The sequence below is a fragment of the Silurus aristotelis genome (assembly GCF_946808225.1).
Source record: "Silurus aristotelis genome assembly, chromosome: 15".
Lineage (NCBI taxonomy): Eukaryota > Metazoa > Chordata > Actinopteri > Siluriformes > Siluridae > Silurus > Silurus aristotelis.
In genome coordinates this window covers 16696157-16984514 of record NC_139588.1, presented here as the reverse complement: position 1 = coordinate 16984514, position 288358 = coordinate 16696157, and the positions used below count along the sequence as shown (strand labels likewise).

The following is a 288358-nucleotide window of genomic DNA, read 5'->3' as shown; positions in this document are numbered from 1 at the left end:
TTAATATGAGTTACATGGTGTTGAAGCATGGAAAAGAATCCTTTTAGAGTCATTAGGCTTATTGACTGCTTGCCGACCTGGGAGAGAATAGCTCAATGTGTTAAGGCATTGGTTTATCTATCAGCAGGTCCCAAAAAGGTTGTGGGTTCAAGCCCTGAAACAGCCAAGGTAACAGAATTATGTTTCTTTTTTGAAATCTAATAGTTTGTCTACTTTGTGACATAACACTGTAAATCTATTTGATAAGTAAAGAGACCTGTTTAAAGGATTGCTATTTTTCTTTGTATTTTTTGAAAGACTTTTTTGGCCTTTTTTTAACATGAGTTACATGGTAGTAAAGTATGGAAAAGAAGCCATGCTGGTTCATTAGCCTTACTGACTGCTTTTTTTTTTTTATCTAAACATTTGTCTACTTTGTGACATTAAACTGTGAATCTATTTGATAATTAAAGAGACCTGTTTAAAAGATTGCTTTTTTCTTTGTCCTTTTTGAAAGACTTGTGTGGCCTTCTTTTAATATCAGTTACATGGTGTTGAAGTATGGAAAAGAAGCCATGTAGGTTCATTAGGCTTATTAACTGCTTGCAGACCTGGTAGAGAATAGCTCAATGTGTTAAGGCATTGGTTTATGTATCAACAGGTCCCAACAAGGTTGTTGGTTCAAGCCCCAAAACAGCCAAGGTAAAAGAATTGTATTTCTTTTTTTAAATCTAAAAGTTTGTCTACTTTGTGACATAAAACTGTAAATCTATTTGATAATTAAAGAGACCTGTTTAACAGATTGCTTTTTTCTTTGTCTTTTTTGAAAGAATTGTTTGGCCTTCTTTTAATATGAGTTACATGGTGTTGAAGTGTGGAAAAGAAGCCATGTTGGTTCATTAGGCTTATTGACTGCTTGCAGAAATAGGAGAGTATAGCTCAATGTGTTATGGCATTGGTTTATCTATCAGCAGGTCCCCACAAGGTTGTGGGTTCAAGCCACAAAACAGCCAAGGTAACAGAATTGTGTTTCTTTTTTTAAATCCAATAGTTTGTCTACTTTGTGACATAAAACTGTAAATCTATTTGATAATTAAAGAGACCTGTTTAACAGATTGCTTTTTTCTTTGTCTTTTTTGAAAGAATTGTTTGGCCTTCTTTTAATATGATTTACATGGTGTTGAAGTATGGAAAAGAACCCAACTTAGTTTATTAGGCTTATTGACTGCTTGCAGCCCTGGGAGAGAATAGCTCAATGTGTTAAGGCTTTGGTTTACGTATCAACAGGTCCCAACAAGGTTGTTGGTTCAAGCCCCAAAACAGCCAAGGTAACAAAATTGTATTTCTTTTTTTAAATCTAAAAGTTTGTCTACTTTGTGACATAACGCTGTAAATCTATTTGATAGTTAAAAAGACCTGTTTAAAAGATTGCTTTTTTCTTTGTCTTTTTTGAAAGAATTGTTTGGCCTTCTTTTAATGAGTTACATGGTGTTGAAGTGTGTAAAAGAAGCCATGTTGGTTCATTAGGCTTATTGACTGCTTGCAGAAATAGGAGAGTATAGCTCAATGTGTTAGGGCATTGGTTTATCTATCAGCAGGTCCCCACAAGGTTGTGGGTTCAAGCCACGAAACAGCCAAGGTAACAGAATTGTGTTTCTTTTTTTAAATCCAATAGTTTGTCTACTTTGTGACATAAAACTGTAAATCTATTTGATAATTAAAGAGACCTGTTTAACAGATTGCTTTTTTCTTTGTCTTTTTTGAAAGAATTGTTTGGCCTTCTTTTAATATGATTTACATGGTAGTGAAGTATGGAAAAGAACCCAACTTAGTTCATTAGGCTTATTGACTGCTTTGCTGCCCTTGGAGAGAATAGCTCAATGTGTTAAGGCATTGGTTTATGTATCAACAGGTCCCAACAAGGTTGTTGGTTCAAGCCCCAAAACAGCCAAGGTAACAAAATTGTATTTCTCTTTTTAAATCTAAAAGTTTGTCTACTTTGTGACATAACGCTGTAAATCTATTTGATAGTTAAAAAGACCTGTTTAAAAGATTGCTTTTTTCTTTGTCCTTTTTGAAAGACTTGTGTGGCCTTCTTTTAATATGAGTTACATGGTGTTGAAGCATGGAAAAGAATCCTTTTAGGGTCATTAGGCTTATTGACTGCTTGCCGACCTGGGAGAGAATAGCTCAATGTGTTAAGGCATTGGTTTATCTATCAGCAGGTCCCCACAAGGTTGTGGGTTCAAGCCCCAAAACAGCCAAGGTAACAGAATTGTGTTTCTTTTTTGAAATCTAATAGTTTGTCTACTTTGTGACATTAAACTGTAAATCTATTTGATAATTAAAGAGACCTGTTTAAAAGATTGTTTTTTTCTTTGTCTTTTTTGAAAGAATTGTTTGGCCTTCTTTTAATGCGTTACATGGTATTAAGGTATGAAAAAGAAGCCATATTGGTTCATTAGGTTTATTGACTGCTTGCAGAAATAGGAGAGTATAGCTCAATGTGTTAAAGCATTGGTTTATCTTTCGGCAGGCCCCTCCAAGGTTGTGGGTTCAAGCCTCGAAACAGCCAACGTAACAGCATTGTATTCCTTTTTTGAAATCTAATAGTTTTTTTACTTTGTGACATTAAACTGTAATTCTATTTGATAATTTAAGAGACCTGTTTAAAAGATTGCTTTTTTCTTTGTCCTTTTTGAAAGACTTGTGTGGCCTTCTTTTAATATCAGTTACATGGTGTTGAAGTATGGAAAAGAAGCCATGTTGGTTCATTAGGCTTATTAACTGCTTGCAGACCTGGTAGAGAATAGCTCAATGTGGTAAGGCGTTGGTTTGTCTATCAGCAGGTCCCCACAAGGTTGTGGGTTCAAGCCACGAAACAGCCAAGGTAACAGAATTGTGTTTCTTTTTTTAAATCCAATAGTTTGTCTACTTTGTGACATAAAACTGTAAGTCTATTTGATAATTAAAGAGACCTGTTTAACAGATTGCTTTTTTCTTTGTCTTTTTGAAAGAATTGTTTGGCCTTCTTTTAATATGATTTACATGGTAGTGAAGTATGGAAAAGAACCCAACTTAGTTCATTAGGCTTATTGACTGCTTGCAGCCCTGGGAGAGAATAGCTCAATGTGGTAAGGCATTGGTTTATGTATCAACAGGTCCCAACAAGGTTGTTGGTTCAAGCCCCAAAACAGCCAAGGTAACAGAATTGTATTTCTTTTTTTAAATCTAAAAGTTTGTCTACTTTGTGACATAACGCTGTAAATCTATTTGATAATTAAAAAGACCTGTTTAAAAGATTGCTTTTTCCTTTGCCTTTTTTGAAATACTTTTTTGGCCTTTTTTTTACATGAGTTACATGGTAGTGAAGTATGGAGAAGAAGCCATGCTGGTTCATTAGCCTTATTGACTGCTTTTTTTTTTAAATCTAAACATTTGTTTACTTTGTGACATAACACTGTAAATCTATTTGATAATTAAAAAGACCTGTTTAATAGATTGCTTTTTTCTTTGTCTTTTTGGAAAGACTTGTTTGGCCTTATTTTAATATGAGTTACATGGTGTTGAAGCATGGAAAAGAAGCCATGTTGGTTCATTAGGCTTATTGACTGCAGGCAGCCCTGGGAGAGAATAGCTCAATGTGTTAAGGCATTGGTTTATCTATCAGCAGGTCCCCACAAGGTTGTGGGTTCAAGCCCCAAAACAGCCAAGGAAACTGAATTGTATTTCTTTTTTTAAATCTAAAAGTTTGTCTACTTTGTGACATAACGCTGTAAATCTATTTGATAATTAAAAAGACCTGTTTAAAAGATTGCTTTTTCCTTTGCCTTTTTTGAAAGACTTGTGTGGCCTTCTTTTAATATGAGTTACATGGTGTTGAAGCATGGAAAAGAAGCCTTTTAGGGTCATTAGGCTTATTGTCTGCTTGCCAACCTGGGAGAGAATAGCTCAATGTGTTAAGGCATTGGTTTATCTATCAGCAGGTCCCAAAAAGTTTGTGGGTTCAAGCCCAGAAACAGCCGATGTAACAGAATTTTGTTTATTTTTTGAAATCTAAAAGTTTTTCTATTTTGTGACATTAAACTGTAACTCTATTTGATAATTAAAGAGACCTGTTTAAAAGATTGCTTTTTTCTTTGTCCTTTTTGAAAGACTTGTGTGGCCTTCTTTTAATATCAGTTACATGGTGTTGAAGTATGGAAAAGAAGCCATGTTGGGTCATTAGGCTAATTGACTGCTTGCAGACCTAGGAGAGAATAGCTCAATGTGTTAATGCATTTGTTTATCTATCAGCAGGTCCCCACAAGGTTGTGGGTTCAAGCCTCAAAACAGCCAAGGTAGCAGAATTGTGTTTCTTTTTTTAAATCTAATAGTTTGTCTACTTTGTGACATAACACTGTAAATCTATTTGATAATTAAAGAGACCTGTTTAAAGGATTGCTATTTTTCTTTGTACTTTTTGAAATACTTTTTTGGCCTTTTTTTTACATGAGTTACATGGTAGTGAAGTATGGAGAAGAAGCCATGCTGGTTCATTAGCCTTATTGACTGCTTTTTTTTTTAAATCTAAACATTTGTTTACTTTGTGACATAACACTGTAAATCTATTTGATAATTAAAAAGACCTGTTTAATAGATTGCTTTTTTCTTTGTCTTTTTGGAAAGACTTGTTTGGCCTTATTTTAATATGAGTTACATGGTGTTGAAGCATGGAAAAGAAGCCATGTTGGTTCATTAGGCTTATTGACTGCAGGCAGCCCTGGGAGAGAATAGCTCAATGTGTTAAGGCATTGGTTTATCTATCAGCAGGTCCCAACAAGGTTGTGGGTTCAAGCCCCAAAACAGCCAAGGAAACAGAATTATGTTTCTTTTTTGAAATCTAATAGTTTTTCTATTTTGTGACATTAAACTGTAAATCTTTTTGATAATTAAAGAGACCTGTTTAAAGGATTGCTATTTTTCTTTTTCCTTTTTGAAAGACTTGTGTGGCCTTCTTTTAATATCAGTTACATGGTGTTGAAGGATGGAAAAGAAGCCATGTTGGTTCATTAGGCTTATTAACTGCTTGCAGACCTGGTAGAGAATAGCTCAATGTGGTAAGGCATTGGTTTATCTATCAGCAGATCCCCCAAAGGTTGTGGGTTCAAGCCCCGAAACAGCCAAGGTAACAGAATTGTGTTTCTTTTTTGAAATCTAATAGTTTGTCTACTTTATGACATTAAACTGTAACTCTATTTGATAATTAAAGAGTTCTGTTTAAAAGATTGCTTTTTTCTTTGTCCTTTTTGAAAGACTTGTTTGGCCTTCTTTTAATATGAGTTACATGGTGTTGAAGTATGGAAAAGAAGCCATGTTGGTTCATTAGGCTTATTGACTGCTTGCAGAAATTGGAGAGTATAGCTCAATGTGTTAAGGCATTGGTTTATCTATCAACAGGTCCCAACAAGGTTGTTGGTTCAAGCCCCAAAACAGCCAAAGTAACAGAATTGTATTTCTTTTTTTAAATCTAAAAGTTTGTCTACTTTGTGACATAACGCTGTAAATCTATTTGATAGTTAAAAAGACCTGTTTAAAAGATTGCTTTTTTCTTTGTCCTTTTTGAAAGACTTGTGTGGCCTTCTTTTAATATGAGTTACATGGTGTTGAAGCATGGAAAAGAATCCTTTTAGGGTCATTAGGCTTATTGACTGCTTGCCGACCTGGGAGAGAATAGCTCAACGTGTTAAGGCATTGGTTTATCTATTAGCAGGTCCCAAAAAGGTTCTGGGTTCAAGCCCTGAAACAGCCAAGGTAACAGAATTATGTTTCTTTTTTGAAATCTAATAGTTTGTCTACTTTGTGACATAACACTGTAAATCTATTTGATAAGTAAAGAGACCTGTTTAAAGGATTGCTATTTTTCTTTGTACTTTTTGAAAGACTTTTTTGGCCTTTTTTTAACATGAGTTACATGGTAGTGAAGTATGGAAAAGAAGCCATGCTGGTTCATTAGCCTTACTGACTGCTTTTTTTTTTATCTAAACATTTGTCTACTTTGTGACATTAAACTGTGAATCTATTTGATAATTAAAGAGACCTGTTTAAAAGATTGCTTTTTTCTTTGTCCTTTTTGAAAGACTTGTGTGGCCTTCTTTTAATATCAGTTACATGGTGTTGAAGTATGGAAAAGAAGCCTTGTTGGTTCATTAGGCTTATTGACTGCTTGCAGACGGGGGAGAGAATAGCTCAATGTGTTAAGGCATTGGTTTATCTATCAGCAGGTCCCCACAAGGTTGAGGGTTCAAGCCCCAAAACAGCCAAAGTAACAGAATTGTGTTTCTTTTTTGAACTCTAATAGTTTGTCTACTTTGTGACATTAAACTGTAAATCTATTTGATAATTAAAGAGACCTGTTTAAAAGATTGCTTTTTTCTTTGTCCTTTTTGAAAGACTTGTTTGGCCTTCTTTTAATATGAGTTACATGGTGTTGAATATGGAAAAGAAGCCATGTTGGTTCATTAGGCTTATTGACTGCTTGCAGAAATAGGAGAGTATAGCTCAATGTGTTAAGGCATTGGTTTATCTTTAGGCAGGTCCCCCCAAGGTTGTGGGTTCAAGCCCCGAAACAGCAAAGTTAACAGGAATGTATTTCTTTTTTGAAATCTGATAGTTTTTCTACTTTGTGTGTTTGTCCTTTGTCCTTTTTGAAAGACTTGTTTGGCCTTATTTTAATATGAGTTACATGGTGTTGAAGTATGGAAAAGAAGCGATGTTGGTTCATTAGGCTTATTGACTGCATGCAGAAACAGGAGAGTATAGCTCAATGTGTTAAGGCATTGGTTTATCTTTCGGCAGGTCCCCCCAAGGTTGTGGGTTCAAGCCCCGAACCAGCAAAGGTAACAGGAATGTATTTCTTTTTTGAAATCTAATAGTTTTTCTACTTTGTGACATTAAACTGTAACTCTATTTGATAATTAAAGAGACCTGTTTAAAAGATTGCTTTTTTTCTTTGTCTTTTTGAAAAGACTTGTTTGGCCTTATTTTGATATGATTTACATGGTAGTGAAGAATGGAAAAGAACCCAACTTAGTTCATTAGGCTTATTGACTGCTTGCAGCTCTTGGAGAGAATAGCTCAATGTGGTAAGGCATTGGTTTATGTATCAACAGGTCCCAACAAGGTTGTTGGTTCAAGCCCCAAAACAGCCAAGGTAACAGAATTGTATTTCTTTTTTTAAATCTAAAAGTTTGTCTACTTTGTGACATAACACTGTAAATCTATTTGATAGTTAAAAAGACCTGTTTAAAAGATTGCTTTTTTCTTTGTCCTTTTTGAAAGACTTGTGTGGCCTTCTTTTAATATGAGTTACATGGTGTTGAAGCATGGAAAAGAAGCCTTTTAGGGTCATTAGGCTTATTGTCTGCTTGCCAACCTGGGGGAGAGAATAGCTCAATGTGTTAAGGCATTGGTTTATCTATCAGCAGGTCCCAAAAAGGTTGTGGGTTCAAGCCCCGAAACAGCCAATGTAACAGAATTTTGTTTCTTTTTTGAAATCTAAAAGTTTTTCTATTTTGTGACATTAAACTGTAACTCTATTTGATAATTAAAGAGACCTGTTTAAAGGATTGCTATTTTTCTTTGTACTTTTTGAAAAACTTTTTTGGCCTTTTTTTTACATGAGTTACATTGTAGTGAAGTATGGAGAAGAAGCCATGCTGGTTCATTAGCCTTATTGACTGCTTTTTTTAAAAATCTAAACATTTGTTTACTTTGTGACATAAAACTGTAAATCTATTTGATAATTAAAGAGAACTGTTTAACAGATTGCTTTTTTCTTTGTCTTTTTTGAAAGAATTGTTTGGCCTTCTTTTAATATGATTTACATGGTAGTGAAGTATGGAAAAGAACCCAACTTAGTTCATTAGGCTTATTGACTGCTTGCAGCCCTGGGAGAGTATAGCTCAATGTGTTAAGGCATTGGTTTATCTATCAGCAGGTCCCCACAAGGTTGTGGGTTCAAGCCCCAAAACAGCCAAAGTAACAGAATTGTGTTTCTTTTTTGAACTCTAATAGTTTGTCTACTTTGTGACATTAAACTGTAAATCTATTTGATAATTAAAGAGACCTGTTTAAAAGATTGCTTTTTTCTTTGTCCTTTTTGAAAGACTTGTTTGGCCTTGTTTTAATATGAGTTACATGGTGTTGAATATGGAAAAGAAGCCATGTTGGTTCATTAGGCTTATTGACTGCTTGCAGAAATAGGAGAGTATAGCTCAATGTGTTAAGGCATTGGTTTATCTTTAGGCAGGTCCCCCCAAGGTTGTGGGTTCAAGCCCCGAAACAGCAAAGTTAACAGGAATGTATTTCTTTTTTGAAATCTGATAGTTTTTCTACTTTGTGTCTTTGTCCTTTGTCCTTTTTGAAAGACTTGTTTGGCCTTATTTTAATATGAGTTACATGGTGTTGAAGTATGGAAAAGAAGCCATGTTGGTTCATTAGGCTTATTGACTGCATGCAGAAACAGGAGAGTATAGCTCAATGTGTTAAGGCATTGGTTTATCTTTCGGCAGGTCCCCCCAAGGTTGTGGGTTCAATCCCCGAACCAGCAAAGGTAACAGGAATGTATTTCTTTTTTGAAATCTAATAGTTTTTCTACTTTGTGACATTAAACTGTAACTCTATTTGATAATTAAAGAGACCTGTTTAAAAGATTGCTTTTTTTCTTTGTCTTTTTGAAAAGACTTGTTTGGCCTTATTTTAATATGATTTACATGGTAGTGAAGAATGGAAAAGAACCCAACTTAGTTCATTAGGCTTATTGACTGCTTGCAGCTCTGGGAGAGAATAGCTCAATGTGGTAAGGCATTGGTTTATGTATCAACAGGTCCCAACAAGGTTGTTGGTTCAAGCCCCAAAACAGCCAAGGTAACAGAATTGTATTTCTTTTTTGAAATCTAAAAGTTTGTCTACTTTGTGACATAACACTGTAAATCTATTTGATAAGTAAAGAGACCTGTTTAAAGGATTGCTATTTTTCTTTGTACTTTTTGAAATACTTTTTTGGCCTTTTTTTAACATGAGTTACATGGTAGTGAAGTATGGAAAAGAAGCCATGCTGGTTCATTAGCCTTACTGACTGCTTTTTTTTTTTATCTAAACATTTGTCTACTTTGTGACATTAAACTGTGAATCTATTTGATAATTAAAGAGACCTGTTTAAAAGATTGCTTTTTTCTTTGTCCTTTTTGAAAGACTTGTGTGGCCTTCTTTTAATATCAGTTACATGGTGTTGAAGTATGGAAAAGAAGCCATGTTGGTTCATTAGGCTTATTAACTGCTTGCAGCCCTGGTAGAGAATAGCTCAATGTGTTAAGGCATTGGTTTATGTATCAACAGATCCCAACAAGGTTGTTGGTTCAAGCCCCAAAACAGCCAAGGTAAAAGAATTGTATTTCTTTTTTTAAATCTAAAAGTTTGTCTACTTTGTGACATAAAACTGTAAATCTATTTGATAATTAAAGAGACCTGTTTAACAGATTGCTTTTTTCTTTGTCTTTTTTGAAAGAATTGTTTGGCCTTCTTTTAATATGAGTTACATGGTGTTGAAGTGTGGAAAAGAAGCCATGTTGGTTCATTAGGCTTATTGACTGCTTGCAGAAATAGGAGAGTATAGCTCAATGTGTTATGGCATTGGTTTATCTATCAGCAGGTCCCCACAAGGTTGTGGGTTCAAGCCACGAAACAGCCAAGGTAACAGAATTGTGTTTCTTTTTTTAAAATCCAATAGTTTGTCTACTTTGTGACATAAAACTGTAAAACTATTTGATAATTAAAGAGACCTGTTTAAAAGATTGCTTTTTTCTTTGTCCTTTTTGAAAGACTTGTGTGGCCTTCTTTTAATATCAGTTACATGGTGTTGAAGTATGGAAAAGAAGCCATGTTGGTTCATTAGGCTTATTAACTGCTTGCAGACCTGGTAGAGAATAGCTCAATGTGTTAAGGCATTGGTTTATGTATCAACAGGTCCCAACAAGGTTGTTGGTTCAAGCCCCAAAACAGCCAAGGTAACAGATTTCTTTTTCTTTTTTTAAATCTAAAGGTTTGTCTACTTTGTGACATAAAACTGTAAATCTATTTGATAATTAAAGAGACCTGTTTAACAGATTGCTTTTTTCTTTGTCTTTTTTGAAAGAATTGTTTGGCCTTCTTTTAATATGAGTTACATGGTGTTGAAGTATGGAAAAGAAGCCATGTTGGTTCATTAGGCTTATTGACTGCTTGCAGAAATTGGAGAGTATAGCTCAATGTGTTAAGGCATTGGTTTATCTATCAACAGGTCCCAACAAGGTTGTTGGTTCAAGCCCCAAAACAGCCAAAGTAACAGAATTGTATTTCTTTTTTTAAATCTAAAAGTTTGTCTACTTTGTGACATAACGCTGTAAATCTATTTGATAGTTAAAAAGACCTGTTTAAAAGATTGCTTTTTTCTTTGTCCTTTTTGAAAGACTTGTGTGGCCTTCTTTTAATATGAGTTACATGGTGTTGAAGCATGGAAAAGAATCCTTTTAGGGTCATTAGGCTTATTGACTGCTTGCCGACCTGGGAGAGAATAGCTCAACGTGTTAAGGCATTGGTTTATCTATTAGCAGGTCCCAAAAAGGTTCTGGGTTCAAGCCCTGAAACAGCCAAGGTAACAGAATTATGTTTCTTTTTTGAAATCTAATAGTTTGTCTACTTTGTGACATAACACTGTAAATCTATTTGATAAGTAAAGAGACCTGTTTAAAGGATTGCTATTTTTCTTTGTACTTTTTGAAAGACTTTTTTGGCCTTTTTTTAACATGAGTTACATGGTAGTGAAGTATGGAAAAGAAGCCATGCTGGTTCATTAGCCTTACTGACTGCTTTTTTTTTTATCTAAACATTTGTCTACTTTGTGACATTAAACTGTGAATCTATTTGATAATTAAAGAGACCTGTTTAAAAGATTGCTTTTTTCTTTGTCCTTTTTGAAAGACTTGTGTGGCCTTCTTTTAATATCAGTTACATGGTGTTGAAGTATGGAAAAGAAGCCTTGTTGGTTCATTAGGCTTATTGACTGCTTGCAGACGGGGGAGAGAATAGCTCAATGTGTTAAGGCATTGGTTTATCTATCAGCAGGTCCCCACAAGGTTGAGGGTTCAAGCCCCAAAACAGCCAAAGTAACAGAATTGTGTTTCTTTTTTGAACTCTAATAGTTTGTCTACTTTGTGACATTAAACTGTAAATCTATTTGATAATTAAAGAGACCTGTTTAAAAGATTGCTTTTTTCTTTGTCCTTTTTGAAAGACTTGTTTGGCCTTCTTTTAATATGAGTTACATGGTGTTGAATATGGAAAAGAAGCCATGTTGGTTCATTAGGCTTATTGACTGCTTGCAGAAATAGGAGAGTATAGCTCAATGTGTTAAGGCATTGGTTTATCTTTAGGCAGGTCCCCCCAAGGTTGTGGGTTCAAGCCCCGAAACAGCAAAGTTAACAGGAATGTATTTCTTTTTTGAAATCTGATAGTTTTTCTACTTTGTGTGTTTGTCCTTTGTCCTTTTTGAAAGACTTGTTTGGCCTTATTTTAATATGAGTTACATGGTGTTGAAGTATGGAAAAGAAGCCATGTTGGTTCATTAGGCTTATTGACTGCATGCAGAAACAGGAGAGTATAGCTCAATGTGTTAAGGCATTGGTTTATCTTTCGGCAGGTCCCCCCAAGGTTGTGGGTTCAAGCCCCGAACCAGCAAAGGTAACAGGAATGTATTTCTTTTTTGAAATCTAATAGTTTTTCTACTTTGTGACATTAAACTGTAACTCTATTTGATAATTAAAGAGACCTGTTTAAAAGATTGCTTTTTTTCTTTGTCTTTTTGAAAAGACTTGTTTGGCCTTATTTTGATATGATTTACATGGTAGTGAAGAATGGAAAAGAACCCAACTTAGTTCATTAGGCTTATTGACTGCTTGCAGCTCTTGGAGAGAATAGCTCAATGTGGTAAGGCATTGGTTTATGTATCAACAGGTCCCAACAAGGTTGTTGGTTCAAGCCCCAAAACAGCCAAGGTAACAGAATTGTATTTCTTTTTTTAAATCTAAAAGTTTGTCTACTTTGTGACATAACACTGTAAATCTATTTGATAGTTAAAAAGACCTGTTTAAAAGATTGCTTTTTTCTTTGTCCTTTTTGAAAGACTTGTGTGGCCTTCTTTTAATATGAGTTACATGGTGTTGAAGCATGGAAAAGAAGCCTTTTAGGGTCATTAGGCTTATTGTCTGCTTGCCAACCTGGGGGAGAGAATAGCTCAATGTGTTAAGGCATTGGTTTATCTATCAGCAGGTCCCAAAAAGGTTGTGGGTTCAAGCCCCGAAACAGCCAATGTAACAGAATTTTGTTTCTTTTTTGAAATCTAAAAGTTTTTCTATTTTGTGACATTAAACTGTAACTCTATTTGATAATTAAAGAGACCTGTTTAAAGGATTGCTATTTTTCTTTGTACTTTTTGAAAAACTTTTTTGGCCTTTTTTTTACATGAGTTACATTGTAGTGAAGTATGGAGAAGAAGCCATGCTGGTTCATTAGCCTTATTGACTGCTTTTTTTAAAAATCTAAACATTTGTTTACTTTGTGACATAAAACTGTAAATCTATTTGATAATTAAAGAGAACTGTTTAACAGATTGCTTTTTTCTTTGTCTTTTTTGAAAGAATTGTTTGGCCTTCTTTTAATATGATTTACATGGTAGTGAAGTATGGAAAAGAACCCAACTTAGTTCATTAGGCTTATTGACTGCTTGCAGCCCTGGGAGAGTATAGCTCAATGTGTTAAGGCATTGGTTTATCTATCAGCAGGTCCCCACAAGGTTGTGGGTTCAAGCCCCAAAACAGCCAAAGTAACAGAATTGTGTTTCTTTTTTGAACTCTAATAGTTTGTCTACTTTGTGACATTAAACTGTAAATCTATTTGATAATTAAAGAGACCTGTTTAAAAGATTGCTTTTTTCTTTGTCCTTTTTGAAAGACTTGTTTGGCCTTGTTTTAATATGAGTTACATGGTGTTGAATATGGAAAAGAAGCCATGTTGGTTCATTAGGCTTATTGACTGCTTGCAGAAATAGGAGAGTATAGCTCAATGTGTTAAGGCATTGGTTTATCTTTAGGCAGGTCCCCCCAAGGTTGTGGGTTCAAGCCCCGAAACAGCAAAGTTAACAGGAATGTATTTCTTTTTTGAAATCTGATAGTTTTTCTACTTTGTGTCTTTGTCCTTTGTCCTTTTTGAAAGACTTGTTTGGCCTTATTTTAATATGAGTTACATGGTGTTGAAGTATGGAAAAGAAGCCATGTTGGTTCATTAGGCTTATTGACTGCATGCAGAAACAGGAGAGTATAGCTCAATGTGTTAAGGCATTGGTTTATCTTTCGGCAGGTCCCCCCAAGGTTGTGGGTTCAATCCCCGAACCAGCAAAGGTAACAGGAATGTATTTCTTTTTTGAAATCTAATAGTTTTTCTACTTTGTGACATTAAACTGTAACTCTATTTGATAATTAAAGAGACCTGTTTAAAAGATTGCTTTTTTTCTTTGTCTTTTTGAAAAGACTTGTTTGGCCTTATTTTAATATGATTTACATGGTAGTGAAGAATGGAAAAGAACCCAACTTAGTTCATTAGGCTTATTGACTGCTTGCAGCTCTGGGAGAGAATAGCTCAATGTGGTAAGGCATTGGTTTATGTATCAACAGGTCCCAACAAGGTTGTTGGTTCAAGCCCCAAAACAGCCAAGGTAACAGAATTGTATTTCTTTTTTGAAATCTAAAAGTTTGTCTACTTTGTGACATAACGCTGTAAATCTATTTGATAATTAAAAAGACCTGTTTAAAAGATTGCTTTTTTCTTTGTCCTTTTTGAAAGACTTGTGTGGCCTTCTTTTAATATGAGTTACATGGTGTTGAAGCATGGAAAAGAAGCCTTTTAGGGTCATTAGGCTTATTGTCTGCTTGCCAACCTGGGGGAGAGAATAGCTCAATGTGTTAAGGCATTGGTTTATCTATCAGCAGGTCCCAAAAAGGTTGTGGGTTCAAGCCCCGAAACAGCCAATGTAACAGAATTTTGTTTCTTTTTTGAAATCTAAAAGTTTTTCTATTTTGTGACATTAAACTGTAACTCTATTTGATAATTAAAGAGACCTGTTTAAAGGATTGCTATTTTTCTTTGTACTTTTTGAAAAACTTTTTTGGCCTTTTTTTTACATGAGTTACATTGTAGTGAAGTATGGAGAAGAAGCCATGCTGGTTCATTAGCCTTATTGACTGCTTTTTTTAAAAATCTAAACATTTGTTTACTTTGTGACATAAAACTGTAAATCTATTTGATAATTAAAGAGAACTGTTTAACAGATTGCTTTTTTCTTTGTCCTTTTTGAAAGAATTGTTTGGCCTTCTTTTAATATGATTTACATGGTAGTGAAGTATGGAAAAGAAGCCATATAGGTTCATTAGGCTTATTAACTGCTTGCAGACCTGGTAGAGAATAGCTCAATGTGTTAAGGCATTGGTTTATGTATCAACAGGTCCCAACAAGGTTGTTGGTTCAAGCCCCAAAACAGCCAAGGTAAAAGAATTGTATTTCTTTTTTTTGAAAGACTTGTGTGGCCTTCTTTTAATATGAGTTACATGGTGTTGAAGCATGGAAAAGAATCCTTTTAGGGTCATTAGGCTTATTGACTGCTTGCCGACCTGGGAGAGAATAGCTCAATGTGTTAAGGCATTGGTTTATCTATCAGCAGGTCCCAAAAAGGTTGTGGGTTCAAGCCCTGAAACAGCCAAGGTAACAGAATTATGTTTCTTTTTTGAAATCTAATAGTTTGTCTACTTTGTGACATAACACTGTAAATCTATTTGATAAGTAAAGAGACCTGTTTAAAGGATTGCTATTTTTCTTTGTACTTTTTGAAATACTTTTTTGGCCTTTTTTTAACATGAGTTACATGGTAGTGAAGTATGGAAAAGAAGCCATGCTGGTTCATTAGCCTTACTGACTGCTTTTTTTTTTTATCTAAACATTTGTCTACTTTGTGACATTAAACTGTGAATCTATTTGATAATTAAAGAGACCTGTTTAAAAGATTGCTTTTTTCTTTGTCCTTTTTGAAAGACTTGTGTGGCCTTCTTTTAATATCAGTTACATGGTGTTGAAGTATGGAAAAGAAGCCATGTTGGTTCATTAGGCTTATTAACTGCTTGCAGCCCTGGTAGAGAATAGCTCAATGTGTTAAGGCATTGGTTTATGTATCAACAGATCCCAACAAGGTTGTTGGTTCAAGCCCCAAAACAGCCAAGGTAAAAGAATTGTATTTCTTTTTTTAAATCTAAAAGTTTGTCTACTTTGTGACATAAAACTGTAAATCTATTTGATAATTAAAGAGACCTGTTTAACAGATTGCTTTTTTCTTTGTCTTTTTTGAAAGAATTGTTTGGCCTTCTTTTAATATGAGTTACATGGTGTTGAAGTGTGGAAAAGAAGCCATGTTGGTTCATTAGGCTTATTGACTGCTTGCAGAAATAGGAGAGTATAGCTCAATGTGTTATGGCATTGGTTTATCTATCAGCAGGTCCCCACAAGGTTGTGGGTTCAAGCCACGAAACAGCCAAGGTAACAGAATTGTGTTTCTTTTTTTAAAATCCAATAGTTTGTCTACTTTGTGACATAAAACTGTAAAACTATTTGATAATTAAAGAGACCTGTTTAAAAGATTGCTTTTTTCTTTGTCCTTTTTGAAAGACTTGTGTGGCCTTCTTTTAATATCAGTTACATGGTGTTGAAGTATGGAAAAGAAGCCATGTTGGTTCATTAGGCTTATTAACTGCTTGCAGACCTGGTAGAGAATAGCTCAATGTGTTAAGGCATTGGTTTATGTATCAACAGGTCCCAACAAGGTTGTTGGTTCAAGCCCCAAAACAGCCAAGGTAACAGATTTCTTTTTCTTTTTTTAAATCTAAAGGTTTGTCTACTTTGTGACATAAAACTGTAAATCTATTTGATAATTAAAGAGACCTGTTTAACAGATTGCTTTTTTCTTTGTCTTTTTTGAAAGAATTGTTTGGCCTTCTTTTAATATGAGTTACATGGTGTTGAAGTGTGGAAAAGAAGCCATGTTGTTTCATTAGGCTTATTGACTGCTTGCAGAAATAGGAGAGTATAGCTCAATGTGTTATGGCATTGGTTTATCTATCAGCAGGTCCCAAAAAAGGTTGTGGGTTCAAACCACGAAACAGCCAAGGTAACAGAATTGTCTTTCTTTTTTTAAATCCAATAGTTTGTCTACTTTGTGACATAAAACTGTAAATCTATTTGATAATTAAAGAGACCTGTTTAACAGATTGCTTTTTTCTTTGTCTTTTTTGAAAGAATTGTTTGGCCTTCTTTTAATATGATTTACATGGTAGTGAAGTATGGAAAAGAACCCAACTTAGTTCATTAGGCTTATTGACTGCTTGCAGCCCTGGGAGAGAATAGCTCAATGTGTTAAGGCATTGGTTTATGTATCAACAGGTCCCAACAAGGTTGTTGGTTCAAGCCCCAAAACAGCCAAGGTAACAGAATTGTATTTCTTTTTTTAAATCTAAAAGTTTGTCTACTTTGTGACATAACGCTGTAAATCTATTTGATAATTAAAAAGACCTGTTTAAAAGATTGCTTTTTTCTTTGTCCTTTTTGAAAGACTTGTGTGGCCTTCTTTTAATATCAGTTACATGGTGTTGAAGTATGGAAAAGAAGCCATGTTGGTTCATTTGGCTTATTAACTGCTTGCAGACCTGGTAGAGAATAGCTCAATGTGTTAAGGCATTGGTTTATGTATCAACAGGTCCCAACAAGGTTGTTGGTTCAAGCCCCAAAACAGCCAAGGTAACAGAATTGTATTTCTTTTTTTAAATCTAAAGGTTTGTCTACTTTGTGACATAAAACTGTAAATCTATTTGATAATTAAAGAGACCTGTTTAACAGATTGCTTTTTTCTTTGTCTATTTTGAAAGAATTGTTTGGCCTTCTTTTAATATGAGTTACATGGTGTTGAAGTGTGGAAAAGAAGCCATGTTGTTTCATTAGGCTTATTGACTGCTTGCAGAAATAGGAGAGTATAGCTCAATGTGTTATGGCATTGGTTTATCTATCAGCAGGTCCCCACAAGGTTGTGGGTTCAAGCCACGAAACAGCCAAGGTAACAGAATTGTGTTTCTTTTTTTAAATCCAATAGTTTGTCTACTTTGTGACATAAAACTGTAAATCTATTTGATAATTAAAGAGACCTGTTTAACAGATTGCTTTTTTCTTTGTCTTTTTTAAAAGAATTGTTTGGCCTTTTTTTAATATGATTTACATGGTGTTGAAGTATGGAAAAGAACCCAACTTAGTTCATTAGGCTTATTGACTGCTTGCAACCCTGGGAGAGAATAGCTCAATGTGTTAAGGCATTGGTTTATGTATCAACAGGTCCCAACAAGGTTGTTGGTTCAAGCCCCAAAACAGCCAAGGTAACAGAATTGTATTTCTTTTTTTAAATCTAAAAGTTTGTCTACTTTGTGACATAACACTGTAAATCTATTTGATAGTTAAAAAGACCTGTTTAAAAGATTGCTTTTTTCTTTGTCCTTTTTGAAAGACTTGTGTGGCCTTCTTTTAATATGAGTTACATGGTGTTGAAGCATGGAAAAGAATCCTTTTAGGGTCATTAGGCTTATTGACTGCTTGCCGACCTGGGAGAGAATAGCTCAATGTGTTAAGGCATTGGTTTATCTATCAGCAGGTCCCAAAAAGGTTGTGGGTTCAAGCCCTGAAACAGCCAAGGTAACAGAATTATGTTTCTTTTTTGAAATCTAATAGTTTGTCTACTTTGTGACATAACACTGTAAATCTATTTGATGAGTAAAGAGACCTGTTTAAAGGATTGCTATTTTTCTTTGTACTTTTTGAAAGACTGTTTTGGCCTTTTTTTAACATGAGTTACATGGTAGTAAAGTATGGAAAAGAAGCCATGCTGGTTCATTAGCCTTACTGACTGCTTTTTTTTTTTATCTAAACATTTGTCTACTTTGTGACATTAAACTGTGAATCTATTTGATAATTAAAGAGACCTGTTTAAAAGATTGCTTTTTTCTTTGTCCTTTTTGAAAGACTTGTGTGGCCTTCTTTTAATATCAGTTACATGGTGTTGAAGTATGGAAAAGAAGCCATATAGGTTCATTAGGCTTATTAACTGCTTGCAGACCTGGTAGAGAATAGCTCAATGTGTTAAGGCATTGGTTTATGTATCAACAGGTCCCAACAAGGTTGTTGGTTCAAGCCCCAAAACAGCCAAGGTAAAAGAATTGTATTTCTTTTTTTAAATCTAAAAGTTTGTCTACTTTGTGACATAAAACTGTAAATCTATTTGATAATTAAAGAGACCTGTTTAACAGATTGCTTTTTTCTTTGTCTTTTTTGAAAGAATTGTTTGGCCTTCTTTTAATATGAGTTACATGGTGTTGAAGTGTGGAAAAGAAGCCATGTTGGTTCATTAGGCTTATTGACTGCTTGCAGAAATAGGAGAGTATAGCTCAATGTGGTAAGGCATTGGTTTATCTATCAGCAGGTCCCCACAAGGTTGTGGGTTTAAGCCACAAAACAGCCAAGGTAACAGAATTGTGTTTTTTTTTTTTTAAATCCAATAGTTTGTCTACTTTGTGACATAACGCTGTAAATCTATTTGATAATTAAAGAGACCTGTTTAACAGATTGCTTTTTTCTTTGTCTTTTTTGAAAGAATTGTTTGGCCTTCTTTTAATATGATTTACATGGTGTTGAAGTATGGAAAAGAACCCAACTTAGTTCATTAGGCTTATTGACTGCTTGCAGCCCTGGGAGAGAATAGCTCAATGTGTTAAGGCTTTGGTTTACGTATCAACAGGTCCCAACAAGGTTGTTGGTTCAAGCCCCAAAACAGCCAAGGTAACAGAATTGTATTTCTTTTTTTAAATCTAAAAATTTGTCTACTTTGTGACATAACGCTGTAAATCTATTTGATAGTTAAAAAGACCTGTTTAAAAGATTGCTTTTTTCTTTGTCTTTTTTGAAAGAATTGTTTGGCCTTCTTTTAATATGAGTTACATGGTGTTGAAGTGTGAAAAAGAAGCCATGTTGGTTCATTAGGCTTATTGACTGCTTGCAGAAATAGGAGAGTATAGCTCAATGTGTTATGGCATTGGTTTATTTATCAGCAGGTCCCCACAAGGTTGTGGGTTCAAGCCACGAAACAGCCAAGGTAACAGAATTGTGTTTCTTTTTTTAAATCCAATAGTTTGTCTACTTTGTGACATAAAACTGTAAATCTATTTGATAATTAAAGAGACCTGTTTAACAGATTGCTTTTTTCTTTGTCTTTTTTGAAAGAATTGTTTGGCCTTCTTTTAATATGATTTACATGGTAGTGAAGTATGGAAAAGAACCCAACTTAGTTCATTAGGCTTATTGACTGCTGGCAGCCCTGGGAGAGAATAGCTCAATGTGTTAAGGCATTGGTTTATGTATCAACAGTTCCCAACAAGGTTGTTGGTTCAAGCCCCAAAACAGCCAAGGTAACAGAATTGTATTTCTTTTTTTAAATCTAAAAGTTTGTCTACTTTGTGACATAACACTGTAAATCTATTTGATAGTTAAAAAGACCTGTTTAAAAGATTGCTTTTTTCTTTGTCCTTTTTGAAAGACTTGTGTGGCCTTCTTTTAATATGAGTTACATGGTGTTGAAGCATGGAAAAGAATCCTTTTAGGGTCATTAGGCTTATTGACTGCTTGCCGACCTGGGAGAGAATAGCTCAATGTGTTAAGGCATTGGTTTATCTATCAGCAGGTCCCAAAAAGGTTGTGGATTCAAGCCCTGAAACAGCCAAGGTAACAGAATTATGTTTCTTTTTTGAAATCTAATAGTTTGTCTACTTTGTGACATAACACTGTAAATCTATTTGATAAGTAAAGAGACCTGTTTAAAGGATTGCTATTTTTCTTTGTACTTTTTGAAAGACTTTTTTGGCCTTTTTTTAACATGAGTTACATGGTAGTGAAGTATGGAAAAGAAGCCATGCTGGTTCATTAGCCTTACTGACTGCTTTTTATTTTTATCTAAACATTTGTCTACTTTGTGACATTAAACTGTGAATCTATTTGATAATTAAAGAGACCTGTTTAAAAGATTGCTTTTTTCTTTGTCCTTTTTGAAAGACTTGTGTGGCCTTCTTTTAATATCAGTTACATGGTGTTGAAGTATGGAAAAGAAGCCATGTTGGTTCATTAGGCTTATTAACTGCTTGCAGACCTGGTAGAGAATAGCTCAATGTGTTAAGGCATTGGTTTATGTATCAACAGGTCCCAACAAGGTTGTTGGTTCAAGCCCCAAAACAGCCAAGGTAAAAGAATTGTATTTCTTTTTTTAAATCTAAAAGTTTGTCTACTTTGTGACATAAAACTGTAAATCTATTTGATAATTAAAGAGACCTGTTTAACGGATTGCTTTTTTCTTTGTCTTTTTTGAAAGAATTGTTTGGCCTTCTTTTAATATGAGTTACATGGTGTTGAAGTGTGGAAAAGAAGCCATGTTGGTTCATTAGGCTTATTGACTGCTTGCAGAAATAGGAGAGTATAGCTCAATGTGTTATGGCATTGTTTTATCTATCAGCAGGTCCCCACAAGGTTGTGGGTTCAAGCCACGAAACAGCCAAGGTAACAGAATTGTGTTTCTTTTTTTTAAATCCAATAGTTTGTCTACTTTGTGACATAAAACTGTAAATCTATTTGATAATTAAAGAGACCTGTTTAAAAGATTGCTTTTTTCTTTGTCCTTTTTGAAAGACTTGTGTGGCCTTCTTTTAATATCAGTTACATGGTGTTGAAGTATGGAAAAGAAGCCATGTTGGTTCATTAGGCTTATTAACTGCTTGCAGACCTGGTAGAGAATAGCTCAATGTGTTAAGGCATTGGTTTATGTATCAACAGGTCCCAACAAGGTTGTTGGTTCAAGCCCCAAAACAGCCAAGGTAACAGAATTGTTTTTCTTTTTTTAAATCTAAAGGTTTGTCTACTTTGTGACATAAAACTGTAAATCTATTTGATAATTAAAGAGACCTGTTTAACAGATTGCTTTTTTCTTTGTCTTTTTTGAAAGAATTGTTTGGCCTTCTTTTAATATGAGTTACATGGTAGTGAAGTATGGAAAAGAACCCAACTTAGTTCATTAGGCTTATTGACTGCTTGCAGCCCTGGGAGAGAATAGCTCAATGTGTTAAGGCATTGGTTTATGTATCAACAGGTCCCAACAAGGTTGTTGGTTCAAGCCCCAAAACAGCCAAGGTAACAGAATTGTATTTCTTTTTTTAAATCTAAAAGTTTGTCTACTTTGTGACATAACACTGTAAATCTATTTGATAGTTAAAAAGACCTGTTTAAAAGATTGCTTTTTTCTTTGTCCTTTTTGAAAGACTTGTGTGGCCTTCTTTTAATATGAGTTACATGGTGTTGAAGCATGGAAAAGAATCCTTTTAGGGTCATTAGGCTTATTGACTGCTTGCCAACCTGGGAGAGAATAGCTCAATGTGTTAAGGCATTGGTTTATCTATCAGCAGGCCCCAAAAAGGTTGTGGGTTCAAGCCCTGAAACAGCCAAGGTAACAGAATTATGTTTCTTTTTTGAAATCTAATAGTTTGTCTACTTTGTGACATAACACTGTAAATCTATTTGATAAGTAAAGAGACCTGTTTAAAGGATTGCTATTTTTCTTTGTACTTTTTGAAAGACTTTTTTGGCCTTTTTTTAACATGAGTTACATGGTAGTGAAGTATGGAAAAGAAGCCATGCTGGTTCATTAGCCTTACTGACTGCTTTTTTTTTTATCTAAACATTTGTCTACTTTGTGACATTAAACTGTGAATCTATTTGATAATTAAAGAGACCTGTTTAAAAGATTGCTTTTTTCTTTGTCCTTTTTGAAAGACTTGTGTGGCCTTCTTTTAATATCAGTTACATGGTGTTGAAGTATGGAAAAGAAGCCATGTTGGTTCATTAGGCTTATTAACTGCTTGCAGACCTGGTAGAGAATAGCTCAATGTGTTAAGGCATTGGTTTATGTATCAACAGGTCCCAACAAGGTTGTTGGTTTAAGCCCCAAAACAGCCAAGGTAAAAGAATTGTATTTCTTTTTTTAAATCTAAAAGTTTGTCTACTTTGTGACATAAAACTGTAATTCTATTTGATAATTAAAGAGACCTGTTTAACAGATTGCTTTTTTCTTTGTCTTTTTTGAAAGAATTGTTTGGCCTTCTTTTAATATGAGTTACATGGTGTTGAAGTGTGGAAAAGAAGCCATGTTGGTTCATTAGGCTTATTGACTGCTTGCAGAAATAGGAGAGTATAGCTCAATGTGTTATGGCATTGGTTTATCTATCAGCAGGTCCCCACAAGGTTGTGGGTTCAAGCCACAAAACAGCCAAGGTAACAGAATTGTGTTTCTTTTTTTAAATCCAATAGTTTGTCTACTTTGTGACATAACGCTGTAAATCTATTCGATAATTAAAGAGACCTGTTTAACAGATTGCTTTTTTCTTTGTCTTTTTTGAAAGAATTGTTTGGCCTTCTTTAAATATGATTTACATGGTGTTGAAGTATGGAAAAGAACCCAACTTAGTTCATTAGGCTTATTGACTGCTTGCAGCCCTGGGAGAGAATAGCTCAATGTGTTAAGGCTTTGGTTTACGTATCAACAGGTCCCAACAAGGTTGTTGGTTCAAGCCCCAAAACAGCCAAGGTAACAGAATTGTATTTCTTTTTTTAAATCTAAAAGTTTGTCTACTTTGTGACATAACGCTGTAAATCTATTTGATAGTTAAAAAGACCTGTTTAAAAGATTGCTTTTTTCTTTGTCTTTTTTGAAAGAATTGTTTGGCCTTCTTTTAATGAGTTACATGGTGTTGAAGTGTGTAAAAGAAGCCATGTTGGTTCATTAGGCTTATTGACTGCTTGCAGAAATAGGAGAGTATAGCTCAATGTGTTATGGCATTGGTTTATCTATCAGCAGGTCCCCACAAGGTTGTGGGTTCAAGCCACGAAACAGCCAAAGTAACAGAATTGTGTTTCTTTTTTTAAATCCAATAGTTTGTCTACTTTGTGACATAAAACTGTAAATCTATTTGATAATTAAAGAGACCTGTTTAACAGATTGCTTTTTTCTTTGTCTTTTTTGAAAGAATTGTTTGGCCTTCTTTTAATATGATTTACATGGTAGTGAAGTATGGAAAAGAACCCAACTTAGTTCATTAGGCTTATTGACTGCTTGCAGCCCTGGGAGAGAATAGCTCAATGTGTTAAGGCATTGGTTTATGTATCAACAGGTCCCAACAAGGTTGTTGGTTCAAGCCCCAAAACAGCCAAGGTAACAAAATTGTATTTCTTTTTTTAAATCTAAAAGTTTGTCTACTTTGTGACATAACGCTGTAAATCTATTTGATAGTTAAAAAGACCTGTTTAAAAGATTGCTTTTTTCTTTGTCCTTTTTGAAAGACTTGTGTGGCCTTCTTTTAATATGAGATACATGGTGTTGAAGCATGGAAAAGAATCCTTTTAGGGTCATTAGGCTTATTGACTGCTTGCCGACCTGGAAGAGAATAGCTCAATGTGTTAAGCCATTGGTTTATCTATCAGCAGGTCCCCACAAGGTTGTGGGTTCAAGCCCCAAAACAGCCAAGGTAACAGAATTGTGTTTCTTTTTTGAAATCTAATAGTTTGTCTACTTTGTGACATTAAACTGTAAATCTATTTGATAATTAAAGAGACCTGTTTAAAAGATTGTTTTTTTCTTTGTCTTTTTTGAAAGAATTGTTTGGCCTTCTTTTAATGCGTTACATGGTATTAAGGTATGAAAAAGAAGCCATATTGGTTCATTAGGCTTATTGACTGCTTGCAGAAATAGGAGAGTATAGCTCAATGTGTTAAAGCATTGGTTTATCTTTCGGCAGGCCCCTCCAAGGTTGTGGGTTCAAGGCTCGAAACAGCCAACGTAACAGCATTGTATTCCTTTTTTGAAATCTAATAGTTTTTTTACTTTGTGACATTAAACTGTAATTCTATTTGATAATTTAAGAGACCTGTTTAAAAGATTGCTTTTTCTTTGTCTTTTTTGAAAGAATTGTTTGGCCTTCTTTTAATATGATTGAAGTATTGAAGTAGTGAAGTATGGAAAAGAACCCAACTTAGTTCATTAGGCTTATTGACTGCTTGCAGCCCTGGGAGAGAATAGCTCAATGTGGTAAGGCATTGGTTTATGTATCAACAGGTCCCAACAACGTTGTTGGTTCAAGCCCCAAAACAGCCAAGGTAACCGAATTGTATTTCTTTTTTTAAATCTAAAAGTTTGTCTACTTTGTGACATAATGCTGTAAATCTATTTGATAATTAAAAAGACCTGTTTAAAAGATTGCTTTTTCCTTTGTCCTTTTTGAAAGACTTGTGTGGCCTTCTTTTAATATGAGTTACATGGTGTTGAAGCATGGAAAAGAAGCCTTTTAGGGTCATTAGGCTTATTGTCTGCTTGCCAACCTGGGAGAGAATAGCTCAATGTGTTAAGGCATTGGTTTATCTATCAGCAGGTCCCAAAAAGGTTGTGGGTTCAAGCCCAGAAACAGCCAATGTAACAGAATTTTGTTTCTTTTTTGAAATCTAAAAGTTTTTCTATTTTGTGACATTAAACTGTAACTCTATTTGATAATTAAAGAGACCTGTTTAAAAGATTGCTTTTTTCTTTGTCCTTTTTGAAAGACTTGTGTGGCCTTATTTTAATATCAGTTACATGGTGTTGAAGTATGGAAAAGAAGCCATGTTGGGTCATTAGGCTAATTGACTGCTTGCAGACCTGGGAGAGAATAGCTCAATGTGTTAAGGCATTGGTTTATCTATCAGCAGGTCCCCACAAGGTTGTGGGTTCAAGCCTCAAAACAGCCAAGTTAGCAGAATTGTGTTTCTTTTTTGAAATCTAATAGTTTGTCTACTTTGTGACATCCATCCATCCATCCATCTTCTCCCGCTTATCCGATGCCGGGTCGCGGGGGCAGCAGTCTAAGCAAAGATGCCCAGACTTCCCTCTCCCTAGACACTTCTTCCAGCTCTTCCGGGGGGACACCAAGGCGTTCCCAGGCCAGCCGGGAGACATAGTCTCTCCAGCGTGTCCTAGGTCTTCCCCGGGGTCTCCTCCCAGTGGGACGCGCCCGGAACACCTTCCCAGGAAGGCGTCCAGGAGGCATCCGGAACAGATGCCCGAGCCACCTCAGCTGACCCCTCTCGATGTGGAGGAGCAGCGGATCTACTCCGAGCTCCTCCCGAGTGACTAAGCTTCTCACCCTATCTCTAAGGGATCGCCCAGCCACCCTGCGGAGGAAGCACATTTCAGCCGCCTGTATCCGGGATCTTGTCCTTTCGGTCATGACCCAGAGCTCATGACCATAGGTGAGAGTAGGAACGTAGATTGACCGGTAAATCGAAAGTTTCGCCTTGCGGCTCAGCTCCTTCTTCACCACGACAGACCGGTACATCGACCGCATTACTGCAGAAGCTGCACCGATCCGTCTGTCAATCTCCCGTTCCACCCTTCCCTCACTCGTGAACAAAACCCCAAGATACTTAAACTCCTCCACTTGCGGCAGGAACTCCCCACCAACCTGAAGTGGGCAAGCCACCCTTTTCCGACTGAGGACCATGGCCTCGGATTTGGAGGTGCTGATTCTCATCCCAGCCGCTTCACACTCGGCTGCAAACCGTCCCAGTGCATGCTGAAGGTCCTGGTCTGATGAAGCCAACACGACAACATCATCTGCAAAGAGCAAAGACGAAATCGTGTCGTCACCAAACCGGACACCCTCCGACCCCTGGCTGCGCCTAGAAATTCTGTCCATAAAAATTATGAACAGAACCGGTGACAAAGGGCAGCCCTGCCGGAGTCCAACATGCACCGGGAACAAGTCTGACTTACTGCCGGCAATGCGAACCAAGCTCCTGCTTCGGTCATACAGGGACCGGACAGCCCTTAGTAAAGGGCCCCCGACCCCATACTCCCGGAGCACCCTCCACAGGCCGCCGCGAGGGACACAGTCGAATGCCTTTTCCAAATCCACAAAGCACATGTGGACTGGTTGGGCAAACTCCCATGAACCCTCCAGCACCCTGTAGAGGGTATAGAGCTGGTCCAGTGTTCCACGGCCTGGACGAAAACCACATTGTTCCTCCTGAATCCGAGGTTCTACTATCGGCCGTATTCTCCTCTCCAGTACCCTGGCATAGACTTTCCCAGGTAGGCTGAGAAGTGTGATCCCCCTATAGTTGGAACACACCCTCCGGTCCCCCTTCTTAAAAAGAGGGACCACCACCCTGGTCTGCCATTCCAGAGGCACTGTCCCCGACCGCCACGCGATGCTGCAGAGGCGTGTCAGCCAAGACAGCCCCACAACATCCAGAGACTTGAGGTACTCAGGGCGGATCTCATCCACCCCCGGTGCCCTGCCACCGAGGAGTTTCTTTACTACCTCGGTGACTTCAGCTTGGGTGATGGACGAGTCCGCCTCTGAGCCCTCAGCCTCTGCTTCCTCAATGGAAGACGTGACGGCGGGATTGAGGAGATCCTCGAAGTATTCCTTCCACCGTCCAACGACATCCCCAGTTGAGGTCAACAGCTCCCCACCTCTACTGTAAACAGCATTGGTGGGGCACTGCTTTCCCCTCCTGAGGCGCCGGACGGTTTGCCAGAATCTCTTCGAGGCCAGCCGATAGTCCTTCTCCATGGCCTCACCGAGCTCCTCCCAGGCCCGAGTTTTTGCCTCGATAACCACCCGGGCTGCAGTTCGCTTGGCCTGCCGGTACCCGTCAGCTGCCTCAGGAGTCCCACAAGCCAACCAGGCCAGGTAGGACTCCTTCTTCAGCTTGACGGCATCCCTTACTTCCGGTTTCCACCACCGGGTTCGGGGATTGCCGCCTCGACAGGCACCGGAGACCTTACTGCCACAGCTCCGAGCGGCCGCTTCGACAATGGAGGTGGAGAACATGGTCCACTCGGACTCAATATCTCCGGCCTCCCTCGGGATCTGGTCAAAGCTCTGCCGGAGGTGGGAGTTGAAGATCTCTCTGACAGGAGGCTCGGCCAAACGTTCCCAGCAGACCCTCACAGTACGCTTGGGTCTGCCGAGTCTGTCCAGCTTCCTCCCCCGCCATCGGATCCAACTCACCACCAGGTGGTGATCAGTTGACAGCTCCGCCCCTCTCTTTACCCGAGTGTCCAAGACATACGGCCGCAGGTCAGATGAAACGACCACAAAGTCGATCATCGACCTGCGGCCTAGGGTGTCCTGGTGCCACGTGTACTGATGGACACCCTTATGCTTGAACATGGTGTTCGTTATGGACAAACTGTAACTAGCACAGAAGTCCAATAACTGAACACCGCTCGGGTTCAGATCAGGGGGGCCGTTCCTCCCAATCACGCCCCTCCAGGTGTCACTGTCGCTGCCCACGTGTGCATTGAAGTCTCCTAGTAGAACGACGGAGTCCCCAGTCGGAGCACTGTCCAGCACCCCTCCCAGAGACCCCAAGAAGGCCGGGTACTCTATACTGCCGTTTGGCCCGTAGGCACACACGACAGTGAGAGACCTATCCCCGACCCGTAGGCGCAGGGAAACGACCCTCTCGTTCACCGGGGTAAACTCCAACACATGGCGGCTGAGCTGGGGGGCTATAAGCAAACCCACACCAGCCCGACGCCTTTCACCATGGGCAGCTCCAGAGTTGTAAAGAGTCCATCCTCTCTCGAGGAGTGTGGTTCCAGAGCCCAGGCCGTGCGTAGAGGTGATCCCGACTATCTCTAGTCGGAACCTCTCAACCTCACGCACAATCTCAGGCTCCTTCCCCGCCAGCGAGGTGACATTCCACGTCCCTAGAGCTAGCTTCCGTGTCCAGGGATCGGGTTGTCGAGGCCTCCACCTTCGACTGCTGCCCGATCCTCTTAGCACCGGCCTCTTACGGTCCCTCCTGCAGGTGGTGAGCCCACTGGAAGGCGGCCCCACGTCGCTCCTTCGGGCTGAGCCCGGCCGGACCCTGTGGGGGAAGGCCCGGCCACCAGGCGCTCGCATACGAGCCCCAACCCCGGGCCTGGCTCCAGGGTGGGGCCCCGGCTGCGCCATACCGGGCGACGTCACGGTCCCTGATGTAGTATCTCTCATAAGGGGTTTTGAACCGCTCTTAGTCTGACCCGTCGCCCAGGACCTGTTTGCCTTGGGAGACCCTACCAGGGGCATATAGCCCCGGACAACATAGCTCCTAGGGTCATTCGAGTACTCAAACCCCTCCACCACGTTAAGGTGGCAGTTCAAGGAGAGGTCTTTGTGACATAACACTGTAAATCTATTTGATAATTAAAGAGATCTGTTTAAAGGATTGCTATTTTTCTTTGTACTTTTTGAAATACTTTTTTGGCCTTTTTTTTACATGAGTTACATGGTAGTGAAGTATGGAGAAGAAGCCATGCTGGTTCATTAGCCTTATTGACTGCTTTTTTTTTAAATCTAAACATTTGTTTACTTTGTGACATAACACTGTAAATCTATTTGATAATTAAAAAGACCTGTTTAATAAATTGCTTTTTTCTTTGTCTTTTTGGAAAGACTTGTTTGCCTTTATTTTAATATGAGTTACATGGTGTTGAAGCATGGAAAAGAAGCCATGTTGGTTCATTAGGCTTATTGACTGCAGGCAGCCCTGGGAGAGAATAGCTCAATGTGTTAAGGCATTGGTTTATGAATCAACAGGTCCCAACAAGGTTGTTGGTTCAAGCCCCAAAACAGCCAAGGTAACAGAATTGTATTTCTTTTTTTAAATCTAAAAGTTTGTTTACTTTGTGACATAACGCTGTAAATCTATTTAATAATTAAAAAGACCTGTTTAAAAGATTGCTTTTTTCTTTGTCCTTTTTGAAAGACTTGTGTGGCCTTCTTTTAATATCAGTTACATGGTGTTGAAGTATCGAAAAGAAGACCATGTTGATTCATTAGGCTTATTGACTGCTGGCAGACCTGGGATAGAGTAGCTCAATGTGTTAAGGCATTGGTTTATCTATCAGCAGGTCCCCACAAGGTTGTGGGTTCAAGCCCTGAAACAGCCAAGGTAACAGAATTATGCTTCTTTTTTTGAAATCTAATAGTTTTTCTATTTTGTGACATAACACTTTAAATCTATTTGATAATTAAAAATACCTGTTTAAAAGATTGCTTTTTTCTTTGTCTTTTTTAAAAGACTTGTTTGGCCTTATTTTAATGAGTTACATGGTGTTGAAGTGTGGAAAAGAAGCCATGTTGGTTCATTAGGCTTATTGACTGCTTGCAGAAATAGGAGAGTATAGCTCAATGTGTTGTGGCATTAATTTATCTATCAGCAGATCCCCCCAAGGTTGTGGGTTCAAGCCCCGAAACAGCCAAGGTAACAGAATTGTGTTTCTTTTTTGAAATCTAATAGTTTGTCTACTTTATGACATTAAACTGTAACTCTATTTGATAATTAAAGAGTTCTGTTTAAAAGATTGCTTTTTTCTTTGTCCTTTTTGAAAGACTTGTTTGGCCTTCTTTTAATATGAGTTACATGGTGTTGAAGTATGGAAAAGAAGCCATGTTGGTTCATTAGGCTTATTGACTGCTTGCAGAAATTGGAGAGTATAGCTCAATGTGTTAAGGCATTGGTTTATCTATCAACAGGTCCCAACAAGGTTGTTGGTTCAAGCCCCAAAACAGCCAAGGTAACAGAATTGCCTTTCTTTTTTTAAATCTAAAAGTTTGTCTACTTTGTGACATAACGCTGTAAATCTATTTGATAGTTAAAAAGACCTGTTTAAAAGATTGCTTTTTTCTTTGTCCTTTTTGAAAGACTTGTGTGGCCTTCTTTTAATATCAGTTACATGGTGTTGAAGCATGGAAAAGAATCCTTTTAGGGTCATTAGGCTTATTGACTGCTTGCAGACGGGGGAGAGAATAGCTCAATGTGTTAAGGCATTGGTTTATCTATCAGCAGGTCCCCACAAGGTTGTGGGTTCAAGCCCCAAAACAGCCAAAGTAACAGATTTGTGTTTCTTTTTTGAACTCTAATAGTTTGTCTACTTTGTGACATTAAACTGTAAATCTATTTGATAATTAAAGAGACCTGTTTAAAAGATTGCTTTTTTCTTTGTCCTTTTTGAAAGACTTGTTTGGCCTTCTTTTAATATGAGTTACATGGTGTTGAATATGGAAAAGAAGCCATGTTGGTTCATTAGGCTTATTGACTGCTTGCAGAAATAGGAGAGTATAGCTCAATGTGTTAAGGCATTGGTTTATCTTTAGGCAGGTCCCCCCAAGGTTGTGGGTTCAAGCCCCGAAACAGCAAAGTTAACAGGAATGTATTTCTTTTTTGAAATCTGATAGTTTTTCTACTTTGTGTCTTTGTCCTTTGTCCTTTTTGAAAGACTTGTTTGGCCTTATTTTAATATGAGTTACATGGTGTTGAAGTCTGGAAAAGAAGCCATGTTGGTTCATTAGGCTTATTGACTGCTTGCAGAAATGGGAGAGTATAGCTCAATGTGTTAAGTCATTGGTTTATCTTTCGGCAGGTCCCCCCAAGGTTGTGGGTTCAAGCCCCGAAACAGCAAAGGTAACAGGAATGTATTTCTTTTTTGAAATCTAATAGTTTTTCTACTTTGTGACATTAAACTGTAACTCTATTTGATAATTAAAGAGACCTGTTTAACAGATTGCTTTTTTCTTTGTCTTTTTTGAAAGAATTGTTTGGCCTTCTTTTAATATGATTTACATGGTAGTGAAGTATGGAAAAGAACCCAACTTAGTTCATTAGGCTTATTGACTGCTTGCAGACCTGGGAGAGAATAGCTCAATGTGGTAAGGCATTGGTTTATGTATCAACAGGTCCCAACAAGGTTGTTGGTTCAAGCTCCAAAACAGCCAAGGTAACAGAATTGTATTTCTTTTTTTAAATCTAAAAGTTTGTCTACTTTGTGACATAACGCTGTAAATCTATTTGATAATTAAAAAGACCTGTTTAAAAGATTGCTTTTTTCTTTGTCCTTTTTGAAAGACTTGTGTGGCCTTCTTTTAATATCAGTTACATGGTGTTGAAGCATGGAAAATAAGCCTTTTAGGGTCATTAGGCTTATTGTCTGCTTGCCAACCTGGGGGAGAGAATAGCTCAATGTGTTAAGGCATTGGTTTATCTATCAGCAGGTCCCAAAAAGGTTGTGGGTTCAAGCCCCGAAACAGCCAATGTAACAGAATTTTGTTTCTTTTTTGAAATCTAAAAGTTTTTCTATTTTGTGACATTAAACTGTAACTCTATTTGATAATTAAAGAGACCTGTTTAAAGGATTGCTATTTTTCTTTGTACTTTTTGAAATACTTTTTTGGCCTTTTTTTTACATGAGTTACATGGTAGTGAAGTATGGAGAAGAAGCCATGCTGGTTCATTAGCCTTATTGACTGCTTTTTTTTTAAATCTAAACATTTGTTTACTTTGTGACATAAAACTGTAAATCTATTTGATAATTAAAGAGACCTGTTTAACAGATTGCTTTTTTCTTTGTCTTTTTTGAAAGAATTGTTTGGCCTTCTATTAATATGATTTACATGGTAGTGAAGTATGGAAAAGAACCCAACTTAGTTCATTAGGCTTATTGACTGCTTGCAGACCTGGTAGAGAATAGCTCAATGTGTTAAGGCATTGGTTTATGTATCAACAGGTCCCAACAAGGTTGTTGATTCAAGCCCCAAAACAGCCAAGGTAACAGAATTGTGTTTCTTTTTTTAAATCCAATAGTTTGTCTACTTTGTGACATAAAACTGTAAATCTATTTGATAATTAAAGAGAACTGTTTAACAGATTGCTTTTTTCTTTGTCTTTTTTGAAAGAATTGTTTGGCCTTCTTTTAATATGATTTACATGGTAGTGAAGTATGGAAAAGAACCCAACTTAGTTCATTAGGCTTATTGACTGCTTGCAGCCCTGGGAGAGAATAGCTCAATGTGTTAAGCCATTGGTTTATGTATCAACAGGTCCCAACAAGGTTGTTGGTTCAAGCCCCAAAACAGCCAAGGTAACAGAATTGTATTTCTTTTTTTAAATCTAAAAGTTTGTCTACTTTGTGACATAACGCTGTAAATCTATTTGATAATTAAAAAGACCTGTTTAAAAGATTGCTTTTTTCTTTGTCCTTTTTGAAAGACTTGTGTGGCCTTCTTTTAATATCAGTTACATGGTGTTGAAGTATGGAAAAGAAGCCATGTTGGTTTATTAGGCTTATTGACTGCTGGCAGACCTGGGAGAGAGTAGCTCAATGTGTTAAGGCATTGGTTTATCTATCAGCAGGTCCCCACAAGGTTGTGGGTTCAAGCCCTGAAACAGCCAAGGTAACAGAATTATGTTTCTTTTTTGAAATCTAATAGTTTTTCTATTTTGTGACATAACACTGTAAATCTATTTGATAATTAAAAATACCTGTTTAAAAGATTGCTTTTTTCTTTGTCTTTTTGAGAAGACTTGTTTGGCCTTATTTTAATATGAGTTACATGGTGTTGAAGTGTGGAAAAGAAGCCATGTTGGTTCATTAGGCTTATTGACTGCTTGCAGAAATAGGAGAGTATAGCTCAATGTGTTATGGCATTGGTTTATCTATCAGCAGATCCCCCCAAGATTGTGGGTTCAAGCCCCAAAACAGCCAAGGTAACAGAATTGTGTTTCTTTTTTGAAATCTAATAGTTTGTCTACTTTATGACATTAAACTGTAACTCTTTTTGATAATTAAAGAGTTCTGTTTAAAATATTGCTTTTTTCTTTGTCCTTTTTGAAAGACTTGTTTGGCCTTCTTTTAATATCAGTTACATGGTGTTGAAGTATGGAAAAGAAGCCATGTTGGTTCATTAGGCTTATTGACTGCTTGCAGACTGGGGAGAGAATAGCTCAATGTGTTAAGGCATTGGTTTATCTATCAGCAGGTCCTCACAAGGTTGTGGGTTCAAGCCCCAAAACAGCCAAGGAAACAGAATTATGTTTCTTTTTTGACATCTAATAGTTTTTCTATTTTGTGACATTAAACTGTAAATCTATTTGATAATTAAAGAGACCTGTTTAAAGGATTGCTATTTTTCTTTGTCCTTTTTGAAAGACTTGTGTGGCCTTCTTTTAATATCAGTTACATGGTGTTGAAGTATGGAAAAGAAGCCATGTTGGTTCATTAGGCTTATTGACTGCTGGCAGACCTGGGAGAGAGTAGCTCAATGTGTTAAGGCATTGGTTTATCTATCAGCAGGTCCCCACAAGGTTGTGGGTTCAAGCCCTGAAACAGCCAAGGTAATAGAATTATGTTTCTTTTTTGAAATCTAATAGTTTTTCTATTTTGTGACATAACACTGTAAATCTATTTGATAATTAAAAATACCTGTTTAAAAGATTGCTTTTTTCTTTGTCTTTTTGAAAAGACTTGTTTGGCCTTATTTTAATATGAGTTACATGGTGTTGAAGTGTGGAAAAGAAGCCATGTTGGTTCATTAGGCTTATTGACTGCTTGCAGAAATAGGAGAGTATAGCTCAATGTGTTATGGCATTGGTTTATCTATCAGCAGATCCCCCCAAGATTGTGGGTTCAAGCCCCGAAAGAGCCAAGGTAACAGAATTGTGTTTCTTTTTTGAAATCTAATAGTTTGTCTACTTTATTACATTAAACTGTAACTCTATTTGATAATTAAAGAGTTCTGTTTAAAAGATTGCTTTTTTCTTTGTCCTTTTTGAAAGACTTGTTTGGCCTTCTTTTAATATGAGTTACATGGTGTTGAAGTATGGAAAAGAAGCCATGTTGGTTCATTAGGCTTATTGACTGCTTGCAGAAATTGGAGAGTATAGCTCAATGTGTTAAGGCATTGGTTTATCTATCAACAGGTCCCAACAAGGTTGTTGGTTCAAGCCCCAAAACAGCCAAGGTAACAGAATTGCATTTCTTTTTTTAAATCTAAAAGTTTGTCTACTTTGTGACATAACGCTGTAAATCTATTTGATAGTTAAAAAGACCTGTTTAAAAGATTGCTTTTTTCTTTGTCCTTTTTGAAAGACTTGTGTGGCCTTCTTTTAATATCAGTTACATGGTGTTGAAGCATGGAAAAGAATCCTTTTAGGGTCATTAGGCTTAATGACTGCTTGCAGACGGGGGAGAGAATAGCTCAATGTGTTAAGGCATTGGTTTATCTATCAGCAGGTCCCCACAAGGTTGTGGGTTCAAGCCCCAAAACAGCCAAAGTAACAGATTTGTGTTTCTTTTTTGAACTCTAATAGTTTGTCTACTTTGTGACATTAAACTGTAAATCTATTTGATAATTAAAGAGACCTGTTTAAAAGATTGCTTTTTTCTTTGTCCTTTTTGAAAGACTTGTTTGGCCTTCTTTTAATATGAGTTACATGGTGTTGAATATGGAAAAGAAGCCATGTTGGTTCATTAGGCTTATTGACTGCTTGCAGAAATAGGAGAGTATAGCTCAATGTGTTAAGGCATTGGTTTATCTTTAGGCAGGTCCCCCCAAGGTTGTGGGTTCAAGCCCCGAAACAGCAAAGTTAACAGGAATGTATTTCTTTTTTGAAATCTGATAGTTTTTCTACTTTGTGTCTTTGTCCTTTGTCCTTTTTGAAAGACTTGTTTGGCCTTATTTTAATATGAGTTACATGGTGTTGAAGTCTGGAAAAGAAGCCATGTTGGTTCATTAGGCTTATTGACTGCTTGCAGAAATGGGAGAGTATAGCTCAATGTGTTAAGTCATTGGTTTATCTTTCGGCAGGTCCCCCCAAGGTTGTGGGTTCAAGCCCCGAAACAGCAAAGGTAACAGGAATGTATTTCTTTTTTGAAATCTAATAGTTTTTCTACTTTGTGACATTAAACTGTAACTCTATTTGATAATTAAAGAGACCTGTTTAACAGATTGCTTTTTTCTTTGTCTTTTTTGAAAGAATTGTTTGGCCTTCTTTTAATATGATTTACATGGTAGTGAAGTATGGAAAAGAACCCAACTTAGTTCATTAGGCTTATTGACTGCTTGCAGACCTGGGAGAGAATAGCTCAATGTGGTAAGGCATTGGTTTATGTATCAACAGGTCCCAACAAGGTTGTTGGTTCAAGCCCCAAAACAGCCAAGGTAACAGAATTGTATTTCTTTTTTTAAATCTAAAAGTTTGTCTACTTTGTGACATAACGCTGTAAATCTATTTGATAATTAAAAAGACCTGTTTAAAAGATTGCTTTTTTCTTTGTCCTTTTTGAAAGACTTGTGTGGCCTTCTTTTAATATCAGTTACATGGTGTTGAAGCATGGAAAATAAGCCTTTTAGGGTCATTAGGCTTATTGTCTGCTTGCCAACCTGGGGGAGAGAATAGCTCAATGTGTTAAGGCATTGGTTTATCTATCAGCAGGTCCCAAAAAGGTTGTGGGTTCAAGCCCCGAAACAGCCAATGTAACAGAATTTTGTTTCTTTTTTGAAATCTAAAAGTTTTTCTATTTTGTGACATTAAACTGTAACTCTATTTGATAATTAAAGAGACCTGTTTAAAGGATTGCTATTTTTCTTTGTACTTTTTGAAATACTTTTTTGGCCTTTTTTTTACATGAGTTACATGGTAGTGAAGTATGGAGAAGAAGCCATGCTGGTTCATTAGCCTTATTGACTGCTTTTTTTTTAAATCTAAACATTTGTTTACTTTGTGACATAAAACTGTAAATCTATTTGATAATTAAAGAGACCTGTTTAACAGATTGCTTTTTTCTTTGTCTTTTTTGAAAGAATTGTTTGGCCTTCTATTAATATGATTTACATGGTAGTGAAGTATGGAAAAGAACCCAACTTAGTTCATTAGGCTTATTGACTGCTTGCAGACCTGGTAGAGAATAGCTCAATGTGTTAAGGCATTGGTTTATGTATCAACAGGTCCCAACAAGGTTGTTGATTCAAGCCCCAAAACAGCCAAGGTAACAGAATTGTGTTTCTTTTTTTAAATCCAATAGTTTGTCTACTTTGTGACATAAAACTGTAAATCTATTTGATAATTAAAGAGAACTGTTTAACAGATTGCTTTTTTCTTTGTCTTTTTTGAAAGAATTGTTTGGCCTTCTTTTAATATGATTTACATGGTAGTGAAGTATGGAAAAGAACCCAACTTAGTTCATTAGGCTTATTGACTGCTTGCAGCCCTGGGAGAGAATAGCTCAATGTGTTAAGCCATTGGTTTATGTATCAACAGGTCCCAACAAGGTTGTTGGTTCAAGCCCCAAAACAGCCAAGGTAACAGAATTGTATTTCTTTTTTTAAATCTAAAAGTTTGTCTACTTTGTGACATAACGCTGTAAATCTATTTGATAATTAAAAAGACCTGTTTAAAAGATTGCTTTTTTCTTTGTCCTTTTTGAAAGACTTGTGTGGCCTTCTTTTAATATCAGTTACATGGTGTTGAAGTATGGAAAAGAAGCCATGTTGGTTTATTAGGCTTATTGACTGCTGGCAGACCTGGGAGAGAGTAGCTCAATGTGTTAAGGCATTGGTTTATCTATCAGCAGGTCCCCACAAGGTTGTGGGTTCAAGCCCTGAAACAGCCAAGGTAACAGAATTATGTTTCTTTTTTGAAATCTAATAGTTTTTCTATTTTGTGACATTAAACTGTAACTCTATTTGATAATTAAAGAGACCTGTTTAAAGGATTGCTATTTTTCTTTGTACTTTTTGAAATACTTTTTTGGCCTTTTTTTTACATGAGTTACATGGTAGTGAAGTATGGAGAAGAAGCCATGCTGGTTCATTAGCCTTATTGACTGCTTTTTTTTTAAATCTAAACATTTGTTTACTTTGTGACATAAAACTGTAAATCTATTTGATAATTAAAGAGACCTGTTTAACAGATTGCTTTTTTCTTTGTCTTTTTTGAAAGAATTGTTTGGCCTTCTATTAATATGATTTACATGGTAGTGAAGTATGGAAAAGAACCCAACTTAGTTCATTAGGCTTATTGACTGCTTGCAGACCTGGTAGAGAATAGCTCAATGTGTTAAGGCATTGGTTTATGTATCAACAGGTCCCAACAAGGTTGTTGATTCAAGCCCCAAAACAGCCAAGGTAACAGAATTGTGTTTCTTTTTTTAAATCCAATAGTTTGTCTACTTTGTGACATAAAACTGTAAATCTATTTGATAATTAAAGAGAACTGTTTAACAGATTGCTTTTTTCTTTGTCTTTTTTGAAAGAATTGTTTGGCCTTCTTTTAATATGATTTACATGGTAGTGAAGTATGGAAAAGAACCCAACTTAGTTCATTAGGCTTATTGACTGCTTGCAGCCCTGGGAGAGAATAGCTCAATGTGTTAAGCCATTGGTTTATGTATCAACAGGTCCCAACAAGGTTGTTGGTTCAAGCCCCAAAACAGCCAAGGTAACAGAATTGTATTTCTTTTTTTAAATCTAAAAGTTTGTCTACTTTGTGACATAACGCTGTAAATCTATTTGATAATTAAAAAGACCTGTTTAAAAGATTGCTTTTTTCTTTGTCCTTTTTGAAAGACTTGTGTGGCCTTCTTTTAATATCAGTTACATGGTGTTGAAGTATGGAAAAGAAGCCATGTTGGTTTATTAGGCTTATTGACTGCTGGCAGACCTGGGAGAGAGTAGCTCAATGTGTTAAGGCATTGGTTTATCTATCAGCAGGTCCCCACAAGGTTGTGGGTTCAAGCCCTGAAACAGCCAAGGTAACAGAATTATGTTTCTTTTTTGAAATCTAATAGTTTTTCTATTTTGTGACATAACACTGTAAATCTATTTGATAATTAAAAATACCTGTTTAAAAGATTGCTTTTTTCTTTGTCTTTTTGAGAAGACTTGTTTGGCCTTATTTTAATATGAGTTACATGGTGTTGAAGTGTGGAAAAGAAGCCATGTTGGTTCATTAGGCTTATTGACTGCTTGCAGAAATAGGAGAGTATAGCTCAATGTGTTATGGCATTGGTTTATCTATCAGCAGATCCCCCCAAGATTGTGGGTTCAAGCCCCAAAACAGCCAAGGTAACAGAATTGTGTTTCTTTTTTGAAATCTAATAGTTTGTCTACTTTATGACATTAAACTGTAACTCTTTTTGATAATTAAAGAGTTCTGTTTAAAATATTGCTTTTTTCTTTGTCCTTTTTGAAAGACTTGTTTGGCCTTCTTTTAATATCAGTTACATGGTGTTGAAGTATGGAAAAGAAGCCATGTTGGTTCATTAGGCTTATTGACTGCTTGCAGACTGGGGAGAGAATAGCTCAATGTGTTAAGGCATTGGTTTATCTATCAGCAGGTCCTCACAAGGTTGTGGGTTCAAGCCCCAAAACAGCCAAGGAAACAGAATTATGTTTCTTTTTTGACATCTAATAGTTTTTCTATTTTGTGACATTAAACTGTAAATCTATTTGATAATTAAAGAGACCTGTTTAAAGGATTGCTATTTTTCTTTGTCCTTTTTGAAAGACTTGTGTGGCCTTCTTTTAATATCAGTTACATGGTGTTGAAGTATGGAAAAGAAGCCATGTTGGTTCATTAGGCTTATTGACTGCTGGCAGACCTGGGAGAGAGTAGCTCAATGTGTTAAGGCATTGGTTTATCTATCAGCAGGTCCCCACAAGGTTGTGGGTTCAAGCCCTGAAACAACCAAGGTAATAGAATTATGTTTCTTTTTTGAAATCTAATAGTTTTTCTATTTTGTGACATAACACTGTAAATCTATTTGATAATTAAAAATACCTGTTTAAAAGATTGCTTTTTTCTTTGTCTTTTTGAAAAGACTTGTTTGGCCTTATTTTAATATGAGTTACATGGTGTTGAAGTGTGGAAAAGAAGCCATGTTGGTTCATTAGGCTTATTGACTGCTTGCAGAAATAGGAGAGTATAGCTCAATGTGTTATGGCATTGGTTTATCTATCAGCAGATCCCCCCAAGATTGTGGGTTCAAGCCCGAAAGAGCCAAGGTAACAGAATTGTGTTTCTTTTTTGAAATCTAATAGTTTGTCTACTTTATTACATTAAACTGTAACTCTTTTTGATAATTAAAGAGTTCTGTTTAAAATATTGCTTTTTTCTTTGTCCTTTTTGAAAGACTTGTTTGGCCTTCTTTTAATATGAGTAACATGGTGTTGAAGTATGGAAAAGAAGCCATGTTGGTTCATTAGGCTTATTGACTGCTTGCAAAATTGGAGAGTATAGCTCAATGTGTTAAGGCATTGGTTTATCTATCAACAGGTCCCAACAAGGTTGTTGGTTCAAGCCCCAAAACAGCCAAGGTAACAGAATTGTATTTCTTTTTTTAAATCTAAAAGTTTGTCTACTTTGTGACATAACGCTGTAAATCTATTTGATAATTAAAAAGACCTGTTTAAAAGATTGCTTTTTTCTTTGTCCTTTTTGAAAGACTTGTGTGGCCTTCTTTTAATATCAGTTACATGGTGTTGAAGTATCGAAAAGAAGCCATGTTGGTTCATTAGGCTTATTGACTGCTGGCAGACCTGGGAGAGAGTAGCTCAATGTGTTAAGGCATTGGTTTATCTATCGGCAGGTCCCCACAAGGTTGTGGGTTCAAGCCCTGAAACAGCCAAGGTAACAGAATTATGTTTCTTTTTTGAAATCTAATAGTTTTTCTATTTTGTGACATAACACTGTAAATCTATTTGTTAATTAAAAAGACCTGTTTAAAAGATTGCTTTTTTCTTTGTCCTTTTTGAAAGACTTGTGTGGCCTTCTTGTAATATCAGTTACATGGTGTTGAAGTATGGAAAAGAAGCCATGTTGGTTCATTAGGCTTATTGACTGCTTGCAGACCGGGGAGAGAATAGCTCAATGTGTTAAGGCATTGGTTTATCTATCAGCAGGTCCCCACAAGGTTGTGAGTTCAAGCCCCAAAACAGCCAAGGTAACAGAATTGTGTTTCTTTTTTGAAATCTAATAGTTTGTCTACTTTGTGACATTAAACTGTAAATCTATTTGATAATTAAAGAGACCTGTTTAAAAGATTGCTTTTTCTTTGTCTTTTTTGAAAGAATTGTTTGGCCTTCTTTTAATGCGTTACATGGTATTAAAGTATGAAAAAGAAGCCATGTTGGTTCATTAGGCTTATTGACTGCTTGCAGAAATAGGAGAGTATAGCTCAATGTGTTAAAGCATTGGTTTATCTTTCGGCAGGCCCCTCCAATGTTGTTGGTTCAAGCCCCGAAACAGCCAAGGTAACAGCATTGTATTTCTTCTTTGAAATCTAATAGTTTTTTTACTTTGTGACATAAAACTGTAAATCTATTTGATAATTAAAGAGACCTGTTTAACAGATTGCTTTTTTCTTTGTCTTTTTGAAAAGACTTGTTTGGCCTTATTTTAATATGAGTTACATGGTGTTGAAGTGTGGAAAAGAAGCCATGTTGGTTCATTAGGCTTATTGACTGCTTGCAGAAATAGGAGAGTATAGCTCAATGTGTTATGGCATTGGTTTATCTATCAGCAGATCCCCCCAAGATTGTGGGTTCAAGCCCCGAAACAGCCAAGGTAACAGAATTGTGTTTCTTTTTTGAAATCTAATAGTTTGTCTACTTTATGACATTAAACTGTAACTCTTTTTGATAATTAAAGAGTTCTGTTTAAAAGATTGCTTTTTTCTTTGTCCTTTTTGAAAGACTTGTTTGGCCTTCTTTTAATATGAGTTACATGGTGTTGAAGTATGGAAAAGAAGCCATGTTGGTTCATTAGGCTTATTGACTGCTTGCAGAAATAGGAGAGTATAGCTCAATGTGTTAAAGCATTGGTTTATCTTTTGGCAGGCCCCTCCAAGGTTGTTGGTTCAAGCCCCGAAACAGCCAAGGTAACAGCATTGTATTTCTTCTTTGAAATCTAACAGTTTTTTTACTTTGTGACATAAAACTGTAAATCTATTTGATAATTAAAAAGACCTGTTTAAAAGATTGCTTTTTTCTTTGTCCTTTTTGAAAGACTTGTGTGGCCTTTTTTTAATATCAGTTACATGGTGTTGAAGTATCGAAAAGAAGCCATGTTGGTTCATTAGGCTTATTGACTGCTGGCAGACCTGGGAGAGAGTAGCTCAATGTGTTAAGGCATTGGTTTATCTATCGGCAGGTCCCCACAAGGTTGTGGGTTCAAGCCCTGAAACAGCCAAGGTAACAGAATTATGTTTCTTTTTTGAAATCTAATAGTTTTTCTATTTTGTGACATAACACTGTAAATCTATTTGTTAATTAAAAAGACCTGTTTAAAAGATTGCTTTTTTCTTTGTCCTTTTTGAAAGACTTGTGTGGCCTTCTTGTAATATCAGTTACATGGTGTTGAAGTATGGAAAAGAAGCCATGTTGGTTCATTAGGCTTATTGACTGCTTGCAGACCGGGGAGAGAATAGCTCAATGTGTTAAGGCATTGGTTTATCTATCAGCAGGTCCCCACAAGGTTGTGAGTTCAAGCCCCAAAACAGCCAAGGTAACAGAATTGTGTTTCTTTTTTGAAATCTAATAGTTTGTCTACTTTGTGACATTAAACTGTAAATCTATTTGATAATTAAAGAGACCTGTTTAAAAGATTGCTTTTTTCTTTGTCTTTTTTGAAAGAATTGTTTGGCCTTCTTTTAATGCGTTACATGGTATTAAAGTATGGAAAAGAAGCTATATTGGTTCATTAGGCTTATTGACTGCTTGCAGAAATAGGAGAGTATAGCTCAATGTGTTAAAGCATTGGTTTATCTTTCGGCAGGCCCCTCCAAGGTTGTTGGTTCAAGCCCCGAAACAGCCAAGGTAATAGCATTCTATTTCTTCTTTGAAATCTAATAGTTTTTTTACTTTGTGACATAAAACTGTAAATCTATTTGAATATTAAAGAGACCTGTTTAACAGATTGCTTTTTTCTTTGTCCTTTTTGAAAGACTTGTTTGGCCTTCTTTTAATATGAGTTACATGGTGTTGAAGTATGGAAAAGAAGCCATGTTGGTTCATTAGGCTTATTGACTGCTTGCAGAAATAGGAGAGTATAGCTCAATGTGTTATGGCATTGGTTTATCTATCAGCAGGCCCCTCCAAGGTTGTTGGTTCAAGCCCCAAAACAGCCAAGGTAACAGCATTGTGTTTCTTTTTTGAAATCTAATAGTTTGTCTACTTTATGACATTAAACTGTAACTCTTTTTGATAATTAAAGAGTTCTGTTTAAAAGATTGCTTTTTTCTTTGTCCTTTTTGAAAGACTTGTTTGGCCTTTTTTTAATATGAGTTACATGGTGTTGAAGTATGGAAAAGAAGCCATGTTGGTTCATTAGGCTTATTGACTGCTTGCAGAAATAGGAGAGTATAGCTCAATGTGTTAAGTCATTGGTTTATCTATCAACAGGTCCCACCAAGGTTGTTGGTTCAAGCCCCAAAACAGCCAAGGTAACAGAATTGTATTTCTTTTTTTAAATCTAAAAGTTTGTCTACTTTGTGACATAACGCTGTAAATCTATTTGATAATTAAAAAGACCTGTTTAAAAGATTGCTTTTTTCTTTGTCCTTTTTGAAAGACTTGTGTGGCCTTCTTTTAATATCAGTTACATGGTGTTGAAGTATCGAAAAGAAGCCATGTTGGTTCATTAGGCTTATTGACTGCTGGCAGACCTGGGAGAGAGTAGCTCAATGTGTTATGGCATTGGTTTATCTATCGGCAGGTCCCCACAAGTTTGTGGGTTCAAGCCCTGAAACAGCCAAGGTAACAGAATTATGTTTCTTTTTTGAAATCTAATAGTTTTTCTATTTTGTGACATAACACTGTAAATCTATTTGTTAATTAAAAATACCTGTTTAAAAGATTGCTTTTTTCTTTGTCCTTTTTGAAAGACTTGTTTGGCCTTCTTTTAATATCAGTTACATGGTGTTGAAATATGGAAAAGAAGCCATGTTGGTTCATTAGGCTTATTGACTGCTTGCAGACCGGGGAGAGAATAGCTCAATGTGTTAAGGCATTGGTTTATCTATCAGCAGGTCCCCACAAGGTTGTGGGTTCAAGCCCCAAAACAGCCAAGGTAACAGAATTTTTTTTTTTTTTTAAATCTAATAGTTTGTCTACTTTGTGACATTAAACTGTAAATCTATTTGATAATTAAAGAGACCTGTTCAAAAGATTGCTTTTTTCTTTGTCTTTTTTGAAAGAATTGTTTGGCCTTCTTTTAATGTGTTACATGGTATTAAAGTATGGAAAAGAAGCCATGCTGGTTCATTAGCCTTATTGACTGCTTTTTTTTTTAATCTAAACATTTGTCTACTTTGTGACATAACACTGTAAATCTATTTGATAATTAAAAAGACCTGTTTAAAGATTGCTTTTTTCTTTGTCTTTTTGGAAAGACTTGTTTGGCCTTATTTTAATATGAGTTACATGGTGTTGAAGCATGGAAAAGAAGCCATGTTGGTTCATTAGGCTTATTGACTGTTGGCAGACCTGGGAGAGAATAGCTCAATGTGTTAAGGCATTGGTTTATCTATCGGCAGGTCCCCACAAGGTTGTGGGTTCAAGCCCCAAAACAGCCAAGGTAACAGAATTATGTTTCTTTTTTGAAATCTAATAGTTTTTCTATTTTGTGACATTAAACTGTAAATCTATTTGATAATTAAAGAGACCTGTTTAAAGGATTGCTATTTTTCTTTGTCCTTTTTGAAAGACTTGTGTGGCCTTCTTTTAATATAAGTTACATGGTGTTGAAGTATGGAAAAGAAGCCATGTTGGTTCATTAGGCTTATTAACTGCTTGCAGACCTGGTAGAGAATAGCTTAATGTGGTAAGGCATTGGTTTATCTATCAGCAGGTCCCCACAAGGTTGTGGGTTCAAGCCACGAAACAGCCAAGGTAACAGAATTGGGTATCTTTTTTTAAATCCAATAGTTTGTCTACTTTGTGACATAAAACTGTAAATCTATTTGATAATTAAAGAGACCTGTTTAACAGATTGCTTTTTTTATTTGTCTTTTTTGAAAGAATTGTTTGGCCTTATTTTAATATGATTTACATGGTAGTGAAGTATGGAAAAGAACCCAACTTAGTTCATTAGGCTTATTGACTGCTTGCAGCCCTGGCAGAGAATAGCTCAATGTGTTAAGGCATTGGTTTATGTATCAACAGGTCCCAACAAGGTTGTTGGTTCAAGCCCCAAAACAGCCAAGGTAACAGAATTGTATTTCTTTTTTAAATCTAAAAGTTTGTCTACTTTGTGACATAACGCTGTAAATCTATTTGATAATTAAAAAGACCTGTTTAAAAGATTGCTTTTTTCTTTGTCCTTTTTGAAAGACTTGTGTGGCCTTCTTTTAATATCAGTTACATGGTGTTGAAGTATGGAAAAGAAGCCATGTTGGTTCATTAGGCTTATTGACTGCTGGCAGACCTGGGAGAGAGTAGCTCAATGTGTTAAGGCATTGGTTTATCTATCAGCAGGTCCCCACAAGGTTGTGGGTTCAAGCCCTGAAACAGCCAAGGTAACAGAATTATGTTTCTTTTTTGAAATCTAATAGTTTTTCTATTTTGTGACATAACACTGTAAATCTATTTGATAATTAAAAATACCTGTTTAAAAGATTGCTTTTTTCTTTGTCTTTTTGAAAAGACTTGTTTGGCCTTATTTTAATATGAGTTACATGGTGTTGAAGTGTGGAAAAGAAGCCATGTTGGTTTATTAGGCTTATTGACTGCTTGCAGAAATAGGAGAGTATAGCTCAATGTGTTATGGCATTGGTTTATCTATCAGCAGATCCCCCCCAAGATTGTGGGTTCAAGCCCTAAAACAGCCAAGGTAACTGAATTGTGTTTCTTTTTTGAAATCTAATAGTTTGTCTACTTTATGACATTAAACTGTAACTCTTTTTGATAATTAAAGAGTTCTGTTTAAAAGATTGCTTTTTTCTTTGTCCTTTTTGAAAGACTTGTTTGGCCTTCTTTTAATATGAGTAACATGGTGTTGAAGTATGGAAAAGAAGCCATGTTGGTTCATTAGGCTTATTGACTGCATGCAGAAATCGGAGAGTATAGCTCAATGTGTTAAGGCATTGGTTTATCTATCAACAGGTCCCAACAAGGTTGTTGGTTCAAGCCCCAAAACAGCCAAGGTAACAGAATCGTATTTCTTTTTTTAAATCTAAAAGTTTGTCTACTTTGTGACATAACGCTGTAAATCTATTTGATAATTAAAAAGACCTGTTTAAAAGATTGCTTTTTTCTTTGTCCTTTTTGAAAGACTTGTGTGGCCTTCTTTTAATATCAGTTACATGGTGTTGAAGTATCGAAAAGAAGCCATGTTGGTTCATTAGCCTTATTGACTGCTGGCAGACCTGGGAGAGAGTAGCTCAATGTGGTAAGGCATTGGTTTATCTATCAGCAGGTCCCCACAAGGTTGTGGGTTCAAGCCACGAAACAGCCAAGGTAACAGAATTGTGTTTCTTTTTTTAAATCCTATAGTTTGTCTACTTTGTGACATTAAACTGTAAATCTATTTGATAATTAAAAAGACCTGTTTAAAAGATTGCTTTTTTCTTTGTCTTTTTGAAAAGACTTGTTTGGCCTTATTTTATATGATTTACATTGTAGTGAAGTATGGAAAAGAACCCAACTTAGTTCATTAGGCTTATTGACTGCTTGCAGCCCTGGGAGAGAATAGCTCAATGTGTTAAGGCATTGGTTTATGTATCAACAGGTCCCAACAAGGTTGTTGGTTCAAGCCCCAAAACAGCCAAGGTAACAGAATTGTATTTCTTTTTTTAAATCTAAAAGTTTGTCTACTTTGTGACATAACGCTGCAAATCTATTTGATAATTAAAAAGACCTGTTTAAAAGATTGCTTTTTTCTTTGTCCTTTTTGAAAGACTTGTGTGGCCTTCTTTTAATATCAGTTACAAGGTGTTGAAGTATCGAAAAGAAGCCATGTTGGTTCATTAGGCTTATTGACTGCTTGCAGAAATAGGAGAGTATAGCTCAATGTGTTAAGGCATTGGTTTATCTATCAACAGGTCCCAACAAGGTTGTTGGTTCAAGCCCCAAAACAGCCAAGGTAACAGAATTGTATTTCTTTTTTTAAATCTAAAAGTTTGTCTACTTTGTGACATAACGCTGTAAATCTATTTGTTAATTAAAAAGACCTGTTTAAAAGATTGCTTTTTCCTTTGTCCTTTTTGAAAGACTTGTGTGGCCTTCTTTTAATATCAGTTACATGGTGTTGAAGTATGGAAAAGAAGCCATGTTGGTTCTTTAGGCTTATTGACTGCTTGCAGCCCGGGGGGAGAATAGCTCAATGTGTTAAGGCATTGGACTATCTATCAGCAGGTCCCCACAAGTTTGTGGGTCCAAGCCCCGAAACAGCCAAGGTAGCAGAATTGTGTTTCTTTTTTGAAATCTAATAGTTTGTCTACTTTGTGACATTAAACTGTAAATCTATTTGATAATTAAAGAGACCTGTTTAAAAGATTGCTTTTTTCTTTGTCTTTTTTGAAAGAATTGTTTGGCCTTATTTTAATGCGTTACATGGAATTAAAGTATGGAAAAGAAGCCATATTGGTTCATTAGGCTTATTGACTGCATGCAGAAATAGGAGAGTATAGCTTAATGTGTTAAAGCATTGGTTTATCTTTCGGCAGGCCCCTCCAAGGTTGTGGGTTCAAGCCCCGAAACAGCAAAGGTAACAGCATTGTATTTCTTTTTTAAAATCTAATAGTTTTTTTACTTTGTGACATTAAACTGTAATTCTATTTGATAATTTAAGAGACCTGTTTAAAAGATTGTCTTTTTTCTTTGTCCTTTTTGAAAGACTTGTGTGGCCTTCTTTTAATATCAGTTTCATGGTGTTGAAGTATGGAAAAGAAGCCATGTTGGTTTATTAGGCTTATTAACTGCTTGCAGACCTGGTAGAGAATAGCTCAATGTGGTAAGGCATTGGTTTATCTATCAGCAGGTCCCCACAAGTTGTGGGTTCAAACCACGAAACAGCCAAAGTAACAGAATTGTGTTTCTTTTTTTAAATCCAATAGTTTGTCTACTTTGTGACATAAAACTGTAAATCTATTTGATGATTAAAGAGACCTGTTTAACAGATTGCTTTTTTCTTTGTCTTTTTTGAAAGAATTGTTTGGCCTTCTTTTAATAAAATTTACATGGTAGTGAAGTATGGAAAAGAACCCAACTTAGTTCATTAGGCTTATTGACTGCTTGCAGCCCCGGGAGAGAATAGCTCAATGTGTTAAGGCATTGGTTTATGTATCAACAGGTCCCAACAAGGTTGTTGGTTCAAGCCCCAAAACAGCCAAGGTAACAGAATTGTATTTCTTTTTTTAAATCTAAAAGTTTGTCTACTTTGTGACATAACGCTGCAAATCTATCTGATAATTAAAAAAACCTGTTTAAAAGATTGCTTTTTTCTTTGTCCTTTTTGAAAGACTTGTGTGGCCTTCTTTTAATATCAGTTACATGGTGTTGAAGTATCGAAAAGAAGCCATGTTGGTTCATTAGGCTTATTGACTGCTGGTAGCCCTGGAAGAGAGTAGCTCAATGTGTTAAGGCATTGGTTTATCTATCAGCAGGTCCCCACAAGGTTGTGGGTTCAAGCCCTGAAACAGCCAAGGTAACAGAATTATGTTTCTTTTTTGAAATCTAATAGTTTTTCTATTTTGTGACATAACACTGTAAATCTATTTGATAATTAAAAATACCTGTTTAAAAGATTGCTTTTTTCTTTGTCTTTTTGAAAAGACTTGTTTGGCCTTATTTTAATATGAGTTACATGGTGTTGAAGTGTGGAAAAGAAGCCATGTTGGTTCATTAGGCTTATTGACTGCTTGCAGAACTAGGAGAGTATAGCTCAATGTGTTATGGCATTGGTTTATCTATCAGCAGGTCCCCACAAGGTTGTGGGTTCAAGCCCCAAAACAGCCAAGGTAACAGAATTGTGTTTCTTTTTTGAAATCTAATAGTTTGTCTACTTTGTGACATTAAACTGTAAATCTATTTGATAATTAAAGAGACCTGTTTAAAAGATTGCTTTTTTCTTTGTCTTTTTTGAAAGAATTGTTTGGCCTTCTTTTAATGCGTTACATGGTATTAAAGTATGGAAAAGAAGCCATATTGGTTCATTAGGCTTATTGACTGCTTGCAGAAATAGGAGAGTATAGCTCAATGTGTTAAAGCATTGGTTTATCTTTCGGCAGGCCCCTCCAAGGTTGTTGGTTCAAGCCCCGAAACAGCCAAGGTACCAGCATTGTATTTCTTCTTTGAAATCTAATAGTTTTTTTACTTTGTGACATAAAACTGTAAATCTATTTGATAATTAAAGAGACCTGTTTAACAGATTGCTTTTTTCTTTGTCTTTTTGAAAAGACTTGTTTGGCCTTATTTTAATATGAGTTACATGGTGTTGAAGTGTGGAAAAAAAGCCATGTTGGTTCATTAGGCTTATTGACTGCTTGCAGAAATAGGAGAGTATAGCTCAATGTGTTATGGCATTGGTTTATCTATCAGCAGATCCCCCCAAGATTGTGGGTTCAAGCCCTGAAACAGCCAAGGTAACAGAATTGTGTTTCTTTTTTGAAATCTAATAGTTTGTCTACTTTATGACATTAAACTGTAACTCTTTTTGATAATTAAAGAGTTCTGTTTAAAAGATTGCTTTTTTCTTTGTCCTTTTTGAAAGACTTGTTTGGCCTTCTTTTAATATGAGTAACATGGTGTTGAAGTATGGAAAAGAAGCCATGTTGGTTCATTAGGCTTATTGACTGCTTGCAGAAATCGGAGAGTATAGCTCAATGTGTTATGGCATTGGTTTATCTATCAACAGGTCCCAACAAGGTTGTTGGTTCAAGCCCCAAAACAGCCAAGGTAACAGAATTGTATTTCTTTTTTTAAATCTAAAAGTTTGTCTACTTTGTGACATAACGCTGTAAATCTATTTGTTAATTAAAAAGACCTGTTTAAAAGATTGCTTTTTCCTTTGTCCTTTTTGAAAGACTTGTGTGGCCTTCTTTTAATATCAGTTACATGGTGTTGAAGTATGGAAAAGAAGCCATGTTGGTTCTTTAGGCTTATTGACTGCTTGCAGACTGGGGAGAGAATAGCTCAATGTGTTAAGGCATTGGTTTATCTATCAGCAGGTCCCCACAAGGTTGTGGGTTCAAGCCCTGAAACAGCCAAGGTAACAGAATTGTGTTTCTTTTTTGAAATCTAATAGTTTGTCTACTTTGTGACATTAAACTGTAAATCTATTTGATAATTAAAGAGACCTGTTTAAAAGATTGCTTTTTTCTTTGTCTTTTTTGAAAGAATTGTTTGGCCTTCTTTTAATGCGTTACATGGTATTAAAGTATGGAAAAGAAGCCATATTGGTTCATTAGGCTTATTGACTGCATGCAGAAATAGGAGAGTATAGCTCAATGTGTTAAAGCATTGGTTTATCTTTCGGCAGGCCCCTCCAATGTTGTGGGTTTAAGCCCCGAAACAGCAAAGGTAACAGCATTGTATTTCTTTTTTGAAATCTAATAGTGTTTTTACTTTGTGACATTAAACTGTAATTCTATTTGATAATTTAAGAGACCTGTTTAAAAGATTGTCTTTTTTCTTTGTCCTTTTTGAAAGACTTGTGTGGCCTTCTTTTAATATCAGTTACATGGTGTTGAAGTATGGAAAAGAAGCCATGTTGGTTCATTAGGCTTATTAACTGCTTGCAGGCCTGGTAGAGAATAGCTCAATGTGGTAAGGCATTGGTTTATCTATCAGCAGGTCCCCACAAGGTTGTGGGTTCAAACCACGCAACAGCCAAGGTAAAAAATTGTATTTCTTTTTTTAAATCTAAAAGTTTGTCTACTTTGTGACATAACGCTGTAAATCTATTTGATAATTAAAAAGACCTGTTTAAAAGATTGCTTTTTCTTTGTCCTTTTTGAAAGAATTGTGTGGCCTTCTTTTAATATCAGTTACATGGTGTTGAAGTATCGAAAAGAAGCCATGTTGGTTCATTAGGCTTATTGACTGCTGGCAGACCTGGGAGAGAGTTGCTCAATGTGTTAAGGCATTGGTTTATCTATCGGCAGGTCCCCACAAGGTTGTGGGTTCAAGCCCTGAAACAGCCAAGGTAACAGAATTATGTTTCTTTTTTGAAATCTAATAGTTTTTCTATTTTGTGACATAACACTGTAAATCTATTTGTTAATTAAAAAGACCTGTTTAAAAGATTGCTTTTTTCTTTGTCTTTTTGGAAAGACTTGTTTGGCCTTATTTTAATATGAGTTACATGGTGTTGAAGTATGGAAAAGAAGCCATGTTGGTTCATTAGGCTTATTGACTGCATGCAAAAACAGGAGAGTATAGCTCAATGTGTTAAGGCATTGGTTTATCTTTCGGCAGGTCCCCCCAAGGTTGTGGGTTCAAGGCCCGAAACAGCAAAGGTATCAGGAATGTATTTCTTTTTTGAAATCTAATAGTTTTTCTATTTTGTGACATAACACTGTAAATCTATTTGATAATTAAAAATACCTGTTTAAAAGATTGCTTTTTTCTTTGTCTTTTTGAAAAGACTTGTTTGGCCTTATTTTAATATGAGTTACATGGTGTTGAAGTGTGGAAAAGAAGCCATGTTGGTTCATTAGGCTTATTGACTGCTTGCAGAAATAGGAGAGTATAGCTCAATGTGTTAAGGCATTGGTTTATCTATCAACAGGTCCCAACAAGGTTGTTGGTTCAAGCCCCAAAACAGCCAAGGTAACAGAATTGTATTTCTTTTTTTAAATCTAAAAGTTTGTCTACTTTGTGACATAACGCTGTAAATCTATTTGTTAATTAAAAAGACCTGTTTAAAAGATTGCTTTTTCCTTTGTCCTTTTTGAAAGACTTGTGTGGCCTTCTTTTAATATCAGTTACATGGTGTTGAAGTATGGAAAAGAAGCCATGTTGGTTCTTTAGGCTTATTGACTGCTTGCAGCCCGGGGAGAGAATAGCTCAATGTGTTAAGGCATTGGTTTATCTATCAGCAGGTCCCCACAAGTTTGTGGGTCCAAGCCCCGAAACAGCCAAGGTAGCAGAATTGTGTTTCTTTTTTGAAATCTAATAGTTTGTCTACTTTGTGACATTAAACTGTAAATCTATTTGATAATTAAAGAGACCTGTTTAAAAGATTGCTTTTTTCTTTGTCTTTTTTGAAAGAATTGTTTGGCCTTATTTTAATGCGTTACATGGTATTAAAGAATGGAAAAGAAGCCATATTGGTTCATTAGGCTTATTGACTGCATGCAGAAATAGGAGAGTATAGCTCAATGTGTTAAAGCATTGGTTTATCTTTCGGCAGGCCCCTCCAAGGTTGTGGGTTCAAGCCCCGAAACAGCAAAGGTAACAGCATTGTATTTCTTTTTTAAAATCTAATAGTTTTTTTACTTTGTGACATTAAACTGTAATTCTATTTGATAATTTAAGAGACCTGTTTAAAAAATTGTCTTTTTTCTTTGTCCTTTTTGAAAGACTTGTGTGGCCTTCTTTTAATATCAGTTACATGGTGTTGAAGTATGGAAAAGAAGCCATGTTGGTTCATTAGGCTTATTAACTGTTTGCAGACCTGGTAGAGAATAGCTCAATGTGGTAAGGCATTGGTTTATCTATCAGCAGGTCCCCACAAGTTGTGGGTTCAAACCACGAAACAGCCAAAGTAACAGAATTGTGTTTCTTTTTTTAAATCCAATAGTTTGTCTACTTTGTGACATAAAACTGTAAATCTATTTGATAATTAAAGAGACCTGTTTAACAGATTGCTTTTTTCTTTGTCTTTTTTGAAAGAATTGTTTGGCCTTCTTTTAATATAATTTACATGGTAGTGAAGTATGGAAAAGAACCCAACTTAGTTCATTAGGCTTATTGACTGCTTGCAGCCCCGGGAGAGAATAGCTCAATGTGTTAAGGCATTGGTTTATGTATCAACAGGTCCCAACAAGGTTGTTGGTTCAAGCCCCAAAACAGCCAAGGTAACAGAATTGTATTTCTTTTTTTAAATCTAAAAGTTTGTCTACTTTGTGACATAACGCTGCAAATCTATTTGATAATTAAAAAGACCTGTTTAAAAGATTGCTTTTTTCTTTGTCCTTTTTGAAAGACTTGTGTGGCCTTCTTTTAATATCAGTTACATGGTGTTGAAGTATCGAAAAGAAGCCATGTTGGTTCATTAGGCTTACTGACTGCTGGCAGCCCTGGAAGAGAGTAGCTCAATGTGTTAAGGCATTGGTTTATCTATCAGCAGGTCCCCACAAGGTTGTGGGTTCAAGCCCTGAAACAGCCAAGGTAACAGAATTATGTTTCTTTTTTGAAATCTAATAGTTTTTCTATTTTGTGACATAACACTGTAAATCTATTTGATAATTAAAAATACCTGTTTAAAAGATTGCTTTTTTCTTTGTCTTTTTGAAAAGACTTGTTTGGCCTTATTTTAATATGAGTTACATGGTGTTGAAGTGTGGAAAAGAAGCCATGTTGGTTCATTAGGCTTATTGACTGCTTGCAGAACTAGGAGAGTATAGCTCAATGTGTTATGGCATTGGTTTATCTATCAGCAGGTCCCCACAAGGTTGTGGGTTCAAGCCCCAAAACAGCCAAGGTAACAGAATTGTGTTTCTTTTTTGAAATCTAATAGTTTGTCTACTTTGTGACATTAAACTGTAAATCTATTTGATAATTAAAGAGACCTGTTTAAAAGATTGCTTTTTTCTTTGTCTTTTTTGAAAGAATTGTTTGGCCTTCTTTTAATGCGTTACATGGTATTTAAGTATGGAAAAGAAGCCATATTGGTTCATTAGGCTTATTGACTGCTTGCAGAAATAGGAGAGTATAGCTCAATGTGTTAAAGCATTGGTTTATCTTTCGGCAGGCCCCTCCAAGGTTGTTGGTTCAAGCCCCGAGACAGCCAAGGGAACAGCATTGTATTTCTTCTTTGAAATCTAATAGTTTTTTTACTTTGTGACATAAAACTGTAAATCTATTTGATAATTAAAGAGACCTGTTTAACAGATTGCTTTTTTCTTTGTCTTTTTGAAAAGACTTGTTTGGCCTTATTTTAATATGAGTTACATGGTGTTGAAGTGTGGAAAAGAAGCCATGTTGGTTCATTAGGCTTATTGACTGCTTGCAGAACTAGGAGAGTATAGCTCAATGTGTTATGGCATTGGTTTATCTATCAGCAGATCCCCCCAAGGTTGTGGGTTCAAGCCCCGAAACAGCCCAAGTAACAGAATGGTATTTCTTTTTTTAAATCTAAAAGTTTGTCTACTTTGTGACATAACGCTGTAAATCTATTTGATAATTAAAAAGACCTGTTTAAAAGATTGCTTTTTTCTTTGTCCTTTTTGAAAGACTTGTTTGGCCTTATTTTAATATGAGTTACATGGTGTTGAAGTGTGGAAAAGAAGCCATGTTGGTTCATTAGGCTTATTGACTGCTTGCAGAAATAGGAGAGTATAGCTCAATGTGTTATGGCATTGGTTTATCTATCAGCAGATCCCCCCAAGGTTGTGGGTTCAAGCCCCGAAACAGCTAAAGTAACAGAATTGTATTTCTTTTTTTAAATCTAAAAGTTTGTCTACTTTATGACATTAAACTGTAACTCTATTTGATAATTAAAGAGTTCTGTTTAAAAGATTGCTTTTTTCTTTGTCCTTTTTGAAAGACTTGTTTGGCCTTCTTTTAATATGAGTTACATGGTGTTGAAGTGTGGAAAAGAAGCCATGTTGGTTCATTAGGCTTATTGACTGCTGGCAGAAATAGGAGAGTATAGCTCAATGTGTTAAGGCATTGGTTTATCTATCAACAGGTCCCAACAAGGTTGTTGGTTCAAGCCCCAAAACAGCCAAGGTAACAGAATTGTATTTCTTTTTTTAAATCTAAAAGTTCGTCTACTTTGTGACATAACGCTGTAAATCTATTTGATAATTAAAAAGACCTGTTTAAAAGATTGCTTTTTTCTTTGTCCTTTTTGAAAGACTTGTGTGGCCTTCTTTTAATATCAGTTACATGGTGTTGAAGTATCGAAAAGAAGCCATGTTGGTTCATTAGGCTTATTGACTGCTGGCAGACCTGGGAGAGAGTAGCTCAATGTGTTAAGGCATTGGTTTATCTATCAGCAGGTCCCCACAAGGTTGTGGGTTCAAGCCCGGAAACAGCCAAGGTAACAGAATTATGTTTTTTTTTTTAAATCTAATAGTTTTTCTATTTTGTGACATAACACTGTAAATCTATTTGATAATTAAAAAGACCTGTTTAAAAGATTGCTTTTTTCTTTGTCCTTTTTGAAAGACTTGTTTGGCCTTATTTTAATATGCGTTACATACTGTTGAAGCATGGAAAAGAAGCCATGTTGGTTCATTAGGCTTATTGACTGCTTGCAGAACTGTGAGAGAATAGCTCAATGTGTTAAGGCATTGGTTTATCTATCAGCAGGTCCCCACAAGATTGTGGGTTCAAGCCCCAAAACAGCCAAGGTAACAGAATGGTATTTCTTTTTTTAAATCTAAAAGTTTGTCTACTTTGTGACAAAACGCTGTAAATCTATTTGATAATTAAAAAGACCTGTTTAAAAGACTGCTTCCTTCTTTGTCTTTTTGGAAAGACTTGTTTGGCCTTCGTTTAATATGAGTTACATGGTGTTGAAGCATGGAAAAGAAGCCTTTTAGGGTCATTAGGCTTATTGTCTGCTTGCCGACCTGGGAGAGAATAGCTCAATGTGTTAAGGCATTGGTTTATCTATCAGCAGGTCCCAAAAAAGTTGTGGGTTCAAGCCACAAAACAGCCAAGGTAACAGAATTGTGTTTCTTTTTTGAAATCTAATAGTTTGTCTACTTTATGACATTAAACTGTAACTCTATTTGATAATTAAAGAGACCTGTTTAAAAGATTGCTTTTTTCTTTGTCCTTTTTGAAAGACTTGTTTGGCCTTATTTTAATATGAGTTACATGGTGTTGAAGTATGGAAAAGAAGCCATGTTGGTTCATTAGGCTTATTGACTGCATGCAGAAACAGGAGAGTATAGCTCAATGTGTTAAGGCATTGGTTTATCTTTCAGCAGGTCCCCCCAAGGTTGTGGGTTCAAGCCCCGAAACAGCAAAGTTAACAGGAATGTATTTCTATTTTGAAATCTAATAGTTTTTCTACTTTGTGACATTAAACTGTAACTCTATTTGATAATTAAAGAGACCTGTTTAAAAGATTGCTTTTTACTTTGTCTTTTTTGAAAGAATTGTTTGGCCTTCTTTTAATATGATTTACATGGTAGTGAAGTATGGAAAAGAAGCCATGTTGGTTCATTAGGTTTATTGACTGCTTGCAGCTCTGGGAGAGAATAGCTCAATGTGTTAAGGCATTGGTTTATCTATCAGCAGTTCCCCACAAGGTTGTTGGTTCAAGCCCCGACACTGACAAGGTAACAGAATAATGTTTCTTTTTTGAAATCTAATAGTTTGTCTACTTTGTGTCATTAAACTGTGAATCTATTTGATAATTACAGAGACCTGTTTAAAAGATTGCTTTTTTCTTCGTCCTTTTTAAAAGACTTGTTTGGCCTTCTTTTAATGAGTTACATGGTGTTGAAGTATGGAAAAGAAGCCATGTTGCTTTATTAGGCTTATTGACTGCTTACAGAACTGTGAGAGATTAGCTCAATGTGTTAAGGCATTGGTTTATCTATCAGCAGGTCCCCACAAGGTTGTGGGTTCAATCCCCAAAACAGCCAAGGTAACAGAATTGTGTTTCTTTTTTTAAATCTAATAGTTTGTCTACTTTGTGACATAACACTGTAAATCTATTTGATTAATAAAAAGACCTGTTTAAAAGATTGCTTTTTCTTTGTCTTTTTGGAAAGACTTGTTTGGCCTTCTTTTAATATGAGTTACATAGTGTTGAAGCATAGAAAAGAAGCCTTTTTGGTTCATTAGGATTTTTGACTGCTTGCAGACCTGGGAGAGAATAGCTCAACGTGTTAAGGCATTGGTTTATCTATCAGTATGTCCCCCCAAGGTTGTGGATTCAAGCCCTGAAACAGCCAAGATGACCGAATTGTATTTCTTTTTTTAAATCTAATAGTTTTTCTACTTTGTGACATTAAACTGTGAATCTATTTGATAATTAAAGAGACCTGTTTAAAAGATTGCTTATTTCTTTGTCCTTTTTGAAAGACTTGTGTGGCCTTCTTTTAATATCAGTTACATGGTGTTGAAGTATGGAAAAGAAGCCATGTTGGTTCATTAGGCTTATTGACTGCTTGCAGACCGGGGAGAGAATAGCTCAATGTGTTAAGGCATTGGTTTATCTAGCAGCAGGTCCCCACAAGGTTGTGGGTTCAAGCCCCGAAACAGCCAAGGTGACAGAATTGTGTTTCTTTTTTGAAATCTAATAGTTTTTTTACTTTGTGACATTAAACTGTAACTCTATTTGATAATTAAAGAGACCTGTTTAAAATATAGCTTTTTTCTTTGTCTTTTTTGAAAGAATTTTTTGGCCTTCTTTTAATATGAGTTACATGGTGTTGAAGTATGGAAAAGAAGCCATGTTGGTTCATTAGGCTTATTGACTGCTTGCAAATCTGGGAGAAAATAGCTCAATATGTTAAGGCATTGTTTTATCTATCAGCAGGTCCCCACAAGGTTGTGGGTTCAAGCCCCGAAACAGCCAATGTAACAGAATTGTGTTTCTTTTTTTAAATCTAAAAGTTTGTCTACTTTGTGACATAACACTGTAAATCTATTTGATAATTAAAGAGACCTGTTAAAAGATTGCTTTTTTCTTTGTCCTTTTTGAAAGACTTTTTTGGCCTTTTTTTAACATGAGTTACATGGTAGTGAAATATGGAAAAAAAGCCATGCTGGTTCATTAGCCTTATTGACTGCTTTTTTTTTTTATCTAAACATTTGTGTACTTTGTGACATAACACTGTAAATCTATTTGATAATTAAAGAGACCTGTTTAAAAGATTGCTTTTTTCTTTGTCTTTTTGGAAAGACTTGTTTGGCCTTCTTTTAATATGAGATACATGGTGTTGAAGCATGGCAAAGAAGCCTTTTTGGTTCATTAGGCTTATTGACTGCTTGCAGACCTGCGAGAGAATAACTCAATGTTTTAAGGCATTGGTTTATCTATCAGCAGGTCCCCACAAGGTTGTGGGTTTAAGCCCCGAAACAGCCAAGGTAACAGAATTGTGTTTCTTTTTTTAAATCTAATAGTTTGTCTACTTTGTGACATAAAACTGTAAATCTATTTGATAATTAAAGAGACCTGTTTAAAAGATTGCTTTTTTCTTTGTCCTTTTTGAAATACTTTTTTGCCCTTTTTTTAACATGAGTTACATGGTAGTGAAGTATGGAAAAGAAGCCATGCTGGTTCATTAGCCTTATTGACTGCTTTTTTTTTTTTATCTAAACATTTGTCTACTTTGTGACATAACACTGTAAATCTATTTGATAATTAAAAAGACCTGTTTAAAAGATTGCTTTTTTCTTTGTCTTTTTGGAAAGACTTGATTGGCCTTATTTTAATGAGTTACATGGTGTTGAAGTATGGAAAAGAAGCCATGTTGGTTCATTAGGCTTATTGACTGCTTGCAGACATAGGAGAGTTCAGCTCAATGTGTTAAGGCATTGGTTTATCTTTCGGCAGGTCCCCCCAAGGTTGTGGGTTCAAGCCCTGAAACAGCCAAGGTAACAGGATTGTATTTCTTTTTTTAAATCTAATAGTTTGTCTACTTTGTGACATAAAACTGTAAATCTATTTGATAATTAAAGAGACCTGTTTAAAAGATTGCTTTTTTCTTTGTCCTTTTTGAAAGACTTTTTTGCCCTTTTTTTAACGAGTTACATGGTAGTGAAGTATGGAAAAGAAGCCATGCTGGTTCATTAGCCTTATTGACTGCTTTTTTTTTTATCTAAACATTTGTCTACTTTGTGACATAACACTGTAAATCTATTTATTAATTAAAAAGACCTGTTTAAAAGATTGCTTTTTTCTTTGTCTTTTTGGAAAGACTTTTTTGGCCATATTTTAATGAGTTACATGGTGTTGAAGTATGGAAAAGAAGCCATGTTGGTTCATTAGGCTTATTGACTGCTTGCAGCAATAGGAGAGTATAGCTCAATGTGTTAAGGCATTGGTTTATCTTTCGGCAGGTCCCCCCAAGTTTGTGGGTTCAAGCCCCGAAACAGCCAAGGTAACAGGATTGTATTTCTTTTTTGAAATCTAATAGTTTTTCTACTTTGTGACATAACGCTGTAAATCTATTTGATTATTAAAAAGACCTGTTTAAAAGATTGCTTTTTTCTTTGTCTTTTTGGAAAGACTTGTTTGGCCTTCTTTTAATATGAGTTACATAGTGTTGAAGCATGGAAAAGAAGCCTTTTTGGTTCATTAGGCTTTTTGACTGCTTGCAGACCTGGGCGAGAATAGCTCAATGTGTTAAGGCATTGGTTTATCTATCAGTATGTCCCACCCAAGGTTGTGGATTCAAGCCCCCAAACAGCCAAGGTGACAGAATTGTATTTCTTTTTTGAAATCTAATAGTTTTTCTACTTTGTGACATTAAACTGTGAATCTATTTGATAATTAAAGAGACCTGTTTAAAAGATTGCTTTGTTCTTTGTCCTTTTTGAAAGACTTTTAATATCAGTTACATGGTGTTGAAGCATGGCAAAGAAGCCTTTTTGGTTCATTAGGCTTATTGACTGCTTGCAGACCTGCGAGAGAATAGCTCAATGTTTTAAGGCATTGGTTTATCTATCAGCAGGTCCCCACAAGGTTGTGGGTTTAAGCCCCGAAACAGCCAAGGTAACAGAATTGTGTTTCTTTTTTTAAATCTAATAGTTTGTCTACTTTGTGACATAAAACTGTAAATCTATTTGATAATTAAAGAGACCTGTTTAAAAGATTGCTTTTTTTTTTGTCCTTTTTGAAAGACTTTTTTGCCCTTTTTTTAACATGAGTTACATGGTAGTGAAGTATGGAAAAGAAGCCATGCTGGTTCATTAGCCTTATTGACTGCTTTTTTTTTTATCTAAACATTTGTCTACTTTGTGACATAACACTGTAAATCTATTTTATAATTAAAAAGACCTGTTTAAAAAATTGCTTTTTTCTTTGTCTTTTTGGAAAGACTTGTTTGGCCTTATTTTAATATGAGTTACATGGTGTTGAAGTATGGAAAAGAAGCCATGTTGGTTCATTAGGCTTATTGACTGCTTGCAGAAATAGGAGAGTATAGCTCAATGTGTTAAGTCATTGGTTTTTCTATCAGCAGGTCCCTAAAAGGTTGTGTGTTCAAGCCCCAAAACAGCCAAAGTAAAAAAAAATTATTTCTTTTTTGAAATCTAATAGTTTTTCTATTTTGTGACATTAAACTGTAAATTTATTTGATAATTAAAGAGACCTGTTTAAAAGATTGCTTTTTTCCTTTGTACTTTTTGAATGACTTGTTTGGCCTTTCTTTTAATATCAGTTACATGGTGTTGAAGTATGGAAAAGAAGCCATGTTGGTTCATTAGGCTTATTGACTGCTTGCAGACCTGGGAGAGAATAGCTCAATGTGTTAAGGCATTGGTTTATCTATCAGCAGGTCCCCACAAGGTTGTGGGTTCAAGCTTTGAAACAGCCAAGGTAACAGAAATGTGTTTCTTTTTTAAATCTAATAGTTTGTCTACTTTGTGACATTAAACTGTAAATCTATTTGATAATTAAAGTGACCTGTTTAAAAGATTGCTTTTTTCTTTGTCTTTTTTGAAAGAATTGTTTGGCCTTCTTTAAATGCGTTACATGGTGTTGAAGCATGGAAAAGAAGCCTTTTTGGTTCATTAGGCTTATTGAATGCTGGTAGACCTGGGAGAGAATAGCTTAATGTGTTAAGGCATTGGTTTATCTATCAGCAGGTCCCCACAAGGTTGTGTTTTCAAGCCCCGAAACAGCCAAGGTAACAGAATTATGTTTCTTTTTTGAAATCTAATAGTTTTTCTACTTTGTGACATAAAACTGTAAATCTATTTGATAATTAAGGAGACCTGTTTAAAAGATTGCTTTTTTCTTTGTCCTTTTTGAAAGACTTTTTTGGCCTTTTTTTAACATGAGTTACATGGTATTGAAGTATGGAAAAGAAGCCATGTTGGTTCATTAGGCTTTTTGACTGCTTGCCGGCCTGTAAGGGAAAAGCTCAATGGGTTAAGTCATTGGTTTATCTATCAGCAGGTCCCCACAAAGTTGTGGGTTCAATCCCCGAAACAGCCACGGTAACAGTATTGTATTTCTTTTTTTAAATCTAAAAGTTTGTTTACTTTGTGACATAACGCTGTAAATCTATTTGATAATTAAAAAGACCTGTTTAAAAGATTGCTTTTTTTTTTTGTCCTTTTTGAAAGACTTGTTTGGCCTTCTTTTAATATGAGTTACATTGTGTTTAAGTATGGAAAAGAAGCCATGTTGGTTCATTAGGCTTATTGACTGCTTGCAGAAATAGAAGAGTATAGCTCAATGTGTTAAAGCATTGGTTTTTCTATCAGCAGGTATCTACAAGGTTGTGGGTTCAAGCCCCAAAACAGCCAAAGTAACAGAATTGTGTTTCTTTTTTGAACTCTAATAGTTTGTCTACTTTGTGACATTAAACTGTAAATCTATTTGATAATTAAAGAGACCTGTTTAAAAGATTGCTTTTTTCTTTGTCCTTTTTGAAAGACTTGTTTGGCCTTCTTTTAATATGAGTTACATGGTGTTGAATATGGAAAAGAAGCCATGTTGGTTCATTAGGCTTATTGACTGTTTGCAGAAATAGGAGAGTATAGCTCAATGTGTTAAGGCATTGGTTTATCTTTAGGCAGATCCCCACAAGGTTGTGGGTTCAAGCCCCGAAACAGCCAATGTAACAGAATTGGCTTTTTTTTTTGAAATCTAATAGTTTTTCTACTTTGTGACATTAAACTGTGAATCTATTTGATAATTAAAGAGCCCTTTTTAAAAGATTGCTTTTTTCTTTGTCTTTTTTGAAAGAATTGTTTTGACTTCTTTTAATATCAGTTACATGGTGTTGAAGTATGGAAAAGAAGCCATGTTGGTTCATTAGGCTTAATTAACTGCTTGCAGACCAGGAAGTGAATAGCTCAATGTGTTAAGGCATTGGTTTATCTATCAGGAGGTCCCCACAAGGTTGTGGGTTCAAGCCCCGAAACAGCCAAAGTAACAGAATTGGCTTACTTTTTTGAAATCTAATAGTTTTTCTACTTTGTGACATTAAACTGTGAATCTATTTGATAATTAAAGAGCCCTGTTTAAAAGATTGCTTTTTTCTTTGTCTTTTTTGAAAGAATTGTTTTGCCTTCTTTTAATATCAGTTACATGGTGTTGAAGTATGGAAAAGAAGCCATGTTGGTTCATTAGGCTTATTAACTGCTTGCAGACCAGGAAGTGAATAGCTCAATGTGTTAAGGCATTGGTTTATCTATCAGCAGGTCCCCACAAGGTTGTGGGTTCAAGCCCCGAAACAGCCAAAGTAACAGAATTGGCTTACTTTTTTGAAATCTAATAGTTTTTCTACTTTGTGACATTAAACTGTGAATCTATTTGATAATTAAAGAGCCCTGTTTAAAAGATTGCTTTTTTCTTTGTCTTTTTTGAAAGAATTGTTTTGCCTTCTTTTAATATCAGTTACATGGTGTTGAAGTATGAAAAAAAGCCATGTTGGTTCATTAGGTTTATTGACTGCTTGCAGACCAGGAAGTAAATAGCTCAATGTGTTAAGGCATTGGTTTATCTATCAGCAGGTCCCCACAAGGTTGTGGGTTCAAGCTCTGTAACATCCAAGGTAACAGAATTGTATTTCTTTTTAAAATCTAATAGTTTGTTTACTTTTTTTTTATCTAAAAGTTTGTCTACTTTGTGACATTAAGCTGTAACTCTATTTATTAATGAAAGAGACCTGTTTAAAAGATTGCTTTTTTCTTTGTCCTTTTTGAAAGACTTGTTTGGCCTTCTTTTAATGAGTTACATGCTGTTGAAGTATGGAAAAGAATCCATGTTGGTTCATTAAGCTTATTGACTGCTTGCAGAACTTTGAGAGAATAGTTTAATGTGTTAAGTCAATGGTTTATCTATCGGCCGGTCCCCACAAGGTTGTGGGTTCAAGCTCTGTAACATCCAAGGTAACAGAATTGTATTTCTTTTTGAAATGTAATAGTTTGTTTACTTTTTTTTTTTATCTAAAAGTTTGTCTACTTTGTGACATTAAGCTGTAACTCTATCTGATAATTAAAGAGACCTGTTTAAAAGATTGCTTTTTTCTTTGTCCTTTTTGAAAGACTTGTTTGGCCTTCTTTTAATGAGTTACATGGTGTTGAAGTGTGGAAAAGAAGCAATGTTGGTTCATTAGGCTTATTGACTGCTTGCAAACCTGGGAGAGAATAGCTCAATGCGTTAGGCCATTGGTTTATCTATCACCAGATCCCCCCAAGGATGTGGGTTCAAGCCCCGAAACAGCAAATGAAACAGAATTGTGTTTCTTTTTTTAAATCTAATAGTTTTTCTATTTTGTGATATAACACTGTAACTCTATTTGATAATTAAAGAGACCTGTTTAAAAGATTGCTTTTTTCTTTGTCCTTTCTGAAAGACTTGTTTGGCCTTCTTTTAATGCGTTACATGGTGTTGAAGTATGGAAAAGAAGCCATGTTGGTTCATTAGGCTTATTAAATGCTTGCAGAAATAGGAGAGTATAGCTTAATGTGTTAAGGCATTGGTTTATCTTTCGGCAGGTCCCCCCAAGGTTGTGGGTTCAAGCCCCGAAACCGCCAAGGTAACAGCATTGTATTTCTTTTTTGAAATCTAATAGTTTTTCTACTTTGTGACATTAAACTGTAACTCTATTTGATAATTAAAGAGACCTGTTTAAAAGATTGCTTTTTTCTTTGTCTTTTTTGAAAGAATTGTTTGGCCTTCTTTTAATATGAGTTACATGGTGTTGAAGTATGGAAAAGAAGCCATGTTGGTTCATTAGGCTTATTGACTGCTTGCAGCAATCGGAGGGTATAGCTCAATGTGTTAAGGCATTGGTTTATATTTCGGCAGGTCCCCCCAAGGTTGTGGGTTCAAACCCCGAAACAGCCAAGGTAACAGTATTGTATTTCTTTTTTTAATTTCTAAAAGTTTGTTTACTTTGTTACATAACGCTGTAAATCTATTTGATAATTAAAAAGACCTGTTTAAAAGATTGCTTTTTTCTTTGTCCTTTTTGAAAGACTTGTTTGGCCTTCTTTTAATATGAGTTACATTGTGTTGAAGTATGGAAAAGAAGCCATATTGGTTCATTAGGCTTATTGACTACTTGCAGAAATAGGTGACTATAGCTCAATGTGTTAAGTCATTGGTTTTTTTCTATTAGCAGGTCCCTACAAGGTTGTGGGTTCAAGCCCCGAAACAGCCAAGGTAAAAGAATTTTATTCTTTTTTGAAATCTAATAGTTTTTCTATTTTGTGACATTAAACTGTAAATCTATTTGATAATTAAAGAGACCTGTTTAAAAGATTGATTTTTTCTTTGTCCTTTTTGAAAGACTTGTTTGGCCTTCTTTTAATATGAGTTACATGGTGTTGAAGCATTGAAAAGAAGCCTTTTTGGTTCATTAGGCTTATTGACTGCTTGCAGCCCTGGGAGAGAATAGCTCAATGTGTTAAGGCATTGGTTAATCTATCAGCAGGTCCCCACAAGGTTGTGAGTTCAATCCCCGAAACAGCCAAGGTAACAGTATTGTATTTCTTTTTTTAAATTTAAAAGTTTGTTTACTTTGTGACATAACGCTGTAAATCTATTTGATTATTAAAAAGACCTGTTTAAAAGATTGCTTTTTTCTTTGTCCTTTTTGAAAGACTTGTTTGGCCTTCTTTTAATATTAGTTACATTGTGTTGAAGTATGGAAAAGAAGCCATGTTGGTTAATTAGGCTTATTGACTGCTTGCAGAACTAGGAGAGTATAGCTCAATGTGTTAAGGCATTGGTTTATCTTTCGGCAGGTTCCCCCAAGGTTGTGGGTTCAAGCCCCGAAACAGCCACGGTAACAGCATTGTATTTCTTTTTTGAAATCTAATAGTTTTTCTACCTTGTGACATTAAACTGTAACTCTATTTGATAATTAAAGAGACCTGTTTAAAAGATTGCTTTTTTCTTTGTCTTTTTTGAAACACTTGTTTGGCCTTCTTTTAATATGAGTTACATGGTGTTGAAGTGTGGAAAAGAAGCCATGTTGGTTCATTAGGCTTATTGACTACTTGCAGAAATAGGTGACTATAGCTCAATGTGTTAAGTCATTGGTTTTTTTCTATTAGCAGGTCCCTACAAGGTTGTGGGTTCAAGCCCCGAAACAGCCAAGGTAAAAGAATTTTATTCTTTTTTGAAATCTAATAGTTTTTCTATTTTGTGACATTAAACTGTAAATCTATTTGATAATTAAAGAGACCTGTTTAAAAGATTGATTTTTTCTTTGTCCTTTTTGAAAGACTTGTTTGGCCTTCTTTTAATATGAGTTACATGGTGTTGAAGCATTGAAAAGAAGCCTTTTTGGTTCATTAGGCTTATTGACTGCTTGCAGCCCTGGGAGAGAATAGCTCAATGTGTTAAGGCATTGGTTAATCTATCAGCAGGTCCCCACAAGGTTGTGGGTTCAATCCCCGAAACAGCCAAGGTAACAGTATTGTATTTCTTTTTTTAAATTTAAAAGTTTGTTTACTTTGTGACATAACGCTGTAAATCTATTTGATTATTAAAAAGACCTGTTTAAAAGATTGCTTTTTTCTTTGTCCTTTTTGAAAGACTTGTTTGGCCTTCTTTTAATATTAGTTACATTGTGTTGAAGTATGGAAAAGAAGCCATGTTGGTTAATTAGGCTTATTGACTGCTTGCAGAACTAGGAGAGTATAGCTCAATGTGTTAAGGCATTGGTTTATCTTTCGGCAGGTTCCCCCAAGGTTGTGGGTTCAAGCCCCGAAACAGCCACGGTAACAGCATTGTATTTCTTTTTTGAAATCTAATAGTTTTTCTACCTTGTGACATTAAACTGTAACTCTATTTGATAATTAAAGAGACCTGTTTAAAAGATTGCTTTTTTCTTTGTCTTTTTTGAAACACTTGTTTGGCCTTCTTTTAATATGAGTTACATGGTGTTGAAGTATGGAAAAGAAGCAATGTTGGTTCATTAGGCTTATTGACTGCTTGCAAACCTGGGAGAAAATAGCTCAATGTGTTAAGGCATTGGTTTATCTATCAGCAGATCCCCCCAAGGATGTGGTTTAAAGCCCCGAAACAGCGAAGTTAACAGAATTGTATTTCTTTTTTTAAATCTAATAGTTTTTCTACTTTGTGACATTAAACTGTAACTCTATTTGATAATTAAAGAGACCTGTTTAAAAGATTGCTTTTTTCTTTGGTTTTTTTTTTAAGAATTGTTTGGCCTTATTTTAATATAAGTTACATGGTGTTGAAGTATGGAAAAGAAGCCATTTTGGTTCATTCGGCTTATTGACTGCTTGCAAATATGGGAGAGAATAGGTCAATGTGTTAAGGCATTGGTTTACCTATCAGCACGTCCCCCCAAGGTTGTGGGCTTAAGCCCGAAACAGCCAAGGTAACAGAATTGGCTTTCTTTTTTGAAATCTAATAGTTTTTCTATTTTGTGACATTAAACTGTGAATCTATTTGATAATTAAAGAGCCCTGTTTAAAAGATTGCTTTTTTCTTTGTCTTTTTTGAAAGAATTGTTTTGCCTTCTTTTAATATCAGTTACATGGTGTTGAAGTATGGAAAAGAAGCCATGTTGGTTCATTAGGCTTATTGACTGCATGCAGACCTGAAAGAGAATAGCTCAATGTGTTAAGGCATTGGTTTAGCTATCAGCAGGTCCCCACAAGGTTGTGGGTTCAAGCCCCGAAACAGCCAAGTTAATAGAATTGTATTTCTTTTTTCAAATCTAATAGTTTGTCTACTTTGTGACATAAAACTGTAAATCTATTTGATAATTAAAGAGACCTGTTTAAAAGATTGCTTTTTTCTTTGTCCTTTTTCAAAGACTTGTTTGGCCTCCTTTTAATGAGTTACATGGTGTTGAAGTATGGAAAAGAATCCATTTTGTTTCAATACGCTTATTGACTGCTTGCAGAACTGTGAGAGAATAGCTCAATGTGTTAAGTCGTTGGTTTATCTATCGGCCGGTCCCCACAAGGTTGTGGGTTCAAGCTCTGTAACAGAATTGTATTTCTTTTTGAAATCTAATAGTTTGTTTACTTTTTTTTTAATCTAAAAGTTTGTCTACTTTGTGACATTAAGCTGTAACTATATTTGATAATTAAAGAAACCTGTTTAAAAGATTGCTTTTTTCTTGTCCTTTTTGAAAGACTTGTTTGGCCTTCTTTTAATGAGCCACATGGTGTTGAAGTATGGAAAAGAAGCAATGTTGGTTCATTAGGCTTATTGACTGCTTGCAGAACTGTGAGAGACTTGCTCAACGTGTTAAGTCATTGGTTTATCTATCGGCCGGTCCCCACAAGGTTGTGGGTTCAAGCTCTGTAACAGAATTGTATTTCTTTTTGAAATCTAATAGTTTGTTTACTTTTTTTTTTATCTAAAAGTTTGTCTACTTTGTGACATTAAGCTGTAACTCTATTTGATAATTAAAGAGACCTGTTTAAAAGATTGCTTTTTTCTTGTCCTTTTTGAAAGACTTGTTTGGCCTTCTTTTAATTAGCCACATGGTGTTGAAGTATGGACAAGAAGCAATGTTGGTTCATTAGGTTTATTGACTGCTTGCAAACCTGGGAGAGAATAGCTTAATGTGTTAAGGCATTGCTTTATCTATCAGCAGGTCCCCACAAGGTTGTGGGTTCAAGCCCCGAAACAGCCAAGTTAATAGAATTGTGTTTCTCTTTTGAAATCTAATAGTTTGTCTACTTTGTGACATAAAACTGTAAATCTATTTGATAATTAAAGAGACCTGTTTAAAAGATTGCTTTTTTCTTTGTCTTTTTTGAAAGAATTGTTTTGCCTTCTTTTAATATCAGTTACATGGTGTTGAAGTATGTAAAAGAAGCCATGTTGGTTCATTAGGTTTATTGACTGCTTGCAGAAATAGGAGAGTATAGCTTGATGTGTTAAGGCATTGGTTTCTCTATCGGCAGGTCCCCCCAAGGTTGTGGGTTCGAGCCCTGAAACAGCCAAGGTAACAGGATTGTGTTTCTTTTTTGAAATCTAATAGTTTTTCTACTTTGTGACATAACGCTGTAAATCTATTTGATTATTAAAAAGACCTGTTCAAAAGATTGCTTTTTTCTTTGTCTTTTTGGAAAGACTTGTTTGGCCTTCTTTTAATATGAGTTACATAGTGTTGAAGCATGGAAAAGAAGCCTTTTTGGTTTATTAGGCTTATTGACTGCTTGCAGACCTGGGAGAGAATAGCTCAATATGTTAAGGCATTGGTTTATCTATCAGCAGGTCCCCACAAGGTTGTGGGTTCAAGCCCAGAAACCGCCAATGTAACAGAATTGTGTTTCTTTTTTTTAAATCTAATAGTTTGTCTACTTTGTGACATTAAACTGTGAATCTATTTGATAATTAAAGAGACCTGTTTAAAAGATTGCTTTTTTCTTTGTTTTTTTTAAAGAATTGTTTGGCCTTCTATTAATATGAGTTACATGGTGTTGAAGTATGTAAAAGAAGCCATGTTGGTTCATTAGGCTTATTGACTGCTTGCAGACCTGGGAGAGAATAGCTCAATGTGTTAAGGCATTGGTTTTCCTATCAGCAGGTCCCCCCAAGGTTGTGGGTTCAAGCCCCGAAACAGCCAAGGTAACAGAATTGGCTTTCTTTTTTTAAATCTAATAGTTTTTCTACTGTGACATTAAACTGTGAATATATTTGATAATTAAAGAGCCCTGTTTAAAAGATTGCTTTTTTCTTTGTCTTTTTTGAAAGAATTGTTTTGCCTTCTTTTAATATCAGTTACATGGTGTTGAAGTATGGAAAAGAAGCCATGTTGGTTCATTAGGCTTATTGACTGCTTGCAGACCAGGAAGTGAATAGCTCAATGTGTTAAGGCATTGGTTTATCTATCAGCAGGTCCCCACAAGGTTGTGGGTTCAAGCTCTGTAACATCCAAGGTAACAGAATTGTATTTCTTTTTAAAATCTAATAGTTTGTTTACTTTTTTTTTAATCTAAAAGTTTGTCTACTTTGTGACATTAAGCTGTAACTCTATTTGATAATTAAAGAGACCTGTTTAAAAGATTCCTTTTTTCATTGTCCTTTTTGAAAGACTTGTTTGGCCTTCTTTTAATGAGTTACATGGTGTTGAAGTATTGAAAAGAAGCAATGTTGGTTCATTATGCTTATTGACTGCTTGCAAACCTGGGAGAGAATAGCTCAATGTGTTAAGGCATTGGTTTATCTATCAGCAGATCACCCCAAGGATGTGGGTTCAAGCCCCAAAACAGCCAAGGTAACAGAATTGTATTTCTTTTTTGAAATCTAATAGTTTTTCTACTTTGTGACATTAAACTGTAACTCTATTTGATAATTAAAGAGACCTGTTTAAAAGATTGCTTTTTTTTTTGTCCTTTTTAAAAGACTTGTTGGCCTTCTTTTAATATCAGTTACATGGTGTTGAAGTATGGAAAAGAAGCCATTTTGGTTCATTAAGCTTATTGACTGCTTGCAAATATCGGAGAGAATAGGTCAATGTGTTAAGGCATTGGTTTACCTATCAGCAGGTCCCCCCAAGGTTGTGGGTTCAAGCCCCAAAAGAGCCAAGGTAACAGAATTGGCTTTCTTTTTTTAAATTTAATAGTTTTTCTACTTTGTGACATTTAACTGTAAATCTATTTGATAATTAAAGAGCCCTGTTTAAAAGATTGCTTTTTTCTTTGTCTTTTTTGAAAGAATTGTTTTGACTTCTTATAATATCAGTTACATGGTGTTGAAGTATGGAAAAGAAGCCATGTTGGTTCATTAGGCTTATTGACTGCTTGTCCAAACGGGAGAGCATAGCTTAATGGGTTAAGGCATTGGTTTCTCTTTCGGCAGGTCCCCCAAGGTTGTGGGTTCAAGCCCTGAAACAGCCAAGGTAACAGAATTGGCTTTCTTTTTTTAAATTTAATAGTTTTTCTACTTTGTGACATTTAACTGTAAATCTATTTGATAATTAAAGAGCCCTGTTTAAAAGATTGCTTTTTTCTTTGTCTTTTTTGAAAGAATTGTTTTGACTTCTTATAATATCAGTTACATGGTGTTGAAGTATGGAAAAGAAGCCATGTTGGTTCATTAGGCTTATTGACTGCTTGTCCAAACGGGAGAGCATAGCTTAATGGGTTAAGGCATTGGTTTCTCTTTCGGCAGGTCCCCCCAAGGTTGTGGGTTCAAGCCCTGAAACAGCCAAGGTAACAGGATTGTGTTTCTTTTTTGAAATCTAATAGTTTTTCTACTTTGTGACATAACGCTGTAAATCTATTTGATTATAAAAAGACCTGTTTAAAAGATTGCTTTTTTCTTTGTCTTTTTGGAAAGACTTTTTTGGCCTTCTTTTAATATGAGTTACATAGTGTTGAAGCATGGAAAAGAAGCCTTTTTGGTTTATTAGGCTTATTGACTGCTTGCAGACCTGGGAGAGAATAGCTCAATGTGTTAAGGCATTGGTTTATCTATCAGCAGGTCCCCACAAGGTTGTGGGTTCAAGCCCAGAAACCGCAAATGTAACAGAATTGTGCTCCTATTTTTTAAATCTAATAGTTTGTCTACTTTGTGACATTAAACTGTGAATCTATTTGATAATTAAAGAGACCTGTTTAAAAGATTGCTTTTTTCTTTGTTTTTTTTAAAGAATTGTTTGGCCTTCTTATAATATGAGTTACATGGTGTTGAAGTATGTAAAAGAAGCCATGTTGGTTCATTAGGCTTATTGACTGCTTGCAGACCTGGGGGAGAATAGCTCAATGTGTTAAGGCATTGGTTTACCTATCAGCAGGTCCCCACAAAGTTGTGGGTTCAAGCCCCGAAACAGCCAATGTAACAGAATTGGCTTTCTTTTTTGAAATCTAATAGTTTTTCTACTTTGTGACATTAAACTGTGAATCTATTTGATAATTAAAGAGCCCTTTTTAAAAGATTGCTTTTTTCTTTGTCTTTTTTGAAATAATTGTTTTGACTTCTTTTAATATCAGTTACATGGTGTTGAAGTATGGAAAAGAAGCCATGTTGGTTCATTAGGTTTATTGACTGCTTGCAGACCAGGAAGAGAATAGCTCAATGTGTTAAGGCATTGGTTTATCTATCAGCAGGTCCCCACAAGGTTGTGGGTTCAAGCCACAAAACAGTCAAGGTAACAGAATTGTGTTTCTTTTTTTAAATCTAATAGTTTGTCTACTTTGTGCCATAAAACTGTAAATCTATTTGATAATTAAAGAGACCTGTTTAAAAGATTGCTTTTTTCTTTGTCTTTTTTGAAAGAATTGTTTGGCTTCCTTTTAATATGATTTACATGGTAGTGAAGTATGGAAAAGAAGCCAACTTGGTTCATTAGGCTTATTGACTGCTTGCAAACCTGGGAGAAAATAGCTCAATGTGTTAAGGCATTGGTTTATCTATCAGCAGGTCCCCTCAAGGTTGTTGGTTCAAACACAGACAAGGTAACAGAATTTTATTTTGTTTTGGAATCTAATAGTTTGTCTACTTTGTGACATTAAACTGTGAATCTATTTGATAATTAAAGAGACCTGTTTAAAAGATTGCTTTTTTCTTTGTCCTTTTTGAAAAACTTGTAGGCCTTTTTTTTTATTGAGTTACATGGTGTTGAAGAAGCCATGTTGTTTCATTAGGCTTATTGACTGCTTGCAAACCTGTGAGAGAATAGCTCAATGTGTTAAGTCATTGGTTTATCTATCAGCAGGTCCCCACAAGGTTGTGGGTTCAATCCCCGAAACAGCCAAGGTAACAGTATTGTATTTCTTTTTTAAATCTAAAAGTTTGTTTACTTTGTGACATAACGCTGTAAATCTATTTGATAATTGAAAAGACCTGTTTAAAAGATTGCTTGAAAAGACCTGTTTAAAAGATTGCTTTTTTCTTAGTCCTTTTTGAAAGACTTGTGTGGCCTTCTTTTAATATCAGTTACATTGTGTTGAAGTATGGAAAAGAAGCCATGTTGGTTCATTAGGCTTATTGGCTGCTTGCAGCCCTGGGAGAGAATAGCTCAATGTGTTAAGGCATTGGTTTATCTATCAGCAGGTCCCCACAAGGTTGTGGGTTCAATCCCCGAAACAGCCAATTTAACAGTATTGTATTTCTTTTTTTAAATCTAACAGTTTGTTTACTTTGTGACATAACGCTGTAAATCTATTTGATCATTAAAAAGACCTGTTTAAAAGATTGCTTTTTTTCTTTGTCCTTTTTGAAAGACTTGTTTGGCCTTCTTTTAATATGAGTTACATTGTGTTGAAGTATGGAAAAGAACCCATGTTGGTTAATTAGGCTTATTGACTGCTTGCAGAACTCGGAGAGTATAGCTCAATGTGTTAAGGCATTGGTTTATCTTTCAGCAGGTTCCCCCAAGGTTGTGGGTTCAAGCCCCGAAACAGCCACGGTAACAGCATTGTATTTCTTTTTTAAAATCTAATAGTTTTTCTACCTTGTGACATTAAACTGTAACTCTATTTGATAATTAAAGAGACCTGTTTAAAAGATAGCTTTTTTCTTTGTCTTTTTTGAAAGAATTGTTTGGCCTTCTTTTAATATGAGTTACATGGTGTTGAAGTATGGAAAAGAAGCAATGTTGGTTCATTAGGCTTATTGACTGCCTGCAAACCTGGGAGAGAATAGCTCAATGTGTTAAGGCATTGATTTATCTATCAGTATGTCCCCCCAAGGTTGTGGGTTCAAGCCCCAAAACAGCAAATGAAACAGAATTGTACTTCTTTTTTGAAATCTAATAGTTTTTCTACTTTGTGACATTAAACTGTGAATCTATTTGATAATTAAAGAGACCTGTTTAAAAGATTGCTTTTTTCTTTGTCCTTTTTGAAAGACTTGTGTGGCCTTCTTTTAATATGAGTTACATTATGATGAAGTATGGAAAAGAAGCCATGTTGGTTCATTAGCCTTATTGACTGCTTGCAGATCTGGGAGAGAATAGCTCAATGTGTTAAGGCATTGGTTTATCTATCAGCAGGTCCCCACAAGGTTGTGGGTTCAAGCCACGAAACAGCCAAGGTAACCGAATTGTGTTTCTTTTTTTAAATCTAATAGTTTGTCTACTTTGTGCCATAAAACTGTAAATCAATGTGTTATGGCATTGGTTTATCTATCAGCAGGTCCCCACAAGGTTGTTGGTTCAAACACAGACAAGGTAACAGAATTTTATTTTGTTTTGGAATCTAATAGTTTGTCTACTTTGTGACATTAAACTGTGAATCTATTTGATAATTAAAGAGACCTGTTTAAAAGATTGCTTTTTTCTTTGTCCTTTTTGAAAGACTTGTTGGCCTTCTTTTAATGAGTTAGATGGTGTTGAAGTATGGAAAAGAAGCCATGTTGGTTCATTAGCCTTATTGACTGCTTGCAACCCTGTGAGAGAATAGCTCAATGTGTTAAGTCATTGGTTTATCTATCAGCAGGTCCCCACAAGGTTGTTGGTTCAATCCCCAAAACAGCCAAGGTAACAGTATTTATTTTTTTAAATCTAAAAGTTTGTTTACTTTGTGACATAACGCTGTAAATCTATTTGATAATTGAAAAGACCTGTTTAAAAGATTGCTTTTTTCTTTGTCCTTTTTGAAAGACTTGTTTGGCCTTCTTTTAATATGAGTTACATTGTGTTGAAGTATGGAAAAGAAGCCATGTTGGTTCATTAGGCTAATTGACTGCCCGCAGCCCTGGGAGAGAATAGCTCAATGTGTTAAGTCATTGGTTTATCTATCAGCAGGTCCCCACAAGGTTGTTGGTTCAAGCCCCGACACAGACAAGGTACCAGTATTGTATTTCTTTTTTTAAATCTAAAAGTTTGTTTACTTTGTGACATAAAGCTGTGAATCTATTTGATAATTAAAGAGACCTGTTTAAAAGATTGCTTTTTTCTTTGTCCTTTTTGAAAGACTTGTTTGGCCTTCTTTTAATGAGTTACATGGTGTTGAAGTATGGAAAAGAAGCCATGTTGGTTTATCAGGCTTATTGACTGCTTGCATACCTGGGAGAGAATAGCTCAATGTGTTAAAGCATTGGTTTATCTATCAGCAGGTCCCCACAAGGTTGTGGGTTCAAGCCCCGAAACAGCCAAGGTAACAGAATTATCTTTCTTTTTTGAAATCTAATAGTTTTTCTATTTTGTGACATTAAACTGTAAATCTATTTGATAATTAAAGAGACCTGTTTAAAAGATAGCTTTTTTCTTTGTCCTTTTTGAAAGACTTGTGTGGCCTTCTTTTAATATCAGTTACATGGTGTTGAAGTATGGAAAAGAAGCCATGTTGGTTCATTAGGCTTATTGACTGCTTGCAGCCCTGGGAGAGAATAGCTCAATGTGTTAAGGCATTAGTTTATCTATCAGCAGGTCCCCACAAGGTTGAGGGTTTTTTTTGGAATTTTTTTTGGAATCTAATAGTTTGTCTACTTTGTGACATAAAACTGTAAATCTATTTGATAATTAAAGAGACCTGTTTAAAAGATTGCTTTTTTCTTTGTCCTTTTTGAAAGAATTGTTTGGCCTTCTTTTAATGAGTTACATGGTGTTGAAGTATGGAAAAGAAGCCATGTTGGTGCATTAGGCTTATTGACTGCTTGCAGGCCTGTGAGAGAATAGCTCAATGTGTTAAGTCATTGGTTCATCTATCAGCAGGTCCCCAAAAGGTTGTGGGTTCAATCCCCGAAACAGCTAAGGTAACAGTATTGTATTTCTTTTTATAAATCCAAAAGTTTGTTTACTTTGTGATATAATGCTGTAAATCTATGTAAAATTTAAAAAGACCTGTTAAAAAGATTGCTTTTTTCTTTGTCCTTTTTGAAAGACTTGTTTGGCCTTCTTTTAATATGAGTTACATTGTGTTGAAGTATGGAAAAGTAGCTTTTTTGGTTCATTAGGCTTATTGACTGCTTGCAGACCTGAGAGAGAATAGCTCAATGTGTTAATGCATTGGTTTATCTATCAGCAGGTCCCCACAAGGTTGTGGGTTCAAGCCATGAAACAGCCAAGGTAACAGAATTGTGTTTCTTTTTTTAAATCTAATAGTTTGTCTACTTTGTGCCATAAAACTGTAAATCTATTTGATAATTAAAGAGACCTGTTTAAAAGATTGCTTTTTTCTTTGTCTTTTTTTAAATAATTGTTTGGCCTTCTTTTAATATGATTTACATGGTAGTGAAGTATGGAAAAGAAGCCAACTTGGTTCATTAGGCTTATTGACTGCTTGCAGACCTGGGAGAAAATAGCTCAATGTGTTAAGGCATTGGTTTATCTATCAGCAGGTCCCCACAAGGTTGTTGGTTCAAACACAGACAAGGTAACAGAATTTTATTTTGTTTTGGAATCTAATAGTTTGTCTACTTTGTGACATTAAACTGTGAATCTATTTGATAATTAAAGAGACCTGTTTAAAAGATTGCTTTTTTCTTTGTCCTTTTTGAAAGACTTGTAGGCCTTTTTTTTTTTATTGAGTTACATGGTGTTGAAGTATGAAAAAGAAGCCATGTTGGTTCATTAGGCTTATTGACTGCTTGCAACCCTGTGAGAGAATAGCTCAATGTGTTAAGTCATTGGTTTATCTATCAGCAGGTCCCCACAAGGTTGTTGGTTCAATCCCCGAAACAGCCAAGGTAACAGTATTGTATTTCTTTTTTAAATCTAAAAGTTTGTTTACTTTGTGACATAACGCTGTAAATCTATTTGATAATTGAAAAGACCTGTTTAAAAGATTGCTTTTTTCTTTGTCCTTTTTGAAAGACTTGTTTGGCCTTCTTTTAATATGAGTTACATTGTGTTGAAGTATGGAAAAGAAGCCTTTTTGGTTCATTAGGCTAATTGACTGCAGGCAGACCTGGGAGAGAATAGCTCAATGTGTTAAGTCATTGGTTTATCTATCAGCAGGTCCCCACAAGGTTGTGGGTTCAAGCCCGGAAACAGCCAAGGTAACAGAATTATCTTTCTTTTTTGAAATCTAATAGTTTTTCTATTTTGTGACATTAAACTGTAACTCTATTTAATAATTAAAGAGACCTGTTTAAAAGATTGCTTTTTTCTTAGTCCTTTTTGAAAGACTTGTGTGGCCTTTTTTTAATATCAGTTACATGGTGTTGAAGTATGGAAAAGAAGCCATGTTGGTTCATTAGGCTTATTGACTGCTTGCAGCCCTGGGAGAGAATAGCTCAATGTGTTAAGGCATTGGATTATCTATCAGCAGGTCCCCACAAGGTTGTGGGTTCAATCCCCGAAACAGCCAATTTAACAGTATTGTATTTCTTTTTTTAAATCTAAAAGTTTGTTTACTTTGTGACATAACGCTGTAAATCTATTTGATTATTAAAAAGACCTGTTTAAAAGATTGCTTTTTTTCTTTGTCCTTTTTGAAAGACTTGTTTGGCCTTCTTTTAATATGAGTTACATTGTGTTGAAGTATGGAAAAGAAGCCATGTTGGTTAATTAGGCTTATTGACTGCTTGCAGAACTAGGAGAGTATAGCTCAATGTGTTAAGGCATTGGTTTATCTTTCGGCAGGTTCCCCCAAGGTTGTGGGTTCAAGCCCCGAAACAGCCACGGTAACAGCATTGTATTTCTTTTTTAAAATCTAATAGTTTTTCTACCTTGTGACATTAAACTGTAACTCTATTTGATAATTAAAGAGACCTGTTTAAAAGATTGCTTTTTTCTTTGTCTTTTTTGAAAGAATTTTTTGGCCTACTTTTAATATGAGTTACATGGTGTTGAAGTATGGAAAAGAAGCAATGTTGGTTCATTAGGCTTATTGACTGCTTGCAAACCTGGAAGAGAATAGCTCAATGTGTTTAGGCATTGATTTATCTATCAGTATGTCCCCCCAAGGTTGTGGGTTCAAGCCCCGAAACAGCAAATGAAACAGAATTGTACTTCTTTTTTGAAATCCAATAGTTTTTCTACTTTGTGACATTAAACTTTGAATCTATTTGATAATTAATGAGACCTGTTTAAAAGATTGCTTTTTTCTTTGTCCTTTTTGAAAGACTTGTGTGGCCTTCTTTTAATATGAGTTACATTATGATGAAGTATGGAAAAGAAGCCATGTTGGTTCATTTGCCTTATTGACTGCTTGCAGACATGGGAGAGAATAGCTCAATGTGTTAAGGCATTGGTTAATCTATCAGCAGGTCCCCACAAGGTAGTGGGTTCAAGCCACGAAACAGCCAACGTAACAGAATTGTGTTTCTTTTTTTAAATCTAATAGTTTGTCTACTTCGTGCCATAAAACTGTAAATCAATGTGTTATGGCATTGGTTTATCTATCAGCAGGTCCCCACAAGGTTGTTGGTTCAAACACAGACAAGGTAACAGAATTTTATTTTGTTTTGGAATCTAATAGTTTGTCTACTTTGTGACATTAAACTTTGAATCTATTTGATAATTAAAGAGACCTGTTTAAAAGATTGCTTTTTTCTTTGTCCTTTTTGAAAGACTTGTTGGCCTTCTTTTAATGAGTTAGATGGTGTTGAAGTATGGAAAAGAAGCCATGTTGGTTCATTAGGCTTATTGACTGCTTGCAACCCTGTGAGAGAATAGCTCAATGTGTTAAGGCATTGGTTTATCTATCAGCAGGTCCCCACAAGGTTGTGGGTTCAATCCCCAAAACAGCCAAGGTAACAGTATTTCTTTTTTTAAATCTAAAAGTTTGTTTACTTTGTGACATAACGCTGTAAATCTATTTGATAATTGAAAAGACCTGTTTAAAAGATTGCTTTTTTCTTTGTCCTTTTTGAAAGACTTGTTTGGCCTTCTTTTAATATGAGTTACATTGTGTTGAAGTATGGAAAAGAAGCCTTTTTGGTTCATTAGGCTAATTGACTGCTCGCAGACCTGGGAGTGAATAGCTCAATGTGTTAAGTCATTGGTTTATCTATCAGCAGGTCCCCACAAGGTTGTTGGTTCAAGCCCCGACACAGACAAGGTACCAGTATTGTATTTCTTTTTTTAAATCTAAAAGTTTGTTTACTTTGTGACATAAAGCTGTGAATCTATTTGATAATTAAAGAGACCTGTTTAAAAGATTGCTTTTTTCTTTGTCCTTTTAGAAAGACTTGTTTGGCCTTCTTTTAATGAGTTACATGGTGTTGAAGTATGGAAAAGAAGCCATGTTGGTTCATCAGGCTTATTGACTGCTTGCAGACCTGGGAGAGAATAGCTCAATGTGTTAAAGCATTCGTTTATCTATCAGCAGGTCCCCACAAGGTTGTGGGTTCAAGCCCCGAAACAGCCAAGGTAACAGAGTTATCTTTCTTTTTTGAAATCTAATAGTTTTTCTATTTTGTGACATTAAACTGTAAATCTATTTGATAATTAAAGAGACCGGTTTAAAAGATAGCTTTTTTCTTTGTCCTTTTTGAAAGACTTGTGTGGCCTTCTTTTAATATCAGTTACATGGTGTTGAAGTATGGAAAAGAAGCCATGTTGGTTCATTAGGCTTATTGACTGCTTGCAGCCCTGGGAGAGAATAGCTCAATGTGTTAAGGCATTAGTTTATCTATCAGCAGGTCCCCACAAGGTTGAGGGTTTTTTTTGGAATTTTTTTTGGAATCTAATAGTTTGTCTACTTTGTGACATAAAACTGTAAATCTATTTGATAATTAAAGAGACCTGTTTAAAAGATTGCTTTTTTCTTTGTCCTTTTTGAAAGAATTGTTTGGCCTTCTTTTAATGAGTTACATGGTGTTGAAGTATGGAAAAGAAGCCATGTTGGTGCATTAGGCTTATTGACTGCTTGCAGGCCTGTGAGAGAATAGCTCAATGTGTTAAGTCATTGGTTCATCTATCAGCAGGTCCCCAAAAGGTTGTGGGTTCAATCCCCGAAACAGCTAAGATAACAGTATTGTATTTCTTTTTATGAATCTAAAAGTTTGTTTACTTTGTGACATAACGCTGTAAATCTATGTAAAATTTAAAAAGACCTGTTTAAAAGATTGCTTTTTTCTTTGTCCTTTTTGAAAGACTTGTTTGGCCTTCTTTTAATATGAGTTACATTGTGTTGAAGTATGGAAAAGAAGCCAACTTGGTTCATTAGGCTTATTGACTGCTTGCAGACCTGGGAGAAAATCGCTCAATGTGTTAAGGCATTGGTTTATCTATCAGCAGGTCCCCACAAGGTTGTTGGTTCAAACACAGACAAGGTAACAGAATTTTATTTTGTTTTGGAATCTAATAGTTTGTCTACTTTGTGACATTAAACTGTGAATCTATTTGATAATTAAAGAGACCTGTTTAAAAGATTGCTTTTTTCTTTGTCCTTTTTGAAAGACTTGTAGGCCTTTTTTTTTTATTGAGTTACATGGTGTTGAAGTATGAAAAAGAAGCCATGTTGGTTCATTAGGCTTATTGACTGCTTGCAACCCTGTGAGAGAATAGCTCAATGTGTTAAGGCTTTGGTTTACGTATCAACAGGTCCCAACAAGGTTGTTGGTTCAAGCTCCAAAACAGCCAAGGTAACAGAATTGTATTTCTTTTTTTAAATCTAAAAATTTGTCTACTTTGTGACATAACGCTGTAAATCTATTTGATAGTTAAAAAGACCTGTTTAAAAGATTGCTTTTTTCTTTGTCCTTTTTGAAAGACTTGTTTGGCCTTCTTTTAAGCCTTCTTTTAATATGAGTTACATTGTGTTGAAGTATGGAAAAGAAGCCTTTTTGGTTCATTAGGCTAATTGACTGCTGGCAGACCTGGGAGAGAATAGCTCAATGTGTTAAGTCATTGGTTTATCTATCAGCAGGTCCCCACAAGGTTGTTGGTTCAAGCCCCGACACAGACAAGGTACCAGTATTGTATTTCTTTTTTTAAATCTAAAAGTTTGTTTACTTTGTGACATTAAGCTGTGAATCTATTTGATAATTAAAGAGACCTGTTTAAAAGATTGCTTTTTTCTTTGTCCTTTTTGAAAGACTTGTTTGGCCTTCTTTTAATGAGTTACATGGTGTTGAAGTATGGAAAAGAAGCCATGTTGGTTCATTAGGCTTATTGACTGCTTGCAGACCTGGGAGAGAATAGCTCAATGTGTTAAGGCATTGGTTTATCTATCAGCAGGTCCCCACAAGGTTGTGGGTTCAAGCCCGGAAACAGCCACGGTAACAGCATTGTATTTCTTTTTTAAAATCTAATAGTTTTTCTACCTTGTGACATTAAACTGTAACTCTATTTGATAATTAAAGAGACCTGTTTAAAAGATTGCTTTTTTCTTTGTCTTTTTTGAAATAATTGTTTGGCCTTCTTTTAATATGAGTTACATGGTGTTGAAGTATGGAAAAGAAGCAATGTTGGTTCATTAGGCTTATTGACTGCTTGCAAACCTGGGAGAGAATAGCTCAATGTGTTAAGGCATTGATTTATCTATCAGTAGGTCCCCCCAAGGTTGTGGGTTCAAGCCCCTAAACAGCAAATGAAACAGAATTGTAGTTCTTTTTTGAAATCTAATAGTTTTTCTATTTTGTGACATTAAACTGTAAATCTATTTGATAATTAAAGAGACCTGTTTAAAAGATTGCTTTTTTCTTTGTCCTTTTTGAATGACTTGTGTGGCCTTCTTTTAATATCAGTTACATGGTGTTGAAGTATGGAAAAGAAGCCATGTTGGTTCATTAGGCTTATTGACTGCTTGCAGCCCTGGGAGAGAATAGCTCAATGTCTTAAGGCATAAGTTTATCTATCAGCAGGTCCCCACAAGGTTGAGGTTTTTTATTTTTATTTTTTTTGGAATCTAATAGTTTGTCTACTTTGTGACATAAAACTGTAAATCTATTTGATAATTAAAGAGACCTGTTTAAAAGATTGCTTTTTTCTTTGTCCTTTTTGAAAGAATTGTTTGGCCTTCTTTTAATGAGTTACATGGTGTTGAAGTCTGGAAAAGAAGCCATGTTGGTGCATTAGGCTTATTGACTGCTTGCAGGCCTGTGAGAGAATAGCTCAATATGTTAAGTCATTGGTTTATCTATCAGCAGGTCCCCACAAGGTTGTGGGTTCAATCCCTGAAACAGCTAAGGTAACAGTATTGTATTTCTTTTTATAAATCTAAAAGTTTGTTTACTTTGTGACATAACGCTGTAAATCTATTTGATAATTAAAAAGACCTGTTAAAAATATTGTTTTTTTCTTTGTCCTTTTTGAAAGACTGGTTTGGCCTTCTTTTAATATGAGTTACATTGTGTTGAAGTATGGAAAAGAAGCCATGTTGGTTCATTAGGCTTTTTGACTGCTTTGCAAACATGTGAGAGAATAGCTCAATGTGTTAAGTCATTGGTTTATCTATCAGCAGTTCCCCACAAGCATGTGGGTTCAAGCCCCGTAACAGCCAAGGTAACAGAATTGGTTTTCTTTTTGAAATCTAATAGTTTGTCTACTTTTTGTTTTTATCTAAAAGTGTGTCTACTTTGTGACATAACGCTGTAAATCTATTTGATTATTAAAAAGACCTGTTTAAAAGATTGCTTTTTTCTTAGTTTTTTTGGAAAGACTTGTTTGGCCTTCTTTTAATATGAATTACATGGTGTTGAAGTATGGAAAAGAAGCCATGTTGGTTCATTAGGCTTATTGACTGCTTGCAGAACTGTGAGAGACTAGCTCAATGTGTTAAGTCATTGGTTTATCTATCAGCAGGTCCCCACAAGGTTGTTGTTCAATCCCCGAAACAGCCGAGGTAACAGAATTGTATTTCTTTTTTTAAATCTAAAAGTTTTTTTACTTTGTGACATAACGCTGTAAATCTATTTGATAATTAAAAAGACCTGTTTAAAAGATTGCTTTTTTCTTTGTCTTTTTGGAAAGACTTGTTTGGCCTTCTTTTAATATGAGTTACATGGTGTTGAAGCATGGAAAAGAAGCCTTTTTGGTTCATTAGGCTTATTGACTGCTTGCAGACCTGGTAGAGAATAGCTCAATGAGTTAAGGCATTGGTTTATCTATCAGCAGGTCCTCACAAGGTTGTGGTTTCAAGCCCCAAAAAAGCCAATGTAACAGAATCGTGTTTCTTTTTTGAAATCTAATAGTTTTTCTATTTTGTGACATTAAACTGTAAATCTATTTGATAATTAAAGAGACCTGTTTAAAAGATTGCTTTTTTCTTTGTCCTTTTTGAAAGACTTGTTTGGCCTTCTTTTAATATGAGTTACATGGTGTTGAAGTATGGAAAAGAAGCCATGTTGGTTCATTAGGCTTATTGACTGCTTGCAAATCTGGGAAAGAATAGGTCAATGTTTTAAGGCATTGGTTTATCTATCAGCAGGTCCCCCAAAGGTTGTGGGTTCAAGCCCCGAAACAGCCAAGGTAACAGTATTGTATTTCTTTTTTAAATCTAATAGTTTTTCTACTTTGTGACATTAAACTGTGAATCTATTTGATAATTAAAGAGACCTGTTCAAAAGATTGCTTCTTTCTTTGTCTTTTTGGAAAGACTTGTTTGGCCTTCTTTTAATATGTTACATGGTGTTGAAGTATGGAAAAGAAGCCATGTTGGTTCATTAGGCTCATTGACTGCTTGCATCTTTGGGAGAGAATAGCTCAATGTGTTAATGCATTGGTTTATCTATCAGTAGGTCCCCACAAGGTTGTTGGTTCAATCCCCGTAACAGTATTGTATTTCTTTTTTTAAATCTAAAAGTTTGTTTACTTTGTGACATAATGCTGTAAATCTATTTCATAATTAAAAGGACCTGTTTAAAAGATTGCTTTTTTCTTTGTCCTTTTTGAAAGACTTGTTTGGCCGCCTTTTAATATGAGTTACATGGTGTTGAAGTATGGAAAAGAAGCCATGTTGGTTCATTAGGCTTATTGACTGCTTGCAGAAATAGGAGAGTATAGCTCAATGTGTTAAGGCATTGGTTTATCTATCAGCAGGTCCCCACAAGGTTGTTGGTTCAAGCCCCGACACAGACAAGGTAACAGATTTTTTTTTTTTTTTGGAATCTAATAGTTTTTTTACTTTGTGACATTAAACTGTGAATCTATTTGATAATTAAAGAGACCTGTTTAAAAGATTGCTTTTTTCTTTGTCCTTTTTGAAAGACTTGTTTGGCCTTCTTTTAATATGAGTTACATGGTAGTGAAGTATGGAAAAGAAGCCATGTTGGTTCATTAGGCTTATTGACTGCTTGCAGAAATAGGAGAGTATAGCTCAGTGTGTTAAGTCATTGGTTTATCTATCAGCAGGTCCCCACAAGGTTGTGGGTTCAAGCCCCAAAACAGCCAATGTAACAGAATTGTATTTCTTTTTTGAAATCTAATAGTTTTTTTATTTTGTGACATTAAACTGTAAATCTATTTGATTATTAAAGAGACCTGTTTAAAATAGTTTGTCTACTTTTTGTTTTTATCTAAAAGTGTGTCTACTTTGTGACATAATGCTGTAAATCTATTTGATTATTAAAAAGACCTGTTTAAAAGATTGCTTTTTTCTTTGTTTTTTTGGAAAGACTTGTTTGGCCTTCTTTTAATATGAGTTACATGGTGTTGAAGTATGGAAAAGAAGCCATGTTGGTTCATTAGGCTAATTGACTGCTTGCAGAACTGTGAGAGACTAGCTCAATGTGTTAAGTCATTGGTTTATCTATCAGCAGGTCCCCACAAGGTTGTTGTTCAATTCCTGAAACAGCCAAGGTAACAGAATTGTATTTCTTTTTTTAAATCAAAAAGTTTTTCTACTTTGTGACATAACGCTGTAAATCTATTTGATAATTAAAAAGACCTGTTTAAAAGATTGCTTTTTTCTTTGTCTTTTTGGAAAGACTTGTTTGGCCTTCTTTTAATATGATGAAGCATGGAAAAGAAGCCTTTTTGGTTCATTTGGCTTATTGACTGCTTGCCAACCTGGTAGAGAATAGCTCAATGTGTTAAGGCATTGGTTTATCTATCAGCAGGTCCCCACAAGGTTGTGGTTTCAAGCCCCAAAAAAGCCAATGTAACAAAATCGTGTTTCTTTTTTTAAATCTAAAAGTTTGTTTACTTTGTGACTTAACGCTGTAAATCTATTTCATAATTAAAAGGACCTGTTTAAAAGATTGCTTTTTTCTTTGTCCTTTTTGAAAGCCTTGTTTGGCCGCCTTTTAATATGAGTTACATGGTGTTGAAGTATGGAAAAGAAGCCATTTTGGTTCATTAGGCTTATTGACTGCTTGCAGAAATAGGAGAGTATAGCTCAGTGTGTTAAGTCATTGGTTTATCTATCAGCAGGTCCCCACAAGGTTGTGGGTTCAAGCCCCAAAACAGCCAATGTAACAGAATTGTATTTCTTTTTTGAAATCTAATAGTTTTTTTATTTTGTGACATTAAACTGTAAATCTATTTGATTATTAAAGAGACCTGTTTAAAATATTGCTTTTTTCTTTGTCCTTTTTGAAAGACTTGTTTGGCCTTTTTTTTTAATATGAGTTACATGGTGTTGAAGCATGGAAAAGAAGCCATGTTGGTTCATTAGGCTTATTGACTGCTTGCAAATCTGGGAGAGAATAGGTCAATGTGTTAAAGTATTGGTTTATCTATTAGCAGGTCCCTACAAGGTTGTGGGTTCAAGCCCCGAAACAGCCCAGTTAACAGAATTGTATTTCTTCTTTGAAATCTAATAGTTTTTCTATTTTGTGACATTAAACTCTAAATCTATTTGATAATTAAAGAGACCTGTTTAAAAGATTTTTTGAAAGACTTGTTTGGCCTTTTTTTTAATATGAGTTACATGGTAGTGAAGTATGGAAAAGAAGCCATGCTGGTTCATTAGGCTTTCTAACTGCTCACACAAATGGGAGATAATATCTCAATGTGTTAAAGCATTGGTTTATGTATCAGCAGGTCCCGACAAGGTTGATGGTTCAAGCCCCGACTTTGACAAGGTAAAAAAAAAATTTTTATTTTTTTTTAATCTAATCATTTGTCTACTTTGTGACATTAAGCTATAAATCTATTTGATAATTAAAAAGACCTGTTTAAAAGATTGTTTTATTTATTTGTCTTTTTGTCTTTTTTGAAAGACTTGTTTGTCCTTCTTTTAATATGAGTTACATTGTGGTGAAGTATGCAAAAGAAGCCATGTTGGTTAATTAGGCTTATTGACTGCTTGCGGAAATGGGTGAGATTAGCTCAATGTGTTAAGTCATTGGTTTATCTATCAGCAGGTCCCCACAAGGTTGTGGGTTCAAGCCCCCAAACAGCCAGCTTAACAGAATTGTGTTTCTTTTTTGAAATCACAATTTAATGCCTTAATGTATTTAGAAATCGGTGTCCCCACCCAGTCAGGAGTCCCCGCCATGTAGCAAAAACGTGTGTGTGTGTGTGTGTGTGTGTGTGTGTGTGTGTGTGTGTGTGTGTGTGTGTGTGTGTGTGTGTGTGTGTGTGTGTGTGTGTGTGTGTGTGTGTGATTATTATTCTGCTGAGTGCTCAGCAAAGCTCAAAGAAGACAGAGCAGGAGGAACCTTATCTAACCTGACTTGTGCATGCGTGTGGATGAGTCTGTGTGTGTGTGTGTGTGTGTGTGTGTGTGTGTGTGTGTGTGTGTGTGTGTGTGTGTGTGTGTGTGTGTGTGTGTGTGTGTGTGTGTGTGTGTATTTTCACAGAAAATAGCACTATCTGAAATGGATGCATCAAGCGTGTCTTGAATAATTTACCATCTCCAAAAACAAATAAATAAATTCTAATAAATAAATAATCTGTTGTTTTTCCCCCATAGAAATAGGCTATGTGGGTCTGTCATGGGTGTTAATGGAAGAAAAAGGCATCTTTGAGTTAGATTTTAGGAAATGGGGACCCATATTTATTTATTTATTTATTATTGGTTAGCATTTTGGCAGGATTCGGGAACAAAACCACAGGACCTGTGGCTTTTCTACAGACTAGCACTCAAAAGTCCATTTCATGTAGGCAGTAACGATACTGTAAGGGCTAAAAGCAAGCACCTGTGTGACACTTTTGACAGAAATGAAAGATTATTCCATTCAAATGAGCAAAATAAAGTTTTTTTCTGATTTGCATGTTTTTCTTAATGGATATGCAAATTTGGGAGTTTCTACCCCTAAAAGTGCAAGACACAGACTGCTGTTTATACAAATACATTAATTTAGCGCCCAGGACTTATAAACCTGAAAGCCAATTTTCAGAATGAAATTAGTTCAACTGAATGACTGGTTTTACATTTATGGAAGTCAGTTTCCTACACTTGAGGACAAATTTATTTCATGTAGTATATTTTAATAATGGGAAGGTTCATCAAGGGTGGGCTACAGTGACCTTGGAGGGCAAAGCAGCAAAGGAAAGGAAAGGAAAGGAAAGAAAAGGAAAGGAAAGGAAAAGAAAAGAAAAGAAGTGAAAAGAAAAGAAAAGAAAAGAAAAGAAAAGAAAAGAAAAGAAAAGAAAAGAAAAGAAAAGAAAAGAAAAGAAAAGAAAATTCATTCTGGGTTCAATCCTATGCTATGGTACTTCTGGGGATTTCTCCATAGGATTTCTTCATGCCCTTTAGATTGCCTACACAATATTGGTTACCAGATAAAGCATTTATTACAGCTAATAGCATAAAGGTCTAGCAAGAAATATTTAGAGTATATATAATAATATAGAAACTGTTTTTTAACAACAAATGAAACTATAGCATGTAAAAAGATTTTAGAAAATGAACTGTGAGTGGCTTCCATATTTTGCTACACAGACATTTCAATTATAGAGCTGTAATAAAAAATGCAAAAACATTTAACCCTCAAGTAGTGTTTGTTACTCCTGTGGCTGAGGTACAAATTAATAAACCTATTTTGAAAATATATTACTGCAGTGTAATCAATTAGATCGTAACAATGTAATATCTAATAGATTTACCATGTGCTGTAATACAATTTTATTTATTTTCATTTGTATAGAGTTTTTAACCAATGAGCATTTTCTTAAAGCAGATTTAATGAGATCAAGCCATAATAAAGAATGTATAAGTTTATTCTTTATTTTAAAAAATAAAAATAACTAAATGTGCATTTGATTTAACTTTTTAAAGATTTTGACAAGCGTACAATGCTGTAGTAAATTCTGTAGTTTCAAACAAACAGGTAAGTAGGGTTTTATTATTTTATTTATTACACTGTCATTACAATGGGTATTACCCCAGTAGACTCAAACATGTTTGTATGATACCCGAAATATGATAAACGCAGAGAACTGTGAAATAAACATATTTGAGTTGTCTAAAATTTCCTGTTCACTACAACGCTTAAAGAGGGAGGGGTAGCTTAGTGGTTATTTACATTTACCCTTATCCAGAGCGACTTACAACTGAACAGGTTTTAGGGCTTTGCTCAAGGGCCCAGCAGTGGCAGCGGGATTTGAACCTGAGATCTTCTGATCCAAAGCCCAATGCATTAACCACTGAGCAACCACCTCCCGAAGGTTATCTGAAGGTTGTCTGAAGGTTGTCTGAAGGTTGTCTGAAGGTTGTGAGTTCAAATCCCAGCCATACCAGGCTGCATACCAGGCTGCAACTTCTGGGCCCCTGAGCAAGACCTGTAAAGCCCATGGCTGCTGAGTTATGTGAACAATAAGTTGCTCTGAATAAGGGCATTTGGAAAATGATAAAAGTGCTGAAACTTTGTTTTAACCTTCTTCAGACTAACATTAATATATGTATAAACCTTAATATTAATACACCATACTGTAACTTGTATTCATGTTTCAATTTTAACTTCTTGTGCATTAAATACACTTGCATTCATTGCTTTTTTTTTCCTTTTCATGACATTAGTACATCAGTGTCCTTGTTACATTACAGTGCAGTAGGCAAAAACCTCTGTATTTATTTTATTTAAAAGCAACAATATGTAACATGTTCACAGTAGTGCAAATTGTAAATTCTAGCTAACAAGGAAAATGTATTAGGCAATATGTATGATCGATGTTAGTGTGCTTGTGTTGACTGGAATTCTCTAAAAGGCTGAAATTGAAGAAACGCCCCAAACATACAGTGTGTGCATTACGTTTGTTTTTTTATTCATGTTTCCATAGAAAACACATTTCATTTTACAGATGTGACAGAATTATTATACGCAACAGTGCACACAGGCAGCATTTGTTTAGACCAAGATATACTAACCTGCTGAGTTACAAAACTGCCTCTAACATCAATTTTTTTTATATTGATATTGACCCAGGGATCAATATAAGCCGAATTCGAAAAGCAAGTGTGGAATCCAGTTCCCTGGGTCTTTATATATTCATTGTCATAACATCCTGGTCATATCTGAAATCTTCCTCATACATACACACTACATGGGTCATCCAGTGTGTTGCATACTATACGTTTATCATCTTTCCAATTTCACCCTACTCCGCCCATCCCCTCTGCTATACTTAAATATTCCTTATAGTCCATCTCTCTTTTATCTCTCTGCCCTTCCTTTTACAGTTGTGCACTTCTCTTTTCATTCTCTCATTCAAACCATAAAAACACAAAGCATTTCGTTTATATATCTCCACCTTACTGTGTATGTGCTCTGTCTAACCGGAGTATATGTTTTTCTCTTTGTGTAACTGGGGTGTGTGTTTCTCTCTGAGAGTTTTAACACTAACGATGCACTATGGATGTTACTGAATATATTAATAAAAAGCCCAACCTGCTGCTTCATTATTATTCCAATATACTGAGTAAAGGGATGTCAGCCGCATAAAGGCATCCGTGAACACTCTAAAAAAGGTGTTGTGACACAACCAGCAAGAACTGTTTTAAACGTGCCTTGGCATTGATGTGACAATTTTCTACAATCTTGTCTTCTTGGAAATCTTTCACTGAAAGCCACACTCAATTCCCTGATTCATACTTGGTTCTCTCTCATCTTTGAAATTCTTAAATGGTTGTGGTCCCTGTTCAATGTGCTGATGAGTGTTTTTGCTGACCTGTTCAGTCTTTTGGGACCACTCATCCACAGCTAGAGAATTAGTAGAGGGTTATCATCCCACTGAGCATGAAGAGGCTGATATCCCAGCACATGCTGATATGGAATTATTTGGTAAATTCCTCTTGATTGACTCTTTCCACTTCTATTCTGTAGCTGCTTATACTTGTTTTTTTGTTTGTTTCATTCTGTTTTTTAAAATAATTGATATAATCAAGAGCGGCTTCCCAGCAGCTAATTTTCTTGGGATTATGGTGCAGGTAGAGCGTTCCATTCCACAAATACTTTGATTGGATTAGTTAATATGTAATCCAGTAGCTAAGGATGCATGAGCAAAAAACTTCTTGTAGAAAATGTATATACTCCTTACAACCCCAGAATTCCAAAAAAAGGTGGGATGTAAATAAAAACATAAACCATATTTTATTCACAATAAAACATAGAAATCAACAAACATATCAAATGTACTATACCATTTTAAGGAAAAATAAAGTCATTTTGAGTTTGATGACTGTTACGTCACATGCAACACACATAGCAGAATATAATAGTAGAAGAGTCCGGGAGCTGAACTGGCCTGCCTGGAAACTAGACCTTTTACTATCATGAAATACAACAAAGGAACCACCCAGAACTATTAAGAATCCTGTATTAGACATATATACACATATAGGAAAACATTTCTCTTCGAAAACCTCAGCAAATAGACTCCTCAGTTCCTAGATGTATAGAGATAGAAGACATGATACTACACAGTGGTAAACATGGCCCTGTCACAAATTATTTTGAATGTGTTGCAGCCATCAAATTCAAAATGACCTTGTTTTGTGTTTTTTGTGTTTGTGAAATTTTGTATATATAAAATATATTTAACTTTTGTTTGTTTGTTTTATTGTGAAAAAAATTTGGAATTATGTGATATGCAAATCACTGCATTATGTTTTTATTTTATTTTTCACACTGTCCCACTTTCTTTTTTTATTTGGGTTGTAGATAAAGAGGAGCGTAACTCTTCTTTCATTGTTTCTTGCTTCTGATACATTGTGGAGGCTCAGACTGATGTGTTACCTATGTTCTAAAATATGGCACTGATGATGCGGAATTCCAGAAGGGTGGATTCTGTAGGCTTGTTCTTATGGGTTTCTGGGTACATTCATTATAATGAGTCAGCTTTAATGTTCTTTTGGCTTTTCATGGGTTCAAGCCTTCAATTGTTTTCAAATACACAAGGTTCTTGTGATCTGTTTAAATAATAGAATTACCCCTACATGAGACTCTGATGCATTGTCCTCCCTGATTTAAGAATAAGTTGGATTGGGGGTTTTTGAATGAGGGTTGTAATAAAAGCATCCTTTAAATCAGTGGCATAGAACTGGTCAGCCAAATTGTTCCATGTGAGTTTTTGAGTTGACCTGAGTGGAGCATTAAATGGATTCGAAATTCCAAATAAACTGCCTGTAAAAGTTAAAATTTTGATGGTTCTTTGATGGCATTTATGGGACATATTACCACACTGTCTCTCTTTTAGTCTGTGATTACTCTTGTTTTGCTCGCGCCGCAGTATCTGAGTGAACTTCTGTACCAGTATGATCCTCCACGCCTACTTAAATGCAGGCTTATTTTTGGTACCTCAAATAATGAAGACTACAGCAGGGGGCAGTTCTTTCTCTTATAATGCAGCACAGTTATGGAACAGCCTTCCAATTAGTGTTCGGGACTTAGACACAGTCTGAGTGTTCAAGTCGAGGCTGAAAACATATTTATTTAGTCAAGTCTTTTATCAGTAGATTTTTTTAGGTAATGGAGCAGATCTGGAGGAATCATGGATATAGAGTGTTCGGTGAACTGGAATATTTGTATGCTGTCGTCCCCTCACTCATACGATCACTCAAGTTTGTTGAAGGTGGTGTAGTGGGTCGTCTCTTATCCCTTGTGTCTGTGTTACTAGGCTCTCCCTTTTAGTTATGCTGCACAGTGTCCTTAAGTTTTATATAACAATAAGGAAACTTAATAATCCATATATTTCTCTACCTGTCACCCCTCTCTCTCTCTCTTCTCCCTCTCTCTCTCTTGACCTCTCTGTCTCTCTCTCTCTCTCTCTCTCTCTCTCTCTCTCTCTCTCTCTCTCTCTCTCTCTCTCTCTCTCTCTCTCTCTTCTTGGTTGAGTTAAACATGCTCCTGAGGTTCCATTGACCACTGTTCCTGCCCCTCTCCTCTCCTTAGATCTGCCTGCTTTGTCCTGGCCTGCCTCTGAATAGTGTTCTCTTCAATTGGAGGCCACTTTGTGCAGCTGGGGATGGTTTCTCCTCAACGACCTGGGGATCTATGAAATTACAGATTAAAAACAGTAGTTTTGAGGATTTGAAATGTCTGCTACACTGACACAGGACTACAGTTGGCATCTGATTACCATCACTGCACACCTCAATATCGTTTAGCTGTAATAAATAGACATTCGGTGCCACACAGATGAGGATGGGTTCCCTCTTGAGTCTGGTTCTTTTCAAGGTTTCTTCCTTATTCCATTTTAGGTAGTTTTTCCTTGCCACAGTCACCACCGGCTCATTGGGGACAAACTTACACTTATAAAGCACATTCCTACTGATTCTTTATCACCGCATTACCTGTGTAAAGCTGCTTTGAGACAATGTTGATTGTTAGCGCTATAAAAATACAAATGAATTGAATTGAACTGAATATATCTTAATTTAAACGCATTTGCAATATATACTTCAAGGCTTTGTGTTTAACCAGCAAGACTGGATAAATGTGGTTACATAGTGGAGTAGTGCCAGTAAGCAAGTCAATAGCTTAGTATTTGTAGAGGCAAATGGAAACAATAGAGGATTCCAATATTGTTTGGAAACAATAGAGGAGTTGTCAGAATTTTTCACGACTCAATGAAAATGCCTGGGTTGAAATAAGTTAAACAGAATTCACTACACAAAGGAGAGTTGCACACAGGAGAGAGGAGAAGGGATCTTGCTTCGGTATATTGGGTACTGGACTATAAGATGCACTGAGCTGCCACAACAGAAGCACAATACCTCTGGCCTGTACTTTACATGCTCCTCCATGGAGAGTCAAATATGATTCATTTGTAGAGGTTAAGAATTTGCAGTTGGCTTGGACTGCGGGTCTCCTTGCCACCCCTAATGGCTTGTTAAATCCATTACCCAAGAGTGTATTCTGCAATGCTGCATCTCCCCTGTGAGTTGCATTCCAAAACCTTTGTTTTCTGGTGTTTAATCAAAGTCTCACTGAAACCAAAAGTTAAAGAAGTTGCAAAATTAATATTTTGTGTTTATTTGTCACTGTTTGAACCTTTGCAAGACACATAACCCACGGGTCAGGTGTATCCTGTCACTTTGGAAAAAAAATGTATCATCCCAATGAGCAACTATAATATAGCATAAAATAATTTATAATAAATAAGATACCTGAAGATTTAATTTAATTAACACTGATTATTTCACTATGCGTGATGATTTTCATGACCAGTGTCCAGTCATGCTTTCTTTACTTGACTAAATATTCCCTTGAGCTTTAGTTTTGGAAAGCTTATTTCTGAAGACATTTTCAGGTTAATTTACTGTAGTCAGCATATCCAAACCTTTGCCTTCATCTATAGATTTCTGCCTTGTTTGAGGCAGGAGGGTTCAAGGTGACCATTTTCATAAATATGTTATGCAGACAAAGGGTTGAGTCTTGTGTCTAAACTACTGACCAGGCTGGCATCGACCTTGGCCTTGGTGTCATACACACTTAAAGGCGGGTACAGGAATCAGAGTTGACAGTGCAATTTCTTATGCCTGTCTCTCCCACACACAAACACACACTTTGGCTAACACATGTCTGGTATCTCATCATGGGTGGCAGCTTATCAGTAGGCTTGTTTTCTAAATAGGCTTCTGAAGGACAGAAAAGGACAGAAAAAAAGAAATAAATAAACAGACAGATTAAACCTAATTATTTAAAAAGTTTGTAATTGTTTAAATAAATGTGAATGGTGTGATTGAACTGAAGTAGTAAAAAATATAAATAAATGATTACCCCATCCCAAACCTAAAATTCATCAGTTTTCTTATTCAGTTGTCTATTAGCAGAATTAGGAGATGATGTTGGATCAACTCTGTTAATTCAACTGATGTACGAACAGGTACATGAAAAATGTGACATATTTATATGTATATATGGTAGGGTGGAATGGGTGTAGAAGAGTGGCAGGAGTGATTTGTGATAGAAGAGTATCTACAAAAGTGAAATGGAAAGTTTATAGGACTGTAGTGAGACCTGCGATGTTGTCTGGTTTAGAGACAGTGGCATTGAGTAAAAGACAGAAGGTGGAGCTGGATGTAGCAGAGCTGAAGATGCCGAGGTTTTCATTGGGAGTAACAACGATGGACAGGATTAGTACCGAGTTTATTAGAGAGACAGTGCAAGTAGGACATTTTGGAGACAAGGTCAGAGAGGTACGATTTAGATAGTTTGGTCATGTGCAAAGGAGAAGGCTGAGGATGGAGCCGCAAGGAAGGACAAAAAGAAGAAGGCCAAGGAGGAGGTTTATGGATGTAGTGAAGGAAGACATGCAGGTAGTTGGTTTAAAAGAGGCAAATGTAGAGGACAGGGCCATATGGACACGGATGATCCACTGTGGAAACCCCTAACAGAAGCAGCCAAAAGAAGAAGAAAAATATTATTGAATTTTAATTTCTTAAATATTATTTCAGTCAAGAATTGAATAGAAAAGCATAGGAAGGAATCTTAGAGTGTGTGTGTGTGTGTGTGTGTGTGTGTGTGTGTGTGTGTGTGTGTGTGTGTGTGTGTGTGTGTGTGTGTGTAAAAAAGCAAAAGGGAGGTGCAAGCATGAAGGTGGTGCATGAAGTGAGTTCATATTAAGCTGTCAAGCCAGATCAAAAGCATTATGTCTTGTGGGGCAGAGCCTTGAGGAAGAGACAGATTAAAATTTAAATATTCAACAAAAATGCTAATCTGAGATGCAAAGTTTAACACCACTATTCCATCCTCTGTTTTTTTGTAGCTTTGTGTAATAGATTTAAAAATGTGATTTAATCAAAGGCATCTTTACATCTAAATAGGCCTGATTGTACTTCCTCTGGGTACAATTTAGCCTGGTCTTAACTGAAACCATATGAAGGATCTTGACAGTAAACATGCTAAGCAACTCTGTTAGGGGGAAAGCTTCCTAGCCTATATTGTATATATATTTACTATATATACTATTGGCTAGCCTATACCTACTTTTATTCATTTTAAATGTCATTTCAATGAATAGCAACAGAAATAAACAAGGAAAGAAATGCAACTGACCCCTGATATTTGCAAAAAAGGCCAAAAAACTGACATTTCACACCACCCACTACCAAGCATGACTCAACCCTAGAACACACCAGGATAATAAATATCAACACTTAATGAGCATCTCTACACCTACTTTTCTCACCTACAGACATGTAGTTGTGTAAGTCCCTTGACGTTTCTTTATGTATCAGAGCTGACTCTTACTGCTTGTTGGTGTCTTTACACTTAAATCCACTGGTACAAGCATAACAACTATGTTGCATAGACAATCTAAGTCACTCTAGACAAGAGCATTTTACAATACCATACATGTAATTGTAGATACGCACACAAACACACACACACAGCATGCGCTAATCGTTATTTCTGCACTGTTAAGCAGGTCTCATCCATTGTGCGTGATGGCTGCTGTGATTACACTGTTTCGATGTCGCACTGAGCTGGAGGGAAGCAATCGATTCCCTATCAATCCCACATCTGCGTATCTGGGCTCGGTTGCCTCGGCCTGCCAGTCGCTACAGCCTAAATGAGCCCGTCTGTTTTCCCTGCATTATCCTCAAGGGGACGTGTGCTGATAATAATGAAGATTCATGAGCCATAAATCAAACCAAATCATCTGTTTGGGTCTCCTGGTGCTCCCTCATGGGTGATTGATAGGACGGGGAGCTCAGTAGAGGGTGGCTTGTGATGGATGGGTTAGCTAGGGCACCTAAAGGAGTTCACACCACTTGTCTGAATGTGATTACTGGGGGGTTCCATACACCTGTTTTTTATGTGAAGTATCACAATGGTTTTGTAAATGTTATAACAATTGCAGGTTTTTACAATTCTAACAAATTTTTCCACAACCTGCAAGACATATAATTCATAAATATGTTCAAAGTATTATTTTAAAAATACGCTCTGGTTTTAAAAATCCTCTATGTGAAGCCAAAAGCATTCGAATCCATGCATGATTTAACATTACATGGAATAAACTTTCTTTTAGCTTCTCCCATTAGGGGTCGCCACAGCAGATCATCCATATGTTTGATTTGGCACATGTTTTTTACGTTGGATGCTTTTCCTAACGCAACCCTCCCCATTTATCCTGGCTTGGGACCGGCACTAAGGTTTGTGCAACCCTAAAGGCTGGGGTTGGTTCCCTGACCGGGGATGGAACCCGGGACACAGCGTTGAGAGCGCCGCAACCTACCCACTAGACCACCAGGGAACAAACATAGAATAATACATTCAATTATACTGCTGTTACAAATAAATAATCAATAGCAGGTCACATATTTAATATTTTCATATTGAGTCATGGTCTCAGGTTACACAATTTGTTTGCCACAAAATAATAATTCTCCTTCACACAATACTTTGTTGTCATACAGATATATATATATATACACAGTGAGGAAAATAAGTATTTGAACACCCTGCTATTTTGCAAGTTCTCCCACTTAGAAATCATGGAGGGGTCTGAAATTGTCATCGTAGGTGCATGTCCACTGTGAGAGACATAATCTTAAAAAAAAATTCCAGAAATCACAATATATGATTTTTTAACTATTTATTTGTTTGATACAGCTGCAAATAAGTATTTGAACACCTGAGAAAGTCAATGTTAATATTTGGTACAGTAGCCTTTGTTTGCAATTACAGAGGTCAAACGTTCCTGTAGTTCTTCACCAGGTTTGCACACACTGCAGGAGGGATTTTGGCCCACTCCTCCACACAGATCTTCTCTAGATCAGTCAGGTTTCTGGCCTGTCGCTGAGAAACACGGAGTTTGAGCTCCCTCCAAAGATTCTCTATTGGGTTTAGGTCTGGAGACTGGCTAGGCCATGCCAGAACGTTGATATGCTTCTTACAGAGCCACTCCTTGGTTATCCTGGCTGTGTGCTTCGGGTCATCGTCATGTTGGAAGACCCAGCCTCGACCCATCTTCAATGCTCTAACTGAGGGAAGGAGGTTGTTCCCCAAAATCTCGCAATACATGGCCCCAGTCATCCTCTCCTTAATACAGTGCAGTCGCCCTGTCACATGTGCAGAAAAACACCCCCAAAGCATGATGTTACCACCCCCATGCTTCACAGTAGGGATGGTGTTTTTGGGATGGTACTCATCATTCTTCTTCCTCCAAAAACGTTTAGTGGAATTATGACCCAAAAGTTCTATTTTGGTCTCATCTGACCACATGACTTTCTCCCATGACTCCTCTGGATCATCCAAATGGTCATTGGCAAACTTAAGACGTGCCTGGACATGTGCTGGTTTAAGCAGGGGAACCTTCCGTGCCATGCATGATTTCAAACCATGACGTCTTAGTGTATTACCAACAGTAACCTTGGAAACGGTGGTCCCAGCTCTTTTCAGGTCATTGACCAGCTCCTCCCGTGTAGTTCTGGGCTGATTTCTCACCTTTCTTAGGATCATTGAGACCCCATGAGGTGAGATCTTGCATGGAGCCCCAGTCTGAGGGAGATTGACAGTCATGTTTAGCTTCTTCCATTTTCTAATGATTGCTCCAACAGTGGACCTTTTTTCACCAAGCTGCTTGGCAATTTCCCCGTAGCCCTTTCCAGCCTTGTGGAGGTGTACAATTTTGTCTCTAGTGTCTTTGGACAGCTCTTTGGTCTTGGCCATGTTAGTAGTTGGATTCTTACTGATTGTATGGGGTGGACAGGTGTCTTTATGCAGCTAACGACCTCAAACAGGTGCATCTAATTTGGGATAATAAATGTAGTGGAGGTGGACATTTTAAAGGCAGACTAACAGGTCTTTGAGGGTCAGAATTCTAGCTAATAGACAGGTGTTCAAATACTTATTTGCAGCTGTATCATACAAATAAATAGTTAAAAAATCATATATTGTGATTTCTGGATTTTTTTTTTTTAGATTATGTCTCTCACAGTGGACATGCACCTACGATGACAATTTCAGACCCTCCATGATTTCTAAGTGGGAGAACTTGCAAAATAGCAGCGTGTCCAAATACTTATTTTCCTCACTGTATATATATACACATCCTTTTTTGGACACGTGCATTTCCTTTTTTATTTCCATCAAACTAAGTAAAAAGGTAAAAAAAAATTTAATAGTTTTACAGTGAATGACTGGAAGAAAGTTCTGTGGACTGAGAAGATGTTAGGAGACTGCCTCACACCCACAGTCAAACATGAAGGTGGAAGCTTTTTGGTTTGGGGATGTTTTGGAGTATGGAAGGTTGGAGACTTTTCAGAATATTCAAGGTGAAAGAAATACTGAACCAACATGGCAACCATTCTATAATTCAGCATCACTTAATTCCATCTGGACTGCAAATAATTGTTACCAACTTCACCATAAAACAAGACAATAACCCAAAGAGTATATCAAAGCAGAACACAGTCAGCTGAAGTGTTGTCAGTCATGGAATGGCCTGCCCAGGCAGCACACCTAAATAGTGTACTATTGAACTGTTCTGGGATGAACTGGATCACAAGGTCAGAAAGAAATATCAAGCTAGCGTAGAACACCTTTGGCGAGTTTTACAAGTGACATAAAAAAAGTTTTTTAGCTGGATGTTTGGAGAAATTAACTGTTCAGATGCCAAGAGTGTGTAAAGCTTTTATTTATGCTCTGGGAAGATTTTTCATTTAAATTAATGTTTAACATCTGTATATTTAATATATTTGTTTGTCCCCTTAGTTTTGGTGCATATGAACAAAATAATCATGCATGTGTTTCTGAAAATGATAAAAGAGCAGGTGTTTCCAAATTTTGACCGGTTATGCTGTATTGCTGTATCCTTGAAACAAATATATCCAAGGTAAGGATTAAAATGTTTTGGCATTGTAAAGTTAACATGTCTGAACTTGTTATGTTAAAAGTCTACCAGTTCTTTCATTGTGTAATGTGGTAAAACTTAACAATAAACTCCTAATAATAAGCAGTATAGTAAGCAGTATTTTAATATTCCCAATTATATTGGGATTGTCAAGAATACTGCTATATGTCTATGCGCATATAGAAATATTAAAATGATAATAGTATTTTAATATCCAATATTTTTTTCCCATTATGTATAATTTTTTCATTGAGGACAATTTGCCTCCAGACCACTAGAAGGCAACCTCACTTATTTTTGTATTATTATTTTTCCTATTTTGTTGTCTGTTTCACAACCTGTGTTGTGCACACCTGTAATATGTTCATCTGCACCAGTTTCTTCATCTAATGTAAGTTCTACTTTTTGTCTTTTTATCTGTTGAGCATTATTATGTAATGCATGAGTTTGTTGTGAATATCTTGCATCGTCTTGTTTTACGTTTTTTTTTTTTTTTTTTTTTTACTTTTTCTGTCTATTCTTTGTTTGTTAGGTTTGTGCTTTAAATAAAACAAAGATTGTCTGCACCTACATTTGCTTATATGCAAGGCAGTTTTTCTGTTTTCTCATTATGTTAATAAAGGTCATTTATACATAATTCATAAAAATTAATTTAGATCAAACTTTTCATTATAAAAAGTCAGTAAGCAGTTTAAATGTATATCATGTATGTTTAAGACACTTTTTAATATGTATTCATTTATTTACAATGTAACAGTTTTTATTAGTATTGCATGAGTCATGCAAAAGATGGCTTGTTTCTAAACAACCATGGGTCATTAGCAATATCATTGGCATAGATGTAAGTGATGGAATATTGAAATAATATCGCCCAAGCAGGAGTGTGATTATTCTGAATATCATCAGGGTTGTGAATTGCCACAGGCACGAGCCTGCAGGGATAGTTAATGTTGTTGTTGGGTTACTAATAGTCAACTAAATGGCATCAAAATAAAGTGGTTGTCTAGAGAATACAGGCTTCAAATTGCTGGTGGTGAAATGCCCTACGCATAGAACCACAAGCAAGGGACAAAAAGTAAAACTTTCATTTAGAATATTTATCTTAATGAATTATGGGTATTTTAATAATTTTTAATTGGCAAATCCTTGAAACTTGGGTAATGCCAATCCATAAAAACCTTTTGTGTTGTCTACTATAATTTAGCTGATATGAAAGTGAATCTAATTGTTTTATATTGTATTATATACATAATATTGTATTATTTACATAACCCTTTTTTTAAGTGGCCAGTTATCAGTGTATATTGTTCATTTTCATTATTCTATCTATTAATTAGGTGGCCTTTAATAAATCAGTTAAACACACATTAAACACACAGTCAATAAGCTGTATACAACCTATCTTGTACCTGAATGTATTCAAAAATTTTATTGATTTGTCAGTATACCTGGCTGTTCAATTGTATTTAGTCTCTGTGGAAAGTCTAATGGCTTCCAGGCCTGAGCTGTAATTGTTGAATTTGTTCATAACAGTTAAAAAGGTTATTTTTTGCAATATTTGTTTTGAGATTGGAAAGTGAAGAGAAAGCGTGCATTTGCTGCGAATAACATTCTCATTAGACTTTCAATGTAGAAAATATTCTAATTAAAATGAACTCCATTTCAACTCCATACACACACACGCACTCAACCACCACTACAGTATGTTGTTGATGTTAAACCTTTTTGACTCCAAATCTGAAATGAAAAGTTTTTTTAAAGCAACTTGTTTTACAGTTCTTCTCTATTTTTCTCACTTTTTCTCTTTTTTTTTTTATTTCGCTCATTTGCTCAGACCCAGCAGGTAGCAAGCTAAAGGTAAATAACTTTCTGTCAGTGTTATCACCTTGCTTTGTGCCCCATTCCATGAAGAGAAAAAAGAGTGAGAAAAGGATTATAATGAAGAAAGCTCTATAATAGAGACAGTCAAACGAGAGGATTCTACAGTATAAAGAAAAAGCAGCCAGGAAGACAACGGGCCTAAAGAAAAAAAATCTAATACAGAGGTGTTGAGCATGTCTGAAAAGCCTGTTCACTTGTTTATTTACTGCTGTTAAATTACCATTACAAGTATGTTTGTGTGTGAGAACCTTTGTGCAGTCTGTATAATACAGTGATAATGAAGGAGCAGGTCAGCAGCGTTTCTGAAAAATATCTTCATTAAAACCAAACTTAAAAGCTCTCAGACACATTCACCACTTACAACAGGCTGTACCACGTACTGTGTGCGCATGTATAACAGTTGGAGTTTAAACCATTTTTTAAACAATTGTACTAACTATATTATTTCAATAACATTCTTATCATATAAGAAAAAGCATACGGTTATGAAAATCACATGTATAAAAAGAATAGGCTGGCATAGTTATTTATGTTGACTTCTTCTACTTCTTTCGCTTCTCCCAATAGGGGGTGGCACAGCAGATCATCCTTCTCCATACTACTCTGTCCGCCACATCTGCCTCTTTCAGATGTGCATGTCACCTGCATGTCTTCCCTCACCACATCCATAAACTTCCTCCTTGGCCTTCCTCTTTTTCCATCTTCCTGGTAGCTCCATCCACAGCATTCTCCTACTGATATACCCCATGTTCCTCCTCTGCACATGTCCAAACCATCTCAATCTCGTCACCCTCACCTTGTCTCCATAACGTCCTACATGTGCTGTCCCTCTAATAAACTCATTTCTTATCCTATCCATCTTCATCCCCACTCCCAATTAAATAGTTATGTTGACTATTAGATTCATATTTGTAGAATGTAAACTACAAAATAATTAAATATATTTACATAGAAATCTTAGTTCATATTATCAACATGTTTTTTTATTTAAAAATATTCATTACATTTATAACAGAAGCCCTTCTACAAAGTGTGACTAACAATTGTTTCATGAATACCCAGAGCATTTGAGGGTTGAGGTACCCAGCAGCTTGGTGGTGCTGGTATTTGAACTCATTACCTTATGATCTGGGGTCCAACATATTAACCACTGAACTGACCACTACACCTTCCTACTCTCATCATTCCATCAGATAAAAAGAACAGTAACTAATATAAATACAGTACAACAGCACTGATCTCTGCCTCAGAGTGATTTCACTCTGCTCTATCTCCTCTAGTGAACTCCCCTTACTTGCCCAGGACCCAGAATCCAATTTTACCAAATTCACATAAAAAAAATAATAATAATTCAAGCTAAAGATAAAGTAAGCCATTGATGTTAGGAATCAGCACAGTAGCAATCACACACACATGCTAGGTGCTATGTAATGAGCCGAAACTATTTATGCCGTAAGCAGAATGCCGTTAGGAACATGTACCCTCACACTCGTATATTGTTTCAACTCGCTGCTTTTTTAACACCATAAAGGTTCTGCTTTGCTAGTGGGGCTAAGCTCTGCTTCCATGTGTTATTCAATCACAATTGTTGTTTCTCCTTTATTCATTTTCAAACCCTTTTTAAAAGGCATATGGAAATGGATTTATTTTCAGAGTGTACACGTTCTTTTATTTTAGATCAGTATACTTTATGCTGTAATTGAAAGTCAGATTTATAGAATGTGCATTCCTTTGTCTGGAAAGTTTCCTGCAATCATTTCTTCTATACTCTTTGAACAATACAGCACATGCTGGTAAAGTCCATATCCTTTGACAAGTTTTTACAGTTCTCTGTAAGCAGGAAGTCCAGGAAACATTTTTTTGTGTGTGTCCAGGACAGTTCAATATAAATGGGCTTTCCAAAAAAGAAGGATTACCCTTTGACATACACACTGTCTGCTTTGCTGTTGCTCTGAAGCGTATTAGTTTAGACTTTTGTGGAAAGAACTGCAATGTTACTGTTAAAAAAAAAACTGAACGTACAGAATTGTATGCAGTTATTTGGTTAAAGGGGATTCATTTCTAGCTATTCTGACTGCAGATTTATGACAGTTGACAGTAAAGTGATTATATATAGTGAAAAATGCCCTAATTTTTGTTTCTCTTTTGGCTCATTTTTATGCTTGTTTAGCTGACACATCCATACCACATCATCAGTGATCAAGCAAATGAGAAATAAAATAGTTGGTTGAATGATCATGAACTTGGCGGCTCAGTAAAGGATCATGAACTTGGCGGCTCAGTAAAGCAATCAAAAAGGTCTTTCAAGGAGAAACAGCAATTAAAATAGCCCGAATAGCCCCTTGGCACTTACTCCTTAAATTTACATAGGGTCAAATCTGACTGCTGAAGTGAGCTTAATTCAATTCTAATGCACTTTTCTTATTCATCAACTTTATCTTTGGCATATTTGCTGTCTATTTTTTTGGACATACACTGAAGCAGATTATTTGGAGGTGAGCCGTAGATCTTGATAACAAAAGAAGCATTTTCTTTTTTTTGTAAAACTATGTGTAACAGGAAGGCACTTCCTGGGGTATCTTTATCTTTTATATATGGGGGAAATCAAATTCACATCTAATTAGAATTAATGTAAAATTGGATGTAAATTTTAACTTAATTTGTAGTAAAAATTATGAAATGCTAAACACACTATAGTCAAATAATATTAAGATTATCAATAAACGCTTTGTATTATTATTACTTTGACACATTGTATGATGAGAAGTAGAACTAATAACTATAAAAAATATATACTCATTAAACACTTTTATAGCAACACTTATAGGACAGCTGATTATTCATGCAATTATATACAGTCAATCACATAGCAGCAATGCAATCCATTAAATCATGCAAATATGAGCCAGCAGCTTCGGGTAATATTCATTTTACCCTAATATTCATTTCAGGATGAATATCACCAGTGATTTTGGCATAATTATTGGTGCCAGACAGGTGGGTTTTAGTTCTCCTTGGATTTTAATATACAATAGTCTCAAAAATTTATGCATTAAAGAGAAAGCTTCCAGTCCATTCCACACAGTATAACAATAACTAGAAAAACATAGCCTGATCTGAGGAATTTCTATTTCAGATGGTAGGGTAAGAATTTGGTGGTTGTGTTATGGTGTGTGGAATGTTTTTTGGCACATTTTGGGTCCCTTCCTGGTCACAATTTATCCAAGTTTTATTGGTCCAAAGATAATGCAACATGTCACAAAGGTCATCTAAAACTGGTTCCATCATAGTGAGTTCACTGTTTTTAAATGGACTTCTCAGTCATTGGATCTGAACCCAACAGAACACTTTTTGATTTTTGTTTGCTTGCTTGCTTCTTTTGTATCTGATAGCCCTGTATTCTGGATTTTTATGTGTTTAGCAGTGGTGGGCAGTCAGGGCAAGCAAAGCCTTCTCTGCCTGGCCTAAACACTATCAGAAGCACTGACCTACATTTACAACTTATTAACAATTCTAATATATGTTCCATGAAAATGTATTCATTTATTCCCAACAGTTTATTCTCTTTATTTTGTAGCATGTCTCTTGGCTGCACTGTTTCCAGTATGTGTTTGTGGATGTTAGATTTTTTGTCCAATCAGATTTCCGCCTCTACAGTATGTGCTGCCATGTCAATCTAATCTGCCCAAGGCCTGCGAAGTTGATACTGCTGGCTCTTTGGCCATAGAGAGAATTAGCAATGGGTCTGTTTCTTTAACCAATCAGATTTCATATTCGCCTCACATGGCAGCTAGCTGGCCCAGAATAGCGTCAGCATGTTTCCGTCCTCAGATTGGTTGGTCAGAGGGAAACTGTTACAGCAAAGTTTGATTTGCAAAACACATGTGTAGCTCTGCACACATTAGTACATCTGAGTTAGACTTTATTATGCCTATGAAGGAAGAGAAATTGATTTGGTTTTGGACATACTTAAAAATCAATTTTCCAGAAAAGCTATACATTGTGAGGAGGTCGGCCAACCCCGAAGCTAGCTAGCGTGTCTCAGCCCGAAAAAATGGTTTGTTCTCCACTTCCAGACCAGTGAATACAAACGGTACCACTGGCTTACAGCCTCTGAGGAGCGGTGCAAATTCTGAGGGCATCTCTGTTGTGTAGGTTGTATTTTATTTAAATTTTTCTTGTTTTTGTCATGTTATTAGACAAATATTGATTCTGAACTGCTCCAGATGATGTAGGTGCACAGTTGCGGTGGTAGTGTGGAGGTTTGGAGTCTTAACTGGGTTTCTTGATTTAGTAAAATGGTATTTACCATCCATATGTGAAATGCGTCTCTCTCTGTAATGCCACTCGTTGTTATATTGTGTTTTTGTATAGTATTGATGGTTTCTATAATCACAATGTGATAGTGGTGGTATTAAGAGGTGGATTAAGTTGGGTAAATCCCCACTGAAGGCCCAGGTACAAATGCACAGCCTGCCACTGGTGTTTTGGTACAGACAGTAAAGCCCTTTCTGTTCTAGAACTTATACTGTCTAGTGATTTACAACTTATCTATTTTATAAATAAAGAATGAATTCATTCATTCTGATTTAATTTGGAAAGTTGAATGTATATTCGGTGTCACCCAGATGAGAATGGGTTCCCTTGTCACCAGTTTTTTATTTTATCTAAGCAGTTTTTACACTACAAGGCCATGTTTAATTCATTCTTATACCCCTTTGACACCAAATCTGGAATTAAAATTGGTGAAAGATATTTAAAGCAACTTGTATCACAATTCTTCTTTCTTTTCCTCTCACTTTTCCTCTTTTTTGTTCTTTAATTTTGCTTATTTGCTCAGACCCAGCTAACAAGCTAAAGGTAAAGAACTTTCTGTCAGTGTTTTCACCTTGCTTGTGTGAGAACCTTTGCAGGGTCAGCAGAGTCCCTCTTAAAAATGTCCTCATTAAAACCAAACTTATGCATGTACAAACTTGTGCATGTACAGTACAGACCAAAAGTTTGGACACACCTTCTCATTCAAAGAGTTTTCTTTATTTTCATGACTATGAAAATTGTAGATTCACACTGAAGGCATCAAAACTATGAATTAACACATGTGGAATTATATATGGAATTATATACATAACAAAAAAGTGAAACAACTGAAAAATGTCATATTCTGGGGTTCTTCAAAGTAGCCACCTTTTGCTTTGATTACTGCTTTGCACACTCTTGGCATTCTCTTGATGAGCTTCAAGTGGTAGTCACCTGAAATGGTCTTCTAACAGTCTTGAAGGAGTTCCCCGAGAGACGCTTGGCACTTGTTGGCCCTTTTGCCTTCACTCTGCGGTCCAGCTCACCCCTAAACCATCTCGATTGGGTTCAGGTCCGGTGACTGTGGAGGCCAGGTCATCTGGCGCAGCACCCCATCACTCTCCTTCTTGGTCAAATAGCCCTTGATGCCTTCAGTGTGACTCTACAATTTTCATAGTCATGAAAATTTAGAAAACTCTTTGAATGAGAAGGTGTGTCCAAACTTTTGGTCTGTACTGTATAACAGTTGGAGTTAAAATTATTATATATATATATATATATATATATATATATATATATATATATATATATATATATATATATATATATATATATATATATATAATTTTAGGGTTCAGTTCTGGTTCCTCTCAAGGTTCCTTCACCTCAGGAAGTTTTTCCTTGTCACCACTGGCATGTTCATCAGGCATAAACTCAGAGGGACTTATTTCTGATTCTGAAATTTGTAATCTTTGTAACTCTGTGAAGCTGCTTTGGGGGCAATGTTCATTGTTAAAAGCACTTTACAAATCAAATTAAATTGAATTAAAGCTTAATTAAAAAATAAAGTTTATTAATAAATTCATGTGACTGTACGTAAGGTTAAAAAGGGTTTAGTTTTCTACCGCAATGCAGCTCAATAAAAAAAAAACTATTTTTTGTCTTTTTATTTGCCGCAACCTTGGAGAATAGCAACTGTTACTTGGCCTCAATGATTCTTTTGGTTTTCTCTTTGCTTTTAATGGCTCTTTCTGTTTTCAGAGTAGATGAGACACCTTAAGGCCCCAGCATGACACGATGGGATAAAAAAAAAAAAAGCAACTTTACAATTCCAAATGCCTTCAAACAATCGGTTATAATAGACACCAATATAATTGTTTTATATTTAGAATATGAGATGTACATACCACACATAGAGCTAACAGATGTCTAAAATGTCTCGAGTAATTAAATAATCTCTCTTTGTCTGTCTCTCTCTCTCTCTCTCTCTCTCTCTCTCTCTCTCTCTCTCTTTCTCTCTCTTTCTCTCTCTGTTTGCTGCTTGTTTTCCTTTTGTGTTTCTTATTCTTACTTACTGCTTTCCCTTAATCATCTCCTCTATTATTGTATTTTACAGTTAATCCCCTCTCTCTTTCTCTTTCTCTCTCTCTCTCTCTCTCTCTCTCTCTCTCTCTCTCTCTCTCTCTCTCTCTCTCTCTCTCTCTCTCTCTCTTTCAATTTTGCCATTTTAAGTCAGCTTGAATCTGGTGTCTCTTGAATAGAATATTTTGTTCTTTTCTTCACAGTGCCTTGAGTTTCTTTATTTGCCTTTTTTGACTTCACTAGTTTCTGATCTTCTTTTCCTACACACTGCCTCTCACTGTCTTTTACTCAACCTCTCTTTCCCCACACACACACACTGATTCACATGTAGTTCAAAAGGTTCTGAAGGCATTCACGTAATTAGCTTTTTTCTTTCCTTGTAAAATGCATTTCTTTGTCACATTCTTTCTGTTCTTTCTCTACTGCTCTGAACAGTCATAAACCTCACCTCAGATTCTATCTTACTCACTCTCTCTCCCTAACAATATCATCTCTAAAAGAACAGGCTGATCACCATTACTGTCCTGTGGGTCACTTCTTTACTATTCAAAGACAGTCTATAAAGCTGAAGCACTCAGAATTGAGATAGCTGGGCACGGATAGCTCAGGATAGAGTATAGTATACAGTAAATTATCTTGTAAATGTAGCAAAGCAGCAAGAATATGTGGAAAGTTGGTCACAAGCATCTCACAGTAGAATCAGTAATTGATATCAGATTGTATGAAACTTGAAAATTGTGTATTTTAGCCAATCCTTCAGCCAATACAAGTATTATTGTATTATTGAAGTATTATAGAAGTGTTGTACTGAATAGGCCTTCCCGTGGGCTCACCACCTGCAGGAGGGACCGTAAGGGACGGTGCTGTGAGGATTGGGCAGCAGTCGAAGGCGGGGGTCTGCTTAGACTGCTGCCCCCGCGACCCGAATTACGGATAAGCGGGAGAAAATGAATGGATGAATGAATGTACTGAATAGTATTTTACCACTGAATAGTGGAAAATATGTATATAAAACATACCATTTAAGCAAATAAAATACGCTGTCAAATTTCAGGGGAGAGCCCAAATGCCAAACTATTCGACAAGAATATTCGCTAAAGAATTATTGTCCATGGGGCATATTTGTGTACATGCATGTTCAATTTGCAGCAATAATGTTATTAAAGGTAAAACAGTGTGATTCTTTTAAACTGATAGGAACACACTTGGACTATAGGGTGCACAATTAAAGTGCTCTAGATGGATGCATCACTAAATTATGTGGCATCACAGGTGGCCTCCAAACCATAAATGCACATTATATCATAAAAACAGCTCAATATAAAACTTTAATAAAGGCTCACTGGGGCCTTTCTTTCTTCCTTTGTTTCTTTCTCTCATGAAAAACACTGACCAACCAAACCTGTCTCAAAATACTGTTGTGAGAAAGCAAATGTGTACATTTAACCATATTGAGCCAATAAAAAAAGATAATTTAAAACTTTAAAAAACGCAAATGAGCTCATGTTTGCTGCTTATTACATTAATCTGTAATGATTCATGCATTTTTTATATTTATGGTAGCTTTAAAAATAAAACTTTAATATTAAACCCAGAAAAACCAGGCAGAGAAAATATATATTTTGAGCTTTATCAATGCCAGAGCTGAATTACACAGCCTATTTGCTTTCTACATTTGATAAAAGCGATTGAAATCTGTTTTTGTCTTTGCAAAAGCACCCCACAGCTCTCAGTATATGATGAAATTTGTAATCAGAGTGCATTTGTTTTTCATCCATGATAAACTAATTAATTGTTCCGTCATGCTCTGTTGAGTTCACCTTCATTTTCCCCAGGCAGATTTAGTTTGCGAGTCATATTCAGTGTCTTTGACTCTTTGATGAATAGACAGATGGGTGAAAAGCTCATCACTGTGGGAATGAATCTAGCCACCGCGTGTAGTTTATGATGCATTACAGGATGAGCTCATCATTCATGCTTGGTGCAAATGTCCTCATAAGCATGCTAAATCACCCATATAAAACTGATTTTTCAAAATTCAATATCTTGTTTGACTGCAACAGTGTGATTTGATTAGAGCAAAACGGGGATGAAGGTGTCGGCCTCTGTGATGCGAAATGAGTTTGAGATACTCCTCATTCCTGAGAAGCAAAATGACAAATGTGTGTCACAGCACTGTTATTCATTTATTATTGTCAGCTCTGTCATGTGGTTGCTTTTGAAGGCTTTCCCAGTGATGATGGAAAGACATACATGTAGACGGACAGATGGATCGGTAGACGACGGACAGAGAGTCAGTGTGGCCAATAGAGAGATAAATGAATGGGATGTCACATGTACACATAGTCAGATGGATGGATTGTTAGACAGTTGAACAGATTGACAGCCACATATAGCAAGGTAGAAGGGCAGAAGGGATGAGTGGAGAGTCAGACAGATGGACAGGGGACAGGAAGGCATACTTAGAGTGATAGACATATTCAGACATGTAAATAGACAGACAGACAGACAGACAGACAGACAGACAGACAGACAGACAGACAGACAGACAGACATATGAATAGATGAAGGACATATACAGATGGCAAATGGACAGGTGGATAGATAGACAGGCAGGTCATGAACAGTCAGACATATAACCAGACAAAAATGTACATGGATAAATGGTATATACTGTACAGTATGTAAAATGTACATATAAGAATGTGATAATAGATAGATAGATAGATAGATAGATAGATAGATAGATAGATAGATAGATAGATAAAAATAGATAAGACATATAGCCAGATATATAAATATGTAATGTATATTTTTAGATCAATCAATAGCAGAAAAATGCATTTAAGACAATTAGAATATATTGTTAAATAAATGAATAAAATATTTCGTACATTCATTGCAAAAGTCAACAGGATTGCTCGAGGCATCTTTCTTCACACAGCTCCATCTCTTCACACATACTCGTGCTGTCCTATAACCTCCATTCCTCTTGATAAATAAAACTTAAAGACAGGTCAGTTATATTAGAAGACATGTTCATGAAGCTCTGTGAGGAAGTGAGCAAGTATCTGGGGAAATCAGGAGGGCGAAAATCAGTGTGGTCACGTCTAAGATAATCATTTACAGTCCTTGAGAGAACTGTGGAGTATTTATGGAAATGGTAACATTAGTAATGAGAAAACCCTGGCCGGCGCAGAGAAAAAACAGCTTTACTAGCACATTTGTGAACAAGATATATATATATATTTTTTTTTTTTTTTTTTTTTTTTTGGGGTATTTGTGCCAAACAGTATGAAACCAGTAAAGCTAAATTCACATTTGGCTGCAACTTAATAGTAGATGCTTCCATCAAAAGAGATCACATTTACACCTACTTGTTTTGTATTGGCTCACAAGGCCAGGTGAATTTACAGGTCAGAGTTCACCATAGATATAGTAGGTGAGAAAGATAATTGCATATTTCTCATCTCATGCCCTTTCCCCTTCAGTGAATTGGCTTTTCTGCTGGGTGAATTTCATTTGCGCTTGCTCTGGCTGTAGTTTTATCTGTGTGGGATCTCTCTTTAGGTCTAGTAACTGGTGGTTCTGGCTGCTCAAGGTGAAATTCCTCGTCAAGGTCCTTGTGACCCTCGTAAACATTTTGTCCTCAAAGTAGATTTTTTAGAAGCAGGAAAATGGTTAAGCTTAAGGATTTGGGTGAGTTTTACAAGGGCCAAATTGTAATGGCTAGACAACTGGGTCAGAGCATCTCCAAAACTGAAGCTCTTGTGCCATGTTCCTGGTCTGCAGTGGTCAGTATCTATCAAAAGTGGTCCTAAGAAAGAACAGTGGCGACAACGTCATAAACGGCCGAGGCTCATCGATGCATGTTGGGAGTGAAAGCTGGTCCGTGTGGTCCGATCCAACAGACGAGCTCCTGTAGCTCAAACTGCTGAAGAAGTTAATGATAATAATGCTCGATGGGTCAGAACTGTTTTGGCAGCAAAAAAGGGACCAACACAATATTAGGCAGGTGGTCATAACGTTATGCCTGATCAGTGGCCGTAAAGCTATTTCGGGTCCGTGTAATGATAATGTAAGATAGTGAAAATCAATGTGTAAGCTCAGAAATGTTTGAGACAGAACAAAAAGCAAAATCTACTTCTGTTCAATGTAACAATTAACATTAATTTCAGGTTATCTCTTCTAGTAATAGCTCTCTAGATTTACAGATTATTCTCAGGATGATCTTTTGCTTGTTAAATGTCAAACGATCAATCTGTAGTCTTCAGTTTTTCTAATTAATATAAGCAAGTTTTATTAAACGATAATGCTGCTGCAGAGCAGTACTAATCTTCAGTTCAAGATTATAAAAGGAAGATGTTTTAGGAAGGGGATTTGTTTTTATCCAAGAAGATAGCATCCCTCATTAAACCATACCCTGCATGTATGTATTTGGGAAAAGAAGGACATTTATAACAGATACAAAAGGGAGCGTTAGCTATTTTGGGTGTTTCTCTGCAGTTGCAGTGTTACGATGAAGCAACAGAAAAAAAAAAAAGGTTTATTCATGCTGCAGTGTTATAGGTTGAATAAGTGAGTGCAGCTGGGGCAAAGCATTTTGGGATACAATCATATACAAAAACATATATTTAAAATTCTGTTGAAATACTAATAGATTGATATGAGTGAATTATCTGCTTGCTTCTAGATCTTGCCTTTCTGGATTTACAGTTGTAGGTTGGGGCAACATGCGCAGCATCTCCAATTAGTTGCAAAGGTGTTATTGCTACTAGTGGGCCTAAATGGGAGCTACAACAAGCACAAACAGGATCATGCTCAGGGGACAAGCACTCAGCAGGACACAAGTTTTTTTAAATAATGGGCTAGTTAAAAATAATCTGCAGCTGCTAAGATGTTTTTCTTTGCAAATTGAATCTAAATAACTTGTACAAATAAAGGCAGGTGCAGACTGTTTGTCTATGGTGCATATAAAATCATTTTTATAATAAGATGCATTGCAAAGATTAAGTGAAGGAATTAGAGGTTATAGGGTGCATGATGTTATTACTTCAGCTAATGTAAGTAAGACGGTGACCTTGCCTTCTACGCAAAGAGAATGTAAAAAAAAGTAGTCGAATGTGTCTCACTTTAGTTATTCCTGATTTTTTAGGGGGTTAGTTTTCTGTGCTTTTTTTATATGTGGGTGAAGAAAATAGACATCCTGAAAAAAGCTGCAAAGGGAAACACTACTGATGTTTTAAACACAGTTGAAAAGAGTATGTTTAAATCTGCTAGAAAATTTTGTCAGAATTATGTCTTCCTATCTGTGTGCAAAAAATGTTCTGCTACTTTCTGCTATACACAAACTAGCAAAAATACTAACAATAGTAGTAATATAATGCTCCTGATTCTTTCATTTTTTTAATTTTTTTAAATATAGATATCATATCACCGATATTTACATTTTCTTCTACTCTTAATACTATGGCTTTAAGGTTAAGGGTTCTCCGATTGATCGGTCACCATTTATAATCAGACAATAATTGCTATGCAAAGTTTAATCGACTGTTTCTATAAACGCCAATCTAGAAAGCCTGATGCAAATCCGAGACAAATTTTCATGCGCTGCTAAATTGGCTTCACTGTTTTGTGTGAAAAAGACAATACATTACCAATCTGCAACGTGTGTACCAAGAAAAGTCCACGAAGCCACAAGCACCCAAAACATTTCAACACCGCAAACCTTATCAGACATTTTTAGGCTAGTCATGTAAAGGAATATGAGCAGTTTTCAAAGTAGGCTAGCGCTAAGAGATAGCAGGACAGTTCAGCAACTCAAGCGCCACTCACTCAGCTGTCGGTAACAGAGATGTTTCAAAGACAGTAAGAAGCATAAAGAAATATCCGCCAAATAACGAAATTCATATGCCTTGATCATCAGCCGCTGTCTGCTGTGGAAGAAGAAGGGTCCCGGCGACTCGTGTCCTAATTGGATTCATGTTGCACTATACCAGGGTGTAACCAAACACAGTCTGAAATGTTTTAAGTGTATATGTTGCATATGCAGCTTGCCAATAAATTGTTAAATTATGATATTTTCTCTTCTCTTAATTGTAATACTTAATACACATTATTGTTAAATATAGTTTAATGATTAATGCTACGTGATGAATAGACTGCTTCAAATAGACCCTGTAATGGGAGATTGATCTGAGCACCCCTATATAAGGTATTCAGGTTGCTCATTCCATTTCTTAGTTTTGGCCAAATTCAGTCTAGAAAAGTTACTTAAAAATTAAATAAATAAAAATACAAGTTTAGCATCCAGGTTACCCAGGGATAGGAAAAGCTAATAGAGCCTGGAATGAGAGTAGAGATTGATATCATTTTATTGCATTCCAAGCTCTTTTTTTTTGGGGGGGGGGGGGGGGGGGAGGGGCGGACATTAATATAGATGTATTTTTAACGTGAATTTGAAAATATGTGATTATCCAAACACGGAAAATAAACTATTTGCATTTCAAAGTTGGTCAGTTCAAACCAAATAAATACATTTGAGTTGTTTTTGAAGTAATACATTTCACATATTAATTTAGTAATGTTCTAATTCTGTCTTCTTTTTTGATTCTATAAATGAAAATACCCAGAAGAGTAAGCTATACCTCCTGAACCAGAATGCATACTTATATCATTGCAATTTTGCCACTCACATTCTACAGTCTTTATGATGGTCGGTGTGCCTTCAGGCAGCAGGAACACCATGGCCAGATTAATGTTTCATTCAAGCTTGGGCCTGTCTGAGCTCTGCAACAGGAAAATAATAAAAGACTAAAACTTCAAGTTAACAATCTTATAAATTTTTTAATAAATTATAATAATAATACTTCCATTTTGTTTTGACTCTTTCTGTATTCCTGATAACTGACTGAAATGATACTTTTTAATAGAGAAACAGTACATTGCCAGGGGCTTTGAAATAATAAATCATTCTGTTGCATGTAAACACAAATTCTATTAGTTTTGTACAGTTTTTGCAGCACCAATAGTGATATGTGAGGGTTCTCACCTAAAAGGAACTTTGCTCCAAAGCTCTACTACATTGTGATGATTTGTAGAAACGTGGGACAGCAAGCACATGATCAACTCTTTATAGGTTTTAGATGATTTGCTAAATTTGGGCATTCAGCCTTCCAGGCATTTTAGTGTTTTACTGCAGACGGACCCACAGAGTTTTGCTGCCATCTACAGATCCGCATTCACATTGCAGCATCTCTTTTTTACTTTTACACTTTATTTCAGTACACACGAGCTCATGATTACGTAATTGTAAGGATTCTCAACAATGAACAGTTTCTATTTAGGTTATAACATTTTAGAATTTCAAGTAGACTTTGAATTACGTGAAACAACTGAAGGCCATGGGATTTTTCATTTGTGGAAAGCTAGACATCAAACAGAAATAAGGAACAATGTCAGAAAGAAATTGGGAATAAAATCATTTAATCGAAAGTCCTTTTTCTACAGAAGTCCTAAGAGGCCATGCATTATAATATATTTTTGTTTCTTGTTTTCTTGTGATCACACTTCTTTTTTTATTATCTTGACATAACAAGAGCTGTTTTTTTCATGATTACAACATCATTTTCTCACCATAACATTTTTTTTTTGTGATCTGGACAAAACAAAATTCCTTAACCATAGGAATGGTTATGGGTTTTTTTATGTATTTTTCAGATTTTCTTATTAAAAAAATTTCTGTAAAGTAGTTAGTAGATGATAATCTAGTCCGTGGGTTATGGAAACGTGTCTGCAGTTAGTCGCATTGGCATAAGGCAGTTACTGTCCATGTTTATTAATCAAGTGAAGACAAAATTTAATGACACTCACTTACATGTAACTGTAAGTCATGAACAACTAATTGTTAAGATTGAATCTTCATTATCTAATCTTGGAGCCGAAGAACCAGCTAATCACCATTGTTGTCTAGATTTAATATGCATTTTTGCTAATTATTAATGCTTACAAGTAAGATAATTCATTTATTTAGTTTAGTCTATCCTGATTATTTGTTGAAATTTAAAACAGTATTTAACTGACACATGCCCCCAAACCTGCTGCTGTTAGGATACCAAAAGCATTTTCAATAACATTTGCACGTCATGTGAATTTTTATTTTACATTACTTTTACAATATAAACGCAGGCCTGCTCTCAAAATATGATCTTTAAAGCCATTGAAAAATACATTAACTCTAATACATACATGTCTTAAAAATCTTTGTTGTTAGGAGGATGTGTGTAATAAATCTAGAGAAATATTTATAATAATAAATACATTTGCAAAGTTAATTCAGAAAAGTGGCTCAGACTTTATGAAGATAACCTATAAGAGGCAAGTAAATTTTGCGTTAGAGTTTTCAGCAGTGATTATTATATGGCATATAAAACACTAAAACTAACAAACATTTCTCGGAAATGCATGTATAGAAACTGTGAAAGACTGAAAGACTTTGTGAAGGTACAGCATGTAGTTTAAATATGCATATTTCTTCCTCTTCTTTTTTTCAGCTTCTCCCATCAGCGTTTGCCACAGTGGAACATTCGTCTCCATACCCCTCTGTCCTCTATATCTGCCTCTTTTAACCCAGCTACCTGCATGTCTTCCCTCACCACATCCATAAACCTGCTCCTTGGCCTTCCCCTTTTCCTCCTTCCTGGTGGCCCCATCCTCAGCATTCTCCTACTGATATACTACTCCATGTCCCTTCTCTACACATGTTTAAACCATCTCAATGGTCTCCCTCGCCTCCCTCACCTTGTCTCCAAAATGTCCTACATGCGCTGTCCCTCTAATAAACTAATTTCTAATCCTGTCCATCCTCATCACTCCCGACGAAAACCTCAACATCTCCAGCTCCACCTCCTGTCTTTTACTCAATGCCACTATATCTAAACCAATCACAATATCATCCGCAAACATCATAGTCCATGGAGACTTCTGTCTGACCTCGTCCGTCAACATGTCCATCACCACTGCAAACAGGAAAGGACTCAAAACCGATCCTTGATGCAGTCCAACCTCCACCTTGAACTAGTCTGTCATTTCTACTGCACACTTCACTGCTGTCACACTGTCCTCATACATGTCCTGCACCACGCTCAAATACTTCTCTGACACACCTGACTTCCTCATACAATACCACAACCTCTCTTGGCACTCTGTCCGTACGCTTTCTGTGATGATCACAAATGTTGCGCTCAGTAGCTCCTAGTTTTATAACCATAATGACTGTATAAGACTGTAAAAAGAACATTACTTATAATCCTACACTCCAGTGCTTATGTATTGTTGAAAGATTTATGATCAAACTCTTGATGTCACCCAAATGAGAATGGGTTCCCCTTTTGAGTCTGGTTCCTCTTAAGGTTCCTTCCTCATTACATCTAAGGGAGTTTTTCCTTGCCACAGTCGCCAACGGCTGCTCATAAATGCACACCGTTCACCTTGACTGTTGATTTCTGTAAAGCTGCTTTGAGACAATGTCTGTTGTGAAAAGCGCTATAGAAATAAACTTGACTTGACTTGACTGTCTCTAAATCCACAGACACACAATGCAACTCCTTCTGACCTTCTTTTTACTTCTCCATCAACATTCTCAAAGCAAATGCTGCGTCTGTGGTGCTCTTCCTCGGCATGAAACCATACTGTTGCTCACAGATGGTCACCTCTTCACTCAGCCTGGCTTCTACTACTCTTACCCATAACTTCATGGTGTGACTGATCAACTTTATTTCCCTTTAGTTACTGCAGGTCTGCACATCTCTCTTACTTTTAAAGATCCTCCTTCTCTATTAACCACGCACAACTGGGGCTCGTTGTCAATCATGCCTCCGCTCTCTCTGGAGCGTCAGGCTTAATCATGCACACCTGAGGCTCATAATCACTCCACCCTGCTTCTACATAAGCTCCTCACTTTCACTCCCTCACTTGTTCATTATTGAATCTGTGGGTTCTATGTTTGCGTGTTCAGGTTTTCACACAGGACTCTATTTATCCGTTCCATTCGGACTCCACAATCCCGTACCGGCTGCGCTTCTCCTCCCCGCGCATCTCGGGTCAGCTACGCTTCTCCAAAAGCGCACCTCGGACTCTCTCAACCGAGGACTGCCATGCGCGCGTGTGTGTGTGCTTGTGTGTATCTCTCTCCCTCACACTTGTCATTAAAACCCGAGCGAGCTGTACTCCGGCTTCTGCCTTCTGTTTCGCTCGCACCCTGACACACCTCTGTTCCCTTCACCTACATGCCTATTTAAATCTGCCCCAATCAGCAATCTTTCATTCCTAGGTACCCCCCTTTTACCACTTCATCTAACTCACTCCAGAATTTTTCCTTCTCCATCTCACAACCCACTTGTGGATTTAAAGCACTGATGACATTTATCATCACGCCTTAAACTTATAGCTTCCCCATTTATCTTGGGACCGGTACCAAGAGTGCACTGGCTTGTGCAACCCTAATGGATGGGTTATAAATATGCATATTTATAAGAGTAAATGACTGATTGGTATAGATTCTGTTGTGAACCATGACCTCTCGTGGTTGGGAGGAGAAGTGCTTATAGTAGCCACCACTTTTTTAAGATTGAAATTTCTTTACTTTATAATCCATACTACTACTACTACTTTCTTTTCGGCTTCTCCCGTTAGGGGTCGCCACAGCGGATCCTCCGCACGTTTGATTTGGCACATGTTTTACGCTGGATGCCCTTCCTAACGCAACCCTCCCCAATTTATCCGGGCTTGGGACCGGCACTAAGAGTGGCTGGGGATGGTTCCCTGACCGGGAATCGAACCCGGGTCGCAGCGGTGGGAGCACTGCATCTTAACCACTAGACCACCAGGGGACCTATAATCCATACTACTAATCCATACAAATATTTATAATCCATAATTTTTCTTCTTCTTCTTCTTTCAGCTTCTCCCATTAGGGGGCGCAACAGCGGATCATCCATCTCTATACCCCCTGTCCTCTACATCAGCCTCTTTCAAACCAACTACCTGCATGTCCTCCCTCACCACATCCATAAATCTCCTCCTTGGCCTTTCTTTTTTCCTCCTTCCTGGTGGCTCCATCCTCAGCAAATATTTCTTAAGTTATTTTACATGCATTACATCCAAACACATGATGCATTGATGTGAAAGTTACATTTACATTCTAGAGTTGTGCTTATGTGTTCTGTATTCTTAGTTCTATGGTTGACTGCAGTCTCATGCAGGAAATTATTCCCAGGCTCTGGATACACCATGACCGTGACCAGGATAAAGTGATTGCCAAGACTAACGAGAAAAAATAGCGTAGCACGCACACAAACACACATACACACATGCTGTCTGCTATATAGCTGTAATGCTGTATTGATCTTTATCGTTATCCTCAAAAATATAACAAATCAATTATATGAGGATCCAAAAACATACAGACCCAAAATGTCTCAAAACACGTTATTCAAAGGAGTGCATATGGTGGTGGTTTGGAGATTAGCACAAGACATCAGTAAATTTTATCTGTTTTAATGGTCTTCAGAAAGAGTATGCAGAACACTACATGAACATTTTGGCTAAATGTCAAAGTGACAGTCGCTCTCCCTCTCGCTTTTTTTTTTCCTTTCTCGCTGGTCCATTATCATGAACACTACCATTCATTAACTATTGATCTGCTGTAGTTGCTTTCTAGTGCACCACATATTTAATTTGTTCCAAATGAACACTGTCGAAGTGCAGGTTCTTGACAGTTAAAGGGACCTGGATGAAGGGATGAAAACTAGCTCTGGGAATGTTTTAAAAGGAGACTAATTACTCTTCAGAAGCATTTCTTGGACAATAATAACATACAAAAAATTGTAAATTCAGGCAATGTATACTAACTTCTGGTGTCTATAGGATTCCTGTATGGAAATGTAGGTATGTCATTAAATCCAAAGATATAAGAAAAGATGAAGTAGTTTGGCTTGAAGTGTATGGAAGTCAGTGCATTGGTAAATACATATGGTCAGACAGAATTTTTTTTACACTGGCTTGCCAGTGTATGGCATGCAAACTTAAAAATAATTCTCAGAACAGGGTGCAAAGAAATGGCAAAATTTTACTTCAAATCATTCTCGCTGTGTAAAAGAAGTGCAACAATGAATTTTAATTGTAATTAAAACATGTTGTGTACATACTGCAGAAATAACTATTTTTATATGATTTTTTTTTAAGTATATGTGCACCTCAGCAAGAGAGTTTTCAGTTGGAAGTGTCTTTTTGAGAAGCACCGTTCTGTTCCCTCATAATAAGAAGTGACCTGCTTTTTTTAGTTATTTATTAATTATTTGCAATTAATACTGTATTACAAGTCTTAACAAATGAAGGGTTATAATTGGGCATTCTACAAAACAAAAGTTCAGAAATGGTTCAGACCTAAAATATGGGTACCAACAATAAATTTGAGTAATGAGATCACAAAAACAGTCTAAACTATATATCTACTTGACAGACATTAAAATAATTATGCATAGTGTTGTAATGTTTAGACAACATGCTGTTAAACTGCTGCTAAATTGTCATTGTCAAGTAAAACAGTGTTGAAAGGTTTTTAAATAAGCATCAGCACTATTACTATGTTCAGTTGGATGTAATTTCGTTACAGAGATACTGTGTCCACTTCTTGTGTCAAGTCTGTTATAAAATATATTTGTTATAAAACACATTTGCTTGCTTTGCAGGTTTTGCTAATGCAAAAAAGAGAACAGAAATGAGTAGAGGAAGAGGAACCAATGGAAAATGAGTGATGGATGGACAGATCAAGCAAATCGAGCAAAGATATACAGCAGGAAGTCTCAGCTTGAAGAGCTTTTAACATGCAGCATGCATAGTTTAGAACTGCAGAACAGCTTAGCATACTGTGCTAGGTCAACTGTAGCGGTTTCATTCAAATATTTCTCTTTTTTTTACTCTCTAATTTTAATTCCTTCGTTTTCCACAACCCCCAACAGATGTGTATATATATATATATATATATACACACACACACACACACACACACACACACACACACACACATCAGCACCTCCTCTCTCTCTCCTTAGAGCAGTACACTGCACTCATCACACTACAGAACACATAACACTCAGCCTTTCACTCATCCCTTCCTCATTCTTCTTCTCTTACTCCATCAGTCTCAATTTGCATTCAACACTGCTTTATTGGCGACAATGTTACACATCATATTATGATCGTGTTATTGTCAAATTAAATAAATCAAAACAGATTCTCAGCAATAATGGTGTCTATAGAACCCAGAGAAAATATCTGTGAAGTCATAAACATACAGACAAAAAGAAAAGTACCCTAAAACAGCTAACACTCAGTCTCTTAGACAAGTCAAGTAGGTGTGACTAAGCTTAGACAGTAATTTAGGATCAGAATCAAACCTAGGACAGATGAGCAGTAAGCAGCAAAGTTACCCTTGGCAGCACCCTAGCACCCACTCTAGTCTGGATTTACAGTATCTATCTATCTACACTGAATGAACAAAAGTTAGTGGACACATTTGAACATTCTATTCCATTAGCTGTTATAATAACCTCCACTCTTCTGGGAAGATGTTCCACTAGATTGTGTGGAGTGTGCTTGTAAAGATGTGTTCTCTAAAAGCTCCTTCAGCCACAAGGGCATTGTTAAAGTCAGGTACTGATGTAGGTGAGGAGGCCTAGGGAGCAATCAGTGTTCAGTTTTATCCCAAAAGTGTTTAATAGGGTTGAGGTCAGAGCTCTTTAGCAGGCCATACAAGATTTCCCACTCCAGCCCATGTAAACCATATATTCATGGAGCTGGCTTTGTGCACGACGGATTTGTCATGTCCTTTTGAATTGTTTACGCTTAAAATATTTACCTTTAACTAGAATTTGTCCTGCTAACAAACAACTTTAACTTAATTAATTATAACCAGGTAATGTTCATATATTTGTAGATCTTCAGCATACGTATTATTCGTTTTATGATTATGTACGAGTATACTTTTAATTGTATTGAAAATTATACTGAGGTAGGGCCAGGGCTCATCCTCATGATTAGCACTGAGTCCAGTTGTTTATCTGTCTTCAATCCCACATGTATAACTATACTTCTAAATACAATTTGTAGCATACAGAAAGCATAAAAAGTGAAGCATTTATCACTGCAGATGATAAATAAAATGTTTTTTTTTTCCTACATTGAGGAATCAGATTGGATGCCAAACTGATTGATGCTAATATGAGCCTATGTGTTTTTATATACAATATAACAAGGTCACTGTCTACACAGGAAAAGACAAGATCTAAATAAAAATCTAACAAGTAAAAAGTGGTGTTTTTGTAATGAATGCAATTGTACTTATACTGAAGTAAAGTATAACCTTTTTTTTCCAACCTCGCTAGTTTCTTGTCAAGTTATTGATGGATATTTCTCTAGTGTAAACAAGTCCCTGCTTGCCTTAAACTTGGTGTATTTTAAGAATATAATTGTGGTTCTGACCAGACATTATTGCTCCAGCAGGTTTAATTGCTGCTGTAACCCCTACTAGGTGAGGTTACAGGCTATCTGTTCCAGGCTATCTGTATAATTGTAAACATTTATGTACAGTAAGGTTTAGATCAGCAGTTTGAAATTTTTGCAAGCATGTATCCCGTTCACAAGGGTAATTTATCTTAACTCTAATTGATTTTATTCAAGTTGTGATAAAAGCACTATATTATAAAGAATCAGCAAGCTTTTAGAACCAGGTTGAACAATTTAAAATAACACCCTCTGCACCATATTTCAAAATTTCTGTCCTGCTGCTGTCAGGTGCTGTCTTGGAGGTTTTTAAAACCAATTCATTCTAAGCAACCAATTCATTCTAATTAAATAGAATTAGATTGGATAACAATACAGTTAATAGTGGTCTCATTAACATTGCATTTGCTCATTAGTTTATTGCTGACATTTATCCAAAGCAACATACATTTAACATATTAAGAGGCATTATGCAACTAGGCACGTGAGCATTATTATATATAATATGATGTGGGTTGAAATATGAAGGGGGGCACAAATACAGGATGTGCTCATGCGTTCGCACTGCATGACATTCCCAGCCTGTCCTAGCAATAGAGTTCACACACAAAATATATTTCCCTGAGCATGTAAATGTCTGGTATCTCTGTTGATTTGAGGGCGGGGGTTATAGCGTTTCTGCTAAAGTATGATAATGTCCTGTTTCTCGATATTTGAGAAAACTGCTTAAATAATCATTTTGTTGTTTTGGTGTAACTGTTGTTGCATGTTTTCCATTTTTGTTAAGATTTTTTTTTCCTTTGTTGTTGCTTGTTGTGTTTTGCTGGGATTGGGATTTGTTGGGCAGCCTTATTCTTTGTGGGGATTTTACAAGGTGTGTTAAATTAGGCTTGTATACCTTCTGTTTAGGTGGCTTGTAGGGCATGTGGTAGCTGTTAGGTTGTCTTTGGTCTTGAGGTCCATCTGTTATAGTCTTTGAGGTGTGATATTTGCTTTCACGAGGGTATAAGACCTGTTGGCTGGTAGACTGGTCAGTAGGCGGACTAGCTGCCTTATGGATTGTTGGCTAGATGAATGGCAGACTGGTGGGCTGAATAGCTGGCTGGTTGCTGAGCTAAATGAGTGGATGGTTCATGTGCTGAGTTTTTGTTTAGTAGGTGGATTGAATACCTGACTGGTTGGTGAAATGAATTGTTGGCTGGTAAGTGGGCTAAGGAAGTGGTCCCCAACCACTGGGCCGTGGACCAGCACCGGTCCGTGGGTCATTTGGTACCGGGCAGCACAGAAAGAATACATAACTTACATTATTTCCGTGTTAATGATTATCTATTCTGAACGATGTTTTATTTTGGAAAATTACCAAATTTTCTCCACCACATCTGTCTATGACTCACTCTTGATGCATGTCATGATGCCTCAGTCACTCCGGCCGGTAACACATAATACATTACCGCTATATTTCAAACCCCTAAGCTAGCAAAATGAACAAAAAACAATACAGTGGATTCACGTTCATTATGTTATGTAGAAAATACCATTTTTACAAGTTTTTATGCCGGTCGTATCATTTTATTTTTTTGTATTTATCCGCCACACCTTAAAGGCCAGTCCATGAAAAATATTGTCCGACATTAAACCGGTCTGTGAAAATATTGTCTGAAATTAAACCAGTCCGTGAAAATATTTTCTGACATTAATCCGGTCCATGGCGCAAAAAAGGTTGGGGACCACTGGGCTAAGGGGATGGCTGCTATATGTTTGGTTGGATGGATAGCTGGTTAGTGGACTAAATCAATGTCTAGGTGGTGAGCTGGATGCATGGTTGGCTATTAAGCTGGATGTTGAGTCTTGTTTATGGTTTCCCACTGGATGCTTGACTAGCATTGGTCTGGTTGTGGGACCATTCTATTGCTTAATATGATCAGCAGATTTTTGAGGCAATATCATAGCTCAAGTATGTTCTTAGATATTTCCCAGTTTACAAATGATTGTCAATTCTCAGGGACTTGTTTATCTTCTATTCCATTTGTCCCATTTTAGTTTGTTTCTGCTTTTGCAGTTGTTGCAGCTCCTTTCGTGTATGCAGGATTATGCTACTTTCTTTGAGTATACTCTCCTTGAACTGCATGATCTCCTTCTCAAGCAGGGATAAAAATTCTCAACTATTGCTTGAATCTTCAGCAGTAAGTTTTTACTTTCTGCTGATGTGTAAGCTTAAAGACGGATACCTGCAAGATTTTCACTTTCCAAAAGCAGTTTATAGCCAGGTCTCACCCTTACTTCTGTGGATAATTTAAACTTAAAACTGTAGCTTTAGCATGAAAGAAATGCTGCTGTAACAATAAAGACTTTCCTTTGCTCATTCTTGTGCTCTTAACTGCAATATGTTCATAATAAAAGCCCTTTTAACACATTTAACAGTGCTGTTAGTGTTTTATAGCATACATCTGTGGAAAAGTACTGATTTACATTTACAACATAAATTGTTGTAAATGTAAACACATTTTACTTATACAGAGCAACTTACCATTATCTCATTTATGCATCTGAGCTAAGTGTGGGGTTAAGGGCCTCGCTCAAAAGCCCAGTAGTTGCAGTTTCGTGTTGATAGGATTTGAATGTTCTAAACAGGTTTGTTCCTTATATGCTCTCAGGTAATTTTCCCTTGCCACTGTTAGATCTGATATACACAATCAAGATTTAGGCCATGTCCATACTAATACGTTTTTGTTTCATATCAGTTTTTGGCCTTCCGTCCACAATGAGACTTTTATATTTTTTGTTTTCATTTTACAATTAGTTTTTAGGCAACAGAAAAGGAAGCTTTTTGTAAATGCTCTCCAAAGAGGAAAACATTGGTGCCTTTTTATTCATTTGATGGTGCCTTCAAAGAGCCAGGAGGTAAATAAATGCCAGGCAGAAATAACACAGTTCAAATTGTCATAAGTTTTTATGATAATGTGCAGTACAGTGACGTAAGCATTTTCAGACGCTTCAGTGTAGATGAGCAACTTTTGGAAAATGATGGTGTGGGCACAGAACATTTTTACACATAATTGGTGTTTTTCAAATTTTTAAATACAAAATTTTTTTTGCAAAAGTGTTTGCTACAAATATAATTGAATTGACAAAACAATGTCAAAAGATGTGGATTATTATTATTTATTTTTTTTATGTGTGTCTCTTGCATTCAAATGTGTGAAGTGCAATATGTTAAAAAATGCACTGGTGCCAACCAATTGTTTACCATTATAAGGCTACTAGTGGCCTGACTGGATTGGTTTTACCTTTGACAGGTATGACATAGATCTAATGTACATAAATATGCTGCATTAATAAGTACTTTGAAAGCTTACCAATATGAAGCAAAGCTTGCCCACACTAGCCCTACTACCTCTCAGTCATGTGCATGGCGGGACATTGCATTTACCTGGTTGAACCCCCTCGCAATTGTGACTGTGTGTGTGATGTGGAGTTAGAAGTGGACATGAGGGAGGAAGTGAATTAATGAGCTCCTTTCCTCCCCCTCTTTTCTATCAGCAGATGTTCTCTACAGAAATCTCACTGTAGGGCCATGTCCTGTTTAATCAGGCCCTCTCTCTCTGATCCCTGCAAGTGCTGACTCGGCTTCTCAGACAAGCCCAATCCTCTGTTCACGTCTCATCTTCACTTCACTTCTCTTTCTCTTGCTCTCTTTTGCCTCATATCTATTTTTCCCTATTCTTTTCTTTCATTCGTTTTTGCTTTATTTTCTTTCCTTTATCTTATATTTGATCTCCTTTTACCATCTTCATCCCTTTTTCTCCTTGTCCATCTTATATTCACCCCCTTCTTTTATTTGATTTTCTTTTTCTCCTCATAATGCCTCCACTATTGAATCTCTGCTTTAATTTTCTATCTTTTCTTACATTTGACATTATTTCACTTCTTCTTGCCTTTTGCTGTATTTTTATGCTGTTTTTATCCCTATTTTCTTAAATCCTTTGGTTCTTCTCATATTCTTTTTTTTTTAAGCATCCCACGATTTCAGGATGCATGCAGATCTACTGGAGGCTTTTCCCTTATTGAGAAGCTCCTTCCACACAGCACAATCATTTATCTGACTGGGATGTGAATTTTTAAATATCATCAAATTTCTTTTTTAGTGCTCTGTTGCCATTTATATTTAATATATCTGCTGTTATGCTGTTATTACAAAGATTTTTTTGTTCCTGAAATGTAATATAAAGTGTAAAATTCTGTGGTAAAGTAAGACTTCAGGGAAGTGGTAGCTTAGTGAATAAGATGTTGGACTTCTGATCGGAAAGGTCATAGGTTCAAATTGCAGTACCACCAAACTGCCACTGTTAGGCCCTTGAGCAAGGCCCTTAACCCTCAGTTGCTCAGCTGTAATAACTGTCACTCAGGATAAGGCTGTCTGCAAAATGGCATTAATATAACTCTAAGAATTGGTCAAGCATTCACACATATTTGCACACAAAAAAAAAAACTTTTATTTTTTGCATTTATATTGAAATAAACTTTTGGAAAGTGGTGATTACTCACCATAACCTTAACCCACATTGGTTAACATGCATGTGAATTCCGAAAAATCTTAACAATCGTTCAAGACTGTGTTGATCTGATCAGGGTAGATCTTTGATGCTCTACAATGTTAAAAGTGTAAGGAATTTTTGAGGTTGAAACTTTGCCCTTCACCTTCCTGCTGCTGTATATTGATGGGTAAAGTGAAGAAAGAAGACAGTAGGAGCCATCACTGTCTTTCTCATCAGTAGTGGTTCTCAGGAAGTCATTGATCTCCACCTTCCTTTTCCTCTTCTGCTTTCTTCTCATTAGCTGTAATCCTTAATGCTCCACTCTTTTTCTTTATTTTCCTTTTTTTTTTTATCTGACATATAAGGTGTTTAGGCATTTTGTGTTACACATTTTTACGATTTGTAAAAAAAAATATTACTCATCATTTGTTTACTTTTTACATTTGATTTTATTTACATTATTAATTAATTTTTACAATTTACAATTTTTTGAAAAAAACCAAAACAATAAATGTTACATTATTATATTACATTATGTCTGTAATTTAAAAAAACACTTACTGTGAAAGTTCCATACAGTCTCATTTTCTTTCCATATTATATTTAACCTGCCATTATTTCATTGGCTAAGTTGCCAATTACATTTATATTTACTGGTATTTGAAATCACAATTAGAAATCCAATGTCTTAACCATTAAGCCTCCACTTTCCCCAATTAGGGTTTGGTCTGGCCAACATGTTTTGTGGGGGAAGCAACATGTATCATCCATTATGTCTCTGAATTAGCTTAGGGCTGGAAAACTGGTGACACCCTCAGTTCCACTGAAGGAAAATTGTAAAGCGACATCATACCAAGACATTAGGGTACAGTTTTATTCTTCCAGATATGTGACATCAGTTTGAAAAAGACCCACATATGGTATGAATTCTGAAGATGAGGACCTCTGCTGGTAGGGAGAATTGAATGCCTGAGCGGATATGATAATGTTGTAAGAATTTAGTAAACAGTGATTTATGACCATGGGAGAATGAGGGCTAAAATTATTTTAATTCTTACTTTCAACGATGGCAAAAGCAAAAATTGCAAAAATAATACATAACAGTAATGTGCATATAAAATATATTAAGTTATTTTGTAGCAGGTGGATTTAAGTTTAATAGATTGCATATTATCTCACAATGCTAACAGCACAGGGCGTAGGAAGTGTCAGAGAAGTCTATGGAAAACTAATTATAGTGCATAGAACTGATGCGTAAAAGAGCAGGTCGCATTCTCATTCACAAAAATATTCATACTGAAATATTCAAACATTCCCCGTTTTAGTAGGATGACAGGTTCTTTGTGTTGCTTGAATCCAGATGAGATTATTGTATTTCTTGCTTTATGCCTCAGAGTTGTGTGGAGGGAGTCTTGTGGGTCTGACTTACTGCCGACGGTATGTCACTTTATAAAAAGACCAAATTTGTACAGACACTTCACACACTAAAATGTGTGTGTGTGTGTGTGTGTGTGTGTGTGTGTGTGTGTGTGTGTGTGTGTGTGTGTGTGTGTGTGTGTGTGTGTGACTGTGTGTGTTTCCAATAGCTGTACACACTTTGATGTAACTGAGTCTAGTCTTAAGTGAATGCTTTGTAGCTATTGTCATGGAAACTATTAGATATCAGACTATATAGATGATGACATTAGTTTCTACATGGTAGGTGTTGAATAGTTGCAATATATTATAGGATCTGTATTATATATAGATTTTCATTATTTTTAATTATCAATAAAAAATTTAATAAATAAATAACAGTACACATTTAGTCCTTAGTTTCTGTTATAATAACCTCCATTCTTCTGGCATGTTCCACTAGATTTTGGAGTGTGCTTGTGGTGATTTGTGCTCACTTTGCCACAAGGGTGTTAGTAAAAACAGGTACTGATGTTGTGTGAGGAGGTCTGGGGTGCAGTCAGCATTCCAATTCATCCCAAAAGTAATACTTTTGTCCATGTAGTGTTTTAATACCAGACAATAAATTATAAAAATACATTTGACAGATTATTAATGGAAAATAGCAGAATGTTATGTACAGAATTTTACTTAAATACATTGGATTGAAGTCACGCATGAGAACGTATCTTTCGGGGCCTAGAACTAAAGCTTCTTGTTGAGGCTCTCTTGTGTTGTTGAGTGGCACTCCATACAAGATGCAAGAATTAAGATTTACACAGCATAAGGTTGAACACCTCTGTATGTAACTGTGAGAGTCATACTGCTGCAGGAGAGAGGATTGTGCTGTGTGCCTGGCGTCTAACAGATCAGGGATATGGGCCCAGATAAGGCTATAAAGTGGACTTGTGTAATAAAGGGGTTTAGATTGTGTTGAACTGTCCTCTTCTTTTATGTTGTTTCATTCCTTTAATCACATAGCAGAGAGGCTTTTGGAATCTTCATAACCCTATGTTTCAAATGGTGTTTTGTTTCTGGTGTCTTTAGAAATTCCATTTGTATCCATGATTGGTGCATTTGATCCATAGTGATGAACCTGTGGTTGATTTTCACAGCACACATTAAGTTTGTTTTATTTACTGTTTGCCTGCTTTTATATCTTAAATAAGTTTTTATTACATTCAGAAAAAAACATTCTCTTTAATGTACTCGTCTTGTATTTTAATTTTCAGTTAAATGTTTATTATTAATATTTTAATTAGAAAAAAATTCAGTTGGTGACTTTTTTTCGGTGACACATTACTGTTAAACTGGTATGTACAACTGAATTTGATTGAAATTTTTTGTCTCTTCTATACAGTATGTAGTGACAAATCTGAAATAACTAATCCACATGTTCGCCAAATGTAGTGTGTCCTTTAAAATCTGATTAATTTTTGGCTACAGTTTTCTTACTGCTAAAGATACAGATAAAGTCTTATAAAAAAAAAAAAAATTATTGTTGCCATTTATTGTTAACAAAAAGAAATTTGTAAGCAGCTAATGTGATGTGCTGAAACAGCATGGGGTGATACAGTTGTCATACCATGTTTTTATCCAGTTAATCTTCAGACAGGTGGCAAATTAAGACAAAAGTGTGTTGGTTTTGGACCATTACAAGCCACTAGACTCAAACAATTTGTCCACGTTATATCCTCTTATTAGAGAATTGATTATAGTGGTTGTGGGAGCAATCTAATGTATCACTCAAAAAGATCTCCTGTAGGTATTTATTTTTGTTAGATCTGGTGAGTGCGATAGGCACAGCATATCATATTCATGTTTTTTCCATACTATCTATTTATTTAACCTTTAGGCCATGTTGGTAAAGGTTTCATCATAGGATCAAGAAAAAAGAACTTTGTATTGATTTGCAGTGAGTCTTTCCCCGAATGGGAAAAGTGGACCCAAATCATGATCGCAAAATTCTATAGCTTAGCAAAGTCAACTGAGTTTTCTCTTCTTGTCACCCACCTGTGCTTGTGCTAGGCCTGCGCTAAAGTTCAACAGTAAGCTAAAAATCTCAATCCAAAGATTTGTTTTATTAGCATAATTCTACAAATCCAATGAAATAATATTCCATATTCATTAAACCAAAATATGGTCAAATGCGATCTATTATGGCTAATTGAAAAAAAAACTTGAACTAAAAAAAATGGCAAATTAAATTAAATCCATCTTCAGCTACCCAAAAATGGTTACAGATTAACAAAATTGATTATGGATTTACGATTACAACATGGCATTCACATACAATCAGTGGAGACAAGAAATCACACCCATTTATTTACAACCACACTGTTGTGCAAATAGGCTTCTGCAAATTTAATGCATACGTTTCAACAGCATTAATTTACATACGCAATCCTGTAGTGACGTTCATGCTTGATAAATCAGACTGTGGATTCTAAGTAAATAATTTATGATAGTTTTCCCTTCCATGTGTGGATGGAAATAACGTAAATTGCATATTTTAGGTAGAAATGCCCTAAACTGTATTGCCATAGCTTGCAAATACCCCATGAGACACATAAAACACATCAAATTTACTTTAAATTATAGATTGACTGAACTTAATACTAGATAGAGAGTATAACATGACATTCACATACAATTACTTGAGAACAGAAAATTGCCACCATATATTATATAAGCCACTATGGTGGAAACCCCACATGTGCTGCATATTTCTGCTTGCCATTAAGTCCCGTGTCAGGTCAACACATTGGTGTAAATTAGCTTGATATTTAGCTGAGTCTGGGATTTAGCACATCTTTGCTAACTCAGCAGAGATGCTTGGTTTCACTCCAGTGGTTTGAACCTGTGCTCAATCCTGAATAGCCATAAACTCTAACTCTATCTTGTGATTTGTTTTAGTTTTTTCCCTGATATAAGGAGTGTGTTTAGTGACTATGGTAATGCAGGTTCTTAGTTATTCCTTATTTACCTGATCACCACACAGTCTATTTACACATACTGTAAATGTAAGTGTACTGCATTTTTATTTTTTTTTTGCTCCCAATTCACAGATCTTTTGTAAATTAGCCATCAGTTAGCAATTCCTGACTGAAGTACATTTGTTAGGCCAGGGAATACAAAAATTTTTTTAACAATTGGGGATATTCCAGTACCAGCACAGAGAAATCACAGTCTCATGAAGAAACCCAGATTACTGTATTGAGATCATTATATTATAAAATGCTAGTTGTCAACTACCCAATAGATAGCGCCTTCATTTTTTTATGTTTACCAGTGACCTTAAATTTTGCTAGTCAGCTAGCCGTATGTAGCACCTACCTTATATAGACTGGATTGCATTATGGAGTATGGAGTGTGGATTGTTGTGGTGGAAAAAGATTATGCATTTTAGCAAATGGCTACAACATTAAAAATACTCCTGTAAATGCACCATAGGTACCAAATTATGTGACTCTGAAAATGTTTTTGACCCTGTAGGAAAGTAGATGTGATAACCATACCATTAAGTAACACACACTTAATCCAAAGATTCGGGATTCCCTAACATTTGGGATAGATGGATGGACGGATGGATAGATGGATGGATGGATGGATGGATGGATGGATGGATGGATGGATGGATGGATGGATGAATGGATGGATGGATGGGTGGATGGATGGATGCATGTAAGCATGCATGGAAGCATGCATGGATGGATAATATGATTTAAAGCTTTACCAAATTGTAATTATACTCCCTTAGTAATGCATTGTAAGTTGATGCAACTTTGTGTCTCGTGTTCTGTGCTGATAACCAGAAGATTCGTGTGATTGAGGAACAGTTAGTGTGACTGTTTATACCTTAAACAAGACTCTTAACTTTCGACCTTTCGGCTCTGTTCTCGAATAAACCATAAATGTAAAATGGTAAACCTGGAATGTGGAGCTGTTACAATCAACTGTATCATGATCATACTGTATGCAGATTACTATTATTATGAATCATTTCCATTACATTTATTAAACCAACAGAATTGCTTAAACATATTAACCAAAAAAAATTTTCTGAATAAATTAGCTGTGTAACGTCATTTAAAATGGTATGCTCCTACAAGGCAATCATTCTCTCACTTACTATTCACACACACTCGCACTACAATTTGTGGCAACCCCTTTTCTAAAGTCATAGATTCAGCCTGAATGCCTGTGTGTGACCGGAATGAAAAAAGCGGTGAGGATTGCTGCATCCTCACAGCCTGAATCCCAAGTGGTTCTGTGTATTGGACATACACTGCGCTAAAAACCATTATTTCAGACCCTATGTACTGCACTTATATGGCCAGTAAGGAGCCTATTGGGATTCAGCCCCAGTTCATGCTACAACCAGCATCAGGAGGAGGCCAGTTCTTTGTGTTTTTATTCCATGAGACTAAACAAGAGGAAATGATATGCTACAGAAGCATGGAGTCATTCTATAAATAGAAACATGGCTTTTGCCTTGGGATGTGGTTGCCTTTAAACAGGTCAGGCTATAAGCACCTACATGATGACTTTGAGCACATTTTGAGCACATTTATTATTATTATTATTATTGTTGTTGTTGTTGTTGTTGTTATTGTTATTAATAAATACACACTAAGATAGATAGATAGATAGATAGATAGATAGATAGATAGATAGATAGATAGATAGATAGATAGATAGATAGATAGATAGATAGATAGATACATACATACATACATACATACATACATACATACATACATACATACATACATACATATTTTAATTGGTTTAGGCCCTTTCACTAGGAGAGTCCAACCATGTTATACTAAACAAGTTGTTGTGTCTTTCTTGAATACTACAAATTCAATAAAAATATAAATGACACATTCATGACCCAGCTCTGGGTCTACTTTCCTTACATTCTTAAAAGGTTAAAATTTTGCATACTAACATGATCTCTGGTCTGTCCCTATTTTAATGAAGCGCTTTTTCACATAAATGTAGAAGTGTGTACATACTGAGAGGATGTGACAGTTGGAATTGCACACAGATGGGACTGAGTGCATTTCCAACTCCATTCAAGGGAATTTTATATTATTATAGACCTGTGTATTTATAAACTTTGTTTAGTATTTTTTTGTATTATTATTTTTTTTTTTTATTAAATATTTTTTTGTGAGGGAAACTCTGTAATAGCATGATAGGGAATTATGGCAAAGATTTTTTTTTTTACCACACAGTGATGTACTACCATATTTAGTCCCTTTTTTTAACAGACTGAATGCACACTGCAAGATTCATACTTTTGGTTCATTTGAATTTGGTTCAGTTTCCGACTGTATGTCTGAAAATAAATAAATAAACACTGGCTGTGTGAGGCAAGGCTGAAAACTGACTTGTACTCTGTAAACATACATGAGGCATAACACTATTAATCATCTGTTCAAAGTATCTCCCTTATCTGAAATATTCAATTCTGCTTATCAAGATTTCTTCTCACAAGCTGATCACTGAATCAAATAGGTTTGGCAAGGGAGACACTTAAAATGTTCAGTGCATGTAATAATCTTTTCCCTTTTTTTTTTTTTTTTATACAGACCTTTTCATTTCATTTTGCTGCAAGAACACAAGGTATTTTGTGTGTGTGTGTGTGTGTGTGTGTGTGTGTGTGTGTGTGTGTGTGTGTGTGTGTGTGTGTGTGTGTGTGTGTGCAGCTTTATCATGTATGAAGAAGACTGCTGATTTTTTGTCTTAAAGAAAACCATGTAGGATAGAAAGCAGTTTTTGCAGAACACGGAGGAAAGTTTTGTTTGTATGGACAGATGAGTGAAGGTTTGCGCTGTATAGTGTTGTTACAGAGAGGTGTGCTTTCAGCATGAAAAGATTTTAAGATGATGTATCGTAGCTACTTACAGCCGCCATCAACCCGTTATTACAATTATGTCATAACTACAAAACTTTACATTTAATGTTTTTTTGGCACATTATTGTCGTTTAAACAGCTACAATTTGTCATTTGCATCATATTGTTAAATTTTAAGAATCATATCTTAGATATTGGACAATTTTCTGACTATTTTATTTATTTTATTTCCTGTTTGCACTACTGGATGGATGCTAACTGATATTTATCATCATTTGTAATCTAACAATGACAAAAGTTGAACCTATTCTATTATAAAGTATGGAGCAGGGGTGTTGTCATATGAGGGCAAATAATGCTCCTGATTTGATGTGGTAAGTTTTCATTTTTCTGATGCTTTGGACCAAAAATTCTTTACTCAAGTAAAGGCTTAATTTTGTATCTAAAACAAATTTTGGAGTTAAAAATGTCATAGAATTAACGCAAATTTGGGCAGAAAAGCAAAAACTTTAAATGTACTTATAAAATGTACCCAAAGTATAAAAGTATGAGAAGGGGAAAAAGGAATAAAACCAAAATGATACAAAAAAAGCTTCTGCTGAACACCTGACCTGAAAGACACTATTAACATTGTGTGAAACAACACAGACATATCTGCTGTATGTGAAAAAGGCCATCCTAAGACTTTTCATAAAATTGAAACATATTTGCATTTGCCAGTGTTGCATGTTGCTGCAGTCTTTAATTGTTTGCTAATATATTATTGATTGCTGAAGAAGAATTCTTGATTTTTTTCTTTCCTGCTGCAATTTCACCTCAAAATGTACTCCATTGCATACACTTGTAAACAGTCAATGTATACCCACAGCATAACGGATTTAAATGGAATAAAGAACTGAATCCTAAACAAAAAAACACTACTAGACATTGTATATAATGTGTAGGGCACTGCATAAAGTTAGATTTAATGATTTAATATCCAGTGTAGACTTTTATACTTGTATAGAAAGACAAGAGCTGAATCCCAATGGGATTACAGACTCCGCACCGTATAGAAGATAACATTTCAAAGCCTTTATGAGTTTAGGGAGCTAAATCCCCAAAAAGATCACTGTTAAATCTATAGTGCATAAGGTGTAGAAGTCATTATTGGATACCTTATGTATTGCACTCAGATAGAGAGCGAGAGTAAGAAGTTGATTTCCAAATATGATAGATGACCAGGCCAAGACTTTATAGTAAATGGGCTTTACACAATCTTAGGTGTTCGTTTGAGATTTCTTTTAAGATCTACATTACCTGTCAAACATTTTTAAAAGGCACATGCATGTTTCATTTGTTTATATGCAACAAACTGGGTAAATTAATGGTGTGAAGATTTACTTTGATCAAACAAATATATAAATGTCCACATAACAAACTTCAGTTTCATTGAACAATTCTCCCTTACGTTGAATAACAGCTTTACACAACCTCGGCATCTGGAGAGTTTGTTACTCTAAATATTCAACTGAAATACTTTGCGATGCCTCTTGGAAAACTTTTCCAAAAGTGTTTTTCAGTAGTAGGATATTGCTTGAAACCCAATTCATCCAGGAGCAGTTAGGTGCATGATAGATGACACTCCAGCTGACTGTTTGCTCTCTAATTAATGTTTACAACTTGGACATATGCTTCTGGTCATTGTCATGTTGTATGGTGAAGTTGGTTCTAATTAGCTGCAGTAAAGCAGAATTGCAGAATTATTGAAGTATGGAATTTTGACAGGCACTGTTCATCATACAGCAGTGGCGGGTGGTCAGGGCCAGCAAAGCCTTCTCTGCTGGCCTCAACACTATCAGAAGCACTGACATACATTTACAAACTAAATTCTAATATTTGTTCCATGAAATTGTATTCATTTATTCCCAACAGTTTATTCTCTTAATTTCATAGTGTCTCTTGGCTGCATTGCTTCCAGTACGTGTATGTGAATGTTAGATTTTTTGTCCAATCAGATTTCAGCCTCTATGTGCTGCCATGTCAATCTAATCTGCCCAGGGCCTGCAAAGTCAGTACTGCTGGCTCTTTTACCATAGAGAATATTATCAATGAGTCTGTTTCTTTAACCAATCCGATTTCATATTCGCCTCACAGGGCCAGCTAGATGGCCCAGAATAGCATCAGCTTTTTTCCGTCCTCTGATTGTTTGGTCAGAGGGAAACTGTTACAGCGAAGTTCTACTGGCAAAACATGTCTGTAGCTTCCAGACTGGCTTACAGCCTTTGAGGAGCGGTGCAAATTTTGAGTGCATCTCTGGTGAGTAGGTTGTATTTTATTACCATTTTATTTTAGACAAATATTCTGAACATGCTTCAGATGATGTAGGTGGTGGCACAGTTGCGGTGGTAGTGTAGAGGTTTGGAGTTGCCTTAACTGGGTTTCTTGCTTTAGTAAAATTATATTCACCTTCCATATGTGAAATGCGTCTCTCTCTGTAATGCCACATGTTTTTATGTTGTGTTTTTGTATAATATTGATGGTTTCTACAATTGCAACGTGATAGTGGTATTAAGAGGTGGATTAAGTCAGGAAAGTCCCCACTGAAGGCCCAGGTACCAAATGCACGGCCCAAGGATACTTTTAGCTGAATATTTGTTTAATATTTTGTCACAAGCTAAAATAATATTATCAAAGTCATGACTTTAGCAGTGTACAGTAAAACCCCGTTGGACGAGCATAATTTGTTCGCGAAAATTGCTCGTAGGTCCATTTGCTCATACGTTCGAACAAATTTTCCCTATAAGAATAAATGTAAAAGCGATTTAATCCGTTCCGAGACCTCATTCGATTGCTTATTTCTGCCCTCAAAAAGTATTTTTAGCCTATTTTAACAAACAAATACAACGCAAATGACCGTAATGTAAACATAATTTAACACTTACTCATGTGGTAGTGGTTGATTGCGAGTGTGAGATGCACAACACGCTCGTAACCTTCTTGGTTTTAACGGTAATTCTATTTACTTTCGTTTTCCCAGCACCATCACTGATTTTCTTGGGAGACATTTTTCAAGATTTCTAGTGAAATAAAAACATAAAAAAAGTTACGTTTTTGCTGCACTGAACAACGAGAGCGACCGAGTGACACGAGATGTACTAAGCGACTGATGCTACCCTCAGCCGAAAGCGTGGAACCGGCAGCGTGGGTTTGCTCGTGCCTTCGAAATTTGCTCGTACTATTAGTTGCTCGTACAATAGGGTTTTACTGTATTTGCAAACTAAGTTATGATTGTAAATGTTAAATATGACCTCAATCAGTGCTTATAATTTTTGGCCTGACTGACATTGCTGAGATATTGACTTTAATGAATTTTACCAAGGGTCAGAAACTGCAAGATGCTAATTGAAACTGTCCAGACAGACCTAAATTCATGATTATTTATAAAATGTTGACTAGCCCATATATATTTTAATCTAGTAGGAACTATTGTATTGTATTTATGATTTAATTGTCTGTTTTTCTTATATTTTGTTATATTCCATCTTTACTGTGTAATTCCTATGTGTGTTATCATATGTTGCACTATGTCTATACTTCCTCCTGCACTGGAAGCTCCTGTCACCAAGTAAAACTTCTTGTGTGTGTGTAAACATACTTGGTAATAAATCGATTTCTAATTCTGATTTCTCCAGATTACATTTAATTATATCATATCGCAAGGTCTTCTGGGTAAGTTCCACTCCTTCAGTCTTCAATCACGTGTCTCTCAGTGCCTTTAAACCTCCAACATTAGCTGATGAATTAATGGAACGGCCTCCTACAAGGAAATCAGACGACAGTGTATTGGAACACAGCCGATCTTCCTCTCTCTTTTGCCTTTCTCAGTTTTTTCATCTCTTTTTTTCTCCCCTATTCCTCTCCTTCCCCTATCTCTCTCTTCCCATCTCTTTCTCTTCCCCTATTACGTCCTCTCTCCCCATCCCTTCTATCTCCGTCCCTCTCTCTCCCTCTTCCATCTCTCTCTCTCTCTCTCTCTCTCTCTCTCTCTCTCTCTCTCCCTCCATCTCCCCAACCTCCCCCTTATCTAATGGTCACCTCACTGTCAGATCTTCACTACAGCTCGAACTCGCTGAATCTCCGATCGTCTACTCTCCCCTGATGAGCTCCACCTCCTCCACCCCCCCTCATTCCCCCGCCCCTCCCTATCCTTGAGTTCCAGGCTCCGCCCCTTTCCCGAGTTCGGTGCGCTCGACACTCGGGGTCTGCGCGCGGAGTTTTCAGCGCTGGTAACCATGGCGTCGGACGGGATGATCTTAACGAACCACGACCACCAGATCCGGGTCGGCGTCCTCACAGGTACATCTGCGCTTCTTTTTTTATTATTAATTATTATTATAATACATGATGGGATTTATAATCCGGTCTTTGAGAGATGTGTCGCGCGTATGTGGTGCGGTTTTTTTTTTTTTTTTTGGGTTGCAGCGGTTTATCCAGCGGTGTCACATCTGTCAGCGTCGGTGATTTACAACCGCCTGTTTTTTTTTCACTGTTTCGTTCCTAAAAAAAAAACGATGATGATGATGATAATAATAAATGATGATAAGACCATGCGCGGCGGAGGTGTGTATACTGTGCTATTGGATCCAGTCTGGTTTAAGGCTATGATGGCAAATGTGTTCATTTCTTATGGGAAAAATGGTCTATGTGATTTTTTTTTCGGTTTGACAAAAAACTCGGATGTGGTATTTTTTTGGGGGTGGAAAAAGAGGGATGTTGGCTGAAATTGAGGGTCTGGTCGCGTAACGAAACAGGTGCGGGTTTCCCTGCATCACGCATTCATTTCAGCTGCATGGTGATAAATAGAAAGGGGATGATTTGTGATTGGTGAATGACAAGCTCACGACAGGAGCCTTTGGGATGACTGAGAACGGGGGATGTCGCTTCACTGATTGTGTATTTCAGGTATTTTTTTTTTTAGAAAAGCAAGTCCGTTTTCCTGTATAATAAGGAAGGAAAAAAGCCGTATCCGTCGTGTTGGTGTGAAACGGTGGGTTCGTGGTGCTGATGCTGGTGCTGATGCTGATGCTGGTGCTGATGCTGATGCTGGTCGATATCCTCAGACTAGCAGCAGAGCTTTAAAATGGCCACCGCGGCTCGGCTGCCTCGTTCTTCCACCGAAGACTTATATTATCCACATTTTGCTCCTACGAGAAGCCGTTTTTAGGGAAGGTGATTATGGAGAAGATGAGGGGAAACCCCGCTCTCTATCTCTCCCCCTCTCTCTCTTTCTCTCTCTGACACACACACACACACACACACACACACACACACGCCCCCCCCCCCCTTACAGTCACCTCCACCCCATACAGAGGTGTGGGGGAAGAAAGAAGAGGATTAGGAAGAGGGGGAAGAGAGAAGCCGTGACACGCAGCGGCGATCACTGATCTGAACACACCGGCTCCTGTGTTTAAGCGGGATGCTTTAGCGCCTGCGTGGAATCCTGGCACCGGAGCGCACCGCGTGTGGGTTCCAGCAATTAGAAGGCCAGGATGAGGGACGTCACGTCACGACTGGAACTGGGTTTCCAGCATCTCCACAGCATCGCCTTTCAGAATTATTGGCATCCATGCCACAGTGAATCCCAGATAGGCTTCTTTTTGTTTTGTGGGGTTTTTATTTTATTTTTTTTTGTTCAACCCTCGTTTTTCTCCATCCACTTGCACATGGTTAGTCTCAATTATTAAGGACATCCACAATTAATATTTGGCTCAACCAGATGTGCAAGCAGCACTGATCCACTTTCTCTAATCCGATGTCTCTAACGCTGGAGATGCTACTGGATCATCACTGGAAAATGTTTCAAGAATTTGAACCTTGAACTCAAATAATATTTTTATATCTATAGTTTGCAGTTGGTGTTCGCAACCAATTTGCATTGACTTTGCGCAAGATTTGAATCCAGAGACTGCAAAAAACAAATGCAAAATATTGTTTTTTTTGTTTGTTTGTTTGTTTTTTTGGCCTCTTGTAATCCTTTGGATGCAAATTTTGTTCATGCATTTAAAATCCAGTTAATCATCTTCCAGCAGAAGCAACCAGGTTTTGGGTTAAATACTAAAACATCCTGGGACGTACTAGAATTTGTGTCATTACTTGTCTCTGGACTTCAGGCTTCAAAAGTTGGAAATGATCCACAACCGTATTCGACAGTGTGTTCGGGGCCTTTCCTTGTGTGCGCTCACAATTTTCCACTAAATTTGCGAAGACTTGATTTTGGTTTCATCCGACTGCAATCCTCGAGTGAAACTGTGGTTTCACTTTGACACTTGATCACCTTTAATGCTGTGAGTTTTGTGTTGCTGGCAGGAGAGGAATTTGTTTTTCCAGATTTCAATTACCTGGCTAGTTCTGGGCTACCATTTAGTTTTTGAAGATAGGCAGGAATTTCCAGAATATTATAATGCATAAATTAACTATTTGTTGGCACTTAAGTAGTCTTTCAGGCTCGTTTAGCCAATCACAGACATGCTGGGTGTGGCAAGCACACCTTCTTCACTGACAGGCTTAGAGGCCACACCTTCCTCCCTTTAGGCAGACAGGGAATTATGAATAGGTAGAAGAGGAGTATGCCAGTGACTAAATCCCTAGTTTTAAAATTATTTTTAAAAAGAAAGTGACTTTACTAATATGTGCAGCAGCTTTCTCAACCAATCAATTTTCACTATATTTAAAGTTTTAAAAAATTTGATAGTTAGTGTTTCATCTATAACCCAGATATCATGACTTATATCATCACTGGTCTTCAATTGCACCTTCTTGGCCGTCAAACATCTGTGTATGTAATTAGTTACATGCACGCGCACACACACACACACACACACACACACACACACACACACACACACACACACACACACACACATACTCAAACACAGGCGTCATGCTTGTCTTGTAACAGATTGGTCATGTGGTGGCGTGGCGTTGACATTTGATCCAGGCACTGCCCGATATTTATCACGGGGTGTCTTTTCGCCATTGTGACGAATGACTGTGACCATCAAACAAACACACACACACACACACACACACACACACACACAAACACACACACACACAATGTGTAGACATTGTGGGGTGAGGTAAATAGAGACGGCAGGGTAAATAGAAGGAGGAGAGAGATATCACAAAGTAAATTGGTCTTTCGTTGTCATCTGACCTTTTAGAAATCTCTGCTTGGTCTCTCCCTCTTTCTCTTCCCCTCTTTCTCCCTCTTTCTCTTCCCCTCTCTCGCTTTTTCTCTCTCTCTCATTTTTTTCTGCTTGTCTTTCTTTCTTTCTTTCTTTTTCTATCTCTATTTTTCGCTTTCTTTCACTCTTTTACACAATAAAATTCACCGATCAACCACAATACTTATTTTGTTTAGGAAGAAAATTTACTCATAGGCCTAAAATTCGCATTTGAAAGCCTATTTTCTAAAAATTTTTCAATGTTAGTCATACATGTACCTAGACTAAAGTAAATGATCCACCAGAGACTGCCAGAGCTCTATTACCACCAGTAACTGATTATATGAATTTTTGCAGGCCTACAATTTGTAAAGGTGAGTTGCCTTAGTTGTTTCACATATGCTACACTATATTGCCAAAAGTTTGCGAACACCTGGTCATAAGTATGATATGTGTTTTTTGAGCATCGTATTCCAAATATATTCCCAATTTGCTTTAAACAATTCCCCCCACTCTTTTGGGAAGATGTTCTGCTAAACTTTGAAACGTGCTTGTGGACATTTGTGTTCATTAGCCGCAAGGGTATTAGTGAAGTCAGGTACTGATGTAGGGTGAGGAGGCCTGGGGTGCAGTCAATGTTTCTATTTAAGGTATTTAGTACAATTGAGATCAGAACTCTATAGCAGGCCACACAAGATCTTTTTTTCCAAACCATATCTGTAGGGAGCTTGAAAGCAATATTTTATTGTACCACATCTAAAGACGTCCTATACAATTGTATGCCTCATGCTTTGTAGTAACTGTTTTGAAGAAGAACCACATATGGTAGGAAAGGTTAGGTGTCAGGGGGAGTGGTGGCTCCAGTGGTTAAGGCGCTGGGTTGTTGATCGGAAGGTCTGGGGTTCAAGCCCCGGTGTCGCCAAGCTGCCACTCTTGGGCCCTTGAGCAAGGCCCTTAACCCTCTATGCTCCGGGGGTCCCTTACGAGGGAAATATCAAGGTCCGTGACGTCGGAGTGACGTGGGGCCGCCTTCCCGTGGGCTCACCACCTGCAGGAGGGACCGTAAGGGACGGTGCTGTGAGGATTGGGCAGCAGTCGAAGGCGGGGGCTCTGCTTACGGATACGCGGGAGAAAATGAATGAATGAATGAATGAAGGTTAGGTGTCCACAAACTTTTGGCTAAATAGTGTATCTTGTAGCTAAAATTAGCACCAAAATTTATACAAAAAAATATTTAATTACAGGCAATAGGATTCTGCTTAATCTTTCTCTCAGACAAATTGAGGTAAGTGGTCCAAATGGCATTCCACACATATTTAACACAAATACACATACTAGTGCTGTACCACACACACTCATATTACACATACACATACTACTGCTGTACCACACACACTCATATTACACATACACATACTACTGCTGTACCACACACACTCATATTACACATACACATACTACTGCTGTACCACACACACTCATATTACACATACACATACTACTGCTGTACCACACACACTCATATTACACATACACATACTACTGCTGTACCACACACACTCATATTACACATACACATACTACTGCTGTACCACACACACTCTTATTACACATACACATACTACTGCTGTACCACACACACTCATATTACACATACACATACTACTGTTGTACCACACACACTCATATTACACATACACATACTACTGCTGTACCACACACACTCATATTACACATACACATACTACTGCTGTACCACACACACTCATATTACACATACACATACTACTGCTGTACCACACACACTCATATTACACATACACATACTACTGCTGTACTACACACACTCATATTACACATACACATACTAGTGATGTACCACACACACTCATATTACACATACTACTGCTGTACCACAAATACTCATATTACACATACACATACTACTGCTGTACCACACACACTCATATTACACATACACATACTGCTGCTGTACCACACACACTCATATTACACATACACATACTACTGCTGTACTACACACACTCATATTACACATACACATACTACTGCTGTACTACACACACTCATATTACACATACACATACTAGTGATGTACCACACACACTCATATTACACATACTACTGCTGTACCACAAATACTCATATTACACATACACATACTACTGCTGTACCACACACACTCATATTACACATACACATACTGCTGCTGTACCACACACACTCATATTACACATACTACTGCTGTACTACACACACTCATATTACACATACACATACTACTGCTGTACCACACACACTCATATTACACATACACGTACTACTGCTGTACCACACACACTCATATTACACATACACATACTACTGCTGTACCACACACACTCATATTACACATACTACTACTGTACCACACACACACTCATATTACACACACATACTACTGCTGTACCACACACACTCATATTACACATACTAGTACTGTACCACACACACTCATATTACACATACACATACTACTTCTGTACCACACACACTCATATTACACATACACATACTACTGCTGTACCACACACACTCATATTACACATATACATACTACTGCTGTACCACACACACACTCATATTACACATATACATACTAGTGCTGTACCACACACACTCATTACACATACACATACTACTGCTGTACCACACACACTAATTACACATACACATACTACTGCTGTACCACACACACACATTAATTATACATACTACTGCTGTATGCTGTAATGTGAGTATGGCATTGGTATCCTGGCTCACTACACATTAGAACATTGCTAAGTCAATTTCAGGTGACATTACATTGTAAGACATCACCACTGGCATTTAAACTGTATATAGAATATCAAATAAATGTAATAAATCACTTCATAGCTCCAACAAAACAAAAGAAGCTGAGAGTCCTCTGAATACACCATCATTACTAGTAAGGAAACATGGTGAGCATCAGTGCTCCCTAGTTTTTGTGCTGGTTTCCAGTTCACTAGAGGGATATTGTGATTAAAACAATCCTTAAAATGGCTGAGTCCTTGATCAGTACCCTGACTACTGAACTAGGGAGCTGATTGAGATGCAGCCCAGGTCTTAGTATTATGCTATAGTACACATCTGTCTTTTAGGTTTTTCCAAATAAAACTGGCAGCAAAAAGCAGCTGGAGCATTTAAAGCCCTGATTATACAGCAGTATAGTGGCATCAAGAGTAATCCACAAAACTGAGCTATAACAGAATTAAGCTAAAATAAAGAGAAATGGCAGATTTAAAAACTATTAAGTAATCCGTCTCAAGTAAAATAAAATGTTGGTGGTGTTTCCTAAAGTCCTTACCTTCAGATTTACTTACCTACTTCCTGTGAGTTATTCAATAGAAATGTTTGTCTGTTGCAGAATAGAATTTAAATCTCATTAATATTCATATTAATATTCATATATTATTTTATATTTTTTGCTTTTGCGCTTTTTGCTTCTTGTTGGATTTATATATTTGTGCTAGCATAATAGCATTCATATTTAAGGTCCTAAATGTGTATACATCTTTCAAATTTAAGTTTTTAGTCTTCTATATACGATTCTAGGACTAGTTACCGATTCACCATGCACTTGACTCCTGGCAAAAGTAAACACGGTAATAATCAGTTATAGAGTATCGCAATATTATCATGAACACTTTTGAATATTTTATACCACACCATACTGCATACGGACACTTTAAGGACAATCACTTTAATCACTTTAAATTTTACTGTTTTTTTCTGTCATACGCATCCATGTATATACACATATTTTCACATCTATCTTCATATATTTCATATTTTATATAGGTTATACTTTTTATTTATCTACCTTCTTTTTTTCCTTGGTTTATTTTTCCTTTATGCTTGAATGCCGGACCGTCGTAAAAAGCATTTCACTGCATATCGTACTCTGTATGTCAAGTTAAGTTTATTTCTATAGCTCTTTTCACAACAGACATTGTCTCAAAGCAGCTTTACAGAATTTAACAGTTAAGGTGAACAATGTGTATTTATCCCTGATGAGCAAAGTCCTCTGTCCTAAAGGTTGGACTGAGACTGGAGACTTCTTTGTTAAATGTTAAATCGGTGTCTCCTCGAAGACGATCGGTAATTAGGGATTAAATAATACCGCTTTTTGAATGTGTTTATTATTAGGCTTAGATTATGTGCCATAGAGCAAACAAGTCTCAGTTAATAAGCTCTTAATATAGAAGGAAAAACATCAGAATACATACATTAATCTAGTGATTTGCCTGGCAGCTGTTTTTTTTTTTTTGGGACTATCAGACAATATCATTAATGCTAAATATATATCATGTCCACCAACTTAGACACCATTGAGTTTAACCTTTTGAAAAGCGTTTGTCAGTTGACATGGGTGTAAGAATAGAGATTATAAAGATCTGTGTGGGCCGTGCCATGAATGTGCCATTCAAGTCACTGCCATTGCAGCCATGAGCCCACGAAAGGCTGCAGCTTTACGTCTCCACCTCCCTTTTTGTCTTTCCCAATGGCCGCAAGGTCACGTGTTGCGACACGCACTTTTCTCCGGGACTGAAGGGAGCTTTGGTTGGCATGGCAACTCTCAGTCCAATTGGTTTTCGGAGCCTGACGTGCATGCAGCGGCTCGACGAGCGAGAGTGCCGCTCGGTCTTTGGCGGATAGATGTGGTCATCCTGGATGCAGAAATTAAATTGTGTGTGTGTGTGTGTGTGTGTGTGTGTGTGTGTGTGTTTGAGTGCGTGATTTGGGAAAAGAAATGAATGTCACATAAATGAGAAACAAGCAGATTGAAGTCTTTTGTAAGATGTGTAGTAATCCTGTGTTTGAAAAGTAGTATTAGACTTTATATCATCATACAGCTGCTCTGTGGTAACACTGTGTCACAAATAGGTATGCACCAATAATACATCATGACATTCACCACGCACAGTCGTTATACCAGATGCTTCAATACGGGATTTCATTTGCATTCTGGGTAAAGAGGCTGGGTAGGCAGGCTTTTCCTGAAATATAGTGTCCTAACAGGGAGACAGCACAAGATCCCTTTAAAAGACTCTTAAATTTAATATATTTAAATCAGTGCTTTAGTTCATTTTTTATTTCTAAAATTAGTCAGCATCAAAATGTCTTAGTGTTTGCATGTTTCTGGCATTTTATTATTATTATTAATATTTTTGTTTATTGACAATTCATTTTCCTTTTATAGTTTTTAACCACCATTTTGAATGAGATCTGTTTCCAGAAGAAGAGAAAATAGTTGAGAGGAATCACACAGAGCTGTAGGAACATGCATCTTATTCCCACCCCAAAAGTCTCAAGATTAAACTTGAATCATGAACAAACTGTATTTCAGCCGAGCAAGCATGGTTATGTCACTGTTGAGTGTTTTTGTGGGCTCACAATTCGCAGCACCTCATGCTCCATGCTAAATAAGCATGTCTGCAAACACTGGTCCACGAGCTCAGGTCAGCCACCCTCACACTCTCTATAAATTATGTTGGTTTTTTAAACACAAAATTACTGCTGATGATGAAATGGCCCAAATTTTAATATTTTTTTTTGCATTCATGAATTTGATTGCATGCTTTTAACTGAAAGGTAAATAAATGCATGGGATCAAATGTACAGCATGCAGGGATAAGAGGAGATAAGGCTTTTATAGTAACAAGTACAATGAGTATAGTAACAAATACAATGAAAATGTAAATAGAAATGTAAGGAAGAATGTTTTTTCATTCATTCATTCATTCATTCATTCATTCATTCATTCATTTTCTCCCGCTTATCCGTAATTCGGGTCGCGGGGGCAGCAGTCTAAGCAGGCCCCCGCCTTCGACTGCTGCCTAATCCTCACAGCACCGTCCCTTACGGTCCCTCCTGCAGGTGGTGAGCCCACGGGAAGGCGGCCCCACGTCACTCCGACTTCACGGACCTTGTTATTTCCTTTGTAAGGGACCCCCGGAGCATAGAGGGTTAGGGGCCTTGCTCAAGGGCCCAAGAGAATGGTTTTTCTTTTAAAAAAAACTACACTGTTTTCAGATTTAAAAATGAGTATAAATATGCAGAAATAATTCTTAATTATAGTAACAAAGGACAACTGCTCATGTATTTCCACCCCTCCTTTCAGTGTGATTAATGTAAAAATGCACACATTCTTTACCTGTAGCTAATGGGACATGTTAGCACAGCATATTAGATATATTAGACAGAATGAGATGTGTATATACAGTGGTGTGAAATTGATTGAACTGTTTTTTTGTTTAGTTTTTTCCCGTTTGTCACACTTTAATGTTTCAGATCATCAAACTACCATATTTTTCAGACTATAAGCCGCTACTTTTTTCCTACGCTTTGAACCCCGCGGCTTAAACAACAAAGCGGCTAATTTATGGATTTTTCCTGGGTTTTTCCCGGTTTCACAAACTTCAAGCCAAAAAACTGAGCGACATAACATTAGACCAATAAAATTTCCGAACGGAAACGAAAAAATGCACCTCACCTGTGTTCTGAGCTGCACGGCATCGGGAGAAAAGCTTTCACCGGGTGATTTTTAAACGCACGACGATGCCAAAAGATAAACTCCTGAGAGAAATAGTTGTGAAAGGAAGGAGGAAGACAGTGAACAATGACTTTCTTGGTAGGCTACTGTTTAGATACAAGCCGTTGTAGCGCGTTAAGTCTAGGTGAAGGGATAGCGTGCAAACTCCAGTTGCAACAGAAATCATATAAGAACAGACAGGTTTCCAAAACTCGTGCTTTTTTATTTTTCTTGCCAACAGCGTTAAGGGTTAGTCAAAGAAACTTAGAAATCAGCATCAGAAAATAATAAGGACATAATCCTCGTCTTGAACACACCTGCAGTAATACCGGAAGAATGCAGTGGCCGGCTATTCCCAAAATACCGCTATGCTCCTAAAGGAAGAGCAACATATTTCACCCGTTACACCGTGTGTAACGTGTCTTTCGTTTAAGCCTGTGTATCACAGCAAGTCTTCCAGGTCCTGAAGCAGCAAAACAGCCCCAGACCATCACACTACCACCACCATATTTTACTGTTGGTATGATGTTCTTTTTCTGAAATGCGGTGTGACTTTTACACCAGACGTAATGGAACACACACCTTCCAAAAAGTTTGGAAGGAAAATCTTTCATCAAGATGTTTTCCGGCAAAACTGAGACGAGCCTTTATGTTCTTTTTGCTCAGCAGCGGTTTCCGTCTTGGAACTCTGCCTTGCAGACCATTTTTGCCCAGTCTCTTTCTTATGGTGGAGTCATGAACACTGACCTTAACTGAGGCAAGTGAGGCTGCAGTACTTTGGATGTTGTTGTGGGGTCTTTTGTGACTTCTTGGATGAGTCGTCGCTGTGCTCTTGGGGTAATTTTGGTCGGCCGGCCACTCCTGGGAAGGTTTTCCACTGTTCTATGTTTTTGCCATTTGTAAATAATGGCTTTTGTTGGTGGATGGTGGATCCCAAAGTTTTAGAAATGGCTTTATAACTTTTCCAGACTGATAGATCTCAATTACTTTCTTTCTTATTTGTTTCTGAATTTCTTTGGCTCTCGTCATGCTGTCTAGCTTTTGAGGATCTTTTGGTTTACTTCACTTTGTCAGGCAGGTCCTATTTAAGAGATTTCTTGATTGTGAACAGGTGTGACAGTAATCAGGCCTGGGTGTGGCTGGAGAAATTCAACTCAGGTGTGATAAACCACAGTTTTAACAGGGGGGCAAACACTTTTTCACATGGGGCCATGTAGTTTTGGATTTTGTTTTCCCTCAATAATAAAAACCTTAAAAACTGCATGTTGTGTTCACTTGTATTATCTTTTACTAATATTTCAATTAGTTTCATGATCTGAAACATTAAAGTGTGACAAACATGCAAAAAAAAAAGAAATCATAAAGGGGCAAACACTTTTTCACACCACTGTGTATGTATGTGTGTGTATGTATATATATATATATATATATATATATATATATATATATATATATATATATATATATATATATATACACACACACACACACAGACACACACACATGCATATCTCACTTTGTTTACTATATCTAATATGCTCTGCTAACATGTACACACGTGTACCAAAGGAAATGCGGAACATCTGAGTTTCTTTAGGAACCAATTAACTGGCGGACCACAAGTTTGTTTAGTCTTTACCTTGCACTCTGAGTGCAATTATTATTACTATTATTATTATTATTATTATTATTAAACTTAAAAACATACACAACAATGGCAGGGGTATAAAAAGAAACTAGAGTTGCACTGTGCATTTGTTTGATTTGTTTTGCGCATGCGTGAAACAGCTAAATAATCCATAGCGCTAGCGCTTCCCTCAGATCATTGATGATCATTGCTGTCTTCCTCTTTAGCATTGTGTTAACACACACCTGAATGCTCCGGACCAGCAAACTGCTAAAACGTTTACAGGTGTGGTCACACTTGCTGATGACCAATTGATCAAGGACATTTAATTAGCAGCACCTGGCTGCAACTCAGCCTTTAAAATCCTATTTTTAAATATTGCTCACAGGAATTTGTGTTAAACACCACTCGTTCAAAACCTCATATGATAGTTATTTATTTTTTCAAAATTTTTCATAATAAATGTTTAATAATTTGCTAACGTTTGAATTGGTGCATAGTCGACACACTTGCATCGTGTTAACGGGCTGAATTTACTCGCTCTCTGATTGGATAATTGGATGATTGGACTTCATTATTCCTGAATTTCCCCCAGCTTATTCACAAGCTACTTAAACCGACTCTTGTTCTTTTTGGTGTTATAAATAAAGCGTTTGCCAGAGCACATTTATAGTAGCACTGCATGTTAAAAAAAACACAACAATTTGGCAAATTTATTTTAAGCCGGTAAAAACAGAATTTATTAAATAAACAGTTGATTGTTTGATATCAGTAATGTATATGCCAGTTGTGTGATATTAATTAGATATCAGCTGAAAATACTGCCATTTTCTTTAGCTCAGTGATTAAGGTGCTGGGTTTCTGATCGGAGGTTCCGGGGTTCAAGCACCGGTATCGCCAAGCTGCCACTCTTGGGCCCTTGAGCAAGGCCCTTAACCCTCTGTGCTCCAGTGGTGCCGTATCATGGCCAACCCAGTGCTCTGACCCCAGCTTCTGAGCAAGCTGGGATATGCGAAGAAAGAATTTCACTGTGCTGTAATATATATGTGACAAATAAAGTCTATTCTAATCTATGATAAGTGATTAAGCAATTACTGTCATCTAAAAATGTAATTCTGGCGCATGCCTGACTGCGAGTGTCACGTTGCCTCTGTGTGCTTTTTTCACCAAAAAAGCTCATTGAGTTGAGGAGCGGCATGCGTGGAATATATTTGTTCCCCAAACACAAAACCCCTGCACCCATAATCATCTGACCTTTTAGAAATATCCACCCGGTGTCTCTATATCTCTCCTACACACACATACACACACAACTGTCAGGTTGTACACAGCCAGGGTTCGCTGTGTTATTTTATTTTATATTTTTTCTCCAATCATGCTCAGATTCAGGAGAGTTCAAGCGAGAGCTCGATATATCTCCTCAGCTATCAGGAGTGGCTGTAGTGGTGTGCATGTTCTTGGCTCCCTGAGTGTTTTCGTATCAGATCACACACTCCTAAACACACCTGCTTTTTTTTGTTTTGTTTTTAGCTCTGTCAACTTTGTGAGTGCTGACCTAAAAACCAGCTAAAGCTAGGCATGATAAAATGGGGCTGCAGCCACGTTCCTGTCACCTAGCAGAGCTGCTATAAGACATGCAGTCCAGTGGAGAGGGTACATTGTAGGTCAGAGTGTGCAGATTGCAAACACACACACACACACACACATGCATGTACATGCACACAATGTTCTCATAGTGCTTCACATTGACCACAACCTTAAACATTCTGCCAATAGATGGATATATGGTTGGTCAGATGGATGCATGGATGGATGGGAACTAAATGGCCAATAAGCACACTTGCCTCTGCAACAGACAGCATGCATCTCTCTCTCTTTCTCTTTCTTTTTTTCTTCTTCTCAGCTGTAGCAGCGCAGGCTGGATGAGGATTGCGTAGGCGGCCTTCACGCTCACATGTACATCAAAGCACACATGAATCGGCTCCAGCTTCACACAGCAGCTAATTTTAGAACGAAGTCAGAGCCAAAGCTTCATTTATTGCTTTTAGCTCATTTATCATTACTTTATATAGCTCATTTATCAATTCTTTAGTTTATTATTTGCATCATTCTTGGTGTATATTGGATTTTAGTGGATAATCAGATTTTTCTATTGAGAGCATTTCAAAGTGTCATTTCTACACTGTTCTAATGCAGTAAAATTCAAATATCTGAGAAGATGCATGTGCATATTATCGTGATTTGAACATCATGACTCTGCAGGTCAACATCTAGTTTGTTAAACCAGTTCACTATTTTATAGGTTGTTTAATAGGGAAATTCCCAAATACGTACTTGAGCTGTGGGTAAGATCTTCGTTGGCCTGTTTTAATGCAAAACAATTACTTTAATAATTCATTATTATATCCTAAAGCCCTACTCCTTCTTGGCGCTTCTGCTTCATGACTCAGCCTTTGCTACTAAAGATTTTCACTTCCCAAAAGTAGTGAATTTTTGTTTATAGAGAGAGAGAGAGAGAGAAAGAGAGAATGTATATTTTGTGCAAAATGTGTTCTTGTATGTACATATGTATATATGTATAAAATATTTATATGTATATCTCTACAATGTATAGAATATTTATTACATTAAAAACTATTTTTACCGTAGTTTTTGTTTGCTGGGGGGAAGATTTAGAGCCTCCTGATAGGCCCAAGATAAGTTTTTATCCAGTCGTCAAGAAACCACACATTTGAATCCAAACGATGACGCAGGAGGGACTGCATACTCGCTTTAGATCTGTGAGGTCATACATGTGGAGTAGCGCCTTATGATGCAGCATGAGCAGAAAATTGTTGTCTTCATGTGTGTCTTGGAAAGCACATTTTAGCCTTTCAGCTCCCAGGTTGGTAACTGTGGTACGATGGGCTGGTACTGATGGGTGGGATTTATCGAGATTAAATTAGGAAGAAACAGTAAAATGCAAAGACCAAAATTAGTTACAGTTCTGATATTTAAAAAAAATATGAACCCTAAATTAAAATGTAAAAAAATCCAAACCTTAAAACACTAGATTTTACATATTCTGTGATAGGGATCGCACTTTAATAAATAAAACAACAATTCCAAGCAAGTAAGTTACGTGTTAGCATACACTATTCAGCTAGAACCTTGTCGGTTGCCCTTTAAAGCTCTCCTAATGTGATTTTTAAATGTGCAACATTATTCAATTTAATGTAATTTTTACTAAAACAGAAAGTCAGGGTGATATTAAGTAAAGACTTCTTTTTAAATAGATAATAGTATTTAGCTTACTTCACATCTTAGGTTTTAGTATCATGGATGTGAGCAGGAAAAATGTGTTGGATTCACTTGTGGAGAATTAAAAAATAAATGTTTTAAATCCAGCCCTTCCCCTTTTTAACAATATCATATTTTGGAAAATGTAATAAAATATGGTACAAACAGCAAAAGATATATATATGACCCATGCTAGCTAGTTTGCTTTTTCTAACTCAACAGCTAAAAGGTGTAAGGTGATTTTTATTATGCTGGGGGCTGAGACACGTCAGATTCTTCAGATAAAGGCAAAATAAAATCTGATGAAAAGCTGAAAGATGTCATCAAAATTGTTGATTTGTAGTGGTGGTAGAGAAAGTGCAGATTTTTAATGCACACTAGCATAGAGGCCGAGACCTTACTGACCATAAGGCCAAGATATTTATACTAAAAGCCACATCACGTCAGTTTTTAAAAAATGCGATTTTGACACGTTCCGTAAAATTTGACATTTTGGCATTTAAAAAATGTGTGCATGTAATTTTCCTGTGTTTGTTTTCTTCCTTGTTTCCGTTCTGATAGCGAGCCCTGCTCAGGTAAACGAGATTGTAGCGGAGACTCTGTTTAATCTCATTCATTCTCCTTTAATCTGTGGACTTTGTCACAGGGCCGCTTTAATAACTGCCCTAATAGAGTGGTGGATAGAGGGATCAGATGCTTGGAGGCATTCAACGCCGTGACACACACTCCTGTGCTTGGCTTCTCTGAGTGCTTACACACACATATGGTTTCAGTGATGTGTTAAAAGGGAATTTTAGGGTGGACAGAGTGGTTTTACTGAACTTTAGTCAAAAAAGAACATAGAGTTGTTTTGTGTGTGTGCTCCTGTCTAATGGTCACCTGATCCAATTAGTGGATGTTTTCTTAACTGTAAAAGCTAAGTTTCATTTATTTATTTTATACTATCTGTCTAAGCAAATTGAATGTTAAATGATTTTTAACTCGTTTGATTTAGCAAGTTTTAGGTCTACCACCTGTATCACGTAGTGTTTCTTGCACTTATGTGGCAAATGCTCATATTCATGCTATAATGCAATTTTTCAAAAACTATAACAGTTCATTTTTAGTAAATATCCATTCATTTTAAGCAGTGCGTCAATAAAAATAATTTTTCCAAGGATACATCGCTGTGCTTTGTCTGTCATATCTAACTGACATTCTATACAGGTAATATTTCAATTTGACACACCTAATAGCGTTGTATTAGCATTAAAAAAAACCTTGTTAGCTTGTGTTTCTGCTAAGTGCCCAGGTTAAAAAAAACAAATGTCTGTTTTGACTTTTCTGTCACTCCAAAATTTTGTTCTGTCAATCTTAATTGTCCTTTCTTTCTTTGCACTCACATTCAGGTAACCACACTCGGTCCTGCATCTTTGCTCCTCTATGTGGACACCCCTACAGACTACCCATGTATGACCGTTTACTAAAGAGCCACCTTCATCGGTTGATAATGGCATGACTGCTCTACCATGACTCACTAAACACACCCACTTACTACATCCAAGTGGTGTGTATGAGATTACTGCAGGGGTGAGAGGCGTTTCTTAGAGTTTTGCGAAGTCTCTATGGACCAGATTCTAAAACGAGCGTCTTTACTTCATACACGGTCTTAGTGCCATGGTGTAGTGGTAGTGAGGTACTGATAAACGATGATGAATATAAAGAAACAGTATTTACCTCACACTAGACTTGTTATTGATTTTTCCCCTGCCCACCATTTTTTTTCTTTCTCTTTATTTTTTATTTTTTTGCCATTTTAAAAAAGAAACAATTTAATCTGCCAGAACTGGAGCCTAAAAAAGAGAGGAAAATTAGCATTTCCATCATTTTATGTTTGAGGATAGTGTGGGGGAGAGAGTAAATGTATTAGGCAGTCAGAGCTGTTTGTTGGCATCTGCATAGGAAGAAAAAGCATAGCTCAATGGTGGCCCAAGGTTTTTCCAGTAGCAAGACCTTATAAGCATTGTTAATTAATGTTAAATGTATAAAGAAAAGTATTAAATGTAATGTTAATAAAGTTAAACATCCATTAATTGTTTACCATAAACAGTAAGTAAGGAGTGCTCAAGCCCATTTGCGCGAGGATGAAATGGAGAAAGTGGCAGGGCTTTTAGGAACAGTCAGTAATATTTACAGTACATTCATGGCATTAGGCCAAAAATTCTTATTTATACACCTGAGCTGTTGAGAATTAGGGCCTTTCTCAAGGGCCCAGCAGTGGCAGCTTGGCAGTTCTGGGATTTGTACTCATGACCCTTAAAGCATTCAGAACACCTGCCCAAATCATTCTCAATTCACATGTGCATTTATTCCTGTTCTATTAGAGTTGTATGCTTCTAACTCTCAGTATTAGTGCTGGTGCATTGTACATATGATTGATCAATAAAGCACTTTGTTTTAGTCTACGGTTTCATCCGTAGCCTCTCCTGATTAAGGATAGAGGAAGCAGAGCTACTATTGTAAAAAAAAAAAAAAAAAAAAAAAAAAAAAAGAAGTGTGGGTTCAAATAATTTATTACCCTCTATAATTTAGGCATGGTTTTATGATTAAAAAATCGATTTTTTTTATGCAGCCTGGTGTATGTATCATTCATTACGCAGACATATTGAAAGTCCTAGAGCCTAGTAGCGAACAGGTCAATATATTGTTCTGTATTGCTACTTTACACTCCTGTTAGCTAACTAACTAGCCTTGTTACAATATGCAAGTCCAAAGCCTGCTCAGTTGAACAAAACATAGGACTTTGCACTTGCCTGGCTAAAGAATGTATTATATTTTCTATGTGCATGCTTTATCTTTTTTATTCTGTACTAATATCATGTTCAAAGCCAGTGTATATGCTCCAATCCTATGGGATGTAGCCTTGTATACCTGTCCTGAATAATTCAGGTATTCATTATGTTATTGTCATTGAATTAGGGAGCAGGTAGGAATATTTATGTAATCAGTATAGAACAATGTGTCAGCACTGTGCTATCAAAGAGGACTGATTGAAAACAGCAAAAGCCTTGAGACGAGTTCATTTCTTTTTTGCCTGTGTTCCTATCGCGACACATAAGTTTAGATTCATTTGACTATTGCGTACTTAGAAATAGAAGGCTTTTTCAGTTTTTCCTTTTTGAGAACCTCTACATTAAAATTCTACAACAGTGTGTTTCCTTTTTAGAGATGGTTCTATACCCAGTCCTTATCATCAGCTAAGAGCTTTTAACTATACAGACTATGCCCTATTTTGTTTGTAATCAAATCTATACTTATATTAGGGCTCAGATTAATTGGCAAGAGCCAAATACTGTACATACTGACATACACACACACACACACACTAACTGATCTGTCTGCAATTTAGTTTCATTACATTGACTCTGAGAATCTGGTACAATATTCATCCAGCTTTACATGCTTTACATCAGCCCAAATATTATTACAGTGTAACAGATCATCGTAGAATTAATATACATTTCGATTGAATCTAGAACTATTGTGACGCTTGCTGTTATTGTCACTGCATTATAGCAGGTGCTGTCATTAAAAAAGTCAATTGTTAATCTGTTTTGTGCGAGGTGACTGAGGGTCATGAATGGATTGTTTTATGGGCCATTTTTTTCAAAACGGTTCAAAACCCGAAACCTAAAGTTGATTAAACTCCAATGTCTCAAAGCCCTGTACACATTTTTTTTTTATCATATCTTTCTTCAAGGTATAGAAGAAAAAGAGGCTGGGGTGGAAATGTCTGTATATAACCTGATGTAAATGATGAAACTTTCACTGACATATCGTAACATGTAAATAATAAATATAATATTGCACTTATGTTATAAGAGAAAAAAAATATTTCAGGACTGGCTGTTATTGGAAAAGTATGCCTGTTATAGGAAATGTCGCTGTAGATTTGTTCCCCCTTATAACAGCATGTCTTTTTGGATAATCATTATTATTATTATTAGTAGTAGTAGTAGTAGTAGTACCCCATGACCAAGGAATCTTAAATTGCACTAAAGTTGCATTGGTAATGTCATGCTAGGGGAGCTATAAAGACTTCAATTCCAACTGTGGCACATTCGCTCAAAATAAGCTACAAGATGATGACCTACTTTGTAGAGAACAAAGATAAGAAGATAAGCAAAAATCAAAGGAAACAATAATCTAAAATCTCGCAGCACTTAAGCGCTAAGATAAACCAAAAATTGTGATTATTGGCTTGTATGTTTGCAAATATCTTGAATTTATCACTTTGTTCAGCACTTAATTGTGTGTCACTCTCTCAGTTCGTGGATCAAATCTTACCTGAGCTCTATGTTGATGCAGAACAACTCATAGCTCCAACTGTGTGTGTGTGTGTGTGTGTGTGTGTGTGTGTGTGTGTGTGTGTGTGTGTGTGTGTGTATGTGTGTATGTGTGATGAGTCACTATGCTGCTTGGTGAAGTTGACTCTGTAATTAGGGCTGTAGGGAGGAACAGGTTCATCAGAAGAGTCTGTCTTTCTCTTACGTCTCTCATACGGGTGTTACCATGCCCTGTTTTTCCTAGCTGAGCTGTGTATCTGTTTAGAATGTTTTATATATATATATTTATTTGTTTGTTTGTTTGTTTGTTTGTTTATATTTGTTCTCAAGATTTATAATTGTATTGCTGGAATTTTAATTTCACTTGAATAATTATTACAGATTATTTATGTGCATAGCCTAGAAAGATTACATCATATTTTACATTTAGATAAAACCCCCAGGAGAATTACACTGTGTGGACAAAAGTTTCTGGACACCATGCCTGTAAAATTCATGTGCTTTTTAACAATTCTATTCTACATTTAGTCCCCATTTGCTGTTATAATAACCTCCACTCTTCTGGGAGAGATGTTCCACTAGATTTTGGAGTGTGCTTGTGGAGATTTCTGCTCATTCAGCCACAAGGGTGTTAGTAAAGTCATGTACTGATTTAGGGTGAGGAGGCCTGTGGTGCAGTCAGCAATTCTACTCAACCTAAAGGTAATCAGAAGGGTGGAGGTCAGAACTCTATAGCAGACCACTCAAGATCTTCTACTTCAACCCATGTAAACCATATATTCATGTACTTGCCTTGTACACAAAAACATTGTCATGCTTAAACAGATTTGAGTCTCTAAATTCAAGTAAAGGGAACATTTAATGCACCTGACTGTCGACTGTTGTAACAGTTTGGGGAAGAACCAAATATGGCTAGAAAAGTTAGGTGTCCTAAAACATGTGTTACCATATAGTGTAGGTCAATTTGATCCTGTGTGAATTGACATGATTGCTAACAATTTGCAGTTCAGTATACAGAAGTGATCTCAGACTAAAAACTAAAACACACCCAAAACAGGCAACAATAAAGACAACGTTTAAAGGGACGTATCAGACTTATAAAGTTCCTATTAGATCTAAAGCCTTCTTAGGTCAAGACTGTCAATACATTGATATGTAACACATGTAATCATGTGCACATATAGAAACCATAACATATTGGATTAACCTGTGATTTATATTATGTGCACAGGTGCTGTTAGAGGAAATTAATCAACACCTTCTGAGCAGTCAGATCAGCCTTGTGGTATAATAATGAATAACATTTAACACCTGGTGTGTTGAAGACTGGTTTATTATGTCTTAAAACTCACCATTATTATGTGTTCCAGTCAAGTGAAAGCTGCTTTGTTTGGCAGTATTTTTAGTGCCTGAGCTGTTGCGATGATGTTTGCTAGATTCTGCAGGCACCATAAGGACAGCTGTTCTCTCAGGTTTCTTATTTTGGAGAAATTTCAATATCACATATGTTCTTGATGAAGGCAATTCCGTAATTATGTTCTGAGGAAAATGAAAGTTTGACGTATCGTGTGCACTAGGCGCTATAAATGCCATTTTAAAACGCATCACGTTTCAACTGATTATTATTATATGAAAGTTTAAAATTGCCTGATTGTAAGTCCTTCAGACTTACAGTGATATGTGAGGCAACTCATAATGTCCTGCAACCCAGCGTCACAGCCACACTCTCATGCTTTCCAGATGACAAATTGACAAATTCCCTCCATGGTTGTGTGTGACTGAAATGCAGACGCGTTGAACAGCGTGGCTAACAGCTATCAGCTCTGACAGAAAGCAGTGCGACAGCCAGCAGATCGGCTTCAGCAGTGGGAATGAGTTCAGGCGTGCCGTCTCACACGTCTGCTGCAGCAACCGACCGGCTTTATTATGCACAGTAGATTGTGCTGTGCGCGCACACACACACGCACACACACACACACACACACACACACACGTGTATGTGCACATCCCTGCTGTAGCACATTAAATCTGGTTCGCTGCTTCTGCTTTGTGCCTCTGCAAAAGAGAAATAATCCTCAGACTGATAACTCATTTATGTCGTTCTGATTTTGTTACCATAGCGCTATGATTCTGTTATTATTGCACTGTGATTGCGTTTCCAAGGAACTGTGATTCTGACTCCAAGCAGCTGTGATTCTGTTTCCAAGGAGCTGTGGAGTTGTTACCGTGGCTATTTCTGTCAATGTAGGGCTCTCACTGTGTTACCATTTACCGTTGCGTTATGCCTCCATTACCATTTCCTTATTCACCCTTTCTGTCATGCTGGGATTCCACTACTGAGTTCAGTTTTCAATTCCATCCTTCATTTCAATTACATTTTATTCTATTTATCTAGCTATTGTAACACAGTGCATCCTCACCATGCGGCTTTACAGAATTCTGGATTAAATACTTTTTAATTCAGATTAATACATTCATCCCTAATTAGCAAGCTGTCAAGGAAAAACTCTGAGATGACAAGAGGAAGAATTCTTGAGAGGAACCAGTCTCAAAAGTAGACCCATCCTAATCTGGGTGATTCCCGTTAATTCGCATGGTTCTACGATTGTGATCTTTGTGCTGTTTGTGATGCTATGTATTTTTAATACTTTTTTATTTGCATTTGAATTTCTAGAAATGGGATTGATCGTTCATGATTCACTAAAGTGATTCTGATTTCGCTGTGCTGTAATAGCGTTATGAGTGCTTTGTGTAGTGATTCTGTTCCTTGTTCCACAGCACTGCTATTCTACATGTACATTTACAATTATGATATTTGGCGTACTTCCTAATCCAGGGTGACTTACAATCGAGCAGTTGAGCGTTAAGGGCCTTGCTCACCAGTGGTAGCTTGGTGGTGCTGGGATTCAAACTTATGAACTTCCAATCCAGAGTCCAGTGTATTAACCACTGAGCTACCACCTCACCTATAATTTGAGTAAAGAAGTTTGGGCTCTGACATGAAAAAAGTATAAGTAAAAAAGCAGTTATTACTACTACCTGTTTTAGTGTCACACTGGTAACTGGACCTCACATCAAATTAATATATAATATGAAACTAATTAAAATTTTGTTATCTAATGAATGTATTCAGGCTGAACATCCACCATATAGAACACAAGCAGAGAAAAGATAATGAGGATCAGGTAATCAGTAATGTCTCTGTTCTCAGTCATGTTTACATCACTGACACCCTCTGTCTCATCCATGTTAACCCCAAACTTCTTGTTGCCCTCTGCCTTGCTTGTTGTTAGCTCTGTAGGCTAGCCTACATCTGTGGTGCGTGAAAGCAAGGAAATGCTACACTAGTTAAAGGTTGAAAATTTCGTGCAATGATAAGAAATAGGTTTACAAGCTGAAAACGGTGTGCAATGAAAAGAAAAAATATTGATCATGTCACCTAACAGATCAAAATTAAAGTAACGAGCCTGGATTTGAAATGTAAGAAGTAGAAATTACAGATATTTGTGTTAAAAATGTAATGGGTGAAAGTAAAAAGTTGTCTGAAATATAAATAATGAAGTACTGATACCAGAAAAATCTACTTAAGTACAGTAACGAAGTATTTGTACTTCAGTACTTCCCGCCTCTGCATGTAAATTATTTCCATATTATTGAAATGTGGGTTTATGAGGAATATTGTTTTATCACATGGGTTACTGCATGTGTTTAGGAGAACATCACAGCACACACACTCTATTTAATGCAGAGGTTAATCTTATTGACAAAAAAGAAGAAGGAAAAAGGTATTTGTTATACTGTAAGCACATTATCAGCAGATGGAGGTAAACGAAATTCAGATCCATTGCAGATGTGCTGTCATGCATCACATCCTGTGTAATTGGACTTTATTCGGACTGCAACTATGCATTTGTTCCAGCGCTACAGCATTTTGAAACTGCAAATCCAAAGGATGCTGACTGTGTCCAAAGATTTTGTTATTTAACACAGGAATGTATGATTGTGCTCTCTGTGATTCTGTCATTGGATTTATCCAGCTCTACTGATTTGGCTGCATGTAGGTGGCTACAGAAATCTGTGTGTACTCCTGTAGGAGTGTGAGAAATCGCGATCTCGCACATGGATCTACGTCGTCTAGACAGAAACACCCTCGGAGGGGAATTCCGACAATCCAGTTTTGCATCCCATTTAAGAAAGGCTGGATTTAAAACTCAGATTTGCATAAGTGTTACCGAAAACACTTCACTGAATTCTCACACAGATATGTTGTTGTAATGGGTTTCGGTTTAGTGTTTGTCACACAAGGGGAGCTCCAAACACTTCTGAATAATCACACGTTTTTGTTAAAAAAAAAAAAAATGGCTATGCTTTAAAGCCTGTTCTAATTTTGGCACACAGGGAAGTTTATGATTTTTCCCATCTGTAAAGGAAGCGAGATTCCAGAAAGGATATTGTATGTCTATATACTCCAATAAGCCATAACATGATAAACACTTGCCTAATATTGTGTAGATCTCTCTATCTCTCCACAAGACTACAGAAAGTGTGTTGTGGTATCTGGCACCAACATGTTCGTAGTAGATCCTTTAAACTCTGTAAGTTGCTAGGTGGGGCCTTTATGGATCGTACCTCTACTAGATGTTTAATCTGATTGGGATCTCAGGAATTTGGATTCTAATACAACATCTAGAACTCTGTTATATTCTTTAGACTATTTTTAAACTAGTTTTTTTTTGCAGTGTGTCAGGGAGCATTGTCTTGCTCAAAATGTCTTTATGAAATACTGTTGCCATGAAGAAGTGTACAAGGTCTGCAACAATGTAGATAGGTGGTGTGTGTCAAAGCAACATCCATATAGGTCCGAGGTTTTCGATCAGGACATTGTCCAGAGCATCATACTCTCTTTGCAAGGTTGTTCCTGTAGTGCATCCTGTTGCCATCTCTACCCCAGGTAAGCAACACACACACCTGACCTGTGACATCATGTAAAAGAAAACACTATTTCGACCAGGCCGCCCTTCTTCTTCCATTGCACCATGGTCCGGTTCTGTTTTTTTCAGCAATTTGCAGTACTCTTCTGTGGGATTGGATCATACAGGCTAGCCTTTGCTCCTCATGCACATCAATAAACCTTGGGTGCCCATGACCCTGTTTCCCTGGACCACATTTGGTAGGTATTAACTACTGCATACTCTGAATTTTAATGTAATGGCTGATGGTTGTATGTTTTACGCTACTAAGGAAATACATCAACCATTATTCTCTGATCGGTTAGTTCGACTTTACAGGTGAGGCACTTGCTATAGGTAAATTTCCACCAGGATTGATTCTGAAGCTTTTGAGGAGACAAAAGAGTTGCAGAATTGCACTGCAGTGGAAGTTTGTAAATGTGCTGCTGCGCTGTATTTCTAACACACTGCAGTAAATGTGAGCATTATGGAAAATATTTATGGAAACAAATGACACAAAGTGAAAAGACACTGCTTTCCATTCTATACTGCTTTCTATCTATTACATCGCACAACCAGTAACAGACCAGTATCCTGTCTAGACCAAAGATGGGAAAAGTGCACACATCTTTCACTCAAGTAGAAGTACAGATTGTTTTAAAAGACTCTGGTAAAATGTGAAGTACTGACTACACTTTGTCCCTCAAGGTAAAGTAAAGAAGTTTGGATTCTGACATGTACTTATGTAAATCTTATCCATTACTACTACCTGTTTTAGTGTCGCGCTGGTAACTGGACTTCACATCATAATATATTAATACAAAAGAATTTCAAATTTTGTTACCTAATAAAAACATCCAGGCTGAACAACCACCATATTTTACACAAGCAGAAAAAAGATGATAATGATGATCAGGTGATCAGGAATGTCTCCGTTTGCAGTCATATTTACATGACTCCCTCTGTCTCATCTACGTTAACCCCATACTTCCTGTTGCCTTCTGTCATGGTCATTGTTGTATTTGTAAACTAGTCTACATCTGTGGTGTACGCAGAATTATGGTGGCCGAGAAGTGCAAAACACATTAACTAAACGGAAAACAAATTAACAAATTAGAAAACACTAACAAATCCGAAAACGAAATAACAAATGCAAAAACAAATAACAAATCCGGAAACACAACGAAAATTCAGACAATAGTTTGTGAATGGAACACTTAATGATCATTGGACGAGACACCTGTCATTCAAGATATACAGGAAGTATGAAATCTTAAAACTTTGTTTCTTGTACATGTGTAAAGTTCTCCGTTTACTTTAAACTATTTATTATTTCGATTAATGCACCTTTATATATAAGAAAATAACAGAAGTAAACATTGGCAAGCAAGAGAGAAACTGGAATTAATTCAAAGCTACTTTGAGGAAGGACATTCATATGCAGTGATGTTGGAGAAGCTGCAGTATATCATGACAAAAAGATTCATTTCTACACTTTTACACATGCGTTCCAACTTTCTCCTGCCGCAGACTGTTGTACTTTAGACGCTTTATAGTCTGATATCCATAACTGGCTTTACCCAAAGGTTTCCCATCTAAGAAATTTCACTGTGAAGAACATTATCTTTGGACTTGTAATGAACAATAACAAACATTACTTTGTTGTCAATAATATACTTCTGATGGGAAATTTTTATATACACAAATCGAAATACTTGAAAGTAAAACCAACATTTTTTGCATTTTAAAATGAGTTTATTTCTTTCAAAAGCCCTTAAAGTGAATAAAAAGAAAAATGCAATGAATCTTTTGTCCTTTATGGAAAAATATGATTTACAGAATAAACCATAGCCCTGTTTATTTTTTATCCATTTTTTTATTAACTTGTATTATTATTATTATTTCATCATCATCATCATTTCATCAAATGTATCTATTTTTTATTCTTACTCCTAAATATGTGTATATATTTGTATTTTCATGCACCTGTTCTGTGTATTGTAATGTAAATTGTACTTGTTATTGCCACATTGGTTTTATATGGCTAATTGCTTAATAAAACATAATACTCTTGTATTTCCTGTATATCTTGAATGACTGGTGTCTTGTCCAATGATCGGTAAGTGTTCCATTCGCAAACTCTACATACCTTTTCCAGTTTGTCTGAATTGTCATTGTGTTTTTGGATTTGTACATTTGTTTTTGCATTTGTTATTTTGGTTTTGGTTTTGTTAGTGTTTTCTAATTAGTCTGAAAACTGCACACAATGAGAAGAAGAAATATTGATCATGTCAACAAATAGATTCAAACTATACTAACGAGTCTGGTCTGTAAATGTTAGAAGTAGAAAATACAGATATATGTGCAAAAACTAAAAAATATAAGTAAAAGTAAATAGTACTAGTACCAGAAAAATCTACTTAAGTACAGTAACAAGTATTGGCACTTCGTTACCTCCCATCTCTGATCTTAACACAGGTATCAAAATGCAACATTAAACTTTGGCAAGAATCACAAAGCGTCATTGTAGGTGGCAAGAAATGTAGGTTTAATGCATATCGCAAAATAAGGCATTTTCAATATATCAAATCTCATACGCACACATATTACAAGCATTTGTGGTGTGCTGATGTGGTCAGAAACAATCACCTTGTCCACCCAATGATTATTCATGTATTAGTATCTTTCTGGGCATCAAGTGTCCCCCCCCATAAGGATAGGAATATGTTACAGATTTGACATTGTGGGGACCAAAGGTTTCCATCTAGGGTTAGATTTCCGGGTAGGTATAGTATATATAAGCTGTGTTACTATTTGTGTCAACAGATTGTGAAAAGGATTGTTTAAAAGCATGTGTGTGTGTGTGTGTGTGTGTGTGTGTGTGTGTGTGTGTGTGTGTGTGTGTGTGTGTGTGTGTGTGTGTGTGTGTGTGTGTGTGTGTGTGTGTAGGCTAGACTTCTCTGTGTGTGATGGTGGTGAGTAATCCAGCTTGGTCTGTTCTGCTTCCTGTGTTTGCTATGTGCGTGATCATAAGAGCCGCTCGGATCAGATCATACAACCACAGCATGAAAACTTAATGCCCCCTACAGCTGTACATAGACTGCCTGATCTAAATGCGGTCCCTTCTGAGCCACTTCTTGTCCCCCTCTGCTTGTTCCTCATGTCCTTGTTGCCTCTCTGCTATGAGTGACACTCCAGGGTGTTTATGCTTCTTACAAACGATTACACAGAGGTATGTGAGCCTCTTAAAAGTCCATGTGCTGTCCTATGTCATATTTAAAACGCTCTCGCTGGCAAAGAAGCTAAAACGGTTAATATCAAGCAAACTCCACACCAAAACCATTACACATTCACCACAAACAGGCTTTTTGCTGTTTATTCTTGCTGATCCAAAAGTTTGGAGTATAGTTTGAAATTGAAAGTGGCCGATTATATTACAGAAACAAGCAAGGTCTTTGCATTTTTCACTTGAATTTTCTATGAGCAAGAGTGCAGTAGTACACTTAAATCACAGCCATGTTGAAATACAGTGTAACCACACCCATACTGCTTTTATATAAAAATTTCAATAAACAAGAATTACATATAGAATAAAGAGATATTTCAGACAAATGTGGTCAAATGTGTTTAGTTGTTCTGGTAGTGAAAATAGATCTCAAAGGAGATACACTCATTTCATAGCACATGGGCGGTGCTGGATGAAGTACACAAACCATGTAGTTTAGTTAAAGTAGAGATACACTTTGTAAAATATGACTCCAGTAAAAGTAAATGTGTTCACTTTAAACTTTCTCTTGAGTAAAAGTACAAATGTATTTGCCTACAATTGTACTTAAGTATACAAAGTATTATGTATTTATTATGGCTATAATGTTCCTATTATCATTTTTGTCACAAGAGTCTTTGCTTAATCAACTTAATTTATGTGAAAAAACCGACTCTAATGTTATTCTTAAACCCAATCTATTAAAAGAATAATAACAATTAGTCAAACATTGATCGATATTTATTAAAATTGGCATGAGCCCAAAAACCTTCTTTTGAACTACTTCATAAAATTGCACAAATAAGGCCACGGGTCTTGTGGCAAGTTAGAGTCAGGAGTTTCTTTTATCATTTAGTGCTCTCAAAATGTTCTGCTTGCTGTTGAACTGACAATGAACTGTATGTAGTGTGTAAGTAGATACCACCAAGCAGCAATCAAACTAAGTTAAAACCAGACCCTACTTGGGTATACTTTAGTTCAGTAACAAATTACATTCACTCGTTACTGTCCACCACTGTATGTGGGTTTGCTGCCTAGCTAGCTCACATTGGTTCGTACTTTTTTGGTTGGGTCAATTTAGTATGCCTTCGTCCTTTTTGTCTTCATATGATGAGCTTTCAAATTTCATTTATACAGAAGTTTTATTTCTGAAAAGTATCTTTTGTCGTGTCTGCTGAAGAAACTAATGTAGTAGCTGTTTCGAACTAGGAACTGGAATAAATGGTTATTAGAAATATAGATGCTTTTGGAAGACCACTCAACCAATCGAATTACTGGTCCAGAGAAAGCAAACTATTCATAGCAGCTGTAACGTACGTGGTAATGGAATGTTCCACACCATTAAATGTGACTGGAAAAAGTATTTCATTCATTCATCAAGGTTTATCACACTGTCATTGTGTACTTTCCTATATGCTCCTGAATGCGTAATTCTTTACATACAAACCTGTATATTCTGCAATATTATTAAAATAATTTTTTTTTTGACATTAGTCTTTGTTTGAGGTTTTTTTATGAAGTCTGCAGCAAACTGTTTTCTCTGAGAAGGTAATTTAATTTTTGTATTTGTATTTTATTTATTTTTTACTTTATTTTTTATTTTATTGGCAGAGCTGTTCCTTTAAGGCTATGATGCTTCAGGGAAAAGGAGTGTGATTGCAGATCTGCCAAATAAGCCAATAAAATGCTGTGATCTGACGCTAACGCAGTAACTCTCAGTCCCAGGCCTGCACTAACACACACACACACACACACACACACACACACACACACACACACACACACACACTCTGTTCGGCTCCAACACACCTGATTCAGCTGGTCAGGTCATTATCCAGCCCTTCATGAGCTGAGTCAGGTATGTTCGAGGAGCCTTTAGAGAGAAGTGCAGTGCAGGGGGAAACTCCAGCAAGCCACCACACACTGGATTTAATACTTAACATATTCACTAAAAGGACTGAATTTTTAAACAGATAAAACAGTGATCTGGACTCAGGGTTGTGTATCGCTGCTCCAGTATAAACAGTGTGCTATAAATAGCAGCGGGATTCCACCTCTCCCTGCAGCCTTTACAACTGCTGCAGGATCTCTTCTCTTCTCTTATCTCTCTCCATCTCTTCTCTTCTCTTTCTTCATTTCCTTAGGTTTCTTTAAATTGCCTTTTTCTTTATTCTCTTCTCCCTCTCCTCTCTTCTCTTTCCTTTTCTTCTTGTACTTTTTATTATTTACTTCTCCTCACCTTTATTTCTTCCTTTACTTACCTACATTCCCCACCTTTTTATTTTTCTCTTATATTTTCTTTTCATGTCCCCCATTCCTCTTGTACTAATCTTTCACTCTTTCACTGTTTTTTTTTTTTGCCCCTAGTTTCTTCTGCATTTTGTCTATCTGTTTTTCCACTTATTATCTCCACACTTTCCATTTCTTTCCTTTTTTTCTTTAAATCATCAGAGAAACAGAATCTGTAGCAGAAACGAAAAGTAAGGAACACAATGAGATTGCAAATGATAGGAAGTAAAGAGCAAGAGGATAAGGTGATAGGACAAAGAAAGGCAATGTGATACAGGGAAAACAGAGAGGTGAAATGCTGATAATACGAGGACTGATAGAACTGAGATGCAAGAAAAACAAGGTGTGTGTCTGCGTGTTTCGAAAGTTAGGAAGCTGCAGTGTTGTGGTCATAACGGGAGAGAAGCTAAACCGTAATTGCTGATGCCATCCAGAGGATTGAATGTAATGAAGGCTGCTGCTTACGGCCAGCTTCATTAGAGAGTAAGAGAGAAAGGGAGGGAAAGAGAGAGAGAGAGATAGGAGGGGAATAGGAATATGATTGTGGACCGTGTCCAGGGAAATAAGCAGTGCTAAGACATAGAGCGAGAAAGAGAGGGTGGAAAAAAGAAGGTAGAAGGAGGCCTCATGTATAGTGTAATAATGTTACTGTAGAGTCAGGGATCCACAGGCCGTGTGTTTCCTCATAAACACTTTTGCACAGCAGCTGATCTGCGAAATGGGAGTTTCCAGATTCAGCCCGCTGCCTTTTCATTTTACCTATCCACTTTTTCACATTTCATTTAGGTCATATTTTTATGCAACAAATATACAAACTTTTCATTTTATCATGTACACGTACCTTATATGTGCTTGCCGTTTACATTTACTTACTGTAGTCCAGTTGCTTTAGGACAAGCACTAACCAGATTTTATTTAGGAGAGCACCATGGCCATTTCACTTATACATGCACTTGTGTCAAATATCACGTTATACCACAGTGCAATTGAATGATCAAATCTGATTGGTCAGAAGGTGCACATGAAATATTTTTTTTATATAATCGCATGTTAGCATTTTACATTTTTAAAACAATCATGTCACATTTCAGGATTCACAGACAGGTTGTGCTTTCTGTCTGTTTTGTGTGTGTTAGAGACTTAGCTATAATGTAGGTTTTCACAGTGTTAAATCGAAATGTGTTCTATTAAAATTCTTGATGTGTCAACCAATAACAAAATAAAATATTATAATCTTCGACAAACGCATATTGGTATAAGCAGAGTAACACACTCCAGACCGTAATTTTCATATGGAAATAATGCTTGCGTGTTATAGCACATCACACAAACTCGCATGGATTATTTTCATATAAAATCACAGTCTTTATTATTCCTTGCATAACAACATACTTTTATTATGGGTCATGATAATCTCTTAGAACAGTGTTTATGAATGTCATCTTGGAAGCACCGTCATTAAGTGAACATTGTTATAGGACAAGCACATGCAATCATAATAAGCACAGTTCTAGCTACACTGCATTGTGTTGTGTGCAGTTGTGGAAGTGCCCTAAATACAAGCAAGCACTGAGTTATGGCCAGTCATGTCTGCCTGCACTCATAACGACTACACAAATGATGACATGGTATAAAAATGCTGGTATAGGTAATTACACTAGGGTACAAGCAGTTGTGATGTGTTTGTGACTTTTAACCATACTCCTTTCAACTTAGGTTTTATTAAAATTAATTACATTACAGAACCTCAGGATCACTTGCTGTTATGTAATAGTGTTTCCTTCAAGTTGTTATACAGTGTTCCTGGGATCCAGTGTGATCCTGACAAACTATTACTGAGAATAGATGAATGATTAGGCCTATATAACTCGTTAAGGTAGATGAACCATTGGGTGTATGGATAAAATTTAAGGTAGACCTTGAATTGATTATATGCAAGGCCTTTTTTGGGTAGTAAATTAAATATTACTATTTACTATTTTACTATTACTAAATCTAACTATAGAACCATATAATGAAAGGATTATGTTCAAGTTTTAAACAAAAATGGATGGATGGGTAGGTAGGTGAATTATCTACAAGGTCAAATCTAGAACCAATGGATGAATTAGATGCAAGGTCCAATCTACAACTTTTGGATGGGTGTGGATGGATGGATGGATGGATGGCTGGATGGATGGATGGATGGATGGATGGATGAATAAATGGATGGATAAAATGCAAGGTTAAAGCTAGAACTGTTGAATGGATGGATGCTAGGTCAGATTTTGAATGGATGGATGGATGGATGGATGGATGGATGGATGGATGGATGGATGGATGGATGAATGATGCTAAAAGTCCTATATATACATTTTTAATTGTTTATATTCTATATGATTTTTTTGGATGGATGGCTGGATTATATTCAAAGTTGAAAGATGGATGGATGGCTGGGTGGATGGGTAGGTAGGTGGATTATATACACGGTCATATTTAGAACCGATGGATGGATTAGATGCAAGGACCATTTTACAACTTTTGGATAGATGAATGAATAGATGGATGGATGGATTAAATGCAAGGTTGAAGCTAGAACTGAATGGATGTGGGGTAAAATTATGGATGGATGGATGGATGGATGAATGAATGAATGGATGGATGGATGGATGGATGGATGGATGGATGGATTAAATGCAAGGTTGAAGCTAGAACTGAATGGATGTGGGGTAAAATTCTGGATGGATGGATGGATGGATGGATGGATGGATTATATGCAAGGTTGAATCTTCATTATGGGTTTTCTGATTGTCCATTAATGTAGCCATTTAACAGAGTAGCTTCTTATCCCAAAAAGCTCCATATTCTTTTTGAATTTTAAGAACATTTTCATTAAACTACATTAACTACGCATTGTTAAAAAAATATATATTTTAGGAGTATGGATAATGTATGCATGGTTGCAAGAATAGAATGATATTGTCAGCACCACCACTACTGACCTTATTATAAACTGTGGTTTAACATTGTTTGTGCTCATTTTATGATATCCTTGAGGGGCAAATAAACATGCACAGTAGCTGACACTATCATGTTTCCGCATGAGAATTTCAAGGGGCAGTGTTATCAGAGGACGCACTTTAATTCAATAACCCCAGCGGTGTGTTTCATGGTGGATTAGGCTTGAGCGTGAAATCTTCTTCACCACCTGCAGTGTTAAAGTCAGACTGTGTGGTGTGTTCATGCCGAGGTCATGCAGCGCGGGCAGGAGGAAGAGCTGAGCTGGCAGATTTGTGATGCTCCCCTCACCTCTGGCAGAGCAGCACCCGAGTGTGTCCAATAGGAAAGCATTAGACACAAAAAGATATTACATGTAGATAAGTGTACTAATGTCAATGTCAATATGAGACATTGTACAAATAAGTCATTACAAGACAGCATTTAGCGATGTAGGCTCTTGTTTTACAGTAGATGTTTCATGATTTGCAGGTCTTGTGGCTCATATAAACTTGCCTTGGCTGGTAACTTGATGAACGGAAGAAGTTTTACATTAACAGGTATTTTTGGTCTAAATAACAAGCTGACAAAGTGAACAGCTAGAGCTGCACCTAATAAACGTAGCTTTACAAGTGTTGTGTTGTTTTTATTTTTTTTATTGTTGCTGATGATGTATACGCCCATTTTGGGGTTTAGAACCTCGAGTAGCAATTGCTCATATGCATTAATGATAGCTTTTTTTTGAAGAGGTTTGTTATTGTGCAAAGTAATCAATAACACATTAGCACTCACTGTAGCGAGGCAAACATAATTATCCTTCTACATTTTTGCTAAACACATAATGCTGCTCAACATGTCACGGGGGCCGTGTGTTCACTTTGCTCTAGTGACTCCCCGTGAAGCCATTACAGTCGGAGAAGGGGCGAATCTCTCAGACCGATCCACTACATCAGCACTTTGAGAATTCAGTGCCCTTATATGACAACAGCAATAGGAAATACACACTGTAATAAGCCCAGCTGTGGTTCTGTTCTTCCCCTGCCTCGATATTGTTTGTACGTGCAAAGTCACAGCACCGGAGTCTCTGGAGTAGAACATGTTGACAATTCAAGAAAAATCACAATTTTCTTCTAGTCATTACAATATACAGAGTGAAATTTTACTGCATATTCAAAAAAAAAAAAAAAAAAACACCTGGTGTTTGTAAATATGAAATGAGTTCCAATTCCACCGACTGCTACCTGACAAGTGTCAGTGTTTTAATATGTACATTCCGGTCGAAAAAACGTCATAATGTGCATGAAGGAAAACTGTTTTCAAACACTGGATTCAGCTGATCCTTATTATCATATAGTGTTTCTATAAAAATCTAAAGAGACAGCCCCGGTCAATGGGACAGAACATTGCTGAATTGTGAACAGGACATGAGGGTTAAATAGACAGCAAAGGAGCCCGGAGAGTGTCTTATAGAGCGTGTCGCCCCTCGCATTTGTGTAATACGCACATTATTCATCGGTCCAATCAGCCAGCTGCCATTCGCCGTGGCTCCTGTTACATCGGTGAATTATTCAGAGAATTATTTAAGTGCCTGTAATCACAGAGGAGCCTGATGGGTTATACGAATGGAGAAAGCTTCCTGAGCTCACCTCCTTATATCTACTGAGAATAAGGAGATGAAACAACGACAAAAGAGAAGAGGGGAATGAGGCGTGAAACAGAAAAGGACAATGAGGAGAGAGAGAGCTCGTTTGAAAGAAAGCTTGCGAAGAAGATCCCTATATCCTTTTTTGAACGTGGATTTATTAGTTTATTTTACAAGGCCACATCAATCAAGGCTTTAGCTAGGTTGGAACATCAGCATAAATGTGCCAGCGTCAGCTACAAGTTAATTATCAAATTAAAAAAGTTAGTTTTTTCGCAATCATATTAAAGAGACCTATTTTGGCCAAAAATTTAACTTGCTGTTGTTTTCCGTAACTACAAATATGGTCATGTAGCCAAGTTGACCTTACTTTCTGGTTTTTAACAGGGCCATGCACAGGGGGTGGACCGGTGGCTAGAGCCACTGCCCCTCTGCCGTCATCGGCTGAGGTTCCCCCTCTCACAGTGAGAGCACAAGTGCTAACAACTTGTACAATATATCCATGTTCTTAGAAACAATGTGTAATTGCGAATCATAAAAGATGAGGTTATCAAGATATTTCAGGACATAAAAAGGTTTTGCTGTAAAAGGAACAAGTAAATATGCAAATTTATCAGCCATGTGTAATTGTCATGTTATTTCAAGACATCTACAATGAAGTCTGAAAATATTAGAGTGTGCTGTTTTCTCTTTTAATTGTATATTTGTAATAACTGGATAATTTGTATTTACAAGCACTCACCCCCTTTTTTTTGTTTTGGGCCACTGCCCTTAGTTTCAATGAAGTTGTGTGCTTTTATATTTCCTATATTAAGATTTGGGAAAAGAAACACATATGCATGTGACTTTTTTGGTTGTATATAGTGTATAATCGAAATTCAGCATGTTATGTCATATAACATGCATTTATTAGAATCTAATTATAAGTGATTTCTCAGTCAGTTTGCAATATACAGTTTTGTACATGTCAAGTGTTTCTACATTGTTTAATCATGCAAAGCTACAAAAATCATAATTCTAACATACTGACCACTGGATGTTTAACGTGGCACCTCATGGCAAAGAACCCCTTTGAGCATTTAAGAATTTGAATTATTGCTCTCCACAATCTATATCTATAACGCCCTCAAAGTTACAGTACAGCGGCCAGGGTCATACAGAGGTTTTCCAAGACGGGTTTCACTCGGAACAGACCTCGCAAGTGTCGATCAAAGAAGTTGCTGTACGTCAGGTGCAGAAGTTTGCTTCAAAAAAACAGACGCATGAGTGCTCCCAGCATTGCATGGCCATCGTCCCGGTAGAAAGCCTCTTTTAAAGCTGGCTCACAAGAAAGCCCGCAAATAGTTTTATAAAGACAACCTGTCCAAGAGCATGAATTACTGGAACTATGTCTTGTGGTCTTATGAAATTAAGATAATGTATATGATAATAAGAAAATGTTCTCTTGCTGCTGGTACTGAAGAAGCTGTGGTTCATTGTGTGAGACATGGATTCCAACATATACTGTAACATGTACCTCAAACACGTCGGCAAGATGAAGGTGAAGTTGAAGGTAATGGAGTGGCCAAGTATGTCTCCAGACCTGAACCCTATTGAGCACCTGTGAGGGATTCTCAAGCAGAAGGCGTTGATGCGCCATGTGTCTAACATCCAGCAACTCTGTGATGTCACTATGGACGAGTAGAAGAGGATCCCAGCAATAACCTGTGCAGCTCCGGTGAATTCCATGATCAGGAGGATCAAGGCAGTGGTAGATAAGAATGGTGCTCACACAAAATAGTGACACTTTGGACACAGTTTTAACATGTTCACTTAGGGTGTACTCACTTTTGTTACCAGTTATTTAGACAATAATGGCTGTATGCTGAGTTATTTTTAAAGGACAGTAAACTGTCTCTTGAGAAAATATACTAAAATGTTTGCTTAAATGTGAACTTTTGTGAGATACTGTTACTGAGTCCAAAAATATTGAATTCCATCAACAACAACAAAAAAAAGAAATAAATAAAAATCTAATTTTTGACATTTAATAATTGTTTTAATTTTCTTATATTTACATTTTAATTTGTTATATAACATGCCAACTGTTTACCCAGAAATCAGAAACTTTGGAAAATGTGTCTGACGGGTGTTTCTTGTTGCCTAGGTGTAACCTATTAGCTTGATTTTTTTTTTAAGCGGAGATGCCCAAACTAGGATGTCATATTAGAAAAGGAGAAAAGGGGGAAAATGCCATCGAAACACATTTCTAATTTAACGATGAATCTTTTAGTATGATAAAGTATAAACTGAAAAGCAAACTAACTGACTCTCGCCTACATAATATCCCTACTTATGTCAGCTGCAACCAAAGTGAAAAAAATTGAACTTTTGAAAAATAAGGACCAGCTTTGTGTCTCTCATTAGAAATCACTGATATTAACAGAATATGGCTGTATTGCTTATAGTTTGAATAACTGTATTAGGCAATCAACTCTATTGTACTATATATGGGATTGTTTCTATGGTGTCATTGATCTAGACAACTTTAAAAATAAAACTACATTAGTTCAGCAGATCACATTAATATACCGTATTTTTCGGACTATAAGCCCCTACTTTTTTCCCGCGTTTTGAACCCCGCGGCTTAAACAACGAAGCGGCTTATTTATGAATTTTTCCTGGGTTTTTCCCGGTTTCACAAACTTCAAGGCAAAAAACTGAGCGACATAACATTAGACCGATTAAATTCCTGAACGAAAACGAAAAAACGCACCTCACCTGTGTTCTGAGCTGCACGGCATCGGAAACATCGGAACGTTTTTCTTAAACGCACGACGATGCCAAAAGATAAACTCCAGAGAGAAATAGTTGTGAAAGGAAGGAGGAAGACAGTGAACAATGACTTTCTTGGTCGGCTACTGTTTAGATACAAGCCGTTGTAACGCGTTGAGTCAGGGTGAAGGGAGAGCTCGCTTACTCCAGTTGCAACAGAAATCATATAAGAACAGACAGGTTTCCAAAACTCGTGCTTTTTTATTTTTCTTGGCAACAGCGTTAAGGGTTAGTCAAAGAAACTTAGAAATGAGCATCAGAAAATAATAAGGACATAATCCTTAGTCTTACACACATGCAGTAATAGCGGAAAAATGCGGCGCCAGGCTATTCCCAAAATACCGCTATGCTCCTAAAGGAAGCGCAACATATTTCGATATTTATTTACACCGTGTAACAGACACTGTCTTTCATTAAAGCCTGTGTAAAGTTCATTAGTTTCAATGTAGACATTGCAGCTTATAGACAGGTTGGGCTTATTTATGTTTAAAATAAAAATATTTATCAAATTCAGTGGGTGCGGCTTATATATGGGTGCGCTTAATAGTCCGGAAATTACGGTATATATATTTTTTTAATTATGAAACCATAAATGAGGGGAACCATAGCAATTAATGAACTAATTTTAATATAATACATTTTAGAATAATGCAAAAAAAAATTTCTGCCTACGGCCCTTAAACAAGTTAGATTTTCTTCCCCCAATTTAAAATTGAGTGGTCTGCCACCAAAGGTGCCATGTTAAGTCTAGCTGAAAGATAAAATTTTGATCTGTCTATTCCTACTTTGTACTTGTACTCCAATGTCTTCAGCGTACAGCCAAAACAATAGAATTGGCTCTTTCAATACTTTTAGAGGGTAATGTAAATATATGACATTTTAGTGAGAAAAATAGCACGAGATATGTTAAAGAAAAATTAAAACAGACAGGGGAAAAGGAAAGGAGTGGGATGGAAGGAGAGCTCTTCCTGTCTAATCCTCAGCTCAGAGAGGTGGGACGTACATAGTTGCAGTGGCTTCATTAGTTAGCGTTCTTCCAGTATTCATGGAGGTGTTAATAAAACATCAATACAACAGCAGGCGCTGAGTGGAGCCGCTCAGAACTTCAGCAGATACTAAATAGGCCTGGTAAATGAGTGGAATGGATGAGTGTTGTACTGAAAGATAGAGGAAAAAAGGCAACACGTGACTGAGCTGATAACCAAACAGGCTTTTATTGATGTGATCATATCTGTAAATATTTCACAGCTTTCTTGTTTAACTCACCAGTCCAATCAATAGGTAATAGATGATTAATAAGGCTATATCAGATCTGCAGATCCAGTAGACAAAATGGAGGAAGCTACTGTAGGTAAGGAGGTAATGTGCAAACATGCTATGATTTTAATTCTGATTGGCTGAGGATTAGTAATGGCAGAGAGTGTCAGATATTCTAGGTCTGCATATGTGTCCATAGACTGAAAGGGTGTTTTGACGACTATTATTTATTGCTATAAATTGTCATTCTAAAGAAACCCAACCTATTTTTCTTATGTCCAAGTTAAAATACAGGGTTTATGCTAATATGATCTATACGGTGATGATAAGGAAAAAATATTTGATGAGAATTTTATAGTCAAGTATAGTCATACTTTTTAAATGTACATAGCAGGATGGCAAAACTGAATGGAGAACTGTGATTCATATTTTTCCAACCTGATTAGCACATATTTGTATTATTATTTGGGTACTCTGTTTCCTGCTACTTTATGAAATTGTGTCACTGAGAAAAACAGTGACTTTTTAAGATGAATGTATGATAATTTAGGAGTGCTGTTTGCCCAGTAATAAACTGAAAGCTGTAAACGCACTTACTTCTTATTTTTGAGCATATAAAAATATTTTCAGGGTCAGTCGATGATTGTGATGCCTTGTAGCCATTGTATTACTTCAAAATGACACTTTGTAAAATAAATATAATTTAAATTTAGAGAATATTCATTTAACCATTAAAAAATGTTGACCTTTTTCAGACATTTATTTTTGGTTATTGTGTGTTATTTTCCTTACATTATAACAGGTTTGCAACTAGAACGCTTGAATTTTAAGTAGAGAATTAGCAAATGCACAAACTACACATACTTTTTAATGGGACAAGGACATTATGGTCGGTCGGTCGGTCTATCTATCTATCTATCTATCTATCTATCTATCTATCTATCTGTCTGTCTGTCTGTCTGTCTGTCTGTCTGTCTGTCTGTCTGTCTGTCTGTCTGTCTATCTATCTATCTATCTATCTATCTATCTATCTATCTATCTATCTATCTAATCTATCTAATCTATTCACTTTGTAACCCTGTATCCCCTTGTTATTCCTTTCATCTTGCAAAGTTGTGCATTATTTGCAATTCAAACTGTTTTTTTTTTTTTTTTTTATCGTCCTACTTCTTGTCCTTTATGTGTCTGGTGGGGTTTTTTTTTTGTTTCAATCTCAGCCTGTTTGTTGTTAATGTGATTCGGGATTTGTCTGTGATTACTGTGTCTGCTTGTTAGATCATGACAGAGATTAATAGAAAATCCTAAATTAAATTGCATTGATGCATCACAACTAGATTAAAAAAGGGAATCTACTAGATGCCACCTTCCTCTTTCAATCACTGGATAATTTATTTAAAATTCAACATACCATATAAGTGCTCTAACTCTGCAGGTGTGCAGTGGCAAAATTGATGTCTCTGCATAATTTGTCAGCATTCCTCCACCATTTCCTTGAGTAAAACAGATTCTTACTGAAAATTGGCCTTTTTTTTTTTTTCTTTTTTTTTTCTTTTTTTTTTGTTCAGAGCAATGCTGCTACAAAATCTCTTATAGTTGCTCAATTGGATTGAAATCTGGAACAGTAAAGGCCTTAGCTTGTAAATGACATTGCTTCAATCTTCATTAAACCGTGCAGTGAGTTCTTGTGCCCGCTGGATGTGGGCAGGGTCATCCTGGAAGAGAATCAATTAAGAAGGTGATCAATTAAAAGAACTGATTATTGATTTGCAGTGACAGTGGCTTGTAACTCTAAAAGGACAAGCTATCTTGAATAGTGCAAAATGTCCTTCATGGTATTGTAGCCACCAAATTTCTCTGTAATGTCACCTGTTTGTATAATGAAATAAATTTAAAGACCAAAATATCCTGTGCTGAACTTCTAGTCATGTTAATCTGTTTTAGAAATATGGCACTGTAGTCACTTCAGAATGTGGATCTGAAACAATAAACATCATTTATATGACATTTCAAAGTTTTTTTAATGCAGTATTTGTACAAAAGGTTTATTAGACATATGTAGATACCTGGCATTAATTGAAATAAATATATTAATTTCTGCCACTGAAACTAAAACTGTGTTTTGATAAGCTCATAGTTCACTAAATAGTTTAACATGACATTGTCATACTGTATTGAGTCAAGTTATATAGTTAGAAGACATTTGGGATTTGTTATAAAATTGTGTTTTCATGGCCTGGTTAGGATTGTAGAATTGACTGTAATGACAAAGACATTACTGTGGGTCAATAAATAAAAGCCACACTAAAGAAATTAATTGCATTGCATGTTGTTTTTCTTTTCCTCTAGGAAAATGCTACGCTTTTCATATTTTGTAGTTTCTGTGACATGAATTATATAGGACTACTGACAGTAAAATTATACAACTGCTAAAAATCTTTGAAGCACTAGCAATGCCTAGCCCATGCACACTCTGGGGTGCTGCTCCTCCGCAGTAGGGAGCAAAGCGTGGCCGATCTACCCCATTAAATAAGGGCCCTCCGTTTTAGAAATGAGACTGGAATAAAAAAAAAAAAAAGAAAGAAAGAAAAAAAAAAAGATTTTTGATGTTTTATTACCACAGCATGTTCATTATCAATCTCACCTCGGTAGTAAAGAAAGATTTACAACTGGGCTCTACAAAGCTACACAGAGAGCCCAGGATTCAAGCCCTATATGTGTGTTTACATGTGTGTACAGTACATATTTGATGGAACATACAATATTGGTGTCTTTGTGGTCCAGTGTGTGTGCAGGGTTTTCCCTGTAAGTCTATGTGTAATAGAGCTGCTTCTGTGATTGTGTGTGTGTGTGTGTGTGTGTGTGTGTGTGTGTGTGTGTGTGTGTGTGTGTGTGTTTGCTGATAGATGCTGCATTCCCTCTCCGCTCCGAATTAACAGGGTTGCTAAGAAACGGCGGGTTTATATTAGATCAGCTTATCTGCTTTTATTGCTGTTACTATATTTTCCCTCAGCACCGTGCAGCCTTTATTCATTTGGAAATTTACCCAAGTCTCAGATTAAAGGAAAAGCTCTGTGTGCGTGTGTGTGTGTGTGTGTGTGTGTGTGTGTGTGTGTGTGTGTGTGTGTGTGTGTGCATGTCTCCTCACAACATCCTCATCCTCCTTTAACTCTCTCTGACAAAAAGACAGAAATTGGATACTGGATATGTTTCATTTCCAAAGCACTCAGGAGATAGGAGACCAAACGGCAAAAAAAAGTAAGCAATACTTTGATACATCTAGCTGCAAACATTTTTGGGTGTACAATGGGGTTCACAAAAATTAATCTGGCTGTCCACTGTGTAATGATTTCTGTCTAAAACTTGACTGTTAAGCTAAGGTTGGAAAACATTTCTGCTTCTTGTCCAGCACTGGTCATATAAGCAGTAGGTAATAACTGTAAGTAAATGCAAGAATCATATACCTTAATCCAACAATAAACCAAAGCCTGTTATTCTGTGTCACCCAGATCAGAATGATTCCCTTTTTGAATCTGGTTCCTCTTAAGGTTTTTTCCTCACACCATTTTAGGGAGTTTTTTCCTTTCCACTGTTGCCATTGGCTCGCTCATTATGGATGGACTTATAAGGAACAAACTTATAGGCGCTACACTTATTTTATACAAATTTATAACCGCTTCTTCTGCATAAAGCTGCTTTGAGACGTCAATTGTTAAAAGCACAATACAAATAAAAATTTCATAAATTGAATTATATGCTTTAGCCATGATTTTATTGGGTTTATCTTGTACTGCATGAAAAGTACTAGACTGCTGAAATCAAGATTTTAAGATTAAAAAAAAAATTATTTTAAGATTTTATTTTAAGATTCAAACATTTTTTATAATTTCATAATATAGTTATATAAAGAAAACTACTTGCAGTGAAGTGTAAACCTGATCGGCCTCTCAGAAATTTGTGCATTAGGTAAAATGAATATAAATTAGATAATGATACAATCACTCAGTGCAGTAATGGTTTTACTGCTAATTAACATTAATTTTAACATTTCACCTCTTATTCATGAATAAACAATGAAACGGGTTTTTATGAGGGTTTTTTTGTGCTTTTAAGGTGTGTAAGAAATGTGAGCTTTACGCTGAAAGAATTTCACATCAACAAGTTCCAATATTGCAAATCTGTGTAAAAAATATTTGTAAAATAAAATATAACACTGAAAAAGTTCATTATTTGTATTACTTTAATGCTTTAGGTTCTGTACTAAAGTAATTCATGCAAAAAAAAATATGTGGCTGAAATCCAAAGTGTATATTTGAGATTGACTCATAGCAAGAAAATAAAGAAGCAATTCATGTTTACTTGAACCGAATGGATTTTTGTGTAAATCTCCCACATCGACCACAAGTGTACCTTGAATTTGCTAAAGTGCTTCACACAAACTAGGAAACAATATTTAAAACATCATAAACTATAATTATTCTTAATGCACAATATGACTAAAAGTTTGTGGACACCTGCCCATCACAGCCATATGTGCTTGTTAAATATCAAATCCAGATTAAGTTCAGTAATAGCCTCTCTTTTTCTAGAAAGACTTTCTTAAATTTGTGCTTTGAGCTTCATGACTGTAGTTTGGGGAAGGCCCATATATGGATATGATGATCAGGTGTTCATATACTTTTGCCTGCATATTTTTGTTGAAGGTGTAAGTGACTTATTGGTTAAGACTTTGCGGTAATAATCCAAAGGTTTTGAGTTGAAATCTCAATTACTGTTGAGCCTTTAAACAAGTTCTTTACACTTCATCTGCTTGAAGCAATTCAGTAAAATTTAGTCGGAAGCAAGGATCTGTAGAAGTTTGTTTTCTTGCATAAGAATTTACTCATATCAGTCGGTTTACTTGAAATTACATAAAAGGCAAATTTTCAAGCAGCTGTTATATCATTTAAGTTCAGTAAGTCATATTGGCCATTGCGTGTCAGTCTTTACATCAATTACACCCCATACCCCATCTTTCTTTATAATTCATCAGCCCTGCTTTTCACTGTGCTGCAATGGATACTGACCATCAAAGACTTATGAGATTTCAGTGGTTGATCAGAGAAGAGTTGCATTTACTAGCCATTTATTAGTTATCCATTGTTATCTTTTTACCTATTTAGTTTACCCATTTTACCCATCAGTTTATGAACACAGCAGCACTGATATTTTTGGTTGGTGGCCTGCAGCTGATCAGCACTGTTGTACCTGATAATCTTACACACATGCATTACATTGTAATTAGTGTAGTGATTGTGTTGATGATGATGCACACTGATTTTTAAAACCACAGATTATAGTGTTATAATATAGTGTATTCGTTAACGCACTCTGTACGAATCAGATGTGTTATAGCAGACCAGCACACTCCTAAAACCTGACACTCATTAGCTTAACTGGTTTGTGTAAGAGGTGAATTCTTCATTTAAAACAGCCAGATATTTAATGAATTATGTGTTGGTATGTGTGTGTGTGTGTGTGTGTGTGTGTGTGTGTGTGTGTGTGTGTGTGTGTGTGTGTGTGTGTTCATGCATGCACGTGTGATCACGTGTCTGGAGAGTCTGGGTCGTGTCTGAGGTCAGGATCCTCCATCTTGTCCTTGTTACTGTGCAGATGGAGGAGCAGCAGGAAGGCACTTAGCGAAGTGCTCACTCTGAATGCGTCTTGGACGAGACCTGTGTGTCTGAACTACGCTGCCCAGAGTGAGCTGCAACAACGCCAACACGCCATGTTTATTCTCCTTCAGATCAACCATACATTTATCAAAAATACCTTTTCATCTTACAATAGATAATCATTTGAAATGTTGATGTGCTTTTGACTTGTTAATTAAACAGCCAGTACATGGCATTAATTAATATACTCAGTAGGGTATTTAGATTTTGTGATACCACACCTTTCGTTGAATACATGCATTTGAAGGGTCAGAAGGTGGTGATTCAATTCTCTTCACCAGCATGGCACTAAATCAACACCAAATAACAGGTTTATATAAAGTTTTCTCAGAGAAGACCTTTAGTTATTTAGCAGTGTGTATGACTTTTTCCTATTGTGTTATTTATAAGCTGCTATGGCATAAGTGATAATGAGTACAAACTAGTCTTACTGATGTTCTACACATTAAATGTTACTATAAAAGTAAAAATTTGTCATTCATTAGTAAAATAAAATTGCTATTGTTGGAAAATTGCTGTTGTGTAAGAGACTAAAGAGATCTTTTGCTATATGATTTGATAATATTTTTAAAATAGTATTTTAAGTAAATTAATTCTGTTTAATTACTGTGAGCTGTGAGTTGGCTTGAAATTTGAACTTTCAAAACAAATCAAGCATTAAAGCAAGAGAACTACAGAGAACTACAATTTCGTAATCTATTCAAAGTTTTTCTGGACTCTGATTTTAAGCCTAGAAGTAGTCCAGAGAACTCAATGTAAGCAATGGTCAGGGGTTCACTTGAACATACCACCAGAACATTCTGAATGAGGTGTGAAATCTATTCAAACTTGAAACTGCATGCTGAGTTGTGATTTTGTTTTATTTTTCATGACTTGTTTTTACCTTCATGATGCTAGGGAAAAAAAACATATTATGGCTATCGATGTTTAAAAATCCACATTCATAGAACCAGTGCACTTTTGCACATTCGCTAACTTTTGTGGTGCAGATGCTTGTGCTGAGAGAATCACGAAAAATGGCAGTCTTGTATGAGAACCTCTTCTTGTTTGCAGGTGTTCCTGCATGATGACATGCCACTTTCTGTGCCACTTGATTGTCAGTACAAAAGGAAACTTTTACAAACCTGCCTGCACAAATGTGATTTAAGGAATTGCTCAGTCCAAGTATTCGAAAAATAATTTTTATGAGAATGGAAATCTGTGATTATGAGCCCCTGTTCCAGACGAGTCTAGAGTCGGTCCTAAATGTGGACAGTGTTTGTAGATTATAGATGTTTATACATCTCCAAACAATGCATCTAATGAAATACATCTTTAAACACTGCCAAATGTGGAGAGTGAATAGACTCAGAAAAAGATTTGGAGATTGTAGAAAGCTTTTAATAATTAGAGACTGTTTGGAGATTACAGCAAATGTTTAAACATTGGAAACAGTGTTTGGAGTTTGTGTAGAGTCCTTAGGCCTTATAGACTGTGTGGAGATTCTATGGAATGTTTAGACAGGGTTTGGAGTTTATATGTTTATATAATACATTGTTTGGAAAAAATAAAGGGATTATGTTGGAAGAATATACAGTATTAAAAAATTAGAGTCTGTATTTGGAAAAACTTACATTTAGACAAGTGTTTAGACTGTGTTTAGAGCTTATACAAAGTGTTTAGACATTAAACATTATTTAGACAGTGTTTGCAGTTGATATAATTTGGTAAGACATTAGACACAATGTTTAAAGAGTATAAAGAGTGTGTCGACATTAGACAGTGTTTTGAGATTATATGGAGTGTGTAGACATTAGATACAGTGTTTGAAGGTTGTACAGTTTTTAGACATTAGACACAGTGTTTGGAGATTACAACATTTTTAGACATTAGATACAGTGTTCGGAGATTATACAGAGTGTGTAGAGATTAGACACTGTGTTTAGAGATTATACAGAGTGTGTAGGCATTAGATACAGCGTTTGGAGATTATATGGAGTATATAGATATTAGATACAGGTTTTGGAGATTATACAGAGTGTGTAGAGATTAGAAACAGTGTTTGGATATTAACCGGAGTGTGTGGACATTAGATACAGTGTTTGAAGATTATACAGAGTCTGTAGAGATTAGACACAGTGTTTGGATATTATACGGAGTGTGTAGACATTAGATACAGTGTTTGGATATTATACAGAATGTGTAGACATTAGATACAGTGGTTAAAGGTTATAAAGTTTTTAGACATAAAACACAGTGTTTGAGGATTAGAATGTTTTTAGACATTAGATAGTGTTTAGATCTTATAAAGTTTTTAAAAATTTGACACATTGTTTGGAGGTTATAAAGTATTTAGACATTAGATACAGTGTTCAGAGATTATACAGAGTGTATAGAGATTGGACACAGTGTTTGGAGATTACCCAGCGTGTGTAGATATTAGACACAGTGTTTGGAGATTATATGGTGTGTGTAGACATTAGACACAGTGTTTGGGGATTATACAGAGTATGTAGACATTAGACACAGTGTTTGGAGATTATACAGAGTATGTAGAAATTAGACACAGTGTTTGGAGATTATACAGAGTATGTAGACATTAGACAGTGTTTGGAGATTATACAGAGTATGTAGACATTAGACACAGTGTTTGGAGATTAGACAGAGTATGTAGAAATTAGACACAATGTTTGGAGATTATACAGAGTATGTAGAAATTAGACACAGTGTTTGGAGATTACCCAGCGTGTGTAAATATTAGATACAGTGTTTGAAGATTATAAAAAGTGTGTAGGCATTAGATACAGCGTTTGGAGATTATACAGAGTATATAGATATTAGATACAGGTTTTGGAGATTATACAGAGTGTGTAGAGATTGGACACAGTGTTTGGAGATTATACGGAGTGTGTAGACATTAGACACAGTGTTTGGAGATTATACGGAGTGTGTAGACATTAGATACAGTGTTTGGATATTATACGGAGTGTGTAGAAATTAGATACAGTGTTTGGATATTATACGGAGTGTGTAGAAATTAGATACAGTGTTTGATGGTTATAAAGTTTTTAGACATAAAACACAGTTTTTAGACATTGGATAGTGTTTGGAGCTTATAAAGTTTTTAAACATTAGACATTGTTTGGCGGTTAAAAAGTATTTAGACATTAGATACAGTGTTCGGAGATTATACAGAGTGTGTAGAGATTAGACACAGTGTTTGGAGATTATATGGAGTGTGTAGACATTAGACACAATGTTTGGAGATTATACAGAGTATGTAGACATTAGAAAGTGTTTGGAGATTATAAAGAGTGTGCAGAAATTAGACACAGTGTTTGGAGATTATACAGAGTGTGTAGAAATTAGACAGTGTTTGGAGTAGGTGTTTTTGTGTAGCTGGTTTGGGCATTATAGACAGTGTTTGAATATAATGCTAGGTGATTAAAGAAAGTGTTTGATGATTATAGATCATGTTTGTTCATCTTCATCTCCTGTTCACCATTTTGTGTTGTGTGCAGTGCTTCTGCACAGTACGACATTAATATTCCTTTAAAGAATGTTTCTGCCACACACTCACTCTCTCGTGCACTCTCTCTCTCTCTCTCTCTCTCTCTCTCTCTCTCTCTCTCTCTCTCTCTCTCTCTCTCTTTCCCTTTCTCTCTCTCAATCTTTTACTCTCTACTGCAGCACTCCTAAGCTCTCGACAATTACTACTGCTGTTGAGAAGGAGCATTGTTAGGAATCCCGCCACACACATACACACACCCGCACACACAGCGAGTTCTGCGAGGAACTTGGTGATTGGGTTAATGGCGGTTCCTGCCTTCTTTAAAGAGGAGTGTGTGGGTTATTTTTAGCTGAGGGAGTTAACAGAGAGAGGAGGCAAGTGGTACTGCAGTTCCTTTAATGCAGCATGCAGTGTTTCGACACTAGGGCAACTCTTAGCTTCTGTCATTTTTACACATACACTTTAACCCTGCATTGTATATATATCTTTTCAGCAGTATAGACACATTCATCCAGAGTTCAGTGGTGTGTATTTTAATTGACAATATATTACCCATGTCAGGATTAAAATGAGCGATGTATTTCTGATATAATAATCGGTATAATGACATGATAATTATTTGAAAGGTGGTAGTTTTAAGAATGACCTGATCAGCTGGTATACTTTTTTTTTTTTTTTATTTTTTTTTTATATATAATATATATAATATATACGTATATATATATATATATATATATATATATATATATATATATATATATATATATATATATATATATATATATATATAGTATCTTAAAAAAGCGAGTACACCCCTCACATTTATTTTAGTCAATGTGCAGCTTTTGTATAGCAGATATATTTACTGTCCTGAAAATAACTTAACATACAGCCATTATTGTCTAAATAGCTGGCAAAAAAAGTGAGTACACCCTAAGTGATAACAGCTGTAAGTTGTTAATATGTCCTATTTATCATGTTAATGTTTTTGTCTGCTTGACAGGACCATACAAATGTGTGTATCTTGTATTAGAGCAGTTAAAATTTGGTGCTTTGATAAGTATTAAAATTGTTGCTCTCCACAAAGATGGCCTAGGCTATTAGATCGTAACACCCTGAAACTGAGTTACAGTGCAGTGGCCAGGGTCATACAGAGGTTTTTCAAAGCAGTTTCCAATCGGAACAGACCTCACAATTGTTGATCAAAGAAGTTGAGTCCTTGTGCTGAGCGTCAGGTGCAGAAGCTTGCGTCGAAAAACAGACGCATGAGTGCTGCCAGCATTGCATTAGAGTGCTCAGACTATATGCTGCACACCGCAACCGCATGGCTGTTGTTTTAGAAGGAACACAAGAATGCCCACAAACAATTTGCCTGTCCAAGAGCATAAATTACTGGAACCATGTCCTGTGTTCTGATAAGACAAAGATAAACTTGTTTGGCTCAGATGGTGTCCAGCATTTGTGGTGGCCCTCACCAGTTTTGCCTACAGTCGATGCATGGTGGTGGTAGCATAATGGTCTGGGGCTGCATGGGTGCTTCTGGTATTCGGGAGCTGTGTTTTAAAAAACATAGATTCCAACATGTACTGTGACATTCTAACGCAGAACATGATGCCCTCCCTTTAAAAACTAAGCTGAACAGCAGTTTTCCAACATCATAACGACCCCAAAAACACCGCCAAGATGACAACTTCCTTGCTGAGGAAAGCGAAGGTGATGGATTGGCAAAGTATGTCTCCAGATTTAAACTCTATTGAGCACCTGTGAGGGATCCTCAAGCATAAGGTGTAGAAGCACCAGTTGTCTAACATAAACAGTTGGACACAGTTTTGATATGTTCACTTAGGGTGTACTTACTTTTGTATATGAGTGTGTGTGTGTGTGTGTGTGTGTGTGTGTGTGTGTGTGTGTGTGTGTGTGTGTGTGTGTGTGTGTTTTCCCCACTTGTATCAATGAGCCTTGGACCCTGTCACCAGCTTACCACTGTTCCTTCCTTGGAGCAATTTTGATAGATACTGACCACTGCAGACTGGGAACATCCCACAAGAGCTGCAGTTTTGGAGATGCTCTGACCCAGTCGTCTAGCCTTCAGATTTGGCTCTTGTCAAACTCACTTAAATCAAAATTCAGAATCACACCCACTATATTGCTGATATGTTACAGCTTGATTTTTGTTTTAAATGCAATACTAAAGGTCTCAAATTAATCTGATGACAAACAGGTGACTGATGAACCTGACTGATTTAAAATAAACGGACAAATCTCACCATCTGTAAAAGTCACAGAAGACTGTCTCTGTATGAAATGCGCAAATGGATAGCATCAGATATTATAATGGTTTAGGCTGTAAACTTGTATGGATGTATGGAGAACAAGAACATACTTTGTAAGTCAGTGTCACTCACTGCTGCTTCTTTGGATTTACAAGTGTGGGCAATTTCATAGTGTTTATTAGCTGTAGGTTATAGGGTCCTTTTAATGATGAAACAATGCACTGCGTCTTTGACAGAAATCTCAAAACCTATGACTACTGGCAATTCCAGGCTTCATCTTATCAAGTCCGGCACAAAAAAAGGTGCATCATGGGGAAAAGGAAAACACATCCTGCCAATTTGCCAATTTGGTTTCTTGTTTTTTTGTTCAGTGTTCAGGGATCTTGCTGCAGGGCTTTGATATTGAGAAAAGGAAAACAATATGAGCTATAATGAGCCTGCAAATTCTTGACCATCCACACAACTCATAACTTTTTTTTTTTGTATAGATGCGGTTTGTGAATGTAGCTTTTCTTATGACTTTATCAGTATGAGATTGGAGAAAGTCTACATCTCTCTCTCTCTTTCTCTCTCTCTCTCTCTCTCTCTCTCTCTCTCTCTCTCTCAAACCACTCTGGTGTGATATTTCATAAATGTATTTCTGCTTTTCTCTGAGCTGTTTCATTCTACCTGCTCAGCATGTAATACACTCTCACTTGCTCTCTCTAGCTACTTCTCTCTTCCTGCTTCTGTTTGTCTCTCTCTTTATTTATCTCTCTCTCTCTCTCTCTCTCTCTCTCTCTCTCTCTCTCTCTCTCTCTCTCTCTCTCTATCTCTCTCTCTCACACACACACACACTTTGTTTCCCTGTGTCTCTCAGTCTCTTTCTTTAGCTTCCCCTACTTTGACAGTGTGCGTAAGTGTGACTCATGTGGTCGACACCTGCTCAGCTGTCATTGGTCGTTGGACTGTAAGGTGTGTAAGGTGTGAGACATGTGGACTGCAAATTAAGCCATTTGAGAAAATAGATCACGGAATTAACCAGTTAAACATATTAGATTGGTTTGTTTAAGGAATATAATAATTATAATAATAATAATGTAATATCATTTATGAGGGCACCACTTTCAAGTGTTTAAAGCGTAATTTTTACCTTGTCTGGTTTTAAGTCTCAGTAACACAAATATATTAATGCAGTATGTATCTTTTGTCTTACAGTGAGTGACAGCTGTTTTCGTAACCTTGCCGAGGATCGCAGTGGCATCAACCTCAAAGACCTTGTGCATGACCCCTCCCTGTGAGTGAACACACACACACACACACACACACACACACACACACAAACACACACACAAATAACAAAAATTTTATTAAAAAAAGTATGGAAAAAAGAGAGGTAGATCTAAGAGTCTGAGTCCACTGCCAAGGAACTTGACTCAGGAAACCTTTTGAAAAAAATATGTAAAAAAAAAAAAACCTGCTGTATATACACTAAATCAATCAAAAACAAATTTCACTGTTTAATCAAATGTAAAAGTTTTTCCACATATTTAAAGTCAAAAAACACCCACACATGAATATTCAAGATACCATGTTTTTCTTTTACACTGTTTTATCATATACCTTGACGTCTTGACCATTTCTTTTTTTTTTTTTTTACACATTATTTATTTGGTATTTTTTTCATTTGATTTATTTGATGCACCGGATTATTTGCATGCACCAGTATTTTATGATTGGTTAGAAATTTGGCATGGTTGTGCCAAATTTACAGACCCTTTGTATTGTATAAGTTCTTAAAAAAAAGTTCTTAAAAAAAAATTGTTGTCTCTGCAAATGCAATTTTTATGAATGAAAAGATTATAATGAACATTTACTATTATTGTAATGTTCCCTATTGTTTAAGCTAGCTTCTTTGTGCACTTGCAGCCAGAATTACCTGTGCAGTTATTCGAAATTTATGCACACCTTAGACCAATCAGATCGGAGCACTTAGCTGCACTGTGGAATAAAATGAAATGGCATTCTCCAAGGCCTTGGTGCAATATGTTTTAGAAAGTGATGACAGTGCAGTAAAAGATAATCGCTGGAGAAGTAAAAGTCACAGTGCAAATGGACAACAAAATGCAAGCGATAAATTAACTGCTGTGCAAGTCGACTCAAGGAAACAATAGGCACACAATATGTAGACAGCAGTGTGGAACGACAAGTACACACAGTATGCATCAGCATAGTGACTGGAATGGTGTGTGATGAGAAGGAGCTTGTCAATTAACAGCATAGAGGTCCATTTAAAATTCATATGTAAAGTTCCCTTCCATAGATAACGTTATGAGTCAAGTGTCTGTTGTGCTGTTTCTGTATAATAGTGCATAATGATCAATTTAGATATAAATCTATGAATATGTATAATAATGGAATATGGTATGAATGATATGTGTTAATAGTATGTGAAATGGGATGACTGCTAATTACCATAACTAGTGCAAAAGGGTTTGAATTTTAAGGTATGTGTTTGCGTTCACTTTTAATGCATTTAACAGTGCTTTGTTATTTTTGTTAAAACACATCTTCATGCTAGTTCACTATGTCAGGGACTAAAAGTGCCATCAGTCTAAAACCATGTGGAGGCGGTTAGTACAGTGTAGGGGGAAAATCTTGTCCAGAGGACAAGTATTTTTATTTTTTTTTATTTTTTTTTTTATAAATCACAAAGTGCTAATTTAAGTGCTTGGTGAAAGGGTAAGTCTTTAGTCTGGTTTCAAGTCTATGACTCAGCTGTTCAGGGCAGACAGTGAAAGTATATTCCACCCCCTGGGTGCCAAAACAGAGAATTGTCTTGATACATGTCTTCCTTGTGCCTTGAGAGGTGGTGGGTCCAATTGAGCAGTGCTAGAGGCTGAGAGAGAAGAGCAGGCATTGTGAAGAGTAGGGTGTGAAAAATTGCTCTAAGGTATGTAGGCTGTGGTGCATTTTTGGCTTTGTAGGAAAGCATTAGTGTTTTAATTCTGACACAGGAAGCTGCCAGAGTTCAGCGGAGGGAGCTGATGGTGTAAAAGAACACCGCTGTCCATTTTTTAAGGAAAAATGTGCCGTTCAATGCATTATGACAAAGGACTAAACAAACACATGAGAGGCCTCTCTAGGTAAAAATTCCCAGATGAGATAAGGTAGTTTGCAATTCAAGTTTCTGATAACTGTTCTGATTGCCCTGGTCTGGGTACTTTGGTACCTTCTGCATGAGTTTATGTGAGAGGTAGGAGGTGTTGTCCATTATACATGGTGGCTTTACTAAGGCAGCACTTGTGGTAAATGTTCTGTATTGGAGGCAGAGACACTTCTAAGATGTCTGCTAACTTCACTATCTGCTGCAGTGGCTTGTCCCAGACAGTGATGCAGCTAGGAAGGATACTCTCAATGACTCCTCTGTAGAATGTGGGCAGGATGGGGAGGGGTAGTCTCGCTCTCCTCAGTCGATGCAGGAAGTGGGACATGGGATTGTGAGACGAGACGAAGTCATCAGACATGTGCAGCCCTAGTTTGCCACTGTATCCACAGGAGAGTCATGAATAAGCAGTGCAGAGTTACTCCTAAAGTCTACAGTCACTTTCTTTATCTTGTCAACGTTAGGAGAAAGGTTGGTGAGCTGACATCAGTCCACTAGCTGCTCCACCTCTGCTCTGTACGCTGTCTCATCATTGTTACTGATGAATCCCACTACTGTGATATTATCCAGAAACTTGGTGAGGAGCTGTCATGAGCTATCATCAGTGTGAACAGCAATGGGCTGGGCACACAAACCTGAGGGGTGATGATGCTGGAGGTGATGTATCTGATACAAACAGTCTCAGTCAACATTAATAACATTAAAAAAATCTTTTTTACATGCATTTTTAACTTCAGTTTGCACAGATAACAGATAAATGTGTTTCCATTGCCATGTGAATCATAAACCTTAATAAATACACCCATGGATGTACAGTTGTCTTCATTGCTAGGAGAATGCTTTAACTCTTTAAATGTAGCCTGAACTTGTTATTCTCCAGACACCTGAGGCACACAAGTGTGCATTGTTCACTAATTAGACATATGGAACTCAGTTCCTGGCAGGTGCAAAGGTTTGAACATAGCAGTTTGTTTGATTCAAAAATAACAGTGAACCGTTTATGTGAAAAGAGAAAAGGGGGAACTTGGTGGGGGAAAAAACTGCTTTGTTATTGAGAAAAAAAGCTGTATTATTTTTGAAACTAGGTTAGATGATTCATGCTATTTAAAATGTAGTTAAGCTAGTAGCAACACTGCTTGTAGCTAGCTGGGCAAATAGACATCAACTATACTAATTGAGTATTACTGCTCAAGGGGGCGAAGCTGCTGGTTTCAATCATCTCTACTGGCCAGGTGGGTGGTGCATTGAGATGATTCAGTTCCATAGAGTGACTTTTTCATCTATTGCCACCCCCTTTCACTGACCTTCCAGAGGCTTCGGAAGGTTGTTTGGAAGAATGCATTAATCATGCTTTAACATCAGTTGAGACTGTTTCAATCTGAATGGGGGAGGTGGGGACATCTGGGATAAACAGTAATTGTGGAGGTGTAAGGGTGTTAGGATTAGAATTGGGTAGGTAGCGTTGGGTAGCACATTTCTATTACACCCACAAGTGACTTTAGTGAAAGAATCTTTTGTAAATGTTTCCAACTTAACAGTACAAAAAAATATGTGAGGAAAAGCAAATCGGGTGACAGACATAAGTCTAATATGCAAGAGTGAGAAAGTGAGGGATTGTAAAAGAAAAAGAGATGAGTGAGAGGGATGAGAATGAGGAGAAGGAGAAGAGTGAAGAAAGACAGAGTTTAACGGCAAGACGGAAAGAAGGACATTAGAGAAGGTAGGAGAGAGAATAAGATACAGAAAAAGGGAGGGAGACTGAGCAGGAGGAAAAGAGGAAGGACAGAGGGAGGTGTGGCCGTGTCCCCCGATGTGTGTGTGAGTCGTGCTGAATCCTCTGGTACACACATGCACGCACACACACACACAGACACACACACACTCTGCATTATTAATACGCGGTACAGCGGCAGATGGGTTGTTATAGAGCCAAGGCAGGAGAAATCCACATCTGAACCACAGCTGTGAACATGACCGAGACAGAGAGCGAAAGCAACAGGGGGCGCTCAAATCTCTCCCTCTCTTTCACACCTCTCTCCCTATCTGCCTCATCTTCTCACCTCCCTGTCTCTTTCGCCTTTCACCGTCTTAGCCCTTCTCCCTCATCCCCTCTACATCACGATCTCACATCTCCTCCATCTCTTTCTCTACCTCCCTCACATTTGATCTCCTTTCCTACCTTTATGGGCAATAACCAGGGCTTCTAGGCCACATCTGGTGTATGTGAAGGACAAACAAAACTGGGCCAACACAAAAAAAAAAAAAAAAGAATGAGGAACATGAGAGGCACTGTCCACTCAAAAACATATTGGAATAAATGGTATCTAAAATGCACACCTGTCAGAGGAAAGGTATCAGCACAGCACTCTAGCCCTGACCAGATATTATTTGTGGATACTTATGGATCATTCTTGGCACAACCAGGTGACTTAAGTACATTTGGCCTGCTTCTTAGCAATCTTCTGCCTAATTGCCATAGGTAATTGCTTTATATTTTACAGCAATACACTTGTAATATTTATATCCACATTCCACAATCTATAATCTTAGCGAAGATCCTGAATAAAACGATGCCCGAAAGTCTTCTTTTTAGGTTCAAGTAGACTCCTGATTACAGGTTGTAAATTAAACATCTAGGAAAATAGAATGGTACTGGCATTAACTTTATTCTTAAAAGAAGAACATTCAGAATTTGATACTCCAATGACATAAATATCATCTTTGTAAAAGAAATGTTGTTTGCAGCTTTCTGACTCGAAGGATAACGAGATAAAGAATTAAAACAGGGAAATCAGGAATGCAATCTGACAGGGAGTGTTGTTATAGGAAAATATATAATAATGGTGTGTTTTTCCTTCAAATTTGGTTTTGTTTAAAGATTGCATGTTTAAAAAGTCTTCCGAAATGTAGGGGATACATTTTAGATTACTTTTCAATTATTTTCTCTGTATAGTTTTCTTGCTAATGTTGTTTAACCTGAATTTATATTTCTTCTGAATTTATGTAAAATATAATATTTTAAAGTGAAGTTAAATCCCTTATAGATTTCTGTTTGCTATATGCTCATAGCATAGAGTGTAGCATAATGGGTATAACAAAATATAACTAGTTTTGTATTACCTGCAGCAAATTCAGTGTATAGTCTTCACAATGAGATGAGTGCAGAAAAAAAAAGGGATGGTGGAATAAAAAAATAAAAAAAGTGAAAAATCAAGAAAGAAGGGTGTTTTGGAAACTGAAAGAGTGTGTCCAAAAAGACCAAAAAGAAGTAGAGAAATAACACAAAAATGACAGTGTAATATCTCTGTCCTACTTCAACAAGCGTCAAAATCTGACAAGATCAAAATGGCAAAGTAATGATGCAAAGCAACACGATCTGCCTCTGAAGAAGGGCACACGATGCAGCCGTATCATAAAATAGTGCACGGTAGAGAAAAAGAGCCCTTACATAAGACCTGTCTACACCTTAAACCCTGGAGGCCTTCTTCAGTTTAACACGCTTTGTGATCAGACCTGACATGCAACAGACATATGCTTACACACGCACAAAAAACAAAAGGTGGTTGGTTGGTGTTGATATTTTTCGTAAAGAGAGAGATCGTTTCATAATTGTTCCGGTTGTTGGAATCACAAGACAATGAAGGCTTATGCATTTTACTGAATCATTTACATGTGTGTTTTAAGCATTCAGCGAGCCCCTGGGTCCTGTCGATGAGGGTGGGCTGTGAAAGACACCACTCTTATAAGGATAGAAATGGTTCATTATAATATAAAGGTGATTTGTCAAATAAGACTGTATTGATTTGCAGTGGCATTTCCCTCTAAGAAGAGAAGTGAGAATGCCAGTGGAATGAAAGAAATACCCCCACAGCATAAAAAGCCACTGGTCCTTCAGTATCTCAAACATCTGTCTGTTCAAACAGGCATTTACATGCATGCATATAGAAAAACATACAACCACACACACACACACACACACACACACACACACACACACACACACACACACACACTGCTCAATATTAATGTAAGTTCTCTTCGGTCCTAAACATCTCATGTGCAAAGCTAATTAAGAGCATATTATAGTTATTAAGGTCTAAGAAGAATCTTTTACACATACTCATAAAATTTGCGTCGATGCCCCGTCCTACTATGTGACCCAGGCCTAGAGTGCGTTATCACGCTAATGATCAGATGACACAAAATGACAGCGATCTGGACGATTTTCAAGATGATTGATGCCACTTAAAGCGCAGAAGACTGCAAACTGTGTTTTGTGAAAATGTCAAGCGGACCTTCTACAACTCCCGTCAATAATAAGTAACCAGCTAAAATGCTACATTTTCCTTAGTGAGAATAGAATGTCTGGAGACATTGTTTTAACTGCGTAAAAATGACAGCACTTAGCCGGTATGTGGTTCTTGATGATTGGGCCGTATCAGTCATTGACCAAGAGGTAGCCTGACTTTTCTAGTCAAGGAATTATAAAATAAATTCTAATGTCTGTTTTATTATATACAGTATTTTAAACAGCATACAATAATATTTAATCTGTTGATTGAAACCAAAGAGATTCATATTTCTGAATTCTAATTTGGTATTATTTATGCATGACTTTTTGCTTTGAGGTTTGACTTCAACAATAATTGAATAATAATTAAATAATAATTAAATATTTATAAGAATTTTGTATAGTGGTGGGTTGTGATTTCCATCACTGTATATAAACCCCTTGGCTTTATATACTGTATCTAAACCCAGACCCCTTAGCTGTGTGTGTCCTGGACAGCACTTTAAGGTTAAACACAACCACTTTGAGGAAAAACACAAGTAGGTGAATCATTCTGGTATGAGCATTAGTCTAATGGGAAGTACCAAAAACATGCACTTGTTTTTGTTTTCTAATAAATGACCTTGATGCATGTTTTTTTTTTTTTTTTTTGATCATACTCCACAATAGTTTCACTTCTGTTTGACAGTTTGTGACTTTTCCAGGAACTCTAATATAAAGTTCAGGTGTTAAAATAGCTATAAACTATAATTATGGTGTTGCTGTTCCTGACCACTTGTTGTATATTCATTAATTTAATTATTTATTTGCTTCATTGCAGGTTGGGTGGAACTATTTCAGCCTATAAAATAGTTCCTGATGAAATCGATGAGATCAAGGTGAGTATGTGTGCATGTAAGGGATAATCCATGACTAGGTGTGTTTAACGTGATTTTTATGCAATGAAAATGACCACCACAATGCAAATACATTTTAATGGAGTTATATTCTGTGTTACATATCTTCTAATTGTGAAGCTGTCGGTGTTAATTCCTTTTGGGATTTTTGTTACATTTCCCATTTTAACATTATCCTCTCTAGTTCTTCAAGTTCATGTTTTACCCTAGCTTATTTATCAAAATCGCCATGTTCACCATATAAGCTAAGTGAAACACCATATCAAATACTTAGCTCAGTAGGGTAATTGAGCAATGTTCAATAGCTGCTTTACTCTGTATGTAACTATTACTATGGTTACAATTGTTAAGTTTACCCGCAACACCTTCCAGCCAAATAGACTGTTTATTTGTGTGTGTACGTAAATATGTTGGTGGGTCAGTCGTTGGATGGGTGTACAAATATATAAATACATACATACATACATACATACATACAGTGGAAGCCGGTTATGTCGCCGGCCTAGGGGACGCCAAAAAGCGCCGATATGACCGAAAACCAATATGGCGGCAATATATTAACGTGCTTGAAATTTCTTTATGTACATGATGTGCGTTATTAAATGAGAATGTGCATGCACGTGTTTTTTGGAGGGTTTTTTTTACACAACAGTGATGCCGCGATTTGTTTGATTGATCATGCGGATCGAGAAAACCTGTAATGCGGATAAGGAGGCGGAAGCCGAAGTAAACGCAAACAAAGTTTATTGAGAATACTCAGGAGATAATACACCAATACTTGTAGAGAAGCAGTAATATCCGGTGGTGCGCTCCGGGAGCGCGGTCCACAAAGTTCTGTGAAAGCAGAGACAGTTCGTGTAGAGAATCCACGGATCCGCGCTATGGAAAGCACAGTGCTGGGCAACAACGGATAAACGTGGTGCAGACAGCGTGAACATGGAAAACAGCAGGATCGGGGTAATCCGGGGTGCAGCCGTTGAGAGAATGCGAGTCCGAGAAGAAGGGTACGTAGCGGGATACGTATACGCGATTACACAGACCTCCATTAACGAACACATACGATCATGCACAAACAATAACGGACCGCGAGTGTGTGGAGGTGAGGGGCTTAACTAGGAGATGGGATGAGTAAGTGAATGAGAGTCAGTTGTGTGTGATCAGCATGACTGCGACGAGCTCGCCCGCACGGGAGAAGAAGCAGGGTGCTTCGGGAAATGCCGCCGCCGAAGGGGGCGTGGCAGGGGGATTCCTGACATAACCGACGTTAAGTGGCAAATTTGCCCCCCTTGTGCTCGAGATATTAGGGTTCGGCGACATAAATGAATCGACATAACCAATTAAAATATGCTAAGACAAAGCAAGAATTTAGCGGTTCCACTTCAAAAACGTCGACTTAATAGGGTTGGCGAGTTAACCGAGGTCGAGATAAGTTGGTTCCACTGTACATACATTGATATACATACATACATATGTATGTATGTATGTATACCAATGTATGTATGTATGTATGAATGTTTTCTTATCTTTTTGCTAACACCATGTAAATGATGAGCCCCACATAGTATGTCTCACATTGCCATTTAAATCATTAAAGTTTTACTGTGCATGAGTGGGTTGTATTCTAGAAAAAAAATGTGTAATGTGTTTTTTCTGGGGCTGATGGGATTTTTACTTTCCTCAGGAAACACTTGTGGACTGGTGCGATGAGAAAGAGCTTAACCTCATCCTGACCACTGGAGGCACTGGCTTTGCCCCTCGTGATGTCACTCCAGAGGTAAGATCTTAATCTTAAACATTCCAAACAAAATCCTGTTGCTTACAAATAGTACAGTATATTGAATGTAGCAGGAAGATAACATCTAACACCTAGAATGAAACACAATTAAGTGGCTTTGGAGTGCACTGGTTTTTGATAGGTGCATTACTGGAGGCAGTGCACCTTTATTATTTAAACCATAATGGAACATGTCCTGTAGATGAATTCTGCCATATTTAGCCAAACATTTTAGACATTCTGTACTTTATCTAACCACATTTGCAGTATCATGTTAAATGCAACTATTTCTCTGGATGATTGGATGGAGGATAAATTAAACCATAGTTACTTTAAATTTTTGGTTTGCTTTTTTGTATTTGTTTGTTGTTTAACAATGTATGCATAGCATGGTCATGCTGCTTTATTTGTGGATTTAGGCAAAAAAAAAAAGGTTGTCAAAGTTTTGTCAAAATCGCCACAGTAGGTTGCCAGGTTTGATCCACATACTGCCTATTGGGTTTCCTCCAGGTTCTCCCATTTCCTTTTACTATCCAAAAAAATGCATGCTGGTAGGTGGATTTTGCTGCACTAGAATTCTTCTAAAAGTTGTGTAACTGTGACGCCCTGCGATGGACTGCTAAGTTATTAATTGAGGATGTTTTTATGTATTCTTCTTACCTTCCACCATCTTCTCTTCACCTCAATCTTTGTCTTTCACTCTTCGCCTCTCTCTCCTGAGCTCACTGCCTTCCTCATTACTTCCCCTTTGATTTGTTCCCTCATGCTTCCTTTCTTTAAAGTGTCATTCAGCTCACGGACAAAAAACATACTCTACAGAGTGCTAAGCCTACTTTCTGCTACTGATACATGAACATGTATCTTACACTCCGCACTTCAGATCAGCTCATCAGCTCACAACCACAACCTTCAGGAGGTCTGTTAGAGAAGGAGAAAATACAGATAATAGGTAGCACATGCCTAAAGTTAGGCATGTTACAAGCAGCTTAGGGTTAAAGTGTTGACCCCATGAGTCTTTGGTGTAACATGGGAGCACAGCACACAGCTCCTGCCTGGAAGTTGACTAGATATCTAAATGTTAATATTGGATTGTGTGTGTTAGCCGGGTGACAGGAAGGCACCCAGGGCAGCAATGACCAACCGAACCCATAGCATCAAGAGAGCCAAATCCTCCTACACAGAGAATATAACATTGTTTCAATGACTCATAATGCATGTCATGAAATTCAAGCTATCACTGATTACAAAAGGAAGAATCGCCCTGTGTGCACCAATTACAGATCCCTCTGAGAGATTTAACAAAATGGTAAAAGTAGCAGGAAAGGATCTCCTCAGTTACAGATGTTGACTGTCACTACAACAGACATAAGTACAACCATGTTGAAGGGGAACCAACATATAACTCTGGCCCTAATAATATCCTTGCGTATGTGCTAAAAGTGTGCCCACTAGCCAACTGATTTCTTTGCGGACATCTTTAACATCTCTGTGACTTCAGCTCATCAAGAAGTCGCCACTTGTGTGCTCTCATCACTAACACCCTGTAACGCTCATGCCAGGTGCCATAAAGTGCTTTGAGTGAATTTAGGCCTCTTTTCCAACTAAACAGAAGCCTCAACAATGTGCATTCCCCAATATTGGGACTTAGTAGCCAATGCATCCTGAATTAATATAAATACAGATACCAATATTATTTAAGGTATGCTGTGGGTTTTTTTAGTATGTGTTTTTGTTTTTCCTTTGTTTTCTGTTCTTTTCTTTTGTCCTTAATTTTATGAGTATAATTTTGCTAAAAATTCTTCAGACTAGGTGTGTGCTTTGGGACTGGACTCCCACAGCTTCTTGCCGAAGCATGATTTCCAGATTTCAGCAAAATTTCTACCTCAAATACAACTTACAATCACACAAGCTACGCTTGAAACTAACCCAAAAGTTTCAGGCACAGTAAGAGGTAGACACATTTTTTTTTTTTTTCATTTTTAAAACATTAACCTGTCATTGGATATGTTATTCTTAATTTCATTCATAAAATTCATCAAAAGAAAATACAATCTGCAAATCAAAGTCATTATTATAAAATGCCGCTCAATGGAACCCATTTCAGGTGTCTCAAGTTTGTGTCCAGCTATTTTCTCCCTGTTATTTCTGGAATGTAACAAACCCCAAAAAGTCTGACTAAATATTAGTTAGCTATATTTTGGGCTGTAAATTATTTTGAACTAGAATTAGCACCCTTATGCAGTTACGTCAGAATTTTATACAAGTGTTTTTTCTGCAAACTGATATATATTGTTATCATTTTGGAATTTAAAATGACTATGTTACATGGCAGAGCTACAGGATTTTTATACAAAGTACATAAGATTCACTAAACACAACAAGAAGTTTTGCAGTGTTTTCATGTATATTGTTTAATGCACTGTGATTCTGTGAAGATTTCATTTCTGTTTCTTACATTTCCAATGGTGATTGAAAGGAGAGTCAGGTCAAAATGAATTTCTAATAGATTGATTAAGGCTTGTTTTCTATAAAGCAGACCTTACTTTAAAGCAGACCTACAACCTGAGCAAGAAACGGTGACTTTTGTGTTAATTTATTTAGGCTGTTTTATTGTTTAACTGTTTTTTGGTTTACTAATGTTTAATTAATATAGCATGCTAACCCAGCCATTAGGGGGGCACAAGCCAGTGTACTCTTAGTGCCGGTCCCAAGCCCGGGTAAATGAGGAGGGTTGCGTTAGGAAGGGCATCCAGCGTAAAACATGTGCCAAATCAAATATGCGGATCACAAATGAGAATTTCATACCGGATCGGTCGAGGCCCGGGTTAACAACGACCGCCACAGGTATCGTTAGCCGACAGGGTACCGGTGGAAATTGGGCTACTGTTGGCCGAAGGAGGAGAAGGAGAGGAGGAAGGCGTCTACAGAGACGGCAGGAAAAGGAGCAGTGTAGGAGAGTGGAGGTTCGGGTTGGTACTTTAAATGTTGGTACTATGACGGGTAAAGGGAGAGAGATAGCTGATATGATGGAGAGGAGAAAGGTAGATGTGTTGTGTGTTCAGGAGACCAAGTGGAAAGGGAGTAAGGCCAGGAACATTGGAGGTGGGTTTAAACTGTTTTATCATGGTGTGGATGGGAAGAGAAATGGTGTAGGGGTGATTCTGAAGGAAGCGTACAGTAAGAGTGTAGTGGAGGTGAAGAGAGTTTCTGATAGGGTGATGATCGTGAAGGTGGAAGTTGAAGGGATGATGATAAATGTCATCAGTGCCTATGCTCCACAAGTTGGCTGTGAGATGGAGGAGAAAGAAAGATTCTGGAGTGAATTAGATGAAGTGGTAGATGGTGTACCTAGGAAAAAACGATTGGTGATTGGGGCAGACTTTAATGGGCATGTAGGTGAAGGGAACAGAGGTGATGAGGAGGTGATGGGTAGGTATGGTTTTAAGGAGAGGAATGTGGAAGGGCAGATGGTGGTAGATTTTGCTAAAAGGATGGAAATGGCAGTGGTGAACACGTATTTTAAGAAGAAGATCATAGGATGACGTATAAGAGTGGAGGAAGGTGCACACAGGTGGATTATCTTCTGTGTAGGAGATGCAACCTGAAGGAGATTGGAGACTGTAAGGTGTTGGCGGGGGACAGTGTAGCTAGACAGCATCGGATGGTGGTCTGTATAATGGTTTTGGAGGCGAAGAAGAAGAGGAGGAAAGTAAGGTTTGAAAAAAGAATAAGATGGTGGAAACTGAAGGAGGAAGAGTGTAGTGTGAGGTTCAGGGAAGAGGTCAGACAGGGGCTTGGTGGTGGTGAAGAGGTGCCGGATGATTGGGCAACTACTGCAGGAGTGATGAGGGAGGCAGCTAGAAAAGTACTTGGTGTGACATCGGGAAATAGAAAGCAAGACAAGGAGACGTGGTGGTGGAATGAGGAAGTGCAGGAGAGCATTAGGGGAAAGAGATTGGCAAAACAGAAGTGGGATCGACAGAGTGATGAGAAGAGTAGGCAGGAGTACAAGGAGATGCGGCAGCAGGTTAAAAGGGATGTGGCGAAAGCCAAGGAAAAGGCATATGAGGAACTGTATAAGAGGTTGGACACTAAGGAAGGAGAAAAGGATTTATACCGATTGGCCAAGCAGAGGGACCGAGCTGGGAAGGATGTACTGCAAGTTAGAGCAATAAAGGATGGAGAGGGAAATGTGTTGACTAGTGAGGAGAGTGTGTTGAGAAGATGGAGGGAGTATTTTGAGCAGCTGATGAATGAGGAAAATCAGAGAGAGAGAAGGTTGGAGGATGTGGAGTTGGTGAAGCAGGATGTAGATAGGATTAGTAAGGAGGAAGTGAGAGCAGCGATTAAGAGGATGAAGAATGGAAAGTCGGTTGGACCAGATGACATACCGGTAGAAGCGTGGAGATGTTTAGGAGAGATGGCAGTGGAGTTTTTAACCAGATTGTTTAACAGGATTCTGGAAGGGGAGAGGATGCCTGAGGAATGGAGAAGGAGTGTGCTGGTACCGATCTTTAAGCATAAGGGAGATGTGCAGACCTGCAGTAACTACAGGGGAATTAAGTTGATCAGTCACACCATGAAGTTATGGGAAAGAGTAGTGGAAGCCAGGCTGAGAGAAGAGGTGACCATCTGTGAGCAACAGTATGGTTTCATGCCGAGGAAGAGCACCACAGATGCCTTATTTGCTTTGAGGATGTTGATGGAGAAGTATAGAGAAGGACAGAAGAGGTGGAGAAGGTGGAGGAGTTCAGGTACCTGAGGTCAACAGTGCAAAGTAATGGAGAGTGTGTTAGGGAAGTAAAGAAAAGAGTGCAGGCAGGGTGGAGTGGGTGGAGAAGAGTGACAGGAGTGATTTGTGATAGAAGAGTATCTGCAAGAATGAAAGGGAAAGTTTATAGGACTGTGGTGAGACCTGCGATGTTGTATGGATTAGAGACAGTGGCATTGAGTAAAAAACAGGAGGTGGAGCTGGAGGTAGCAGAGCTGAAGATGTTGAGGTTTTCGTTGGGAGTGACGAGGATGGACAAGATTAGAAATGAGTTTATTAGAGGGACAGCACATGTAGGATGTTTTGGTGACAAGGTGAGGGAGGCGAGATTGAGATGGTTTGGACATGTGCAGAGAAGGATGAATTATATTGGTAGAAAAATGCTGAAGATGGAGCCACCAGGTAGGAGGAAAAGAGGAAGGCCAAGGAGGAGGTTCATGGATGTGGTGAGGGAAGACATGCAGGTAGTTGGTGTAAAAGAGGCAGATATAGAGGACAGGGTGGTATGGAGACGGATGATCCGCTGTGGCGACCCCTAATGGGAGCAGCCGAAAGAAGAAGAAGAATTAATATAGCATGCTAATGTAGTTGGGTCGCAAAATAGTATGCTACAAAAAAAGCTAAATGCATTGTATGTATGCTATACCTGCTAGAGTATATTTTGTATATTTGGACACTTCTGTGGTGTTTTATAGATTTTCAGAAGAGCTCAACATGTCCTCCACCATGCTCTCGGACATGTCTGACTCTAAAAAGTGTAGCTTAATAGAGAACCTCCTTCAGGCTTTCTGTCATGCCACTGTTGTGTTTTTCGACTGATTAAAAACTATTTCAAACAGATTTATTAGCAAAGCTAAATAGATTTTTCCTCACTAAAAAGTACATTGTTGGTGATAAATAGTATCTTTCTTTATGGTTGTCTAATTTCAGCAAAAAATATGCTAACAGCTACAGTATGGTTGTTAGTAACACAAGCCACATAATAATAATAATAGTTATATTTTACAGAATTATGATTCTGTCTTTCTTCATCTCACCAGGCCACTAAAGAGGTGATAGAGCGAGAGGCTCCAGGAATGTCCTTGGCGATGTTAATGGGGTCTCTGAATGTGACTCCACTTGGAATGCTCTCCAGGTGAGTATTAAACATAAAACCAGTGCTTCTTTCTACTTCCAAGTTCAAGTTTGTGGTATCCATTGTCCATGCGTGTACAGTACATGTCTTCAGGACCAGATGTACAATACTTGTATTTCCTAGATGTGCTTCCTTAAGGTGTATTGGTGTAGTATCTCTTAAGTAACTGCGTACAGGTGTGTTGTATCTCATAACCAGGTCCATAGAGATGCATAATTTCAGAGCAGAACATGGACATGCAAATGTTTGTGTGTTTTGTTGGATAATTAGAATTGTGTAGTCTGTAATTTCATAAAGTGGCATTTTTACTTTCAAATCTTGTTTTTTGCAGACCGGTGTGTGGCATCCGTGGAAAAACACTTATCATCAACCTTCCTGGGAGTAAGAAAGGATCACAGGTAAGGGGTGTGTTTGTGTGTAAGTGTGAATGTCTGTGTGTGAGAGAATGTGGAAGTTGGGCTTCCTCTGCTTCTCAATCATCTCAACTGTCCTTTCTTTTCTCTAGCTCTCTCTTTTTTTTTTTCTTGCCATCTTCTTCCCCGTCTGTTTCAGCTTACAGATCAAGTTTCATCATTAATATAATCTTTTTTTCTTCATGAATCGGTTACAGTACCTCCACCCATCTGCTGCCATATTACCTTCAGTCCCTGGAGCAATTAAAGTTACAAGTGTAAGGACTATACACTCTGACTTTTTTTTAGACCCTACATGGGATGAAACCCAATGGAGTGTGAGAGATCAGGTTTGGCAGGACTTAATGGCTTTTCCATGTTATTGATTTCACTGACTTCATTCTGCACCCTGATTGTCTAGGAATGCAGGATCTTCTCTTCTGGAACATTCTGGCATGCTGTGTGGGAATTTGTCTGAGTTTCCTGTTTGTCAACAATACACACAGGAAACAGAATCACTTGCATGTTTGTTTGTTTGTTTGTTTGTTTGTTTTAAATGTATGAGTCTAGGCAAGATCATTTACAGCTAAGTTGTTCTACACAACTAATTATTATTCAGCATTCTGCTACTTCACACAACCAATCAGTATTCAGTACAGCAACGTTCTACAACAACTAATCAGTATTCAATATATTACTCTCCTGCACAACCAGTCAGTATTCTGTATAGCATTGTCCTACACAACTACCTGGTGTTCTGTACACTATTATCCCACACCAGGAAAAGATGACCTTTTAATGCTCACAGTACAGGCACAGATATTTCTTTGCATGTTTTAGCTTTTTTAGTAAACCAGGCTTATGGATCAGTGTTAATAACCATAATATAGCAACCGAAAACAAAAAAAGGTTTAAGGTCCTTGTTTAAACCTGAACCCTGAAATTTACTATTGTAGTACATATTGTGCCTTATGTTCACATTAAGTGAACAGAGTAAAAAAATGTGAAAAATAGGGTGCGCAGTACGATACAGGAAAAAGTGCCTTAAAGGCAGGCGTTTTCTCATGTGGGTTGGAGCAGGCAATCAGATCTTTAACTCACATGGCGTGTTCAAACTGCACGACCAATCAGTATTCGGTATTGTTCTTTACAACCAATCAGTATTCAACATAGCACTGTCCTGCACTGTCCCTGTCTGTATGATCCTACTGAACCAATTGGTATGCAGTATAGTAATGTCCTGTACAGCCAATCAATATTTAATATAACATTGTCCTGCACCACCAATCAGTATTATGTATCAGAATATCCTAGCCAAGCAGAATTTAGTATAAAGCTCATCTGTACAAGCAGTTAGAATTCAATATTCAGTATTCTGCATATAATGTGGCTGAGAATTCAAGCATGAAACCAACCCACACAAAACTCCCTGCTCACTGTCGCCCTCCACAGGAAGATTGTAGCAGGTTTGCTGCTGGGAATTAAGAGTGGACAATCCCCAACTTTATATGGAAAATATAAAATAGACATAGCAGCTACGGATTTGTTCTGATGTGTTTAATTTCTCATTGTGTGTGATGTGTCATTAAGTGTTGAAGAAATAAGCTCTGTGTGGGGCGTTTGACCCACAGATCTGAGCTTTTACCCCCTCTGATCTCTCTGATTCTCTCTGAAGCTGAGCTTTTCCATGCTATACCCAGCTGAGGATGGCAGCTTTGACTCCCGACTCAACCATTATATCTCTCTCCCTCTCTCTCGTTCATACATGAAGTTGGCAAATAACACACATACATATACAACATTGTAAGATAACATATAAACTTGCCATACAAGAGATTATTGTGCCAAAATATAGCCTCGGGTCTCTATTCTAAAACTTCATGTCTTTGATAACTAATATAGCACATCAATTTTCTATAGATTCAAATGTTTTTTTTTTTCATTTATTTATGAATTACACACTTTTTAACCATTTATAATTACATTACATTTAATGCTGTGGGATGACCATTAATAAATTATGTATGTTTAACCGTTTATAGTTGCATTAAATGTTTTTTAATATTACACTATATGAGTAGCAGTTATAGTTTTTTAAGTTAATAAGACAAAATAAGTTTGTCATGTTGTAGAGAAACCAGGGAGCACAAATTCCTCTGTCCTTAATGGCAGAAAACCCGTTAATTCTTGGACATACCTGATACCCCTTATAGAAATGAATAATTATTTTGTACGAAACAAGTGCATTAATATAAAACTGTCAATGAAATTACAGCTGGCACTAATTTAATCAAAGCCTTTTGTCCATTCGGAGTGAGTCACTCAACAGCCTGGTGGTATACCAGCAATGAGATGGTAGTGTTGCTACTATTTCATTGAAGCAGCTCATAATTTAGTTAGCTACTTGATCAACAGAACAGTGAAGTAGGGCTGATAAATGTCAAGTCTCATTTTCCTCGATGAGCACAAAATCCATAGTTAATCGATAAATTATATATGCTACATAGCATTTGGGTGGGAAACAAAAACGATTTAGGCAAGTTCCTGATCAATGAGAGAATTAACTCTAGCTGCTCTTGATTTCTTATTATACGTTATTCATAGGTTCCATCAGTATGGATGCAGTTTATGTGTAAGATTTCAGGGTTTTTTTTATGTTTTGTACCTGACGGTGTAGATTTATTAAACTGCATTAAAATAAATTGTTTTATTGATGAAAGAAAATAAAGCAAAAATTCTGCTAATAACAGCTACTAATCAAAGATTCTTTAGTTCCCCATTCTGGAAGTTCGAGCTGCGTCGCAACGCTTTGGGAACGACTTGCGTTGTCCACACTCTAAATCATGTGTGAAATCTGGCCAATAGGCAAGTCGTGACGTCATCGGCCGGCGACGTCATGCAAACCAAGAGCTATAAAATGGCTAAGCGATGGTAGCAACATTAGCTTCTGCTTGTTTAGGTAAGCGCTTTGTGAGTAAGATTTTGTCAGGCTGTGTTTTGCCTTCACACAATGGGTACGTCCAGGCACTGCTAAGCCCAGAAAGAGATTGCTCTAGGCCCAAGAAGGAGCTGGGCGACTTAAGGGCTCGTCCTCTCCTCGAACAAACGGGCCGTGGTGTGTAAGTCCTGACGGCTTACATGAACCCGTCCCTCCGCAGCACCACCAGGAGGCCAGGCCATTAGCTCTAAACACAAGATGTGCTTCAGGGCATGGCCTCCCTCCAGTGGGTGTCTCCCTCCACTTCAGCCCCGAAGGTCGCTGCGGATGGAGGAGACCCGCCACCTTTCAGGAGGCACCGACGGCTGCAGGGCACTCTTCCAGCCATTTGGGCACAGGAGGCCAGACTGTAAGCCCTTCCACAAGATGTGCTTCACGGCGCAGTTTCCCTCCAGTGGGTGTCTCCCTCCACTTTCGCCCTGAAGGTCGCTGCAGATGGAGGAGAGCCGCCGCCTTTTAGGAGGCTATAACGGCTGCAGGGCAATGCTCCAGCCACTTTGGAAGGGTCAGAGACTCCCTTAAGAGACTTTCTGGTGGTGTGGGGAAAGCTGGCAGACATGTCTCTGCGTACTATAGAGAGGGGCTATTCGATTCAGTTCGTGTCTTCTCCTCCCCAGTTCAACATGATGTGTCTCACCGTGGTGGGACCCAAACAGGCTCTGGTCCTGGAACAGGATATGCACGCTCTCCTGAGGAAAGGGGCTATCGAGGTGGTTTTCCCCTCAGTCAGAGAGTCAGGCTTCTACACCCCATATTTCGTTGTTCCGAAGAAGGTTGGCGGGTTGTGTCCGATCCTAGATCTGCGCTCCTTGAACCATTCACTCGTGCGTCTCAGGTTCAGGATGCACACTTTCAAAGAGGTTGTGTCTCAGATCAAGTCTAAGGACTGGTTTGTCACGATAGATCTAAAAGATGCATTTTTCTATCCTATAGTTATCCTTACCACACACAGGAGGTTCCTGAGGTTTGCTTTTGGGGGCGAAGCTTACTAATACTGGGTCCTCCTCTTTGGCCTAGCACTCTCACCCTGCACCTTCACAAAGTGCATGAATGCGGCGCTGACCCCGCTGCGGTTTTGGGGCATTCACATTCTGAACTATATCGATGACTGGTTGATATTAGCTCGATCAGAGCTTCAGGCGGCCCAGCATAGAGATGTCGTTCTCACCTGCATAAAGGAGGAGGTTGTATGCCGCTAGGTGTTATCTGTTCACCACATGGTGTAAGCACCACCAGTTGGACCCAGTTAACTGCTTGGTTGGTTCAGTTCTGGAGTTTGCCACACGGTAGGCTCCTTCAACCCTGAAGGTTTACGTGTCTGCTATTGTGGCTTACATTACCCCACCTGCAGGGCAGTCGCTGGGTAGACACCCTCTTGTGACACGTTTCCTCCCGGAGGCTGAGGCTGGGGATGCGACCCAGAGTGCCTGTGTGGGACTTGGCCATTGTCTTGGCAGCTCTATCTGAGCCCCCCTTCGAGCCCTTGGCTAAAGTGTACCTTAGGTACCTGTCTATAAAGACCGCTTTCCTTCTGACAATTTCCTCCCTGAAGAGGGAGCTCCTTACGTGGCCCTGTCTCTCCTGGAGTTTGCCCCTGGCATGACCAGTGATTTCCTCTACCCAAAACCTGGGTACGTAACTAAGGTGCCTACGGCTCCCTTACGACCTGTTGTGCTGCAGGCATTCTGCCCTCCTCCCTTCCTTGCCCCTGACCAGGAGAAGCAAAACCCAAAAACTGGACACTTATCTCCACAGGATGAGTCAATCGGTGCAACTGTTTCTCTGCTATGGCCCTTACAGGAAAAGTTTTCCTGCAAATAAGCAGACTCTCAGTAGGTGGATTGTGGATACGATCTCATCATCTTACGAGTCCTCTTGTCTCCCCGCTTTGTTCGGAGTCAAGGCTTGCTCCATTTGGAGTGTTGCGGCCTCTACGGCCTGGTCTGCTTGAGTCCCACTTCAGAACATCTGCGACGCTGCGGGCTGGTCCACCCCGCTGACCTTTGTCAGGTTTTACGACCTCGACCTTAGAGCCACACCGGGCTCCTCTGTCCTACATACTGGTTGTGAAGCTCTCACACACTAGGCAGGGTCTGGTCAGTGTGGCGCGATTGGACTCTCGTTCCCAAAGCGTTACGACGCAGCTCGAACTTCCCAAATTGGAAATGTCTCTAGGTTATGTATGTAACCCTAGTTCCCCGAGGGAACGAGATGCTGCGTTCCTGAGCCACACTTCCTGCATCCCTGTGGCGCTTACCTTCTCTTTGTCAGAAGCTAATGTTGCTACCATCGCTCAGCCATTTTGTTGCTCCTGGTTTGCGCGATGTCGCCCGCCGATGACATCACGACTTGCCTATTGGCCGGATTTCACACGTGTTTCAAAGCGTGGACAACACGAGGCGTTCCCAAAGCATTGCGACGCAGCGTCTCGTTCCCTCGGGGAACTAGGGTTACATACGTAACTTAGAGACATTTCCGATTCGGGAAGTTCGAGCTGCGTAATTTAGCATGGCCAGCCAGAAATGTTGGGAAACCACACGTCAATCTTTTACTTCCCCTTTTCTACTATTCCTTTTCCTTTTCTCTAATCTTACTGGGTGTTCTAATCTTCAATATTTCTTTCTCCTACACTTTCCCCTACAGGAGTGTTTTCAGTTCATCCTTCCTGCTCTTCCTCACGCCATAGACCTGCTGCGTGAGGCTGTGGTCAAGGTGAAAGAAGCAGCTAATGAGTTGGAGGATCTGCCCTCACCCCCGCCCCCACTGTCCCCGCCTCCTTCCTCGAGCCCCGCCCACCGCCAGACTGAAGACAAAGGAGTGCAGTGTGAGGAGGAAGAGGAGGAGAAGAAGGACAGCGGTGTGGCCTCGGCTGAGGACAGCTCCTCCTCCCACATCACTGCCGCATCTATCGCTGCCAAGGTATATGGGCATAGTTAAATCAATAATATTGTTCATATCATCAGAACCATCTAACTAATATGATCATATCTACCATTTAATTCATTTCTTCACTCATGTGAGAAATACTCAGTTTCTTTCTTTCTGAATCTTTTATTTTACACTGTATTAACATGCTCAATTATTAATAATAGTATATAGCACTAAGATATAAAATAATCATATTTAGCAAAGAAATTTCATTATTTGCACTTGTTTTAGGCAGCCAAACATCAGATTAAGAAATGTACAACTTTTTATTAGTAGTGTGTTGTGTAACTGGCATAATTTAAACCATTTTTTAATTAATATTTATCGTATCTAGTTATTACCATTCATACCAAACAATTTTTTTTTTTATAAAATTCTTTGACCTCTGTTCCTTGCTTTATATGACCCCACTTGCTTGAACCATCTCATGAAATTAATTCATCCTCATTATGTATTACTGCATGTGTGTTATTTTTTCATTTGTGTGTGCGTGTATGTCTATGCCACTGTCGCTGTGAACAGACACCATCCACGTCCTCATTTTACTGTCACGCCTTCCACAGATTGACAGGTATGCTCAGCCAATAAAAATTCAGCCCACCTCCGTTCAGTATTGTTTCTAGTTTAAAATACTTGTGTGAGTGTGTTGGACATCGTAATTGTTTTTTGGAAACTTAGACAAGACATACTGAAAACAAGAAGTCAAACTTGATTGCTTAGTTTTCTAGCAACTGTTGACTAATGTAAAATTACAACAAGCAAGCTAAAACTTGCGTAAAATGCACTTGCGAAGATAATATATTACCATAATTCTCTGCCGGTTCCGATCTAATGAACACATGTTCTCGATATTGAGAAGGGTGTATATTGTTGGTCGTGAATGTATAGAGACTTTTTTTCAATGTCATCATATACATATACATATATATATCAGTATGTTTTCAATTGATTTTTTTTTATAAAAATTTTTTTTCCATTTGGGTTTTATAGTTTGCATAAATGAGATAATGAGATGAATAGAAAGTTAATTAATATGCAAATATATAAAAATAAATTAATAAATAAAACTCTGTGTGTACATGTGTGTTAGATTCCAGACTCTATCATCTCACGAGGTGTTCAGGTCCTCCCTCGAGATACGGCATCTCTTAGCACCACGCCATCTGAATCTCCTCGAGCTCAAGCCACTTCTCGCCTCTCTACTGCCTCCTGCCCAACACCCAAGGTAAGAGCTATGACTGACATTTACTTGCCAATTCCTGTCCACACTCGCTTTCTGCTTTCTGTTCTCATCACATCCTGTCCACTTGCTGTCTGCTTTGCAGCTACTAGCAACTGCTCACACACCCTGCTCACACACCCGGCTTACACACTTTACTTCATGAAATTGTGTGTATATATGTATATAAGAGCAACCAAGGTTGAGAGCAGTTCAGACTTTTCTCCACATTTTACTGGATACAAAACAGTAAATTTTGACAATTTACATAAAGATGTCAAGGGTGTAGAAATGATATGAAAGCAAATAAAGATATTGTGCATTATAATAATAATGTATAATTAAGTGTGAACAACATAATATGGAGGTGGTGAGATAATAATACACACTACTGCAACTTAAGAAATATAGTACACATATGAATTTAATATTAAACAGTGAATAAAAACCTATTGAGTCACATTATTGACTGTTTCTAAACTTGAGGAGGGGGTCTATGTGCAAATTGTAGGCATTATTGCAGACAAGGAATTCAAAGAATTTTAGCTTTTTGAGGAAACTCTAAACTGTACATTACACCAATAGGGGGTGCAGAAGTGATATTTCTTGTATTTTTTGCCAAAAAAAAAACCTTAGGCATGTTTTATGTATTGTTTTGTATATGCTGAAAATAGCAGACTTTTAAAAGCAACGTGTGTTAAAGAGTTATTTCATTTTGCACCTATGTTTGAGTATATAATAAGAGTGCCTGCAAAATAAAAAACAGCACCACAGGCGTTAATGCTTAAAATATAATATACACAAAAAATTATAATCTTATTTGTGAATTACTGTATATTTGAAATACTTCTGTGACAAGCACTACATCTTTAGCTCTTTTTACTCTATATACGGTTTTCTATCCAATTTTTGCTGTTGAATTATTTGGTAGTGAGTAAGGACAGCGGTCTTAAATGTAATATGACGTGCTCATCAGTCCCATGACCACAGACAGCTTAGGACAAAGTTCTGGTAGTGTCAAAAAATCCCAGAATAAGGCCGCTGCATCTAAAAGTCATCATTAGCAGAATGGCGAATCATGGCACTGCCAAGCTGCCACACATTTTTTTGCATTTATTTCCTGTCACCATTTTCTTCCTAATTTGTTGGTCGCCAACAAGCCAGCCCTCTGCCAGCATATGACAGCTACCAGCTGGGGAGGGTGAAGGTTCAAGGCATAAGGAACACGTGTTTCCTCCAAGGCACGTGAAGCCAGACAACCACATCTGTGTGAGTCGCTGTTTAAAGACCACTCAGAAAAAGTCTGCCCTCTTTCACATACACAAGCTCAGAGACTACAATGATTGGCCAGTGTTGCTGTAATTGACAGGGGAGAAAGAGTATACCTTTCCTAGCACCATATGAGCATGTTCAGATTTGCTCTCTTTGACTTTGGGCACAGACATTTGATTGATCATCAGGATTCTATTTCCAAATCCCCAAATAAACGGGAAACATTTTTATGTTGTGCCACTTGGGAGCACTGTTTCATCTCTGAGCAAAGCCATTAACCTTCATCTGCCTATTATTTGCTTTGGGTAAAAGCTTCTGTCAAATGATTGAAAGGATTTCATAAAAGGAAGAATAGCTACAAATATACCAGGGGCAACGGGGAAAGGTTAATGTTAATTAACACCTTTAAGCTTACTTGTTTGTTAGAGAATCTACATCATATCTGTCATGAAGACTATATAATGACACAGTTCTATTGTAATCATCCTATGCATAAGTGTGATTAAGTCCAATATTAAAAAACACTGTTTATGACCTGCTTGTGTATTTCAGCATTGTTTTACATTTTAGAGTTGGACATGTGGATTTTGTCACGAGTACAGTCTATTACAGAGCACAGATATAAGATTGTGTGTGTTTTCACGGAGCAGTTACCAACCTGTGTGTTATGTCTGCGAGGACTGATGTAGCGTGGGTTGCCAGGAAGAGTCATGCAGAGCTGCATGACATTCCTATTTCAGCATTCAGCAAAATTGCAGTGACATTTTAGCGACTTAAGCCTGAATGATGGTTATTTATTTCTTTTTTTTTAAATATTAGTAGTTTTTTTATGTAATTAAATCTACATTTAAATCCTGAATTGAACAGAAACAAATTCTAAAATCTGCATAAAAATAGTGAAAGCATTAAAGAGTTAACTATTATACATAGTATTATTTCTTTAAAGTTACATTTATTGTCCATTTATTGTCCATTATGAATGATCATTATGACTTCTAAATAGTGGCTTGGTTCAACTGTAAGAAATGTAATATTGTAAATATACATAAATATGAGTGTAAATGTATAGGCATATATGCATATATATGAATATACCAAAACTATAAATAACTAATAACTTCTAATGATCCATTTTAGGACTAGTCATATTATCAGACACACTGTAAATATATTATAAAAAAAAAATGGTGAGTTCTAAATATATTTTAAATATAAAAAAGGACAAGTTGATAGTACGTCTATGGCTACACATTAAAAAAACTATATTTATAATAAGTGTTTTTTTCTGTTGTATAAGTTTAAAACATTGTGTTTCATTATTCAATTGTATCATGCATTTTATCCCTGCCATATACTAAAAGTTCAGTAGACAGGTTTCTGCAGTAGAAATATGTCTGTAGATACGAATGTGCCTTCTTCTTTCTCTCATGATATTTTTCTATCTATTCATTTTTCACACAATCAATTCCTATCTCTCACATCTTCTCTATAGCCATATTGCTGCAGATATATTTCTTACACCCCATACTGGAAGAAACAGTTTGGGTTTTTGTTTTATGTTTAAATTGCTGAAAGAATCATTCTTTTTCCTTATTTTTGTCGCTGTGTTTAAAAAACCTGGCTTGTAAAAAAAATATTCAAAAGGAAAATGCTTCATCCTTAAATAAAATAATTTGATGTGAGTCAAATCACCAGGATTTCTGAAACATTGAAGTACTTAGTGAAAATGTGTATGATTTTAATTGAATAATTACATAGAATGATAATGAATAAAAGAAATAAGCAATGTTTATCTAAAAGTCTAAAATCATAAGCCAATTGCACTTTAAATCTTGATTTTCTTTTTTTTTTTAAGAAACATGACTGCACAAAAATTAATGACATTTTTTTTTCTTTGTTCAAAAGGTGAACAGTGCAGTGTGTAATGTAATGCATCATACTCCCATTAACAGGATAAGCAATGTCTCTTATTTTGGATGTTTTATCTGCTTGTGCCCTTCATATGTACCTTTTCATTTACAGTGTCATATTTCTGTATTTACTATTGACCTTAAACAGCATCATTGTGCTTCAGTGTAATTACAATCCAGAAATAACCTCAGCATGACATATTGCGGTTATATCAAACGGTTAGACAGCGGTGCTGGAAATCCAGCAAGATAATGGGCTTAAAACTAAGGAATATTGTGTAACCCGATCCATGACTCTGTTTTACACAAACTTCACCTTTTATGTGTATTTTTCACGTAACATATCCCAAATCGATCTGTGGATTTGTCTGCTGTCTGAATTGCAACGCCACAATTTTGGTTTTACACTAATAGGCCAAATGTTTGTGTACACCTGACTATCACACACACACACACACACACACACACACACACACACACACACACACACACACACACACATGTATTAATGAGGTCAGGTGAAGACTGGGTGGGGAGGTCTGGTGTACTGACATTTTTTAAGTTTGTCCCAGAGGTATTGAGATACAATCAATTTTATTGAGTGAAGATCATTGCTCTGTGTGTCATCTTGTACAGTTGTGTGATTACAAATTTGTGGCAACAGGAAGAATCGCATTTGAGTGTGATGGTCAGGTGTTTAATTTTGTACAGATAGTGTTTGATATACATTATACAGAAAGAGCGAGAGAAACAGACTGTCTGTAGGGTGTGTGTGTGTGTGTGTGTGTGTGTGTGTGTGTGTGTGTGTGTGTGTGTGTGTGTGTGTGTGTGTGTGTTTGTGTGTGTGTAGTTTTTCCTTTACAGTGCTCTATCATTAATAGAAAAGGAATCCTTAACTTCAGTGCAGAGAATATATACACACACACACACACACACACACACACACACACACACACACACAGAGTGAGAGAAAGAGAGACTCTGACTTTATAAAGAGAAACTGTCTTGGTGTCACTGTTTATTGTAATTTTTCTATTTGTTGAATTAGTTTTCTTACCAATGTCTGTTACAGTATGTTTTTGGTAAAACAGAGGACACTATGAAACTGATGTAGTCTGTCTTATAGAAAATGTTTTTGTAAATCCATGGCCGACTTTACATTAAATTCTCATATGACCATTAATCTACACAAATTTTAATTAAAAAAAAAAGCTGTTTTGTGAAGAGCAGAGAAAGTCTATATTCCACACTTTCTTCATCCACAAGAATCACAAGATGTATTCTTACCTACCTGTAACTGTTTTTTACAGACTGTGCATTTTTTGATGAACGGCGGATTAGCAAATGTATAAGGTTCTGTTCTTCTATCCATATTTGGTTTATCTAAGAATACATCTATTTACCCATCTATCTAGCCAAATATCCACCTTTCCAGGCATTAATTCTTCAAGCCACCCCTCCATTTATACTTTTGTCTACTCAATCATCTGTCCAGCCATCTATTTTTATGTCTATTCTTAGTCCATCATTCCATCCCTCTTTTTATCCATCTCCACAGTCCTAAAACTATGCCAGTATTCAGATTTTGTCTTGGCAGTGCACAGAGATGAGTGTGTGTGTGTGTGTGTGTGTGTGTGTGTGTGTGTGTGTGTGTGTGTGTGTGTGTGTGTGTGTGTGTGTGTGTGTGTGTGTGTCTGTGTGTGTGTGTGTATGAAGTGCTAGCAGGCATGCAGTCACAACTCTAATGTGTACTTTCTCAGTGAGCTGTGTGGTTGAGTAAGCAGTGTGTGTGTGTGTGTGTGTGTGTGCGTGTGTGTGTGTGTTCGCTCTTATTGTTTTAATGTACATTCCACCTCTCCCTTTCTTTCCCTTCCACTCTCTAACTGCATTGTATTTCTTACTATCATTTATTTGCTCACTCGCCTGGATGGAGTGTGACGGAGTAAGAGGGAGAAATAGATGGAAGCACAAGAATGAATGAAGATTAATGAAAGAGGGAGTGGGACTCCCTCTCTCTCTTCCCTCCTCCCTCTTTCTCTGCCTCTGTCCAATCTTTATCCATTCTTGTGCTCCTACTCTCCTCCTCTCTCCTCCCTCAGCTTTCTCCTCCTCTTGCATACTCTATCAGATTGTCCAAAACACCGAGTGTATGTGTGTGACTGAGCTCATTCTGCGTGTGTAGAAGATGGTAAGTTCATTAGTTTTCCCCGCACTGGGGTTGTTTTTGTGTGTGTGTGTTTGGTGTTTTTTTCTTTTATTAAAATCTGCAATATATCAGTTGTCTTTTCCTTCTATACGTGTGCATGCCTGTATGCTATTTTCTGTGCGCACGCGTGAGTGCGTGTGTGTATGCGCAGGCATGTCATGCTGCCACTTGGTTTCTGCAGAGGGTGGATGGGGTGTTATGTAAAGGCAGATTATAGCATTTCTATTTTTTCCTCATTCTTTTTCTCTCTATATGTGATTTTCCCAGATTCATGTCCTTACGCATTCTTCCAGAAGGAACCCTAGCTGAATCTTTTGTATTATTTGTTGCTTTTTTTTGTTCAGTGTCTCTAAAGTAATCCTCAACTTGAAAATTATACTTAATGTTTAACTCCAGACAGAGCACAAAGAAGTACAAATCCATCCAATCTTTTAACTATTGCCAGAGCTTGAACCAAAAAAACACAGTTCTCTGTTCATTTTTAATATCCTGTTTCATGCTCTTTTTTTGTAACAAACCAATCAGCTTTCTGCAATAAACTACACGCAAGAGTCCTGTACACAGTCTGAGCAGTAGTTCTGCTATAGTCATTTTTCACATGCTCAAGTTTTGGCCCATTGCAATGTTTTGCTCCTGTATCATTAAGCTATGAGTTGCTGAAGTTTGATAAGCATTTCCAGAGAAAATCTCTGCAGCAATTTCTTTGAGACTTTCAATGTAATGTGAGTGTGGCCTGAGCTGTTTCAAATATCTAGGAGTGACATTTGGTGCAGTAAATGAGTGATCAGTGTTTCATTTTAGTGGAAGAAGATAGCAAATTTTTGAGATGGTTCCAGCTGAACAGCTTGTGTGTGATTGCTTGAGACAGCTCCACAGTCAGTGTGTTCGTGGTGTTAAAGCTCTGAAGCATTTGTTACCGATCCGGGTGACAAACATCCTACTAATTTATGGTTCATTTCTGGTTAATGGGTTTCGAATGGTCAGAAAATCTTTAAACGAAAGTCAAGGAATGGAATGTATATTTTCTATGTCTGTTTCCATGTTGTTGTTTTTTATGAACTTTAATGCAGATTTATATATAAATAAAAAAAATAAAAAATTAAATAAAAATATTATTTTCCATATATCCATCTTTTTAGCTGTACTTTGTAACAACTATTTAGGACTTCTGCACAGAATTATTGGATAATTCAACAATTATAATTGTTGTATTAGTCCATACTGTGACCTGTACAATAATTGGATATGAGTGTAAAATCTATAACAGCAACATCTGTAATGAGACTGATGTTATTATTATGCGTGAGTCATTTTTGCTTGTAGGTCAGACATAGCCGTCAGCCTTTTGCTCCAGATTAGCCTTCTTTAATCCAGGTGTTTTACACTCTCTGTATCACTAACGTTCGGGCTTTAAGTTGGTATTGATAGCCTAGTACCATTATTTAGTCTATGAATCTAAATGCCTCTAGTGTTTCTTTTTGATGGACATAATAAGGAGTGTTCTGCTTGAAAATTTGGATTTTTGTGAGGGTTATAAATATTAATTCCTTCCAAGCTTTGGATTTATTTTATACATTACTGCCAATGTTTGCTTTCCCCAAAAATGAGTCATAATTTGCTAAATTAATTTAATATACACTTTTTTCTTAAAATGAAGGTTTGATTGAAAATACTTTTTTATTTACAATGTTTTGGATTTATTAGATTTAACCATTACTACCACTAAATATTCATGCTGTAATACCAATACTAAATTAAATGTAATTGCCTGGCATATTCTGATTAGCATGTCATAGTATTTGTTTGATTTTTTTTATGTATTATACACCCTCTTGTTATTTTTTTCCTGACACTGCATTATATTTGACATGAAAGAAAACATAATCTGCTTCTTAGATTCACCTCAGTTTTAATTCCCAAGTTTTTGGGGGTTAAATGCTAGTGCTTGAGAGATGGCTAGATGCTAGTGAAAAATTCATCCTGAATACCTCTACTCAAGAAAAATCTGGCAACCTCAGAGGTGTGAATTACATGTTCAGTAGGTAAACTGCATAATCTGTAAAGGAAGCACAAAACTTAATCATATGCATAAACTGAGTCTAAAAACAGCAATTAAATAACGTTCCCCAGTGTGAGTATTGATGTAACTGTGGTGTTAAGGTACTGACTGAGAATAAAGCTCTTAAGGCAGTCCATGCTAACCTAAGACCAGAATATTCAGATAGACCAGAAGACAGGTTTTTAAAGCACAGAATGCTATAAAATAATATACTTGCCCATTAATAGAGTAATAAAGAAGTATCATGGCAAGTACTGCAATTGTATTTATTTTCTATGAAACTACATTAACAATTAATCATTCTCAATCAGTAGTTTCTAGGGGTGTGAGGGTACACAAAATTCACGGTTCGTCACAAGCCGGTTTCATTTCAGTACAGTTAGGGGGAAAGAAATGCCAAACATAAAATTGTAGTTTTTATTAATGCCGTTTATTATTTTTAACATTTGTGAACATCAAAGTTTTTTTTAAACAATTTAAATAAAATGCCCGCTTGATTAAACAATATATACAATTATATTGTATAATTTTTTATAAAAAGAAAAAAGAATCAATCAAATTGATGCAATACACTTTTTGATTATATTGAATGAATTGAGTAATCAATTAGGTTGACACAAATTAAATTGATTAAATACAATTAAATAAATGAAAAATTGTAATTAAATAGTTTACATTTGTTAGACCCCATTTGAGTAATACAGATTTGTGTGTGTGTGTGTGTGTGTGTGTGTGTGTGTGTGTGTGTGTGTGTGTGTGTGTGTGTGTGTGTGTCATACCTAATACCAAGTACCATGTGTTTGTTTGTTTGCATCTTCAGTTCAGGCAACAGGATTTAGTAGGGCTCAAAATGGCCTTTATAAAGAACTGATTTTGTGTTCTCATCACATTTTCTTTTTTAATGTTTTTACATACACCCATAAGGATTGGGGGGGAGGGGGGTCCTACCTAAAGTTTAATTACAGGCAGGTTTTGGTTAAAATATTGTGGTACATGTTGCTAAATTTATACATTTATGAATCATCACAAGATTCTCCTGCCCTCTGGCTACATAACAGCCCAAACTATAAAAGATTCACCAGCATATTATAGAGTGGGTATAAGATGCTTTTTCTTATATGGATTTTTCCTTTAACTTGCTGACGGTGCTTATCGCCAGGATAAAAAAAAGTTGACTTCACCACGAGTCCAATTCTAACGATGCTTCTAATTCTAATAATGAACTCCAGCTGTATTTCAGGTGACTGTGTCAGCAAGGTTTTCTTCTTTGCAGATTTGTTTTAAGATGTTTTTTGAAAGATTTTGGCAAATTATTAAATGGCCAGTTTATTCTGGTTTATGTTTTCTTGAAAGCTTTTTTTTATGGTGATGAATGGGTTTATACCTCATGTCACTAGATAGTAGGATATAATAGAAATAAGTGCAGATTAAAATGCCCAGAAATTACAGCTTTTTGCATTTTTTTTTTATAATATTTCTAATATTTTTGCCATATATTTGAGAATAGACAATAATTTTATTTAGAGATTTTTTTTAAATGATGATAAAGTAATTTCTCCTGTAATTAAGTTTTTTTTTTTCTGTAATATGGAGGTGACTGCTTTGTGTTTGCTGATGAAAATGGCAGAGGAAAAGGGCATGTTAAGTCATCTGTATTAAAGCATAGAGAGGCAGAAACAGCTTCTTGGAATGGAGCATGCTTTACTACTCTTTCTGTGCTATAAATCAGCCGGCCATAAAACCACTAAGAGTGCCAATAAATCCTGAAATACAATTCTGCAATGGTGATTTTTGGAACATTCTGAAACATAGAAAAACATGACTGTCTTTAATCTTTCACAGCCTTATATTAAGACTGATCTAATCCATTCCATTGAGAGAAATGTTAAGTTCCATGTTTCATTGTTTGATTTTTTATAGCACTGATGCTGAGCCAGCATTGACAAATGACCATTCCTTCGTTCATTCATCATTCATTTATTAATACAGGGAATAAGCTTGCCGAGGCCTAGATCTAATGTAAAGTGATAGATTAATAGTTTGATATTTTGATTTAAAACCTACACAATGTCTCTCTACCTCAGATCAATTAATCACATATGGAGCTTGACTCTTTAGTTATATGCTCTTAAGATTGGTACAAACCAAAGTACAAGTCAAAATAATCGCTCATTTACCTCAGCAATTAATAAAAAAACTTTACCTTAAGGTTTCTGTCACTGTACGACACACTACAATCTTAAAAAAAGCATTTTATACAATAAATAAATATTATATAACCAGTGCAATTTTTAAAGTTCTTGCTAGTTAGGAATTTTAAAAATATTATGCAATCCAACTATTAAAATCTGATAGTCTGAAGTCAAATAGTTTATATTTATCTCCTTGGCGTGCTAGTGTCTAAATGTGTTTGTGTGCTTACAAACTACTAACTGTGGGTAATTAAGTGCAAGGATTACAAGTTATTTTTATGCTATTATTGAACTACTAAAAACTGTAGTAACTATACTATACTGTTAACATTGTGCTCTATTGCATGGGTCGCCAACTGGCGGACTCAGGTCTGAATCCGGACCGCAAGATGCGTCCAGCCGGACCACGAAGCATTTTCATATAATAAAATAAATATATGCCAAACGGTATTTTCTAATAAAATCACATTTATATTAGACACATCAAGGTCAGCTCAGTAGAGCCGTCTGGGTCGTATGGCGCCATGGGTTGCTACCACAGTTAGGATGCTCACTGGTGCTACGATCAGACGTACAGTTGTGTGTGCAGTGAAGACAGCAGAGAGTAATGCGCAAACATGAAACTTTCAGTTAATGAAAAGCAATGCAATACTCAAAAATAAGGAAAGTTGATGCTGAAAACGAGATTTTTTAGATATATATGGGTGGAAAAATACGGATTTATTCTTGCTGCATCAAGCTGTACGAGGCCTGGGTGACTCATTTGCTCAGAGGATGTTGCGGTTATCAAAAGTGGAAACATTAAACATCATTACGAAACTAAGCATAGACACTTTGAAGAAACTTACCCTCAGCAGTAAGAAGTAAGGGCACAGAAAATAAATGAGCTTAAAGCCCAGTACGAGTGATCTACACGGGTTCTCTCTCTCTCACTCACTCACTCAATCACAGCCCAAAAACGAGCATATGAGTGTTCACTGAGAAAACAGTGGATTTTAGAAAAACAGGCCATTTCAGATTTTATAACATTTTTAATTGAAGTTATTTACATTTTTATGGATTCAAAGGAACTGTACAAAATAACAAATAAAGTGTTTTGCAAAATTTTGCATGTTAAAATAATTGTGGGGACCTCAAGCAATTTTAGATGAAGACTATTGTATTTTAAATAAGCATTGTCTGAATAATAAAAAAATTATAATGATATAGATATTATTATAATATAATATATTATTATAAAATATGTGTGTGTATATATATATATATATATATATATATATATACACATACATCACTAGTTGTACTCATGTTATAGCTTCAGTAATCTGTTGCATTTACTATTCATGTTGAAGATGCAGGCAGATGTTGACAACTGTGATGGCAGAGATGTGCAGATATCCTGTAATATCCTAGATATCCTATACTGTGAACTTTTTTATATGTTGTTCCTCCTTTGAATGTGTAAAAGTGTTTTGCTTCACTTTGCTTTGGCTTGTGTACAGTCGGTAGTCCATCAGGCCTGCAGGGGACACTGTCTGTCGGAGTCTTGGCTTAGCTGGCTGCTCTGATTAATTGCTTCTCTTCTTTCTCCCTTCCCTCCCCCCCTCCTTCCTTCCACTCAGGCGAGGCTCCCTTCCTCCTCCTCCACCCTAAGCATTGCTGAGGTACCCCTGCATGATCCGACGCATGCCTGTTTCAGCCCCCGTATTGCGGTTTTTAACCCTCTGTCCAGCTGATTTATTCATCTGTCTAATAGTTGAATTCCTCCATTATTGTCATGGCACTGCTCTGTCACAAGACCCTCCTTGTGTTACACCTCTGCTTCCTGCTGTGTCAATATCACTCTCATTATATTTACCTCTATAAAGTTGTGTCACTAGTCCTTCCTTCTGTTACACATCTACTTCCTACTGTCATCAGTTCTTTCCTCTGTTATGCACCTACTTTCTACCATCATCATCTCTTTCTTCTGTTACACTCGTTCATCTAGGTCTTACTTCTTATTCCACACCACTGTTCTGTTTTGTCAACAGGTCTTTTCTACCTCTCTGTCATCTCATGTCACCAGCCCTTCCTTCTTGTTTCACCCCCCATCCTGTTGTCACATCCGGCTTTGTCACCTGTCAGGTACACCCTTATATCCTGCTGTCACAAGAAATTCCTTTTATCACCCCCTCAGTCCAAATGTCAGGTATACTCCCATCTATTATACTCCTCTGTTCTGTCCTGTCCTCCATCTGTACTATCTATGTGTCTGGTTCTAATTGGCCCTTTCTTTAAATGTGCCCCTCTGTCCTGCAGTATCACTAGCTCTTCCCTCTTTCCTGTTGTGTCACCTTCACTTCTTTCTTTCACATCTCTCTACCTAATCTTAGTTTAGTTACATCCCTTTTTGTCACCAGTTTCTCCTTCAGGTACACCAATTGACCCAGTTGTGTCACTTCCTTTGTCCATCATGTGACCAGTTTTTCCATCTGTTACGTTTTAAATAAACAATTCAGGTTAATTGTCTTCAGCCCCTTCTTCTATTATTCTTCTCTTGTTTATTGTACTGCTGAAACCTGTATAATTTTGGCACCCCCCCATCTGGTCATTTCATCTTACTTTTTTTTTCTTTAAGGTACACTCAATCTTGTTATGTTCTGTTGTTTCAGCCCTATATTCAGTATCATTTTACTGAATATAGTATCATTTGACATGCTTTTTCTTGTGTCACTATCATTTCTGATATGTCACTCAGTAGTACTGTTACTCCATGTGCTGATTTTATTGTTTTATATATATATATATATATATATATATATATATATATATATATATATATATATATATATATATATAATTTGTGTCTCGTGATGCGTGATATGTGCTAAGAAATATGTCATTTTAACTGTATTTTTATCTTTTCTAAATCTAGTTTTCAAGTTTTCTAAAGGGTCTTGCAGTTGCCCTTGCTACTCTTTTGGTTGGATAGTATTCTATTATTTTGGATATGATAGATTTTATCCATCTTTAAATTTTATTAATTTGAATTTTTTTTTTGGTCTATTGTCTTCTTTGCATTTGTATGTCTGTATTTCTGGATTTTTTTATTTATGGAATCTAACTTGAAACACCTCAATTTTAGCATTTATTGTGCATTATGTAATCTATAAATATGCAAAATAAGGCTTTAAGTGATCCAATGCCTATGGCAGAAAAGAGTACAGAAAATATACTCTGATTGGACAGAACTATAAAGGAACTTATGGCTGTTATGATGTATTGACAGCAAAACTACGAATATATTAGCATTAGCAAGGTCAATTTAACTGCATCTTAATCCACACTTCTGCCTGTGCAGCTTGGCTGTTGGTGTGTAATTCCTGTTGGTGTGGATTTAAAATGTCCCATCATTCACTGGAGTGCTACAGCAGTTTGACTTATCAGTCAAACATAAGATTTTAATTTTAATTTTGATGAATTTGAGTGAGGACTTCTTGTCTGAAATGTTTTTAAAAAAGTATACATTGGAGACAAAAAGGCTTTTGTGCACTACCAATTACTGATCTAATCATTTTTATTAAAAAAATAAAAGAGATCATTTGCTATTATATTAAAACTAGCACATAGTTTCCATCATGCACTTAGATTTTATAGAAAATGCTAGCAATTCTTCCAATTGTAGCTTATATCACAAATATACTGTAGATCTAAACAATATGTTCACTTATTTTATTATCTAGAAAATTATATATATATATATATATATATATATATATATATATATATATATATATATATATATATATATATATATATATAAAAAATGTAGTTTTACAATATATTTAAAAATAGTTACAGACATGCTGCTGTGAACATGCAAGGAAAAACTGGGGATCAAGGAGAATATTAAACAGTGGCCATAAAAAGAATGTAGAAGGCAAATGTGCAGATGATGGACAAATTCTGTAGTTACAGAATAAAGTTGGTGTCACAGTTTACAACCTTTAATTTTTTAGGACATTTTGAAAAGTTTTATTAAAGAGGAATGTGCTTCTAATTTTTAGTATTGAGACCTTAAAAAACTACAGACTTCTTTAAAACACAACAAAAGATTTTTAGTTTTTAATTCATTTTTCTTTTTAGTTTATTTTATTTATTTTTTTCAATTTGAAGGCTCCAAGTGCAGCTGAAATTATTCTGTTTCTATTTTCAATTAACGTGTGTGTGCGCCTGTGTGCGTTCTTGTGTACATGTATGTTACAGTTTGCGTATGTGTTTTAGTACGTGTCTAGTTTTGCATGCGTATGAAAGATTGTGTGTGTGTGTGTGTGTGTGTGTGTGTGTGTGTGTGTGTGTGTGTGTGTGTGTGTGTGTGTGTGTGTGTGTATGTGCATATGTGAGTGTGTGGGGTGAGTGACTATCCTGTGGCTTCCTCCAGGCCTCTCGGAGAGAGTTCAGGGCCCATCTGGATGAGGTCATCACGCTCAAGTCAAGGTACTCTACCTTGGACCAGGTAAAGAGATACACTCTCCTCCCTCCATAAGCACACACACAAGCACACACACACACACACACACACACCAGAGGCAAATCATACACAGGGCTATTACCCTACTTAATCAGCTAACAACAAAACAGTTAACACAGTCATCAACTAAAAGAGTGAGCGGATATGAGAATAGTACACACTGACAAAAGTAATACGCCATGCAGATTATGAAGGATGAACAGAATCAGAATATATGGATGTGATCTCACGAACTAGCTAACTTAGCCACAAAGCAGAAATCAGCTAACCAAAATATCACACAGAGAATCATACTACACACAAAACAGCAAATGCAGAGGCACTTCGCCCTGAAATTACATTCCAGAATACAGAGCAGCCACACAAAAACATCACAAATGAGATTCTAACACAGAGAGTTACAGTTTATACACAGCTAACAGAAGTCACCCTTGAACACAGTGCATTGAGCACATTTAAAGACAGAGAAATGCACATATAATCACAGACCAGCCAGCAATGCTAAACACGGACAAGTTATTACAGCTAATAGCGAAGCATGCTGATGGCTGTGACGGCTAATTAAAAACAACATGAAACAGTGGCACTGCAAGGAGCTTTGCCATATCAGTAGCTGTGTATAACGGTATATTTCTTTAGCGTCCCTGATTTAATCATGAGCTCAGGCTCATGTCTGTGAGGAGTTTTGCATGATCTCCTCATGGCAAATACCTGCCTGTAGCTTTGAATAAGTGTGTTGTAAATGAGAGTGGGCATGTGTCTATGGTGTCTTGCGATGGACTGGCTTACCATATGGGGTTGATTCTCTTGTTTTGGCACCCACTGTTCCTTGGATCCAATATGACCGTGACCAGGACAAAACATGTACTAAAGATAAATAAATAAATGAATGAGTGAATGAATGATAAGCCCCTATAGGCAGCACATGTAATATGATCATTTTATCCTTCTATTGGTTGGCCATAGTCTCTTAGTCATTAGTAAAATACACAATTTTCTCTTTTTATATATCTATACGGTGTGTATAAGTATTACATTACTAAAGACAAGTTAAAATGTTGTAAAATTTCTCTTTTAAATGTATGTTAGTACATTTTACCTTTTCGTTTTCTTTCCGCCAACTAGCTGTCTCTTTCTCCCTGTCTGTTTATCTATTACTCTCTGTCTCAAACACTCTCATTTGCCCCAAATAGTGGACCTAATTTGTGTGGACCTCTTAAAGTTTACAAAGCCATAGTGTATTCCATTTCTCTACTTAAAAAGGTGCTGAAAAGGACCCTCTATAAAGCAAAAAGCACCCTGAGGTCACACTGCTTCAGACTAACCCTGGGCATGCTTTTTGAAAGTGCAGTCCATTAAAACATTTTACATAATAGCTTATGGCAAAAAGTCACACAAATGTTTTCTACAAATATCTCAGACGCCCAAGTCATGGTATAAGTTTCTCTGTGATATAATGTCTGTTATAAAACACACAGACGATATCTGGACAAGTGTCTTACAGGTTTCCTTTCCCAAGATGTTTCTGCCAAATCTGATCACAGTATTTGGTCCATTGCTAGGAGAATTGCTAGTTTCTGTCTGTGTGTCTGACCATTCTTGTAACCAGTTATTTAATTGTTTCTCGATCATTATTTATCTCACCAGCACTTTAAAATCACAAATAAAATCATGCTCATTGACTTCAACTATTAAAGGACTAGTTTAAAGGACTACGATTAATTTCGGCGATTGCGTCTGTTGAAAGCAGCAACAGACACTAACTATGCTTGCCGTTGAGTAGCATCGTAGTTACGAACTTGATCAGTGTGGACTTGGAGGAAGACCACAGGAAGATGGGACTCTGTCTGTCTGTCTGTCTGTCTGTCTGTCTGTCTCTGTCTGTTTGTCTGCCTATCTATCTATCTATCTATCTATCTATCTATTTTTGTCTTTCTCTGTTCTTATGGTTATACTTTTTCGCAACTTCTTAGTTGCCTCACATTTGCCTCATAAATCCAGTATAAAAATAAAGACGTCTTGGCTGATCAACTATATTTAGTGCCTTCAGAACATTTCTATGATGTTCATGAATCATGTAGATCAAATGTTTACTGAATATTTGGTAACTTTGTAAGCTCTACTTGTAGCACATTGTGATGACATGAGTATAGATGTGTCTTATGTAAATATTACTGTCATTTTACTTTATATAAAACACTCAGTGATGACAATTTAAATATTCATGACTGGCTAGGTGTCTTTAAATGCTCATTATAATAATAGCAGCAGTGCAGTTATCTATTTAGAATTATAATTCAGTAAATATGTTGTGTTTAAATATTGCATGTTTATTCAGAAATAGTAATACTTCACTTGAACTCTATAAGCCTCTATAATGTTTAGGAATATACATACTTTTTCCTGAATATAGGTTTATATAGGTGTTTAAAAGTAAGAGAGTAAAAAATTACTGCTTTACTTATACTTATTTAATTATATTAGATTATAACCTATAGTTCCATGAATAGTTCATGAAGCTCTGTGTGCATGTGTAGGCAAGTGTATGCATATGTCTGTGAGTGTATCTATATAGTGTGTTTATATGTGTACACTTGATTTTATTTTAATTGTGCAAATACTATAGTCAAGAATTGTGTGTGTGTGTGTGTGTGTGTGTGTGTGTGTGTGTGTGTGTGTGTGTGTGTGTGTGTGTGTGTGTGTGTGTGTGTGTGTGTGAGAGATGGCAGGAGCTTTTCTGTGCTTCCTTAATTTTTTTCTCAGCCTTTTTAATTCTCAGTCCATATTCATATCTGTTATAGATCTTTTTTACTCTGATTAATTATCTGATTAGTCCCCCCCCCCACACACACAGATACCATCACTGCAATCAGACATGAACACCTATTAATTATCTACTAATCAGTTAATTACCTGCAGATTTATCAATTAACTGCAAATCTGTTAATTAACTGAAAAATAATGTGTGAAATGAAGCATGGCACACCTCTCAGGACTGTGGTTAATAACCCTTCCAAGTCCTTCACTACAGCAGCAAAAACTCTATATTACAGTCCAGAATACCTTTAATCCTTTTTTTAACTCAAGCATGAAACGAGTGAATGTTTAGGATTTGCATTTTTAGCAGATTTAAATTGGATCTTTCTATAAGAAAGGCATTATTAATATGAGAATGCTCTCTATCACAATAATTGTGACTTTAAAGGGTTAACAGCGAAAATCAGCATTTAACTGTTATTTTCTTTTTGATTGCACTGAAAATGTATAATATTTAAAATTGTTTGTCAAATAGTCAAATAAAAAAAATGTATGTAAGCAAATGAACCTCTTAATGATCTATTGGGTCACAGCATCATTCCCATGCAGTTACACAATCTCCCCCCTCTCTCTTTGTCTCTCTCTCTCTCTCACTCATTCTCTTTCTTTCTCTTACTTTCTTGGCATAGTCTTTACTTTTCTGGGAACTGTATTTGCAAACACTGGCTAAAGAGAATCACACAGTGTTTGCGTAAAATCACTTTTCTTGTTTCTCCCTATGTTTGTATGGGTTTCCTTGGGGTTCTCAGGTTTCCTCTCTCCCCAGGTGGATTGGCCATGATAAATTGCCCCTAGTTGTGCACAACTGTGTGTGTGTGTGTGTGTGTGTGTGTGTGTGTGTGTGTGTGTGTGTGTGTGTGTGTGTGTGTGTGTGTGTGTAGTGCCTGATGATGTACTGGCATCCTGGTTTGCAAGGTTTGAAATCCCACCTTACCGCTTAGTAACCGCTTTAGATCCCAGGGAAGACTGGCTAGGATAAAGTGTTTACTGGAGATGGTCAGTACACAACAGTTTTTCCCTCTGGGACTGTTTAGCAAAACTAAGTAAATTATCAAAATTCTCATTATTATAATGTCATTTGCTTGATTCTTCCTAACAAGAAAACTATATCAATTGATACCCAAATGATAATAAGTAAAGATGCAAAATGGCATTACAACAAAAAATTGAACAGTCAGTTGAATGGAAACTCCCCTTTTCTGTGAACTTTCTGTGAAAGATATTGAGGTGAAATACTGTGTACACACCATCCACCAGTTAATGGTGAGCCAACCATGAGTCAAACATAGAATCCTATGTTCTATAGTCAGAAGTGTAACTCAGTCCCTAGAGAAGTCCTATTGCTTTTTCTCTAATAATATTTAGTGTAAAATGAATTTGGTGTAATATGAAATATGCATTATTATAGTAATACCTATTCATAATAATAAGAATAAAATGAAAATAATGAGCTATGGTATACTTTTTGGTGACATACACGCTGTAATGTTCAGATAAGGCAGCTAGTGGAACCATGACGTATATAAGAATGAATTAATAATTAAATAACTAAACAAACAAATAGAGACTATGACGTTCTGTTGCATCTTTGCCAAATCAGTATGCAAGAACATTATGATAAGATGGTTCCAAAATCACTCTCTACTTACTTAGCGCATGAATTGAACCCCTGTAACTGTAGAGAAAACAAATCATCTGAATTTCAAGTGATGATAAAAGCTTCTGAGGATTTTTTCTTTTCTATGCACTTCAAGGTGAAGTACTACCTAACTTGTTCCTTCTTCCTCTGTCTCTTTTTGTCTCTCTCTCTCTCTCTCTCTCTCTCTCTCTCTCTCTCTCTCTCTCTCTCTATCATTCTCCCTCTCTCTTTCTATTCCTGGCACTCTTTGGCTGTGCTCTGTCTTTTGAGTTGCCTCACCTTTGCGTTGTGTCTTGCTTTGCCCTGGTTGCTTGGGACTGATGGACTGATGCTTGATGACTTTGTCTCCACTGTAGCTCCAGTGTAGGTTGGAGGTGCTTAAAGATGATCGAAGGAGCCATAGGACCTTCAGCTCTCGAGTAACTATCGCCAACCCTCACCAGGCCATATGCAATGCCCACTTGCTGTCTTTCCTATCCATCTCTCTCGCTTTCATTAGTGAGGTTTCCATCCACTTGTTTTGTTTGTTTGTTGATTATAATTAAACTAGTTTGTTAGTTCCTTTTATAATGTGTACAGGGATAAGTGATAATGTGATCAAAACAGAATGCTTGGTATGGAGGATGAAAGGTGGATGTTTTAGAGCCTGATTTTAAAATAATCCCATGATACAATATTTAAGCAGTTAAAGACTCAAATAAACAGTAATAATACAACAAACAAAAACAAGCCATTTATAAATAAAATGTCTATGTCTGTACTCTTATAGAACATTTAAACAGATCGCACAGCTGCTTTATTGGCATCGTTAACACTGATGCCATTGATATGTCAGTGGAACCTTATTCATGACCAGGGGTTTCCCATTTATCACATCCTAATGTGTTCCAGTCGATCCATTACTGTTTGTTTATGGCTGGTGTCAGGGACACAGTAAAGAGAGCAGGATGTAGTTTTGTAACTACTCTTCTTCAACAGAACACTCACAATACAAAGAGTAAAATATTTAAGGGGTTTAGTTTTTTTGTTTGTTTGTTTTTAATGTGTTTTTACATCAAATTCCCCAAGCATGTGGATGGAAACAAACCTATTCTCTCTCTTCCTCCTTGCGTGTCGACATCAAGCTGTTCAGTTGCGTTTCCTAATTTTTACCCCTCATCCATCATTCTTCTTATGCATACATACACACACACCCATATACACACAACAACACTTACTCGTTGGCTATTATTTTTATTTGACTTTTTTTTTAGTAACCAAATGTGTGTGTAAAATGCTCCATCATCATGTAAAGATAACTAAGATAATAAGAAATCATTGTGCTGCTGCTTATTTCTACAAGGAGGAAAGCTGTTGCCATTTGCTGACCACTATATTATCTCTATGTACTTCAAATGTTACACAACATATATAGAACAAATTAAAATGGCCATTATCAATCCGTTTTTTTTTTGTCTCAAATGGCCACATTTCTGAATGAATAAGTGTTTAGCACAAGCTTGCTTGAAAATATAAATTTAAAACCTGATGATGTCTTACTGCCAATATTCTAGGCAAGTAAGCCACTTCAAGTTTTTGCTTGAAACGAATGAACTTGTTACAGTGGTTTTTCTGGCAAGCATTTAAATTTGGGGTAAAACAAAAACGTCTTCTGCCGGTATGTCTTGATCAACTAACATTTAGGGCAAGGTAAACAGTATGGACATTTTTCTTTTGGTGTTTATTAACCATGCGACTTACATACTACTATATTTCACAACAGAGTCTATCTCATTATGCTTATTTCACTCATTATGATTATTAATCATCTTATCATTAGTGTCGTCCTTTTTTGCTGTTTCACCCTGCCTTCAGTCACTTCATGGACTCACAGGCTGTTTTTTTGTTAATGCTGCAGTAGTGCTGGTCTCTTCTTTTAGTCCCTGTCTTTTCTTTTTTCTGACCTCTCTCTCTCTCTATCTCTCTCTCTCTCTCTCTTTCTCTCTCTCTCTCTCTTTCCCTCTCTCTCTCTCTCTGTCTCTCTCTTGCTCTCATCTACCCCTTTCTCTTATTTCACTTGCTGTAAATACAGCGTGTCTGCTCTCTCGCTTCTTTCTTCACAGTATTTTGCCAGAGCCGCCTCACACCACTCCTTCCTCCTCCCTGTCTCTCTCTCTCTCTCCCTCCATCTCTCCACATCTTTGTTTTTTTTCAGGCTGTCTGACAGAATTGGTGCCTTGTATTAATCTCCAGAAAGGGTTTAGATCAAAGTGGCAGGGTGAACTGCATGCACATGCTGTAACTCTTTCCCTTATCTAACCCAGGCCAGCTGTGACAGGGTAGCTGCACTGCTCTGGGATCAAAATGGTGCTCATGATTTAACAATTTTGATAGTGCTCTAGGTCACATAGAGGGTAAAGCAAAGGAATAGGAAGAACCCTGACGTTGATCAAACAAGGTTCCATAAAATGTATTCAGAACCCAAAATAAAATACAAATATAGTTTTATAGAAAATAAGAGATATAGATAATGTGTATACAATGTTTCAGGACATGTTAGATACGAAATATAAATGACAGAATTAATTGTTAATAAGTATCAAATGCAAACAATATATAAATGAAGATCTAGCAGTCAGTTATCAGAGGTGCATGAAGGTGCCAAAATTAGAATTCAAATTTAAGTACTGGTAACTAATTAAATAATTAATAATATTTATGAATAAAAACTAGTATATGGACTTAAGCAGTGGTGATGATGTTACTGAGACCAGACCCTATGCATGTGAATATCTGAATATTGAAATGTATACATTCATTTTTTAAGATGTGCAAAAGCAAAACTCTCATTATATGATACATAGTATTCTCTGCTTGCTAGGTGGATCAGATGGTTAATATTAATGATTATCTTAGATACCAGCATTTTTTTTTCCAAGTTAATGTTTTTTATGGCCTCTCTTTGGACAATAAATAGAAAAGTTATACATCGCTGAGTTTATTATTGGCAGTCTAAAACCAATAAATGACGTGCTGAACCTGAATGTGAAAATATAATTCTTCATAAAAAATAATCTGACACATAGTAATCTGTACAACTATGATTTTACTGTTATTTATTTATGTCAAAACCAATCAAGTAAATAGTTACATATAATTGTATATTAAATGTGTAGTATATAGAATATAGTGAATATGTAATAAGGCACAGAGTGCATCAGATAAAGAAAAACAATGTGAAATGTAGCAGTAAGCACATGGCTGAATACAACAAAGGAATAGCAAGAGTAAATAGAATAACTTTATAATTCAATTTCTCCATACACAGTTTATGCAGAAATGTTTTGTCTTTTATTCTCAAAAGGCTAAAATCAATTATTCAAGCTTAAAGGGAGGTTTGATGATTAAATTCAAAGTGCTTCCTGAGTGCAGTGTTTTACTTGATCAACCTAATAATCCAAGTCAGAGAAAAGTTTTCCTGCTGTGAAGTGCAGCTTTTCACCCTACTTTGTCAATTATTGCTATGCTCAAGTATATATTAAGTATAAAAACTATGATTAAAATAGTGAGGAAACAAACAATTGTAATGCTTCAAAGATAAAGCTAAAAGTGGGATTTCCACATAAATAGTTTGTCTGTTTCAGGAGGATTTTGTTGTTATCGAGGGAAGAAGGTAGCTTGTTTTCGATTGAAGCGTGTCAGTATCGTATGCTAATGTGCCAATGGAACTAATGAACCACTAGGTGAGATAGAGGCTTAGCTGCTTGTCGGTCAGATGTAAATGTTTCCTTTTGCTCATTGCTTCATTGTGCAGTAAATCTTGGCTCCATCTTCGTTTCCAAGCCACAAACCTGGATGACATCGATTCGGCTCCATGGTGTGACATGACATTATGACATTTCCATTTTTTTTTCACAGTGTAGCCAACATCTTACTGAGTATTGTCATCTATTACATGCTGTTTTCCAACTAACAGCATCTACCTCCTGCTTTCTCTCTTTCTCTCCTGTTTTTCTCCAGGTGCAGTCAAGATGCAGCAGCAAAGAAAACATCTTACGGGCGAGTAAGTCACTCATAACTGTATGTGTGTGTGTGGGGGGGGGTGTATATGTAGTTGAGTGTGTAACTAAAGGATTAGGGCTGATCTTAAACATATACTTTCTAATATACTGTATGTATATATATATATATATATATATATATATATATATATATATATATATATATATATATATATATATATATATATATATACACATATATATATATATATATATATATATATATATATATATATATATATATATATATATATATATATATATATATATACTGTATATATATATATATATATATATATATATATATATATATATATACATACATATATACCGTATTTTTCGGACTATAAGCCGCTACATTATTCCCACGTTTTGAACCCCGCGGCTTAAACCACGAAGCGGCTAATTTCTGCATTTTTCCCGGTTTCACAAACTTCAAGCCAAAAAACTGAGCGACATAACATTAGACCAATGAAATTTCCGAACGGAAACGTAAAAACGCACCTCACCTGTGTTCTGAGCTGCTTCGGGAGAAAAAACGTTTTTTTTAAACGCACGACGATGCCAAAATATAAACTCCTGAGAGATATAGTTGTGAAAGGAAGGAGGAAGACAGTGAACAATGACTTTCTTGGTATGCTACTGTTTAGATACAAGCCGTTGTAGCGCGTTGAGTCAGGGTTAAGGGAGAGCTCACTAACTCCAGTTGCAACAGAAATCATATAAGCACAGACAGGTTTCCAAAACTCGTGCTTTTTTATTTTTTTGGCAACAGCGTTAAGGGTTAGTCAAAGAAACTTTTGAAATTCAGTGCAGCATGCTATTCCCAAAATACCGCTATGCTCCTAAAGGAAGCGCAACATATTTCACCTGTTACACCGTGTGTAACGTGTCTTTTGTTCAAGCCTGTGTAAAGTTCATTAGTGTAGACACCTGCGGCTTATAGACAGGTGCGGGTTATTTATGTTAAAAATTGAAATATTTGTAAAATTCAGTGGGTGCGGCTTATATATGGGTGCACTTTATAGTCCGGAAATTACGGTGTGTATATATATATATATATATATATATATATATATATATATATATATATATATATATATATATATATATATATATATACCGTAACTTTGTTCCTCTCAAGATCAAGAAAAAATTATGTTACTTGGAGTTGCAACTCACAAGTTATGCTGCTTATCCACTGTTGGACATGTTAGAAATTAATGTATTATAGTGTTGGAAATTATAGGAGTGCAAATAATTGTGCTACAAGTACATTTTATTTTGGATAAGAATGTATTGTTTGCAGCTGTTTGATATCCGTAAAAGCAGAATATTTTTCTGTATTTTTTTTAAGGTTAAAGAATAAAGGCAATTTTTTTACAGCCTTGTTTGTTTATTTCTACGAAGTATGGCAATATTAGTGGAGGGCATTGTATAACTGTGTATATTTATATACACAGATTAGTTGATTTTGCTAAAGCATATGGTGATCATTCCATAAAATTTCGTATTTTTACCAAATTTCAAAAGTTATCAACAATGATTGCTCACAATGATGACTTGTCCTACTATGTGAAGATCACACTTTCACTTTAAGTTCAGTCAACAGACAATGCTAATGTTATTTATAAGCACACCTAAGGTAAAAGTTCCAATTTCCTATGTTGTTGTGTGTCCATGTATGGATGTATGGATATGGATGTGTGTGCTTTCATACATTTGTATGTATGTGTTATGACGTGTGCGCAGGTCATAGTGCAGTGGACATCACCAAGGTGGCACGGAGGCACCGTATGTCCCCATTCCCTCTCACCTCTATGGATAAAGCCTTTATCACTGTGCTGGAGATGACACCAGTTCTGGGTACTGAGATTATCAACTACAGAGGTCAGCATACACTCATGCCACACTACTGACACACAAATGTCGGAACTGGTATCTCAGTTCTTCAGCGGTGTCCAGAGGATTATAGGTCAGTTGGTTTTAACCCTTTGAGCACTTTAGAAAATTTTGCAGAAATGTATATTTTTGATGTATAGCTTTTCTAAAATTTATGTTCTAAAACTTACCATACACTAAATGTATGTTTAGCTCCAGTAAAGTAGACATTCTCCTTCTTTCATGTAAAGAACATTCAGTTAATGTTTTATCCTGGTGGGTGAGAGTCTCTGTGGGTGGGTGAGGGTCTCTGTGGATCTGTCTGGCATGTAATTCCGACATCCCAGAGATTAAGGAGTCGTGGCATGTTTCAAAGCAATGCAATTTATTTGATAGAAAATAAGTAGATATTTAGCATGCTCTAAAGACAGCGCAACACAGATGACCCGGAAAAACTAACAACAATTAATTTAAATAATTAATTAATTCATTTTCTCCCGCTTATCCGTAATTCGGGTCGCGGGGGCAGCAGTCTAAGCAGGCCCCCGCCTTCGACTGCTGCCCAATCCTCACAGCACCGTCCCTTACGGTCCCTCCTGCAGGTGGTGAGCCCACGGGAAGGCGGCCCCACGTCACGGACCTTGATATTTCCCTCGTAAGGGACCCCCGGAGCATAGAGGGTTAAGGGCCTTGCTCAAGGGCCCAAGAGTGGCAGCTTGGCGATACCTGGGCTTGAACCCCAGACCTTCCGATCGGCAACCGACCTTAACCGCTGGAGCCACCACTCCCACATAATTACATAATTAAATTCGAAGAAAATATAACTTTACAGAATCTCCCAGACAATGTTGCATATTTAAATCCCTGCCGCCAAGATCCTCCTGTGTCAGACACAGATTATGGAAAGCGAAACCCACACATTATTTATTCCCACACATTAAAAATATTTATTAAATGCTTCTTACTTCACATTTTTATTTATAGTATTATCATAATGGGCTGTATATTAATTTATTGAGAAAACCGGTAGTTCTATGTGAAATGAAACATTGAGCACCCCCATATAACCAAAATGGGCTGATCCTCATTTCATAACATTTCTGCAAAGATTCGACTGTGAGATTGGTTGTCGAATCAGGCTCCTTCTATCGAAGCATCGAATTCTCAACTATTCGAAGTACCCCTGATATTTACATAATAAACTACAATTACCGACACTTAGTATCTCCTTACAAACTACATTTTATTTGCTGTGTGTCTGTTTTACTCTGGCCTGTAGTTATCTTGATCAAAGCCTGATATTTGCAGTGTGAGGAAATGCACAATCAGCAATCAAGGTTTTAGATCTGTTTACCACTACATTTGATAAACTGTCTCCTTGCACAACATGATCTTTGCAGGCAGTCAGCCAAGGCAATGTTAAAGAAAAAAACTCTCTTCTTTTTTTGGCTGTTGTCCAGCATTCTGCCTTTACTACATCTAACAGGTTTCCCCAGACCACTACACATATGCTTCTTGCAGTTGTTTTTTCAGTGTCTTGTAGATACATTTTTAAATGTAACCCATTAAATATTTTTTACTTGCACACTAAGCTTATTCTCTGAACACCTACGCGCATCAGCAGAGAAAAGAGGTATAGCCTCAGCTATATTTAAGCTCTCTGTTGCACACACACACACACACACTTTCCTGAGAACATTTTATGTCTCTTACTTAGACCTACCCTACTTGTTTTTCTTCCTAAATATCGAAACCATGTCTTTTATTCTCTTTTTTTCTTTTTTTTCTTCATCTTCATCTACATTATGTAGATTTTTGCTCCTGCAATTGCTGTGTATCCTTCCTGCCCACATCACTCTTTCTCTGCTTTGTTTTTTTTTCCCTCCTGATTACAAAAATAAATACATTTCTTGTATTAATGAGCTGTAGCATTCTTAGCTTATGTCAACTTCTTTGTGCTGATCCAGTGATGTGGTTTGGTCAATTCAAACATAATCTACCTACAATGCGTTGCCAGTTTTATGGCTTTTTTTACACTGCAAAGGACAAATCTCTCACTGCTCCATCTTCCTCCTTTCTGCTTCCTGTATCATATGTCATCATTTTCCCAATTATCATAGCTTTTCATACAGCAGGTGAAAAATTGCTTGCGTCTCTCATGTGGTAGCCATAGCAACAGCAATGCCACCCCGCTGACAAATTCAGCTCAGACTAAACAGCTACCAGCTGCTAAAACACAATCTGGGCTTGTCAAGACATTAGACCATTTGTACCAGATTATTTTCCATCTTCCTTATAACTTTGGAGATTTGATCAATAATTGTTTGGGATTTTCTAAATGTCTGTGTTGTGTTACTTTCTGGGATGTTTCATTAGTAGCTATAATTTGGAAACTATTCTCTTCCTATCAGCATGTATAAGCTGGTAAGAATAGTTTATACCACTTGTACTATGTACCATGACCAGGCATAACATTATGAGCAGTGAAGTGAATAACACTGATCTCTTCATCATGGCACCTGTTAGTTGGTGGGATATTATTAGGCAGCCAGTAAACCTTTTGTCCTAAGTATTAATGTGTTAGAAGCAGAAAAAATGGGCAAGCGTAAGTAGTTTGACAAGAGCCAAATTGTGATGGGACAGAGCATTTCCAAAACTGCAGCTCTTGTGGGCTGTTCCTGGTCTGCAGTGGTCAGTATCTATCAAAGTGGTCCAAGGATGGAACAGTGGTGAAGCAGCGACAAGCTCATTGATACACGTGGAAAGCGAAGGTTGGTCCGTGTGGTCCGATCCAACAGACAAGCTTCTTCGCTCAAAATGCTGAAGAAGTTAATGATGTTAATGCTCGATGGGTCAGAACTGTTTTGGCAGCTAAAGGGGACCAACAGAAAAAAAAAGGGTGGTCATAAAGTTATGCCTGATCAGGGCCATATAGTTAAGCCTGGTCAGTGTATGTACACTACATACATTCATTTACAAAAAAGTGGTTAATCCTTTGTGAGAAGGATTAACTACGTCATGAATTTTAATTTAATTACCCTGTGCCATGTAGTTTTTGCTAATTATACACTATATGGATAAAGGTTTATGAACACCTATCCTTAAGATTCTCATGTGCTTTTAAAACCTCACATTCCACATTTAGTCTCCATTTGCTGTTATAATAACCTCCACTCTTCTTGAAAGATGTTTCATTAGATTCTTATAGTGTGATTGTGGAGATTTCTGCTTATTCAGCCACAAGGTTGTTAATAAAATCAGGTACTGATGTGGGGTGAAGAGGCCTGGGGTGCAGTTTACTTTTGAATTCATCGCAAAGGTGTTAATTGAGTTTGTGGTCAGAGCTCTGAATCAGGCCACTCATGACCTTCCACTCCAACCCGTATTTTTAGAGAGCTGGCCATTGTCATGCTGGATTAGATTTCAGTCTCCTATTTGAAATGTATTGCTGCTGCATCCAAAGACATCCTAAAAAGTTGTGCGCCTTAATTTTCTGGTAATAGTTTGGGGAAGATCCACATATGGCTGGACAAGTCAGATGTTTTATTTTTTAGATATAAAAATGTCTGCATTAATCTACTGAAAGTTGATGCAAAATATAGAGTATTTAATCTGTCTCTAAGCAGATCTGTTCTGTAGAGGAAAGTCATTGATTAGTAGTTGACTTCTGGTCAGAAGGTCATGAGTTCACATCCCAGAACCACCAAGCTACCACTGCTAGACCCTTGATTCATGAGCACGTCCCTTAAACATTAATTGCTCAGTTGTATAAATGAGATAATAGTAGGTTGCTCTGAATACTAGATATGTATATCAATTTTGTGCATGTTTGTGTGTGTGTGTGTGTGTGTGTGTGTGTGTGTGTGTGTGTGTGTGTGTGTGTGTGTGTGTGTGTGTGTATGTGTGTGTCTGTGTATGTGTGTGTGTGTGTGTGTGTGTGTGTGTGTGTGTGTTTCTCTATCAGATGGAATGGGCCGAGTTTTGGCTCAGGATGTTTATGCCAAAGACAACCTGCCTCCTTTTCCCGCCTCTGTAAAGGATGGATATGCTGTGCGAGGTATGTGAGATAGACTCTGAATAAAGGTGTCTGTGTGTGTGAGTGAGTGAGTGTGAGAGAGCGTTATACTTAATTAAATTAAAATATTGAATTCAGTATACAGGGATTTGCAGCTTCTTAGTAAATTGACCAGACACACGTATAAGAGGAACAAAACACTTTGGGAACATCATCATTGTCTGTTTCCCTCTGTTTTAAACTCCACTTTAACCCTAAACACCCCAAAAGACCCAGCAGAGTCGTTTTGTTTCTCGTTTCACTTCCCATGAAATCATAATGCAGGAAATATATATATTTATTTATTTATTTACTTTATTTTGCTACCTTTATATTGATATTACAGTGATTCATCAACACCCCTCCTTTTTCTTTCTCGCTTTGCTTTCCTCTTTTTCATGCTGCTATCTCTCTTCCTCTCGTTCTCAGTCACACTCGACTCCTGATGAGTGTGTTCAGCTTGTTTTATAACACTCCATTTTAAGTGACGTGTCACTCCATGTGTCACACCTCCATATTCCGCATATCAGTCATGTCTACTGAAGAGTGGACTCAGGAAAAGCCTCTTAAAGGAATGAATGACAAACAGCTCACTGTTTTATTGTAAAGATCCATTATGGAAGTATTCCGTTTCGTCCTTTGAGAGTGTCAGACAGACCACTCCTCAATCTCTTTATTTTTTAACAATTTCTTAAATCTGTTAATAAAGCCTTTAATGATGTAATGAAATGTAATGCTCCATAATGGATGATGTCCTTGTCGTTGTGATGGGGGAAGCTGAAGGGCCAGCGTCTAACACTAATTACAGACACACTTTGTTACATGAATCCAGGTGTAGGTTGAAGTCTGCTTGTATCAAAAGGAATTTCCATGCCATTACACATTTCTTTTGTATTTCAACTGTTCTTGAGTCTTGTAAGAAAACTCAGATTGAGGTTTGGATATAATGCAGTGTATTTACCGTCCAAATTCATTCTTGAAAAAAATTATCTTTTACTGTTTTTTTTTTTCCCTGCCCAGTTTCCTAAATTGTTCTTGGCCAGTTCCTCACACACAAGCCAGCTCTCTGGAACCGTGTATTTTCAAATTTTTGCTCATGCTGCATCTGAAAAAAACAGAACATGCTATTTATGCCACTTCATACATGAGTACAAAGATGCCCACAATAGGCAAATGCTGCTTTGATTGAGAGGAGAGAGAATTTCCTGTTTCTACCCAGAAGACTAGTTTTGCACTCTTCAAATCCCAGCAATAGATTGCTGTAACATCATCTGGATTTTAAGTGTCTAGACAATATAGCAAACATTATCTGTTTTACCACTTAGAAGTGTAAATTTCCTAAGTAATGGAGTAAAGTATTGATGTTTGATACATCATTCTTGAGTTCACTTTGTCTGTTTCTGATCTTTACTTTTTCAGCGGCCGATGGTCCTGGTGACCGCTTCATCATCGGCGAGTCTCAGGCGGGAGAGCAGGTGAATATATATACACATATACATAAATATATATATATATATATATATATATATATATATATATATATATATATATATATATATATATATATATATATATATATATATATATATACTCATTTCTACTCTACTGTCTTAATAAATTTGACTATTTTCAATGTGTTGTCAGGATCTTAGGACTTTGCATGTGGTTGTTACTTTATTTCTTCTGATTCTTCCTCCATACAAAGTTTAATATAGAAATATACACAATAATCAAGCTCTATTTTAGACCTAAACAATTTAAATCTCCTTTCTATTTTATACATTATTTACAATTCAGTGGCAACACATGACTCCTTTCCACTGCACTATTTATTAACATGTACACAATATATCTGTGGGCATGTGCTCATTTGTGTCTTTTCCCCACAGCCCACACATACAGTGATGCCAGGCCAGGTGATGAGGGTGACGACCGGAGCTCCTATCCCATGTGGAGCCGATGCTGTGGTGCAGGTGGAGGACACGGAGCTGCTGAGAGAATCTGAGGATGTGAGTTTGCATAGTACCTTCTAAAAATATTAACAAAAGCTGAAAAATGCTCAATCCACTCATCTCTGCTCTTACAACAAACGAGTTTTACCTAAATCTCCACGGTAAGTAAGTGCGTGATTGCTTCCCTATGAGTTTCATAATGGTCTTTTTCGCACAAAGTTTCTTTTATTATGGATTTATATTTAAATTATGGTTTAAAATAGCGACCAGATTTTCAACATTGTAGTCCAAGCTAATTGTAGAACCCAGCCATTAGGGGGGCACACGCCAGTGTACTCTTAGTGCCGGTCCCAAGCCCGGGTAAATGGGGAGGGTTGCGTTAGGAAGGGCATCCAGCGTAAAACATGTGCCAAATCAAATATGCGGATCACAAATGAGAATTTCATACCGGATCGGTCGAGGCCCGGGTTAACAACGACCGCCACAGGTATCGTTAGCCGACAGGGTACCGGTGGAAATTGGGCTACTGTTGGCCGAAGGAGGAGAAGGAGAGGAGGAAGACGTCTACGGAGACGGCAGGAAAAGGAGCAGTGTAGGAGAGTAGAGGTTCGGGTTGGTACTTTAAATGTTGGTACTATGACGGGTAAAGGGAGAGAGATAGCTGATATGATGGAGAGGAGAAAGGTAGATGTGTTGTGTGTTCAGGAGACCAAGTGGAAAGGGAGTAAGGCCAGGAACATTGGAGGTGGGTTTAAACTGTTTTATCATGGTGTGGATGGGAAGAGAAATGGTGTAGGGGTGATTCTGAAGGAAGCGTACAGTAAGAGTGTAGTGGAGGTGAAGAGAGTTTCTGATAGGGTGATGATCGTGAAGGTGGAAGTTGAAGGGATGATGATAAATGTCATCAGTGCCTATGCTCCACAAGTTGGCTGTGAGATGGAGGAGAAAGAAAGATTCTGGAGTGAATTAGATGAAGTGGTAGATGGTGTACCTAGGAAAGAACGATTGGTGATTGGGGCAGACTTTAATGGGCATGTAGGTGAAGGGAACAGAGGTGATGAGGAGGTGATGGGTAGGTATGGTTTTAAGGAGAGGAATGTGGAAGGTCAGATGGTGGTAGATTTTGCTAAAAGGATGGAAATGGCAGTGGTGAACACGTATTTTAAGAAGAAGGAGGATCATAGGGTGACGTATAAGAGTGGAGGAAGGTGCACACAGGTGGATTATCTTCTGTGTAGGAGATGCAACCTGAAGGAGATTGGAGACTGTAAGGTGTTGGCGGGGGACAGTGTAGCTAGACAGCATCGGATGGTGGTCTGTAGGATGGTTTTGGAGGCGAAGAAGAAGAGGAGGAAAGTAAGGTTTGAAAGAAGAATAAGATGGTGGAAACTAAAGGAGGAAGAGTGTAGTGTGAGGTTCAGGGAAGAGGTCAGACAGGGGCTCGGTGGAGGTGAAGAGGTGCCGGATGATTGGGCAACTACTGCAGGAGTGATGAGGGAGGCAGCTAGAAAAGTACTTGGTGTGACATCTGGAAATAGAAAGCAAGACAAGGAGACGTGGTGGTGGAATGAGGAAGTGCAGGAGAGCATTAGGGGGAAGAGGTTGGCAAAACAGAAGTGGGATCGACAGAGTGATGAGAAAAGTAGGCAGGAGTACAAGGAGATGCGGCAGCAGGTTAAAAGGGATGTGGCGAAAGCCAAGGAAAAGGCATATGAGGAACTGTATAAGAGGTTGGACACTAAGGAAGGAGAAAAGGATTTATACCGATTGGCCAAGCAGAGGGACCGAGCTGGGAAGGATGTACTGCAAGTTAGAGCAATAAAGGATGGAGAGGGAAATGTGTTGACTAGTGAGGAGAGTGTGTTGAGAAGATGGAGGGAGTATTTTGAGCAGCTGATGAATGAGGAAAATCAGAGAGAGAGAAGGTTGGAGGATGTGGAGTTAGTTAAGCAGGATGTAGATAGGATTAGTAAGGAGGAAGTGAGAGCAGCGATTAAGAGGATGAAGAATGGAAAGTCGGTTGGACCAGATGACATACCGGTAGAAGCGTGGAGATGTTTAGGAGAGATGGCAGTGGAGTTTTTAACCAGATTGTTTAACAGGATTCTGGAAGGGGAGAGGATGCCTGAGGAATGGAGAAGGAGTGTGTTGGTACCGATCTTTAAGCATAAGGGAGATGTGCAGACCTGCAGTAACTACAGGGGAATTAAGTTGATCAGTCACACCATGAAGTTATGGGAAAGAGTAGTGGAAGCCAGGTTGAGAGAAGAGGTGACCATCTGTGAGCAACAGTATGGTTTCATGCCGAGGAAGAGCACCACAGATGCCTTATTTGCTTTGAGGATGTTGATGGAGAAGTATAGAGAAGGTCAGAAGGAGTTGCATTGTGTATTTGTGGATTTAGAGAAAGCGTACGACAGGGTGCCGAGAGAGGAGTTGTGGTATTGTATGAGGAAGTCAGGTGTGTCAGAGAAGTATGTGAGGGTGGTGCAGGACATGTATGAGGACAGTGTGACGGCAGTAAAGTGTGCAGTAGGTACGACAGACTGGTTCAGGGTGAAGGTTGGACTGCATCAAGGATCGGCCCTGAGCCCTTTCCTGTTTGCAGTGGTGATGGACAGGTTGACGGACGAGGTCAGACAGGAGTCTCCCTGGACTATGATGTTTGCAGATGATATTGTGATTTGTGGTGAGAGTAGAGAGCAGGTTGAGAAGAGCCTGGAGAGGTGGAGATATGCGCTGGAGAGAAGGGGAATGAAAGTCAGTAGGTGTAAGACAGAGTACATGTGTGTGAATGAGAGGGAGGGCAGTGGAGTGATGCGGTTGCAGGGAGAAGAGGTGGAGAAGGTGGAGGAGTTCAAGTACCTGGGGTCAACAGTGCAAAGTAATGGAGAGTGTGTTAGGGAAGTAAAGAAAAGAGTGCAGGCAGGGTGGAGTGGGTGGAGAAGAGTGACAGGAGTGATTTGTGATAGAAGAGTATCTGCAAGAATGAAAGGGAAAGTTTATAGGACTGTGGTGAGACCTGCAATGTTGTATGGATTAGAGACAGTGGCATTGAGTAAAAGACAGGAGGTGGAGCTGGAGGTAGCAGAGCTGAAGATGTTGAGGTTTTCGTTGGGAGTGACGAGGATGGACAAGATTAGAAATGAGTTTATTAGAGGGACAGCACATGTAGGATGTTTTGGTGACAAGGTGAGGGAGGCGAGATTGAGATGGTTTGGACATGTGCAGAGAAGGGACATGAATTATATTGGTAGAAAAATGCTGAAGATGGAGCCACCAGGTAGGAGGAAAAGAGGAAGGCCAAGGAGGAGGTTCATGGATGTGGTGAGGGAAGACATGCAGGTAGTTGGTGTAAAAGAGGCAGATATAGAGGACAGGGTGGTATGGAGACGGATGATCCGCTGTGGCGACCCCTAATGGGAGCAGCCGAAAGAAGAAGAAGAAGTCCAAGCTAATTGTAGGCTGTAAAAAACTCCCATGCCGCATATAAACTGTCCTTCAGTTCTTTAGTTCTCATGTTAATACATAACCCAGGATGCTATAAGTCAGTAAATTCTTTTAAAATCTAATATTTTAGTGTAATTGTGGTTGTACGATAATAATACTGTAATACAGATTTACTCTGAACTGTAAATGCAGAAAAGCATTATGTAAAATATTTTTTCTCTGCAACCAATAAAGAGCCACGTCATGCTTATATACTTATGGAGAGAACTATTTAACACCTATAAATCTTTAACTACAGTGTAATAACCTCTTATTGTGGCAGTTGGGTTGGCTCTTATAAGCACTTCTAAATGATTATAAATGTTATAGTAAAAAAGAATGAAGTACAAATTGTGTTGGATGTATAAAGATAAATGCTTGCCAGTCCTCTACTTTAGTAATAGTGATGAATCCGAACTTTCCTAAAAACACACACAGTCTTACAAGAGTTTAAGATGTGCATGTTTTTATCCATTGGTTTATACAGTGTAGTAACTAATTAGTAACTAATATCTATCTATCTAACATTTTCACCAAACAAATGATCTCACTATTCAGAATAAGGTGTATGAACATCATGTGTACATGGTAATAAAGCTATTATATTTAGTATAATATTAATAGAGCTAACATTTGATATCAACAATGAAGAACTGTTTTGGTTTTGGAAAAAAAAACGGAATATAATAAATTATAAAACTAAATATTTACTTTTAACATCTGATTTACTGAACTTGTAATGAATTATTATTATTATTATTATTATTATTATTATTGTCTGCATGCAGGGCACAGAGGAACTTGAAGTGCGGATTCTGGTGCAAGCACGTCCAGGACAGGACATCAGGTAGAGTGTGGGCGCGCGCGTGTGTGTGTGTGTGTGTATGTGTGTGTGTGAGAGAAAGAGAGAGAGAGAGAGAGAGAGAGAGAGAGAGAGAGAGAGAGAGAGAGAGAGAGAGAGAGAGAGAGTCCATTTCAGTGTGAATGCATTGTAATAATAATTTAATTTAGCAAATGATGATGTATCCTATGTAATATTTCTTGCCATTTAAAACAGGAAATAAAACCAGTAATCGTTCCATTCAGAATGTCCTATGTGTCATCACATTTGATCATTTTTATTTTGCTGGCTTTGTTTAATTAAATTGTGCTTGCCTGATGGATTCCGTCTTTTTTGTAGCAGAACAAAACTACACAGCTGTTTACTGAACGTCATTACTGAGGGAGGTGGTAGCTCAGTGGTTAAGGTGCTGGGTTACTGATTGGAAGGTCGGGGGTTCAAGCCGCAGTATCGCCAAACTGCCACTCTTGGGCCCTTGTGCTCCAGGTGCGCCGTTTAATGGCTGAACCTGTGCTCTGACCCCAGCTGGTATATGCGAAGAACAAATTTCACTGTGCTGTAATGTATATATGACAAATAAAGGATATTCTATAACCTTGCTGGCCAACTAACAAGCATATTATCCATAGTGCCTAGTAAGATAGCAGATATTTACTCTATATTCATACGAGACATTAATTTTCTATGCATGTGCATGTCACAACACTGGAATTTCAGCAATAGCAGCAAAAAAATCTATCTATCTATCTATCTATCTATCTATCTATCTATCTATCTATCTATCTATCTATCTATCTATCTATCTATCTATCTATCTATCTGTCTATCTATCTGTATATATCTATGTCTATATGTCTATAAATGTATCTATCTGGATTTAAAGGTGTGCATTTTCCAGGGTTTTATGTATTTATTTGCCACTCTGCTATAGATATTTTCAATAGCTATAGTAGTGGCAATAGATAGAGGTTTATAGATTTTAGCTGTTGAAAATATATATAGCAGGGTGAATTATAATATAAATGATAACAACAGTGGTTCATGCACAAGAACAAGCATAAATAATAATAGGGAAAAAACAAACCAAAAATATTTATTAATAAACTCCCAAGTCTGGTCCACCATAATTGTTGAACTGTTCTTAAAACTCCATTATGTTTTGGTCAATAGAATTATGAATTTGCACTCACTGAGATTGTCTAATTGTCACTGGAATGCAATGAGAGAATCTGAAAAATACAGAAAATAAAGAGAAGAATGAGAAAGAGCAAGATGTAATCTTATTCCTATTATCTCATGTGTGTTTCAGGCCCATTGGTCATGATATAAAGCGTGGAGAGTGTGTGTTGGCCAAAGGCACTCACATGGGCCCATCAGAGATCGGCTTGCTCGCCACAGTAGGAGTCACAGAAGTGGAAGTGCACAAGTTCCCTGTAGTGGCCGTAATGTCCACAGGAAATGAGGTTGGAACTCAGATAGATACAATAAACACACTGTGTATACAGTATAGGAAAAAGTCTGAATAATCAAGTGCTAATAATATACACATTTTTAATTGTGTGGTTATTAAACAAAGATATCTTATAGTTTACCAGCAGACTTTTATTTAATATTTTTGGAGTGTGTGCTTTGTAATGTTTTTCTGCCTTGGGATTACCTTAAAGGATGAAGAGACCACATTTTCTGACTTCTTGATAACATGTCAAGCATCTTTAAAAACATTTTTTGGTTTTACAAACATCAGTTGACAGACAATAGAGAGGCAGCAGAGTAAATGAAGCTGTTTAAACATGAGTGGTAACAGGAACCAGGGTTAGGGTTAGGGTTAGGGTTAGGGTAACGGTTAGGAACTAACTTCTTCTGCAAACATTTCCCAACATTAAACATTTTTGTAAACAATAAAAATATGCCTGTAAACAATTGTATTCATTAGGAAATTGCAACAAGACACTGCTAATCAGATCTCCTTTTATTTAGCCCTGATAAAGGTTGTCTGTATTTGACTCTGTAGCTTTTTAACCATTTCTCAGCTGCTGAACCCCGAGGACGATCTACATCCAGGGAAGATCCGTGACTCCAACCGCTCCACACTGCTTGCCACTATCCAGGAACACGGCTACCCCACGATTAACCTGGGTATTGTGGGAGACAAGTGAGAACCACTACACATTTATCTTACACTATACCACAATTCTTGCTGATATTACACTATATAATCTTTGGGGGAAGTCTTTCCACCAGATGTTGGAGCATGGCAGTGTGGAGTTGATGATTTAGCCACAAGTGCTTTAGTGAGGTGCAGTTAGTGTCCTAGATCATCCCAGCGGTTTTCAGTCTGGTTGAGGTCAAGGCTCTGTGCAATTCTTCCACACCAACCCTGGCAAATCATGTCTTTATAGAATACCAAATGTATTCAGTGAGCCGCTTATTTTTAGTTACAAAAAGCAAAATGCACTATAATACAGTATTTGTATTGTCTTTTCATGACCTCTACTGCTCAAGTGACTTCACACTGTCCTAAAGCCTCATTTAAGGATTGCTTGGGCTGTTTGTCTTGTTGCCATGTGTTTTTCAAGTCTGTTTTCATAATCATATTCAGTCATGCGTATAACTTCAACACTTTAACTACACATTAACATGCATATTAAATAACTGTTATACATATTATAGGTTTTATTAATTTAAATACACATTGAATTAAATAAATGTAACCTATCTCACCATAATGCAGAATCAGTGTGAGCTTAATTTATTGATGCTTAAAAAAAAGAAAAAATGAAAATATTTTTCACTGAAATGAGTGCAGGAAATTCGCTCGGCTTTATTTCCAAAACAAATACCCTCCAGATTGCAAAGTCAATTAAATTGAAATAAAATGAATTTCTTTCTGTGCGGCCCAGTATCAGATGATCCACTGCACGGTACTGGTTCGTGGCTCGGTGGTTTAAATGTACAGACTTTACATGTTACAACTTTTCAGATGCCATCATTTTTAAAGCTCCAGTGAAATTAACATCAACATTCATTAGCACTTGTTGCTGCTTATAGCAAATTTATATGCATTTTGAACTTCCTTGTTATGTATACTAAATGTTCCTGGTTTCAGACACAGTAATGGGTTTGGCTACAACAGAAGTCTACATTGACTGTTACAAAACTGTCCAACTGTGATTGGTTGGCAGCGGTTTGGTGTTTTACTACCATGGTAACAGTTGGTGTGGTTTCTTGTTTCCTCCCACAGCCCAGACGACCTCTTAAATGCCCTGAACGAGGGCATCAGCCGTGCAGATGTCATCATCACCTCAGGGGGCGTGTCCATGGGTGAGAAGGTGAGAACTTATTTAGGAATGGGCTGTGTTCCAATAGTGGCCCGGGCTCTGCTCTGTTTGTACTGCGACCCTTCTTTTACATCTTTTAGACCTCCTTGCTCAAAAACACCTTTAATGTCTCACCATTTTATTAGCTCATTGGTACTTTATCTGATGAGTCTGTAGGGGCGTTATAGGGGAGCAAACAACTGGGACACTACATAATTTATAATTGAAAAAATCCTGCAGTTGAAATGCTTTTTCATATTAATTATAAATTTTTATTGTTCAGTATCAGCCAGCCTAAACAAACCTGCTGGAACTTTTTTAGCTAACTAGTTAGCATGCTTGCAATTGATTAAAAAACATAAACTATATTTATTTTTTCTTCTGGAAAAATCTCCTCAGCATTTGTTTTTTCATTTCAATTTATTTGTATTTTCATTTGTTGTTGTTTATTTTTTTGTTATCATTTAGGCTTGTGTCTTTTCGTGTTGAAATATACTTTTGGAACATAGGGCTGCTGTAAACGACACACTTTTAATATTAACACAGCTCCATACTGACATCTCCTGACTCACTTCAGATGCAGATGAATCTTTTCGCAGCAGTGAGAGTTGGTGATAAATAATGTATGAGATTCCTACCCTGCCATATGGGTCTGTCTGGTGTTTTATGGGAATATTTGTTTCGATCATCATTAATGTGCACCTTTAATTGGCCTGTTTCATCAGGACTACCTGAAGCAGGTGTTGGATATTGACCTTCACGCTCAGATTCACTTTGGGCGTGTCTTTATGAAACCTGGGTGAGTGGATGAGTGAAAAGGCAATGCTTAAAAAGCTAAATTTAAAACAGCAGTCTTATTATTTGTGTATGTTCTTCTGTGTAGTCTCCCTACAACATTTGCTACTTTGGACATGGACGGTACACGAAAACTAATTTTTGCTCTACCAGGTAGGGATGGTGAGAGAGTTTGTTGGTATGTATATATTAGCCTTAAAATAAATGTTTTTTTCTGTTTTTTCTATTTTCAACTCTTGTTTTATTGTCTAACTATAGTCATTTATTTTATTTTGATGTTTGTTTTTTCAGATTTTAATTTTAGCATGTTTTTTTTTTTTATTTCCTCATTCAGATTATTTTGCTTAATACTTGCACAAATGATCAGGTGGTTTATATATCTTATATATATAAAATCATAATCCACATTGATCATAATCCATATTTCAGTTAAATGTTAACGGTTAAAATTCATAGTTTTTCAGATTTTTTTTGTAAATGTGTCCCTGATTAGCTATCTTACCTGTGAACTGATGAATAAAATCATACTGCTTTGTTTTTTTTACAGGGAATCCCGTATCAGCCGTGGTCACGTGTAATCTCTTCGTCATACCCGCCTTGAGGAAGATGCAGGGAATCCTGGACCCACGGCCCACCATCATCAAAGCTAGAGTAAGAGTCAGACAGTGGGACCATGTTTAATAAAATCCAACATAATAAGAGCTTGCTTGTGCTTCATGTGTTTTGAAGCTGTTTTAATATCATACTAGGATTTGTGACTATTTCCATTTTACAGAGATTTAATTGAGCTAGATATTGTTTAATGTACATGGTTGAAGACTTCGAACTTGGCTGAAGTAAATTAAACTGGGTTTAAAGTTCCAGGTTAAACAAGCAAGTGGGTGAAATGTTTCTTGCTGTGTGTTTGCAGTTGTCCTGTGATGTAAAGCTGGATCCACGTCCTGAGTATCACCGTTGTATTTTAACATGGCACCATCAGGAGCCGCTGCCATGGGCTCAGAGCACAGGTGGGCAAACCTAATATGGTGGAATAGAACTGAAATATTTTATTATAATCCTATTTTAAACTTTTCCAACAAATGTTAATGCACTTACTATCCGCTTTTAAAAATTTAAAGCAGTTCTGATATCACAAAAAAAATTTAATAACACTCATTTGTTAACACCAAATAATCTGCTAAAAAAGTAAATATTGTTATCTTTTGATAAATCAGCCGCCCTTGCTTTTCCATGTTGTGAACTCAAAACTCCTCAATTTTTATTAGTCCTCTCTTGTATACACGTGTCTCCTCATTTCATATGCAGGGAACCAAGTGAACAGTCGGCTCATGAGCATGCGCAGTGCCAACGGTCTCCTCATGCTACCTCCCAAAACAGAGCAATACGTGGAGCTGCACAAAGGCGAGGTGGTGGACGTCATGGTCATAGGGCGGCTATGATGTCATCAGCGAGGGACAGAGGGATGGAGGGAGCATAGAGCTGCGAGCGAGCGGTGGTTCACGGTGCATGCCCACATATCATCGACTATCTCTGTAATATGCAATGGCACAGCTAGTTTTTATTGATTTGGATAACGTTGAAGTATAGTCGACATCTCGATCACGAAAAACTACTAGATACGTATTTAAAAAAAAATGATTTAAAAAAAGATCCTAGTATTTAAAACCTTAAAAAATAACTTTTAAGTAAAAAAGAGATTTATTCTGTAATATATTATTATAATTATTACTCTTATTATTATTGATTATGATCATTATTCTTCTCATGATTATTATATTAAGACAGCTCTGTTCTTTTCATTGCGATTGCTTTGTGTGTTCGATGCTAGACCTTATCGATATAGCTGTAGCATTTTAATAGAAAGCAGTAGGTGCCTGCCAGGAAAAAAAATATATATACATCATTTCCTCATCGTAAAGCGAAGGTTTGGCTAAAAATCCATTTTTTACACAATGTCCTCTTCACCCCAAAAATGTATATGATCTGCCAAGTTGTGTCTGGTGTCTGAATTTTGCTTTTTTATTTATTTACTGGAGCTACAGGACTAATGTAGCTGACAGGTCATGGAGACTTACAGCCCCCAGTTAAGCAACCTGTGCAAACTCAATTGAAGAATATGGGGCCTTGTGTAAATTGCATTTTTGGCTAAACATCAAACGGATATGATAGCTCAATCACGAGTATCATGTGAGGTGAGTGGAGAGTGGCATTTCCTGCGACACTCTGATTTTTTCCTCATCCGTAAGCACCATTACGGCTTCACCGAGAGCTTTGCTTGTTGTTTCTCTTGTGAGTCTTGTTTATGTACGCAGTGGGGGTTTTGTGTGGGGGAACACGAAACCGCCCGCCCGATCCCTGAAGCTTCCTTATTAGTCACCTGACCTGGTGAAGCTCCTCCCCTAACCCCCAGGGGGTGGAGTCACTGGATAATGTTTTGTTTGAATATATATATATATATATATATATATATATATATATATATATATATATATATATATACATATATATAAACATGCTGATTAAAACAGCTTATTTAAGTGCTGAGAGCCTTTTTAACCTACTACACAAACCTGTACAGTAAAAAACACAAACCGTGTTGTACAGATCTACGTGACCAGCACTGCGGAGAAAACCTACCGAGCAAAGAGGACACATTGCTGAACAAACTCTGTACAATAAAATTTTCTGTAATGATATGAAACTGATGAGAGAGACTATGATAATAAAAATCCTTGATCATTATATAAAAATGATTTGTACAGGGTTTTTCTTTTCGTTTTAGACATTATGATGTAGAAAAATGTCTTGTGTTTTGTGCCAAACTCAGAAAACCCTTGTGTATTACTGTAGCAGGTGATTTAAACATGGCTGCAATTCCTATTACTTTTGTGGTACTGTGGTAAAAATCATAGATTCATCTAATTTATTCAACCAGTACATAAAAGTAGGAATTATAACAACATTTTCTTGTGGCTAAAATCGATAAATGGCCACAAACACAGACCTAGAGGTGGTTGGTAAAATGTGAAAGTGTGTAAACAAGCTCTTGCACAATGCAAATTATATACTAGCAAATCTATTGAGTAGGTGTGAAGATGTACTTCTCACTGTGGACTTTATGAACCGGACAAAATCTGTGACGTCTTACACAAGTTACAAGCTACAAAACCATATGTTACATTGTATGCAGCTGATTGTGGTCATCTTACCACAAAAAAGTTCAAACATATGATGAACAGCTACAATTTTATTCAAAATAAATTTCACACGACAGTAATTGGGATTATACAAGTATTTCAGCACACTAAGGGGTCACTGGAATTAATAATGAGATGACACTGTGTTGAATTGAGCTGTAGGAAGAATTATACACAGGAACCACAAGGTAATTCAATGATCTGGAGCTTCCACTGCAGAACATCAGTCTATAGTACCAACCACAATTTTGACTACCGCATGAATTACATATAAACATCTTAACTTGTTGAAATGATAATCATTATTATATCTTTCTGAAGGAATGATTATTTTCACACACACACACACACACACACACACACACACACACACACACACACACACACACACAGAGAGAACGGTCATTGCTAGCAGCATATACCAACAATTTACATATATTTATATATTCTATTATGTGAACATGCTCGATTAAAAAAAAAAGGCAAAACTCAAAACAAAATATGCACCAACATATACACAATGGTAAAATCTAGCGTGCTTGGCCTGGTAGGCGCACAGAATAAATAGTGTATGTGGTGGGAGCTGATGCTCAAACCGGGCTCATTCGAACAGCAGGTCCGGGTCTTGTTCCGTTTGAAACACGTTGGATGGTTCGGGGATGGGCCCGAGCTTGGCCAGGCGCAGCGCCATCTCCTGCTCAGTCTTCTCCCTCAGCTGCTTCTTCTTTTCCTGGAACTTCTTTAACCTGGTAGATGGGAGACAGAGCAGAAGTGTGTATACAGGAACATGAATAATCTGAATTGAACCCGCATTCAAGTTGTTACAGGCACAGTTAGGTGCCATTTATGATCATAAAAATCTAATATTTGCAGGTAAAGTGTGAACCACACTGTATTCTACTGAAAAATCCACCTAAACCAACCTCTCTGATTGTGGCCCCCCAAACACCCTCGATCAACTGCACTGCACATACTATGTATGATAACCAGTGTATGGTTGCGTAATGCACTGCTGATAAAAACTACCGCAACTGACCTATAGAACTCTTCTCTTTCTCGCTCATCCAGTTCAGTGATGATATACGTGAGGGTTCGCTCGATCCTCGGGATAATCACTATGAGAGAAGACAGAGAGATCCACGGTAATGCTTTTATCTATTGTAGTGTTTAGCAATATTTCAGGCTGCAGTGTGACTAAGTAAGTTTAAAAGCAAAACACACACACAGAGCGATATAGACGGGCCTCCGACTTACCGTGTTCGATGGCGTTCACGCGACGGTTGGTAATTTTAATGGCTTCATCCAAAGTGATGAAGGACGTCTGTAAAATGAGTGATCCAAAATCAAAGGTGAAATGATCATAAATGGCTTTGGGAGGCAGGCTTTTTAATATTTGCATTTCTGGGATTTTTGACATCACTAGACATCACCAGACTGGGAAGAATTGCTGTTTTGCTATAAATATTATATATTGTTATATGAAAAATCAGCAGAATTACCACTACTATAGAATAGTAAAGAAAAAACTATTTTTTTTACACTGCATTACAAGCATTTTCTCATCACACTGCTTTATCAGAGAGTCTACAACCAAATATTTTGATTCAATATAAAGTTCAGGTATTTCTGTCCTTATTTCCTGAATGTCCTACACCATATATAGTATATGTGCATGAACCCCCCTACCTGCAGAGAGGCTAACTCCACCAGCAGCTCCACAGCTTTAGCATAGTTCCTCTTCAGCCTGGACAGCTGCTCTCCACCCCTCGCTAAGCCTGTCAACTCGTAGCCTATACACAAAATCATTCTCTTATTAGCAGCTACGTGTTACCTGGAAATGGATTTTAATGCCAATTTCTACATTTGTTTCTAATCAAAAGCTCCAAGACAGATTTATTCAGATATGACTTACTGTCTCCTCCTTCCTGGTAATGCTCGAACACAGGCAGAGTCACGCCTAGAGTTAATCAAGTCAACGTTATTGATAAAATTGATATAGCTGCACCAATAATAATAAACCGACTGAATTCATAACGTGAACGCATTATCGTGACTCATCACAAGAGGGCAGTGTTTTGCATGATGGACTGTTTCCACATAAGACAGCAGCCTCTACTGAGTGTTGGTTTGGAGATTGTATATAACACACACACACACACACACACACACATTTATTATAAAACTTCACAAGGGTTTTTTTAAGTAAGAATGCTAAAGATTTTTTCTTTTTAATACTGATTGTAGCATTAGGGTAAGATTTATGCCTATACTGTACTGTTATTTATTACCTACAGTAAACATTAGGTCAATAGAAGGTCCTCACAAAGAGACATTATGACATTATGGAAAACAGACCTGCGACATTGTCTCTCTTCGCCCTGACCTTCACTTGGGCCTTGTTCACATTCTGGATGACTGTAGTGCTAAAGAAAAAAAAAAAGAAATAAACTGTAATATCAAGACACACAGAAACTCTCACTCTCACACACACACTCACACAAACACAAACACACACATGCTCTGTGTTAAGTGTCACATTCTCTGTTCATACCTAAAGTCACCAGCAGCAAATTTGGCTTCAGCTAAGGAGAAAGCTGCTTCTCTCATCACCTCTCCCATCAGCGTTTTAGTCTGGAAATGAACCATATATTCCATATATTTATCTAACGCTTAACAAGATCGCTGCACAGAATTCAACACAATCTATAACACCGCCACGCTTAAAAGATGCTCCATAAATAATACAATTCTAAATACACATGAAGGAAGATTTTAAAATCGATTAGTTTGTGGAAATGAGGAGAAACATCACTCATCTTCCTTACCTCAATGATTTTCCTCAGAATTTGCCGAAAGCGCATACACAGAGCGTCTGCTTTTTTCTTCAGCAGGTTACGTCCAGTCTGAGCTCCTTTCAGACGTGCTTTCATGATGGTTTGAGCCCTGAAACAGAGAACAGACTTTCATGTTAATGAGAAACAGAAATGACATTCCTCTGTTCTGAAGATATTTCCTGTAGCAGAAAATATATCAACACTCAAGATCCGTCCTGACAAGAAATTCCACCATGTGTATGATCGATTAGACGTCTACATTTTGCTTTTTATAGTTATTCCAACATTTCTAGACACTTTAGATTAGACTCCAGTTTTTTGCAGGAAGCTCAGATCACGAGACTGAATCAGACTTCTGCTTTTTGGTTAGACATCTTGGAAGATCTTTTTTTTTTTTTTTTATCCACACAGATCCAAAATTACCATTAATAATAAAGTTTAGATCACAATACTAAGGATCAGGTTTAACATTTCATACCATTTTAACCTGAATAGCTCCACACCTTCCCCACAATCAGACTGTCTACCTGGTAACAGTGTTTATGTACTGTGTATAAATCAAATATTGAACAAATTATTCAGATGATCCTACCTAAAAATTCTGTGTTATGACACTATATTTTATTGTAAATAAACAAACACAGAGGATTATCTAGTTGGGGATCTATCAGTGCACAGTAATGAAGAGTGTCTGAAAAATTGTTTTGCAGGATAAATATTAATAACTATGCAGTTCAACGAGTCGGAAATCTTTCCATACTGTCGTAAAAAAAATCAACGTTACAATATACAATGATATTTATGTCAATTTTTTTGCGCTAGCAAACATCCAGGTACGCGGTCACCTATCATAGCTACTCACATCCTCGAAGGAAAAACGTCGATCCGGTCTTTGCTTGACATCTTTGAATTGTATTGCGGATGCTAAAATACGTGTTTATATAAAAGGCCTGTCAGCGTCGAGGTTTTACTCAGTAATTGTCATAAATACGTATTTTACTGCACTCAGAGCTTTTCACTGATGCTTTCCGTGACCGTCGCAGACAGCGGCCGCGTTCCAAATCACGCCCCATCTAGAAATGTAGTCAACTACAGAGCGTACGCTTTTGCAGCGCAGATAGGGCGCCTACGGAGGGATTTAGTTGTTATTGCGACGCGTTTAGTCAGGCGTCGTGTAGCGTACAGGCAGCTGACAGAGTGTGGTCATGTGATTCCTTCACGCGAGACGAAGATGACGCCACCTAGCGCGCCGGAGGACACATTAGCTTATGTGTGAAGTGAAGTATAGTCATTTAACTGAATCATATTAATTTTGAACAGTGTTGTTGCATATAGATCAGGGGTCTTCAACATTTTTCAGGTCAAGGACCCCTTACGCGATAAAGGCATGGGGCAGGGACCCCCGATATAAAATGTGTCAAACATAGCCACTGATATTAATAGAAACCAATCATATTACGCTATATGTATTATGTTTAGACAATTAAAACTATGTTGTTGTTGTTTTTGTAAATGCATCATTGACTGTATATTAATTATATATTAGCACATCTTTCAAAAGGATTTATGCATCATACCAACATATTTTGCCAATAAAATCACTTATTAAGTTGTTCACAGTTGTCTTATTTTAATCAGTTTGCAGTTTCATATATTTCCCTTTTACTGTCAGGTGAACAATCATACATTTGCCTGAACTTTAGCTTTAATTTTATTCAAACTTTAATGTAATAATTATTTATATATATATATATATATATATATATATATATATATATATATATATATATATATATATATATATATATATATATATAATCTTTTATTTATTTTTTTTATTGTTGATGATTTTACCAGGAATTTTTTTAACAAAAAATTATTTGTCATTCAACATTAAATAGTGGACCCCCTGCAGTACTGCCACAGACTTCCTGTTAAAGACCCATGATATAGACCATTTCAACAAGCATTTGTTCATGCGAGGAAGTGATGTCTTTGGTCCTTGAACGTTTCCGGTTAGCTAACAAGCACATTGAAATCATTGGCAGGTGCCAGATTATACTATCGATAATAATCAATAATGAAATTTGTTGTCAACGAATGCCGTTATTAATTAGTTGGGCTGCTCAAGTTACGGTTTAGCGTGACGACAAGATAACAAGCGCCTGCGAAATTGAGAGAGTCAACTGGCAGCAGGAAAAAGTGTGCGTCCCAAGTGGATGAGGGCGAAACATCAACATGGTAAACAAAACCTGTATAAAAATACTGAATTAAAAAATATTGAAATACTACCTGCAATGCGTACTTTTTTCTACTCTTATTGTATTTATACATTGTACTGTGTATATACTGTATATTATAGTATGTGTATATTCTTTATATATATTTGCATTTATTTTGATTTCTTTCCTTTGCTGCTGTAACAAAGAAATTTCCCCACTGTGGGACGAATAAAGGTATATGTTATCTTATCTTATCTTATCTTATAATCCTCATCATGTGAAAATGGTAAAGTTTAATGAAGTGCTATTGTGTAAACTGTTTGTTCACTCGCACTATATCTGTTCTGTCATCAGCTCATGTGCAACATAGTGACGAATTCATTTAAAACGGTGCGAACAAACACAATATCTAAAAGCAGCAAATAACAGCAGCAGTAAACGATTATATTTATAATCAGGGATGTGGTTTTCAGCGAATGATTATGCATTTGCACACCAATTAATATTTTTTCTTTCTTTTTTTTTTTTTTTTTTATTAGGCCAGTTAGCTTGCTGCATATCTCCGTTTCATTCTCTTTTAATAGCTTTTGTCTACTACAACAGTAACATAATGTGTTTTTAAACATGATTCACTGCGACTTTACTACATTCACATGCTTGTTTGTATATTTAATTTATGCATTAAGCATTTAATTATTATACAAAATTAAATTCATTATATATTCTACATACATATATTTTTACAAATGAACAAATGCCTATGAATATCTAAACAGAAATTGTCAAAACACTGTTATTATTGGCTATTATATTTTATATTATATTTTAAGCGTGGTTGTCAACTTGCCATCTGCAGTTATCATTAAAACCATTACAAATGTTAATTTACACAAGTTGCTTCACCTTGCATACTCAAATGCTGGTTTTTATTTGTTGTTTTTTTTACAGAAAGAAAAAACCCAGCATGAGTGAATTTGTTCACAGGAGAAATCCCTCATGCACTCGTCAACAAGCCGCTACTATAAGATTTAAAATGTCTAAATTAAAGCCAGTTAAATTCAATATGTGGCTTTAGCATTTTTTTATTTTTTTATTACACTTTTATACATAAATACCCTGAATTAGAGTTTTACATAGTAATAATAAGGAAAAAATCTAATTTTTTTTTTTAAATAACCGATTAATCGAAAAGATCCAATTTATTAGATTAGATTAGATTAGATCAGATTAGATATTTGGATTATACACAATGATATTGCAACGGTTTATTCATTCTTGCAATTAAAAATGTCCAAATTAAAACCATGTTGTTTATACTCTCTCGGACATGGCGCAGTTCCCAAACCAGGCAGTGATGCAGCTGCTCAGGATGCCCCCCACGGTCTTTCTGTAGAACATGGGTAGGATAGGGGGAGTAAGATAGGCTTTCCTTAGCCTTCTCAGGAAGTAGAGACTTGGCTTGATGCTGATGGAGCTGGTGTTGATTGACCAGGTAAAGTTCTCTGGCAGATGAGCATCAAGGAATTTGGCGATCTTGATGATTTCCACGGAGGATCCATCGAAGTTCAGTGGAGAAAGGCCGCTTTGTGCTCTCCTAAAGTCAACAAAGAACTTTTTAGTTTTGTCAACATTCAGAGACAGGTTGTTGGCTCTACACCAGGCTGTTAGACATTGCACCTCCTTTTGTTCGTAAAGCAAGAAACTGTTTTCACTAACAAATTTCATAAATTTTTTAAAACACATTATTGTATTAAAGAGACATAATGCCTGGATGAATTCACTAAGGTACCATAGGGGCTGCAGAGGGGCGTTCAGAATTTGCGGATTTCCGGAACTCGTCTTATAATGTAACCCCAGCGAGTTCCGGGGGACCACTGTGTAAACAAGTCTCCTTTTACTGCAGCCACATCTGCATCATTCACATACATCTTCTCTAGCAGAAGCATCAACAATAACCTCGTAAAATGACCCTGGGTTTCCGTGCATTTTAGTCTATTTTAAAAATTTTGAAATGAAAGCAAATTGTGTTTTTTGTGAAAATTCTACAGGAAAGCAAACACAAATGTATAAACAGTTCATGAAAACGCTTAACAACTGTTTTGGTCAAACTTTCATCACGATGTCCAGTATGTCTTGTAAATGTCCTTATGTTTATCTGCAAGTAAATCAATTACTTCAGCCATGGTGAAAAAAAAAGATAATATAATAAACGCAATACGCAATGCTATATTTGAGCTTGTGCAGTTTGCTACAGATGCATGTTGCAAGCTCTGACTGGTGCACCTTTCTGACCATCCATTCAAAGGAGGTAAAAATGGCAACGTGATTGGACGCTTGCTAGTGGGCCTTTGACAGCTCGAATTTTTGGGGTTTTTTTTGTTTTTAGAAGAAATAAATGTATTTATTATTCCTGCCAAATGTTATATACATCATTAATGTTTTATTTCTGTGTGTTTTTAATTTAATTAGATTTTTTTTTATTCTTGTTAATAGTGTTTCTTGTAAGGTATTTTTGGTATGAATAATGTTTGAATGGGATGGTGAAAGTAGCGATAGTAGTGCACTGAACTGCACCGGAAACGGACCAATAGTTAGTGCATACATGATATTCTACCTGAAACGGATCCAACACTTCAATTTAAATTTAATGTTAATAAATATAATACCCATACGCTTTCCATTCCGTTATCTATATACTTTAGTTGCTCGCCAAATAAAGCGCAAAATAAAAAATAATTGTCCAGTAGTATTAGCAGCAACTTACGACTTTTATTATGAAGTATATCATTGTGTAGCAACCATTTTGTAGGACTAGGTGTTTCTGCTTTCCCGGCGTCTTTGCTAACTCGTGAGCGCGGAGCTGCTCTTCCTCAGAAGGGAGAAATTTTACAGGGTGATTCTTTAGATATTGAAGAATCTGTCAGTAAGACGTTCAGGTAAAACTGCGTTTTGTTGCCCTGCTGTTATGGCCGTGTTTTAATCGGCGTGTTAAAGGAGCGGGTTATTCGGCATTAGCAGGCTAACTCGAGCCGCTTTCTTTCTGCATGTGGCGGCGTGGAGCTCCGTGCAGCAGCCGCTCACAGCGCCGTCATTAGCTACAAAATGTACTGTTTCCTGCTCTATTATCACTGATTCAACTATTCAGGATTTTAACATGTTATTTATGGAGGTCAGATGGATGTGATAAATTGTATAAGCCCGAGGTTCGTGTGAGTTTGATAATGTAGGCGATGGTGTTGTGTTTGAGCGTTTGTGTAGATTTATGACAGAACCTTGTGTGTTCGTGTTCACGCTCAACCAACACACATTTTAACGTTATTCACTAGCACGATATAGTGATGTATCGTTTGCGGCCGAGTCGACTCTGAGTCGGTTCTTTTTTTTTGGTGACTCCTTTCTGACTCTTTCCTGCGTCTGATCCCTTCTTTTATGTCTCCCCCTATATGACCCTTTCCCTCGTTTGACTCCTCCCGTATCTGAATCTTTTGTGGCTGAATTATAACTAGTGTTTGATTCCTTAATGCTGTCACCTAAATGCACGTAGTGAAATCTCACTAAAATGTTATTGATTTTCTTTAAATAAAGTCTAAACCCCTAGCGCTGTGTTGTCATCCAGAAGCCACCTGGGAGCCGACTCGGAGTTGATTCTTAGTGGAATCGGCTCAGCCCGTCAATGATGTACATCACTATAGGATATGTTAATAAGCTTATTCAGGTGTTTTAAAGCAGGAAACACTCACATATACAGGAATATGATTCACCACTAGTATTAGAAAACAGCCTCAGTGTGCATTGGCTGTTTTTTAAAAGTTGTATTGATATAAGTAACCTGAAAGATAAGTGAAATGTGATTGAATATGAAGGTTTGGGCCATGTTCTCCTACATGCCACTTTAGATCTTGTGATCAGGATCTCAAGAAGTAAAGAAAGACAGTTGAACCCACCCACCTCTCTGTTAGAGAACTAATCTTGCTTAGTGCACCTTTAAAGTGTGTGTGAGTGTGAGAAAGAAAGAAAGACCCCTTAACAAATTATATGGCAGATAATCTATCTCTCTATTCAAATCAAACACATTAGCATGAGTGCAATTCTAAATATTGTTAATATCCTTAATAATAACCAGACACACAATCCTTTAGAGATCCAACAGTGGGCAAAAGAACCGCCGTTGTGGGGACGTCTTTCTTTTAGTGTTCATAGTATCGTAGAAATATAGAGATGTGCATGTATACATTGAGGGAAATATAAAGCATTATTAATGTATTCAATTTGCTGGATGTCTTTGCTACAGGAATGCCGGGACTCAGCTGTAGGTTTTACCAGCACCGGTTCCCGGAGGTGGAGGATGTGGTGATGGTGAACGTGCGCTCCATCGCCGAGATGGGTGCTTACGTCAGCCTGCTTGAGTACAACAACATCGAGGGAATGATCTTGCTAAGCGAGCTCTCGCGCCGTCGTATCCGCTCCATCAACAAACTTATTCGCATCGGACGCAACGAGTGTGTGGTGGTCATTCGAGTGGACAAAGAAAAAGGTGGGATTTTTGTGGTTGTGGCATTTGGAGAAATGCTTTCCTGTGCAATCTTTTCAGTACATGAATTTATTTATTGATTTATTACAGTCTTAGTTGGTCACTGTTTGTTTGATTGATTGTTTTTTAAGTAAATTCGTTTCGACTTCATTTCCTCCAAAGAAAGAGCTGCTTTTATCAGTCTTACAGTTGTAGACGCTTTTGTAAAGTTAATCACCCACATTTTACAAGACAGTTTCCTGGTGTATCTTGTATAAATTCCATAACAAAAATTGATCAAAAGCAAAGCTCACAGAGCTGAAAATGAGGACTAAACAATGAAAGAGGGCCACATATGCATAGTGTGTGCTAAACTAGTAATGTGGTTCAGCCACTGAAAAAACACACATTTCCATTACATTTGTCCTCATTGAATGCCTAGTATTTCAATTTCGATTGCTTATCTCACGTCATTCATATTAATACAGACGATATATCGGTGTGTGAGCGCGTAATGGAAATCGTTTTGCTATTCAAACTTGATGTCTATAAAATTGCACTAAAATAAATTGAGTTTGTTGAGAGGGCAAGAGAGAGAGTCAGATGGATAGATACTTACTTTATTCATCCCAATGGGAAATTTAGAGCTTCCAGCAGTATCCACAGACAGGTAGGTAGGCATGCAATTAGTACTACAATGTAGTATTTTACAAAAGTACATTTCCTTTTATGCCTATAGAAGCTCTCAGTACTTTTAAAAAAAATTTTTTATAAAAAGTATTTTCATGAGTTCCACTTTTCTTGTCTAAATGTTGCTGGATGCAATTTACCAAATAGGTTTGTTTATCAAAAGTGGTTGCTGTATCATCCTCTACATCAGGGGTCACCAAACTTTTTGAATCTGAGAGCTACTTCTTGGGTACTAATTTATTGCGAAGGGCTACCAGTTTGATACACACCTCTGAAATAACACATTTGCTCAAATTACCTTTAATTATATGTTATGATTAATGATATTCATCTATGTGAAGACACTGATCGTGTTAATGATTTCGCACAATAATTATCAACAATGATTTATTAAGGTAGGAAACTCTGCAAGTATTTACATTTTCAAATTATCACTTCTTCAACATTTTCACTAGCCACTAATAATTTTTAACAAATCATGCACTATGTTGCATCATGGTTGTACAGATTATCAATTACATAACATACTTAAATCAACTTGGGACCAGCTAGCTCTAATCTAATAATGAATATTTTTTTATATTATAATTTTCAAATTTACACCAATGCAAGTGTGATTTAAAGAAAAATAAATGCAGCTCACTGGTAAGTGGCACTATGGTGAGCTATTTTTAGAAAATGTGGTTCCTTACGGGTGACCTGGTGCCCACGGGCACCATGTTGGTGACCCCTGCTCTACATGAAAGAGGTCCAAACAGTGTATCTTGTCCTAAGTGAGCTCTGATTCTGTTTTGTTTCTCTCTATAGGATATATCGATTTGTCAAAGAGAAGAGTTTCTCCAGAGGAGGCCATTAAGTGTGAAGACAAGTTTACCAAATCCAAGACTGTAAGTTGACACAAAATCCTCCCTCGGCTACACAGTGGCATTTTTTTATTACAGTTCTTTAAACTAAAAGTTTGACAATTATGGTGAAGTTACAAATGCATTTATTTCCATCTAACAAATCTTGTTAGAAAACCGTAATTATCTTTTAACAAACAGCTTCATTCAGACGGAGGTTTTTTTTTTTTCCCACTTGTTGCCTTGCTTTAGGTCTTGTAGTTGCCATAAAACCCTGTGTGTTCATTCACATTTTGATGTCGAAATGTACAATGTTTCTCTAAAACGTGATTTTGACTTATGCTTTAGGTGTACAGTATTCTGAGGCACGTGGCGGAGGTGTTGGAGTACACTAAGGACGAGCAGCTGGAGAGTCTGTACCAGCGCACTGCCTGGGTCTTCGATGAGAAATACAAGAAACCAGGATATGGCGCTTACGATGTGTTTAAACAAGCCGTGTCGTAAGTACTGGACCTTTATTACAGTAGAACATGTAGCTGTACCCATGATCATTTACCAGTGATAACTAGATGGTCTTGAATCTTAAATAATTTCACTGCAAATTCAGCTCGGTTCCTACTGTGTACTGGACTAGAAACCCAGACCTTGTGTGTTAATGATAATTTCATATCAAACATTTCTTATTTGTATTTACTGCTTTTGAAAAAATAGCTATATCCCCATAGTTAATTTTTGTTGCTTACTAGTTTCACTCACAATCTAAATGTCTGAAATCCTGGTAGGCATCATCTCAAAAGATCACGCTGTGAAATGAGCCATAAAGAACAAAGTCTTTAGAAATCACAGCTTTTATGTAATATATGTAACGCAGCAAAACACTAGGGACAGTAAAAGTTGTTTAAATGTAAATTATCCCATTTATCACCGTGTTCGCTACTAGATTTTGGTCTATCTGGTCAGGGTGTGAGTTTTTTGCCACAAGTGTAATTGCATGTAGCTAAATTTAGATCTAAACACCGTTCAGTCAGTTTTACAAATTTTTTTTGTGACGCTTTATGGGATCAGCCCAATGCATACAGTGCTTGCAAAAAAAAAATTATTTGGCCATGATTTGGGCATTTCCAATCTCATCTATGGATTATTTAAATCTAATATGCATTTCTGCTTATTCTTTTATTTGTCAGTGATCCTGCCATCCTGGATGGGCTGGACCTGACAAAAGAGGAGAGGGATGTACTCATTGATAACATCAACAGGCGGCTCACACCACAGGCTGTCAAAATCAGAGCAGGTACTGCAAGCTACCTTCTATATAACAGAGTAATGTCAGTTTTGATGTAGGTGCTTCATTGCAATCAGTTTGCTCAGTACATTTGTGGGCGTTTTGTATACCGTTGCTTTTGAACAGTTGTTCTGAATAAGAGCTGACCTGTTTATAGATATCGAGGTGGCGTGTTACGGCTATGAGGGGATTGATGCTGTTAAAGAAGCCCTGAGGGCCGGACTGAATTGCTCCACAGAAGCCATGCCAATCAAGGTAACGTGGCCTTAGATGTCCAAAGACCAGTTCAGCTGAATGGATAAATGGATGTTAACTGATCTGTATGTAGAGAGGTGTGTTTTCATTCAGAGACCTCAATATACTTTTCTTGCTGGTGCCATGCTTTGGCAAGAGTTCTGTTGTTTGAAATCTTTGGATAATCTTTTATAGCTTTTTGTATTTTGACAGATGATTCCGAGGTATGCCCCCTAGTGTACCTCTTCTAATATATGATGTATGCAGTGTATAAAAAAAAAAAAAAAAAAGCACTAACAGTAAGAGGGGCAACCCCTTTTGAAAAGTTTAGGCTACCCTACACTGATGCCTTCAGCACATTCAGAAATGAATTAGTGTCTTTCTTATGGGATTAGATCAACCTAATTGCTCCCCCACGGTATGTGATGACCACCACCACTCTGGAACGGACTGAGGGTCTCTCCATGCTCAACCAGGCCATGGCGGTCATTAAGGAGAAGATTGAGGAGAAACGAGGAGTTTTCAATGTCCAGATGGAGGTTTGTTTCTCCAATATAAATTAACTAATCGCATCTTTTTTGCAGGATTTATGCAGTTGTAGAGTCAAGAATTAGTGCTGCACACTTCCTTACGGTGTCCTTTTGCTTTCAGCCCAAGGTGGTTACCGATACAGATGAGACAGAGCTACAGAGACAGCTGGAGCGTTTGGAGAGAGAGAATGCTGAGGTGGACGGAGATGATGATGCTGAGGAAATGGAAGCAAAAACTGAAGATTAACAAGCCCTTGCCGTGTGTTAAATGAGTTGAGGAGGTGAAGCGCCTGCAGCCGCAAGCTGACCCTCGTGGAGGGGATACAGAGATATTCAGAATATGAACTGTTTTTGTATCCTGTCAAAGTGGAGTGGGTATATAAACATGTAAAAGGAAAAAAAAAAAAAGGAAAATAAAAATTTATAGACAAACTAATAACATTGGGTTTTGGACCCCTATGCATAAAAGGCGAATGGACTTCAACTATCTTTCCCATTTTACTTAAAGAAATCACAATCTAAATTCATTTTATAAAAAAAAAGATTACTTTTATTGAAAACACATCCATTACTACATACAAAAACAGACCAGTTTCCATCATTGCACAACCATCAAGATCAATTTAAGCCCGACATTTCCAAAAACAAAAGAACCAAATCGCTGTGTGGGGTCCCCCCCCCCACTCGCCATGGTCGTGGAGCTACATCACTTTGAGACAGTTGTGGAGATAAACTCTTTGGTACAACTCAACAACTTTGTCACCAAGAAAAATGAACAAAATCAAACTGTAATCTAAATGTAGTTGGCAAAATCTACACGTGTCGCAGCTTACAAGAATATACTGCTTTTATAGACATCAATTACACTTTAAGCAGGCATGGATGAAGATCTAATAAACCCTTCAGACAAGCCCTGAGGAAATAGTCACCTCACCCAAATCTCTAGCAGTGAATGGGAGTAGCTGGGATGCGGTTTCAGAGCCAGTGCTCACAAATCAACACAGTCACGTGTAGATGGAGAGGGGGGGGGGGGGGGGGGGTTGTCTGACTATATATTTATAGATGGAAGTAATCAATTTGCTGGGTTAAAGGTTTTGCAGAGTCGCCCCGAATGTTTCTCTTCACAAGGCGAACTGATCACAGGAAAGTCAGGCGCAGCTTTGATCCTCGTTCAGTGCTTGTTCATTTGCCGAGTCCGATCTTCTTGGCCTCTGTTTCATATATCAATAACCTCCACATTTTCACAATGAACACTTCTGCTTCTTCATCCAACACCTGAAAAGGAGCGGGGATAGACAAAGCTTAACACACACGTGTCACACACTGAACAGGCATAACATTTTTACACTATGAACAGGAAATGAATAACTGATTATATTACTCTTCATCAAAGCACCTGTCAGTGGGTAAGATATTAGGCAGCAAGTGAACATTTTGTCCTCAAAATTGATGTGTTAGGAATCAGGAAAGGAGGAAAAATTGGCGTGAGTTTGACGAGCTGAAATGTGATGTCTAGACGACTGGGTCAAAGCATCTCCAAAACTGCAGCTCTTGTGGGATGTTCCTGGTCTGCAGTGGTCAGTATCTATCAAAAGTGATAAACCCATGACAGGGTCATGGGAGGCCTCATTGATGCAAGTGGGGAGCGAAGGCTGGTTCGTGTGGTCCAATACAATAGACGAGCTCCTGTAGCTCTAATTGCTGAAGAAGTTAATTATATTAATGCTCGATGGGCCAGAACTGTTTTGGCAGCAAAAAGGGGACCAACACTTTTAGGCATGTGGTCAAAATGTTATACCTGATCAGTGGCCATAATCGGTGGGATGTGTGTGTATATTATTCATATTCACATACACACATCTATATCTATATATAAATAATGCAAAATTACTCACCATAGCAACATCATCTAAGATGCCTTGCGGCGTACTGTGAGCCATCACCTGTCGGAAGGAACATGAAATACAGTCATCTACAGCTATTAACCTCAAATTAATTATGTTATATAAACATGTAAGCAATCCAATCAAAGAGCTAGATCAATGCATCTTAAACGACAATTCCATATACATTCACAGACAGCCTGAAGGAGCAAGTCAGCCTACATTCAGAGGCATGACAGATGTTGACCTTTACCTTTGAGCAAACAAAGTCAACTAAAGTGGCTTCCTCTTCTCCAATGTACTCCACAATCTTCTTATTGATCCACGGCCGAATTCGCTTATCCATTAGAGTCTGAGAAAGAAGTACCGCAATTAATTAAGGCCATCCCTTACAGAAATCCCTCTCAGACAAACTCTCATAAAATGAAACCCTACATTTGATAAATCATCTGGTTACAAACACATGGGGGGGGATGATGCTTACCGAATCCACGACAGACCAGTCAAGTGGGTAGTTGAAAAGCTCAGGTTTAGCCGTGGGGATTTTCTCGATCAGACTCTTGATGTGTTTTCGTTTCTCTTCTGTATTGGCCCCTTTGCCTCCTGCTGCTCCAGCGCCCTCGACTCCACTACTGCTTTTGTCTTCATCCTCGTAATCTAAAGGGACTAGCTTTCTCTTCCGAGGTGCCTCATCCACTTCGTCATCATCAAAGCGGTTGAAGACGCTCTCCACAGCCAGCTTCTTGCGTTTGCCCACACTTGGCTGGCTTGGGCTGCCTGTGGCACCTTGTAGTAGAAGGAGGAGGATGATGTAAGAATAGCTATGCATGCATATATTATGGAGAAACACTCTATAACAGTGGGATTGTTCTACAGGACAGATGTAGATCAATGTTGATTCACATATCTATTAAAAAAATGAAAATGTATCAAAGGAAAGGCAGTTGTGCTTCTCACCGAGTTTGAGGCTAAGGCCTATTTTAGGCCGGTGCTCCTCCTGTGGCTGCGTTTCCGGTGGCGAGTTTTCATGGGGAATGATAATGCCACAGGGAGACTCTTCCCTTGGTGTGTTGGGTGAGGCATTACCGCTGGCCGAGGACACAGACGGGGCAGCCATGATGGGCCTCATAGTGGGCTTGAGACATGGCTTAGAGTCTTCCTCATCCTCCACTTCTTCTCCATCCTCTACATCCTCATCTGACTGTACCTGGGCAATCGGCCTGCGTCTGTCTCGTTCCCTTTCACGCTCTCTACCCCTCTCTCTTTCTCTTTCTCGCTCTCTCTCTCGCTCTCTCTCTTCACGAGAAGGCTTGCTTTCTCGCTCTTCCTCAGGCTCAGGCTTTACTGGGGGTTGCCGCAAACGCTCGGCTTCCTCTTCCATCTGGGATACAGACAGTTAAAAAAAAATAGAGGGTCAAACAAAATTAAGGTGAAATGCATTTAATTTGAAATACTTTTATTTTAATGTATAATTCACATATCAAAACTTTCAATTAAGGATTTAATGTTATGCTGTGATGCAAAAAGAAAATTTGTTTTATTTGAATTGCACTTAATTTGTGGCAGTGAAATACTGTGATGTACGAGTTATTATAGCATGATTTGAAAAACGCAATGCTCAATAATTAGCCAAAACCTATTTGTTATTTTCTTTACATTTGCACTAGATCATGGTACAAGTAGGGAAACACAAGTAAAGATGGTAATGACCTGGAACTTTGCAATATATTTGTTGTAAGGACATCTTCCTTGAATTTTGAAAAGCACCGTGTCTAAAAACAAAATATCCAATACTGAGAGTTTTGAAACCCTGTAAATGTAAAGTGATAAATACGGGTCCCCACTTTAATACCAAAAAGCTATTGGCAATAAAGCAGCAAAGGAATACATTTGGGGGGAAAAAAGACTGTCTGCAAAATGTGTCACACTGATTTCACTGTAACTGCATGTCAAGACAATAGACATACCCTGCGTAGCTCTGCGTCTGGATCAGGATGTCCCTCCGCTAAAAGCCTCTGCCTGATCTCCTCCAGCTCCTCCTTCTCTCGTTTCCTATCTCTTTCGTCAAGCTCCATCTCCTTCTCTCGATCACGCAAGCGTTTCTGCAGTGCACTGCCCCTACAGGCCAAACACACCAATGCAGAGTTAAAAAAAAAATAAAAAAATCAATGGCAGTTGAGAAATGCGGGTTTATTCAGTGTACATACCATGTACATAAACAATCATAGGTTCATCTATAACCACCAATCAATGAAAAGTAAACACCGTAGGACCATCACTGATTAATATTATTTGAGTGTTGTACTATTTTTTTTTTACTATTTATGGCTGTGGTCTAGTGGTTAAGATGCAGCGCTCCCACCGCTGCGACCCGGGTTCGATTCCCGGTCAGGGAACCATCCCCAGCCACTCTTAGTGCCGGTCCCAAGCCCGGATAAATTGGGGAGGGTTGCGTTAGGAAGGGCATCCAGCGTAAAACATGTGCCAAATCAAACGTGCGGAGGATCCGCTGTGGCGACCCCTAACGGGAGAAGCCGAAAAGAAACTTTATGGCTAAACCAAATACAAGTTCAAAAACAAGTAATTCTTGTTTTCCACTGATTGTGGGGGATCTGGTATTTAAAAAATTTATTTCCCTGCAATACTTTTACTAAGTAAATTAAAACAAATACTAAATTTGAGTTGCCATTTTTAAAAACACACACAACTGAATTTGAATTGCTGAGAAGCTGATAGGGTATAAAGAGAGTCAGCGGTGTTGCAGTTTGACATTGTTCACCAGATCTCGGCATCATATTTCCTATGTTAATATCCACCTGCATGCTCAAAACACCTTTGTTTTGGTCCTGTGGCATCCTGGTACCAATCTTTATCTCTAGATTGACAAAATTGTAAAAATTGTAAATTACTTGTAATATTTAGGGTCATCCCGGTCATCATCATAATCCTCCAAAAACTCCTTTAGTCTTTTGCCTTCTTTTGCCTAATTGAGAGAAAAAAAATGTTTTAGTAAATGTCCAACGTAAACACATCATGGGCAAATTATTCAGAAAACCCATGTTAAATATATATAATGTTTAAAAATAGATCTCCCTTACAGTCTCTCGTCGGCGCTCTTCTTCTCTCTCCGATTCCTTGGTGTAGTCTCTGGCTTTTTTCCTCTCTCTAAGCTCCCAGTTTTTCAACCTCTGTACAGAAGATGAAACATGATGCTCTAATTAATTGTGGAACCTTGATACAGAATGCATAGTAAAAGAACAAACCCAAGTTCTACCAACCTCTTGATAGGCAGCTTCCTTCTCCCGGAGCTTCCTTTCTAGCTTGCGACGCTCGTAAGCCTCCTCTTCATCTTCTTCACGATCTCGCTTCTTATCCTTATCTCTTTCTCTGTCACGGCTTTGCTCTCTAGAACATCACATAACGATTTAATGAGAAGAGCTGAAGTGTCATATAGTCATAGTAGGAAAATGTCACACGGTTTTGCAATGTTCATAAAGTGGCCAGAGTAGAATTGTAATAGTATGTCAGAACAACAACAGCATTAGCAAACTTTCTTAAAATATCATGATCTATCTATTCACACGAAACAACTGCCAAAATCTGAATAGCTGAAGTTGTAAGACAATTCAATAGCGTTATGTAAACCAATTATTTTGAATACAGTAAAAGCGTCATTTAGTTTTACACTTTATATGTAAATATACACAACCAACCACAATAATATTAACTGTATCCCAGAATGAAGGAAATGTTGTACACACCTGGACCTGCTGCGAGCTTCACTGTGGTCTCTGCTTCTGTCCCATTCCCTTTCTCTCTCCCGTTCTCTTTCTCTTTCACGTTCCCTGTCTCTCTCTCGCTCTCTCTCCCGCTCTCTCTCCCTCTCTCGCTCCCGGTCCTTCTCCCTTTCACGCTCCCTTCTCTCACGCTCCCTCTCTCGCTCCTTGTCTCGTTCCCTGCGCTCACGCTCCAGCTCCTGACGCTCCTTCTCCCGCTTTCCTTTCTCCTCCTCGAGTTTCTGCAGAGAGGGACAGAGAGCGAGCCTGAGTGTTCATACAGTTAACAGATGGACAGCACAGTATAATTCTAGTCTAGACTGCAATAATGAAGTGGTTTACAGTTCCTGTCCTCTATAAGGGCTATAAAAATCTGAGTGTCCACCCACCACAATGTCAGCAAGTGGAAGGCCCTTTAAACCCTTTCCCCCGTTTACATTTCAAGATCTACATAAGATCCCTGGAAACCACTTTACACATTTCAAACAAAATCAGGTAATAGGACGCTGTAAAAGGTTTCCACCTCATAATATGAGCAAGAGTAAGACTTCAATCCTTGTGAAACTAGTTTTTTTGGACTTACAGGTGTTGAGCTATGGTTTCAGAGCTTCGCTGCCCCTACAAGCCTTTTTGTTAGGCCTGGGAGGAAAAGCAGGTCAAAGGATTTGCAGGAGAAAATAAATTCAGAAAATGTTTGTTTCTTGTTACACGTCGACACATGACAAAACAACTTCCAAAACATTCTGTGAAAACGTGGTGACAGCAGCATTTTTTGCAAAAAACGGCACTCTGATGATCTCTGTGATCGGACAGAAAGGGCAACAAATGAATTTGTAGAGGCTGGCTTACCCCATCTGCTGGTGGCCTGGGCACTCCGAAGGCTCAACTTAGTGAGTATGAAAACACACTTCAGCCAGCAAAACACCCACGGTTTTACAAGATTCTGTATTCACATGCCACTCTATTGAAATAGCAGGACTCATAAGTCCTCTGGACAAACTGTAGCTAAACTGTCAGTGTTTTGTCGCAACCTCACACTTAAAAAGATGCATCCAGAAAACCGTGAGTGTGATGCATGACGGCGAGAGCAAAGGGGAATAACACAGGAAGAGAAAGTAAGAAAAAGAGCAAGAGTAATAGTGAGTGATGCTTTAAGCAGAGAAAGACTGGTGAAACTAGTCACTGAAGCTGGGTTAAATGGTGGAATGAACTGCCCTTCACAAAATTCACGTAATTAAATATAAACTGCAGAGATGCACTCGGCTCGCTAGGTTCCGTTCTATGTTTAATTTACGATAGATTTAATGGTAATCACTGACCTATGTATTGACCGTGCAGTTACTAATTCTTCACATTAGGGTATTTAATGTGTACCTTGAATGACTGGTTACCAATGTGTACAGCAATCTGGAATACTTACTCTTTTCAACCATATATAGGTTGTCTGTGTTCTTCCTACATCTCATTCTTGAACTGGAATGGACAATGCTTTTTTAACTGCCTTTAAATCATTTACATCTTTACTGGCTAGGTGCATTAGTATTCTTTTCTAAAAGAAAGGAAGGTATACCAAATAAGAAACAATTACCAACACCACGTTCCTTCATTGGACAGCTGTAACTGCTTTATATGGTGCCCCATGCTTTGACAGTTGTTACCTTGATTTACAACAACTACTTACCAGCATTTGCTTAAATTTCTCTTATAGCAGACTAACATGTCCCAATGTTAATATGCTACCAGTATACAAATGTATACTCTATGGTTACATCTGGCCATCTATTCTTGTCTTGTTATATTCAACAACTAGTTTTATCTATACATTCTTATGTCACTATTTTTTAGCAATACTGAAATGTATACATAGGCCTTCCCTAAACTGATTAAAAATCATGATGTTTACACTAATGCACTCTTTAAATGAGTCTCATGTTAGACAAAATGCTGTGAAATGAAATGTGTACCGCAGTCGGAAAACTAGTAATTAACGTGAAAAGGATTTTAAACATCTAAAGTATAACAGAATGAAAAGGGCAACAAAGTGAGGAAAGCATAAAGAGGAAAACAAATTTAACAAAGGCACACGAAAGCAAGTAGGAAATAATGAAGTGCGCACACACAGGGCTGGATCATACCTGTAAAGTCTTCAGAGTATCCTCGTGCTGTGGAAGGGCACCCCCTACTGTCACATACTGTGTGACACAACTGTGCCACAATTCAGTGGTTATTCAGTCAGCTGTAATCATTTATAGCATGAGCATCATCTTAAATTGGAGGGGACCCACACAGGTTCACTGGCCTCTTGGAGAACAAACTGATCTTACATTATAAAAAATTCTAAAAGACTGCAGGAAAAAAGTCAATTATGTTCAACTGTTTGCAAAACTTTGTACATACTTGACACTATAACCAGAATGATTTGTCAATGCATTTCCCCAAAGTCACAGAACAGTTGCTCCTGTGCAAGTCCTCCAGAAGGGGGCGCCCAGTATACGTAGAAAAGAATGGGAAGATCATACTTACATCCTATCCTTGCAACTTTTTCCCAAAGCTGAGAGATTCATCTTGCTTTAGTCACCATATGATCTCTATCATAATGGTGGGGTTTAATGAACAGATTAGCTTGGAGGGAAGTTTACATTATGTGCATGCATTTTTATGACTGACTAAAAGTTTGAGGAGCTTCTAAATTTTTAGGTCCGTAAGATACTAACCCAGGAAAGATAGGAAAGATCTCCAAGACCAAAATTAGACCCAGTCTTGGACTTAAACAAGACTGAGTGAATATATCCTAGGGTTTCAGATGGTGGCTAGATATTATCTAAGTCTATGAAACCAATCAATTTCATGTTCACAGAACTGAGCTCCCCTGTGTTGAAAAAGGTCAGGCATAAAGAAAAGTGGTCTGCTTAGTAAAAGCCAATTTGACTTTAAGGCTCCAGAAGGCTCAGTATATCTATTCTACTCATGTTGTTCTGGGTGAGCTAACTGAACTACAGGTGTACAGGTTTTTGCTGCACTAAGTTGGGATGTGAAAGTAGGCTGTGAATGTGTTACCTTGTGGGTGTCACGGAATTTGTTGATCTCCCTGGAGATCAAATCTCTCTTGTCCTCCTCCATTTCTATGGCATTGATGTCCTCCTAAACAAGGATACACAAGACCATGTGACACCAGCTTACAACATTAACTTGAGGAATGACAAATAATTATAACTAGTGTTAGTCTGTGATTAAATGTGCATGACACATGAGCTATCAAAAGCCAAGCCTCTCTGAATATATTCCATTATATACATTTAATTTTTTATTCTGTACCGTCTTGTGTTTACCAGAGCGCTCCAGTGTTTGGCAGTTAGTGCGTCAGTAATAATGGTCCGTTAGTTAAATGGACTAATTGAAGCATTATTTTTTGTAATCTAATTACCCGAGTTACTCGAGGAATCTTTACAGACCTATTTATTTCACACATGTAGTTAGACAGGAATGTATAGAAATTATGTGACCGAGGAAAACACAGACCTCCAACTACACTCCTGTTTCTCCCTAATGAACTTCTGTAAAAATTAATTTAATCTACTGTAAAGATTCTGTTGATGTTTAAATACGCCCGATGCATTTAACTGAAGCTTTATTACGTTCGGAAAACAATAAATATTAGTGTAATTGTTTGCCCTCATAATTTTCACTTGAATTTTCACAATTTTATCCACTCTGTTTAAATCCCAAAAATAATTTTCTTATTTCTACACAGTTTATCTACCGGATCAAATCATGTATTTGCATGTTTGGTTAAACAATACAGAGAAAAATGAGTGGCATGTTGTCACAGACAGTAACAATAGTGCCAATGTCCCCAGTTCAAGCCAAAGCCTGCATGGTTTCGGCAACTGAAAAACTGGTTAACTATTTAAAAGTCATCTATTTAAGCCGTTCTGAACATCCTACAAACAACACAACCATAAAGAGCGAAGTACAGTTGGCACTTTCACTAACGCACCTCTTCTTTTTTCTCCTTCTTTTTCTTCCTGCGGCTGGATTCATCATCCTGAGAAGGTGCATTGAGTTCACTGGAATATTCCCGGATCAGGCCATCAATTGCTCCCTTAACTATCTGATCCCGTTTCTGTGTTTCTTCATCTAAAACCTCCTCTTCATCCTCACCAACTTCCTCAGCTTTGTCATTCTACCAAAAGGGAAGAACAAGTCGTGATGCAGTGTGTGTACAGAATAGCACAGATAGAACAATGTTTACATACATATGTGTTATATATATATATATAGTTCTAATAGTGCCTTCATAAAGTTAATATCTGATCATATCCAGCCACTGGCTTTAGATCCAGCAGTTTTCCTGAAAACAGTCAGGATCTTCAGCCCTAAAAATACCACAACTCGGCTAAATATAATGTCTTCTAGAGCTATTGGCCTTCAGTGATATCCTGTTCAATTCTATAGATATCATTAGTGTTTTAAATATTTATAATAATGATTGGTCTATACCACAACGCCACAACGCAGTCGAATTTCTTAATTTTATAAACACACAACTTGGACAATATTTACAGGTTTATATTCATGTGGCATTCTATAGTGTTATGGTTTCTATAGCAACATCTTGTTTATTGATTTGCATAGTGAATGCTTCTAAAGCTAATTAAATGTGTACATACTGTACCCCCCACCCTCCCCAATTTAGGCTCTGTGAAAATGCTGGATTGGAAATGCTAAATAGCCAGAGGGGTGACAGTAATTGTTTTATTTTCTTACTTTTGGGATTAAAATTAATATTGCATAAAGACTTTCATTGTATCAAAGCAAAAAAATAATTTGACTAATAATGATTAACAATTAATTTTTTATAAAAAACAAAATTAAAACCTGGAAAACTGTGTAAGATTAGGATCCATCACTTCTGCACTCACCCCATTGGAGCTCCTCTTTTTGGCCTTCCACTCATCCAGCTGAGCTTTAGTTTTGGCATCCACCTTCACTAGCAGCTTCTTCTCACCAACCTGCAGCTCATGCAGCAGTCGCAGAGCACGTAGAGTCGACTCTGGCTCCTTATACTCACAGAAACCAAATGCTGAAATAAAAACCAACACACACACACACACACACACACACACACACACACACACACACAGTGTCCGTGTAAAGTTAAAGAAAGTAAATAACAGAGTGCTTTGTACCTTAATGAATTATGTAAAACTGTTTAGTTACCCTGTAATTTTCCTGAAGCTCCCTGAACTCGTTTCCAACTCAAGACCAATCCACATTTCTGGAAAAAAAAACAACAGAAAGGAAAGTTTGATTTAAAAAAACATTTGAGAGATTAAATATGCATTCATTTGTATCCTTTTATGGATTTATATAAGCAAAAGGAATTTCATCTATTAAATAATTTTTCTCTACGTAGCTGATCTAAAGTACATCAAACTTTTTTTTAAGAGTCAAGGAACTTTGTTAAGCTGGAAAAGAGCAGAGAAACTGCAAACCTGACGGTGGATGAAAATAAATCTCATTATTGTACAGTTTTTCAACTTTCCACTTGTTTAAAGTTCACTGCATTTTATATATATAATCAGCTACAACTCTAGTTATACATGGTAAATTCTATCTACAAGTGATTCCAGCCTTTTAAACATCTAATACCATAAACTCCTACCTTCTAATTTGTGATAAATATTTGTAGATGCCAGATATTCTCACACACACTCAAACACATTAAAAACCCAACCCACTACAGGTCCTACTTTTCCCAATGTGATCACAGCTATTTTAAACAATATTATACTTCATTACTTACTGAGAGCAGCTGTCTGATCAGCATGTCTGACGCTTTCTCCGAGATGTTCCCTACAAACACTGTTGTCGTTGGACCGCTGTTCTCGTCGGCATCCTTTGCACGAGCAGCCGGGACTTCTTTCCTCTGAGCAGCTACTTTACTGACCACTTGCATGGATGTGGGAACAAGAACCTGGACAATTCAACAACATACAAATGATGATGTAATTATTTCTGAAGTAAAACGCTTCATTAAACTATACCTCGGTATTGTTTTGTATTTAAAACAACAAATATGTTCGACATTCAAAATACAGTAATTTAACGCGGTTTGAATCTAGAGGGACTGCATTTGCCACATTACAAATTTGTTTGGCTGATTTTGCCGGACGGGGGATTACTGTATTTGCATGTTATTTAAAATGTTAAAACATGCTGCTTTTTGATTAATATTATATCATGAGTATTTTGCATTCTATCATTATAGTTTATATTATAATACGTTAAAGGCAACCGTAGGTTGTTATCAGAAGTATTAAAAATAAAATAAAAAATATATATATATTTATTTTCAACTGGTAAGCAGGTTTACCGCAGGAGCTGGGGCCATTATGCCCATGTGAACTGGAATCATCGGGGCTCCTGTGATAGGAAAAAAAAAATAACAACGTAAGTGAATCTCTAAACCCTTGGCCCAATGGATAAATCTGTATACACACAAATGGATCCTTAAACTCCTATAGCCTCAGACACTATTTGTACAGGACAATTGTCTAAAACATACTGTTTATGATGTAACTCAGAGGACTACACTATATCCACTGTAGGCTTAAATGCAAGTGCAAACACCCGCTGCTTTGATTCATGATGCTTAAACTAGGTTTTTGCAATGAATTAGGTACTATTTTACACGGGAATAGTATCTGTAGCAGAGCACACATGAATGGTAAGTAAATATAAACGGCAAAGTTTGTTTGTTACACTACACTTTATAATTTTTTGATGATATGACTAAAAAAATGCCTTCGATTTTTCATGCACATATTTTGAATCTTTGCCCCTGGCTTTTCCTCCATCTCTGTCCAATAACTAAAAGCAATCACTGCTTTGATGTTTTAAAGATGGGTATAATAATGTCAGGTATCTGGTGCCAAAAGCTCTTCAGTCTTCTCTAATTGTCTTGTGTACATTTAATTCAGGTTTCCCCCTAATGCTACCAAACATACTGCCCTGTCTAACCAATCAGCATTTGCTTTAATGCACGTTGATTGCCTCATGGCAATGCTTAAATTTTCTCTAATCACATGAACAGTGTCACATTCTAAAATGATTCGATATCATATTACATATTCCACACTCGCAGAACAAATGCGTGTGGCTAAAATTGCACCAGGGGAGTCCTCGTGGTCTAATGAAGTACTGTACCATATCCAAGATACACAGGATCCATCCCAATGACAAAAAATACATAGTGTGCTTTTATGTCCTTTTTCTCATCTGTGGCCCATGACAGATACAGGCATCTTGCAGAAGTAGAAATCAGCCCTAAATCTCAATCAGGAGGTTAAGATCTATTCCTGAGATGCCCAAATTAAAGCCTGTGTGCCAAAATTGGCCTTTGGTGACCTTTAATTTCTCACCGTGGCAAATATGAGAAGTGGAAAAAAAACTTTTTTTTTAGAAACTTTTTCAGTTTCTAATTTAACATTTAACAGTACGTTTGGTTTTATTTTTAAGCTGCAAAAAAATTATATTGAAGAAAAGTAGCACAGTATAAGTGAATGACTTTAGTGGACATGCGCACATAAAGGGTGCAGGTAGGGCATGCCTTACCACACTACATGATTAGCTGATTACAGAGAAATCGCAGCAGTCGCAAACAGGGCAACTCTGATCTGATCATACTCTACCTGGCGGCATTGAAGGAGGAAAGCCAGCAAACTGTGGTGGAGGAATTCCAGGAGGCATGGTAGGGATGCCCATTTGTGGCCGATTGAGATGTGGAGGGAAGGACATCTTGGGCAGATTACCCACCTGGAGCACAGATGGAAGATACTTGGTCACTTTTGAACTGAAAAATGAATCAGCATCAGAGCAACCATTAAACACTACGATTCACTGACAGCCATGTTTCTCTTCCTTATGCTGAAACAAACGCCTTGTGTTAGAGCTCGTTACAGGAGCGCAAGTTTTCCTGCCCTCCAAAAAGGATGATAAGATGATTTAGGGTAAGACAGGATAATGTAGGATATGATAGTATTAGGGCTGTTGCTTTTGATTATTTTAGTAATCGAGTATTCTAACGATTATTCCACCGATCAATTGAGTAACGGGATAAGAAATACTTTTTCTTAATTAAAGAGCAATACTAAATATACAAGAGAAAATAAGACGGGCCTCTTAAAATTAAGAAGTACTTTGTTTCCTTTTTTTTTTTTTAGAAAAAAATAACATTTTATTGCTGAAATTATGAAATAATTTACCTCGATTATATTTTTGTATTTGAATTACTCGAGTAATCGTTTCAGCCCTAGATAGGATATGATCGGATAGAATAAAATAAGATTGAATAAAAGGATAAGACCAGAAACAGTAGGAAAAAATGGAATAAGAAAAGAAAAAATAAGACAGCATACACCATTTTAAGGATGTAAACAATAACAAAAGCGTTGAGATGATCGATGATGCAGTGCATGTCTGGTCCTTTAAAAACCTCCATTTGGTCCGTTGCTATGGCAACAGGGATTGCACTTGCATTGCCATGTAAGAATTGTGTTAGCACTGTGGTTTTATCATTAACATAGGCATACAGATGTTAAACGCTCGCAGGCATGGTTAGAACAGTGAAGCTAGCGTTAACAGCACGCGCGTTACAAAATTGTGCTCATCATAACTTATTGCATACATAATTATTTCATACAATTTTAAATATTTGTGGTTAGAACACGTGTAGTGTGTTGCTGTAATCCTTTTCGCTCATTGTGCTCATTAGCTAAACGAAAACGTCAAATGACCAAATATGTCACTTCCTTACACGAATATACGGCAGTTGATATGGTCTATAAAAAAAGGACAGGAAAAGAAAGGACAGGATAGATAGGAAAGGATAAGAGCACAGGATAGGTTAAGATAGGAAATAATATGATATGTTAGGAAGGTTAACTATCTGGCTCAAAGGACCAACTGTAAGGATCTGGTGTACACTGATCAGGAGGTTGTACTCGCCCCGGCGTGTCAGTAACTATACGGTACAGGATTCAGAACACTCAATCTTTAATGCGTTTAGGGTTGATAAAGTGCGGTGTGATCTTGCAGGTCATCTACTAGCTGCTGTTCGGTAGGTTGCGCGACGTCGAATGACGGCTTAATGTGCACTGTGATGTCACATGGGTAACTTATGATGAATGGTAAACTGTGAATATCCCTCTAGTGGTAAAGTGTAGAAATACAACTGAAAGAGAATCCTTTCATTCAAGATAAGATAGTGAGATAGGGGCAGGATAAGATAGTAAGATAAGATAGTAAGACCGGGGCAGGATGAGATAGTAAGACCGGGGCAGGATGAGATAGTAAGACCGGGGCAGGATGAGATAGTAAGACCGGGGCAGGATGAGATAGTAAGACCGGGGCAGGATGAGATAGTAAGACCGGGGCAGGATGAGATAGTAAGATAAGATAGTAAGATCAGAGCAGGATAAGATAGTAAGATAAGATAGTAAGATCAGAGCAGGATGAGATAGTAAGATTGGGGCAGGATGAGATAGTAAGATAAGATATTAAGATCGGGGCAGGATGAGATAGTAGGATCAGAGCAGGATAAGATAGTAAAATTGGGGCAGGATGAGATAGTAAGATTGGGGCAGGATGAGATAGTAAGATTGGGGCAGGATGAGATAGTGTAAGAGGATAAGATTGGATATTAGTAAGATAAGACGATTTGAAAGCTGGAATAAAATAGGATATGATAGAACTTTATAAAATATAATAAGATATTGTAGGATAAAAGGATAAGAGAGGATAAGTTGGGATAAGATAGGATCAGAAAATATAGGATTGATATTTTCTTTTCTTCTTTATTGATCAAAGGGAACTTTTATTTTAAACCTGCCAGTTTACAGAAATACAACAAACTAGACACCAAAGTGTAAAAGAATATTAAGGCTAAATTAAAAAATCAAGACGAAAAAGGGAATTTATATATAAATAAACTGCACATCAAAGTGCTTTACGAGGTAAAAAACACGTTGCATCATCAAGTTGTAACAATTATATGGTGAGAATGAACGTAATTCATTATAATATCCGAGCGCTTGTTTTTATTATATAACACTGGTAATGAAAATGTGAAGGCTGCTCGCAGGAGAACTCGTAGCTAGTCAGGATAAAGCAGCAAAAATAAATTGCTGCTAACATGTTTTTTTTTATCGTTTCCACGCTAACAAAATGTCAGCTCTTCAGTATGGGAGATGTGACTGCTAGCACAGTCGGCTAGTGGGAGCAGGCAGCAGGTTCTTCAGCTCTCCACTGGGGTGATATTAAAGCCCTGCCCCGGGTTTTCCACTGCTCCCGAACTATGTCCATTTTTCCACATTCATTCTAAACACAACGCGCACTTTTCATTTAGTTTCCTTCTGACCAATCGGTCTCGGTCAGATAAGAGCAGCTAGCTCGCTAATTATTACTCGCTAGCATTGTTAGCAAGACAAGACGAGCTAAGCTAGGCTATGCTATGCTAAATCAGGACTGCTGAAATGAAAGCGCCAACTCGTGCTCCTCAAAGACTTCAATCAATTCCCCTTCAGTGTTTGTACAATAAACGCGAGCTTTTCCCAAAACAATGAGAAAACAACTCCGGGATGGGTTTGTACTCACCCAGCTCGAATACAAGTCGCCTTGTGTTTCTAACGGAAAGTGAAGTTTCAGCTCACCCGGACCCGAATCGGCGAAATCGACCATCAACCCTATCAACCACACTTCCGGTACAACTGCATTGTTGGAAATTTCCTCTACAAATTCAAAGTCCTTTTTGAGGCGCGCAGCTCCTTCCGGATCCGCATGACGCTCATTTCCTCTGCATGGAGTTCTCTTTAGTGTAGCTGAGCATGGTTCCTCATTAACGAGCCTGAAGATTCATGAAGTTACTGTGCAACTCAAGAACTATGAGGGTGGATCTGGACGAACGATGGATGGATGGATGGATGGATGGATGGATGGATGGATGGATGGATAGATAGATAGATAGATAGATAGATAGATAGATAGATAGATAGATAGATAGATAGATAGATAGATAGATAGATAGATAGATAGATAGATAGATTCCCTTCTGAGTTTGGTTCCTGTGAAGGTTTTTTTTTTCCATCTCACAGTTTTTTCTTTTGTCAGTCGCCACTTATAGGCACTAAACTCATCAATTCTAATTTGTATAACCTGTTTATCCCTGTAAAGCTGCTTTGAGACAATGTCCACTTTGCTTTGCAGAGCTCATAATTGTGTTATTTCATTTTTGAAAAACTTCTAATTGCTCAGAACATATTTGGAGTCTTGGAATTGCTTCACTTTCTGTGATACATCATGGGAACAGGGTGGAAATTTCAGTTTCAAATATACAAATATAGCCTTAAATCATTTTTTATTGGGCCTCACAGTACAGTAATTAGTGACAGAAGATGTGCTGATGGATGTGCTGACACTAACCCTGAATCATACAGTCATTAGATATTGTAATACATTTGTGGGAAAGGATTTCTTTAATTTCACTTTGTGTGTGTGTGTGTGTGTGTGTGTGTGTGTGTGTGTGTGTGTGTGTGTACTGTGAAAAAAAATTAGCCAAATATACTGGTTAATAGTTCATTTTATAGATTTCAAAACAGACTGGGGTTTCAGGATTTGCTGTTCAAGCTATTTTGAAAAAGCACAAAGAAACAGGCAATACTGTGGACCATACACACATGCAGCAGTTAAACAATACATTATTCACACCTCTTTGACAGCAAAAGATGTCCAGCTGTGCCATCAGCAAAAAACTGGCGGAAACCAATGGGACCCAGGTACACCTATCTACTGTCTGGAGACATCTGGCCAGCAAGTGCAAGTGCTCTGGACTGAAGAGTCAAAATGTGAAGTATATGGCTGTAGAAGGAGGCAGTTATATTAAAGAAGGAGCAGTACAATATTAAGGCAACAGTGAAGCATAATAGAGGTTCCTTGCAAGTTTTGGGCTGCATTTCTGCACATGGAGTTGGATATTTAATCAGGATTAATATTGCTTAAAAATGCTGAAAACTACAGGCAGATACTTATTCACGATGCAATACCATCAGAGAGGTGTCTGTTTTGTCCCAAATTTATTCTGCAGCAGGGCAATGACCCTAAACATACAGGTCATTAAGAACTATCTTCAGCATTGAGAAGAACATGGAGTCCTGGAAGTGATGATTTGGCCCACAGAGGTGTTCCTGGTCTGTCTGGGATAACATGAAGAGACAGAAGGATTAAAGGCATTTATACATCCACAGAGGATCTGTGTTTAGTTCTCAAACAAAAACTGTACCTATAAGTGCAAGTGTACCTAAAACAATTGATGAGGTTTTGCAGGCAAAGGGAGGTCACACTAAATATTGATTTGATTTGGATTTTTTTTTGTTCGGTTCATTAACTTTATATTATGTTAATGTATAAACTTTAAATTTTTTGAAAGCATTTTTAAAAAGGCATTTTGAAAGCACAATACTGTATGTATGTGTGTGTGTATATATATATATATATATATATATATATATATATATATATATATATATATATATATATATATATATATATATATATATATACATACACACACACACACACACACACACACACACACACACACACACACACACACACAGTGGGTACAGAAAGTATTCAGACCCCCTTACATTTTTCACTCTTTGTTACAGAATTGTTGACATTTTTGCAGTTTTATTAAAAAGGAAAAACTGAAATATCACATGGTCCTAAGTATTCAAACCCTTTGCTGTGACACTCATATATTTAACTCAGGTGCTATCAATTTTTTCTGATCATCCTTGAGATTGTTTTACACCTTTATTTGAGTCCATCTGTGTTTGATTATACTGATTGGACTTGATTAGGAAAGCCACACACCTGTTTATATAAGACCTTACAGATCACAATGAATGTCAGAGCAAATGAGAATCATGAGGTCAAAGGAACTGCCTAAAAAGTTCAGAGACAGAATTGTGGTAAGGCACAGATCTGGCCAAGGTTACAAAAAGATTTCTGCTGCACTTAAGGTTCCTAAGAGCATAATCCAAATGGAAGACAAACTGAGCTATCGGGGGAGAAGAGCCTTGGTGAGAAAGGTAAAGAAGAACCCAAAGATCACTGTGGCTGAGCTCCAGAGATGCAGTCGGGAGATGGGAGAAAGTTGTAAAAAGTCAACCATCACTGCAGCCCTTCACCAGTCGGGGCTTTATAGCAGAGTGCCCCGACCGAAGCCTCTCCTTAGTGCAAGACACATGAAAGCCAGCATGGAGTTTGTTAAAAAACACCTGAAGGACTTCAAGATGGTGAGAAATAAGATTCTCTGGTCTGATGAGACCAAGATAGAACTTTTTGGCCTTAATTCTAAGCGGTATGTGTGGAGAAAACCAGGCACTGCTCATCACCTGTCCAATACAGTCCCAACAGTGAAGCATGGTGGTGGCAGCATCATGCTGTGGGGGTGTTTTTCAGCTGCAGGGACAGGACGACTGGTTGCAATCGAGGGACAGATTAATACAGGTACAAGTACAGGGATATCCTGTACACAAACCTTCTCCAGAGTGCTCTGGGCCGAAGGTTTACCTTCCAACAAGACAATGCACACAGCTTAAATAACGAAGGAGTGGCTTCACAACAACTCCGTGACTGTTCTTGAATGGCCCAGCCAGAGCCCTGACTTAAACCCAATTGAGCATCTCTGAAGAGACCTAAAAATAGCTGTCCACCAACGTTTACCATCCAACCTGACAGAACTGGAGAGGATCTGCAAGGACGAAAGGCAGAGGATCCCCAAATCCAGGTGTAAAAAACTTGTTGCATCTTTCCCAAAAAGACTCATGGCTGTATTAGATCAAAAGGATGCTAAATACTGAGCAAAGGGTCTGAATACTTAGGACCATGTGATATTTAAGTGTTTCTTTTTTAATAAATCTGCAAAAATTTCAACAATTCTCTGTCAATATGGGGTGCTATGTGTACATTAATGAGGAAAAGAAATGAACTTAAATGATTTTAGTAAATGACTGCAATATAACAAAAAGTGAAAAATTTAAGGGGGTCTGAATACTTTCTGTACCCACTGTGTGTATATATATATATATATATATATATATATATATATATATATATATATATAAATACTTTAGATTATCAGAACGAACCCTGTGTGTGGTGCAGCATGCATTAGCTAAGTGACTCTTCATCATGAAACATGGAAAAACTGGTAATATGATATAATAATCTGCAACAGCAGAACAATCTGGAACTCAAGGACTTCTCCATATTGAAACTCTTCCACATTCCACTTAGAACAGATAAACATCGCTTTTTTTCCACAAAGCTCTAAACACTATTTTCTTCACAAAGTATCAAGGAAAAGAAATTCCTTGTGCCTTCTTTACATTAACCATCTTTTGAACTGCTACTTGGCTTTTCGATATTTTTATCATTGTGGACTTTACATAGTTCTTTCTGTTCATTATTTTCTCTTGCATTCTCTATGAAGTTGTGGTAACTGGTGTAGTAAATAAGACATCACTGCTGAGGGTCCGGATAAGAAATGAACTAAATAAAGCTTGTGGCTGCGCATTCAGACCATTCAGTCTTTGGAGGGTGTAATGATGATCACTTCAGAACAAAACACCCAGTATTATTGCCCATCAACTATCTGTATTTGCATTAATTTAAATACTGACTTAAACACAAGAGTTTTTTTCTTTTTTGGGGCTGTGTCTAACGTCTTATTACATAACTGCTGTAACACCATTTATATGGCTGCAGAAAATGTAATAAAAACCCAATTGGGATTTTTGGGATTGGGATAAACTTTGAAAATTATATATATTATATATAATTCTCTTCCCGTGGGCTCACCACCTGCAGGAGGGACCGTAAGGGACGGTGCTGTGAGGATTGGGCAGCAGTCGAAGGCGGGGGCCTGCTTAGACTGCTGCCCCCGCGACCCGAATTACGGATAAGCGGAAGAAAATGAATGAATGAATGAATGAATATATAATTCTTCTCAATTCTTTAATTGTTTTGATGTTTATGTCTGATAATCATATTTGATTGATTTTTACTGGAAAAAAAAAACAAAAACAAGAAGACAGCAAAAAGCTAAAAGAGCTTGTTGAAAAATTAGCTGGCATTAGAGAATATTGTTAACAAGAAGGTGTGTAATATCCACATCAATGCCAGGAATCATGGTTCACGGTTTCCCAGATCAACACACTGCCTCCACCAACTTACCTTCTTCTCATAGAAGAGTCCCCTGAGCCACCTCTTCCTTAGGTCATGACACACAAAAAAGAACATATGATTAATAGACCAGACTTCCTTCTTGCTCCATTGTCCAGTTCTGAAGCTTGTGTGCCTGTTGCAGGTACTTTAGGGTCGTGGGGGCACTGACCGTTATGATATTATAACATTATGACCAGTGATACTGATTATCTTTCCATCATGGCACCTGTTAGTGTTTGAGATATTATTAGGCAGCAGGGGAACATTTTGTCCTCAAAGTTGATGTGTTAGAAGCAGGAAAAATGGACAAGCGTAAGGATTTGTGTGAGTTTGACAAGAGCCAAATTGTGATGAGCATCTCCAAAACTGCAGATCTAGTGTGATGCTCCCAGTCTGCAGTGGTCAGTATCTATTAAAAGTGCTCCAAGGAAGGAACAGTGGTGAACCAGCGACAGGGTTGTGGGGGGCCGAGGCTCATTGATGCACGTGGGAGGCGAAGGCTGGCGCGTGTGGTCCGATCCAACAGACGACCTTCTGTAGCTCAAATTGCTGAAGATGATAATGCTGTTAATACTCAATGAGTCAAGACTGTTTTGGAAGCAAAAGGGAGAAACTGACAATGTGAGCAGTCAGTGCCTCATTTCCAGTTTCCAGTGATCCCAGTTGACTCCAAACTTGGGTTAAAGACTGTATTGAGTTTCACGTCATTCATCCCCTCAATGTTCTCAGGTTTTCTTTTACCTCCCAACAACATTGCAGTAAATTGGATTATCTGTGTTCAACTGCCTCTAAATGTAAAAGTATGTGCACCCTGCAATGGACTGCCATTCAGCATACAGTGATTACTGATGAAGTAACGAATTAGGTGGGAAATATGAAAAGATCACTAATGTTAAACAAAACATGTGCCCCTTCAAACAAATAGGAAATGAACACCACGTGTTTTTAAATGTGACGTAATTCCAGTAAGGGGAAATTAATGCTGTTGGGCCTACATACAGCCTAAATATCAGACGTGTTTATAAAGAAACTTATCTCAAAATAGAAATTATGCATCAACGGTGTGTTTTTTATGATATTATGGTACTTTTATATTTATTTTTTATTGTATCCAGCTTCAGAGCTCTTGTTTTTGCGCCCGGCGGGAACGTCGGTAGCGGCCGTTTTTCCGGAACTCCTTTTGCTGGCGCGCTGCCGTTTGACATACGCGTGACGTCACGGCGGGGCGGGTTTCCCGTGGAAAGTGCTAGAAAGAAACGATGCGCAGCCACTTCTGAGCGGTGATATCCTTCCGATGCAAAATCAAGTTCTGCGGTAAGAGGTTTCTTTTGTTCGTTTTTGCGAAACAATGTGTGCTATTTATACGATAATATTTATCTGAATGCAACAATGAGATGGTAATAATAATAGTGAATCTGTAAATCTGGGTTTGTCTGTCAAATTTTGATTCATCTGTCACACCTTGCTTATCTCAAATACAACATATATGCGTGTACAGGCTCTTACACTGATGAATAGAAAATAAATTATAATTTAATTTCCTAATAATAATCATAACTAATGAATGTGGTGAGTTTTTTTATTTACAAACACTATGCACATGCTGTATTTAAGGAATTCTGACAAATGATGCATCACTTTAGCATATAATTACAATTAGTATATAGTCCTTATTTATTCTTTTGTTTTGGTGTACATGTATTATATTTAATATTTTTGTTATTGGGCTTTTTAGCTGTAGATTGTATCCAATATTTAGACATTATATATGAAGCGCTTTTTTTGCTTACCATGACAACTGAACGATGCCTACGGTTAAATCCCAAATCACGTAAAAGTACCCTAAATAGTGCCTCAATCTGCTATAGGTGTAAGTATACAGTATAGTGCACTCGCCTGGTGTATGTTTCCCATGTTATTTAGGTTGAAACCCACCTTCTGTACTGCAACGGTTTGGCGGAGTGATACATCACTCGGAATATATAAAGAAAACACTCCTGGAAACTCGTCCCGTCCTTCTTTTTACTCCACTGCACCAGAGTGCGGAGGAGACTGGAAAGTGTTTGGTTGCATTTTGTTCAAGAGAAGTCAACGAAACTAAAGTCAAGGTACGAAGATTTCAATCTTTATTTTTAATCGAGTCAGTGATGGCCTTCTTTTTAATGATATGTCGTTTTTTTTTTTGAGAGAATCTGTGCGGTTTCATTCCGCCGGTAACAAAGATGGTGGTTATGTGGGTGGTGGAGGGGGGGTCTTTCGTGTAATATACGTTTTTAAAAAGGGGAGAAAACTGAAACGGTATGACTAATGAATCATAATGAAGATAGTTGAATAATTATAGCTGTAATTTGTTGTATCCCGTGTGATGCCCTTAGCAGGTGCAGGGGTAAATTCTGGGCAAATAATGATAATCCTGAATAAAGTGTATATCTTCTTTTTTTTTAAGATTACTCATTGTTGTTGAATTGGTTGTACTTTAAAAAAAGTAAATAAAATGGCCCGGACTTGTTATTGAAGTCTTAACGTCGACTGAAACAATAGGTCACGCTAGCTCGGGTTGTACCTCGCGTTTATTAGCCGGCTCCGTTCCAAACGGCGCGCTGCCCCCTTGCGTAAGTACACTACTTAGGGAATGAAACGATGGATTCTTGTGCATTATGCGTTCAAACGCGAGCCATTTTGAATACAGCTACCGGCCGCATTTCTCTCTGTCGGGCTAATGTTCGTTTGTGGCCTGTTAAATCGATAACGTAGGCCGTATTGCTATAGACCTTGCGGTATACGGATACTTGTACAATTGCCGAATC

General features: G+C 37.0%; 5 protein-coding genes across 21 annotated transcripts in view; 3 read left to right on the top strand and 2 right to left on the bottom strand.

Moving 5' to 3' along the window:
- The first annotated feature begins 136199 nt into the window (after nt 1–136199).
- Nucleotides 136200–250737, top strand: gphnb (gephyrin b). Of its 16 annotated transcripts, none has more exons than XM_083562258.1 (25): nt 136200–136351; nt 186932–187010; nt 193991–194048; nt 195748–195840; nt 201652–201746; nt 202078–202144; nt 207780–208055; nt 209155–209289; nt 220545–220586; nt 223346–223420; nt 228248–228310; nt 231891–231933; nt 233684–233821; nt 237777–237869; nt 239286–239341; nt 239756–239875; nt 244096–244154; nt 245458–245611; nt 246179–246300; nt 247390–247477; nt 248191–248264; nt 248349–248413; nt 248808–248911; nt 249171–249267; nt 249566–250737. In XM_083562258.1, exons 1-25 carry the CDS (start codon nt 136288–136290, stop codon nt 249697–249699), a joined length of 2394 nt encoding a protein of 797 aa, XP_083418384.1. In that variant the 5' UTR covers nt 136200–136287; the 3' UTR covers nt 249700–250737. The 16 variants fall into 16 exon arrangements, with proteins under 16 accessions (XP_083418384.1, XP_083418376.1, XP_083418386.1 ...); XM_083562250.1 differs by having other exon boundaries at nt 248349–248422; XM_083562260.1 differs by lacking the exon at nt 220545–220586.
- A 752-nt stretch (nt 250738–251489) lies between these two features.
- Nucleotides 251490–255353, bottom strand: atp6v1d (ATPase H+ transporting V1 subunit D). The gene is made up of 9 exons (XM_083561874.1): nt 255154–255353; nt 254283–254400; nt 254009–254088; nt 253813–253880; nt 253370–253414; nt 253144–253247; nt 252712–252778; nt 252494–252572; nt 251490–252203 (listed from the first exon to the last, which is right to left on the bottom strand). The coding sequence occupies exons 1-9, from the start codon at nt 255192–255194 to the stop codon at nt 252059–252061; spliced, it is 747 nt and encodes a 248-aa protein (XP_083418000.1). The 5' UTR covers nt 255195–255353; the 3' UTR covers nt 251490–252058.
- A 3936-nt stretch (nt 255354–259289) lies between these two features.
- On the top strand, nt 259290–265040 carry eif2s1b (eukaryotic translation initiation factor 2, subunit 1 alpha b). The gene is made up of 8 exons (XM_083562353.1): nt 259290–259449; nt 260805–261047; nt 262521–262600; nt 262904–263055; nt 263740–263846; nt 263995–264092; nt 264467–264610; nt 264723–265040. The coding sequence occupies exons 2-8, from the start codon at nt 260807–260809 to the stop codon at nt 264846–264848; spliced, it is 948 nt and encodes a 315-aa protein (XP_083418479.1). The 5' UTR covers nt 259290–259449; nt 260805–260806; the 3' UTR covers nt 264849–265040.
- An 88-nt stretch (nt 265041–265128) lies between these two features.
- Nucleotides 265129–281298, bottom strand: rbm25b (RNA binding motif protein 25b). 2 transcript variants are annotated; one of them, XM_083562247.1, is made up of 18 exons: nt 280917–281298; nt 277955–278078; nt 276637–276686; nt 276067–276237; nt 275481–275538; nt 275183–275343; nt 274258–274443; nt 273318–273401; nt 270246–270502; nt 269763–269889; nt 269583–269672; nt 269394–269467; nt 268452–268602; nt 267442–267865; nt 266969–267270; nt 266738–266836; nt 266497–266544; nt 265129–265876 (listed from the first exon to the last, which is right to left on the bottom strand). In XM_083562247.1, the coding sequence occupies exons 1-18, from the start codon at nt 280998–281000 to the stop codon at nt 265784–265786; spliced, it is 2583 nt and encodes an 860-aa protein (XP_083418373.1). In that variant the 5' UTR covers nt 281001–281298; the 3' UTR covers nt 265129–265783. The 2 variants fall into 2 exon arrangements, with proteins under 2 accessions (XP_083418373.1, XP_083418374.1); XM_083562248.1 differs by having other exon boundaries at nt 277955–278115; nt 280917–281022.
- A 5443-nt stretch (nt 281299–286741) lies between these two features.
- hsp90ab1 (heat shock protein 90, alpha (cytosolic), class B member 1) overlaps nt 286742–288358 on the top strand; it is a 6723-nt gene continuing 5106 nt past the window's right edge. Inside the window, exons 1-2 of the mRNA XM_083562284.1 lie at nt 286742–286865; nt 287475–287659. The gene's annotated coding sequence lies outside the window, so the exon portion shown is untranslated. The remainder of the gene's footprint in view (nt 286866–287474; nt 287660–288358) is intronic.

What these genes read in the sequence shown, in the direction of transcription:
- gphnb (XM_083562250.1), top strand. Translation starts at nt 136,288, where the DNA reads ATGGCGTCGGACGGGATGATCTTAACGAACCACGACCACCAGATCCGG. An exon ending in CTCGTGATGTCACTCCAGAG is followed by an intron (nt 195,841 to 201,651) that starts GTAAGATCTTAA and finishes TCATCTCACCAG; the next exon opens with GCCACTAAAGAGGTGATAGA. An exon ending in ATAGGACCTTCAGCTCTCGA is followed by an intron (nt 228,311 to 231,890) that starts GTAACTATCGCC and finishes GTTTTTCTCCAG; the next exon opens with GTGCAGTCAAGATGCAGCAG.
- atp6v1d (XM_083561874.1), bottom strand. Translation starts at nt 255,194, where the DNA reads ATGTCAAGCAAAGACCGGATCGACGTTTTTCCTTCGAGGAT. An exon ending in TTACCAGGAAGGAGGAGACA is followed by an intron (nt 253,248 to 253,369) that starts GTAAGTCATATC and finishes TTTTGTGTATAG; the next exon opens with GCTACGAGTTGACAGGCTTA. An exon ending in TGGAGTTAGCCTCTCTGCAG is followed by an intron (nt 252,779 to 253,143) that starts GTAGGGGGGTTC and finishes CTCATTTTACAG; the next exon opens with ACGTCCTTCATCACTTTGGA.
- eif2s1b (XM_083562353.1), top strand. Translation starts at nt 260,807, where the DNA reads ATGCCGGGACTCAGCTGTAGGTTTTACCAGCACCGGTTCCCGGAGGTG. An exon ending in GGCTGTCAAAATCAGAGCAG is followed by an intron (nt 263,847 to 263,994) that starts GTACTGCAAGCT and finishes ACCTGTTTATAG; the next exon opens with ATATCGAGGTGGCGTGTTAC. An exon ending in TTTTCAATGTCCAGATGGAG is followed by an intron (nt 264,611 to 264,722) that starts GTTTGTTTCTCC and finishes TTTTGCTTTCAG; the next exon opens with CCCAAGGTGGTTACCGATAC.
- rbm25b (XM_083562247.1), bottom strand. Translation starts at nt 281,000, where the DNA reads ATGGTCGATTTCGCCGATTCGGGTCCGGGTGAGCTGAAACTTCACTTT. An exon ending in TCCTCCTTCAATGCCGCCAG is followed by an intron (nt 276,687 to 277,954) that starts GTAGAGTATGAT and finishes TTCCTATCACAG; the next exon opens with GAGCCCCGATGATTCCAGTT. An exon ending in AGGCCTTAGCCTCAAACTCG is followed by an intron (nt 267,271 to 267,441) that starts GTGAGAAGCACA and finishes TTCTACTACAAG; the next exon opens with GTGCCACAGGCAGCCCAAGC.